The 288,358-nt window shown below is 39.3% G+C and overlaps 2 protein-coding genes and 1 long non-coding RNA gene across 3 annotated transcripts; 1 reads left to right on the top strand and 2 right to left on the bottom strand.

Annotated features, from left to right (window-relative positions):
• Positions 1-54,944: 54,944 nt before the first annotated feature.
• LOC148155837 (uncharacterized) lies at positions 54,945-59,544 on the bottom strand. The gene is made up of 2 exons (XR_015765105.1): positions 59,065-59,544; positions 54,945-56,398 (listed from the first exon to the last, which is right to left on the bottom strand). It is a non-coding gene; the product is annotated as an uncharacterized LOC148155837 (long non-coding RNA).
• A 13,529-nt stretch (positions 59,545-73,073) lies between these two features.
• grik4 (glutamate receptor, ionotropic, kainate 4) lies at positions 73,074-271,521 on the top strand. The gene is made up of 19 exons (XM_088011928.1): positions 73,074-74,016; positions 112,438-112,602; positions 118,818-118,915; positions 148,057-148,222; positions 159,685-159,863; positions 164,742-164,795; positions 192,740-192,901; positions 197,974-198,126; positions 201,337-201,441; positions 227,431-227,538; positions 239,197-239,400; positions 244,036-244,149; positions 255,494-255,603; positions 256,493-256,666; positions 259,014-259,179; positions 266,657-266,882; positions 269,311-269,439; positions 269,521-269,639; positions 270,738-271,521. Exons 1-19 carry the CDS (start codon positions 73,935-73,937, stop codon positions 271,125-271,127), a joined length of 2,904 nt encoding a protein of 967 aa, XP_087868054.1. The 5' UTR covers positions 73,074-73,934; the 3' UTR covers positions 271,128-271,521.
• On the bottom strand, positions 262,153-265,558 carry LOC148155836 (uncharacterized). The gene has a single exon (XM_088011926.1). It carries the CDS (start codon positions 264,980-264,982, stop codon positions 263,438-263,440), a length of 1,545 nt encoding a protein of 514 aa, XP_087868052.1. The 5' UTR covers positions 264,983-265,558; the 3' UTR covers positions 262,153-263,437.
• Positions 271,522-288,358: the final 16,837 nt, after the last annotated feature.

The following is a 288,358-nucleotide window of genomic DNA, read 5'->3' as shown; positions in this document are numbered from 1 at the left end:
TGATAAATGCTTTGTCTGTTATTATATGGGAATGTTCAGAGGAGGGGGAAAAAAAATAAATGCACTGTTGCCAAATTCAATAAATAATCATTTAATTGTTGACCAAAATAGTCTTGATCACAATTTTCTATAATTACACAACCCAGTTACATCAGCGAGATGTTTAAACTGAAATCAAAGGAAATTAAAGGTTTAGAGTCATTTGGATGAAAGACTTATTTACAAAAGGGAACAAAAAGTTGTTTAGTTACCTGAACTTTTTCAGAGGAAAGCGAGTCTGTTCAGGTTTTGTGAAAATTTTTCAATAGGAGGAATAAAATTAAAAATGTAGAAAACATTTTTTTAACTCGCCGGGTTGCGTGATGTTGCTGAGAAAATTATGGCGAAGGCAGCACACCATACATACAGCACACACCAACGCTGTGGAATCGATAAACAAGTAGAGTTTGTCTTCATGTCCGTATGAAAAAAATAATAATTAATGGAAAATGGGAAGGTTACGTACCTTGATTGCTGTTGACAAAGGGTGAGTAATGTGGCTCTTTGTAAAAGTGCTTTTATTCAGATTTTGGCAGAGCCGTTCTCCGACTTCCTTGAGAATAATCCTCATGTGACTCATGTTGCCTAAGATTCATTATTTAATAACGTTCCTGGTCACATTGTGCTGTAACTGTAATGAGTGTTTTATCAAATGAAACATGGCTCTGCGCTGATCTAATGAGCTGGTACCCAATTTTAATTTCTGTTCTTTTCTGTTTTGTTGTCATTAATTCAGTTGGGTTGTTTAGTTACAGGAAGTTGTATTTTCTCTAAAACCGGTGGATATCGCAGTTTTACGTCTCTTCAATCTCCGTCTTGGTGTTGGAATAGTTAAGTCACTTTTACTGGCAGCTGTAACATTTTTTATTTTCAATCAGCTGTTGGAAGGCGGGTCAGAGGCTGAGTCAATGTTGCCGATAGCATTGTAGCATAAAACATCACAATGTCAAATGCTGTTTTTACAGCGGCTGCCATGTTAAGTAGCAGCGTGACGATGCCTCCGCTGCCGGCATGAATAATTGATGACTGCTCGCAGCAGGAGGGGAAGAAAAACATTCAGTGTTATTGTCGTGTCGTCTTAAAATATTGGGCTTTCTCAAGATAAATTGCATTCAGCTAAAATAGGAGGGTTAACAAAAACTAGATTATATATTAGGTTAAAATAGTCTTGCTGGTGAATCTCTGGATTAATGGGATAAATCATCATCATAAAAAAAAAAAGGGTGGGGGGGAGCAAATGAGCGTTATTTCTCAAGCTACCTCGTTTTGCAGCCTCTTTACGACTCTTAATTCTAGATTCACTTGGTGTTAGTTAATTTTTCCAGATTCAGAAAATCCGCCTTGGCGTTGCAACAAAGGCAGCACAGCTGTTGGTGCTTCTTGGATCATCGGCTTTCTTACAGCATTTCGTTTGAAAGCGCTGCAGCTCGTCAGCTATGGGTGGTCATTCTGAACACTGCTCTTGCTGAGACACTTGCTTATTCTTTTTACTGCTCTATTATTCATGCGCTGGGAATACCGAGCAGTGAAGATATGTTTGTTTTGCAAGGGACCGTAAAGTGTTGCACATTTTTCTCTGGAGATCATACCCAATTACTCAAGATGCATGTTGCAAAAGACAATTTTAAACATGTTACGTCCTTGTTTTGAGAAATATAAACGGTAAAGATGATCCTAAAGGTAATATTTGAAGTTGGTTCGTGATACACTAAAGTTATGCTCTGTTAGATTCCTATGAATCAGTCAAAATACAGGAAACAATAATAATTCTCATGCTGATCTCTGTCCAGAGTTGCTGATCTGCCCAATAGCAAAAACCACAACTGTGAATAAATTGCAGCCTGGACACTTTCAAACATCTGGATTGAGTGGTCAAATAGCTGACTGCTGTGAGAATGTATTTTCTAAAGCTGCAGGTCTTTTAAAATAAAACAAAAAGTAGTGCACCACTATTAGGGCGGCAGCTTTTCAAAGCCGTCTGTGTTGTTTTGTGGCGAAACTGCCGAAGGAACGTTTTTCAGTTCAAGAGGTTAATTTGAGTGGAAAATGGCCACAGAGTGAATTATCACCGGTAAACATCAGGATCGACTTTTGAATTGCCACCCTTTTCTCCAGTTTTCTAAATGTTTTCTAAAAACTTGTTGCCGTTGTGGGCTAGAGAAGGAACCAGGCCAAGAAAAACAAACACCTCCGCTTTTGTTCTTTAATTAGTCGGCTTCGTTACCAGCCCATCTATAAATGAAAGCCTTAGAGAGCACAACTCCTGGAAGGACTCCTGCAGAACAGTTTGAATAAAATCTGACAAGATTAGACACGGACGAGGCAAAGTAAGGACAAATGAGGGTTAATGACAAAAAGGTGGCGGGAGCACGCAAAGTACATCTTTTCCTCACTTAAATCTCTCTGTAATTAAATGATTGAAGAAAAAACTTTTCTGAAAGCGAATCTTCTGTTATGAGAATACTTCATCTCAATTAGCCTAAAAGCAAAGGTACCGATAAATGATGGGGAGCTTTCTTTCATCAGAACAATTCTTTTATTTAATAAATCATGAAATGATAAAAGTTTTTATTGAAATATTATTCCGTACTGTCTTATTAAAGGGGAGACATTTCCTAAACATTCTTTAGGTCACACTTTATCCATCTTTGCAATATATATCCATACGTGTAGGTTTGTTTTTTTGTTTTTTTTATTATTTACTTTTGCCGCTCACACAACTCTTAATAATTTTGAAGATTGGGTTACCTTGTGTTTTTCTTTTAATATTGTCTAATTTTCCTTTCTTTTCTTTTTAAAGACAAGGGCGCCCAGTGAGTCTTTAATTTCTGTAAAGTCATTCCAAACTCTAAGCAAAGCTGCAATTATGTGTTTTGAATTTGTTTCAAGGCTGCAGTCTTTTGCCTTTGCTGGCAGAATAGAGATAAACAGAAGGTCTGATCAGGTTCACAACCTACTCTTTTTCACACCAACAATGTCAGATTTCGCTCTGGAACAAAGTAAAAATATTTTCAAACTCTGACAAAAGGAAGAAATTTGACAGATGGTTACAAAATTTAGCCAAACGTTTTCTCAAAGAGCATTGCACATAAACATGTAGCAACATTGGCAGGTTTCATTGCTTTCTAACTCAAAATGATAAAATAATGCAGTCTTACATTAAGAGTTTATATATTACCTTGACTAGAGGATTTAATATAGTCCTCCCCAGATGAAAACGATGGTTCAAAATCTAACCCAGCTAAAGTTTGCAGGAAAAAAAAAACATATACAAGTTCAAACTGGAATAATTTCTACCCTGATGATCTGTTTTTACCACGGCAGATGAAGAGAATGAAGTAAAGATCGACCCCAGAAAAATATCCCAGGTTCTGGAAAAGCTTCCCGAAATGGGATTACTCCTTCTCATCTCTCGTAAGTGCATAATCAATAGCGCTTTTCAAAAAATCTAGTTAATTTCTTTCTTTAACGATGTAATAAACATGCAAACCGTTGTGTGTGGTGAGGCTTCAGTCAGCAGGAAAAAAAAAAAATCCACACGACAACGCTTTGCGTAGCCTGGAGTGAAGCCCGTTACGATGCAACTGCATAGAAACGGGCAACAATTTCACAAACTGTGACTTAACGTCGTCCTTCTCCAGCTGGAATTCCTCTCTGATTCTCTGAGCCCTTCGTCTTTCGCCAAAAAAAAAAAAAAAAGAAGCTGCAGGAAACCTACTGAAACACATTTTCTTTTCCTTTCTTTTTTCTCTTTTTCTTTCTTTCTTTTTCTTTTACAAAAAAAAAGAGAGGACAAAGATTTGTCTTTATACCAACTGACTGTTTCAGGACTGGAATGCAGTGCAGGACAAAAATCACAACGCACAAACAACTGTTTAGTTTTAGCAAAAAAAAAAAAAAAAAAGTAAAAACTAAATAAGGCATGTATATTTTTATAAATGTGTTAAATTAATCAATTCTTGCAGAAATTTCTTTAGCTGATAAAGCAAACTGATTCCATTTCTCACTGGAGAGAGGGTGTGTTGAGCGTTTTAATAGTTGTGGGGGGAAAAAAGAAACCTCTGCACCACATGAGGCCTTACCACAACGTACACACACACACACACACACACGCATACACACACACACACACTCCACAGCGACGGCTTGGCTGAAATCACGTTACCGACGCCCATGTCATCTGGTAACGGTGCAGCTGCATTTATATTCACACACGGGGCAAAACACTTTTCATGTTTTTAAAGCCACTGCGCTTTTCCACAGGCGGCTCCAGTTTCCCCATGAATAAAAATGCCAGAACACACACTACGCTTTAGAGGCGTCGAAATTCTCCAAGGCATCAGCACCCTGTAAAATCTACTACTGACAAAATGTGACTTTTTGCTGACTTTGGCTCGGGGAAAGTGATTGGAAGAGTCCGTTTCAGTTTCATTGCCCACACCTGCAATCTTGCGTAAGATTTGAGTTTCGAATATCACTGTGATGCAGATGGTGCACCATAGCCTCTCTCGGTATGCGTCAGTCTGAACATTCTTGATTGTGTCTGCGTAAATCCGGCTGCTGAGCCTTATTGGAAATGTTAAAGTAATCTTCGCCGGCCCTCCTTGTTGTCTCTCTCCCCGCTCTCTGTAGGGTTTTTCACTTGCTTAACAAAAGCCACACAGCACATATCTGGTGAACTCAGCCTTTTCAGAGTAAGTTGCATGTCTGTGTTATAGATTTATGAATAAGGAAATACTTAATTAACTTTATTTCCCCCTCGGTCTGCTCCTGTCTTTGTTGCTTCTGGGTCCGGGTCTTTTTCCTCTTTCTTTCTCCGCTGCTCCTGGAAAGTAGAGATAAGACCCACTGATGTTTGTCTGCTCCCTGGCAGATTACTGAGGCAGACAGGTACAAGGGCTCTGGCAGACAGTAGCAATATTTGTGAGGCCAATGCGAGACTTAACTGGAAATGCTTGAGAATCCCATCCCAGCCTTTATGCCATCTGGCTCTTTGTGTGTCCTGGCTTTTGACCAGTTGCTAAAGGGGAATAAAATAAAGATGAATCTAATTCTATTGCAGTAAAACTGTCAAGTGTGGTGTAATGATTTTTACTTGCTTAAACCAGTAAACTGTAGCTGTGTCTGTACGTAATTATGCTCTTTCGGCCTACAATTATCAGTTGTTCTAATGAAAAATACAAGAAAACTCTTTTTGACAAGAGGCCACAGGTCTGTCTTTGACGATATGTGAATACATAAAAGTGTATTATTCTGTTTCGTTTCACCTTTATGTATTTAAGTATTAACCTTAAACTTGTTGCTGCTTATGGTGAGCCAGATCTTTACATTGAGAGACTGGTGAAACCAACCAAAAGGGATGAAATTAATGTTTAAACACTGTAACCTCTAAAGAACAACAATGACATCCCCTTTTTCTTCTTCCTTCTACATGTTTTATGGTACTCATAAAATTATTAATGTAACAGTTTTTAGCTAAGAACTTTTTCTAGATCATTTCTTGACCATGATGCATGGCAGAATTATTATTTTTTTTTTTTTTTGCAATCAATCAATCAATCAAATTTTATTTGTATAGCACATTTCAGCAGCAAGGCATTTCGGTGGCTTGTTCTGCTTCGCTTCCACCTCTGCGCTACAATCCGCTCAGCTTGGACGCCTGGCAAAGTGTGACGTCGAGCAGCTGACAGAAATACAGACCTGTTGAGGAAAGCTGTACCGTATAAACAGATTTAAATCCTAAATGATTCAGCTCTCATCTGTAACCTAAAATCTCCGCTCCGGCACCGACACTGAAAACTTTGGTCACAACACTCTGACATGCGAGTCAAAAGCACGATACGGTGTAGAGTGTTTTTTTTTTCCCCTCTCTCTCTCACAGTGTACACCCCTGCAGGTTTTTAATCGTTGGCCAAATTGTCCAACGATTTCAAGAGTTTCATTAGACAACAATAATTTACTCCGATAATGTCCGACTGTCTGATGTGATTTTGCAAACACTATATATGTGCAGCAACAGAGACATAGAGGCAACACAGACCTTAAAGATGATCAAATGGATACATTCCTTGATTTTTTTTTTTCCTGCATGATGCAGCAGTTTCAGCCTCAGTTTGAGCCGTTTAATTTTTTGCTTTTTCTTTGCAGTGTTTTGTTTTATGCCTCTTTTACGCAAACAGCCTCCGTTTGTACCCTCTGCGCTGTTTGATTGACTCGTGTTTGATCAGAACTGTTTAAATAGTAGCTTCAATATTTATGCAGCAAATGGCGATGATGCTGTGTGGCAATGGCAGAACAGAAATAGTTCATTGCACTACACCATGTGGCAGACAAACCCTTGCACATGTCTGACAGCTCTACTGGAAAATTAAATCAGAGGCAAAAGCAGATGTACAAGCATGGGCAGGGGACAAGGGATAAATGATTTTGTACCAAAAACTCTATTCAATGCACATACAAAACAGCCAGAGAGGGAAAAATGAGCAAAACTCCGAGGCATAATTTACGAAATAGCTCAGACTAAACCGATTAAAGACAGTAACTGTTGGGTTGAGATTTTAGAAAATAAACCTATTATGAAATACAGATACTTGGTTTTATGTGTAAAAGTTGCTTTCATCCCAAACAGCTTGATATACAATACGACTGAATAACAAATGGCTACGGACCAGGGTGCCTTTGGTGCTTTTCCTGTGTATAATCAGCGGCAGCATCTGGTCTGGTGATTTTCAGTCTGAAGTATGACAGATGTATAGAGCTTTGGGTCATGTAATAGATGGCTCTGTCATCTGCTTCCTGGAAAAAAAACAACAAAAAAAAAACAAATAAAACCGACCAAAAAGCAGCAAAATGATTTGTTTAACAAATCTTACATAAAGTCACGTTTGAATTGTTTGTTTTGCTTGCTCAAAAGGTTTATCTGTTTTTGTTTTGCATTGAATTTGGACGAAGAGGTACATTTGTCTTAACATACAAGATTAAAGGCTTTCATTCACTTGAAGGTACGAAAGGTGACAGGCAGCATCTTTAAAACGTTCCAGTGCTTTTTGCACTAAGAACCCATCCATCCATCTTCTGTACACCCTTGTCCCTTAGTGGGGTCGGGAGGGGTGCTGATGCCCATCTCCAGCTGACGTTCCGGGCGAGAGGCGGGGTCACCCTGGACAGGTCGACAGTCTGTTGCAGGGCAACACAGAGACAAACAACTATGCACACACACACTCACACCTAGGGGCAATTTGGAGAGGCCAATTAACCTCCACTGGCTTAAGACCGGGTCCGGGAATCGAACCCAGAACCTTCTTGCTGCAAGGCAACAGCTCTACCAACTGCACCACTGTGCAGCAGCCTACACTAAGAACCTTCATCCTGAAAGGAAAAAATGCCTTGGTTTTGAATGTTTTCAACAAAAAACCTCAAGAGTGCAGCATGCATTTGTATTCAGTCCCCTTTGAACTTTACCCCTAATTAAAATCCAAAGCCTTAAGAACAATTATTAGTTGGCCTGTCGGTAGAAATCTGACTTTTCTAGCCTACATACTCACTCAAACACAAACCTTTCACTCTTCTAAGTGTCCAAAACAACCTTCATCAAAGCTAAAAAGAGCTTCTAATCCCACAGATTTTTTTCTAAAACCTATAAAACATGACTTTCCTGCATTGTTATGCTCTAAACTGCTTATTTAAACCCTGACAATTCATGTCGGCGAACGATTCTTAATATAACAAACTTCTTCATGATGGTTTGGAATCCTGTTTATTCTTTAATTGAAGTATTCCTCTTTTATTTTACTTAGAATAGTCCAATGCCTGTCTTAAACATTGAAGATCAGAGCGAGCTTACATCAACATAATATCTTGTCTTGACAATAATACTTTGTCAGAATACGTCAGAAATGTGTCAGACGTCACAACATATTTGTTTGCAAACACACTTGCACAAACGGAATAAAAATACGTTATAAACCTTTGATGTCTACTTTCAGGATTGACTGGTAAACAAAAGCATTTTTCAGTTTGATCTTTTTAAAATGTGCTCATGAGTTTGTGCTCATAATTCAGTGGCTAGCTGAAGCGATGTGACGCTCTTTCCTATATTTTCTTGTTGATGTTATCAGCACCAGATGACTTCACAACGGGACGATTTTTATGATCCATTCAGACGTATAGAGGGGTCTGTGCGTTACAAACCGACGGCTTCAAACAAAGTCGCCACTCAGTTTTATCTAGCTTGCAGTAAAGAGTAACACATTTCATTCAGTAAGATGCATCTGTTTGCGCTGCTGACATCGTCTGAGGGAGGAACCACTGACACACTCAAAGGCCAGTCCCGGGAGTTAGAGCACCAGGCAGTGAGAGAGTGACCTTCGTGGCCAAACAACAGCTGTGTGTCAAGATACTGGCGGCTGGCAGCACCAGACGTGGGACTGTGACAACTGCAACTGCTGAGCTCCAAATCTGGTTCCCAGAAAGAGGTCAGGCAACAGGTTCACTTCAGGCCAAACAAAGGGGCCCTCTTTTCAAGTTTACCATCGCAGTTCACTGGGAGCCAGTGGACCAAAAGTGCAAAACCTTTTCTTTAAAATTAGCTCATATGATAGGGAATCTGGATTGTGTTCAAAATGTATGCATTCAGGCTGAACATTCATTCTTGGGTTCCTTTGGATGTAAACCTTAACCCTTTCATGCACAGTGGCCACTACAGTGGACAGCTGTCTAAAAGCCATTTTCTTGTGCTTCTTGCAGATTTTTATGTTATAAATGCACACAGACCACTGAAGTGGACACTAATGGATCATAAAATACAACTACTGGCCATCAACTGCAAATGCAAGAAATTATTTTTGTTAAGTCCAATATGGCCGACAGACAGAAAAGCATGCCGACCGACCCGGTCCCTCCTTCTACTGTAGACGACTCTTGCAGGTAAAAAAAAATATATATTGTGACCTCAGATGACCCCTAAAGAACAATACTACTGATGTATTTTTCCAAATAACTTTGTATTTGGAGAAAATTACAATTGATCACCTAAAAAAAATAATGATTTAAAAAAGGATCATAATTCATGCATGAAATGGTTAATTAGTTGCTTGTTTTTTTATATATATATATATATATATTTTTAGTTTGTGTTTTGATTTATTTTGGGCTGTCATTAAATATTTTGGTGTGACTACCAATAGGTTAATTATTGATTATGTTTCTGCATAGTTCAAATATGAACATTGAGTTTAATTGGACATGTTTCTTTGAGTCAGTGGCCTTGTCTTGCTGTTCTGTGGGTGAATGCTGTGGCTGTTCAGTGGCAATGAATATTTTTCTCAGGCACAGGTTTCTAGAATTAGAGGTTTAGAACTGGACAGAAAGATGGATGGTTTTCAAGGGGAGAATTATAGATAAAGAAGAAAAGAAGACCTGAGGGGACAAAAATTAAAGACCACCCACTATGCGGAGCAGCAAAAAAAAGGATGTGGAAAAATGAGGAGATAATAGGAAGTAGAGAAGGATGGGCTCAGAAACTCAGAGAATGAGACCGGCCGAGGTTTTAGTGAGAGGAACTGAGGGAAAGGAAAGAGATATATGATACTTCAGCTCTTTGAAACTGCACAGTAGAGAAAGAAGTTGATGAATGACTCTGTTGGGTAAAGTGGTCACAACATCTTTCAGAACACAAGAATGAAGGGCGGGAGGTGAAGATGGAGAACAGCTGGATCCAGCGGTGTGTGGTGAAGGATGGTATTGTTTTGGTGAACACCTACCGATACTTTTCAAAAATTGTGAGGAAAACAAAACGAACACATTCTTGATCACAGCCAGACGGGATGCTGTCGCTGGTGTCGCCTGATAGATGGCTCACTCTGCCTGGCTAATATAATGATAATGAGTTGGAACATGGCCATGTGCAGGCAGGTAGAAAGGAACTGGGTGTCCAGTCATGAGTGAAGCGATCCTTTGACAAAAAGCAACTAAAAACATGTGTTGTGTTGATAAAATATTACAAGAAGTTCATGTTCTGAGGAAAAACTGTTCTGTGGTCGACCGAGAGAGTAATGCTATGTAGTGTGGGAACTTTATTTGTTAAAGTTGACCACAGTTGGTTATTGCTTCTTTTGTTTTTGCTAATTTTATATATTTTTGTTCCTTTGTTATGTTGTATCTCCTTGTATTTAAGCAGCTTTTGTTCTTTGTCTTCAGGTCAGCTTGTTTGACTTCAGTTGTTCAACTGAGTTAGACCCAAGTCTGGATTTTATCTCAATTTGTTTTGCACAGGAGTTTGAGTCTTTAACTTCTTTTTTGACATTGTTAAATTATTTTTTTCCCCATATTGAACACCTTTTTACCCTTCATGGTGGGCCTGAAGATAATCTAAGACAGGGGTGTCAAACTCCAGTCCTCAAGGGCCGCTGTCCTGCAGTGTTTAGATGTGCCACAGGTAAAAAACAGTGGAATGAAATGGCTTAATTACCTCCTCCCTGTGTAGATCGGTTCTCCTGAACCTTGCTAATGACCTAATTATTCTTTTCAGGTGTGGTGCAGCAGAGGCACATCTAAAAGTAGGTACCGGCAACCAATTTTTTTTCTTTATATTTTTTGTACTCTGAATGCATTTTTCTATTAAGTGCATTATCAGAAAAGAGCAGAAAAAAATTCAGCCCATTATCTCTAACGGTTTCCGAGATTTTGGGGGGTAGGTGTACCCTGCCACAAATGCACATTTGAGTAGAAAAAGATGGGGTTTTTGAAAGCCAATTACTTAAAAAATAAATAAATTTGACACTTATTTGTAATGACATCCTTTAAATATAAATAAATCGTATTGAAAAACATGAATATGTACAGTATAAATAGTTTACTTTTAAGATGAAGGTTCTTTAAAATATGTAATTTTTAAAAATAAAACAAATTTCAATATTTACACTGACAGCAGAGATGGCATGTTTGGGATACTATATTAAAAAATATATGTTGAAACCAAGCCCCAAAAACTATTTTGTCCATCCTGCTATGTGGTCTTAACAGGCTCAATTTTTTGTAGGGGTCTGGGACTGTTCAATAAACATTTATTAGGCCGCAAAACTGCTTCCAAAGCTAATTTGACCGACGGGGGGGGAAAAAATTCAAAAATTGACAAAATTAAGTATTTTTTGACCACTCCCCAAACTTGTATTTTTTATCAGATTTCAATAAAACTTCTCTACTACAGATAAATTAGGCTGCTGAATAACATAAAGGCATCCATTTTTGGCCATCTTTAATAGTTTCCTTGATATTGCTGGTAGGAAATAGGGATTTTTTTGTTTGTTTTTAAAAAAATCTAATTTTAGAGAATTTTTGACTTGCACCAAAATGTTTATTTTTTAATGCATTTCATTCCTAGATGTCAATTAGGCTGCAGCATCATATAAAAACATTTATTTATGGCTATCTTTAGTAGTTTTTTCTATATTGTTGGCAGAAAATAGAGATTGTTTTTTTAGATTTCTTTCTTTATGGAAAATTCCCTACTATCGACCATCTGAAAAAGTGCCAAAGAAAGTACAGTTTATTATAAAAATGTTTAGAATGTATCATTTTAGTATAGATACAGTCACTTCATCATGCCGCCACCCACATAATGATGCCCTGGGCGGTTGCCCATGCCTCCCATATCAGAAACCGCCACTGAGCACGTCTGTTAACGCGCTTCATGTCCTTGTTGCACAAATCGCACAAAATCAGCACAAACCTAAACCACACAAATGCAGATCATCATACATAATTCCCGTGGCCCATAAAAACAGTGGATCTAATCCGCTTTTTTATTATTATTATTAAATAATAAGGACAACGCATACCTGTGGAAGAGGGGGAGGGGAAGGAGGAGGAGGATGAATAACCCCACGTTCAGGTGAGGAGGTGAAGGGACCATGTTTGCTTAATTTCTCCTCTTTTATAAAAGTTTCGACTAGATTTAACTTTAGATTTAACTCCTCCCGCAGTCTTTGTGCGGGGCTCTGGCAGGTCACGTTAGAACGCGGTGGAGCTCGGCATAGCGCGGTAGATGTCATGATCAGCTAGCCGGGCGATCCGTCCGCTTTTCAGTTTGCAAAATCACAAAAAAAAAAAAGTTAAAACAGGTCCCCGCTAGACCGTGCACACGGTAAAAAGCTCAGGAGGGGTTCACTCGATCCGCTCTTAGAACTACCGGATGCTTAAAACTCCGGTTATTCGTTTTTAGCTAGCTTCACCACTTAGCCACATTTAGCTTACAGAAAGAGCGAAAGCTGGAAGGGGCGCCTCGGGGGAGGTCCGTTCGTGTGTTGATATGCGTGGGGCGTCACGCACATTGATTCTGCAAGTGTGGTTCCAGTATTATATTAAAGCTAACAAATTAACCTTTATTTTTATACCCATTTTGTCGGGTTTATTTTTTATAATTCGTTCGCTATTTGACAAAGTTTTGATACTTTTATGATTTACAAAAAAACTAAAAAAATAACCCTTGACAAACCGGGTATGTATAGAAAGCCTATAGTTTAAGGATTAATGTGATATCACTGTTGGGTCATTTGGTCATGTGTTCGTGACGCCCGAACCGATTTTCTTGGACAATGTTTCAGCGCCTTTCAGGAGGGGCGTTCGAATTAGCATAAATAATGCGGTTTTTCAAAAAATTTATTAAAATTACTGGAACATTTAAAGTGTTTTATTTACTTAAACATACATAAAACTGGTATCGTTGGAAAGGAAAATCAATGAACTTTAACACAGCAGTGTTGCTTTTGGAAAAAAAAAATACTGAAAAGGACTTTTGATGGTGGGAAGTTAGGGCATTTTCTGTGATCAGCACGCGTTCTCTCCCATTCCTGAGTGGAAAGAGCATCGCTGCCGGTACCTACTAAAAGTTGCAGGACAGCGGCCCTTGAGGACTGGAGTTTGACACCCCTGATCTAAGATGTAGCCATGTGTGGTGTGTTAAGAAGGATCTAGTCCGTTTTGATCTTTTGTGTTGCACAAAGCTTTTTGTCACATTTAAATTTCGACAGGCGAGGTTGAAGACGATTTAGAAATATGAACTTTTTGCTTGTGTACATGAGATATATGCTCCCTAAGTAATATTGTCTGAACTACAATATGTACCACATGTAAATGTTGTAGTTGTCAGTTCTATGAAAAGATCACAAAGAGAAAGTTTTACTTCTGTTGTATTCGTTTGGCCATGGTTTGTAATGCCGTTTGGGGCTGAACACAAGACTTCCCTTTAAACATACTGCAACACTATAAAAACATAAATTTAGCCTCAACATTCAAAATATCCAAAGAACACATTTGTATTCAGCTCATTCTCATCCCATACTGTAATGAAGGCAGAGATGGGATGAATGAGCACGGCTCACGTGGCATATTTCCTTTCTCACTGGGCCTTTAGTTTTCACTGAGGCGTGAACTTCTTTCCCCTGGCGGCGCAGGTAGAGAGCATCTGTGAATGGCGAGAAGACAATTTACCGTTGAATAACTCCGGTGTTTGCATGTGAGCGACAGGTCCTTATCAGAGCTCTCGCCTGCTGATCAAAGTTGAAAGAGGGTCAGGTTGAATTAAAGACCAGCTAATTAAAATGTCCAGCGAACACGCCAGCCCTCATTTCATTTATCACCCCAGGCTTGCCGGAGAAACGGAGAAGTGAGATGTTAGCGAAGCATGCAACGGGAACAAGGTGTGTTGGACTTCATCTGATGCTGGAGCAGAGGTTATTTAACAGGTGGTGTTTGGTAGTAATGGAGCATATGCTGCGCTGTGGTACCTTGTGTTAGTAGACTTACAAGTAAATGATGACATTACATACATTTTGCACAGCTTTGTTCACATGAATACACAGCACTGCAGATTTGCAAGCTGATGTCCCAGATAAAGAAATAAAGCTTGGAATATGAGGCTTTTTGTATCCCTCATGCTTTGTTCACTTCATTTTTGCAGCATAGCATTCTGAAATCTCGAAACTTTGACACTTTGTTCAGAACAGAGAGCCCTTGTAGTCTGCTTCCTGCCGAGGTGTACAGATTGTAGGGAACATTAGCAATATTTTCTGGGTGGTTTATGTCTCAGATCATCAATTTTTTTTGTTGAATTTAGGGGTTTCTAAACGCTTTTATAAAATATTACAAAATAGAAAAGGAAGGTATTAAATGTCAATTTTCTGTGTAAAATATCCTTGTATATATGCATTATAAACTATCCTAGAAAATGGCAGAGTTTTAAGACAATTTATGTTCAAAGGTTGGTTAAAAGGTTGATACCATTATGTTTTGTAAAAAAGAAAATGCTATATTCATAACTAGACACGTCCATATAATTGTAGTGCATACTATAAGGAAGCGATTTAGAATAACATTGTGGGAGAGGCAAAAAGTGAGGATAAAAATACACTAAAAGACACTAAATATGTTTAGAACATTTTCTAATCAATGTCTTCATCTGGAAATTTATACCATTATGTCATTTTTAGCAAGAGTAAGCTAGGCACTAAAACAGTTGCTGAGTTGTTTTTCTTTTGTTTTTTGTTTTTTTTTGTTTTTTACTTTGGTTTCTTGGCTTAATTTTCTTAACTACTTAGGTTTGGTTTTAATCCTATGGCCCACTGAAGAGCAACAACAACAATCCGGCCAGCAGAAGCTTAGCTCATGCACTATTCAATTGTATTCTGGATGCACATCTCCTGCTCTGACTGCAGCTGGTAGGGACTCCTGCTCAAGAACCGGGCCATCTGTGAGTGTTTTGGAACCTCTGATGGGCCCACTCCTCTACCCTCTGTTAGTGTAGATAGCTATGAATGACGCACACCAGAGTTTCTGAACTAACACCAGAACAGTTGGTAGATTCGTCTTTAGTTGCTCTAATTCTCCCTAAATGTAGCAACAACGTTGCAAAGAGTGAGGATTTGTTTTTCATGACTTTTAGCTTCTCATTTTCACCAGCGTGTTTGCTTATGGAAATGCAGTTTTACTCTTATCTTTGGTGGAGTGGCTAAGCAATTTCAAGTGTTGAAGTGGAAGTATTTTGTTAGATCTTTTCTCACCACCCTTAAAATAAAGACGTACATTTTTTTTTTACTGATACTCGAAAATATAGTTGACTTCAGTGCCCTCGGTTTTTTGATGCCTGCTGTGTTGTTTCTAAGAAAGCACGTAAATATAACTAAAATTGTCATTGTAATTTTCTTTCCTTTTCAAAAACTTTCAGAAAATAGTATCATTTTTACAATGCACAATATATCTAATGCATGACGAGCTAAGCTGCTTCCGCCTTTCAGATGGCAATATTACCTTTAGAGTTGTGGTAATTCAAGATGCAAAGCTAGACGGGCGACATATTCACATTATTTTGTACGACTATTCAAGACGCATCACATATCTATTCATAGAAAAATAAATAACAAACCCAAAGTAATTAGATACATTCCCATTAATAGTTTGACTTTATTTTTCATATTTTCTGTGACATACCTTTACATAGGCATTCAGTCATTCTGACCCACGCATGTCCACAGGGAGCGGTGTAACCATATTAACTGAATTGTGCATGCACAAATCGGTTTATCTGTACTCATTAGAATCCCATACTGAATATTCAGGGGACTAACAAAATGGAATGCTGCTTAGGAATAGAAAATAACAATAATAATGAGGAAACCTGTACCATCGGTTTGTGCAATCATCAAAGTGTGTTTTTTTTTTTTTTTCTATCAGCAGATTTTCCTTTTTTGTTGTTGTTGTGAAGGTGTTTGATGCAGACTGACACCGGGAGCGAATCACCCTAATGAGATGCCATGTTGCTCCGCGGAAATGATTACCTCAGGAGGAAAGGCATTAGATTGATGAGGGCAATCTTTCCCTCCTTGCCTGAGATGCACCAGCACCTTCACCACCATCACTGCACCATTTAGGCAAAGACAAGCCTCTCTTTGTCAGACCAAATGACCCGTAACATTTACCCGGAGAGTTAAAAGGGGGGGAAATCTGTGCTGCGCCGTCGCAACATCAAGTGACAAAATCAATTTAAGTGTTGTGCTTCTTACTAGAGAAGCACAAATCTCTTGGAGATTCACTTTTTTAAGTCATCAGTCCCAGCTCGCCTCTGTGCATGTTGATCCCCACGCTCCTCGACGCCCCAGGCCTACGATCTGAGCGGCTCTCGACTCTGAATGAAAGGCTTTCCTCAAAAGTATAAGCTGGGCATGTACATTACAGATGCATAACGGTTACAGCATGTTTCCCCTCTTGAGATTTGAACGCTGATTAATCGATGACTGAGGTTATTGATGCGATAAGGGATGATTGCTGAGTGTCCTCTTTGTCGCTGCTTGACCCAGCCTTCTGCGATTGCCTCGGCGAAAGCTTGGGCGCCCATTAATCAAGACTTGGTTGATCGCCTCCCAGGTCAGCAGTGATCGGGGAGGGAGGCTCGTGGAGGTGAATGCAGCAGCCGTTTAATAGCTCACACCGTAGCAGCCTTTAAAGGAGCAGATTACAAAGGCGGACACGGAGGACTCCGTTTGCTCCTCTGGAATCCGCAGAAACATCGGAAACAGTTGAGGCGGGACGAGATTACGCGTCGGTACATTCAGACTTCATCATTTTAATTAGATAATGAACAAAGATGACAGATAATGAAGGAGTCTTTGTGCATGTATCGGTTTCGTAGATAATGGTAATGAGCTTGATAAATGTCACTGTTATTACCACAAAGATTTATTTCTACCATAAATGTTTGCAAAAGGTGATTCAGTGACACAGCACAGCTCGAGTTGAACTGATGTTATAGAATAAATCAATTTGTAATTTTAGCAGAGTAAAAGAACAAGTTTGTTTTGGTTGTTTTAGGTTGTGTGTTTTAGTTTCGTAATCGATGGTTTGGAAGATTAGGTTTTCATGAGATAAAACGTCCAGTTTTAATGTACATGAAAGTTATTCTCCTCCACATTTAAAGATCCTTTAGTCTTTATTTTGTAAGAATTATGAAAGGTCTGAGCATGCCAGACAACTCGGTCTATTAAACTACGATGATCTGCAGAGTTGTCTTGAGTGTTTGTGAACTTTATCTGCAACAGCCCAGCAAGCAGTTCTGCACTAATCTGCCCACATGCGAGGCAGACTCTTTGGGGGTTTTGTTACTTATTAGCGTCGTAGGGGTTCTTTTTAGTTGCACTGCTGGGCTTATGCCCAGAAAAGTAAAGCAAAAACAAAAGCAGAAGGGATTTTCTTTTTTTTTTTTTTTTTGCTTATATTTCAAGGTGAATGTGATGAATAAAAGGATCACGATTACATGGAGAAGAACCAATGTGAGGCGAACAGCAGTTGTTTCCTGGGATAGTTTTTGCAATACTTTATCAAACATCTGCCAGATCCACCACTGGAGGAGCAATCGCAAAAACACAAAGTGGTTTCCACACGACATATTTACTTGTTTGTTTGTTTTTTAAGTGAAACAACTTTCGTGAAAAGTAACATTTCCTTCTGGCTGCAGCACTGTGCAATCAATGTATAAATAACACAAGAATAACTACATATTAAATCTGCTTCTCGTTTTTCACTGGCAATTTTAAGTATCTTGTTAATTGCTGTCAATCTGGAGACTGTTTGATGTCCAGAAGTTCAGACTTTCTGCTCAGCGCAGTGTTAAGGATGCTTAAGCTGCCTCTGTTCTAGTAGTTTCTGTTCAGACTGAATTTCATTTAAAAAGCTAAACCCAGCTCTGAGGCGCATCCTTGGGGAAACGAGAGTCAGCGCTCCGAGGCCACGGCTTAACTCTGGAATTTGATGTTTTACTTTATCTTAAGTGCACCGGCTCTTTAGTGATACTTCTTACTGTGTAATGCATGTTCTGAAAACGTTTCCTCCAGGCATTTATTAGTATCAAAGTTTCATTTTAAATGCATATTAGAAAATGATTTGCAATTTTTACTCGTTACTTGTTAAAGTAAATAAATCCGTTTTTCAGATTCAAAAAGTAAATTTTAATTAATGTGTATTTTCTTACTGTTTTAATTTCTTAAGCTTTTAATAGTGAATACATTCTGCTTTAAACAAAACCATCTAAATGGGGATGTAACTTTTTTGTAATTGTAGCTTCATAAGTTTCACCTAAGTTGCACAGTATTTGTAGTTTACTTCCCTGAACAGGTTTGATATGTAGAATAAAACTGTGAAGGGAATTTTATTTGGTTGTTGCCTTTCAGAAAACATGAAGAATATAATATTACAGATGAAAACAGGTAAAGGTTATTATGTTTTTAATTGTTTGTGGCGGTTCTATTTTGATTAAATCTTACAGAGTCTTTCATATTTTCTGTATGTATGCAAATTATGTATGCAGCATTATCATGAACATTAATAAATTTAATGGGAATTATTTTAGAAAAGCGGCATTTTGTCTTTTTTTTGCTCCATCTTCCCAGACTCCACCAGGGCTTCATTTTTTTATATTTTTTTTTACCAGTCCTGTTTGTGGAGTTCAGGATCTTGAGGTGTAGTAACTGAGAGGAAGTTGTCTGGTTTGGAAACGTTTGATTTCCACAGAGGACATGGATACATCGCAATCTTCAGGTCAAGACCTTGAGGATTCATTGGGGCAGTTTGTAGCCAGACCTGAAGCAGCTTTGACTGACTGCAGAGTTGGAGGACATGGTCCCCAAGAGGAAAAACGTGGATTGGATCATCTCTGTTTACCTGATGAGTAGATGTATGTTGGTGTCTTTTCTACAAGTGATAGTGGGAGGGAGATAGACAGCTGGTTGCTCTGTAGTTATATGGACATCGCTCTGGTCTGTCGTGGTAGCGTCAGAGCTAAGCCATATAGTAAAGCTCTCAATTCACCATTTTGTCTTTGTTTTATGACCCTTACCTATAGCCAAGAGTTATGGATCAAGACGGAAAGGAGCTCCATCATCTGGGGACTAAAGCTGCTGCTCCTCCCCACTGAAAGGAGCCCAATTAGGCTCAGACATCTGATCAGGACAGGCGCCCTCACTTGAGAATTCCCCATGCACAACCCCGTATGAAGACTATCAGGTCCCAAAAGGACAGCCTGCCAGTCTCAGTGGCCATCAAACCATCAGAACCAGTTGTGGAAGCAGAAACCTGACCAGCTCTCAATCCAAGGGAAAACTGCATGAACGGAAAACTGTCTCAAAGCCCCCACAGACTGCCTCTGCTAAAATTAACATATGAAACTAGGATCAGGACTGAGGCAGGATTGCCACTCTGTTTTAGACTAATGAGCGACTGACTAGGTCTGGACGAATTGTAGATTTCATGTCAGTTTGAAAATTTCTTTCTCATTCATATTTATCCTTCAACTGTGGTTTGTAGACTAATGAGCAGAGCTTGTTTCTGTTTGTTAATCTTTTGATTTGTGTTTGTTTTCTTTGGCTTAATAATTAGTGAGATTTAAAAAAAATTATATTCATAAATCAACTCCTAGTAATTCTTGTTGTGATCTAGTTGAAGTCTGAATTAACGTTGGCGTTAAACCTAAATAAATCCTGTCCTGAGCGGTGAGTAATAAGGTTTTGCATGGTTTAGCTCCCACTTATACTGATAGGCAGCAGTGCCACCTCCAGATGTAGAGGATGGATGGATGGATGGATGGATGGATGGATGGATGGATGGATGGATGGATGGATGGATGGATGGATGGATGGATGGATGGATGGATGGATGGATGGATGGATGGATGGATGGATGGATGGATGGATGGATGGATGGATGGATGGATGCTACATTAAAGCCTCAGGCTTGGAACACAGTTTGATGTTGGTTATATATCAAACAGTATAATCACCCCCAAATAAAGAATCTTGACTGTCTGCATACGGTGTGAAAGATTACAGCCATAAAATGTTAACAAGAAGTAATGAATGGAGTAGGAAAGAAAAAGCTTCTGTTCAGTGACACACAGCTTATGAATTTTCTTGGTTCCTGCATTTCTGTGGCTTACATCAGCTGCGCATCCTGTACATAATAGTTACATATTCTTTTCACACCAGCTTTGAAACTGAATGAGTCAATCAAAACATGTTGCCAGATTGGCATTGGTGGCAGCTCGGATTTGAATGATTGTTTTATTTGCCAAGGTTATTCGTCATTTGTTATGGTCTAAGAATGTTTTCTATGTAAAATGACGGACACAAAGTCCTTGGGCTCAACAGTTTGTCTGGTTAGCAGAGGTAAAACAGATCGGTCTGACATGTTTGCCTTTGAATCGCTTCTTTGACCCTTTGTAACCTTTGTGCATTTTCCTGCCTCTGACATATCGGGTCTTTTTTTTTTTCATTGCGCTAGCAAAAACACATCCTGTGTGCAGACTCCAGTCTTATTTATAGAGAATTCATTTTTCCCAAAGGTTTATGTTCTCTATATCGGGCATTGTTCAAGTTGTTCAGTGTCGCTCTGACTAGAATAGAAATCCAGCTAATACCTGGTGGAACAACACTTTCCAGTGATTGTCAGTGTTTTAAACATATTTACAGAACAAAAGTTTCAAAAGTCTTTCGCAATAAATTCACACAGATTGACAGAAATAAGACCACTGATATATGAAAAGAAAAACACTTTCCGTATCGTTATATCACAAATCGTAGAAATAAACACACCCATTAAAATGTCAGGTTTTCATTTGGGGTAACAGTGGTTCAGGGGGTAGGAGTTTGTCCTGCGACCCATCGCAGACATCAGGCCTTGGGTTGATCGCAGGTGGCTTTAGTAAAAGTGCAGGTATGCCAGAAGAATCAAAAATTGTTCCACCAAACTTTTACTTTGACAAATGAGCGGGAAAGCTTATTATGTACTGAAAAAAGTATTTTACTTAAAATATAGTTAAACGATAAAAAAAAAAATATAGTTTGTGAAAAGAACGGACCCAGTGAGAAGCAAACAATGGGAGAGGATTATTTTTCTTGGCAAAACGATTCTCTTCTCACTCACACTGAGCAACAGTGTCCATGCATGTGGCAAGCAAACTGCCATCTCTTTGTTTCCCTGTCTGTGTAGATGCACCCTGACTCGTTTTGTTACTTTCCCCAGGCTAGATTTATCCTGCCTGTAAGTTTCCCAAATGCAGCCCTATCTACAAGTCAGCAGCTCACCTGAAACGCCTCATTCCTCCATCAGTCTGACTCCCCCATTGCACCATGGGAGATCAATTTCACCTTCTACACACAAAGGGAATGGAAATATATAGACAAGCACTGAGTACTGTTTATGCCAAGTAGTGGTATGCGATTGGTTGGTTTAGCAGAATATTTTATATATGTAATGTATATTTATATATGTAATGTAAAGTGTAACGACAGAGAGCTGGGGATTGTTTGGGGTCATGCTTGGCAGCAAAAAATAGTTTCACGGACTTCGTTCTTTACTATTATGGCTTGGTTGGTTGGTCAGTGGAGCATGTAAGGGCTGTAGTTTGGGCTGATTGACTGAGAACGTTGTTCTGCTGCAGAGAGGTTTGCTGGGGTTTATGTAGGCTTGGACCAATTACTGCATGTGGTTTATAGATGAGCATCCTTGCATGTTAGGGGTGTGTTGGGGCTAAAGCTGAAGTAAGACGAAATGTTTGTCCCTGTAGTCTGTCTGCTTCCTTTTCTGCTCAGTTGAATAAGTGAAGGAAATGATGGAGGGATGCTGCTGGACAGAGCACTGTCATGCCTCAGTTAGTACTTTGGGAGCCTAACAGCTACTGCACTGCCCTAGACTTCTTTATACAGTAGGCAATGCATAGCTAGGCTTTAATCCTCTTATTTCTGAACATTATTCTCAGAGCTTGTTTAAGTTGATCAAGCTTTAATGCAGTCTGCAGCCACAATGCTGCCATGACTCCAGGGAGAGCAGTGCTGAGCCGTCACCGAGTCTACAGAATGTAATGAACTGGGCAAAACGTTGTGTTTACTCTTCAGATATGCAGCCTGGTCTTCTTGTGCTGTTGTGGCAGCTCTGACCTGCCCTAGCTCACATTGTGCCTTACATAGAACAATGCTAAGCTTGTCGGCAAACTAAACCAATGGCTATTTGATGATGTAATGGTGATACAACAATGTGTGGACCTTAGAACATTGTCTCAGGTTTAATAAACCTCAGTTTCAGATAACCGTGTTTCCTGGGGTTACAGTCACTGAATTTACTGATGCAATACAGGTGAAGGCTTTGTGTTATCTGGAATTGAGTGGTGGGCAGGAAGGATACCACCAATCTAAGAGAAGCTCAAAAGGAAAGAATATTTGGAAAGACATTCATCGATAAGTCATTACATTACGGCGATATTGTTCCGTGAACAGAAGAGACTAAGGTATAAATCTCCAACAAAGCTGGGTTTTGCCATGTTTGTTCTTCATATTCCTGGCGGTGCTGCTGGAGAATTGATTATATTATCAACTTATGATATCTACAGCAAATTGGTTTGTTTTAGTATGCTGTGACCTGCTTTCCTGAAATAACTGGTGAGCAGTTCAGCTAAATTTCTTCTCGTCTGTCCGTTACAGTAATCACACACCTACGAAAATGTCCAAGCTTTCCAGGGACGTGGCCTACATGTGGCACTGTTTGCAGCCGTGTCTTTAATCAAATGAGGTTTAACCTGTGGTGCATGTTGAAGATGATTTATTCCTGAATTCAGCAAATTATTTTTCATCACTTAGTAGAAGATGAAAAATCAAGATTGTGGCGAGACAATCAAAATTTAAAGTGCAATGATGCTGCCATGAAGAACTTGAGTTTTTGTTTTAAACTGTCCAACAATGAGGTCTAACATGAGCCCCTCTGAAACCATGAGTACAGAGCAGAAACCTACAATTAGAGGAAGAATTATCTGAAATATGAGCAGTAAAATCACTAAACAGGTCGAAGTTCGTCCTGCATCAGCAGCCAGATGTAGAAAGCGTCCAGGTCTTCACCTTCTGGATAATCTTGAATCATACTCCGCACACATTCGATTCATAAGATTCACACTATGTGGATATTGAGGATAATAAAAGTCTTAAACCTCTGGCTTGATTAACTTCTTTTTTTCTGAGGTGTAACTCTTTGCAACACTTGATTCTAGTTCATTTGGCTGAACTAAACTTTGAGGTCTGAGTGCATAATTGAACTCTGATGTGGACCAGAAACGTGATTCCCCTAAAAACCTGAGTCAGAGTCAAGGAGGTGAGCAGGTTTGTTTGACAGCAGTGTGAAAGCGAACTGCATCAGCTGAAAATTAAACAACTGTTTGCCGTTTTGATTCCCAATTGAACCGAGTCTAATTATTAGTAGAAAACACCCTTAAAGTCAATATTCCATGTAGTTTTTTTTGTTTTTGTTTGTTTTTTGCTGAAAATAGTTTGCATTATTCTATCACTGTACTCAGTTCACCTAATTTTTCACCTGTTGGTTACATATTTCATTTTTTATTCCGACAAAGCAACTTTACAACCTTGTTGGACATAATTTATAGTGTACAGAATTCAATGTGTGTATTTTTCATCTGGCTCTGTGCACATGAATGTTTTTCAAACTGATTTCCATACTACCTGGCAGAGACCTAAAGCTGGAGTAGCGAGAACAAGGTGGATAGAAAACAAAAAAGAGCCCTCCATTATTTATGTTTCCCCTGCAAACTTTATGATGCCGTTAGGTGGTGTTGCTGTTGTCTTCTGTACCCATTTATTAACTGCACTGCACTGCTGCATTTTAATGGATATGTCAAAGAGGACGTTTACCTCTGGTGGTGTAGCAAAGAGCCAGTTTCTTCGGCTCGGTGAAACGCAGGAACGGACGGTGCTCAACATAAGAGGAGTGCATCTTTTTAATGAGTTGGTTTGTCTGCCGGCAAAAATCCAACACTCATTGAGCTGCATTTTGCCAACAAAGCAGTTTTCAATGTGTTGCTCTAAAATATGGTGTATATATATATATATAAATATTTTTTTAATGTGCAAACAAAAGATATCTTTTATGTCGCACCAAGAACCCGTTTTCCTGTTTGGTCAGTTCTGTATTTTTGAAGAAGTATTAACTAGTATTCCGTAAAATGCCACAGAGTCCCTTCCTTACCTTTTGCCTGGAGCTTTACTTGAAGGCAGCACACGCTGCATCGAGACACTTAGCTGTGCTTCACATTTTCCATAACACGGGATAAAGTAGCATCTGCTGTACGAGGACCCGCATTAACATCATTGTTACTTCCACCATAAATCATTTCCTCAGTGACAACAATTAAGCTTTTTTTTTTAAATTGGATCTTTTTTTTTTAAACATGTCTATCTTTTGAGCATTTAATCCTGTATAACATTAACTTTCCTGCACAAATTAAAACATTTTTAAAATTATCCATAGCAAGCACACCTACTTTGGGAGCCTCCCTCAATATTCTAAAATATTTATTTTATTTTACTGTAAATCTCCTGCATTTCTAATATAATTTAATTCTATAAATAATTTTTATTGAATAGTGAAAGAAATTGACTTACCAATGATATTCAGCAATTTAATGATATTTAATTCGGTAATTTAATCAAAAGTTAACCTCATATAGATTGATAACAGAGATATATATATATATATATATATATATATATATATATATATATATATATATATATATATATATATATATATATATATATATATATGAAGGATAATTGAGGATTGAGGCTAAACCTAAATAAACGTTTTCAGGAATTTTCCATACGATGACTTAAAAACAAATAATGATTTTATAGCCGCGTTATTGTCTACACGATAATTAGGAAGGCTGCTTTCTTGACAATTGTCCAGCAGACGGTCGATTAGGGTGAGCCACAAAAGGTCATTGATTAGGAAGCCGTCTGTTCACAGTGTTAAATTGTTGAATCGGAAGAAAAAAAAAAAAAAAAAGCTCTACGTTTGTTTATGTGAGACCAGATTACAGAACTACTCCTTTGCGTCGCTAATTTATTTAAGGCTCAGGAATGCACACTACTTCCCAAAAAGAAGGTTTAAACCATTTAGTACAAACTTGTCTTGTTTTGGATGACGCAAAATTAAAAAGATTGATTGCAAAAAAAAAAAAAAAAAAACCTCTAGAGATCTGCCTCATGCCATCTCTGTCTCCACCTTGGACAGTTTTGTTACTTTTATTTTACGTAATTTACTAATCTCTGAGTTAATTTGAGGACGTAGCCATACCAGTTTCCTGGTCAGATGATTTGTAAGTTTTGGGTCAAACATGCATAATATTCTTCCGTCCCTAGTAAAGGAACTTTTTGTTACTCTGACAGTATCCAAGCATTATAACGAAAAGTTGAATGTAAAAAAAAAAAAAAAAAAAAATTGGCAGAAAAAGCTGCATGGGGAACTGGGATAGCCACTTGAGAAGATTAAGCAAAGCCTATTCAAGAGGAGGTTCACAAGGCGCAGACAGTAGAGCCACCGCACACAGATGTATCCCGCTGTCACATCCCCTGTGTCGAGGCTTAGCGAGAGACAATGTCAGGAGTGTCTTGCACGATCTAAAGAGAAGTAGAACTGGATTCTTGCTCAGTGGTCCAAAATCCTCTGTTCAGGTAGAAGTAGATTTTGCATTTCATTTGTAGATCAAAGCCTATGAGTCTGGAGGAAAAGTGGAGTCAAGTTCCCACAGTCACTCAGGGTCTGGGTAGCGATAAAATTAGCTGGTGCCGGCCGACTGTGTTTTATCAAGTCCGGGGTCAGCGAGTCGTCTACCGAGGAATTTTAGGCTCCTTCCCTCTGCTGACAAGATTTATGGAGACGCTAATTTCATTTTCCAGCAGGATTTGGCACCTGCCTGCATGGCCAGCAGTTCATATAACAGGTTCAATGACCATAATATAATGGTGCTTAATTGGCCAGCAGACTGACCTGACGTGAACCCCACAGAGAATCTGTTTGGTGTTATCAAGATAAAGATGAGCGACCCAACAATCCAGATGGGCTGAAAGCTGCAATTAAAGCCACTGGCTTCAACCTATCAGCAGTGCCACAGACTGGCCACTGCCATGCCACACAGTCATTAATGCAGTCATTAACGCAAAAGGAGACCTGAGCAAGTGTAAAGTGCATGTAGCGCGCAGTAAGTAGATGAGAATTTGTTGTAGCATTTCTGCTATAAACATCCCTTTTACTGGACTTATGTAAGCTTTTTTTTTTTTTATCGTCTCTAAGCCATAACCATATAAAGGAAGTGAAATAAACATTTGAAGTAAATCCCTCTGTGTAATCAGTCTGTATACATTTTTGCTTTTGAATTGAAATGCTCAGATCAAATTAACTTTTCGGTACGATCAGATTTACTGAGATCCACATTTACATCCGTCATAAATCAAAAAGAGATGTAGTCGTTCCAAGATAATTGATGTCACCTGATAAAACTCTTGTTATTGTTCAGAAACACAGCTGGGCAGTTGACACATTTACCATAAGTGTGCATATGATCAACTTGTTGACTCTTCTGCTCTTACAAATGTAGCACTGATGACCAGCTGGTAAAAAAAAACTGATTTATTAATTTCTTTTCCCTACACCATCTGCTACGAGCCTCATAAACACGCATGAATACCAAGTGCACCGACTCCTTGCTCAATCGCTTAAATTCCTATAGTCGTATGAAGACACGAAATCCTTCAGGTTATTTTGCCGACATGCTAGAGTCATCGTGTGAGGCAACACCACCGTTTCTAGCAGCAGTTATTCCTCTGGGCTTCAGTGCACACATCAATACTGACTGTTTCTTAATCTGCACTGTGTGAAACTGGCCCGTGGGTAGATTTCTTATTAATATCTCTGGTTCTGAACAGACAGGGTGCACCAGTCATTTACAGCACCATTCGTATGGTATGAAATGTTACGCATGCAAGTTTCTCCAGTGCGGTTTTAGCCACACTGAGCGTTGATCTCGCAGATGACAGTGAGGCCAGAATACGTCCTGGAAATATAAACACCAACCTCTAGTGTTAACGTGGAAACAAGGACGGCACAGTGAAAAGGAGGATTCTCCACCTAAAGCTGCAGTAGGTAACTATTATAAAGAACATAAAGTGCAGTGGAGCCTGAGGCAGTGCAGCCATTATCCGTATAATGCTGTCAGGACATGGTGACAGGCGCAGCAAATATGTAAAAGACGTGTTTTTGTAAAAGTTTTCTACTGCGGATTTGAAGTACTTTCCTATTCTTTTTAAAGTGCTATAAGAAGAGTCGGTAGGAACACCACAGGTAAAGTCAGTGGCCGGTGACATTCTCTTGTTTATCCGTATCCACATTGATTTTGGACGTAGTTAAGGTGTCACTTGAAAATGTGTGAAATTACACTCTGTAGGAACATAAAAGCAACACATTTCCTCCTGCTGGAAATGGCTCCTTCCATTTTAATGGAAAACAGAGGTTAGAACTTTTACTGGATGAGTGCTGGTGTCAGTGGAGGCTAATTGTGATGTTTTCTCTAAAATCCAACTAAATCATTGCAGCTTTATGTTTTCTGGGACGTCTAAGATCTCTGGATGTAATAACTTCCTTGCCTTGGAAGTAAATCTGATCTATTGACAAATAGAGGGATGTTATCCTTTAGCACCTTGGCACCAGTAATGTTTGCTTGGCTGTTTTTGCCAGCAGCCATAAGTTAAACATCATAGTGCTGTGATTTTCCTCCCTGGAGGCACCGTTTGGCTTCCCCTAATAAACTGAACCTCTGCACATGGAGCCGTCAGGATACCTAATTGCCCCAGGAAACTAGCTGGTTGTTACTTTGTGTTTTATAGTGGGGTGATTAGCAATTAAGGAGCAAAATGCAAAAGAGGTGAGCATGTCCCTATCTATCCTTACAGACAGAGTTGCATTAAAAACTTCTGGAACTCCTGGGGGGGCGGCTATTATGTAAAATAAACTTCTTTGAGCTGTATATCGTCTCATGATATTTCCTCATCGACATACAAGGAGAGTTTGATTCTTTCATGCATGTTTTAGAAACCCTTCAACAAACCCTCTGACTTGGAGCTGCAGCCTTCAGCCGAGCTTCAAGGCGAATTTCAAGGCATCACATAGGGAAGTCAAATTTCTTTAATGTTATTTACATATATATATATATATATATTTACAGCACTTATATAACAACTGAAGATGACATAGTTCCTTGATTGTGCAATAAAATTACACTGTGTGCCTGGAAAACACAGTAAAGCTGAGCATCTGCAATGCTTATTTCCCGTCCGACTTCATCTCTAAGGTGCTCTACTGCATTGAGATCTTGGAGGCAATTTGAGTACAGGGAAGTTGTCATGTTTAAGAATTTAAAAACTAGTTTGAGATAATTTGTCTGTGGCTGTGCTGGAAGTGCTTATGAGAATGACGTGACGTGAGTACTCAAAGAAAACATCCTCATAGTCTCAGCCATTGGTACAAGATTGGGTGGCTCCATGATTTTATGGCGTTCACACCACCAACTAACCCTACCATCTTAATGCTGCAGCGAAATGATAGTCATTGGATCAGGCAACATTTTTCCAATCTGTTAGTGTGTAATTTGGATGAGCCTGGGTGAAGTCCAGAGTAGTCTTTACACCTGGCCTGGCCTTCAAGTGCTTTAACCCGTCTGCTCCAAGGTTTGAGGTGTTGCACATTGAGAGAGAATATTCCTCGTGTCTCGGTTGCAGCAACTGTTTATTTGAGCTTCTGTTGTCTCTGCAATCATCCAAAACCACTCTGCCCAGCCCCTCCCCCAACATCAACAAGACAATTTTGTCCCAGACAATTGCCGGTCTGTGGATATTTTATGTTCTACGTGTTATACTCAGATGGCTGTGTGTGAAAATGCCAGTCGAACGGCAGTTTTCTAAAACACTCCCAACAAAATGCTCAAAGTAACTTATATTATTTTTCTTCCTCATTCCAATGTTCAGTTTGAACTTTACCAAGTCGTCTTCACTACATCTGTCCTCTCAGCTGCTGCATATTAATTGTCTGATTCACAGTTTGTGTTACCAAGCGACTGAACCGATGTACCTCGTCTAGTTGCCGGTTAACGCAAGAATGCTTCATATGGATCTTCACAGTGCAGAGGTTTATAAAAACATGGTCTTACTATAGATTTTCAGTGGAAAAGTTACTGTAAATGTTGCTGTAATGCTCTTCTGCATGGCAACAGGAATGCATGTGCTCGCCGCGTTGCATTTGTTGTGAAGCACTTCATTTGATTTTCAGTTTATAAATCTGTAAAGTATTTTTCCTAATAACTGAAATTGGAAAAATCAGAATCGCTATTAAATAAGATCAAGAAATCAAGAATTGGACATGTGGTTTTACAAACTGTATACTTTGAATGCTTCCTTTTTAAAAAAAAAAAACAACAAAAAAAAACAAATCATCTCTTAAGTCTCTGTTTGCATAGAACCATGAATGCACTGCGCTCCTTCCAAGCTACGGTCACTGGGGAAAATGGTTGGACGCTGATCTGAGGCAGAATCTGGGAAGTGCTGTGTGGGATACCGAGTTCCACGCCGTTTCTGGGTGTCCAATTGAAGTCCTACTTCAAGCACAATGTTACCACATCATGATGTAGGAGGGTTTGCTCATATACTCCTCTGCATGTAGAGCTATTTGTTTGTTTGCAACAGCCCATCTCAAGTGCGGGAAAACAGGAGCTCAAGAGGGGAAAAAAAAGGCACCCACTTTCTAAGTCTGGAGTAAGATGGAGGGGATAAAGGCAGCTTTCTAAATATTGACCCAACAATATTTAGAAAAAACACCTGCAATCAGGTTTGGGCTGCTGGAGAGATGATGGTTTTGGTGTGGCTTAGTTATTTGGGTTGCTTCAAAACAACCAAATCCAGAGGTGAAAAAATCTCTGAGGGGGAAAAACATTATGTCCATTTTCACTTGAAATTTGAAGTCCTAAAGCAGGAGTTACCCTTATTTTAGCTACTTTAAAAACAGACAATGTCAAGTGTTGACATGGTGAAGTTTTCAAAAGGTTTTAAAAACTGGAGTGGGCAATTCAGTTCTACTGGAAACATAAGGCAATCACCTTTAACATCTGAAGTACTCTCTAACACGAGCAAATGTCCTTCATGATTCAGCCACCAGGATGGATTCACACTAAAATGATGATTTCAGTATGAAGATTAGCAATTGTAAAAGAACTTGGGCTCTAATTTTCCAGTTTTTGTTATGATGCAACACTGAGTTAGAATGGATTTTAACACATACAGAAATCATATTTTTAATATCACGTCATTCTGACATTTAAGGTTAATATCAGAAACATGGATAATGTGTAATAATACATGGAGTCTTATAAACCAAAAATAGCAAAAAACTAATGTTTATAGGAATTTTCATTCTATATGAAGAATGTTCTGAATTCAAAATAAGACCCTTATTACATTTCTAGGACATAATAGTATGAGAATAATGCTTTAGAAGCATTTTTTTGCACCCGTCCCAGGTGGTATTTGTCCTTTATCAAGACAATGGTACTCGCAACTCAAAATAAGCCAATGCTGGATGCAAGAATAAGTTACCCATACTCATCAAGACCTGTGTGGATCATTTCCACATTTTCAGTCAAACATCATTATGTATTCTGAAAAAATAAAAACAATAAAAGTCAAGACATATGAATACTTTTGCAGGAGGGGCTGTACATCCAGCAGTTTCTTGTGTTCTTCCCTTGAAAATAGTTTGCATTGCCCACGCCTGTCATTAAGTATGCAAGTGTGCAAGCAGACAAGGCAGCATGCCAGTGTGTGAATATATTTCTATGGGGCAGAGAATGATCCAGGTCATTGAAAAGTAGACACGCATTGAGCCAGATGCTCCAGAAATCAATTCCTGTGAAACAGATGGCAAGATCACTACAAGCATGATTCCCTCGCCTCTTTGTGCTGCAGAATCCCTCGGGACACTCGGGGAGCCTGTATTCAATGATGAGTGTATCCTTGGTACACTCACATTATTTTTAGAGAGGCTTTCACACCCGAACATTACATCTCTGTTTTGATTTTTGACAGCTTTTGGGTAAAGTCTTTGACATTACATGTCTGACATATAGAAGGAATGAAATGGTTTGGTACATTTTGACACTGTTACAGGGGCATTATCTTTTTTGCATTTTTTTTTAGAAAACATTTTTATGTAATGTAGCTTTAAAAAGAAACTCCAACTTTCATGGTTAAAGAAAAAAAAAAATATTTTTTTCAACATTGTGTTTGATTTGTAGATATGTTGCCTAACTTTAAATGTTTCATTTTCGATCTTTTTTTTTTCTTGCAAAGAAATATATTCTTAAAAAAATCTATCTTAAAAAAGCCTATCTCTCAGTTGCAGAAATGTTGAATACTCCCTTTAAATGTTTTGTCTTTGTGCAGAAAGGGCAAAACTCAGAAACAGTGCTGTTTCGGTGAAATTCTCATATTTTTACTCTAGTTATTATAGCTAAGTGTATTTAGAATTATTACACAATATTCACCCAAATTCTCAGCTTTACAAAAATCAGAATCACATAATTAAACTGATTTGTGTAGCACTGACAGAAAAAGTGAGCAATTATGTTTCTTTTTTTCCCAGTAATTTGACGCGTAATAGTAAAATAAATTTTTAGACCAAGATTTGACTGTAAAAATCGAGAGAGACTCTATGAGTACACTCATATTTCCTTGTTTAGAGTAATTCCTCTTGGCAACGCCTGTGAGACAAATTTCAGACTCTGAGACTGAGACTCTTAGCAGGTGTGTGTATTATTGTCGTTGTCCAAGACTGCGTGGTTTAATAAGGAGTGGTGATCCTTTATATTTTATTAAAAATCAACTAAGCCAAATGGCAATCAGATCCACAATCAGTGAAAATAGTGTTTAATATCAAATCTTCTGTGGAACATGATGTCAGTTTAAAATACAATGGGCAGGAAATTGTGATGCTAAGTGAAATCAGGAAGTTACTGGCGAGGCAGTAAACTTCAACGCGAACTGTCAGATCACAAGACGAAAAATGAAAACAAGAATTTCTATTATCTCTGATCAATCGCAAAAGTTTCCTGCTGAGAAGTCGATCTTTTTTCTTCATCTTATTTCACTTTGCGTAGACAGATTAGCTCTGAACCCCCACCTGTTTGGATGGAGCGTAAACCTACTTTATAATAGAGAAAACAGTTGCATGCACAGAAGGTTCTGCAACTTGCACATATTAACACAAAGCAGTGGACACTATTGTTATTTAATGATGATTTAAGCTTAAGCATTCATATGTTACAAAATGTGACTTTGATGAAGAAAAGTTAGCGCAAAAGTGTGCAGTATTATTTTAAAACATCTATTTTTAATCTCTGTAAAAACATGGAACTAAAGGAAATGTCTACATGGTTATTGTTTGCTCTAAGAAGCTATATGAAAACAATAAGTCTCATAAAATCAGCTGGAAATATGCCTCATGTTTTGTTTTTTTCTGCAAGAGCAGCCTTTTTTTATGGTTGTTTTCAGTCCAGATTTACGGATTATTCTGTGTGTCCACCGAATGCCAAAGCTGCTTTTTACAATTGTCTAAGAAAGAATAAAGCACTCACAAGCTAGATTTTTGCCAGCAGCTCTCTGGGATTTTCATATTGACTGAGCCTATAACTGCACCAAGATTGGGTGTTATTTCCCCTCTCCACACAAACCTCTGCTTAAGTTGATCATTTTCCAGATGCATTCACAAAAACACACACGCCGTCATTCTCTGTTGCTCTTCGTCGCAGAGCTCTCACATCAACATTTAGTGGACATTTTGGCAGCTGAATGATATTCAGACCTCATTATCAGAGCTCTGGTAAGTTTTTTCTGTTCAGTCTTTTGATTTTCTTCAAAATAACAAGGTCATGTATCACATTGCCAGCAACTTTGGTCAGATTTAGCTGCACCAGCCGAACCGGTGAATTTGATTTGACTTCGAAACTTCGATAATCAAGGGAAACTTATTCAAGGTTATTTTTATGCTGACGTAACATCCCGTATGTGTGTTATCATTCAAAGTTTTGTCTTCTCCCTTGTTGAAATGAAACCCACAATGGAATTGATACGATCATCTTATCAGTTCACTATCTTTGACTTTTGTGGATCTGTCAGACAAAAGAAAGGAGTGAGCTGGTATGTCAAGTCACTGCCTTTTTTTTTCTGAGAGCAGTGCGTTATCTAGCAAAGGGACAGCAGCTGCTGTGAATTCCCCAGGTACATCCCACGCTACAATACCTCTTCATGGTATCTCAGTGGGAACAGGTTTAGTAGACAAGTCAAGTTCACCCCTGAAGAGTTTGGGAATGTAGAAAGGTACAGACAGATATATAATATGTGCAAGCAGACACACACACACACACATACGCAGAGGCACAATCCAACTCAATTTTTAATGAGCGCCATCTACAGTGAAGCCGAGTTGTGTTACAGTGCAGGTACAGGCTTTTCACACATGACTAACTCTCATTAGAGACACAGGACAGAGATTAAATCGGCGGCTTAACGTAACTCAATTAAAACGTAGCGTGCAGCACGCTTTCTCCTCCTGTCTTGCACTGTCAGGCCTTGTGGGTCTCCTGCCTTTTACTCTGCAACCTCTATGATCCAAAGGACACACGGAAACATGGTCAGTGGTTAAATATATGGTTAAATAATATATAGCTGTCTGATTAACTATGTCATATTCACAATATTCTACATTTAGTGGAAGCTTGCAGATATTTTCGCATTCATATGTGGGGTTCGTGGTGAAACATTTAACTAAACTACAGAGCAATTGTTTCGTTAAGATGGCACAGTCACACCTTTCCCCGAATAAAGTCGCAGTAAGTAGTTGTAGTAAAGCTTCACCCACTGGCAGAAAATGTACAAATAAAGAGAATATTTTTATTTTTGTACCCACATAACATTCTTTGAGTAATGATTTCAGATTTTCTTGTTGCCTTAGCGTCAAAGGCTCTCCTCAGTGAAAGGTTTTGAACTACCATAAGAATCGTAGCTGAGAGTTTTTAGGTTTTTTTTGTTAGATCAACGATTTAAGTTTGCTTCCAGCTTTTTGAAAAATCTAGCTGCAGCCACGTCTGTGAACATTAAACTGTGGTGTGTGGCCATCAGCAGATTCGCACAATGGACCTTTCGAGCTAATAATGGTGACCTAGCTCAAAACCAGCTAATTCTGAAAGGAGCTGAAAATAAGCAGAACTTTGTCTGTTCTGCTGTTTTAATCAGCAGCTAATTTCTTCTGAAGAGTCGACTGAAAACTTCCAGAAGACTTTTATTATGAATATTTTTCACTAAGGTGAAATTTTATTATCTGAGAATGAATTTATGCAAAAAAATAAATAAAAATTGCACGTTTTGCATAGCCCACGTTTTGAACAAGACGTAACCTATCTTGTTCAAGGACGCAAGGCAAAGTCCTAAAACTTAAAAGATTTGATTGAGTTTTTGTAGCACCAACTAACTCCAAATGTCCTGGAGTTAGTTTGTTGCAAAGTAAATGCTTTATGTTGCTTTAGTCTTCGTCTATTCAGACATCTCTTGTTTTGAAGTTTAGTTTTGAGCATGTTTTATTTTGTGTGTAAAACTGATGGTGAGATGATCAGAGTATTTAATACGTAAATAATATCATCCATCTTGTTACCGGTTCTCAGAGCATGCAGTGAATCTCATTAATCTTAACTGTCTGAATAAATCCTGCCATGTCACACTTGCTACACGCAGAAGTATAAATGATTGATGTTGCATTGCTACACTTTATTCTGTTGTTGCCAATTTAGTTGGCAAAGAGACCAACCAGTGCGATGTTGAAACGTTATTAAACATCTGCATCTGACAGCATGTGGCTGCTGATTTTAAGTAGGTATATAAGCTCCACGATATTCAAGCTGCACTTGCAAAATAATCTCACTGCAAAGGCAGCTGGCAGCTCCGTGTCCCATGCAATTCTTTTCAGCCCCACTTGACCACCTGCCCCCCAAAAGTGTCTGTCAACGCCACTGATTGTACCGAATCTACTGAATGACCTCTGAAGGATTTTCAGTACACACTGTGATTTGCTCATCATACAGGAACCACTTGTACCTGTCTGCACCCTCAGAAAGAGAAGCAATGACAAAGTCATCTTTTGCTTGCATATGGGTCCTGCTGGCCGGGATATGCTAATAGTGTTCAGTTTTGTAGCTCAGTCCAGAAATAAAACCACCTGTTGGCACCAATCAGATCAGTCGCACTGAACAAAATGTGGCTAAATATGATTCAATTTACCGTGTTTTTTTTTTTTCTTATCAAATCTGAGTAACTTTAAGGAGGAGTGCTTTAGAGAATAAGCTGAATTATGCCCAAGCTTGACTTTAAGCAAATCTCAGACTTCTTTAAACTTTACTGGGAATGATTTTCGGTGATGGAGCACATTTCCACTCACGTATATGTCAAGCTCCTGGGTGTAAACAAATTCATGTTCAAAGAGACATGGCAACATTCAACATCAATAAGGAACAGTAAAAAAAGAAAAAAACATACTTGATGCTGTTTTAACCAGAAGCTAATGTCTTCTAAAGTGTCGACTGAAAACTTTCAAAAGACTATCAAAGCAGGAAAAAGATGAGTCTACTTTATTCCAAATGTTTTTCACTAAAGTAAGTATGAGCATTCAATTCATTTTAAATTAAATAAAAAGATTGGTTTTAAATAACAATAAATAATTAAATTAAGAATCTTTTTCTTGGGATGCTGAATCACTTTTAGAATAAAAATACAAAACAAAATGTATTTGCGTTAAAGCAGTGTTCTGATAGTAACATGCATTATCCCGAGGTGTTGATAAGCACTTAGTGTTGGGAGCTGTGAGGAGGTGTGGATGTGACGCCGTAAGAAATAGAGACTCAAAGCTGCACTGTGTGTAGGAGGAACCCACGCAGCTCAGCGAGGCCCAACTAACGCTGCTTTAACTACAAGTAAGGTTAGGGTCTGTGTGTCTGAAATCCCCGAGGAAGGGACTGATCAAAGGCGCGGGGCCACAGTGCAACTTTCTGGGCCTGCAGTATGCAGGAACATTTATGCGCGGAAACTACAAGAAACACAGAACACACCTGCTCCCTTGACGTGTATTGATCGCATTCTGTGTCCATCTGCTGCTCCACCTGCTTCAGAGTCCCCACAATAAGAGGCTTTCTATTGCCACATAGCATTTAGTTGGCAATACAACAACAACAAAAAAACAGCATGTTGAACATTTTTTAAATTTTTCATTCTTTTTGTTTAATTGGCCTGAGTTCACATATGCAATGCAACATTGCATATGTTTGGGGGGCGGGGGGGGGGTGCACTGCACAGACAACCGTATTGTAATAATTAATGCAGCATTCTTACAGTAGATGTAATGCTAAAGGTAGCATATGTCAGATGGAAAAATTCACAGTGTTTCAGCTGGATGAGCTCCAGCCAGAGTTTCAGTAAAGAGCTGGAAGCTCTGGCTTCAGACTGGAGGGAAAAGTCTCAGGGTGTATGGAGGTTGTGTGTAAAGCTATGCATCTAGAGACATGCAGAGAATCTCCTCTAAAACTGAAACCAAAGCAAGAGGTTAGCAACACTTAAAGAAGTGGATAAAGAAGCATTGAAAATAAGTGAAGTAATGGTCGGTCAGCCGCAATCTGAAACTGAACTGCACGTTAATTATACTAGCCTTAACTTTTTACCTTTTTATTCCATTAGTTTGCAGGAATAAAATGGTAGAATATGACAAATACGACCACTTCCCTCTGTGGTCATATTTGTTTCTACTTTGTAATTGTTAATCATCCAAACATGTCTAGAAAAAAAAAACATGACCTTTTTTTTTTTTTAAAAGCAAATCAATGTCGTCTTGGGTGGTGCTAAGGAAAAGTTTACATCGGCGCAACAAAGGCTTTGAAGAAATCTGACTAAAACAGGTTATAGAGATTCATTTTCCATAAAGGTTTGGGTCTGAGCCAGCTGCCATTAGGTGAGATCCAGGGTTCAGCCACACCGTACTGACGGTTCATCTCAGAGTCAACACAGAGACACACAACGACGGAGGCTTATTTTTAAGATCCACTTAGAACAGCCAATTAAAACCGATCATGATATTAATGTTTTAAGGCTGTGGGATTAAGCCTCGTGAATGTGAGGAAAAATACACAGGCTGCAAGTGAACACCAAAGCTTCCCAGAAAGCACTGCTGTTTGTCACTGGAGTAAAAGTGATTTTTGAAAATCAAAACAAACATTGATGAGTCTTTCTGGTTTTGCAAATCTAGCTGAAAGGCTGATCCTAATGACTTAGAAGGGGATTTATCAGATTATTTTTCACTCTCGGGTCAAAAACATGTTTGCAAGGATATATTTGAGAACTGCTTTGTGTATTTCTGTCTGGCATAAGATTGTTTGCACCTTTTACTTAAAGCACTTTATTTCAAAATAGCTCAGGTTCAGCCAGAATTCAACGTGTCTGTAAATATCAGGTTTCAAGTCTTGCCACATTTTTTTTTATTTGAAATTGTGTCCACACTTTATTTTATAATATAATCAATGCTTCGGTCCAAACTGTAGATCTGGTTGTATGTTTGGGCGCATGGTTCTGCTGAAACGTGACGCATTTTACATTCTGGTTGAAATGTTTTTTGACCGCATGCAGTTCAAGGGTTATGTCCTTAAAATAATAAGATGAGGTGGTATTTCTAATTTTGAACGTCCAGTTCTTGTCTTCTGAGACGAAGCTCATCGGTGAGGCAGCAGACGTTTTTCATGACCCCTTTTTCTGTTTTGGTTCCCGCTCCAAACCCCGAGGCCGGCAGGTGTCTGCAACACATGTCAAATTCAGTCATTTAAATGTTTTCTTCACATCTTTCATCTGCTATCTGTCACCGTTACAATCACTGCCCAGCCTGTGCCGGGCTGCTCGTGTTGCATTCCTGCACTGGTATTAGTCATGTCACCATTCAACTATATGACGGCACCCACCGTCTCTTTTGGTCAACAATGCTGAGTCATAAGATGAACAAGTAAAATAAACAGAACAAACAATGTTTGCTTTAAAGTGGAGAGTGCATTTTGACTCATGAGTCAGAAATTTTCCCTCATGGTCATAACCAGTTTGGGACAAATCAACATTCAGATGATCCCATCCGACAACAGCTGCTTTTGTGAAAAATAATTTATCTGAACCAGTAAAATGTCCGTAGACAGTCTCACTTAACGTACCCAAAGTTATTTTAGAGCTGTTGTTAAACCACATACACCTGCCACCTCATTTTGGTGGCCCTGAAATGCTCACACCGATTTCTCCAAGTGTTACTTTTCCAAAGTAGCAAGTACACATGTACAGTTGTGTTCAGATGACAGCTGTTCAGTTTTTACCTGGAAAATGGAATATCTTACTGGTATCTTGTTGAGAATCCATCCCAGTAGTTCAGGCTCCAAAAATGTTCCACATATTTCTCTGTGAACATAAAGTCAAAACAAATCCATCTTTCTGTTAAATGCTGACGTTTAGATTATAGTTTTGGTTGGTATACTCACGTTTTCACCTCTGACATTTCAAGAACAAGTTGGAAAAGCACCTCATACTTTTTTTATAACTCATTAAATTCCCACGCAGCCTTTTAATCTTAAATTACATATTGTCACAGTGGAAAATCGACCTGGATTTTAGTTGTTGTGAGAATCAACTCCATTGTTTAGTCTTCTCATTACACCATTAGCTCCATCGACAAACATGCAATTAAATGTATATATTTCTAAGCATTTATAGGAAAGCAATATTTTTATTTCTGAAAAGTAAATTTTTTGTAAATATAAGATATCTATTCAGCAGCAGCAAAATGCAAAAACCACCTTTATTCTTTGTCTAAAGTTTGGTGGATTTTACTCACCAAACTAAAGACATGAAGGAACAAACTTCATGACAATCCCATGGGTTATGCACCCTCTGAAAATCTTGATCTTGGAATGCGTTTTACCAGAATAAGGTACCAAATTGACACAAGTAGTTGCCTAGCAACAACTTTGTACACTTTCTTTGTGAAAATGGGTGCAATCTCCCATTAGTGTAATGCTGAGGCTTTCACCAGGGAGGGGACTGTCCTTCGGTTTTTGCATGGTGGAAAATGTGGCTGAGATACATGTAGCCTTTCATTGCTTTGTGAAAGGAGAAATGCAAATAAGGAGGCTTTAAAATGCCGAGGCATTTTAGGCTGTAATACAAATGGAGAGGCACAAGAGAATAAATTACTTGTGCAGAATTGCCACCATTACTTTAAGCATTGCTTTGTCTTCCAGGTATTCGTACAACACAATTCTCTCTCAGATTGACATTTGTTGCCATGGTAAAAAAGAAGAAAAGGCAATCAGCAGCTCACGTGGATATTACAACTGTGTGCACTTTTATTCAGGTTCGGGTCATGCTAATTCCCCTTCAGAGCTCAGACCACAAACATAACACCTTGCAAGTAGACCTATAAATACATTAAGACATATAAAAATGTACGACCAACTGTAAGATATAAAGGAGATAGATTTTGCTTAAGCTCATGAGATCCCATCCTTTTAGTTTAATTTTTCAGGATATTTCAAATATAATAGTTCAACAGGTATGAAATGGTACTTTTGCACTCACAAAAAGACCGACAACATTTTGCCCTTCAGATTATTTTCTTGGTCAGCAGCAAGACCGCGTTTGCCCTCTGAGTTTTCAGATCTCCGGTTCCTAAAAAGCTGGCAGGCAGCTGACGGATCAAATGAAGGTTTGGATACAACCTCCAGGTCCTGGGTCAGATTTTGTAGAATTTTAAACTTTGTAAGGTTGTTTCTTTTAGATACTTTTCACCTGCAGCAAATGTTTTTTTTGAGTATTTCCAAAAATATCTTCACTTTGATCTCTGTTTTATTTTTCAAAACGTAAAAATTCTAAATAATTCTGCAGAAATCAATCATTTTCTTCAATTATTTTAAAACAAATATTGATCATGTGCTTCATCAGACAACTGGGAAGTTATTTGGAGAAAACCAAACTAGTCTTACCTTCTTTGGGAACCTTCTTTTTCTTTTTTTATTTTACTCTAAAAAGTTAACAAGGCTTTGCTGTTTTCTTTCCCATTTGAGTTTACAGTTAATTAATGAATTGAGAAAATTAACATTTGAATCACATTTATGATAAATTTGCATATAAACCCAAACCCACTAATATAGACCAATAGATGCAAAACAAGCACAGACTTTTACACATATCTCAGACTTTTAACCATTTTTTCTTCAGATTGTTCTCAGCGGCCTCGAACGGCTACCAATCTAGAAATTTCTAAATATGCATGGATTAAAAAGGAAATAGCCTTGTTACTTGAGGTGCTTGTAAACCTTTGAGTGCTTCTAAAAACAATATGTCTCTTTAATAAAATCGTCTTCTCTTTAAGCTGACATATTACGGCTTATGATAGTACAAAACATGTTCATTACCTTTTGTGTGCAAAATCGTTCTTCGCTAATGAGATGTTGTTCATTTTATTTAAAATGATTAGCAAAACTTGACAAAAGCAAACATCTTTATAATAAATGAGTAGCTACAGACCAGCATATGTTACAGTTATTAGTGAGTGTCTGACAGGTTGATCATTCCTACATGACTGTCATTCCCAGAAACAGAAAGAGAATAGTAATTTTTCACCCGCTAATGGCTCGTCAGAAAAATTTCTTACCCAAACTATGCGGCGTTCGATCAAAACCAGGGACGGAGTAATCGCCCAGTTCAGCTCCGAAAATCCTTCGTACGACTTTGTTTTCTGAGACATTTGTTTTTCTCAAGTTTCACTGTGAAGACTCTTTTAGTTTAATATTAATAATTTAGCTGCTCAAGAGACTGCCTATCCAACGATCTATGCCAGAACTGACAGGCTGTCTGCTCAGATTGACCTCAGGCCTCTTCATATAGCTGTTTGGTAAAACATGTTCTTTAGCTGAGGTTCAGGGGTCACATCCATCGCCTCATAGAGATCTAACTGGTTTCATGAGAAACAATGAAATGGCTTCACATTCTGTGAAGTGAATCTGCAGACTGAAAACATTCCTTCATTCATTCATACATTCCAACATTCTTTCCCAAAAGTCAGAGTTAGGCTGTAAAGTATTTCCTGTTGGTTTCTAATAACCCTGTAAGCTCATAATAATTCTTAGGTTTTAATTACTTTCCATAAGAGGATCTCAAAGGTTTATATCCTAGTCATACTGTTAAGTGGAAGCATGAAGGTCCTTGGTTCAAATCCTGGGACTTCTTCTGAAGAGCTGGCTTGTTCTCCCCATGCATGCTTGGGTTGTCTCCAGGTACTCCAGCTTCCCTTCCACAGTCTGAAAAGATGATTGTTGTCTTACCTGATCTCCTCAGTTTGCATGTCTTTGGATGGTTGTTTGTGCTGTGTGCTTCTGCTTTGCTCTGTCCAGGTTTTGCCCCAATGTCGTGTTAAAGGTAGGCAATAGCGCTCCCACACCTGCTAATGGCTCGTCAGAAAAATTTCTTACCCAAACTATTGTGTAGGCAATAGCGCTCCCACAACCTGCAAGGTTGAGCGGGTATTGACAGTAGATTGATGGATGGATATCCTAGTCATAAAAAAATCCCTTTCAATGATGAGTGTGCAGATTAGTTAGTGCACTCTTCCGTGGTCGATTCATTGCCACGGTTCGTCGTCTTGCAATCAGAAAGTTGTGGAGTTTTGCTAAAACGTTTCCTCCTTAACATAATGTATAAATCTGTGCCTGTTTGGCTGTAATATAAAAAAACAGAATGACTTCGATCTCTTTAAGTTCTGCCCATTTAGCAATTGTTAGTCATAGCATGTTTTTTTTTTTTCCTTTTTAGCAAATCAGAAGTGGATAAATATTGTTTCATACCAAATTTGGTTCTTCAGTTATCAGCTTTTATAAATGGTTAAAGTTTATTTAATAAATTAATTATCTTCACATTGATTTAAACAAAAAGTGAGAAATCCTAACACGTAGTTACTCACTAATTCAGCTACGGCTGAAGAAGCTTTGATTCTGATGGATTTATGAACATTGAAATAGCGAAACCTGGCATAAAATATGTCCTGGGCAAATACTTTAACCTTCCTTTTGTGACATTACTTTAGCATTGAGGATAAGCAAGTCAAGCGACACGATGAACTGATTAGCTCGATGAAAAGAATAGGATAAGGCTGAGGAACGGCGAGGTATGACATTGTGTGGAGGAATTTCAAATGTACGAAAAGCATATTATGAAAATGTGAAACGCTTAATATTCTCCTGATGCCTGCTGAGACTAAGCATGTTTAATCAGGAGAAGAAAAAAAAACATTTCCACCAGGTTGGGCTGTGAAGTGTCATGAAAAGCGGGTTCCTTTTACATCTGCATCTTTATTCCTGTGACTGCACGTAGGAAAATGACTTTAATAGTCAATAAAAGGGCCAAGACGTTTGCATGGAGAGCATTCTTTTCCTCTCTGTTCATCCATTTCCTAGAACCAGATTGAAAGGTTTTTAATTTTGCCTCATAACCATGCGTATTTCTGACAGGCTCTAATTTTCTCACAGAGGACATTGTCACCCACGTGTAAAAGTTTTCCCTTTTTTCTTTTTTGTTTTTGGCATTAAACATACCTGGAGATAAAATACTGTCATCTCCTTTTGGCTGAAGTTGTATTTCTTACATTTGGGAGGCAGTTAATTTTTAAGCCTAATGAAAAACGTTTTATATTTAGTGGCACAGCTGGTTGCTGAGCACCACATAAAATCGTCAGACGCGTTAAGCAGCAGGACATTTTTGTGTAACAGGTTTAAAGGCAAACAAGCCATATAATTAAAAAAATTGAGTTGAGACTCATGAAGGCTGAATTCCCGTTAAAGACTACATTCGGCTCACCTTTGTGTTTGTTTATGGTGCCATGCCGCCGATAACGTTTCACTCAGACACTCGAAAGGTAAAACTGTAAACTGTGTAGCGGTGCGAAACGCCTCTGGAAGTTAATTGTTTAGAGTCCTTAAAAGCAGAGGCATGTTAAGCAAATCCCAAGGTGAAGAAATCGGACATATTTGAGCAGATTTATACCTTTTAAATGGTTTTATCCTTTACTGTTCTCTGAAGTGTGAGGACAGTTGCAGACTGCTGGCGATGCTTCACCGATTTGTTTAATACCGAACGCATCAAGCATTTTACTGCAAATGAGATCGACTATCAGGAGCCCTCACCGACTCCAAGGCTCTGCGACTTAAATTAGTTTGATGCTTATCGTTACACTCTGGGTATCCTTTAGCATGGTCTTTTTTTTTTTCTTCTCATCTTGATTAGTAAGGCTGTTTGATTGATGCAGGAGTAAAGAGTTTCATTCCATAAAGCATCGGGTTGTGTTTTGTTTGACAACGAGGGAAAGGCGACTGCTTTGCTTTTGAGAGATTTCTGCTGGCTGCTGCCATGACTGACACTTTGATAGCAAAGACATAATATGACACTTACAGAAGAATGAGCCTAATATATCTTCTATGACATTATTGTCTTGGGCAGATATACACATATTGGCTGTCAAAAATGTCACTAAAAGTTGCACAGTGATGTCATTGCCTGATTTGCATAGCATAGCTCATCACTGGAGGAGTCAAAACGTTAAAATTGCAACAACGTGATTAAGTAGCGACGCTGAAACTCCAATAACATTTATAATGTCACACCAACTCGTCTGTTCCTCTTTCTTTTTCTAGTTTCTCAAACGAACATTTTGGGCGACAGTAGACAAAGAGAACATCTGAAAGATCTGTGTGCTTGGCTAAGAAAAAAAATGTCTTGGTGAAAGATGCAATTTTAGCTGAAGTGAATGTGCTGAGGAAGCATCTGACATTCACTCAACAACCGAGTGAACACAGCCTTTGTAGAATAGCACTAAAGAAAGACACGGGTGGAAAGTGTCCAAAGGGCAAATAAAAGTCTTTTAGTAGAAGAAAACTACACAGTCCTTAATAAATTGGCTTGCAGGTTTCATAGGTGGGCAGAAAATACATGTCTTTGCTCTGCAGCAGCTGGATTAGTGTGATATAAAAATCCTGGAGACCTGAGTAACCTGAAGAGTTTTCATTCTGCAAAGTTTCTACACAGAAAGGTCTAAAACAGTTTAGAATGATTTTTTTATTTATTTATTTATTTTCAGATCTGTATAAGTGTTAAAAAAGAAAATGAGAGCATGGAAAATAATCTGGATTATCAGACTTTATTCCCCATCCCATTGCCTTTCCTCTCTTTCTTTTTTTCTGTATTATTCCCTTCTTCCTTGTTTTTGTCCCATCTTTTTTTCTCAACCCTTCCCAACTTTGATCTGATTTGCATTTTAAATTCAACTTTCCTGCTCGTCTTCATACTAGTTAAGTTTCACAGGATGGTATTTTTTCCCATGCTAACATTCTTTTAGTTGAAAATGCAAAACAGTTTTTCAATAAGACACAGATTTAACGTTTGCCACATGTCAGAAAACGTTATCAGCTACAACACTTGTGCAAAACTCTTCAAACGCAGAACCACTGAAACTCCTGGGCTGAACTCAGTTCATTAGTCAGTACTGATTCCAGCTCACATTTAAATTCATGAGCTTCAGTACATGGTGGTGAGGCGGCTTTAAGGATAGAAGTAATTTGAAACTATTTTAGTCTGCACACAATGAATACAATTATCTCTGAGCATGCTGTCTATTTTTGGACTGTTTTAATGCCTTTGTGTTTGCTTGTCAGAAAAGATTGACTAAAGGTTCCCGTGGGTAGATGCAGTTCTCTCTGTGTAAAGTCGATGATTTTTGATAAAAATTATATTTAGAATAAACATCCAGAGAAGTTATTCTAATAGTTCTGCATTGCTTTGAGTTTAATCTGAGTTTGTTGTTTTCTTCAGCCCTTCTCTGGTCTTGCCCTTCCCCTGTAATTGATCCCAGCTGTGGATTGTCTCCTTGAGTGCCCCGGTGTGCGTCCATCATGTTTCCATTGTGTCACTGTTTCCTGCTGAATCCTGGTGTCAACCGTTGCTCTGCCCCTTGTTGCCTCCAGTGCTCTCCTGAGGTTTCTCTAAGTATTTTTGGACAAATCAGTATTAAATCATTCTCATGTTGCACCTGTTGCACTTTGGATCCTCCTCAGTGTAACCTAATCATGACAGTCATGTAGTAAAAAAGGTGGCCTCCATTTTCTGCTGGTGTCTAAATTTAAAGAAATTAACTGAGACCTAAAGAAAAGATGAACACAAAAAAACAAGTGAAGCTAAATTTTCTCCTCAAAAGGTTATACTTTCAATGTGTGTTCTAATTTATTTATTTTTAATCTTTTTTTCTTCATATTAACCTTTCTTTAAGCAGTCATGACAAATTAAGAACAATTTCTTTAAGCAGATCAATTTAAATAAAATAGTGTAAACGCTGCACTTCAGTTTACACTTAACATGTAAGTTTGTCCTGAGTGCATGCACATGCAAATGTTTTTTTTTTTTTTTTTGCATTTATAAACAACTGCTACAGGCCGAACAGTGCCATATCTTTGCATTTTTTACTTCCAACTTCCACTTAGTCTATTCAGAATATCGATCCAGAGAAGCTGTCTGCATTGTCAGATTTCCTGGAAATAACCCCAGCAGTTTAACCACAACCTCTTTTTTCTGTATGCAGCTCCTAGCAAAAGCATTCAGTTAATTCTTTTGAATGTTTTTCTATTATGCGTTTTTGTTGGTTTTTCTGTGGATTTTAGTTAATAGAGCAACACAAAGTGGTGGTTGACTGTGAAATGGAGTGAAAATGAATACATGTTTCAATTTGTTTGACAAAAATTCAGAGTGTCTGTCAGCTCCCTTTGTGGTAATAACATCATGTGGATTTAGCAGACTTCCAAAATTGCTTCTTTAAAAAGTAGATTGTGTGCAGATTATCAGTATAAATGCAGTTGTTCCTTGAGGGACGATGTGATTTAAACATTACTGAACAAACGGCATAACAAAGATGGGGAAAGAGCACAACAAAGAGGTCAGTGATTATGAAAATACATGCGGAAGAGACCAAAGTTGATATTTTGTCATCCTGCCTCGTGGTAAACTAATGCTGGTTACTTTTCTTCAGCTTGTTAAGTGAATGAGGAAATATTCAAGCCGGGTGAATATTTTTCCAAAGATGCAACTAGTTATTGAGCCGAAACAGTAAAAGCCTTATTGTTATTGTTGTTGTCATAATATCATACATTAGGGATATAATGGACACACTGAATAGAGGATACTTTAGATGTACATCCTCCTGTTGTAGAGGATGTACAACATCAGTTAAGTTATCTGTTCGTCCTTCTGTCTTGCAAACCTGGAGAACGGTGAGTTTTAAAATGGAGCCTTTCACCTGCAGTTTTTCTTTTTTCTCTGTTCTCAGCTCCGTCTACCAGCCTGCACACATACTCATTAGTGTTTGAATGCATAAATAGGTCACCTTTGACAGGACTCCTGGATATAACTCATCAGTTTAACCCATTCTTCTTCTGCCGCATTTTAATGCTAGCAGAAACTGTTGCTTTTAGCTTGGATCTGTGATGGACCATTCCTTTCCATCATTACCAAAACTGTATTAATTTCATTAGGATTTAAGAGCCAATGTCTAATTTCTCCTCAGATGAAATAACAGAATAAAAGGTGATTTAAAACTGTTTTTGCCACTGATGTAAATAAATTTCCGTCTTTTTTAAAGGCTAAAGATGTTTCTCAGATACGTGCAAGTGAGTACTTGCATTACAAAAGGCAATAAGGAGCAGCAAAAGCTGTGACACAATTTCAATATGTATCCTCGTCTGGAACAATTTGAATGACCGGATATAATGATGTCACCCTCCCTGCAGATAACAACAAGATATCAACTTGGATGAGACTCTTAAAACAATTTTAAAACTCAGGAAGATAATCTAGTGATTATTCCGAGGCTGCAGTGGTGTTGGTGCTGGCAGTACACAATCCAGTGTGTTCATCTTTGAGCCATCAACAAACCTCGCCAATAACCTCAGCTTTTTCTCTGCGAATGTTGCTGAGCCTCACGCTCACCGGTGACAGTCTGCTAAATAGGTGCTGATAGGGGCCAGTCTGTGCTCGACAGGCTGCAGAAAATAAGTGAAGGACAACCCAATGGCTCTTGGTGACCCACTTTCTGCTTGTTTTACCTCCATTTTTTATTTATTTTTTTATTCTGCCACTGCTAAGACGTATCTTGAATGAGATCTACCCTGTAATTGACTTTAAATGAAAACACACATTTGGGCACATTCACTGAGCTGTGAGTTCTTCGATTTTTTTTTGTACGCACTTTTGGAGTTATCAACGTCATTTCTACGCTGAATGATAAAAGCAGGTCTTATTAAGGATATGGAGACACAAACACACGTTCGTCAGTAGAATCTGTGCTTTTCCTCCCTCCTTTCGACTGCAAAATGCAAATGGGCTGATCAAACTGATACTTCAAAATAATTGCTCTCCCCAAAAATCTTGAGCATCATAATTGGAGAGGTTTTTCTGACTGAATAAGTGATGGAAAGTGTCAATCGATTTACCAAAAAATGATCAGATTAATTACTATGCTTAACTTTGCAGGCTTGAAAAACGAATATGCACGTCTTCAAAAAATGTTTTATTGTCTAAAACCATGAAAGATGTCAGAAGATTCTCAGTTTTCTGAGTTTTTATATTCGGGAAGGTTTAAAAGAAGTCATTCGTTTTCAAACAATAAAGTAGAAAAGTTACCCCTGAACTGGTGGCGCTTCGGTGGGAGGATACTTCACTGTTGCAATAACCAGACTTCCGCCTTTTCACTCGCATTTATGACTCTGCGTTGTTGACCGCAGCACAAGGCTGTGTAAGTAGCCCTTAGTGGGAGAGAGGCTGTTGGGTCAAAACAGGTAATGTGATTAATCAACATTATGTAGCATTAACACGATAAACTTTTTAGATTAATCACACGGGTTAATGCATTGACGACCCTAGTTTTTATACACCACTCCACATGACGACTCGTCTTCCCTACCAAGTTCAATAAATTGATTTCTGTTTGTTAACCTCTGGAAACGAGGCAAATCTGATCCACCATTACACATTCATAAGGTTTGTGTTGTGCGTTTTTTTTTTTTTTTTTTTCATAAGTAGCAACAAGATTTAATTTATACAGTTTAATTGGTTAGAAAAATAAAGCACAGAAATATCAAGCACGGCCCTCAAGGTGGGCCATATCCAGTCTTTGCTAAATTCAATGACTTTAAGCTTGTTGTGAAAAATCACCTCAACTTTGGCTTAAGATCCTTTTGCTCACATCCCAACGCAATACCAGCAAAACCAGAACTCCCCAATATATGAGATGCTCAGTGTTGCATTGCTCAGAAAGGACACAATGACATGAGAGCAGAGCTGGTGACTTAACTTTGAACAAAAATGTCACTGTACTCCCGATCTTGTCGGGAGGTCTGACGGTTTCTCACTTTCTCCTCTGTGTAACTCTAAGCTCACAATTTTCCACAAAAAAAATTAATAAAAAATACATCCGTCATCTTTGCAAGGGAACCAACACAAATAGGTTTGTATGAAACACACATGAAGCTTTGTGTGGATGGCAGAGCTGAGCTGGTTTCCTGATTTACGTGAATTTCTCTGGAGCAGCATGTAGATAAATCCTGCTCTCTAAATAACTTTACTGTCTGCATTTGCATGTTTGAAACCTTAATTTATTTGTTTCCAACAAATGAACTCTTGATGTGACGCCTCAAAGGATCGTGGTGATTTATTCAGCATTCACGTTGTCAATGGTAATTATTTTCTGTCTTCAGTGCAGTTTAGCTGCAAAGTTATGAAGTCATGTAAGCCGAGTCGGATCTGTTTGCAATGCCAAGCTGAGCAGATTTGGTTGAGGATCCATATGTTGTTTCGTTAATCAGACAGCAGCTCTCATCAGTCAGTTTGCTTCTCTGTTGCTGCAGTCTTTCTTGACACAGTCAATTATAAATTAGATTTTATAAACTCAAGCTCACTTGCATGGAGAGGGTCATAAAGTCACAGCAAAGGAAGAGCTAAAAAAATAGAGCCATAAATGTTTCTGTTCCAGCTTTTGTCTCCTAATGGGGTCAGCACAGGTGTTTTGTGTGTGTGTGTGTGTGTGCGTGTGCGTGTGTGTGTGTGTCTCATAATAGTCTCAGGAAAAAGGCTGCCTTTTTTCAACCACCCCAGCCCTCATCTCCTCCTCTCCCTCCTTGTCTGTATCTTCCCCTCCGTGGTTTTTGTGATGCTAACCTCCTTACCTCTCTCCTTCCTGTATCGTCTCGGGGCTCGCCACCTGCACAAACTACCTCGGATTCCTCCGGTTTCTCTGTTTGCTCCACAAATCTCATTCACAAGCAACAGTCCGCTGCTTTGCTCGTTCCCTTCCTCTTCTCTTATTGGACTTCTCAACTTCTAAGCCTCCATGAACTCTTCACCTGCAGCGTCTCCTCCCCCTGCCGGCAGGTCTGCTGTTCTCGTTACTGATTCATTACGATCGATTTCACCCACGGTTAGCTGCCGACCAACAATGAACGGGTTTGAATTATGTTTACTCCTTCAATCGCAATGATGTTGACTAAAATAGATGTTCAATTCTAAGAATCAAGCAAGTGTTACCTCACTCTTTTTTTTTTACGTTTTTCTGTGCTATATTTATACTTCCAGACACCCAGGCAGTCTTGTAACGGTTTAAAGGTATATTTTAGTGACCTTTTGGAGGTCACTCAAAAATGGTTTTTCTTCACTTTGGGTCTGTCCATTTCTTGCGCCCGACTAAAATCCAGTGTCACAGTGTTGTGGCTGCAAAGCTTCTTATAGCAGGAGAACGTTATCTGAATGGCATATTTAATAAAACATTTAGGTAAATTCAGGTGGCACAGAGCTGAGAGATGCATTTTCCTTCAGCTTCATGCCAAGTTTTCAGCTCACGGCTCTCTAGAGATTACCTTGTTGGTGGTAAAAATCTGATTTTGTTTTTGTACCGTCTCTCAAGCCGTCTCTGTGATACAAGTACACCAATACATCAAGCTTACAAGATGAGACAAAACATGATACACAAGTTTCTCTTTGAGAAAACTACATGTTGGTTCCCAGACCAGATTTGAATTGTACCAGTATATTATTGTACATGTGCTTGTTTATTTCTAGAATGATCCAAATGTCTAAAAAAAAAAAAAAAAACCCACATAAACCATCTTTTGTTGTAGTAAATGTTTCATTAGTATCCAAAGTGTCTCAAAGAATCTGTGTTTAGAGTGAAACTGTTCATGTTTGATCCTTTTAAGCTTGTTAAGTTTTGGTAATGAGATGCAGCCCAGGCTCATTTTAAAACATCTTCTCAGGGTCGACAGGAAGCTCTAAACAGATGCCAACTTTACTTTCAGACGATTGCACTCAGACACTTGTGATATTCTCATTGTGGCATATATCTCATATCTTGCCTGTCACCTAATTTTTTTCCCCAACTACCAAAATGCTGACAGACTTAATTAATTAAAACTGATGAAGGTTTCATCAGTGCTTTTGCAACCGAGGTTTGTGTGCGAGGCTGGCCTCTTTTTATGCAGACTCTGTCAGTGCAACAGGGGCAACAACTCAAGAACCATTTCCTTCTACGTTTCAAAATAAAAGCCCCAAACATGGCGTAGCTTAGACTTACTTAACTGGCTGAAATGGATACGCCTCGGGTTCATTTTGTGCAGAAATGTTGCTGTGTTTTTACATCCGGTTGTTTGTAGCGCCGGTTCTAACTGGTTCTAATACCAGCCATTGTTCGGTTGTGGAGCTACTTTGATGTTTCAAGACTTTTGCACAATGCTGCCTGTATTTAAGAGTTATTATTACAATTGTATTGATTCTTATAGTGAACATTTCAATAAGGTGAACTTGAGATAATTAATTCACATTTTCTGACAATTACACAATGCAGCAGGACTATGGATGTTAATATCAATGTTAATGATCGATAGTTATTCAGAGATGCTTATTTACATAACATTTAAAAACTGACCCATTCCTTATGAGAAAAAGTGTCTAATATAAATATTAAAGTAACTTATAAAGTACCATAAGGTAGTTTTCATCTGATAAACGAGCCTCGTGGCAAAGCATATTTCTAAACGTGAATAAATTTGGTCTAAAGCTTTAAAGCTACAGAAAGGAGAACTAGTCATGCAGAATAGATAACATAAAAACTCTTATAATAAGTGGATACACTGATGTAGTTGATGGGTTTGAATCGGCTTTTTTTTTAAAAGTGTGAACGACCGAGTATAGACATGACCATATTACCGGAGACGTCGACAAAGGCAGTGGCAAGGTTACAGTTTTGTGCAAATACTGCACTACATTTATATGATGAAATATTTTATTTTATTTTCCAGACAGCTCAAATCTAAGAAAAAAAGCTTACATGTACACTCCAAGGACAAAACGCAAAGCACTCACTGGTAATAAAAGACGATGTGACAGTGGGTGGTGATTATTGTTATCTGCGGCGCTTCGGTTTGCGCTGCTCAGAAACGGATTTCCAAACCGTTTCTGGCCCTGAAACAGGTTAATATATCTCTTCAAATGTACGAAACGGGCCTCTCCTCTCCGCTCTTTTGTCCCTTTCTCTCCTCTTGAGCTGCGCCGTCTCTAGTCCTTCCCTGCGTCATTGACTGCAGAATGCACAGAGCAGTAATTAGGCAGAGTAATCCTGTTTCAGCGACAATGAACTACAGCAGCCATAGCACACATGCCCCTATGAAGTGAATCGCTGTGAAAACGATTGCAACGTTTGCAGACGAACATTACATTACGCCGTTGTTGCTCCTCAAAATTATATGCAGAGTCTTCAGAATATATTGCTGCTGTAAACCACACAGGTTTGCATTGAAGGTTACTTTCTCGGTGGATTGATGAGAAAGTTTGACGTTGGCGTGTTTCTTCCCCGTTTTCCTCAAACTGTTTCTAAAGCATCAACCCAGTGAGGACAGATTATATCTATACAGCAAATATAAATCAGTATTAAGAACAATTGATTCATGGTTAGTTTGTCCTATTTTTATTTTTTGGAAAATAGTGCAGCTTTATATGCTTTTGTTTTGTTTGTCCTCCCCCCGACGCCCCTCAAGATGGTTGCATTAACATGATTCTAGATTAGATGTTGGTGCTTTTTTAGATTCTTTTTTTCACATACTGTGTTTTCAGTAACATGTACTGGTTCAAATGGAGCTGAAAACTTATTTATGGCTGTAAAGAAAAGTAATGTGTGAATAAAAAACATTCTCGTTGTCTTTGTAAATAATGCAGCGCGGCCCAATACGTGCTCATGCTTTGTTCTCATGACTGAAAGATGAGAAGACAAAAAGGTAATTAAGTTATAAATGCCCAACTAAAGATGTGAAAACTATGTTTTCCCTTATCAGTCCAGTCCCTGGCTGTTCTTCAGAAGGTATATCAAACACTTTTACACAGTTTTTTTTTTTTTTTATGGGAAGAATGGGAATCATATCTAGGTTACACTAGAGATCAGAGAAAACAAGAAGCCCTGCTGGTTTGCTTTATCCAAGTGCTCTTCCTTCTGCTGTAACAACGGCTTAATTAGAAGGCTTAAAAGGCAGCATGGAGACGAGGCGTAAAATGCTTCTCAGATGAAAAGTCATTTCAAGCTCTTGAGGATTGTCTTTTGTTTTCTGCTGTAGTTGGATGTTAGATATACTTTGTCCGTTACACGTATTCATGTTTTTTGTTTTTTTTTTGTTTTGTTTTGTTTTTCTGACTGTTACTCAACCCGTTCTCTGCATGGCTCGACTTTTACAGACCAGACTCTATCTTGCATTTAAAGAACGTTTAAAACTGATTTTATTTCTGTGTATTGTCTTTGTGATTTTGGCAGCATAGTGTGTAAACAGCTAAAAGTACAGGCCTATGTATATTTGCTGTAATTCCTTTATGCACTTTATGGACTTGTGGTCCAAATGTAAACAGTTTCCCTGTTTCTGTTTAGCATCATTTACCATTCGATGTCCTTTCTAGTTAATCATTCATCTGCCCTCAGGCTTCATTTGTTCATACATGTTTTATAAAATGTTATTTTTGCTTAGCTACTATTTTCATCAAAAGCATATTTGTAGCTTGCTATTCATTAATGGAGAGCCTCCAGCTGCCCAGCGACTTTGGTGAAATGAGAGATTTTGTTTGAATAAAAGCAGAGATCTGCATCAAATTGCTCTGCCTGAAAAAAGTGATAGGCTTTTTTTGTTGTTGCCAATTTTTTTTTTTTTTTCCTGATGAATTTAATTTTGTGACTTGGCAAAAAGTCTGAAGCACATATTGAAGGAAACTATTTTTTGATGAGCCCATTGTCCTGCAAATGACAACATGCATTTTGTCCGGCGCAGCGTTTCACTGGGAAATCGAACCAAATTAACCTCGAGAAATAATAAGTTTCTTTATAGAATCCAAATCAATTTTCCTTTTCATTTAAATTACATTTACTTGATTTGCACACAGCTATAGAATAATTTCAGAGACGGTTAAGTTTGGCACAGAGTCTGAGCGCTTCTGTTAAACACTGTTTGCTGTTTCTGATGTTCACCTCCATTATCCTCTTCCACCCTGGAGGTAGAAACCATTTCTCTCCTCAGCTGTGCACTTCCACGGTACCGGGCTCAATCTGTGATTGTTTGCCGCGCAGCCGTCCATGATGGATGACTTGCGTGGTATAGTTTAAGATGGTGCCTACAGAAAGCACCAAAGAAAAATCTAAGAATTGTCAACTTTTCTTACTGCTGGGGTTTATTTTATTTTTTGTTGGTTTTGCAAATAAAGACTAGTGTCTTTGTGAAAAGGGGTCAGTCTAGCTATTTATTTTAACAGACTATATCTTGCATATATTCAAATATATATTCAAAATTTACATTAACATCTTCAGTCGTCAAAGAAAACCAACCCCGCAGCATGACGGTCTCAAGCTTCGCTGTTGGGAGGGTAAGGTCAGGGTGACGCGCTGCGTTTGTCTTTAGCAGTTTAGATGTAGCATTTTTTTTTTACAGGCCACAGGTCTAGGTGTCGATTTCATCATGACTGAGAATCATTTTCCACATGTCTGCTGCATCTTTTAAGTGACTTGTGGCAAACTGCAAGTAGCATTTCTCGTGGCCATCAATGGGGGGGAACAAATGCAGAAACTTAGAGAATGCAACAAATTCTCCATCTGCAGCTCCCCCACAGAAAAAGCTGCCTTGTGAACTCTACTTAATGATTACATTGCACTAGTTTTTAATTAAGTGCAATGTAATTAAAAACTTTATGTACAAATTTAGTTGTAGATGCACTGTGAAACCACTTTTCATTTCAATTTGCAATCGTGCACCACTTTGTCGCATAAAATAGCAATAAAATGCATTAAAGTTTGTGTTGAGTGACAAAATGTGAATTAAAGGAGTATGAATACATTGTCAAGGTACTGTTTCCCATATATTTGCAGCAACCCTTTGTGCTTATTCATTTTTATGCTGCTTTGCAGACACATTATGCTAGTAAGGATACGCTTCGCTGGTTGCCCACCCATATTAGCCCTGAACTGATTAATTGCATTAATTTGGCAAAAGTCTTCAGCCTTTTACGGGTAGCAATCCATAAACCTTTGCCTTTAAATCTCTGACAGGGCACTATCAGTGATGCATTGGCGCTAATATTCCCTGCAGACATTGCCGAGGTAATATCTTTGCAAGCAGAATAACCTTTAGCTGCAGCTTCAGGGTAAGATTTATTTATTTATTCATTTGTTTCATTTTAGATGTACAATTTTGTTTTATGAAATTTTAAATCAGGGTCGAAGGAGATCGGCAGCAATAACGAAACCAAACGCTGTTCCTGCTAGAATTAAATGTGCTCGATTTATTTCCCCACAGAATACAGCAAAAATAACATGCATCAAACACTGTTACTGCTAGAACAAATATGCTCGATTTATTCCCCACAGAATACAGTACAAAACACTCTATGACTAAACACGTGATGCTCGATTCATTCAAGTTACCAGCGCTTACCTCGTGAAACTTGGCCGGAGAGCCTTCGGCCTAGAGATAGAGCGGTAGCATCAACGTAGCTGGGCATTCGAACGCGATCCACAGCAGACTCTGACTAAAACCGCGGGCTTTTTCATATTTTATCTCTTAAACAAAGGGATGCTTGCGTGGAAAGGGGGAGTGGCCATCTCCATCCTTGCAGGCGAGCCATCCAATCAGAGGTAGCCGCTCTCCGACCATGAGCCAATCATGGGCCGAGAGCGCGAACCAGCAGACCAATCAGAGCCCAACCCAAGTCAACCAGAGCCAAGCACGCCCTGTTCACGTGATCTGCATGAGCATGTTCAATTTGCATAATACATTGAGCAGAATAAATTTTATATCTAATTATAAAGCAAAGAACAAGTTAAAAGATAATAAAAAGATAATAAAAAGAATAATGATTATCAAAGAACATAAAATAAAAAGATAATAAAAAGATAAAAAATACAAAATACCAGATCATTCCACCCCTTGGTCTTTGATAATCACTTTAGTCTTGTATCCCGAATTCGCAAAGTAACTTTCATCTTAAGGCTGTGTTATAAATTCTATCAACCAAAGACCTTTTTACTCGTCTAATATATACGCAAATCGTTCTCTTTGTATGTGGGCATGTATTGTTTTCATGTTACATGCCGTCCATTTTAAAGCTTGTGAGATGTTTCTCAACACCTCGGATGTGGCATTCCACATACTTAGGTCCCATGTCAGTTGTTGCTGGAAGATCTTCGCTGCTTCTTCCTGAGTCATAACTGTCGATGGCATCCAGACCCCTATTTGGTGAACAGCTCTAGCTGCATGTTGTCCGGTGTTGGACAGCATCGTGCGGGTAACCTCGTTATCCACCGCATTGGATACTCCCATCAGTGTTCCAGCTCCACCTAAAATTGTGTCATACCACTCACGTCCTCTCCGTGCACATGAGTCGTCTGTCGGTGTCAGAATGATACTGACACATCGGTACACGCGATTGAATCCGTAGTGTACATCCTTTGGTAACAATAGGCATGGGTGACCTTGAATAACACTGTTCACATAATCAGACATCTGGTATGTGCTGCACAAGTGAAATTATCCTGGCTCCGGTCATGGGTACTGCTTTCCCACCAAAGTCGAATCTTAGAGACTGAGCGAAGCGGGACGTCGTCAGCAGTACCATGGCGACCAAGGCACGGCACACGATGACTTCGCAGCCGGTACATCCTCCTCGGCGCCTCCCATGATGGCGGACGTCGTCACAGCCGGCGTCACGGGAGTATGGAGCTGAAATGACAATTAGCACTGCTATAACACAAAATAGAAAAATACTGATTAGTTTTCTTTTAAATAACATTTTGACACAGGCACATTCAACCACTTCTCTTCTCCTAAATATATACAGTTGCATCGTTGCCTTGGGCAATGATTTATGCGGCTTCTGGTGGACCATTTTCCTGTCTCACCCAAACCTTTGCCCCAAGTTTATCTGTGGAGCCAAAACCCCCTTTTCTCCTTACTGTTATCTCAGTGGGTGGAGAGATTTCCTGAACTTCTGACATGTCACATGGTTGCAGTAGCAATTGTGCAATCTTGTCTCCTTTTTGTAATACCAGGGGACTTTCGCCTTGGTGGCGACACACCACACCCAATTCTCCCTGATAATCACTGTCAATAACCCCAGCCTGAATGGTCAATCCTTTTAAGGACAATCCTGACCGCGGTAGAATATGTAACCCGAGCCCTGTTTTTACAACTTGAACCTGATTAGGTATTAGGGTCATGGGTTCCAATGTTCTCAAGTCCAACCCTGCGGAGCCTGGGGTAGCTCTGATAGGAAGTTCTGCCCTTTCATCAAGGTCAGGATACAGGGCTGAATGTCTCCTATCCTTATTCCTACCTTTTTTGCCCTTCTTTTTCTTTTTAACAGTCCGCAGGTGTATTTCCCCTTCTTCAGATGATCCTGATTCTGGATCCGAAATTTCAGCGATGATCTTTTTCTTAAAGGGTCCAACCGACTGCATTTGTCCTACCGACTCAGATCCACGTGCTTCGCTCATGGACTCCTGGACGACGTCGCGGAGACTTTGTGCCAAAGTATACAGTCCTGGAAATTCAGAATATCTTGTGCAACTTACCTTCAATCCTTTTTTATGGCATTTCTTCTTTAATTCCTCTGTGGGAAGTCCATCTATTTCAGAGGGAGAGACCCCTGTCTGGATCAGTGCTCTCCAGTACGCAGATCTGGACGGTCCCTGTCTTAGCCTATCCCTGTGTGGGCTACGGGATCCTTGCTGATGGTCATCCCTTCTTCGTGGCTCCTCCCAATTCCCCAGGGCTCCTAACTCCCCTATACGATTCTTAATGTCAGACATGGAAGCACCTGGATCGCCTAGCATCACAGTTAGCATTGCTGCTCGGTAATGGGGGGGTGCAGTACGAATCAGCTGATCCCTCACGGCTTTTGGAACTGCTAAGCTTTGATATTGATCAGCCATGCCCACTACCAACGCATCTCTCACACACAACCGAGTCAAACGCTGTGTACATTCTCTTAGCGTTATCCAAGCTCCAGTGATTTCTGGCCAATCAGTAAACGCAGCGTATTGGTTTTGTATCGCAGCCGCCCACACCACGAACAATGATGCTGCATCTGGCAGTTGTCTTACCTCTTGGCGATAATTAGAGTTTATTGCTCCCTCTGTTGACAATCCTGCAAAGGACATCCCATCAACTGCATCTATTTCCACTTGTGAAGCCCCTTCATCCAGCATCCGTGCTAACCACAAATCTGTCGGCTCCCCATTCTGCTGCCGCAGTCTGCGCGTTAAATGTGACACTTCTTCTTGTGTGTAATCTTCTACAATGGTACGGTAAATGGGATCAGGCTGAGGAGCCGCTACCATGTCATACACTGCATTTCCCTGACCGTCCACTACAAGTTGCCCCGCATTGTCCCTGCGCTGTTGTCGCACATCCGGCAGGTGTCGTTGTTCCTGCCTCCTGCGACGAACAGGTTTCAGGTCCAGCAGAGGGCGAAGGGGGGTGTTCGGTGTTCCCCCACAAGCATCTTCCCCCTCCTCCCAAATGTAATCTGTTTCATCTCCCGAAATATTTCCATCCCATTTCTCTGGGTCCCATTCTGCAGTTAAACCAGCAACAAACGCACGAACATTTTTTGGCGAAGGCTGCCGGGGCTTCCTTCTAAGTTTCTGTTGCTTCTTCAGTACAGCTACCTGAACCACAGTTCTCTCTGCTAACTCAGTCATTTGCTGTAACCGTTTATTTAATAGCTGCACATGTTGCTTATGTGACGATTCTGCAGCTAATGCATCGGCTAAGGCCTGTCTATCTTTCAGCTGCTGTGCCTGTGCTTCCTTATTAATCTCATGCTGCTTTTTCCAAGCGGCTGCGCAAGCCCACATACGCCTTTGCAATCCAGCAACAGGGCTTTTGGCCTCCACCACGATGCTTTGCAAAACAGCTAACAACTCCAGCGGCTCGGCTTCCCGCAGCGCATCTCCCCACGGCTCGGGTCGCCCTCCCCCCTCGCGCAAACACTGCGCTACATCTTGGTGAGGCTGATCCCAGCCAGGGATTCTTTCAACTTTTTTCCCAACGTCATACTTACTCTTATTTTTATTCTTTCTCTTAAACATGTTAAACATATTTGCCGCAGTCCCCTTTAAAATCCTGTTCGTGACGCCAAAATGTTTTATGAAATTTTAAATCAGGGTCGAAGGAGATCGGCAGCAATAACGAAACCAAACGCTGTTCCTGCTAGAATTAAATGTGCTCGATTTATTTCCCCACAGAATACAGCAAAAATAACATGCATCAAACACTGTTACTGCTAGAACAAATATGCTCGATTTATTCCCCACAGAATACAGTACAAAACACTCTATGACTAAACACGTGATGCTCGATTCATTCAAGTTACCAGCGCTTACCTCGTGAAACTTGGCCGGAGAGCCTTCGGCCTAGAGATAGAGCGGTAGCATCAACGTAGCTGGGCATTCGAACGCGATCCACAGCAGACTCTGACTAAAACCGCGGGCTTTTTCATATTTTATCTCTTAAACAAAGGGATGCTTGCGTGGAAAGGGGGAGTGGCCATCTCCATCCTTGCAGGCGAGCCATCCAATCAGAGGTAGCCGCTCTCCGACCATGAGCCAATCATGGGCCGAGAGCGCGAACCAGCAGACCAATCAGAGCCCAACCCAAGTCAACCAGAGCCAAGCACGCCCTGTTCACGTGATCTGCATGAGCATGTTCAATTTGCATAATACATTGAGCAGAATAAATTTTATATCTAATTATAAAGCAAAGAACAAGTTAAAAGATAATAAAAAGATAATAAAAAGAATAATGATTATCAAAGAACATAAAATAAAAAGATAATAAAAAGATAAAAAATACAAAATACCAGATCAAATTTCAATTAAAAGCGAAGATCCACTTGAGGTGTCTGGATCAAGTGTTCTGAAAGCAAAATTTACTTTAATACTTTTAATATCGGGAGCAAACTCGATGCTGCAGTGATTTTTACAATCCGTTCCTCCTGTCATGCAAGAATTGGCAACTAACTTGGGATTTTGATTTTATGAACCTTAGTTTATCACATTGTTAATGGCTCTCTCTTTACCCCATTACATTAACAAAGAAGAAGTAATAATGCAAATGAAAGTTTGATTGTGCTGCATTGAAAATGTTATGTCCCATTGTGGTGCATCAATAACAGCTTTATCAAAATTATCTTTTTCAGCCTGCAGAAGCTAAATAAGAAGTAAATGACCTTCAGAGCGGCGCGACGGGGAGGGCGGGGAGAGGGTTGAAAATTAGCTTTAAAATAATGTAAAAAATAATAATAGTAGTAAAGGACATAGGATATCTGAATCTCAGAACTGTTGCTCACAAGAAAACTGAGCAGTGCCGTAGCCAGTCGGCGCTCTGGTGTGAGCAGGCTGCCTTGCGAACCATCTGACATCAGTGGGTGTAATTTTGATGTGCATGCCCTGGAAAAGTGCCGGAGTAAGAGCACTGTAAGAGCAGCGCATCCTTTATGTCGATGCCTTCACAACACAAAGAAAACAACCCCAAAAACCCATAGAAATCTCTATAATTGTGGTATTAAAGGGAGCTCTGGCTTATACCTCATTAGGAGAAGAGCACAGAAAGCCTTGGGGCCTTTCAGCACATGCTAGAGAGAGAGAGAGACAGAGAGAGGTTGAGATTGGCAGCAAGAGTGAAAGAGAAATTGACTGCTTGCTTGCAATGGGGATTAAAGCACATTGCACAAAAACATACAAAGCAACTCGCCACATGCTGCACAAATAAAGCGCTGCTGTATTTAGACTCGGTAATTGCAGCCATGCTAATGATCCCTGTGTCTATCCAGTTGAAAAGGTGTACTTTATCTCCTAAAAAAAGTAACTGTATGTTTTATGTACGCCATTTGTTGATAAGCACCTCGCTGTTTAATCTTTCTGCTTACTTATTATATGTGCTCTAAAACTGCATGTCTAATTGAGGAGCTGTGAATCATTATGTTCAGAAAGAGTTGTGTCCCTGTAGAATAAGAGGAAATGCCACAATGTTTGCAAAGAGAACTAAAGTAAACCAGCTTTCTAATAGCATGTAAACATGGAGTTATATTACATCAAATTACACCTTTGAGTTTGTAACCGAAGTTCTTTTTATTTCTACCTATAAAATAACAGTTTCATACGCATGGTTGTAATAATTCCTATCAGTTTGTTGGTGGTAACTAAGTATTTTTGGGGAAAGTGGCGATAATCATTTAAAGGTTATTTTCAAAAAAAATTTTTTTTTCCCTCTGGGGATGCTGATTTTTATGAAGTTTTTACAACTCTTACGAAATATCAACGCTGACTTTAATCAAAGCAACATAACTTAATTGGTATATTTTCATAAGCTATGCAACATTTCCATGAATTATTATCACAATGTAGTTGTACTGATTAATCCGGAGCCAGAAATTGTGTCTGATTGCTTGGTCTATATGGTTTGTTCCTGATGTAGAAATATTTGCTCCAGTCTTTGTAGCATTTTGAGTATCTATTAGTTTGGCATCCAAATCAAAAAATCCTCCTTGGTTCCTGTGGGCTTTTTTCAGCAGTTAAAACGGTTTAATCCGTGCCGTGGTTAACACGTCGTAACCTGATTTTCTGAGCCGCTTTTAAACGCAACGTGAACGCTGAGACGCTCGCGCTGGTTTACACCTGTGCAGAGCTGCGCAGGTGTGTGTTAGAATCATTACAGCAAAACGCAAATAACTTTGCACAGTATTCCCCCCAAACTAACAGACTGTTGAGTAAAGCTGTTGGATGCAGGTAATGTTAGCTAAGACATGACTCGCTAATACCAACACAGCACCTTAACCTTGTTAGCTAGTAGCCTCTAATTGATTATGGTGAGTCTCTTTGACTCTTAGATGATTTTTAAGGTTATCTTAGTCATGTATAAAATGCTCCCTTGGGGTGAACATGCTTTGTCGTTGTGAAACTGCTTTTTTAGCAGTTGTCTGTTTTTTCACATATCTTTTTTGAACATTATTTATACTGTCTGATATCCAATAGAATGTGTTTCAGCAAAGCAACACTGTCAACAGCTGAAATTCTTTGATTCAGACACGATAAGACGAGCCTTCCTGACAGCTGTAAGCTCCGAGTTTGAGCCTTGCTTATCCCAAGACGTTCTCTGCTCATTATCATTTCCCCCACGTGGCTTTCCTTCCCATTCAATCTTGAGCATCAATGACTTTCTTCATTCTCCACCTTCCCCCTCTTAGTTTTTCTACGCTCCATTAGTATTTGTGCACTACATTGGTTCTAAAACCACACACAGACATAAACACCTGGGCGACAAACACACCTTGCAGTTTGACCCATACATCTGTTTAACTAGAGCGACAAGCTGTTGCGATTTGGAGGGACATTGATTTCAAAATCAAGTTTGCTTCCCTCCAGTGCCTTTTTGCCAACTGGGAGCTGGGGCTGCCTAAATCTGCCAAGGAACAGCTTTTCGGGCCATGGCGCCTGTTTGTCCGTGGCTTACATTTCTGCCTCTCTCACTTTCTCCTCTCTCTGTTGCTCCTGGTGATGCAATGTTTTACAGTGAGACTGAGAATGCATTTTACCCACGAGTCATTTTGTATGCCGTGTACTACGCAATACACACACAAATCAGGAGCAAACCTGTTTTAGTTCTTTCTATGCATATGAAAACACTTATTTTGTTAGGTCTAGGTAACAGACTGAGTTTAACAAGTTCATCAGGGGAAAATAAAATGTACCGGTAGTTATTTGAGAAAATATGGGAGAGGGCAAGCATGTCTTGTTCGCTTTTTCTATCTTTTCTTTTCCCATCATCTGCTGAAGAAATGCTGATTTCTGGACCTCCATTGTCCACTTGTTGGGTCACCCTCTCTGTGCAGTTTCACTGGGCACCTGGAGGAAATTCAAACTTTAATCAGAAGCGATTGTACGATCGCATTGGCTCATTATAGCTGATTGTGTACGGTTTATTGAGAGCCTAACTCTGTGAGATTACACTGCAACGTGTTCACATGTGATAGAATGCTGGGGTGTTTTTAAAATAATTGTGAATTAATGTCAATCCGATGCTGCGTACTGAAAGCCTTTCAAATAATGTCAAATGACAACCCCAAACATTAATGCATTTTATTGGGATTTTTTGCAATAAACCAAAGAAAGTAAAAAAAAAAAAAAAAAAAAGCCATTTTGAAGTGGAAGGGAAATGATTACTGGCTTTCAAGTTTCTTTTGAAGTACTTTGACAAACTCTTTTTCTTTTTACAGAAAATATATTTCACTCCAGTATTTTTTTCAGACATAAAATGTATTTTTTATTTCTGGGCGGGGGGGGAGAGAGACATTTTTTTCCAGAAATTAAATGTTTGACAGGTCATATCTGGTTGGATGTGTGGCCTGAATCGGGCTCACCCTCATAAGTGAATTATCCTTGAAAATTATTAGTCTTTTTTTTTTTTTTCAGTTATTCTAGCCAACATTTTGGTGGAAAAAATAATAATAAGTTGCTGCTTTAGAAAAGATCTGTGGAAGACACTTTAATGTTGAAGTCTTATGTTGGTAAATATGTTTTTTATTCTGCTTTATGGATCATTCAGCTTATTTTGTAGAAAGGCAAAGCATTGCTCTCTTCGTATCACTGTGTTGCACCACAGGACCCAGAAGAGCCCAAAGCGAGGCTGGAGTGAAATACATGTTGACATTTCCAAGTGGTTCTGAAAGATTGTCCTGTGGACAAATAATGCTTTTTGGTTGCATGAGCTCAATGTTTGTTTCCGAAAAACAACACTCACAGAGAGAAATTGCTGAGGCACACACGTGAAGACGGTGCTGGACTCAATGAGGAAAAAAAAAAAAAAAAACATTTAGGCGTACATGACACACACAAAAAAATAAAAATACAGGTCGGTGACATTGCATGCTCCTCATCCACCTTTTAAAAAGTTAGAAGATATTTTATTTTATCTGTTACTAGTTAGCCTTGGTAGAAGAATTTTGTCTTTCAATTTTGCTTCTTTTTTTCCTTAAATTACATAAAATTAATCAAGATGGAACTTGTAAAGTTGCAAAAAATTGTCAACAGCTTGATTTTTATAGCAGTGATTAAATGAAAATGTAGTGAAGCCTATTGCCACGGCCATTGCTTAGACTGACAACAGAGAGTCAATTTGTAGGTTTTTCTGCCATACAGAGACCAATAAAAAGGTCTAAAAAGTGCAAAGAGTGGTTAAATGTAAGTGAAGAGTCTTTACTGTCTTGACCCTTTTTCTTAATGATGTCTGCTGTCCCACTTTTGCATACAAGACATCAACCTGTGGGAAAAGTCCAGTTTAAAGCTGTGCACCCATCTTTTCTCTTCTGTGCTCTCGGCTGGTTACAATTTGGTGGCGTCCAGCTTCTTTTTTTTTTTAGAAACGACGGCAGGTTCACGTTGGTGTCTGAGGAATTCACACACAGTTTCTAATTTCCAGTGTTCTGATCTGTGAGCCAGTGTATCACTTTTGTCTTGAATTGGTGACAGTAAACGGCTCATCGTCAAATAGCTCCACTAGATATAGATATTATGCACTTTGCATGAAAATGACAAGTTTTTCCTGATTTAAACAAATAAGACCGTGGGAGGGTGTCTCTTTTTTTTACATCACAGAAATCCCCTTCACTGCTGACTTTATGTACAACTAATGACAGGAGGATCATACAGAGTACAGATGACTAAATCAATTAAATGAAAACTCCCATCCGAGTATCGTCTCCAACTCGATGCATCTCGCAATCTGTGAGCCGACAGTGTGCTGCCGAATTATAAACAAGAGCACATCTGGTGAGCAGTTCATCCTCCAGATCAACATCAAAACCCTGAGACATTTGATTGCTCGCAAAGGTAAACTGACTTTTTTTTTTTTTTTTTTTTTTTGCTATATATTGATTTGGAAGTTGTTTAATGGGGAAAAAATATTGGTGATATTTCTAAAGTAGCACCACAAAGTCAGTGATTTTAATTGAAAAAAAAAAACCGCAAAGTAAATAGAAAAATCTCAGAGGGGCTGAGATGCATTTTCCATGTTAGACGTGTTGAACTGAAAGGGTTAAGTAGCACACACAGTGCAACGCTATGCAGACTACAAGTCCTGCAGCCGTGCAGCTTTCACACCAGTGGAGAACCTCACAAAAAGAGTTCAACTTTTTGTTTCTGAAAAGTTGAACTCTGAGATCGGGTTTCAAAAAGCTCCGGTGTCCGATTGCAGTCGTCAGTGACATGTAAACGAACAGCTTGACACTAACAAAATGTTACGGTTTCACTGAAAACCTTCTCCTTGTGAACGGACCATTAATTGAAATACTCTCACACCCACTTCCTGCCTGCACCTCTGTAGTCGTGGCAACGCTGTTCATCGGGATCTCTGCCCGTAACAGAGAATGTGCAGTGCAGCTGAAGCTCTCACTTTTGACCTCTCTCAGTGATCTGTAATCTATTTAGCTAAATTGTTTTTACAGTCTCTGCCTTTGAGGCGTTATTTTCATCAGGCGTTTTGTTTGAGGTGGTCATTGTTAGATGACAATAGTTTAGAGAATGTCTCCCTTTATTGCCATCAGTCCACTGAAAGTGATTTCAGCTACAAACTTTCACTGCTTCAAATGTGCTTAGTAATGTGTCTATGCTGTCTGGCCAAAAACACAGTGAAACAGGGTTTCTTATCACTGCACAATAAGCTACCCACAAAAAAAGAGGCACAGAGAAACATGGTTTGTTTTGGGGTTTTTTGGGGGGCTTTGGTTCGCTGCTCAAACTTTCTGTCTCTCCCGACTCTGCAGACAATAAAGTCAAAGCTAATAAGATGATTGTCTGGGCTCTTACTCTATTATGACAACTCGCGCATTCACAAGCATTGCAACATGCAAGGTTATAATGTGAAAGGAGAAATGATTGCCTTGTATAATAATGAGTTTGAAGGACAATACAGCTCAGCCTGCGGCTGTAGTTCCACATGCGCTTGCAGTTTAAGCACAATATCATCTCACAATTCATGAAGTCGTGTTATTAAAACCATTACTAACCTCACCCAATACATATCATATATCCCCTTATTATTTGCCACCATGTGGGAGCTTATATTAGCAAGACATAATTATTTCTTTTTATATGTATATAATGGAATTACTACACAAAGTGGTGTGTTGATGCATGCCTAATTGTCCTTGGAGTGAAATAAGATGTGATATTAATAAAAGCTACTTTGATTTTTTTTTTTTTTTCAGCTGCATAATGGACCAAACGTCAGTCCTACGATGATCTGTAGCAGCCTATATTTAGAATTAAAACCATAGTTTGACAATACTTCTAAAATAATCTTTTGGTATTTGTTTGCAGCTTCAGGCTCTGGGATCGGACTGATTTCTACACAATAACAAAGATATTCAGCTCAATGATGAACAGTACAGTAGATACCTGTGTTGCAGCTAAACACAGTAGACAAATTGTAGAAAGAGAATAATTGCAAACACTGTCCATTAGAAACAACATGTCATGTTGATGCTACGTGAATTGAAGGCTTTCGATCACACAGCTGGTTCTGTCTGAAAACAGTTGCTGCTGAAAGACAAAAGATCTTGGGGTGAAAAACAAAGACGAAACGATTTGAGAATGTTTTAGACATAGTAGGGATGGGTAATAAATCATTTACAATATCACAATAAGCACATTATCCATACCGGCAGGACATATGTCAGAGTTTTTAGTAATTTTACTGAACTCTAATCCAGAACCGCACAGCATTCTGGGGAATGTGGGCAGAGGAAAGGCTCAACCTCAGCAACCCAACAGAGCAAAGTGTGTGGCATCAACTAAGTCTCTCACTCTTTGGTAACCTAGCAACAACCTGCTGAGTCACTTGTGCATCAGCAATTCAAGGTTTAACCGCCATATATCATAACTGCTTAAAAAAAAACACACACACAGTGTGTGGAGTAAAAGGAGAAAATGAGTCCAACAACTCCAGAGGAAACTGGATAAAAGGGGAAAAGTCACATCACCAATTTGGCAGAATTTCAGGTATTTAAAACAAAAATTAATTGTATAATGACTGATCTGAAAATATATAATAAAATATCACCTTCAGGCACAGATGAAATTACTCTACATATTAATTAAAAGTCATGACGACTTAACTGCTTTAATGAAATCACAACCCCATAAAGACTTCTCATATAGAGAAACTTTTCAGTAAAATACAAAATAAGGTACCAAAACCAGCTCAAATAATTAAAGTTGTTGCAATTCTAGGTTATTGTTTTATGTTCTGACTCAGTAAAAGGTATGACAGTGTTTTTATTTAGCTGTTAGTTTAGATTAATAGTAATGTTTCTGTAACATTTCAATCACTGTTCAAAACAGCTGGTGTGTTTTGTTTTAAGACCTACCCTTGCAAAGTCCAGTCGTCGCCGTGGTTTCATAGCAAATATTAACTTACTACCAAGCATGCACTTAGTGCTCGAACTGTACGAAAACTCCCAAATCATGACCCGTTACTATAGCAAGTTGCTTCATGATCCAGAAAACAAAGCTGTCTTAAGACTTCTGGTGTGAGAATAAACCAAGCATGAACAATATTGTAAATATGTTTTTCAGTTATTTATTTATTTATTTTTTTCCGCTTTCTGTTGCAACACTTTCACAACCAATATCACCTCAAGGCAACCAACCAAAAAATAAAAATAAAAAATAAGAATAATTCCCTGCAGTTTATTCAGGCAGATTCAAAGTTAACTTCATACATTCCTGTTCAGCTCGGTTGTCGTCATAGTTGGCGTCCGTCGTGTGGACAGTGTGTTTCCACATATTCTCCCTGTAGGTCATGGGGCTGCCTCGACATCAGGCCGTTTCCATCGCACTTGTACTGCTCCTGACAGCAGGACCGCTGAGATTAAGTGTTAATAAAAAAGGTTTGTTTACTGCTGGGAGATGTTGGTAGAAGTCACTCAGGCTGTGACCATCCAATTTACCCTGAAGGGGAAACACTCGAGTCGTTGCAGAAAGCCAAACAATTAGGCCGAACGTGATATTTCCATGTACAAATAGCTCTTCAATCTCCAGTGGGTGCATTAATACTTTCAATATGCCACTCTTTTTAAGCTTGCCGCAAATATCCAACACAGGAACACGCATTTCACATGCGCGTTAACTCTGCGGCTTTTGGCAGACAAAAACGTTCTCAAACATTGGTCATACATCACTCATTTCCATCTGCAACTTGCTTTTGCACCAGTTCTGAGAGTCCCAATGCAACAGCACATGAATATATGCAAATACATGAGTCTCATTATGCGTCTGACTTGCCTTCGGTTCAGACTGTCATTTTTAATGGTCCACTCGCAGCTGAATTAACTGAGTGTCTGATGAGTGATTGGCAGCTTTGACATTTGGATTGTGTAAACAATTGCTTTGACGAGGCATGTCAGGCTGCCGGATCAACCTGCTCTGGCAGTCGTCGTCGATCCTCTCTATGGCTGCCACATTGACAGAGGACAGACTCGTTTTTCTCTCTGGGTTGTCAAACCACGCTAAGGCCTCTAAAGTATTCCACTTTGCTATTATTTTAATAAGTTTTTTGGGGTTTTTTTTTAGGGATAGATTTTAAATTATGAAAATATTCTTCCTAATATTAGAAGACTTGCTTTTCACACTGTAAATAGCTGTAAGACATATTTCTGGGGCATTTAACAGGAAAAGCTTAGTCTGCTTATACATCACTGTAAACTGAATTAAAATGGAGAAGAAAGTAGTTATATCCTGAACTAAAAACACTTTTTATTGGCATCGGATATCTTATAATTAAGGGAGAAACACAAAAGTAGATAAAGGCATGTGCTGAAAGGCAGACATGATAGAACTGAATTTTAATTGGACTTAATTTTGACTTTTTGATATTTGAAGTAGATTCTTGAATTTTTTTATTTTATTTTATTTTTTTATTTATTTTGCATAGTGCCTCGCGGTAAGTGATGCTGTCAACTGAAAGCATACAAATCGTCTCAAAATATGAGGGAAGAATGCTTGCTTTTCTGAATTTTTATGTTAAAACTACTGATTCTCTTAGCTACTTGGCTAATTGTTTGTAGTGGGTTTTATTATTCGAAGTGAAAATCCAGCAGAAATGCCCTGGGTTTGAATCTTTCTGCATGGAGTTTGCATGTTCTCTCTGCGTACTCCGGCTTCCTCCCGCAGTTCCAAAACGACTTCAAAACACAGCACCAGGAACTTCTCTGACACTGCAAAATTAAGCGTGTGTAGACGATAAATAAAACCTGTATTAACGACAATTAGGACTTTAAAACAATGGCCAGTAAGAAGGAATCAGGCATCATCAAATCAGTTCATGCGTGTGTTTTGGAAGTTCTGCCCATCAGCTCCTTTTTTAAGTCTTTTTTTTTTCTGTCTGAAAGTTTCCTGTGTTTTATGCAGTTGATTCTGCAACCTTCCCTCGTAAAAGACAGAAACTCGGTTGAAATGTTCAACACTTCAAAAGCATCTAAATGATGCACATTCTGTTATGAACTGCCGTAACATTAACATGTTGTGTCTTTTTCTGTCCATTTTGGACAGAAAAGGGTAAATGAAATGGGCGAGCAAACACTGTGTCTTTATTTTTCTTGAAGTGAAAACAAAAAAACAAAGTTTTGACTTTGATTATTTGCAGCTGTATATAACTGAGGCACGTCATCTGCAGATAAAAACCGAGGTGAACGTGTACAAACTAGCATCTCATGCGATTCCCCCTGTTTTTCCCCCGCCTAGCTCCGTCTTTATTAATTCTGCCTCGGTCCGGTAAGAGAAAATAGATCAATCTGTGTTTGCCTTTCTCAGATGAGAAGCTAAAAATGAAATTGACATAATTGACTTTAGAGAGCTGAGAAATGAGGGCAATGATTCAACCTGGCTTTCATTTTACTTCTGCATTGAACGAAATGGAATTTGTGCTTCAGTCTTTCATTGAGGAGCTATTAGTGGCTCAGCTTGCACTCCGTCAAAAAGCTGACAAGGTCTTTGTCTTTAACTCTGTGCTGATGACGCTTTTAATCGACTCTGATTAGTCTCAATAATAGAATGTACATCTGATTTTAATTTATTTCCTGTTTCTCTTGATTGCAGTTAATAGTACTAGTTTGTAGAAGTAATAAAGCCATTAGTGGGCAATAAACTAGAAGCAGGGATTTGATTTTGTAATTAGTCAGTGAAACATCCATTTGTTTGATCTCAGCAGTCCAACAAAATATTCTTTGCTCTACATTCCTCATACGTCGACAGCTCTGCTTTCAGGCTCTGCTCTCGTCTGATCAATAAATCTGAAAGGTACTATGAAACGAGGACTGATCAGCCGTCACATCACACCCCCGCCCTCTTTGACGCGTCTTAGGTAATAGATAAAACATTAATCTCCTCCGGTTATCACGTGTTCACCTTGCGGCTTTTTTTTTTTCCTAATCATTTTTTTACTCCTATTAAATATGTAGCAGTTCCAGGCTGTATGAAAATCTGGGAAGCCATTTTCTTGGTACGCTGCTTTATTTGCTTTTTATTGATAAAAAAAAAAGTTGAGCACAAACTAATACGCAGCATTATAAAAAATTTGCAGACGAATATTTACGACATAAATCTGTTAAATTTTTACATATTACCAAAAGACAATATATGTCATCTTAAGGCTCTAACAGATTCATATTATAGGCCCTTGCATAGAATTTAATTATGGTTCAACTCTGTTCACACTAAAATAATTCAAATACGTAGATTAACGAGCTGTTCATGTTCGTGCAGGCAATTTTTAATCATAAAAACAAGTAATGCTTCAGTTGCAAAAATCACCGTGCTACTTAACTTCATGCCAAAACCATAAATCATGACATGTTTTTTCTGTAACATGATATAGTGTCTATATGTATTTGATGGTATTTCCCCCTGGTGCCCCAATAAACAAGCATTGGATGTAAGACACTATGGTAAACATCTACTTACTGTAGAAAAAAAGAATCACTACAGTCATTTTTTTAACTATAATGTTATATCTTGGCATTAGCCTACATTACATGATCATCTTATTCTGAACCACAAGTTTACAAAGAAGAAATTCAGTGTCTATAAAAGGTCCTGTCGACTGATATTTGACAAACTCTCTTGAGTTTTGGAGTGAGTTGATAATGTTGTATATATTACCTAACCAGGATCTCATTTTTCACCTTCGTATTTAAAGAAAAAAGCATCGAGAATCGACAGATTAAAACATTTTGATAAACGACGGCATTTGAATTATAAAAAATAAAATGCGTCACAATGTATGAAACAATTTGTGTCGGCTTCTTTGGTCAAAGTTTGAGTACCAAATATATCTCTAGCTTCTGGTACTAACTTAGCAGCTAAAGTCTGATGGTATCTTATGTCTGAACAAACATGCTATCTTGTACTCACTGACACTTTCTTACAACTCGCAACATTCACATCAATTCTTTATTTCATCCTGTAGAAGAGCTGCAGTAATGTCTGTTCAGGTTCTTGGGCAGGATTTTGCCGTCTTTCTGTTTCAAGAGACTTTAAGATGTCCGCCGTCCTCCAGTAAATTTCCTCACTCTGTTTGGAGAGCTCAGAAGAAGCTAGATGTGTCTTGTGTTTTCTTTGTACAATGTAGGAAGGTTTTTCTAGCATGGTCTTTGAAAATAGCACATCATCACTTTCTGGGCGTTAGACCCTCAAAGCTCGGTTCACTCTAACCACTGATTAAGCACTGATTATTGGATGAAAATCCCTGCAGTGTCCTCCTTATTTCATCCCCAAGGTGTTCTGCTCGGTTGAGGCCGGGCCAGTCGAGTTCTTCCACACCAAACTCCTCCCTCTGAGAGCCTTTTAAAGTTTATCTTTTGAATTTGATTGGTTTTTATTATTGACCCTGAGGAGTCGATCCAATACTGCATGCTGACTAAAGTCTCTGGGAAACAACTTATTAGCACTAAAAGTTGTTATCCCTGGTTACTTGTAATGAAGTCTTAAAGAGCAAATTTGGCTTCAGCTTTCTTAGGCTGACTTTTTGTCTGTAGACGCAACTAATTCATCCTTTCACTTTTCTGATTATTTTTTGTTTGCTGCAGAAGCAGGAGTTGTTTGAAAATGATCAAATGTAGTGCTGGAATAAATAAAAAAAAAGTGGAAAAGTCCAAAAACATATAAATATATGGCACTGTACATAATTTTTATTTTTCAAAGATATGAATTCTTGGCACAGATTTAAGATGCTGGGCAATCATCCAACAGAAACTGTTTTTCTGTACGAGAAATATCCATGTAATTTGCATTACCCATGGTCCAGGTTAGTCTAAATTATTTTAACCTTTTTAAATGGATGTAAGAAGCAAGGTAATAGTTACTGAAATAATTTTTGTAATATCAGAAGGTTGTTGTCTCATCTGCAAAGTCAGTTTTTCCTAAGATTTTAAATCTGACAAAGTAAAGCTCCTAAAGTAAGTTATGCATTTGATCCTGATCAAACAAATTCGGCTGCTGTTTTTCATGCAGCGTGCCTCAACTCAGTGTTTCTTCCGCACTTTGTTCCCCTGAATGTCGGGCTGGAATCCAGGTCTAGCTGATCATGGCAAAACCCTTTCGGCGCCATCTCAGGCCATGTCACCACGAAGCTCACATTATTCGCTCCAGGGCACGTCTTCTCTGTCAGAAGATCTTAATCAAATAAGCGTCTTTTTGAAGGGATGTAAAGCCAGATTTAGACTCGGCAGCCTATGGATGTGGGTTTTTGTCAGTAAACAAAGAAGATTAGAAGTCAAGTTGTTGTTATTTGAAGAAAGTTGTTCTGAATTAAAGAGTCTTTGTGTTGCCGTAACTGAGTGATGTGAACAGGATTGGTGTGTCGATGCAAATGTTCTGAAAATTTGTTCTTTGTTCTTTTTTTTTTCTTTTTTCTTTCAAATTTAGAAAGACAACTACTTCAAAAGCATATAATCTCTCCCCGGTATTATCATGATTCCCTGCAGTAAAATTGTTTTATTGATTAGTCTCAAATTATTTCTTCTTTTCTGCAATCACATATTTTTAATTAAAGTTTTCATTCTTACCATAATATTGATCCCACTGGATTAACAAAACAGCAAAACGGATTGAAAACATTCAGTCTTTGACATTTTACCACTGTGGGTGATTAATTCAGAGATGTGGCCTTTTTTTTAACCTGACACGTCATGGTTTCATGTTTTTAGGTTTTTAATCAGACATGCTGACATGTAAAATTAATTTCCGTAATCTTCATCATGTGTCCGTGGAGAGGCATCTGAGAAGGGAATTGGACTGAAACAACAAACCTGTAAGGCGCAGAGTGTCATGGAAACAAAAATAACCATAACTATCCGAAGTGGTTCAGTATCTAAAATGTCACAACACAATATAACTCTGCAAATGAAGTTATTTGAAAATAATAAAATATGTGAACACAAGAGTTATGCCGTTTTCTGTATAAAGAAATTGAGAGATTTTCCACTTAAAATAATAAGATGACACATTGCTGTGTAATAATGTAATAGGTACAGGTACATATTAATACATCAGAAGCTGAGAAAAATCAAATATCTTTCAGTAATCGACTATAAAAAGTGAAAATAATACTCTAGAGATTCATTTTTTTAATCTTCTGCAGACACTCAAGGTTTATGAGAAACTGAATTCTGGGTTTTTATTAGCAGCAACATGCAAACGAACAGAAGCAAATGCTTGAAATATGTGGCTCTTTGATTAAATTATTGAAATAAAAAAAAAAGTTTTTTTAAAATCATTCTATCAGTGACACTCATTTGGAGACACATTTAGGTAAAATATTTAGTTTTTAAATCTCGTAAAACATGTTCGTAGGAACCGAACAAACTTCAATCACTGGAATTTTTACTGTCAAAAAAAAAAAAAAAGAACATTATCATCCTTCTCGTATACAAACTGCACTAATTCCCTCACCGATGCAAATAGAAAATGAGATCAGCAATCTCATTTCAACTGCAACAGGCTTCAGGTTCACTTTGCAGCACTTTAGCTGTCAGCGTCTCCAGCAGATTCCCGACATGCGTCTCAGTAGGACATTAAGAGAACGACTGCGCTTGTTTCACATCCTGTCAGATGCCATGAATGCTTCAGTGTTGCTCTCTGTATGTTTTAGGTGGCTGTGACAGGGGCACACCCGGGGCAGGACCCATGAGGAGTCATAGAAGATGCTCACAGCCTGGGCGCTTCTGCTCTTCTTAGCCATGTGGGTGAGAAGCACCTCTGGTGGCCCGCTCTCCTTCAGGATAGGTAAGCCGCAGAACAAAATTGCAATCATGTATTTCCTAGCATCGGTCGTCGGGGATTTTTTTGTGATGGACTAACAGCAAGTAGGTGGAAGTGGAAGAAAAAAAAAACAAAACAAATGTGGTTCTCAAATGTTTTTGCAAGTAAAAATCTTAGAAAGTGGTATGAATTTGTGTTCTGGCCAGTGTATCAATATTTTATAGATCTGCGTTTTGCTGCGACTCCTTTGGGATTTTGTCTCTGCCAGCTTTGGACATATAGATTCTGAAGTTTCTTTATTTCTCTTTGCAACATAGCCAAAGTTCAGTCAGACTGGATGGGACGGTGTATGTCAGCCAGGCCTGTTACAATAACACATTTTTACTAAACTATAAATGGTCAGAAATTGACAGTAACGCTGTTATTTCGAGACTGTTTTTAAGTCATATGTTGATAATGGCATGAGAATAAGACTAATGAAACATAATTTTATACGGAACCCGAAGACATTTTATATATCTGAAATAAAAATGCAAACACCAAAAACAATAAATAAAACAAAAATGAAAAACACACATAACCACATTCATTAATAACATGGATTATGAAGTCTGTGTAAACAAAATTGCCCTTCAAAAAAAATTAATCAACAGAATGGAAACTATAGGCCTCATCTTAATTTATCCTGCAGTTAACTGATTTAATTAATCGCTTAATGTCAACATACATTTTTAAGTCTTGTCACTGATTCTGAATTTAATTTATGTCTTGACCTTGACTGGTTCATTCTGGTAGATGTTTTAGTCTAAATCATTTCATTGTAGCCCGGGCTGCATGGTTATAGTTGCTTTTTCTTCTAGAGGATAAACGTTTGCTCTGGTCTGAATAAAGTCATTTGCAGCCTCCAACAGATTTTCCTCCAGTATTGGTGTGTTGGTGTGGTTTTAGCCCCGCCTGTCCTCCCCAACATCTTGGACAAGCTTCCCGATTCCTGCTGCAGATAATGCATCCCCACAGCATGATGCTGCAGCCACCATGGGTTTTAATTTCCAGGGATATTGTTTTGTTTGGTTTTGCTTTGTATGCTGATGTTGGCTATTGGACTGGAGAACCTTCCTCCAAATGTTTGCTTTCACACTTTGTTTCAGTGAGCAGCAAGTTTCTTCTTGCCACTCATCCATAAAAGCCAGATTTGTGGAGTGCATGACTAATAGTTCAAATTACCTTGATGATGGATTTTGTTAGGCGGTATTACAGTAAAAGGCTGAATACAAATGAATGCCAATGTTTTAGAAAATTTTATATAAACAAAACTGAAAGCATGGATCTATTTTTTTTTACTTCACACATATGCACTACTTTGTTAGTCTGTCACCTAAAATCCTAATAAAAGACATTATTTGTGGTTCTACCATGAAAAAGAGTCAACTTCAAGGTGTATGAATACTTTTGCAGGAGCCTTTTAAGAGGGACAATTAGCAAAAAACTTTCCCTTGATGGATAAATGACTGAGCAGCAAACTGAGTTGTTGATGACATTAAAGAATAAACTTTAAGGCTTCTTTCAAGCAGCCTGTCTCGTACACCTCACCAGACATTAACTGTCTCATTGTGAAAGGAAAAACAGCTTAAAAGAAAAATATCTCAAAAGCCACATGGGAGACTCCGTACTTCTGTATTTTGCTCAAAACGTGTTGAAGAAAAATTTCATGAAGACGTCAGAAAAGTGTGTCAAAGTGAGATTTCTGTGACATGCTCTTCCTCTCCGAATCTGAACCGCTTCACTTAATGAGATATATTTTCAAAGCTTGGGAGCCAAAACAAACTTTTCAGTTTGAGGAAACTTCAGACGTTGAATATATGGTCTTTACCACGGAGCATTGGCGTTTTAGCAGATATCTCCTTTAAGTTTAATTTTGAATGTTTAATGCAGTGGTGTTTATTAAGTCTACAGAAACAATCTTTGTTTCCTGGAAACCACAATCTTTTTTGTTTTATTATTATTTTTATTTTATTGTTTTCTAAACTATTCAGAGCAAGGGCATCCAGATATTTTCTGAAGCCACATCTGGTCCAGAGACACACTTGGATATCTCATACTTGAGCTATGGAGAAAAAGTACTAGACTGTCTCTCCGTGGCCCAAAAATATCTCGTCAGATAAAAGCACATTTTGCAATTAATTCATTAGTTAAGGTCCACAAATCTAAAAGAAGAGTGGAGAGACACAGAATCAGATTTGCATTCAGTGTAAAGTTTCATCGGTCAGGGAGCACCGTCATCTCGTGGTCTCATTCAAGTCCAACTCTGCTGTCCATCAGGAAATACTCGAGCACCTCACGCTTCCCCTTGCTGACCAGCTTTCTGGAGAAGCTGATTTCATTTTCCAGCTGGCCTTGCCATCTGCTTACTAAAGCACAATATCTGCTTTTGTGACCATCGTTGTGCTTGATTGGTCTGTAAACCGGCCTGACCTAAACCCCACAGGAGATCAATGTGGTATTGTTAAGAGGAAGATGGGAGGCACCGGGGCCAACGATGCAGATAAGCGGAAGCCCACTATGAAAGCAACCGGGTCTGTTTACTGAGACAGAGCCGTATTTGCCCTTGACCGTGTATGAATTGGTTTAGATAATGCATCATTTTCAGAACCGGGCTGTATGTAGAGAACAAATATCTGATGCAGTGTGACTAAGACTTCATCTGGCAAAAGCTTGAGCGAGTGTTCGTTTATGTTTCTAATTTGGCTTTAGTGGAAAGACATGTGCATCGCCTATAGAAAGAGTAATGGAAAGATTAAGATACATTTTCAGAATAAGCTTCATTCTGCAGAGAGCAGAGTTTGCTCCCGGCTTCTCTGGGGCCTTGTAGATCTAACCTACAAGAACCCAAGGTCACACACATAAACCAAATATCACAAGATGATTATAACTCCTTTAATCAAAACTTAAACTTAACAGAATGACAATGACTAAATCCAAAAATGCACATTTTGAGGATTTCATTATCCTCTTCCTTGATACCTTACTTGATTTTGTTTAATCAAATAAACAAAATCTTCCTATGAGGACATGTAAGACGTCTGTTTCAGGTGTTGCCTTAAAACGCATCCAAATGTGTGTCTCAGATTAACTCATGTTGTGATGCAAACTTTAAAAAGTGAAGACAATAAAAACACTATCCTGTTATTTTGCTCATGAACATGGGTTGAAAAATATAGAAATACCGTATTTTCCGCACTATAAGGCGCACCGGATTATAAGGCGCACCTTCAATGAATGGCCTATTTTAGGACTTTTTTCATACATTAGGCGCACCGCATTATAAGGCGCATAGAATAGATGCTTCATACTCTATTATTACACATCCACATTAATAAAGAAATGGTCCCCGAGTACTTTATATAGTAGGCTGGCCCAGTCGTTGTTTCACTCACGGTGTTGGTGTTGCGATATTATGCCCAACTGCTTTCTGGGTAACACAGACCAACCGACAAGCTGCCGCTGCAGTCTCTGTCTCTCTTCCCCTGCCCCTCCCCCCCTTTAAATGTATTATCAAACTTTATTAACAAACCAGTGTTCTGACAACTATCCCAGCATGCACCGCGCACTACTTCTTCTACGGGGGAAAAAGAAGTTGGCGGCTGCTTACCGTAGTGGACCAACTACGTAAGCAGCCTACTGCATGTCTGTGTAAACATGACGTCTTTCATTTCGATCTGAGTTAATTAGCGTAGCATTTCTGCCGGATTTTCACAACATATCAGCCACGGCAATGGACAGGGGAACCAACAAGTTCATGTCATCTTTTTTGGACAACATCAAGGTGTTTGAGCCACTGGATGCCTCCGCGTCACAGCTAAAAGCTACCGATAGATGAGGAAAACAGCAGATCCTCACACCCTCAGCATAAATATAGCTGTGGACAAGATCACTGATGCCTATTGTTCTTGCAAGGCTGGGTAAGTCGGCATTCATGGTTTTGATGGTCCACAATGTACATTAGCATATGTTTACTACTGTAGCTTGTGTTTGTGAGACGGTCACGCACGTGGTAGCTGCACTGTGACCTAAAATGGGCATTAGCCAATGAAACGCGGCCCCTGTGGTAAGGTCCGTTGCTGGACCTGTTGTGGCTCAATATTGGTCCATATATAAGGCGCACCGGATTATAAGGCGCACTGTCGGCTTTTGAGGAAATTGAAGGTTTTTAGGTGCGCCTTATAGTGCGGAAAATACGGTAATTGTGGAAATTCCAGCCAACCTAAAACATGAATGATAGTTTGACTTACTGCTAGAGAAGAAAAAAAAAAAGATTTTTCTTGACTTACAGTGCACATGATTCATCCATGTGTGCAATTTGCAGATGCCTGAAGATTTCAAGCATAAATAGCTTGGGAATGACTAATCAGGAAGGAGATGGGTTCTGTGCCCTGGAAATGGACATTTTATTGGTGTGAAATGTGTAAATCCACCCTAAACCAAACATAAAATACCATGTAAAGATGCATAAGCCAGGAAGTGAAAGCCTGAACACAAGCAGGTCTCCAAATGGACAATACAAGACATACCGGCAATTTAGTTGCAAAGCGACATAAGGACCAAAGGGTCAATATCTCGGAGAGGCCATCATAAAACTCTGGTCTCAGTTCCATACATAATGTTTGGGCAGAGCTGAAAGGTATGTTGGGTCAAGAACAAACCTGACCAGCTGCATCAGGAGAAATGGAGCAAAAAGTTACTAGGATGATCTTGTGAAAGCACACTAGAACGTTTTAATCTAGTAAATAAAAAACAAAAAAATCAGTTCTACAAAAAAGTAATATATAAATATAAACTTCTGACTATTTTAAAACAATGTGCCCCCCTGCCAGCATGCCTAGGTGGTCCCCATGTGGGGAAAAGGAGGGCCACAGCCCACATGGGCCCTACATGGGCCCTATATGGTGGTGGCCCACATGGGTTTGTCCATTCAGGGCCCATGTAGGGCCCATGTGGGCTGTGGCCCTACATGGGCCCTACATGGGCAAACCCATGTGGGGCCATTGTGGAACCTGCGAACAAACCCATATGGGTCCCCTATATCAGCCCTCCTTTCCCCCACATGGGTCCCAGCTAGGAATGCTGGCTGGAACTTCATTTGATTAAGCAAAAAGCAATGCTTTTGATTATCTCAATGGACGTAAAATACGAAATGTTTATTCAGATTTAATGTCAAACAGCCATAAGGGAAAGATTGTGTTTTACACAGTGAATTTAAAAATCTGTTGTAAATTGTATCAGAGAGCTGAAAACACCTTGAGATGAAAGCTTAATTTATTATTTTTTATATATATAAAAAGAAAATAAAAACATATTTCTCTGAGTGTTTCCTGGTGTCCTTAGCGCTCAGCATCCTCAAGCTAAGTAGTCTTTTCCAAAGACATGTTCTGTTCAAATTAAAGTATTGCTTAGTTTTTTGTTTTGTTTTTTCAAACTCCTTAGTGTATATAAGAGCTGTTGCAAAGCTCTTCTGATCTTTAAGTCTGCTATTGTACAAGAAAAATGTTTATCCCTCCATTATTTCAAATGTTAACAGAACTGAGTCAGAGCACACTGTCACTTCTGAACAGCATCAACATTTTCTTATTTCTGAAAAGAACACTTTTATCACTCAGTAGATTTCTCCCCTGTCTGCTCGCTCTCGGCTCTCGGCTCTGCTTCTGCGTAATACTGTTTGCAGACTGTCACACAGTGCTTTCAAACCACTTTGTGCTTTCTGAAAACAGCTCAAACCCAGAGTTTTCTTATACAAATCATTCCATTGGATTTCGAATGTTTGCCTGTTCACGAACAGCAGCTTTCTTTTTTACCCCTTTGTGTACCTTCGCTATTCATCACCAGCCCCTGTCTGACTGTATTAATCCAGCTCTACAGCAGCGCCGGTTGTTTTTCTGCTTCCTGCTGCATCATTGATGGATAATTAGCTGCCTGGCCTGCTTTTTCTCCTTTTTCTCTAATGTCATCTCTGCACATCACCCGGTTTGTTGCCAGTGTACCTTCATTACGAGGTATAAATATGCACCGACAAAAGGCGCACATTTCAAAGTGCAGCGGGACACACAAACAAATGTGTAACCCCAAAGCATCGCCACAGACTCCCCTCTGCCATTTGTGCTTTTGTAGATGGTATTTAGCATGGCTCTCCCAAGAGTCCTGCCTGGCTGGCATAATGTCACTGTCTGGCCTTCTCTGAACGTGACGGTGCCAAAAACAGCCTCCCACCTCTTCCACATTACCCCCAGGACCTTCCAGCGGCCAGCAGCAAAGATCAGTGTGGTTGGGCTAGTTGTCTTTGCTTTGGTGGCAAATCCATTGATTAAAATTAAAAATGACAAGCTTCTATTCATAAATAAGTCACTTTGAACATGCGATCCAAGGTGTCCATGTTCATTTATAGAACTTTTACAGATTCATTTCAAATTTTTATTAAGCATATGGAAAAAAGAGAAACTGAATTTGATGGGATTTTTTTTTTTGTTTTTTGATAGAGCATCACAAAGTAGCGTGTCATTTAAACAAGTCAGGAAAATGAAACATAGCTCTGAAAATTGACACAATTACTGTTTAGCCTGATTTACTCTGATACCCCTAAATGAAATCAGTGTTGATCAGTCCTCCTACAAATAGCGTAACCTCAGTATAAATCCTAATGCGGCCTCAGGGGTCAGTGAAGGAACATTAGAAAACAAAAAGCATCACAAAGACCAAAGACTAACCCTAAACAAGTTGGAAATAAAGTTGGGGAGAAGTTTAAAACTGGGCCAGGTTATAAAACAATATGAAACATATCAGAGCACTGTCCAGTCCAACATCTAGAAAAAAACCATGGTGCTGCAAACCCACGAATATTTGGGTGTCCACCTTGCTGACAGGCCAGGTTGGAAAAGCATTAGTTGGAAAAGAAACCAAGAGGACCATGCTAATGTGGAGGAACTGAGATCTACAGCTCAGGTTGGAGAATATTTTGGCTGAGGATTTTAATCTTTTATCATGCACTTCACAAATCTGACCTCTGCAAAAAACTGACGGGATACTTATAATGTTTAAAGAAGAGTTAATAACGTCTTTATTTTGTCACAAGACATTTAGGTTACATAGCAAACGTAGAAGAAAATAAGGCCAAAATCAGTATTTTTGACAAAGAGGTAAAACATTATTTGTGATGAATAAAAATACCCCATAGTGAGATCTGGGTGGTGATGGCAGCATCATGCTGAGGGAATGCTTTCTCCTTCAGCATGATGCTGACCTACAGGCAGCTGGTCAGAGGTTACGGAAAATGGATTGGCTAAACGGTGATGCCTGTATATGGAGGAACAAAACCCCTAAAGAAACCTTTAGACTTAAAATGAGAAGGTTTTCATTTAAGCATGTTTATGTTGGAAGGATTTTATACATAAACATAAGAAAGAAATAGTGAAGATACCTAAAAAAGAAATTATAGGGCACACTGTATTCAACCTGATTGAACACAAGGTATTTTGCAAAAGATAATATTAAAACAATTCAGTGTTTGGATGTAGAAAACTGGTATAAACTTCAAAGAAACTTGCAACTATAATTGAACCGTGTGTCACGTTCTTTCCACTTCACAATTATTCACTATTTTGCAGCTGTTTACTAAATTAAACCGCCATAAAATACATTAAAGTTTGTGGCTGTAAACTATGTGATGGTATACTTGGACAGGATCGCATGGCTTTATTACAGTAAAGAGTTTCAAAATCCTGAATTGAATAAATGTTAACTCCAAGCATTTATGGAAGACACTGAACTGTGTAATATTATGCAAAAATCGAAGATCAACACCATATGGTGCAGCTTGTTTTTGTTGGTGGTATCCCCCCCCATCCGTTAAGTGAAGTAGTTTCTACTGCTTAATTTGATCCAGTCAGCAAAGGCTGCTTCTTTTGCTAATTTGGAGAAAATATTCCTCCGCTCACACATAATCACTGCCTTAAGCTGATGTCTGTTTTTTTTTCTGTATACAGGGAGGGAAAACTTGGGCAAATAGCCTGGAAAATCAGACATGATCCTTCATTAGAGCTGGATTCATCAGGCACCCTGTCTCGACTCCATAAACACGTTCTCACGCAGACATGCTTTGCATCTGTCCTGTTCAATAACAGAGTGAAAGAGCCAATTATAAGCTATTCCTAAATCAAAGGCAGTACGGGGGTTTCACTGGAGACGGGCTCTTTTTTTTTTTTTTTTTTCATTTCATAGCTTTTATTGAATTTAACCTAATAAGAAAACCGGTGGGTGCAGATTAAATACTCTAAATTGATCACACTGGTTTTAGAATTATATATTTTAAAATTTTCTGCATTCAGACAACATTACTGCTTTGTATGAATAAGTGCTGCATTTATAACCACATGGAATACAAATTGACTTTTATTTAAATAAAAAAAATAAAAAAAACCCGGTAATTTCTCAAAAAAAAAGAAGCAAATTTTTAAATAGTAATCAGAAAATGAGAAAATGTAAGACAACGCTGGCATTACTGAGAAACTTTATCCAAACTCGATGAAAAGAAACTGATCAAGGAAGCAACCAAGAAGAACACCATCACCACAATAAAACAATGCAAACAAAGGTTTTGTTTTTGGTGCAAAACCATTTATGTTTTTACTAGAAAGCTTGAGATGAGAATTGATTTCATTTTCATAATTGCACTGTGAAAGTGACCAGTTTTGTTTCACTAGAAGATGCAACTAACAAAGCTTTGCAATGGCCTGCAAATGTTAAGATCTGTAAGTTTCACTGATTATTTCACTGGAGACGAGATGTCATTACAATCTGACAGATTTTGTCGTGAAAACTGTATATCGACCCCCAGAACAAAATAAGACTTTATGCTCAAAATGATTAATATGTGACCTGTGACTTCTACAATTTTCTTGACATAAGAAATGTATTTTCCAGGCACTATGTTATTAAAAAATGCTGTATTTATCAAACATAATATTCACCTCACGACTTTGCAGTTTGAAGCTCAGAAATTGGCCTTTGCCTCTTTAAGAAGCTTGTACTCTTTCTGTCACTCCACTTTCAGCACATCATCACAACAATCCTCCTCCATAATGCTGTTTACGGCCATTCTTAGGAGCGTTAAACTGGGAATTAGGTGTATTAAAAGCCCAGCAGATGCACAACTCCACCATTGCTAATTGCTGCTGCTAGTCTGGTGGAGTTGTGTGTGGGAGACTTGGGGTAAGGTTGCTCCGTTGTGTGGGTACTTGGGTGGAGACTGAAACTGCAAGGTGGAGATGTGTGTCAATAGGCGCCACACTGTATGAGGAAGCATTTAAGAAACCCAGAATTAGCCTAACGATTGCCTTCCTTTGCAGGAGATTTCAGGTCAACTTCATTGGATTGCAATTGTCAAACGTCGGTGATTGTTGTGTTTGTGAATTTTACCCAGCGTTTATGCCTTCAGCAAGCGCTTGTTTCCCATTGGCTGAGGGTAGGACAAGGGGCTGGCTTTCAGCAGGCTAATCCTGAAGATTCAAGGATTTCTCAAATGTGCATGAGAGAATCTGACATTTTCTTAGTTGGACAAGCAAATATCAAGAAAGATTCTAAAAGAAATTTGTCATATGGAGATAAAAAGAAAATATTTAGCCATTTCCTACATTTGCCCTGGAGAATGAAATAATTTAATTTGCCAGATTAATACTTAAAAAGTCTCTTTTAACCTTTATCATTTGCAGTCAAGTGATATTTTAAATAAATCATGCACTATAATTACAGCAATGTTTAAGCAATGCAGAGTAATAAGACCTTTGAATTATCACAAAAACACAGCAGTGCACACAGTCAAATCCTCAAACTCACACTACAATGACTTTTGCCTGAGGCTTGTTAACCTGAAATGCTCATATTTGTTTATTCATTGTATTCTCCTTACTAATAATAAAAAAGAAACAGCTCGAGGACTAGCCGGACTGCTGGAGGAGCTGCTAACTGACTGGCACCACAGGAAGAAGTCGGACAAATCAACCTGTGCCTCTTTGCTCTGTTTTCCACACTCAGCGGGAGGAGATGATGGAGAATCCTCAGTGGGCTGAATTCAATTCGCTTCACCTCCAACTGCAGCAAATGCTGAGCCATCTTTACCGGCTCCTTTAGGACAGACGACGTTTGAGCTGTTGGACTGGGATTCAGTTTCTTTTGAGATAGATATTAGAACTGGAAAGCGTGCTGATAATAAGAGTCACAACAAGAGTCATTTCACCCCCCATTGCGCCGTAAATAGAGAGGACACACTCTAACTGTTGGTTTCCACTCTGAGTTACCCAAGAAAATATATTTAAAGTTATTTGCTTCTGGTTTATTTCCTCCAACTGTGTGAGGATTAAAAACGTAGTTGAATGAAGCGTAGCTATCCACAGCAGAAGTATTTTTGAGTTAAAAAAAAAAAAAAAAAAAAAAAAAAAAGAACATGCATAGAAAAACCTCTGGAATAATGCACACCTTTTTCAAGGTTGTTGATGCCTGTGACTATTGGATGAGAGGGAAGGTTTACCCTGGATAGGTCACAAGTCTATGCCAGTGCCACACAGACGCACAAGACAAACAGTTGTGCTTGATCATACGTGTGACCACTTGTAACATGAAGAAACCTCCAGCAGAACCAAAACCTGCTGTAAACAACCATCTAGTTTGACCTGCTGCTGCGAGTGTTGGGAAATGTAGGGTGAAAAGTGATTGACTTTATCAATTAAACCGGCGCAAAGCTGTATGTGTTCTTGTTAGATTTTTTTTTTTTCATTTGGTGAAACTCCCTGCATGTTTTCTATATTCTTCTTGTATAACTTCAACTTGTTATATGACATGCTAATACAGTGTCAGTGAACTATCCTGTTTCTATTCCTATCCTATTTGTTTTTAGCAGCAGTTACAACAAAATAATGAGAGGAATAGATAAAGTTTCTTAGAAGACAGTATAAAGTGAGAAGGATCATATTTTACAAAGTCTTGAATCAAAAATGCTACTGGGCTTATTTATTTGTAAAAGGTAGTTTAGCTAGGAGTTGGAAACTACAGTTTAAGAATAATTAAGCTAATAATTTCTGTTTTTATGATTTTAAAGCAAATAATGATATCAGATCATAACTAAACAGAAATATAGCATACATGTGCTGCAAAAAAATTCATTTTGTATGTTCAGTGGTATTTGTCCAGCATTTTTACGTTTTTGTGTGTGAGCTATTGTTTGTTTGCTTTTTTGGGGGGGAGGGGCGTTTTCAGCTTCTTCCAGGCACTGACGTCCTGGGTGGATCAGTGCAGTGGAGTCTTGGAGTGTAATTAGCCTTGCTGAAGTAATGTCCACCAGTCAGCAGCACTGCACTGTCAATTCCCTCAGTTGTGCTCTCTCGGTGACTTATTAAGGCCATCTGCAAGAGCCACCGCAGCTGAGTCACTGCACCCTTGCCTCCAGTCAGCTTCATTCTGCCCCCATTCGCTCTAATTTCAGATGGCATCTATGAACTCATTTAACTTTCTGTGAAGACCAGACGAAGATGGCGTGTTGGGTGGGAAGGGCTGGATTATGTCTGAGGAAAGCGTCCTGGGTTGCTGTGAATGTTATTTAGGTTGTGGGCTCATCAGCTCCTGTTTAGGAAAAAATTGTTTCTCGGAAAATTAAGGTTAAAGCAGAGGCTGACGTACCAATAAGGACCCCAAGGGGAGGAGGCCTCACAATTATTCCACTGGCTTTTAATTACTCAGCCATGTGCTGTTTGAGTCATTAGTTTGATGACACTCCAACATGTGTTTTCACAGAGTTGAAGCTGTGGGGAATATTTGAGATCTTTGTCTTTTTAGGTGACCACTTGTTACATGAGACGACAACCTATTTTTAGCTCTTTTTTTTTTCATTGTTTTGTTCAGATACCAGAGCAGATAATGAGCATGTATCTGAAAGAAATGAAGCTTAATTATCCGGCAGCATTTGCGCTTGCGGGCAAAACATTCTTTATTACAACTCAGTCACCTAATTTAAAATTGTTTGTTTAGGATTTTCTTTTTTTTGTTTGTTTGTTTTTTTGGGAGGAGGCTTTGTATTTGGAGCAGAATGGAGTCCAAATACATGCAGAGACAAATCTCCCCCATGGGGCCTAAATGAATTGAGGCAAGATTATGACTAATCTCTAAGGTTTTAATTACCGGGACAGGTGCTGGGACCAATCGTTTATTTAATGCCGGGAATGGCAGATCAGAATGATTTTATACAATTATGCACATTTTTTTTCTTTCCCTTTACTGTGGAGCTTACTGCATAAATTATGCAGCAGATCTGATAAGTGCAAATGGTGCGCAGATATAACAATCGTGTATGCATGTGCACTTTTCATCTCACACCCTAACAGAACATCTTCAATCACTGTAACCTCAGTGGAGCTCATGAAGACGAATTCAAATATGCGCTCGTTTTCCTCCGTGAACCTGCACTTTATATGCAGAACAACTTCTCTGCCATACACGAACAGAAAAAAAAAATAAAAAATTGGTGCTTAAATTATTAACAAACTAATTACAAGCTGCAGGGTTATGTTTGTGGATGCGTAATGGAGCTTGTCTCCTGTTGAGCTGAAGTCCGTGAGCGTAGTTTAACGACGGCGGCATTAGAGTTTGAAGATTATTACCGTATGCTGCTGTGGTATGGAATGAAGGTCATAAAAATGGCATGTCTGGACCTCAGTTCAAATGAGGTTGATGGTTGGCGTGGTTTCAAATGCAATAAACATGAGAACAGCGACTCCCGTTGGAAATATTAAATGTTGGTCTGAAAAACAGAGATCATACTCATCAGGAAACACAAATATGATGTAGTATTTCAGTGAATGCCTCTGGTAGCTAGCCTCAAAATGGAGTTTTAAAGCAGAACTGTTGGGCTTCTGAAAAATTTTTACATTTCTTTGCACTCAATACTTGGTTGGGCATCCTCTTGCATGAATTACTGCACCAATGCACCACATAGAGGCCATCATCCTGTGGTACTGCAGAGGTGAAAGCTTTGAAAGCTGCCTTCAGGTCATCTGCCTCGCTGGGTCTGGTGGCTCTAATTTTCATCTGTACAACAAGCCTATGGATTTTCTAGGACGTCCAGGTCAGGGGAGTTTGCTGGCCAATCAAGAACACCACAGTCACTGAACCAGCTTTTGGTACCTTTGGTGGTGTGAGCAAGTGCCAAGTCCTGCTAGAAGATAAAATCAGCAACTCCATACAGTTTGTCAACAAAGGGAAGCATGAAATGCTCTAGGATTTCCTGGTGGACGGCTGCATTGACTTTGGACTCCAGAAAACAAAGTGGACCAACACCAGCAGATGACATGGCACCCCAAACCATCACTGACTGGAAACTTCACACTTAAAGCCACATGGATTATGTGCTTCCCCTCTTCCTCCAGACTCTGGGACCTTGATATCCACATGAAATCAAATTTTACTTTCATTTGAAAACTGGACTCTGAGCCATTGCACAGCACTCCACTCCCTTTTCTCCTTAGCCAAATGAAGTCGTCTCTGACATTGTCTCTGGTTAAGGTTACGTGTTTCACTTTCTGAAATGACTGGCAAGAAATATTGCTCTTATTATACACAGTATGAGATGTACTAGTATTACCTCATAAAGTCCCCAGTGAATGTATTTTGATTTTTAAAACGTATAGCCTTTATTGCTCTTAAGAATACTTAAAAATATTACTAAATGTTATACATTGCTAAAAATATTTCTTACATGTGCATTTCCCAAAGACAAATTCTAGATCCAGATAATGCATCCCTTATGTTACAGAAACGCTTTGCATGTTCCCAAACCACAGTGTAAATGTGCATAAAATGGGGGTAAAAGAGCAAAGGGGTGAAACGGGATTGAGCCTGGGCATTTTTAATTCTTTATGCCACATTGTCTTCAGGAAACAGCCTGTATTTCTCCTTTTACTCGGTTTATTTTTAATTCATCCCACATTTGCACCTCCCAACAGACAAGGACATCAATTTTCTCTGCGAAGCAGATGTGTTTGTGCTGCATATCTTGGTCCTCCTCCTCCTCCATTAAAGCCCATGCTTTGTTGAGAGAGCACTTTCAAGAAAATTAAAGCAGATGATCTGATTATTCATGATTGATTCCAACCCAAACTTATTGTGATTTATTTCCCCTATTTCAAGTCATCTTTTTCCACCTGCAGGCTGCGTGCACCACTGCTGCGTTAATGCCTTTGGTTTCAAAGCTATTGAATGCGTGTTGCCATGGCCAACTGTGAACTCATGTCCTGATGCATGAAAATGTTGTTGTAACTGCTATAAATGCCATGCCTTTTGTCATGTGTTGAGCTATTATCTCCTGGCAGTGAGCAGAGAAATATCAGCTTTGTTGACTTGGTTTTGATTAGTGCAGAACAAAACGACATCAGTGACGTGCTCACATAATCACATACTCGCTCACGTTTTGTATATGTTTTGCATAAATATAAATCCACACTTCACTTTTTAACTTGCACGGCTTATACACTTTTCCATCTCTGATCAACGTGATAGTCTTTTGCAAGTTAAAGAGCTTATATATCTGTTCTTCCTGATTGCATTTTTTAAAGAGTGAACTTCAAAGCCTACTGTTAGTTTTTTTTTAAACCAATAATTAGCTGAAAATTTGGTTTAGGCAATTACTGTATAAACTTAGATCTTTATTTCTATTATTTCTATTTATATATATCAGAGTTTAGCAGGGAAAAAGTCAAATGAGGGAAGGAAATATCTTGGCGGTTGCGAAATACTTGAGACTGAGGTTTAAGGATCACAGACAAACAACACGATGGGCTCTATATATATCAGACATACAGCCATAGCTGCAAAAAATGGTTTAGAACAAAGAGTGGTAATGTTTTTAAGTAATCCAGTCAACATCCAGATCTAAATACAATTTGGAACCTGTGGAAAGACATGAAAATTGATATTCACATATTATGTCTGTATAATCTGTTTTAAGAAATTTTGTAAAGAAAAAAATTGGCAAAACTTTTATTCTTTAGATGTACAGGGCTTGTAGAGGCATGGCCAAAAAGTTTTCTCAATGTCATTTCAGTAAAAAAAAAAAAAAGACTTTATTTTCTGTAAGACACATTAGTTATGACAAACAAAAGTCTAGGTGTATGAATATTTTTATCAAAGCACTGTCTGGTATTGCTTTTTTTTTCTTCTCTTTTTGGCTACTTTAAGCATTGAAATCCTGATAAAACACAAACAGGGAGCTTGAGCCAACCGGCTACGAAGCGGAACGAAACCAGCAAAATAGAAGCAGATAAAGAAAGAACAAAACCTTAATGACACTGACCTTCAGAAACCGACTTTATTCCTAAAGTCAGTAGTGTTCTGCCATTAAAGAGGTTTTTACTACTGCACATATTTTTTCTCTTCCCACATTCACAATAAAAGTGGAAATACAAAATAACATTATTGTGACAATGAAAATTGAAAGAAGAAATTAGCACCAAATAAACTCTCATCTTGGTACTTAGTAGTTTCTGTCTTTTCTGAGTAAATAGAGGATCCAGCAGCACACATGAACAAACCAACAGAGTTGAATCAGTTTTTCATTTGTCTTAGCAGTGGGTCAGCATCAAACTGCCTCAAATAGACATCCTTAATGCAGTTAGCGAAATCCTGACTTCTTAACGTATGCTTGTTTTGTCTTTTTTCTTCTTCTTCTTTTCATTTTCTTCTCAAAGATGTCAAAACATTGTTGAGGTGGCTGTGGTATGTTAAAAATTTACTGATTTTGTAAACTTTCTGTTTGTGTGCAAGTGGAATGTATAAAATCTAAAGCCACAATGTGCAGCTCATATGAGTGGAATAGCTTTTGTGAGAATGTTTTCTTTTAAATTGTCAAGGATGTCGACACATTTCTTGTCTGTGTTTGAAGAACTGAAGTGCAATATGTGGAACAACTTCATAATAATCTAATGTCTATCTATAATACCTAATATCAGCACAGTATGCGAGTTGCTGATAGTGCTCCTAGATGTTGCACAGTGCATATTAGAACCGAAAATGTACTGTGTATATTAGCATCAGCATGTTATTTAGGCAGAGCCTTCAGTCTTTTTCCACAATAACTGATTGACTAACCACTCGGACCAGACATTTAAGCTTTATACACGGTCACTGAGTACCACATGGCATCAAATGTGGTACACATTGATGCCATGTGGCATCAATGAGGTTAATTAGTTGACTGATTAATTAATTAATTAATTAGTTGAATGAGGTTAATTAGTCAACTGGTTAATTAGTTGAATTAACCAGGAAGAAGAAGGTGGAAGCATTCGGCATTCTGTGGTGAGTGAAACTTCATTAATGGTTCATATATGCAGATTACTGCTTATTTCATGGAACATTTCTAAATGTCAAAAGAAGGGGTTCATTCTGGCCTTGCACAAAATTATATTGCACATGACAAGAAATGAATGGTTCTTTGAAGAATAGATTATGATGAAGGTTCTTTGGAACACCATTATGCAAAACTATGTCTCTTGGTGATTTTTTTTTTTTTGTGCTCAACATTTAGCAGGAGTTTTGCAAAAGTTTTTTTTGTTTTTCTTTTTATTTTTTTCGAGGAACTGAAATATTCCTATTCTGCTGAGCTTTTACTGGTTCCAGTTTCCTGCTTTATTTTTCTCTGTGCAAGGACGATTGACGCTAAAGCTGAAAGCTGATGGCACGAATGCAGAAGTCAAGACATAAGGCTGGATCGTTTTACAGAGTTTGAAGAGGATTTGCTTTATTACAGCTCGAAAACACCAATAATGGTTGAGATTAGAGTTGTGATGAGAAATAGCATTGTGCTAAGACTGTTCAGTCTCATCGACCTAAGCTGGCAGCTGTGGGTTTTTTTGTTGTTTTTTTTTTTATTGTTTTTTCCTCTGACTCGCTTTGGTCTCTAAGGTGCGTTAAGAGAAATAACAAACCCTCTGACTTCTGCTGTTTTTTCCCCACTAATTTAGACTAGTCAATTCCTCTTCCACAGCAGTGCTTATTACTGTGGAACTGTTGGGAGTAAAGTATTTCCTCCAGTGCACCAAAAGACTCTAGCTGCCACTTTTCACTTGTCAGGAGATTCACAGAGGTTTTCACGATTCCTCTCTCTCCCAGTCTCCTCCAATATTAGATCTCTGACTGATTCGCAGAACTCACTGAGGCAACAACAGACACATAATCCCCTTTTGAAAGCAGAAGTGTGGCTACTGATCTGATGGACCACATAGATCTCCTGAGAAGAGTAAGTCCATCCTTGGACATTGGTATTTTATCAGACGGATAACATATTAAAATTTGAGCAATTTAATATTTTTAACAGTTTATCTGTACTGATTTTTCTCCCTCCTCTTCATCTGCATGAGTATGTTTAGCATACACATGCACGCACCAACATGACCACCCTTCTTCCATGGGAAGTATGCCCACTTTTCCCTTGACACCACATTCTGCCAGTCCCTCACCATTATGCCTCACCTTTGATCATGGATCACGATGAAGAGTTTGGCAAGCCCTCAAAACCTTTTCTTCTTACAGGCCAGACCTTGTGCCATTACAGACGCTTGGCAAAGCCGTCGGTTGGTTCTGCTTTTGCCTTGAGCACCAGCGCTGGCCAAACAGATGCTGGTGAACGTGAGCTTTTTACTTCGTGTATGCGTCAGTGTGCGCTCATACTTCCAACCAACTCGTCTAGTAATCTATGCAAGCTTCTGTTGCACTCGACGTTGCACTTTTTACATTTTATGGCCATGTGGTGATGGTAAAGTCAGCCTTTTGTTTTCCCAAAATAATAGGAACGGGCTGCTTGCCTGATGGCTTCATAGCCCTGAGAGGAAATACAAACACGGTGTTAACAAATTTAAGACGCTTGTGTGTGACATAAGCACAGGCTGCAGCAAAACTCTTCTTAATGTGGTGCGGAAAAATTAAGCTAACAGACTAATGCATCCCTTTTCACATTTACTTTATATTGAGTTGATTACAGTTTTAAGGAGCTTTGAATTAGCAGTCCATGACTTCCTCAAAAATAAAATCACTGTTAGAGAAATGTTGTAGCCTGTTTTGTGTATTCACAGCAACAAACAAACACATGGGCTGCCCTTTCTTTGAATTATTTTTTGGCTGGGCTGCACTAATTTGTTTTTGACAGTCAATAGATATCTTTGGAAAGCAAACAAAAACCAAAACATGTTTAACAAGATGAATAATTGTTGCAGTACCAAAAATGTTTCACTTTTATGCATCGCTTTTGAAAATCTTGCATCAGTGAAAATTTCAACCAGCGAAAATGTAAGCAAAGTGGCAACTAGCTGTGTACAGTGGGGAGAACAAGTATTTGATACACTGTTGATTTTTCAGGTTTTCCCACTTGCAAAGCTTGTAGAAGACTGTAATTTTTATCATAGGTACTCTTCAACTGTGAGTGATGGAATCTAAAACAAAAATCCAGAAAAATACAATGTATGATTTTTAAATAATTAATTTCCATTTTATTGTGTGAAATAAGTATTTGATCATCTATCAACCAGTAAGAATTTTGGCTCTCACAGACATGTTAGTTCTTCTTTAAGAAGCCCTCCTGTTCTCCACTCATTACCTGTATTAACTGCACCTGTTTGAACTTTTTACCTGTATAAAAGACACCTGTCCACACTCAATCAATCAGACTCCAGCATCTCCACAATGCCCAAGACCAGAGAGCTGTGTAAGGACATCAGGGATAAAATTGTAGACCTGCACAAGGCTGGGATGGGCTACAGGACAATAGGCAAGCAGCTTGGTGAGAAGGCAACAACAGTTGGTGCAATTATTAGAAAATGGAAGAAATACAAAATAACGGAAAATCTCCCTCGGTCTGGGGCGCCATGCAAGATCTCACCTCGTGGAGCATCATTGATCTTGAGGACGGTGAGGAATGAGCCCAGAACTACACGGTAGGACCTGGTCAATGACCTGAGTAGAGCTGGGACCACAGTCTCAAAGAAAACAATCAGTAACACTCTACGCCGTCAAGGATTAAAATCCTGCAGTGCACGCAAGGTGCCCTTCCTCAAGCCAACGCATGTCAAAGCCCGTCTGATGTTTGCAAATGACCATCTGAATGATCCAGAGGAGGAATGGGAGAAGGTCATGTGGTCTGATGAGACAAAAATAGAACTTTTTGGTTTAAACTCCACTCGTCATTTTTGGAGGAAGAAGAATGATGAGTACAACCCCAAGAACACCATCCCAACCGTGAAGCATGGCGGTGGAAACATCATTCTTTGGGGATGCTTTTCTGCAAAGGGGACAGGACGACTGCACCATATTGTGGGAAGGATGGATGGGGCCATGTATCATGAGATTTTGGCCAACAGCCTCCTTCCCTCAGTAAGAGCACTGAAGATGGGTCATGGCCTGGTCTTCCAGCATGATAACGACCCAAAACACACAGCCAGGGCAACTAAAGAGTGGCTCCGTAGGAAACATCTTAAGGTCCTGGAGTGGCCTAGCCAGTCTCCAGACCTGAATCCAATAGAAAATCTTTGGAGGGAGCTTAAAGTCCGTGTGGCCCAGCGACAGCCCCGAAACCTGAAGGCTCTGGAGGAGATCTGTATGGAGGAGTGGGCCAAAATCCCTGCTGCAGTGTGTGCAAACCTGGTCAAGAACTACAGGAAACGTCTGATCTCTGTAATTGCAAACAAAGGTTTCTGTACCAAATATTAAGTTTCATTTTTCTGGTGTATCAAATACTTATTTCACACAATAAAATGGAAATTAATTATTTAAAAATCATACATTGTATTTTTCTGGATTTTTGTTTTAGATTCCATCACTCACAGTTGAAGAGTACCTATGATAAAAATTACAGTCTTCTACAAGCTTTGCAAGTGGGAAAACCTGAAAAATCAACAGTGTATCAAATACTTGTTCTCCCCACTGTATATGGGCCAAATATGTAGAAAAAATAAATAAATGTAGAGATCAATTGGGTAAGACTAAGTAGTGACCTTTTGACTAAACTCTTTACTGACGTCAAAGCATTTAATTTCTTCTGATAATTGCTGAACAGTTTTCTGCTTGCTTTCACTGATATTTTTCATCTTTTGCAATCAGTTCCAAGTCTCTGAGACTGGACGCCCTCCTTGCCATCTCCCTCCACAAAACATCAGTCAAGAAAAACATGTTGGTAAAATGAATAAGATACTTGCACCCAAAATCTGCCTGGGTCAAAAAAAAAAAAAAAAAAAATTCTTTATGTAAACAAATAGATAACTTGGACTACTTTAACGAAGATCAGATCAGGTGGCGATCCAAAAGTACAGAAAAACACATATAGAGTAGCAAACTTAGCTATTATAGGCATTGTCCAGGCAAAATTAAACTCACTGACAAACATACCAAGGACTTGAGGACAGGGTTGCAGTGAGTCAACAGCCTACAGAGACAGACTATTTCCACTGTCCAGCCAACTGTGTTATTAACTCGCTCTGCAGTGAATCAATTGACAGGACTCCATGTTTCGCTGTGCATGTTCGCACTTGTGTCTGTGTGGCTTTTCTCTCCTTTGTTCGCTTCTCTAAGTCCCCCCTGACTGTTCAGGGTCAGTGCAGGCTTGTCCCTCTTGTTTTCCTCCTGTCACCTTTCCTCAGGTTTCACAGAGTTTTGTCCCTGAATCTTTATTACTTCGTATCACTTGTAGACATGCACACACTCAGTCGCAACAGGGGCTGTTTTTAGCATCATGCGTTGTTTACCTTGGCAGATCTTTGGGGATCTCTCAGTTAGCATTAGCTCTCCTATTCCGTTTACTAGAAAACAGTTTGTGACTGCAGGAAAAAAGAATAAATAAAAAAATTGCATGCTGTTCCTGTATTCAGACCTTGTTTTTGGAAGTGCACAAAACTACAGATGCTGTGTTGACATTAGCCGGCCTCTAGAGCTTTTACGAGTCCTAGATGATGTATAGTCGGTATAGGTAGTATAATAAGGTAATCGTGGATTTGGCTGAATCACCAGACAGTAGGGGGTATGCAGCAACATTGTGCCGGGTTAAGCAAAGATCATGAAGTACAGAGGTTAGATAGAGGTAGTTGCAGGAACACACATTTATTCAAAGTCCTTTGCTGTTCTAAGAGTTTTATTAAACCAGGTTTGGTGGTTCTAATTATCATGAAACACAGCTTCTCTCTTCTCAACAGCCAAATACTTTTAAATGTTGTTGTTTATTCCTGAGATGCCTCCTCCTGTTTGTTTGTTTTTTTCTACATATCAGCATTTCTATGTTCCCACCTCTCCTGTTCATAATCTTTAAGAAACTTTCTAAAGCCTCCTGAGAAGCGTTAAGTTGCCCTGAAGCCCTGTTGGAGTCTGGCACACCATCCTGTTTGCAGTTTCACTTGTCTCTGTGTTTGACACCATGCTTAATCCATTCAAACTCGCTATGCATAATGCTAAATATTGATTTCTCTTGAATCCTCGCTGCAGGCATTTTAACTTTTTGTCCATTTTGTGTTTGTGCTGGTATCTGCTGTTGCTGCAGCTCGGCTTTAAAGACTGCAACGAATAAGAGAAGAGAATGGCAGGCGGGCGGCAACTTCAAACAAAATCTAATGTGAGCAGTGATTTAGTTTTTGTCTGCAATGAGTGGAATGCATAAGCAGAACCAAAATATCAGATGCCATTAAAGCGATCACCCTCAACATGAGGAGTAGCCGTTTTCAGTCAGGAGCAGCTCTTTATAGGTTTAGACTCTCCAGGCTTGTTTGCATCTCCTGCCACCGATTGTAGCATCCAGCCTGAAAACGAAACAAATACAGGTCATCAGAAAGCACTTATGGTAATGGTTGATGACTTTTAGAGGTTAACCGATACTATATTTTTTCGGATCACAGGTTTGCTGCTTTTCCGCTGCGGTAGGGTAAAGCGATTAGGTTTAAGCGCTAGCTTACTTTTCCTTCTGTAGTATCACTGATCAAGTGGTAGAGATGACTCAGGTGGGTCCTCGTCTTTTTTCCCCTGTCCTATTCCTAAAATACACACTGTCACACTCGGAAAGGTTAAGCAATCAGCTGGAATCTGCTTCTCGTTATTTAAAAGTATATTCAGGTTTCACATCATCTGCTTTGTGTCCTTTTTTCTTTTAACTGTGTTCCTGTAGGTAAAAACCCATTTCTACGACACAGATCACAAACTGAATACCACAGAAGACATTTAGGTGATTCAGTTTAAAATACAGTGTTGTGAAAAAGTTTTCGCCTCCTTACATTTCTTTTGTTTTTGCATGTCAGACAGATAAACAAAAAAACAGCTTTTCTAATAGTTTTTGGGGTTGGTTTTATAAGAAAAGCAGTGATTCAGACCATATATAATGCACTTCTTTTTCCAGCCCCATAGTTTAAAATGTGCAGGTGGGACTCAAGAAGAGCAACATGTCAGAGGTAACAGATTGATGTCCAGCACAGGTCTGCGCTGATGGTCTTGAAGGACCCAAAAAGCCGTGCCACTGTGACTTTCATTGTGATGAATACTTTCTCACCCGTCGACATTTGCTCCGTCCCTCCCTGTCCCGTTCATATTCTGATGAAAAGTCAATATTTCATGTACAGCGGCAATCAGTCAGTATGAGAACAGAGGAGCACATGCCAGTTCACATTAGACAGTGAGGAATAAAGAAGCTGAGCTGAAAGGTTATTCATTACTGTATCCCATGAAACCTCTATATCAGTTCATGCTGTTGTGCGCCTTACGACTGGCGGTCCGAACGCCGGTGCGTTGATGTGGATCACGCTCCCTGGCTCTGGCCGGAGCGCCTGTGGCCTGGGGACACACATTTCCTCCCACCGCAACATCAGAGCCCAGCAACGCCATCCAAAACAGTGATCGTAGATTCTTTCATGGTATTGGTGTATTAAAAGCCATGGACTGTGAAAATGTGAGGGTAGAATGGATTTTGAATGAAGTGCTCTGATCGACAAATAGCTGCTGCAGCGCGTTTGCTCCACTCAACCTTTAAATCGGTGACAGTCCTGAGCTGTTGTGCTGTAACCTGTGTGCCAAAACATAGATGTTGAAAACATTCAGCATTTATCTTCACCGTTTGAAATCTCTGGAACAAAAAAAAAAATGGTGTGATGAGAGCCTTTTTCTTTCTCTGCATTTCCTTGGAGATGTTGAACTTTTTCAAAAATTATTTGTAATAAGGTTGTTGGACTTTATGGGATACTATTTGGTTGCAAACTGTGTAAAAACACTGACATGTTCAGTTTGGGTGGCTGGGTCTAAAATATGCTTGCAAACAGAATCACAGACAAAAACATATGAACAGTAGAAGAGGTGATAGCGGAGATAATTGATAAAAAATGTTTGGCTTCCTCACCACAAAACTCCAGCTTTTAGTTCAGTGTTTATCCAAATAGTAGTTCCTACTTTTTTTCAGCTCCAGTTCTGTAAAACAGCCCAGTCCACAGTCGGTGTTCAAGGGTCAGTAGCTGCCATGTTTTAATCCAACAGTTTTGCTCAGTTCAAGTTTGCCAATAAAATAATGATAATAAAAAAAAAATCACTGCCTTGTGAGATAAACATTTTGTGCACCTCTGTGAGAGAAAGTTTTCGAGTTTGCTCCTTTTCTCTTTGCCATGATCTAAGCAATTGTTGTTGCATATAAATGATTGAAATCAGCATTTCAAACTTTTCGGAGTCTGTCACTAGAAACGCCTTTGACGTCGTGAAGACGGTCCCTGATTTGTTTGCATTGCTGGTTTCTGCCTTTCTTACCGTGATGTTCCCAGGAAAGAGCCCCATTAAAAGTTTTCAATCTTTCCAATGTTTTCTAGGAGTGAACACCCAGACGTTCAGTACAGCTACTGACAAGGTAAAACCATGAAAACTTTAAATTGTCAAAAGTTCATGGCGGTTGAATTTCTAGACTGAAAAACTTTGAATTATTTCAAGTGGTTGCGAAAATAAAGCCTCTTCTCTTTTAAGAGAAACAAGGCATTTGCCAAGCAACATCTGCACATGCTACACGATTTCTGGAGAAAACACTTTTGAACAAATGAGACCGAAGTGGAAATGTTTGGCAACAAAGAACAGTGTCTTGATTAGTGACACCAAACACAGCATTTAAAATGCTGCGGTGCTGTAGTAACGGAGCTGCTCTCAAACCAATACCCACAAACCATGATGCTCAGAAACAAACAGTCTTTAAATTACTCTGCATTCAGGTCACAAAAGTCAGAAATATAAAGTTGTCTCTGTAAAACGCAGTTCTACAAGCTGTTCATTTGAAGAACTGGTTAGATTGTAAATAATTTGAATCGCATCATTTGTTTTATATGCCTGGCCTAGTGATGGCCAGGCATTAAAGCAATGCCTGGCCATCACTAGGATTTTGGGAAATTGTACTCGCATCACATTTTAACCTCGGCTGTGTTTTCAGATTTAATTATTCAAAGACACGTCAGTACTAAATTGCATATGGGTTTACACATATCTTGATTAGTTAATGGAATATTTTTTGCATACCAGACAAGCCAGTAAAACAGATTGATGCAAGGGCAAAACATGGATAGATCAACAATGCAATTTTTTTTCAAAGTTAAAATTTGAATAAGTACTACTGTAAAGTTAAATATTAGATCATCAGATTTCCACGTTTGTACAGCAGTGAAATGTTAACCATCAAGTTGACTTCAGAAATTAAAACAACAACAGGTACTTGTAGGTTCACAAGCGGTGTCTGAATGAAAGGGTATTCATAACAAGCGGCCTTAATTACTGCACTCAACTTGTCAGGAAATGCATGTTGACTTACAGGTAATTGTTGTGAAACAGAGGAACTTGACCATTGTAATTACAGCTCGGGGTTAATTGGCTTGGCTGATTTGTTCTCACTAACTTTGACTTAAGATCTTTTTATATATCTTCTCAGTCAGTCAGTCGGGCACTGGGAATCTGAAGCTCTTAGGTAAAAGGCAACTGGAATTGTTTCTACGCTTTTCTGATGAGCATTAATTTACATTATTTTAGTGATTCGGGGCTTGGTAAGATTAAGCTTTCATTTAGGACTCCGTAACACAGACCCAGGCTGCTCCTCACAAAGATGGTACATTACACAGAAGCACTTTATGCAGTTATTTAAACCTGAGACACTTACAGTCCCTTTTTTTGGGTCATACTGTCAATCCATGATGTATATTGTCTATGACTCTATGCCCATGACAGTGACCCAAATAGTCTACATGATATCAGTGAGGTCATATGACCTGCTCACATTAGTGTAATTGTTCAAACAAAAACTGAAAAGTTTGAGACTCCATTATCATAGATGAAGAACCCTTTTTGATCTTCAAGAACCAAGAGAAGTAGTCCACTGTCCTTCCAGGTTCTCTGGTTAGTAACGGATCATTTTTGTTCATCAATATGACAAGGACATAAGATGGAAAAAGCTATGCATATTAATAAGACTTATAAATTTGGTGATTAAGTCCTTAAAACGACCACAGATTAAACCTTCTGCAGTTAGGTAATCTTCACGCCGCAAATTTATTGGTGCTGCTCTAAATGTCCTGTTATATCTGAGGACTGGAATCTGGATTGACCTTGCGGTCAATGATGTTGTTATGAAAGCATTTGCTCCTGTCGTCTACTGTAAGATATATTCTAAAGGTCAGCTTGCTGCAGGTTTAGCTGCGACGTCACCATGTCAAGGGTTCTCCTTAGCCTCAGCACACTGTTTATCAGTGGTTTACCATGTTCTGTCCGAGGTTACATCAGATTTAAGTCCTGTTATAGCACATATATGACATTCTATATCCGTACAAGACAAAGAGATATACAATATTTAGTTAATTTTTCCTTCATCTGCAGATGTGCTTAATGAAAGCTCCCTCGTTCTTTTTGATTCTTGCCTATCCCTTTCCTTTCTCTAATCTAAATGTCCATTGGTTCCCACATGACCTTCCAGACAATTGCATGCCACTGGCTGTATCAGTGGGCAAGGCCTGTTGAGGAAGATATGCTGACTGACAGGTAATGACATCCACTGAGAGCCGGGATTCCCTCAGGGTGTACTGTCTGTTGGCGTGCCAGTCTTTTCCCTGAATCCAGAAATGAAACTACCCTGCTCCACCACTGCCGTTTTCATCATTACAACCATCAGCATCATCTTCTTCCTCCTCACCATCAACGTCAAGATTATCTTTGTGTCGCTGGCATCACACTGAATCAGTTTTTGCACTGCTTGTCTCCATCACAATCTGTCAAACCGTTGGCTCATTGCTACAGGTCTGCCCGGAGTTTTTCCCTTTGTCGTGATCTTTTCTTGTCAGTTTCCCACCCTTTTTCCATTCTTTTTCGTCTGTAACTCTTCCTTTAGATCTCTTTCCTCCTCCTGTGTCTGCCGTCTGAGTCTGTCAGGCTCAACTAAAACTGTCACTTATTTTTACTCATGGATCAAACCAAATGCAAATGAACCTTTGACATTTATTCCCAGCCTTTCTCTCGCTGACCCACTTGTTTTATCCTGGAAGGTCTTTTACATTGAATTAATACATTCTGTGGCACCAAGACTGATGAGGTTATAGTGGTTTAACAGACTCCTAATGTATGAGCATATGTTTTTATATAAAAGGCAGGGCAGAAGCGGATGTCATAATTCACTAAAGCTGCCATGAGAATTGATGGGAAGCATATAGGCTTTGCACCTGCTGCTGTCATTTTCTCTGAAGTGATTGACTTTAATTTCTTTTTATCCCTTCATTACATGTCCTTCCACTGCATATTATAAGCTCAGCCACTAAAAGAACTGACTATATATTCAGCTCCAAGTTATTATCATAGGTGAAAAGATTATATTTATGAAAAAAATTGTTTTCATGGCCAGTTAACAGATTCACAGACTCCTGTCATGGCTTCCACAGACTCTGGTGCCTTCAAAGCATGATCTCCTCAATGAAGTCCTTCTCTGACAGACTTTGGAAAGCAAATTTCCATTTCTGCCATCATAGGGAACCAGTGAAAATTATTTTTCTTTTGAACTTTTTCTGACAGCAATATTTCAATATTAATTCCTTTTTTTTTTTCTTTTTGGACACCCAATTTGTAGAAGATGCACTTTAAAAAAAAAAAAAACTAGAACTTTACACATACATTACAAGAGTTTACTTTTAAATTTGTATCATTTCTGTGTCTGTGACATTGCAAGAAATATCAATAATACTAGTTTTCGGGATTTCTTTGTTTTTAAGAATTCATAGCTAATTACAAAGTAACATAAAAATTACTTTTTTTACTCAACCAAATCCTACGCCCACCACAGATGGCTAAAACAAAATAAACACTTTCAAATAAATGTAATCAGTTATTTACTAAATCAAAAAACTATAGTTCTAGCTAACACAATACTAGTTTAAGTAATTATTAACAACTGATAGTCTAATTTGTCTTGGGATTTCCTCAATAATAAAAACACCACTGAAATTTCTAGCTCAGTTTCTCTACAATAAAAAAAATAATAGCATATCAGATTTTTTATTTTATTCAACAGTAAAGTCTTAGCAACTATGCATTTTCAATTTGTTACATGTTGGAGCCATAGTCTCATCTTACTTGACATAACAGCTGTGAGAATAAAATCAGTTTTTTTCTTTGATTTCCCTCTTGTCTCACTCAATATAGCAAAAGACTGCTTAGCAGCAAAATGCTGTCAGAAACCATCAACAATAACAAGAGAGGTTTCTAATTATCGCCCCCTTTATCTCCATCTTGGCATTCATTCTTTATTATCAACAACTGTGGGTTGTTCGTACACAAAAACTGAAAAACAAAGGAAGCATATTTGCATTTGCTTCCGAAGTTGATTGCTTCAACTTTCGAAGGCCTTGAGAGAAGGTATTCGTCTTTGTTTCAATAAGTTTCAACAATTATCGTAACCATTCTTTACAGCTTCTCCTTTATGTTTTTATATTTGCTAGCTACCACTTGCAGTAAAAACTGAGTGCCAATGTTACTACAGGAATCCAAGCATTTGTCACCTCTTATGAGAACTGGAGAAAGCAGATAAAGTCTTTAAAATTGAGGTGTACGTAGAATAGTATAGTAGGTTTCCCCAGACATTGTTGACTCATGGTTCCTTAAAACTTTAAAAGACTGATTTTAGTGACATAGTGGGTGTAAAATATTGAATAAAATGTTGTGCTCTGTGACTAGCCCTTTTTTACTCTTACATTTAACTTTATGACACGCAAAATTACAAGAGGGTCGTCCTTATTGTCTCCAGGTGTATTCTGGGTAAAACTTCTCACCAGCCGTCCACCAACGTCATCATCAGTCACTTGGCAACAGATGGCAAACTAGCTAAAGCATTTTTACGGACTAAGTTAACATGAGTGGAGTTCCACGGAGCGACAAAGTGAAAAGGATGAAAACCAAAAACAGCAAGGAAAAGCCAAAAACTGGACGCATATTTTGTTTGTCGTTTTGGAGATGACTCGGACTTTTTTGGTGGCAGCGATTCAGGCCCGCCAAAACTGCCACCATAGCCAGGGAGCCGGGCTAGTTACAGGTAGCAACTCTTAACATTATTCATTCACAATGAAATAACTGTAGACTGATTGTAAATTGTATCACCCCAGCTGCCTAGCTTACATCCCCTTTTTTCTGCGTTACAGCGGTGATGTCAGGGACTGAAGGCTGAGTTATAGTCGCGCTTTTGACAGTTTGGGTTGAGCGCACGAGCTACGACAGTATGCCGTTGATAGTTGGATCCGCCTCAACGTCCAGTTTGTGAGAACTCTGTAACTTGGCGCGATCCGCGCCAAGTTACAGAGATGTAGATGTGCACGAGACGCTGCAACACGCTGCGTGTGTGGCAGAATCAGCGCGTGCCACTGCTTGCCCGCTTCAACGCGCGCTGCTGCGTGCTCGGTTAAACGCGTCAACAATAAACGTAGCTTCATCAGTTGCTAGTTGCTAGCTGCTCCTGGTTCTGAGTTGAAATTAAGTGTCAAAATGATCCGATCGCTATCCGTGGTTCTGAAATGATTTGAATTTGTGTTGTTTCATTATTCTCTTGGTTTGTTATATGTTGTGTCTGTTAGATGGACTTCAGAATGACATAGTCGCTCTCTGTAGTAGTGAAACTTGTAAGCTCCGCTGTTGCAGGCATGTCTATGTTGTAAAGTTATATTATCATGAACTTTATTATTTGGGTAAAAAGGGCCCGGTAATTAGCCCCGCCCCCGGCCCCGACTTTGACTTGTTCCGCTAGTGGTTCCAATCACACACTTTAGTATGATATTCTATTGGCTGAATTTATATTGGTGACAACAGCAAATTACTTTTTTGTCACCAGGTCTTTGTTGTGTAAGTTTCTAATTTTGTAAGATAGCACCTTCATTCCCCTTGATGGTTTCTGCTGCAAGGCTTGAGGTTGAGATTGATTAAAGCATAGAACGTAAAATACATCTTCAACGCTGCCATATAAGCTGGCATATCGGCATGAGAAGTTTGCAGTCATGCTGCCACAAGTGAATGAACTATTACACACACGAAGCTCTGCGTTTGGCTGCTTAATTACACAAGTGCAGGGGTGTTTTGAGATCCCACGGGTTCCTGAGCACACATTCACACGTTCGTGTATAAATCTAATGTCTAAACGACTCTTAAAGCTGTCTGGTTTTTCTACTAATTAATGTCAGCACAGCCACCACGTAAAATGAGGAATGAGGTTAGAATGGGTAAAGAAAGTGTTTGATTAATTAACTGTTTTCTACATGAAGTAAAACAAATTACTAAACAATGAGGACTCTCACAGGACAGCATTGAGTTCTGAGTTCAGAAATATTGGTATAATGTGAATGTACAGAACAAGTCAGTTCTACTTTGAAGAGCTATAAGTCCAAATGACTTTCCGATAATGGTGTGTTTGACCATGACACAGCTCTCCAATCTCAATGTTTTGTCGGGTTCAAGAGCCCACACAAACAGCTCAGCCTCAAAATGTATTCACCTAGCTAAAACAAAACAAAAAAAAGGCACTCCCATTTTCTTAAGAAACTGACAACCAGACATTTCCAAATGTCAGAATAATGATTCGGATTTTTTAAAAGATCATTTTAACTACTAAAAGTGTTTGGCCTCGTGACCATCACTACTTTCGGAGGGGAAAAGAGGGTTGCTTGCGAGGCTTAGAGGAACTGTGAAGTACGGCGTCCACAGCATCGTGCTTTTGTTCCCCTTCATCCAGTTAAAGCAATTTTAGGACATATGAGTAAGATACAGTAGTATCACACATGTGGGTAGAGGATGCACCAAGTCAATGCTGAGAGGCCCAGGCAGACCAAGCTGTGACTCTGAGATGTTCTTCCTGTAAGAAGATACCTCAAACACTACAACTGGTTTCTCTGTTTGCGATTAGCTTCAGCATAAATAAATGTAGACATGGACACTATAGTACAAACACTAATTATTGATGTTTACAGCTTCACTTCCTTAAAATTTTGAACCACCCTAGTCCTACCACTTCAACAGCAGCTAGAAAACTTAGGAAAATCTAGTGAAGGGTACTTATTTCTTGCTGGAGAATGATTAAAGCTTATTTGTGCAGATTTGACAAATATTTGTGCAGATTTGTAGTCTTAATTCCTCTTTTTGTTAGTAAGTCATCATAAAGGTAGTCCCTTCTTATCCTTTCCTCTAGATAAGGTATTTGAATAAGAATCTGGTTCTTGACTCCATTTGTCTAACACCATTTGAAATCAGCTATACGCCTGCTTCGACTCTGTTCAGCAGAAGTCAAAACATACAGTATTACACTTCTAACATCACCAAGAATCGATCGATCGGCACACCTCTAGTAAAAAGGTTTGGAGTGCTGCAATTCCTAGCAAAAATCTTTATTAAAATATTTTAAACGAGATACTTAGTTCTAAATAAATACATAAATGTGAGTGAAAATATTTCCTTTGATATTTTTGCTTTTACATTGTTGGGAAAGTTGAATATGCATGTTATATTGAATGACACTGGAGGAAGTGGAGACTAACTTTTGAATTTAAATAAAATATTCTTTGTGAAATCTATGTGAAAGGATGACATGTAGAAACTCGTTAAACTGATCAAAGAGGCTCAGAGAGGGCAGTTCTATTTTTTTCCAGATGTGAAATCCGGAACCAGGACTATTACACCCTTTCTATGTTTGATGGAAATGCATTTTTAGATTGGACTTTGTAGTTAAGTGATTGGCTTTTCTTTCTTTCTTTCTTTTTTTTTTTTTTTACAGATAAATAGACAATATAATTTTTCCAGCATTCAGACTTAGAACAAATAAGGCTAAATTAGTGACACATATTCAAGAAGTGTTTGAGTTAATGTCTACCATGAGAATTTTTGTTGCATTTATTATTCTTTTGTTGTTGCTGCTTCTCTTTTAAAGACACTCAACATCTGTTTAAATTTCTTGGTTCATGTGTCTTCAAGCTGCGAGAAGCATAATGCCTCTATCTGTATTTTGACACTTTATCCACTTTAACCAAATTAAACCCATTCTACGTTCACAAGCGGATTCATTGAACAATCATCCAGTTTGAGTCTTCATTAGTTTTGTTTTCTCCCACGTTGTAATCACATAATCTTTTTTTTACTGTTATATCTGTGAAATCACAAAAATCATCAGTTTCAACATTGAACTAAAAAAACAAAACATTAGTTCAATTATTTTTATTGAGACACTTGTTGCAGTATTTACATAATTCAAAGCTATTTCAATAAGTACAAAAACAGAACATAAAAAGATGCAAAAATAGATTTTTATATTTATTGTTCATTGTTAATTAGAAGAAAGCATCAAGTATATTAATGAATAAAACCAATGAGGTGCCCTTCCATAGCAACATAATAAATGCAAAAACACCAGGATACAAAAAATAGTTTGGCTTAATTGGTTTTGATGTAATACAATTTTTCTGATTTATGTGCCAGATCCTCAACTATTTTACTTAAAGTGAGTGTATTGCGTATTTTCCAGGCACGTAGCATTATCAAATAACTGTCACCTTCAGTTGCTATGAAAATGCTGTATATATCAAAAATAATTTACAATTATTGCACCTTTGCAATACGGTGCCTTGAAAAAGGCCTATGACTCTTTAAGAAGCGCTTACCTTTTCCGACACTTAGCCTTCAGCATATCATGACAACAATGCTCCCCCATTGTGCTGTTTACAATCATTCTCCGAAGTGTTGGACTGAGAAGAATTTTTTTTTGATACGCTCAGCGCAGTTTCACCAGAGGGTTTAATTGCTGCTGCTCTGACATCTTTCACTTCCTTAAATGCGCCTGCCTATTCAGCTCCTTTTTTAGTACCAGTGTAAGTGTCGAAGTAGAACTATTCCAGAATGCTGTTTTGCATTGATATATCATTACAATTTACAAAAAATAAAAGAACTCTCAATGTTTACAAAATAACTGCTCGATTACAACCATGTCAATGAAATTATCTCAAAATGTGAAAAGTGCTCGTGAAAAAGCAAAAACATTAAAGTCTAAATGAAACTCCACTACATAAATTCAAACGGCAACCTAAAAATAAATTAAACAATGTGCTCATGAAATGAAAAACAATGAATGGTCTTAATCCAAAATATCTCCAATATTTAAAATTTGTGAAATTTCTACAGGGACCTAAGACTGAGATCCAGGTGATAATGGAGTCAAATCATTGGAGCTAACACTACAGTGCAATTTAGTAGAGAAACAATTGTGTTTTTATAGGACAGGTTTTCTACATTGTGGATACAATGTGAAAGAGGCACACTTTTTCTTGTATCACTCACCCTTAAATTGTTCCCAATACACTCCAATGTAGAATTACTCTTGCCCTCAATCCTTTAAAGTTTTTTTCAGGTCTTACGTTCTGCCCTATTTGCTGGTCCTGTGAAAACATTTCCCTCAGTTAGTTTAAGCCAGAAATAAAAGGTTTTGTGATAAAATGCTTTGCATATAAGCCAATTAACTCAGTGCAGCCATCACAGCTGACGCATTTTAGCCAAAATGTATTTTTCATAATATCCATCAACAATAAGCACAAATTGTACAATATAATAAACTGTGAGGTAAAAATAAAGGGTAAAACTGAAAACTTGCTCAAAAGCAATCACTGATGCTGATTTTATGCTGAAATGTTCAGTTGTTTACATTTTTTGCATATTTTAACAGACATGGCAAAAAAAACAAAGATCCCAGGATTGCTAAATGGGCGACAAGGCATTTGAGTAAAAGCTGTAATCATTACACCTGATCCATAACTGAACGACTTACTGAGTGCTTATATGTTTTCATGACGCGAAGTTAATGAAGCAAAGATGTAAAGTAATTCAAAGAAGAGGTTAGGATAGGTCTCTAATTGTAAAAGTAAAATAAGGAAACTTTATTTACCCTATTCTTGAACATAACTTAAATAGAACAAAAGGGCAATGCTTTAAGCATGGAAAAAATGTATTGAAAAAAATCTAAATGTGATTGCTGTAAACACTATTTAAATAAATTAAAAAGGAGACTTTGAAAGGTCAAATTTTTATTGGAAATCTCTTGTCCTAGTGTTCTTTGAATGACACAATAAGTATTAATGTTATTACATAACGATTTAATCACATTGCGATGTTTTAGAAAAACATATTGTGAATCGGGCAACAAATATTTGACACCACACACTTCTCTAACTGTTTAAGGACAAAGTCCATCAAAGTATTTGCAGCACATTAGCTGGAACTAATTTGCAAAAGATCTGGTAAGAAGTTTTGCTGAAGTTACCATTTGCTTAAAGAGTTTGTCAGACATTCTTTGCTAGCCTTCTCCAGGAATACTTGAGGCATCTATATTCCTAGATCACAAAAACCATTGGTCGCAATTCAGAGAAGTATAAAAACTGATGGTGTAGAAAACAGGTCAGGGAAGTTTCAAACTTTAAACAATATCATAAAATCTAATGTCTTAGAGCTGCAAATCGAAGACTGTAAATGACAGGATTCCAAAGCTGTACCCATAGACCAATTAGCCATAAAATAAAAATGATCAGTCAATTACTGCATGAGTTTCCCTCCTCCTGCCAAAAGAAGCTCTAAAACACATTTTTTCATGAGCATTTGTCCTCTGACCGGCTATCCGGTCCTTTAGAATGGGCTCAGCATATTTATCAGGCCATATTTTCAACTGATTTTAGTCAACAGAGCAATTTGTGTTGCTTTAAGTTAGATAATCTAAGTGTCAAAACCATGTAGGTGGAAATCCGCCATTAATATAAGAAAAAAAAAGATGAATTTTAACCCCATGCTAATTACCAACAACCTCTCCACAGAACTTTCTTGAAGAACCTCATCTACTCCCTCTGGTAGAAAGGAATTTGATTGAAGAACCAAATTCTGCAGTAATGAATAAGTGAACAATTTAAAAACTTCCCCTTTTTTCCAGTGTTGTCTCTTTATCTTTCTTTATTCATGTAAGCTGACCAACAGCTTTGTATATACCTGGAGCAAAGTTTAATGCAACGTTTGGTATTTAAAAATCCCTGTCAGCTACTTCGATGGTTTAAAAAAAAATCTTTCTGGGATGATTGCAAAACAGATTTCTAAAGATGCAGGAAAGAACAATACAAATTGTCTGCGTAACTTGCAATCCGAAGCTCCTCACCAAATCTGTAGGGTAGTAATGTGCACCGTTCTAAATCTGTTGTGCTCTCCAACCACGTTTTTAGCTCTTTTCTCACTTTCACTACAGACACGATTTCCTAGACATGCTCCGGAGGGACCGCATGTCAGAAAAACAACCTTCACCACAGACTGCTAATAAAGTTCGCAGAGCCAGATACTTTTTTTTATTTTTTATTTTTTTACTAAAAAAAGCAAATAACTGTTGTGTAAATACAGAAGGTAATATTGCTAGATTTTAGGGTGAGATTGTATTTGATACAGTGTAAAGAATAAATTCTACATTGTGGGGACTGACTCCTTCTTATGGGGCCCAACACCCAGGCCCCATAAGAATAAGAGCTGTTTTAGGGTTATGTTTAGGACTATAGTGTAAGGTAAAGGTCAAGTAGACTATAGGAATGAACGACAAATGAATGGAAGTCCTACTGAAGATAGAAAGACATACTGTGTGTGTGTACTGCTAATTTCTGTAAAATTAGTTGCCATTATCTTATATGTAAGTTTGGTGAGCTTTTTAAAAATGATTCTCACCATTATCTTTAATATTGTTTGAGATACGGTTTCCTCTCAGTCTTCATTTTGCATTTCATTTTAGCTTTTTAATTGGCTTTCATTTTCAGAATTTGAAACACCTTATACAAAAAAAGTTAGAGATGTTGTGATCATTTTTTTTTTTTAACTCTGTTGAGATATTGTTCCGATCTAAATAATTTCTGATTAGGCATTTACCAATTTGTAGATTAAGTCCTATATTTTAATTGAAGTTAAAGAGAAGTAAGTATACGCTCACTCAGATTTCAAATAACATTATCATAACATTCAAATATCAATAACATTCAAATAACTCAGATTTTGTTTTATTTTTGAATCTTCCTTGCTGCTGACTTTTAACTCTTTATTTCTGTAAAGTACTATAGGAAATGATGTTTGTGCAATACATTGTAAATCAATGTGAGCTTGAGCTTAATAAAGTATTTGTTGACTTGCCCTTGCACATACCTGAATTTTCATGACACCCCATAGTTAATTCAAAGGATTTAACCAGGGATTGGCCCACCTTCAGCTCCTCTAGTTTAGATGTTTGTTTAGGGGGCAATCCAAATTTTTCTAAGAGTTGTATTTGTCTCACAGTATCCACACAAACTCATCCCAGACAGAAACGTCTACCTGGAGCTTGAGGACACACTAAATTCAGTCGTCAATGTCTTTGGACCTTGCTTTATGCTTTACATCACCACATCCAGCTTTTTGCATTGGACTTAGTGATGTAAGGTTTGAATATAAGTGGCTCAGCCGTGGAAACCCATTCTATGAAGCTCTCTACACTGCTGGCTGTACAAAACAGTATAGACCTCAGTTTCCTCTGACCCTTCCAAGTGAATTTCACATTTCTCTCTGCTTTGTAGCTGACTTGCTTTCACTTTGTTATAATACCACTAAAAACTGACTCTGGAATATGTAGTAGCAAAAAGAAAAATTAACAACTTTGCTCATTGCCCATGTGGCATCCTATCTGAATTCACTGAACTCCCGAGAGCGACCCATTCTTTCACAAATGTTTGTGGAAGCAGTCTGCATTAGAAGGTATGTCTGAAATGATTGGTTCACCAGAATTCAATGATTTGTAAGAGTGAATGAATAGTTTTAGCACAGTACTGTATACTACTAATCACTCGATCATTCCTGCGTCTTTAGGAAGTCTGCTCCATGTTAAACATGTACCTCGTGTCTACAAAGCATCCTAACGACCTTCTTTAAATCTGGCTGTGTTGAAGCATGGAATTATGTACAACAAATAGGACAGATACTCATCTGCTGCTGCTTTGATGTCGTTTTCATTATTTACTTGGCTGAGGTCTTGGCGTTCATGCAAATATCTGTTATTACCTCCTGAGGAAGTGGTTGTGTTGACATCTTTAAGTTGATCTATTCTACATTTGTTTAGGGGACGTTGAAATCTGGCTAGGGCTCTTATGAGTGCTGATCCAGCACAGGTCATAAAAAAATCTTATTCTGGGTCAGACACACAGTGAAAACCATGAGACGGTTAACCGTGAGACTATTCATTTTAAATGTATGAAAGCATATGTCATTCAATTTCTTCCCAAGATTAACAACCCAGAACATGGCGGATGTTTGCTATGAATGTTTAACCAGCAGTTCAATATCTGTACTGTCAAAGGTCAGTGAATACATTCATGATGTGATCAAAATATCACAGCATGCATGCAAAAATATCACCTTAGCTTTTTAATGCCCTATGCGGTCTTATTCACATATACTTATTCACATGTATAGAGCACAAAGTACAAATAATCTCTCTATAACTTGCTTAGAAGAGCCCAGCACAAGAGACAAATTAGTTATTCTGATTGCACTTTTACAGTATAGTAAATATTGCACCCAGAAGGAACATAAATCAAATGTGAGAGGAACACTTTTCCTCAGCACAGTTTTATGTTGCAGTGGTAAACTGATTTAATTTAGTTGTAGACTCACTCTGCACGCTACTGCACTGATTTCATGAAAGCATTAAAAAGCTGCAGGTGCTTAGGTTAGCAAACAAAAATGATTACTTATGTTGTGTTTTTAAAAATGTTATTACACTCAGGTTGTAAAATAGAAATTGGACTTGGTTTGAGGTTCTTACCATATGATAAACCTTGAATAAAGACGTGCCACATGCAACAACAAAACATATTTTTTTCTCACTGCTAACAGAATAATATAACATAAGAAAGTGGCAACATGACATTAGTACTGGTAGTTAAGTTAAGCTGTCTGCACAGGTGACTAGCGTGCAGACAGTTTTTAAAACCGTGTTCTCCTAATAAGATTGATTGATAGTGCATTTGTAGCTTCCATTTCATTACTGAGCATGCTTTTCTAAGATTTACAAGGACACAAAGTATTATTCCATCTAGGAAAAAGAATCACAATTAATTGAAATTTAATCGAAAACCATGTATCGACAAAATAAGCAACATTTCAATTTAATTTAAGTTTAATTTATTTGCTGTTAAATTATTGAATAAAGAGACATATGAATTCCACAACAAATATATTGTTTTTAATCTGGTATTTAGGTTATTTGACTATCAAATTGGTGCCAAGTGCCATTCAGTTTTCAAGTATTTCAGGAACCTTTGACTACTGATATAATTTCTTTGAAAAAATACTTCTTTAGAAATGTGGACTGACATTTGTGTTGGAGACATCTGTACTTGCTGCAACATGTTTTGCATTGAGATGGAATAGCTTCAGAAATAGGTTAACTCCTTTTTGCAAAACTTGTACACAATAGTTGTTTCCAGCATCCCATCAGATCGTTTTCTTTTTTGTTTGTTTCTCTTTAAACAAGAAAAGTGGCTTTGTTATCTACTGCTGCTTTTTGCAGATGCTGCTTGTGCATCAGATTTCTCAGAAATGCAATGCAAAGTTTCCTGCTCGGGACTTTTGCATCGGGAATAAAGAAAAAGTGAATAATTGGGTTGAAAATGTAAACGTATTAAGATCTATGTAACTAATAAATCAAAATTAACTGTGCACCACTGGAGCACCTGGTGAGGCAGGTCCCACTCCTTCAAGTCAATAAAAAAAAAATCTGATTTGTATTGTAAGTGTAGAGAATGTATCTTTCAATTTTTATTTGTTGTATTTTTACTTTGTTCTTGCCAGCTGCCATTCTTGACGATCCTATGGAGTGCAGCAGGGGAGAGCGTTTAGCCATCACGCTGGCCAAAAATAACATCAACAGGAGCAGCAACCGCTCTACAACAGGCAAGCTGGAGGTGGACATCTTTGAATTGCTAAGAGACAGTGAATATGAGATGGGGGAGACAAGTAAGTGTCTTTGATCAGTGCAGTAAACATAAAAAAACATGTCTTCATGTATGTTGATTTTTGTCGTCCTTGTTTATAGTGCTGTTAAATAGTATTTGTTCCCTTAAATATGTACTGGGTTTTTTTTTGTCACACTTCAATGTTTGGGACTCTCAGACAAATTTTACTATAAAATAACCTGAATAATTACACAAATACATCCTTTATATGTGATATGATTTTTAGTCCACTGTGCTTTGCATATTTTTTTTAATTAACCATATTGAAGGGTTTCCAAGCAAGAATGCCCTGCATCACAAAAAGGATTTAAGTTTGGACTTTGACTAGGCCACTCCAAAACCTTTAATTTGCTTTTCTTTTGACCCACTCAAAGATAGATTCATGCTTCCATCCCTTAAGTATTACACTGCTAAATGCTGTTAGTTTCTTCCGTAGGTTTTGTATTTTCTTTTTTCTTTTGTTAACTGCCAGATGAGTCATTGATGTTCTCCTGGAGTAACTTCAATATGTCAGCAATTCCTGGGAAGTTTGCCTCTGTTCTGTGTTATCTCTGTTTGTGCATAATCAGGTATCACTGCTGTGGTTCCCTCAAATCCCAAAGCTTCACAAACAGTGAAGGAAATTTCCTTCTCAAATTGATAGATGTCACTGGCCGCTTCTCATCTGTTCTTGAGTTTTGTTAGATCAAGGGAAACTTTTTGAAGTCTTTCGACCTTCTTTATTTGGTCAGAGATGTTCTATTAAATTTTCCTTTTGAATTTCCAGGCCTGGCAATAAGTACCAAAAGCTTTATAAAATGATTTATGAAATCTACGTCTGAGAATGGTATTTTGATTTACTGAAGTTATCTCTGACATTAAAATCTGTTTGATGATCTGAAACATTTAACATTGACAAATAAGGAAATATGTCAGTGGCAAATATCTCACAGCACTCTTAGTGTGTGCTTTGTTCTGTCAAATCTGAGAAAAAAGACAGGGTGATACATATGAAATGTGTTGCGTCCAGTGACCAACTGCTCCAGAAAAGTAGCAAAAATAAAGCTAAAAACTATAGAAAAACTAAATATACGTTGACATCTTTTCACCACCCACTTCATGTTCTCACCTCTACTAAAGGTCATCTAATGAGACTGTATTTTGAGCAAAAATAGAAGTTGAAATTATAGCATGTTGCACAAACTTAAAGTCTGTGTTTTCTCATTTATTGGCAACTGTAAAGTTTTAGTTGTTTATTTTGCATGTTTTCTGCATCAAAATAGTTAATTGTGAGACAGTATAGACAAGAGTGAACTTGTCTCCAAAAAAAACATTCAATGAATTAAAGTTCTTTTTGCGCAACACTTACTCAGATACTAAGAATAAACAATTCTGTATTTGAGGGAAAAAACAAAGTATTGTGACAATGTTGACACTTGCAAACCCATACAAATAGTCCAAAGGATTCAAACAAATGGATTTCATCATGATGCCACCCTGATTAAATAAAGTAAATTAAGTGATTTTCAATAATTTCAGATACCCATTTTGTTGAGCAAAGCTACTTTTGGAGCATGTAGGAAACCAGCTTCTTCATGAGATTTGGCTGAAATTCTGGGACAGGAGCGTAAAGTGAAAGTGGAATCAACAGCACAATTATTTAAAGCAAGATTGCCATGAAAATTGTAAAACTAAATGAGAGCGCATTTACACTCACCAAATGTTTTAAGTGATGCTTTTTACTTGTTGTAGCTGATAACTGGAAAATGGTTTCCTCAAACCTCAAGTTTTATTGTTTGACCTTTTTAAATTTTTATTGAAAACACTTAAAAAATCAATTTAGCACAGTGTGTATATTTAGAAAACGGCAAATTTCCTAAACAAACAGTCGCCACAAAAGGCGGAGAAATTGATTTTCAGTGGGATATAGTGGAACAAACATGAAAGATTCAGTGGAGCTGCTTCCATAAAAACACAGATTCATTTACTAGAGAAGCAGACAACTTTTATGTTTTCTGTCTGAAGACAGACTAACAAGCCTAAATGTTCCTGTTTTTCTGTGTGTACAGCAGCATCTGTTCCTGTGTGCAGCCTAGATATTGTTACAGTACAAATCCTTTGTGTGTGTGATTAGGGCCAGGAATTGGATTTGGGTTGGATCAGTGGCCACAGTTATTGTAGATGGAAATATCAAGCAAGGACCACTTCCTCGCTCACATAAACAGACACACTTAGGAGTGCTTCTAATATTGTACATATTTTATCATATTCAGTTGAAAATAAAAAGTTTATCAAACACATTTTTCAAGTAATCAAAATAATATCTTTAGAAAAATGCTGAGATGAAGTCTAAACAAGATTTTTGGTGAGGAACCCCCTCTATTGTATTACTCCTCAGGTTCTCATCAATGAGAATTTAGACTATATTACCAAAAAGTATTCGGTCGAGTCTCTTCACACACATAGATACTGGAGTTATGTCATTAAATTGGGTTTAATCATGTCAGCTACCCGTTACTCCCAAAACACATTGTTCCAGAAAGGCCTTTCACAAAGATAAAGAGTGTGTTCATTGCACTTTTATTTTTAAACCATTCTTTCAGAAGTGTCTTGATGTGTGTAGAAGGGGACCCAATCGCAGCAGATGTAGAATGTTGTGGATGTTTTAATGAAGAAAATCAACTTACAAAAATCCAAAAATCCAGGGTACAAGAAAATGCAAAAACACAAAGCAAACTGAGGGAACAACAGGTAATCCAGGCAGGGTAACATGGGTAGTGACGAGATGGACTGGCAAGTTGTGAGTAACTTGCCAGTTCCACTTGCTACTACCTGGAAGTAGCAAGTGGAACAATGGACCTAGATAGATGAAATAGCTGATTGCAGGTGTAGCTGAAAATACTTCTACTAAAGAAACAGTAAGACTAATGAAAACCTGATACACTAGGAGAGAAAAGGCATTACAGAAAATGACAGATGGATCCATGTCCATCTGTCCGAAGGAAGATGGACATGGATGCAGACATAACAGAACTAAACCAAAGGTAACCAGATAAGAATAGCTAGAAACACCACGGGAGGAAGCTAGAAGGACTAACTAAGAAATAACTTAACTGGAACCACTAAAGAAAGGCATACCTAGACTCAGACATGTCAGAATAATTGAATCTAGGGTGATGAAATAACTAAGAAATAAACATAACTAGAAACACTACAGGGAGAATGAAATAAGCAATAACTAAAGGGATTACAGAAAAATATTCTAACTATAATCACTACAGAAAACTGGACATAGACTCAGACATACACGAATAACAGAACCTAAGGTAACTAAAGAATAAACCTAACTAGAAACACTGTGAAGGACTAAAAATAAGGAAAGCAATAACAAGACAATTCTAATCACAAAAAATAAATAAATACATTGTTTATTTAAATTGTGATGTTTGTTTATAGATAATAAAAATGCAAAACTCAGTGTCTCAGAAAGTTACAGTATTAAATTAATAAAAACGTTAATTTTCCAGCAGTGCTGTTGGGTCTGGTGAGTCTCATCAGCTTAGCTCTGGTTTGCACTTCCACAGCGGCGTTTTGTCGGCAGGCGGCCAGACTCGGTGAAGCGGTGTATCTTAGCTGTGGATCAATAATAAGCTGCCATTTCTTTTCCCTTGGTGGGGTGGCAAATGGTGTTGCTGATGGCAATCTCCAGGAACCTGGAACTACAAGGTTCCTTTTGCAGAATTCTAAATAAACCATAATCGTATTTTGTGCACTGAGGTCCTGGATACACTAACTGTTGCCAGTATTTCTAGAGCCCCAGCTCCATGGACTTCCCAGTAAGTGTATCAGAATAAAAACTCTTTGAATTAGATGTTGGATTCTAACCAACCATTGTAACCAAGGTTAACATAGTGTATCGTTGAGTCAGTAGTTTTCATAGCAGCCTCTCCTATGTTCATTCCTTCATGGCTGGATGTCCAGCAAACAATATAGTTGGGCCTTTTGTCAGAAAACTGCCAAACCCAACTTTATCCTTTTGATTGAGAGATGGAGAGATAATTAGTCACTCTGGAGAAAATGTCTTCACTGCTCTCATCTCCAGTGGCAGCATGTTTTAAACCACTTAGATGTTTTATGTTGCACTTGATTGAAGGTCATATTATACTGTTCTTGAGCTGATCTGAAGACCACATAAAGTGTGGAAATCTGTAGCTATTAAGTCTGTTGAAATTAATGGAGCTCTGCGCACTATTTCTTCATCTGCTGACCCTGCTCTGTAATTTACACAGTCCACTTTGCGACTGACGTACTCATGACGTCAGTCACCTCCACTTTGTTTTAATACAGTAGACTGTGAAGTATTTGGTAACATCACAACTAGACTTGCTGTACAGATGGCACCCAGTCATGGTGTCACAACGGATTCCACCGAGCACCTGAGAATGAACCCCGTCTTTCACAAGCATTTGTAGCTGCAGTCTGCATGACTTTGTGTTGAATTTTATACCCTTGAGGCAGTGAAAGCATTTGCAACACTGGAATTCAATTATTTAAATCGATGAACAAAAACCTTTCACGTTAAGCTACATTTTTAACAAAAGCATTGAGTTTCACATAAAAAAATGTATTCATCAATTTTTTTAAAATAAAAAATAAAAACATCCAAATTATAGTCCTAGAAATCAATGCTGATAACTTTCATAGACAAAATGGTTTTGCTAATTTTTCATAACATTGTGTGAGAGGTGGGATGCATTCCACACAGATCATAAATGCTGTGTCTAAGCCATTGCCTATGTGGTGTTCCAAGTGAGCTGAATCAATGCATAAAGCTAAACTTTTTGCTGCCGTGTACTGATTAAACTATAACCTTTATGAGCTCGACATCAACCTCGTTGCAACCAGGCGTTCTCATGGGGGCCAAAACTCCATCCTGACAATGCAAAATATATTTTCCAAAGTTCTTGTGAGGATGAAATTTGCATCTTGCACAATGAATACAAACATGGCGCATATTGGTGTATGACATCCTTGTTACATTTGGTTATTGCACTTTGGATATGCTGCAGATGACCTTATCTTTGAGGTCAAATTGATCCCATAAATAATAGCAGGCTTAAAAATGTATGGAAAATAGATGTTAGAAAAAGGGTCCGTGTCCACTTTTTAATTAGTTGTATAAAATAAAAGTACAAGAGCCAGTTTGTACACTTAGTCACAATTTCAAAACAAACAGCAGCATCTTGGCTTGCAGCCAAATCAATCCACTCTATGTTTCAATGAAGCTGCACAGACAGGTGCAGATATTTTTATGTGTGCATGCCAAGCGAAGAGGATCATACATATGCATGTTGTTCTGCAGCAGTCATGTGTCATGCTGTAGTTCCCACGGGTGACTGAAAGAACAATTATTAATAATTTGATTCTCTGTCTCTTCAGCCCTAAAGAAGTTTACCCACTTTCGCACACATGGCTGATAATTGCTTCTCTTTTGCCCCAGTAACCAACACAAAACTACCAGGACTTACACACACCTGGCACACACACAAGAGCGGCACAGTTCTGTGCTTTCCCCCAGCTCCACACCACAGTCAGCAGTGTTTTAATTATAAAGCAGGGATTATAAGCTGACAAGAAACACCATTCTGTGTTCCAGTTTGAAAGATGAAAGCATGTGTACACAAGAGAGGAGTAAAACTCATTTTCACTAAAATGTTTCTGTCAAAAGATATGTTTTCAACCCCAAAGGTAAAGCCTTTAAATCAGTCCTTGTAAATGTAGAATTCAGAGAACAAGACAAGATGTGTGCCACTTTTGGGGATATTATTCCATTCATGTGCAAATATTCAAATACCAGATTTCAGCTTTTAAGCCTCCAGATATTGCTATTTCTGTCTCTGTGCCTTTCTTGGCGTCTGTCACTCTGTTGATCTGTGTCTCTTTCAGTTTCTATGTTTTCTGTCTCCATATGTGAGCACATATCGCATTAATATCAATCCTTCCTACAAGATTAGCTTGCGACAGATTGACATAGATCTGGGGACATGTATTTGTCCATATTCATATAGCAGGAAATTCCCTTTAGGCATTCGAGCAAGCCTGTCTCTACCTGTTTGTTTAGAGCTTGTAACAGTTTCCATGAGTATCTGTTCAAATATGACCAAAAGCTTTATTAGATACATTTCCCTGCTACCTAATTCTAAAATTCTCACCCTATGTGTCTCTGTTTCCTATCAGTGTGCCAGATAATGTCTAAAGGGGTTGTGGCAGTCCTCGGCCCATCTGCCAGTCCAGCTTCTAACTCCATCATCAGCAATATATGTGGAGAGAAAGAGGTGAGTCCCTGCACCCTACGGGCTTGTAGCCCGCGCTCACAGCTTGACCACAAATAAGAGCTTGGAAAAATAGAGCTGCTCATTAGCAGCTATGCATTTTTTTTATTTTTTTTCTGGTAGAATGAGGAGGAATGAAATGCAAGCTGCTGGTAAAATGGTAAAACACTTAATGATATCATAAGTTTCCACTCTAGTCCTAGTTGTATCAAAGCACTGCTGGACATTTCAGTTATGATTTTCCTCTTATTAGGTTGGAGCAGTTTGGTCCCCAGAGGACGTTGCTTATTTACAAAGAGAAGTTATGTTTTTACTTCTGTTTGATGTGTATTTATTCCAATAAATCACATGTAATGAGAACAAAGTAGCTGCATGAAGCTGTTTGCTGCTTTGTCAAAATAAAAACAAAGGGGGATTTTGATGTATTTGTAAGATACAAAAGGCATGTTTTCTTATCTGAACAGAACAAAAAAATGGTTAGAAATGTGGCTTTTAAACTTAAATTGTGAATGCTGGCTAAACATAAAGGCCTTTTACTCTGACAGATTTTTTTTTCAGATTTGATGGTAATATAAAGCTATACAGTAGAGGTACAATCAGCGAATTCATGTACTCATTTACTTTTGCGAAATGTACCTGTAAATTTAACTGTAAATTTCTTGTGTCTAAGCACATAAGCAGTAAAACAAAATAGCCTGTGTTTTATAAACAATAAGTAATTTGATGTTAAAAGATGAGTGTTTTTTTCTTTTTTTCTGCTAACGAACTACCATGAAGTATAAACCTACGGTGGCCGACAGGTGCAAATGCGCAGCAAAAGAGAAAACATGCAAACAAAAGAAAAGACACCCCCCCGAATCAAATGCAGCAAACAAAAAAGAAAACACCCCCGAATTAGAAAACACCCCCGAATCAAATGCAGCAAACAAAAAAGAAAACACCCCCGAATTAGAAAACACCCCCGAATCAAATGCAGCAAACAAAAAAGAAAACACCCCCGAATTAGAAAACACCCCCGAATTAAATGCAGCAAACAAAAAAGAAAACACCCCCGAATTAGAAAACACCCCCGAATTAGAAAACACCCCCGAATTAAATGCAGCAAACAAAAAAGAAAACACCCCCGAATTAGAAAACACCCCCGAATCAAATGCAGCAAACAAAAAAGAAAACACCCCCGAATTAGAAAACACCCCCGAATTAGAAAACACCCCCGAATTAAATGCAGCAAACAAAAAAGAAAACACCCCCGAATTAGAAAACACCCCCGAATTAAATGCAGCAAACAAAAAAGAAAACACCCCCGAATTAGAAAACACCCCCGAATTAAATGCAGCAAACAAAAAAGAAGACACCCCCGAATGAAATGCAGCAAACAAAAAGTGTTGAAAACGGAAGTGCTCCAGACCTCTATGGGGAGTCTAACAAAAAATAGCTGTGTCCGAATTCAGGCTCTGCATCCTTTAAAGCGGGTGTTCAGAAAAGCAGCAATGGCGACAAAATAATTTTTGCTGTATTACACTTAAAATTACACAAAATTATTTTTTACAATGTTTTTAGGCGAGAATGTAGATGTATAGATCTGAAATATCTGCTCGGTTCATTAATAAATCACCTACTTCCAATATTGCTCCGACGTTTTCGGAGATGTCTTCTCCCGCTGCATTAACAGCCAGCTTCACTCGCAAGCTGTCAGCTGGCCGGGCGCTCCATGTAGATATTAATAAAGTATTTAATTTATTCCTGAGCAAATGGGTTTGACTGATTAAAGTTAAGCCTTCAAACATAGTTTATTTAACTGTAATGTCTTACTACCTGAGATCTGGAGAGTATTTGAAAATGAATAATATCCCTTGTATACATTAAACATTTTAGAATCAGACAGATTTTCTTTTTACTATGGAACAACCTTTATTACAAAAGGTGAAGAATAATACAGAAATAAAGAGTAAAAAACAACTGAGTCCGTTTTTTTTACTTCGTTGCTCTGTGCTTCACGTTGTCACGGTTGCTAAGCAACATAACGCCGAGATGGAGGCTAGGCAGCTAGCCGGAGGCTTCAGCTTCTCTCTTCTGGTCGTCCATATTCGTGGCCTTCGAAGGATCCGTCTTCTGTAGATCGGGCCGTTTCTCACATAGACATAATAAAAGGACAGACGCCTAATGGACCGCTCTCGTCTTATCAATACATACTTATATAAGTATACAAACATAAATAAATAATCATTAATACTGAATAATATACATTAGACTATGCATGATTATGCACGCACACACACACACACACACACACACACACACACACACACACACACACATATATATATATATATATATATATATATATATATATATATATATAATGTTTTCCAGCCTACGAGTTCTGGTTTAAGAGTGATTCAGCAGCTGAGATTGGGTCCAAAATCCGATACGAGATTCATCCGTGCTGTGCAGTGAATCTGTCTCTTCCTTCTTCCTCACGTCGTAGGAAACCTTCAAAACAAAAACGGGACATTTTCGAGTTATCCTACGTTGACTGAGTTAAATAATTAAATAATAGCCATTGTCATCTGTGTAAACTTTGCTGGTGAATGTTATGATTTTTATAATATTGTTTCATTTCTATAGTAGGCTCTTGTATCAGATAATCTAAATGTTGGAGAATGACTGAAACATTTTAAGATTTACGGAATCTCGGTTAGCTGTCAGAGCGGGGGCTGAACACCAAGCACTATAGCTAGCATTAGCTGGTATTTCGCCAGTGGACATAAATACAGTATAGTAATATTCTAATCACAAAAATACACAGTAATATGTCCATCTTACTTGCGAAAAGTCTGTCGAGCCCTCACGTCAGTAGTCCGTCGATCCGATCAACAATATTCCGCAGTGCTGAAGGCATCTTCTGCTGTTTTGGTTGAGCAAAGCAAAGTGTATTTGCGCCGGAGCAGCCAATCGTGGGGGGGAGGGTGTACTCTTTTATTATGTCTATGCTTCGAAGGATCAGTTTCTCAGGGCCCTTGAAAGGATGCAGAGCCTGAATTCGGACACAGCTATTTTTTGTTAGACTCCCCATAGTGGTCTGGAGCACTTCCGTTTTCAACACTTTTTGTTTGCTGCATTTCATTCGGGGGTGTCTTCTTTTTTGTTTGCTGCATTTCATTCGGGGGTGTTTTCTTTTTTGTTTGCTGCATTTAATTCGGGGGTGTTTTCTAATTCGGGGGTGTTTTCTTTTTTGTTTGCTGCATTTAATTCGGGGGTGTTTTCTAATTCGGGGGTGTTTTCTTTTTTGTTTGCTGCATTTGATTCGGGGGTGTTTTCTAATTCGGGGGTGTTTTCTTTTTTGTTTGCTGCATTTAATTCGGGGGTGTTTTCTAATTCGGGGGTGTTTTCTAATTCGGGGGTGTTTTCTTTTTTGTTTGCTGCATTTAATTCGGGGGTGTTTTCTAATTCGGGGGTGTTTTCTAATTCGGGGGTGTTTTCTTTTTTGTTTGCTGCATTTCATTCGGGGGTGTTTTCTTTTTTGTTTGCTGCATTTAATTCGGGGGTGTTTTCTAATTCGGGGGTGTTTTCTTTTTTGTTTGCTGCATTTAATTCGGGGGTGTTTTCTAATTCGGGGGTGTTTTCTAATTCGGGGGTGTTTTCTTTTTTGTTTGCTGCATTTGATTCGGGGGTGTTTTCTAATTCGGGGGTGTTTTCTTTTTTGTTTGCTGCATTTAATTCGGGGGTGTTTTCTAATTCGGGGGTGTTTTCTAATTCGGGGGTGTTTTCTTTTTTGTTTGCTGCATTTAATTCGGGGGTGTTTTCTAATTCGGGGGTGTTTTCTAATTCGGGGGTGTTTTCTTTTTTGTTTGCTGCATTTGATTCGGGGGTGTTTTCTAATTCGGGGGTGTTTTCTTTTTTGTTTGCTGCATTTGATTCGGGGGTGTTTTCTAATTTGGGGGTGTTTTCTTTTTTGTTTGCTGCATTTGATTCGGGGGGGTGTCTTTTCTTTTGTTTGCATGTTTTCTCTTTTGCTGCGCATTTGCACCTGTCGGCCACCGTATAAACCAGATTTTTTACTTCTGTCTAGAATTTCTGTTTTATAATATATTTACCACCAATGACAAAAAAAAAAAAAAATACACCAAATACACAATTCTTGTCAAGTACTAAGTATTTTAAGTTAAGTAATATTTCAAAGGAGCAGAATAAATCTTATATGTCTTTTGAACAGTAACAATAGTTGTTGTTAATCTGTTGCTAAGAGACGAGCGTGTTTTCTGGTATCCAAGTGCCATGATGTAAACATCTGATTTTTACTTTTGTAAATTTCTTGTGTCTAAGCAGATAAGCAGTAATTCAAAAGACCTTATGTTTTATAAACAATTATTAATTTAGTGTTAAGAGATGAGCGTTTTTTGTCTGGTAATGAACTGCCACCAAGTATAAATCAGAATTTTACCTTTGTGTTGAATATCTGTTTATAATATATTTACCCCCAATGACAAAAAATAAAATGTTCACCTTTCCACCAAATTCACCAAATGCACAATTCTTGTTATGTAGTAAGTTGCTAATATAGTTTAAGTTAAGTAATATTTCAAAAGAGCAGAAGAAATCTTATGTTTTTGAACAATAACAATATTTGTTGTTAATCTGTTGCTAAGAGATGAGTACGTTTTCTGGTAACCAAGTACCATGACGTAAACTTCTGATTCAGAAGACAGTGCACAGTAGCAGTAGCCTTTTCCCTAATATAAGCTTTTTAGCTATTTATTAGCCATAATTACCAAATTGGCTAGTTTTAGCTTATACACTAAGTTTAACATGCTGAATGGAGTAAGTCCATGTTACTCAACATGCTTGTGACTCTCCACATGCTATTGAATACATTGCAGCTTATTTTAGCATTGATGCTAATTTTTAGCATCAGAACGCTGGGTTCCAACTGACGAGCACACTTTGGCAGGCCCCGGTTAAATTTCTTGAGAAATATCCTAGTTCCTCATTTAGTGTGCAGGTGTAGGATATTTGATTCTGCAGGGATTCACAAAGCTTAGCAATCTCCTCTATTTTTTGCAGTTGTGTTTGTTGTTCGCTATTTCTGTACCGGATTATAAGCATAAATTGCATAAAACGCGTAGATATCCAGTCCTGCAGTGAAGAACAATTTGTATTTTGTTAAAATCAGGTCACAGTTCTCATACTGTGAACCCAAATATAGCAATTGTGAAAGTGATTAAAGTGACTGAAGGTCGTGGTTGTGGAAGTCATTATCTGAATTTGCTCTCCCTAAAACTTTTTACTGCATAAGAGAGGAATCATGTTTGAGATGTTGTGTCTAATTCAAGTGATGTGGATGTTTTTAAACTACCTCTGTCTATTGTTAATTGTCATTGAATGTTCCACTCTATGAACTGATTCATTCAAAGATGAACTGAAATGACTGAAGTTTAACCAGCTCCCAACAGAACAGAGATTCTGGGCAATCCTGGTCCTCGAGGGCCGGTGTCCTGCAACTCTTAGATGTCTCCCTGATCCAACACACTTGAATCCAACAGCTGAATCACCTCTTAAATGCAGTCAAATTCTCCAGAGTCCTGCTAATGACCTCATTATTTGACTCAGGTGAGTTGAAGTAGAGTCGCATCTAAAAGTTGCAGGAGACCGGCCCTCGAGGCCTGGAGTTGCCCACCCCTGGGTTAGCTTCTTAACGAAGTTAATTCATTTGAGTTCTGTTAAGTAAAAACAAATTTTCTGTTTGAATATTTCACACTCATGCCTTCTACTTTTTAACACATCAGAATTTTAAGAGGTGCTTAATACGATTTTATTTGATAAGAGAAAACAGATAAATGCTCCCCTCCACCCCCCTTAAGAACCTAAAACTAATTGCATAGACAACACCTGTTAATCCCAATGTTGAAATTGTTCCTGCCTTTACAAAGTTTGAAATGTTTGGTGCGAATTTTAAGTAGTATTCAGACACTTTATGATGCAACACAGATAGTGAGCCACATTATAATGAAGAAATCGGTAAGAAAGAAAGAAATCTGAATGAATGTGACAGGAAGTTCTTTTATTTTGAAGACCTGGAAGTCCTTCTGTGATAATGCCGTCGTTACACAGAGAGAAAAATTATGTTTATGGGAATTTAAGTATGTTTTGCTATGAAATTATCCAAAATCAGTTATTGCTGAACTCAGTTTTATATGTTGCTATTGTTAAAGATTATATCTAACATGACAAGATTGCTACAGCCTACAATCCACAAACATCCCTTTCAAAAAAAAAAAAGAAAATTAATGCCACCCTTCAACAGGTGTGAATGCATCAGAGCTGCGGTTTGTGGTTGATTTACTGACGTAGTTTCACACCTACATATCAGGTAAAGATTTTCCATGAGACTTATGTCTTAAATCTTATTTCTGAGACTTAAATGTGACCCATATGACGCTATAAGATAAAGCTTACTCTATTAGTCCACAGAGAAGCTGTCCTTTTCTTCCTGTGTGGATCTGATCCTGACATGACTGCAGTAGTAACAGGCTTCCAAATAAAACCTTCTTCCCTACAGTATCGTTTGCTGCAATGAAGCCTAATGAGACATCAGCCTGCTATAGTGGGAGACAGACCAGGACTCCCTGTTGCTAAAAACCTCTGGTGGCTCTGAGTGAGGGGACTTGCTGCTTTGAAATACTGACTGCCATATCACCACATCATAACGTCGACATCATAAAAGAAAAATCCAACAAAGAGGAGTTAATATGCGACCAGGAGGTTTAGTTTCCCCACACTTCCTTAAATTTCATTCTCGCATATCTGTTCTTATTGTAAACGAAAGGGGTAATCGTCAGGATTAACATAATGCTGGGAAGCTCAGCCAGTCATGTCCTTTTCTGAGGGAAAGTGACAGGATTATAAGATTTGCTGTTGTCGGAGTAAATTAATCTTTGTATTTTTCATGTTTAACATGACATTAAGCAGAGATTTTCAGCAGCACTGACACTGGAGCTGTACTCAACTCCACTTAAGTTAACAGTAGATAAATGTTATTTGTACTGCAGTCACAGGGAAAGTAATGCAGCGAATTATCACACAAACCTTGACAGCTTCATAGAAACACATTGCTGAGTTTATGATTGGTCAGGTCGTAGTGTTATACTTTATCCTTATCGCTCTTGGCGATGCTACGAGGACTTTTTCAGAGGAGTGTAACGCTTCAGTTTGAGTTGTGCTGTTGAGTTCATAACCCAGTCCCTGTATGTATGTTGCTGGTACTTTTTTCTAATCCCTGCTTTGTTTAACCACACGTTAAGCCCTTTTCAATGACACTTGTGTTATTTAAAATTTCAATCAGAGCTGTCTAACAGAAATAGCAGTACTTGATTTTCGTCTTCTCTTTTAATAAAAAAAAAAAGTGCAGTCAACTTTTAATTGAGAGTAGAAAGTTTGAGCAACTGTTTATTCTGTCGCTGTACATCAAGTATGAATTAAGTGCTCCAACTTGAAGAACTTTCTGGGCAGATATGTTACAGAAAAGGTGCTACCTAAAACTTTCAGCCCTCATGGCAAATATGTTTTTGTTTGTTTGTAAAGTTTATAATTGTTTTGGTATTTGCTGTAAGAGTTGTTTAATAACTTATTAAAAAAAAAGTTTTATTACATATTTGTTAAAACTGTCACTATGTCTCGACAGTATAATACAAGACAGATAGTTTCTTAAAAAATAAATAAATAAAAAATCTCCGCCAGCTCTTTGTGGTTCTACAGCCATCTGCAGGATTACACCACTCGGTCAGAAACAACAAATCAGAACCAGGAGGAGGGTCTTAGCACTGTCAATCAACTTTGTGCTCAAACCCTCCCCTTTCCTCTCTCCTTTGCTGCAACTCTTTCCCCACAACAAAGCCTGCTGTGAATATACAGGCTAGTAAGTATGGCCACTGATAAACTGCGGATAAACTGTTTTCAGTGTAACAAGAAGTTGTTTCCCTGCCGTCAGCACAGCAGCAGCAAACCGGAAATCTTAAGCAGCCCATACATGAGTGGGATTGGCAATGCTAAGACCTTCTTCCTGGCTCTAATTGGTTGTAACTTTGGGAAAGCTTTGCTTCCTCTGGTCTGAATGCGGAGAAAATGATGGATCGATTAAGTCATCAGTTATTTAATTCAGAAATCCCAGGAGAAATGTCACACCATCTCTAAGGAAGCTGACAATTGTTTATTGGAGCTTCAAGCAAGAAATAATCCTAAGCATATCTCAAAGCCCACCAAGGCTCAAGAAAATGTCCTGGAAGTGACCGTCGTTGTCGACTCTCTGGCACTGTACTGAAAATCTCTGGTAGGATTTGGAGAAGACAGTTGCAGCATGCAAACCCAAGATCATCAATGAAATGGAGGCTCTGTCCTTGAGGAGAAGACTAAGATTTCTCAGAAATGTTGCCAAAAGCCAGAGTCTGGCAGTGAATTGCATTTGAAAAAGGTCATAACAGAAAAAGTGTACTCTAGTAAGTGGTAAAGATGTTTTGTTTTTTTTTATTAAGAGGCTGAGTAATGCAATACTCGTTGTAGGTGGTATTTTATGTTTAACTTGAATAAAACAATATTGTGTTGAGCTATTTACGTTGTCCTTGTTTAATCTGTTGACTACAAACAGCTATTGTAGCAACCTAAATAATGTGGACCACTACTCACTTTCACTTGATTTTAAAGGATAACTTTGTCCTGAATTGTTTGGAAGGAAAACAATTCTTTGGCACTTGACCTTCTTAAGCTAAAGTTTGGAGCCCATTACTCTTCCCGTCAACTTTGACATTTTTTTTTATTATTATTGGACGTTTTGTAGTATTCACATGTCATACAGAGCTGTAAATGTTTGCCATCACTGAGAAGGTCCTTTTGACACGTGTGCCGTCTATTTTCTCTGCTCTTTTGAAAACTGTTGAGCTGTAAAATGGCTTGCAGTATCAAAGCGTGAAATAGGTTGATGTGACACATTTATCACCTCAAAATACCATCAAGCTAGATTTAGTTTAAGAGATTAGAAGGAAGATCTATAAGATAATGCACTGAATCTTGTGATACAAATGCTCAGATTCTTTTTGGACATGTAATTTCCCAGACACTAGACAGCAGATTGTCATATCATGGACCAACATCATTTTCTTGGGTAAACTTTGATTTACTGTGGTTTGCTGCCATTTTGTGTCTGCATTGAATATGGTGGTGGGAAATTGTTTGATGAAATTTAAATTTAAAAAAATCATTTTTCAAACTTAATATCCATCTCAATTGTTTCTTTTTTCAATATCCGTTTGAAGTGGAAAACATTTGAAATCTAATTCTGTCCAGGGTAAAATAATTTTTGTCTTTGTTTCTGGATCCTGAACGTGAAGGAGGGTCAGGTAGCAGCTTATCCATAATGTGTGGTCCAAATGGACCTGCGTGTCTTGGTCAACAGATAATTTACAAGGAAAGACAAATGCTGGTCTCATGTTACTTCTGCAACCTAACCAGGACTACATCTACCGTGTTTCCCCGAAAGTAAGACAGTGTCTTACTTTCTTTTTATCCCCAAAAGCCCCACTACGTCTTACTTTCGGGGTATGTCTTATATTGGAAAAAAATTGTCGAATTTTTTGTTTTAACCATAAAATTAACATTTATTAACAACTTGAACAGTATTGTAAACAGTTTTACAAAACAGTTTTATAAAAGGAAGTGGAGAGGGGGACGGCGCGGTGACGTATGGAGAGGGGGACGGCGCAGGCGTGGGCAGGAGGCGGCGCTCATTTGGATCAGACTGAGGCGGCAGACGCGGTGACGTATGGAGGGGGGACGGCGCAGGCGTGGGCAGGAGGCGGCGCTCAGCTAGATGAGAGGTGTTTCCCCGAAAAGTAAGACATATGTCTTACTTTTGGGGTACGGCTTATATTAGCCGACCCCCCTGAAACCCCCGATACGTCTTACAATCGGGGGTGTCTTACTATCGGGGAAACACGGTAGCTCTCAGTGCTCCAAGTAGTCACACGTCTTCGTCCTCTTAAGCTTCTTGTGAGGTAATGAAAGTGGTGTTGCTGTTTGTTGCTTGACAGTGTTGCAGACTGACACTGACACTGAGTGTCCAGATAAACACCAAGCTGTTTTATCTCACTGTTAGGCTCCCCAGCTCATGCTTAAGGTGTGGAAATCAGGATGATTATTGTTTAGTCATGGCCCTCTGTTTAGCAAAGAAGATTATCATAGCCTTCCCCCTTCCCCCCCTCTGATAAATCTATCTACAGTGACCAATGTATTTCAAAACAGAGGGAAGAGGGGTCTGTATTTTTATTATGATATTAATACTAATTAATATTAATGGATACTTATGAAGAGCAATATTGCCTTATTGATTTTCTGTTACATTAGAAGCGTCTGAATGATTCACTGCTCCTCACATTCACCTCTTCCTCGCCTATTCTGTCACTGGCTGCACAGATTGTGGCTTAATATTAAGCGTTCCCTGTAATTGGTCGAATTAGCTGCCAGTAAACATGGAGAGCAGCCATCATCATGTCCATAATGATAACGCACCAATGACATCGCCCCTATTTATTGGACCAGAAGTGACGGGGTGAGGGACTGCTGCACAGAATAAAATCAAGCTAGTGAGAGAAACATGGCCAGGTTTTAATCCACTCTACAGTGATATTTCACCTTTATACCGAGGTGAAAATTAAAGAGCCTTGGTATCTCAATGTCATTTTCACAAAGGTGTCCATCAGTTATGTATGGATTCACTGCACTGTTAGGTGTTTTTAATTGATTTCTTTATTAGATTAGATTCACCAGCTTTGCCATTGCCACCAATCACAGAGAACCCCTGGTACTAACAGAGCTACTTGAACAGGGCAGAAGTAACAGAAGGTTCATCATGCAGGAAAATTTAACATCGAGAAAATGTTTCCCTGCTGAGCAAGAAAGCGTTGAGCTGCAGTCATGAAGGGCAAAGTCATCTTTAATGAGTTGCAACACTATTAAAATTCAGCTTTATTCAGTAGCACAACAGAGAAATCAGCAGTCCACTGGGAAATAATGTAAATCTTTATTCTATGCGCAGTAGCCAAATAGTGTGCAGCAGGCCTTTGAGGACTGTTTGGGTGGGGGGAAAGTAAATCAGAAAGAGCAAAGCTAACCAGAAAACTGAACTTGTTTTAAGTCATATTTCACAACAATGCAGATGGCAGCAATCGGTTCAGCAGAGAGGACCTTCTCTGCATCTATGAATTGTGCAGGTGTAAGATCACTTAAAGGTATAGCTAACATCTCAGCAGACCCCACACAAACACAAACTAAACAAAGCTTTAAAATGCTTTTTGCAAAAAATAAAAAAGATAAGGTCACCACATTTTCCTCCAGTAGGTGTTTTCTTTGATGAACACAATAAACACTTTATAGCCTGAGTAGTTAGCTACTCTGCTGTGAAACTAAACAGTCATATATTTGCACTAACTCAATATGCCTTTTTTTCTTTTTACATAAAAAAGGTTGTAAATACACATGCATGTACTTAATTGTCCTTTTTATTTTTTTATTTCCTCTTAAATGTAACTGTATACTTTTATTCTGAGAGCGCTTGAAGCAAATTCTAATGTTATTGTAATTCAGTGTTTCTGTATATTTTACCATTTTCAAGGGACACAATTTTAGAAAACCAACATTATAATTAAATACTTATAGGTAATATTTACAAAAGCTGACAAGAACTGCATTTTAAAGTTAATTCACCAATGCACCGTCGTCTTCCACATGTACTCAATGCAAAGCGGTTAATCTTAACACCTCTAGTTTTGGCAGGTCAGAGCTCTATAACTAGGGATTGAAAGTTATCTTTTTTGGGTTGTTGCATATGTACACAATAAATTATATCAGTACAAAAACCCACTGGAAGTGCAAAAAATACAGAATACTCTTGACATCCCAAACTGTAGCCTCTCAATGATATAATATTTGTTTACAAAAGGTGACGGCATGTCAGTCGGATCCACCGGTGAGAACATTCATGTCCGTATGTAATCGCCTACTGTTGTGCATACCTGCCTCAGAGCACCTAATCATTCACTGTGACCGTATGAAAGGCCAGCTGCTGGCGCCCTGACGAGTCATTGCCGGTGACAACGGTGGCAATACTGTGGCTGACAAACCTCACTGGGTGACCAGTGCATCATCTTCCAGTCTCCATAAATCACTCCCTGGTTTCCACCACGCAGACAGAGGAGTGGGACTGAGCCCATCTGGGTTTCACACTAATGGTGACTAATAGAAAAATCCTGCCGCTGCAGAGAGGGAGTTGACTGTGCATCAGGTTGTTTCCTTTAACAGTGTGAAAAGAAATTCTTTTGATTGGAGATTTCCAGGAAAATGCTAAATAGTAGCTTAATATTTGAGGGATGTAATTCTAGGAGCCTGGTGAGCGATGAACCATCGTCCAATGCAGCGGTTCAGACTTTTTAAAAGTCTTTAAATCGGATGTGATGTCCAGATCTTCACAGACTTTTATGATTCTAGGTCAGGAGCTTTTGAAATATCTGAATCTAAATTTATTAGTTGTTAGAAATGGCATTTTTTATAAAGCCCTCGTTCCATCTCAGCTTGGTTTGCATACCACAGTTCATCAAATTAGGCTTTGATTAAATCCCTTCGTCTCTTACTTTTTCATCTAGTATTAAGAATGAAAGGATCGTTCTGATTACAGTTAAATGAGGGTTTATGTAAAATCCTCCATTTAAACTTTATATAGTGTTATAATGTTATTCAAAAACGTATTTGAAGTATTGCTTTGATTCTTGGTATGCATGAGAAATCCTTTAATCTCCCGTGGCAACCATTCAGGGTTGCCTAAATGCTGGCCTCCAACCGAGTAGCCGCTACACAGAGGACCCTTCACCTCCACCTTCCCCACCAGACTAGCGGCAGCAGCTATTAACAAACACCTGCTGATCTTATCATATTAATTATTTCTCAGTCAAACGTTCCTAAGAACGGATAGTAACGTCACAGTGAGAAGCGTTGTTGATGACATTCTGAAGGCAGAGGGCTGGAAAGAGAAGGAGCTTCTTTAAAGAGAGGCCAAATTGTGAAGTCAAATTTCTTTCTAAGGTATGTTTGATTTATACAGCATTTTTAAAATAAATGAAGCAAACATAAGTTACTTGATTGTGCTATAAAATGGGACTGTGCCTGGAAAATACAAAATACAGTTGTCTTAGCGAAAGTTGATGAATATTAATGTTTTTTCTGCTGTCTTGGGGGTACTATCTCTCCTTGCAGGAGTACGTAGAGTTTAACCAGATGAGCTTTGTTACACTGGTGCTCAGGCTGGATTTAGAGCTGGACCTGAGGTCTGATGGGCAAAACATACTGAAGTGAGGCTTGTTGTCAGCAGAACCATGGCACCCAGACAGACAATATTTAATCAAGTCAGCAAACTGTTTGCAATTTGAGTATAATTTACTTGGCAATTATACTGTGACGTTAGTTTAGCTCTTAAGGTGTTGGTGCACCTGGCAGAAGCTTTATTTGTTTGATTTTTTTTTGTTGTTTTTTGCCTCTTCTGTCTAGTCTCCTGCAGTGCAGTGTGTTTTTTTTTCTGCTCGAAATAGCAATGCTGTGCAGGTTAAATTATTTCTGATTCATGTCTTTACAAGGTTGAATTAATTTCCATTTGAAGTAGAGTGATTTTTTTAAGTGAATGAACTCTGTGGATTTTGCTGTACACAGATATTGAAACAATCTCTGAACGGAGCAAGGAGACAAACCCTGTCCTGGACTTCAGAATGCTTTAGAGTGCCCTCATGGCCACCACTGACCACTGGAGTCAGGTCTCACTCCATGCATGACTCTGAAAGGATAAAATGGATAAAGATATTTTTTTTTCCTGGAATAATATTCAGTATATAATTTCTTTTTTTTTTTTTTTTTGAATGGTCGTGACTGGGGCAGACCTGTGAAGTATACTGCATTACCAATTAAACATTCTGCAAAGACTGATTAGCTTTTTACTGCAGATACATCACTTTCTATTGATCTTTTATGACATCAATATAAAGTGATGCCTAAAAACATTTCTTTATTTTGCTGTCCAACTTTTACACGTGATTTGAAATAGAATAGAGTAGAATGGCTTGATGACTGGAGGTAACCCACTTGAAATGCTATCCTTGTGGCTAGTCTGTCTTCTAGATGTTTTCCAGAGTGAATCATGTTCCTCTGTACATGCTTTACATGCCACAGTTCACTGTTCTTTTCTTGTTACTTTTAATTGACCATATATGAGCGAAAACATTTGGTTGGACTTTTTTCATCCTTTTTGTGTGTACATCTTAACAAAATTGCAATAATGCACAGGGAAATTTTCCCGCTATTCGTGTCTTACTAATCTACACAACACGACGTTTTCTGTTTCTTGTAAGACAACTGAAAGATACACCAGGTGGCAGAGGTCTGATGATAGTGAGTACATTGTGTTTGCGCAATGACAATATCTGCCGATTCCCAGCAGACTGTAAGCAAGTTGAGCGACGTAGCCCTATAAGTGTCATATTAGCAGAGGTAACGGCCTGAAAAAATGACTGCACTGTTCTCTATATGTAGTTGATCATTTTTCCTCTGCTCAGCCAGCAGTTGCAGTTCTTCTGCTCTTTTTGATATCTTTATCTGCGGTCAAAACTCAAACACAGCTGCATCTTAAGGAATTAGAATATCATTGATAAGTTACTATAGTAATTTAGTCTTGATATATGGTCAAATTCAATAAATTCTCATTTATTTCACTAATTCAATTCACAAAGTGAAAGATTATATAGATTAATTAGACATAGGCGGATGTTTTCAAGTCTTTGCTTCAGTGTGTATCCACGGTTTACCCTCTTTCAGCTACAGCCAAGTATCTTTAACTTTCTTCCTCATTTAGCATCTTTTAGCCTTCTTGCTTCACAAGCAAGCGGGTTTAATCTTTACAGCCTTTTATAATGTGTTGCAGCAAAGCTTTTCGTCTAACCCACAAAGTTAAAATGATTAACTTTAATCCGCTGTGGGATTCAATGAACTACTTTTTTTTTATTACAAACACCTTGGCTCTCATTGGGGTTGCATCACTCCATCACTTTTTCATATCCAAATGTCTCTCTTGTTTTTCTTATTTTCCTTCTCCCCATGACAGTTTCCAAACCAGCTGTCAGCTTTTATCCCACCTAAACATCAGCGATTACTCTCCTGAAACAAGTCCCAGTTGACCATTTTTTGTCGATTTTCACGCTAGCTTTCCTCTCTGATGTTTTATTTGTTTTCTTTTTAGTTTTCCCTTCATGTTCCGATTTTGTCTTGCTGTACAATTTTTTCTTCTGTTTTGCACTCGTTTAAGTTACTGATGAATAGCAGGCAACAATCTGGTCCTCTTACGAAAACGAATCTAAACAGAAGGGGAGATGTGCTTGAAAAAAAGCTCTTTCTCTCTGTCTCTCCCTAATGACCTTCCATCATCCATACAATGAATCTGTACTTTGCAGTGGGTAATAGCTCTCTTGTATCCGTCTCGTTTTGCCTGATGCTTTAGCTTTTTACTGCAAAGTTGGTTTTAAAGATTAGAAGGTCTGAACTCAGACTCTTGTTAGGTGCAAGTTGTCTTGGCAGCAGGTTACATCTTATTAATCTCAAAACCTACTCTGGTGTAATAACAGATCCACACTGGCTTCAGTTCTAGTGTGAAAAATATTTTTTTATTCATTCTGAAGCCGACTGCTGTTTCTTTGTTTAAGGAGATGTGTTGATGCTCCTCCGTTAATATAGCGTTTTTATTACACATCCTTCAGAGTCGTGTATGAAATTGTAAGCCTCACTATAAATCATGACTACATTGACGTGCTCATGTGGTATTTGCATGCCAATAATATGTGTTGGATGGGGAGCCACTGTCTAGTTGACAAAGACGATTGTGCCCGAAATGCTAAAGGTCACGGACAGTTGGAAGCAATAATATTGTTATGCAGTTTCTTCCATTATGCAGATGCAACAACTTCATTTTCCTAGACATGTTTTTTACTGAAAGATATACAGGTGCTGGTCATAAAATTAGAATATTGTGATAAAGTTCATTATTTTCCATAATGTCATGATAAAAATTAAATTGTCATATATTTTAGATTCATTGCACACCAACTGAAATATTTCAGGTCTTTTATTGTTTTAATTTTGATGATTTTGGCAAACAGCTCATGAAAACCCAAAATCCCTGTCTCAAAAAATTAGAATATTATGAAAAGGTTCTCTGAACGAGCAATAAAAATAATCATCTGAATCAACAAAGTAACTCTAAACACCTGAAAAAGATTCCTGAGGCCTTTAAAAACTCCCAGCCTGGTTCGTTACTCAAAACCGCAATCATGAGTCAGACTGCTGACCTGACTGCTGTCCAGAAGGCCATCACTGACATCCTCAAGCAAGAGGGTGAGAAACGGAAAGAAATTTCTGAACGAATCGGCTGTTTGCAGAGTGTTATATCAAGGCACCTCAGTGGGAAGTCAGTAGGAAGGAAAAAGTGTGGCAGAAAACGCTACACAACGAAAAGAGGTGACCGGACCCTGAGGAAGATTGTGGAGAAGGGCCGATTCCAGACCAAATTAAATTTTCATCTCCATAAAACTTTTCAGCAGATGGAAGCATGAAGTGCTCCAAAATCTTCTGATAGCTGCTGCATTGACCTGCCCTTGATAAAACCCAGTGGACCAACACCAGCAGCTGACATGGCACCCAGACCATCACTGACTGTGGGTACTTGATACTGGACTTCTGGCATTTTGGCATTTCCTTCTCCCCAGTCTTCCTCCAGAGTCTGGCACTTTGATTTCCGAATGACATGCAAAGTTTGCTTTCATCCGAAAAAAGTACTTTGGACCACTGAACAACAGTGGTCCAAAGTGCTGCTTCTCTGTAGCCCAGGTCAGGCGCTTCTGCCGCTGTTTCTGGTTCAAAAGTGGCTTGACCTTTGACCTGGGGAATGCGGCACCTGTAGCCCATTTCCTGCACACGCCTGTGCACAGTGGCTCTGGATGTTTCTACTCCAGACTCAGTCCACTGCTTCCCCCAAGGTCTGGAATCGGCCCTTCTCCACAATCTTCCTCAGGGTCCGGTCACCTCTTCTCGTTGTGCAGCGTTTTCTGCCACACTTTTTCCTTCCTACTGACTTCCCACTGAGGTGCCTTGATATAACACTCTGCAAACAGCCGATTCGTTCAGAAATTTCTTTCTGTTTCTCACCCTCTTGCTTGAGGATGTCAGTGATGGCCTTCTGGACAGCAGTCAGGTCAGCAGTCTGACTCATGATTGCGGTTTTGAGTAATGAACCAGGCTGGGAGTTTTTAAAGGCCTCAGGAATCTTTTTCAGGTGTTTAGAGTTACTTTGTTGATTCAGATGATTATTTTTATTGCTCGTTCAGAGAACCTTTTCATAATATTCTAATTTTTTGAGACAGGGATTTTGGGTTTTCAAGAGCTGTTTGCCAAAATCATCAAAATTAAAACAATAAAAGACCTGAAATATTTCAGTTGGTGTGCAATGAATCTAAAATATATGACAATTTAATTTTTATCATGCCATTATGGAAAATAATGAACTTTATCACAATATTCTAATTTTATGACCAGCACCTGTATGTTGTCGTCAGATAATATAACAGATCTTTGTCAGTAACAAAGATCAACACATTCTCTTGTTCACATGTGCTAAGTATTTCTGGCAGAAAACAAACAAAAAGAAATCATTTTTAGTTTGAGAAAAATAACTAACTATACTTGACATCTATAAAAATATTGGTTATTTTTTGATTGGGTATTTTTAGGTGTATCACTCTTTATGCTGGACATTTTTTAGAAATTCAGCTCTGAGAGGAAAATATTTTATAGAGATCCAAATTGATTGTGTCAAGCCACACAAATTTCCGCATTAAGAACTTTTCATTTTCCCTAAAATTAGCACAAAAGCTTAGAATTTATTGTGTTAATTATGCCCTAAACCAAACCTTTCCATTCCCTTTTCCATGTATTTGTCTATGAAATTCTGACTATAGTCAGGTTAATGCATTGATAGGATAGGAAGGGTTGATACTTGCCAGCCTACAAAAGGAAACAAACCATTCTTCAATGATTCATGATATCAACTTTTACAGTGAAGATGTGTTTAATAATAAGAAAGTTTAGGATCAGTATTATCTTCTGCATAGACGTCAACTAATCAAATTTCCAAATCAATATTGACCCTGAATTCAAAGGAAGTGGAAGGTATCCTTCTCACAATCAAATGGATGTTAGGTTGTCTGTTTTTCTTAAGGATGGTTTTTGTTATGTGTTTTCTGTCACTTGTCATGTCTCGAGCTGGACGCCATAGAAATAACTATCTGCCCATCCTTCACCAAACTGCAGCTGACTTTGCCGTTTTACTTCACATTTTATATCAGAGTAAATAACCAGCCCCATCTGACCTGGTTTGCCAGCAGACTCTTGGTGTGGATACCAGCAGACCAAATTCATTTCTTACCTTGACTTGACTGTGATGCTCTTCTAACAGCGTGCAGAGTGAAAATACCGCAGATAATAAAAAAAAACACAGTTTGATTTCAGACGTCAGCTCAGCCAGAAAGAAAACATTTATTGAAATCCAGGCGGCTTCCTTCAGAGGCGTGCTCAGTTCACAGGTCATCTGAATTTGATCCTGTGGAGAGATTTTCCTTTCCTTCCTGATCGCTGCATTCCTCACAGGATCTTTGTGTGTAGCTGCAGTGTATCCGGTAACTAATTTCTATTGTGATGTTTTTATCTCATAAATTCCTGTATTTGGAATGTTCTGTGAAACATGTTTTATTTTATTATTTTTTTTTTTTAAGGTAGAGTACAGCTGTAGTTTTTACTGACCAGTTTGGTGTAAAGTAAACTGGCTTTTCTTCACATTGAATGGAAAAATATTAATTCTCACAAGCATTTAAAGAGTGCCAAACGTTTAAAGTTGCTTTCTGGGATTGTTTTCATTAAAACACATAATCCTCTTCTTCGTATCGCATTGGTTGCTCTGTGATCTGAAAGTCCACTGCAACATTCAGATTCTCGTTGCTCTATCAGCATTTTTTTGTTCTCAAACATTTGCTGGCTTAGTGTTTATAAGTTGTTGAGACTGAGCTGCGCTTTTGTTGTGGAGGTGTAAGTCAAGCATTTGGCTGGATTCCCAGAAAAGGATTAATCTCACTGTTGAGATTAGAGACAACACTTCTAATCTGAGTTTTTGAGAAAAGTTATTTATTATGCTTTGTCAATGGAGATAGACCTACTGTGAGGAAATATTCACTGATAAAATATCTGATTTATTAAGATAATGTTAAAAATTTTAAACTCCTCAAATACAATCAGTTCCTTCTTTTTAATGTAAATCACAGATTGGATGGCACAAGCAAAGAAAAATCGGAATAAACCAGCTGAGTACAGAACAAGCTCTTCCGGAGAAAAAGTTGTTGTTTTTTTTTCTCCTGCTCTAAACTACCTGATCAATGAGATAGAGATCTAGTGGTCAATGCTCCACTTTCTTAAAAAGCACTAGGGGATCCACAGGCTACTTTATCTTTATCACTGCTCGGTCTTTGTGCTGACCCCTGGAAGCTGATTCAGGCTCAGTGCTAGTTCAAGTAGAGATCGGGGTGGAGGCTCTGAGACAGAATAGATGGGAATTGATGACAGGGTGCTGACACTTTGCCTCACTTATCCTTGCATCTTATTTTGGTTCTCTCTTTCCCATCTAGCTTCATTTGTTTTGTTTTGTTTTTTAATTCTAAATACCAACAGCTGGTTCTTCTAAATTCCCCATAAACCTCCCTGGTTCAAAAGCAAATCAGGTTGCAGTAATAGACTACCACCTGTGCTGCTACCCCTGTCAACCTCACAACACCATCCCTGCCAGCTCCACTCCAGCATTTCAGCCTTGGCATCCCACTTGCTGACTTATGGACAGTGTCTCTAGCAACATCTGCTCTGTGACGCTCGGTCGCCAACACAACTCTGGCTTTCAGTTTTCAGACATTGTTCTTTGCTGACAGCTGGATTTGTTTCACTGATGATCTCTAAATTGATTAACTATATCCACTTTTTGACCCTAAAGGGACTGGGCTTCAGAAACCCTGTATTTAGTACACTCAGACTGAGTGGCTGCTTTCCACTTGGCATAAGTGCTGAGAGATTTCAAGGACAATTGTGTGTGTGCGTGTTTTTTTGTTTTTTTTTTGTTTTTTTCTGCCAGGCATGTTTTGTACACTAATTGATGGCCAGGTCAACAGGTAATGCTGTAAATGAGTCACTTCACAACACAGCAACACTGAAGCTAACCTTCCTACAGCTGCACCTCAAGCTTTCCAAGGCCCATAAAAGTCCAGGGATACTTTAATAAACTGTTTTGTTCTGCAGCTCCTCTGAGTCCAAGCCAGCAGATGCAGATGCTGATTATCCCAGCTCTCCATATGGCACCACTGCACATCCAGCCCCCCTTTTTTTTTTTTTCTCAAATCCCGCCCTCCCATCAGCCTCCTGTTACCTTCTCAGTCTCCAGGTTGCTGCACGAATTGGAAACTTGTCAGTGGCAAGCTAGAGCTTATTGAAGTAAGCAGAAGAGAGGAAAAAAATCACATTTACTCACACACCATTAATACCTTGATAGATTTTTGACTAACTTTGGTGACTTTTTAAATTCCAATGGTGGTAGAGCTAAGCTTAGGCAAAGCAAACAGCTGATGTTCACATGTCAGTTTGAAAAAGCAGTGATTCGCCTGAATCCTCGTTTTAAGTGTTCAGACAGCATGTTGTAATGGCAAACATATCGTAAGTCCATTCTAATTGGGTTGGGGTATTTTTGAAGCTGAAAAAAATGTTCTTCCTCTGCCACTCATGTGTGCATGTGGTGCTTTTGTGGAGGTGTGTGCAAAAACCCGTGTCCTGTGGGAGCTTCCTCATTAAACGCCTGTCAAACCTTGGTCTGCAGACCTGCCAACCTTTCTGTCACACTGCAAGAAACACACACACGCACACACATCTTTATATATAACAAATATAAATGGACAGTGGCACACATCCAAGCAGTCTTTCCGAGCAGCTTCAGTTTCAAACACAGACCTGAAAGAGAAAACCGAGGGCAGAGTTGTAGAGAATTAGCAGTAGGGTTGCTCCAACTTGGTTTCAAAAGGACATCACTCAGCCTCACTACAGCTGTGGAATAGTTGGAAATCTGATACATACTTAATGTCATGAATGTGCATTGAACATTTTGGCTCTCAAACCATGAATGCTTGTGTTTTTGCTGTCCAGAAAAACTTTGTTGTTGTTTCTTTTCCAACAATATCTAGACTTTTGATTATTTGACCTGTGACCTTCATGCTGCCTTCACAGCATAAAGGTTCACCTTCTGGGAATTAATGGTGTTTTGGGGAGAAATGCGTGTTTGTTTTCTGCCTCATATTGTGTTTTGTTTGTAGGTCAAAGAGCTCATTTCCTTTATTATCTGCCCATGAGACCGTATCCCACATGTTTGTGCTCCTTAGCATGCCATCATTCTATGCATGCCAGCGCGTTTTATTTGGCTTTTGAGTTGCAATTCTGGTGTACTGAATTATATTTAACTCTGTTTTTTTTTTTTGTTTTTTTTTGTTGTGCTTTGTTCTAGTTCTGATTATTCCCTGTTGTTCAGTTATTCCCCTTGGTCCTCTTGCATTGCTAACTCTGTTTCATTTGGCTATTTCCCTCTGACTCTCAGTACTCAGTCCCCTCACAGCTGACATTCATTCTACTAATTAACTTGCTTGCCAATGCTTTGTGTAACCACTTCACCTAATTGTTCCTTTCTTATTCTTTCATCATTGGATTCTTCTACTACACACTTGTGGTTTTGTTCCCCCTGAGAATCAAAACCACCTGTGTGTTCCTGTTTCTCGTAGTTTAGATTTTTTAAATATTTATTAAATATACCTTTTTGAAACTACTGCGCTTGCCTACATTTGGGTTCTCCAAATTATAAGAATGACACTACATTGCTTGCGGAAAAATACAATTCTTGTTGATTTCCAATTGATCAATCAATGAATTCAATCAATCAATGAATCAATGAATCAATTGATTCATTTTGGCCATTTTCCAAAACTGCCACATGTTATACCAATAGTTGTCTGCTACTAAAGCTGTGGAGGAATATGATTAAGTCTCCAGAAATACCATGAGCCATGTCTTTGTACGTTTTCAAAGTACAGAATTATTCATACAATATGTGTATTTGCATATTAAGTTACAAATTTGACTGTGTATTGAAGTCAAATGGCTGCACAGGAGAATATTTAGGGGTAGCAGACTAAAGAGTGTGATTAGAAAATAAAAGTCTGTACAATGAGCATTTGTAATTTCTTTGTGACGGTCTATGACCGTAACATAAATAGGGGTTTGGGATCGCAGTGTGGTAAAATGGGAAAAGCTTCAAGGGGAATTAAAACTTTTGCACAGTCCTGTATTGTTTTGTTTGAGGCAAATGATCCATTGCACAAAAACTGACAGCCATTATACTTGTTACAAAGAGAGTGCCCCTGACAACAGGAATAAATTTGGCCCTGTGAAACTCACTGACACTTAATAAGTGCTAATTGTGACTGCGCTGCTGTTCATCACTCCCAGTTCGTACCTAATATACCTGGTTGTGTTTTTGTTTTTCTGTTGACACTTCCCCCGCCGAAGCCTCTCTTCTGTCACTCACTCCACCGCCCTCATCTCCTCTCAGACCGTCAGTTCCTCCTTTACTGTCTTCTCCATTTTTCTTTCCGTCTGACCCACCTGACACTCAGCTGTCCTTCACAGCACTCACTGCAGTATTAAATTCTGTTTACAGTGAAGCTACCAAATTATTAAAAAGTGCAGCGTTTACCTTGGGCTGTATTGTTGCAAGAGATTTTTTTTTTTTTCCCCTGCTCATAATTTTCCAATATAATTAGTTTCACACCATTAGAGTCAAAGCCCTAAGCAGAGGCTTTAAAAGAGCAGTCTGTCTACTTTCAATGCCTAGACTGTTTACTACACTTGTTTCATTGGCTTGCTTACACGAATTTGAATAATTTCTTATTCTGTCTAAATGTGTTTAAGCAACTTTAGTAAATGTTTAACTGCTTGTGCAATAATTTAAGCGAAATAAATTATGCCAAAAGAGATGTGGGGGAATTTTGGAATAGGCCAGAGAACAGACAGAAAAAGATTGAGGATCTCAGGATAATTTTTGGAATGAAGGAAATACAAGCTATGATATATCTGGAAACCTACACCTTATTCTCAAATGAGGTAAAGTCAAAAGATTTTTACCAGCAAAACAGAAAACTGTTTTAGTGATACAGTGTTACTTGAGGATGTTGTTGAGTGGGATAGCTAAACTGAAAGCCATGAAGCTGCAAAGACACATGTAGAATGAGATTTTACCGTCGTCTTATTTTCTTGTTTAATCTGTCATCGGAGAGATTGATTCTAGCTGCTGGTTTCTGATAAGAAGTCGAGCAAAATGACTCTGAAGTCGATGCTGACTTGCTGTTATTGCTTTGGAGATTGATGTTTTTGCTCGGAGTAGATTTTTTATAGTGTTCATGCTGAACATTGTTGCATTAAGAAGATAGTGACTGCCGCTGTACAAGAACCAATTAATCATGTGTGTTGCAGACAAGGGAATTGTGTTTGACGGTGATATATAGATAAAGTCCTGTCTTGCCTGTTTTAAACTACTTCCAGTCTACACAGCCCTCTTGCTAAATATAGATGAACTTCAGTAGTGTCAAATATTCGGTTCTTAACTCCAGCTGCGTTTAGAAGCGTCTCCAGCTCATCACTGGTTAAAATGGGCGATTTACGCTCCCAGCATGTCGTCAAGTCCTGCAGTAGATGTGGGTTTCAGTGGAGTTTAGTGCGAGTTAACGGGTGACACAAAATGCTACAGGACCAAACAAACAAAAAAACCTGAAGGTTTAATCATCTCTTTACTTAATCCCATGTCCTCTCATTCGGTATTGGGTATCTGGGACACCTGTCCTATTCACAGTATAAGTATTTGTAGGAGCATCTGACTGTGCACCTTGGGCTGTTGGTGTGCCAGAGGGAAATTGTACTAAAGAGATATTTTACTATTTTTCAAAGAATCTGGAGTCAATGACCTTCTTCAAACTCAAATACTCTGACAGACTAAACTTGAACTGAGTTACTGTGAACTGAACAGAGGTCATTTAAAACACACTTTCAGATTTTCGACTCTTTATTCTATTTTTTATGTTGTTGTTGTTGTTTTTTTAAAGAACAACCTTGACAAGAACATAAAAAAACATCATGTTAAGCCAATGAATTAGACAACCCCATTTCCAGTGAAAATGGGATCTTGTGTAAAACATAAATGAAAAGAGAATACAATGATTTTTCGACCTGTATTTCACTACAAAGAAGACATATATTATCTTCAAACGGATGCATTTTATAGGTTTTTTTGTGTGCAATTATTCACGTTTAGATTTTGATGCCAGCAACACATCTACAGTAAACTCATTTGCATCTCAGCTCAAATCGGTTTAACTTTATGACATGTTTCATTACACAGCTGGAAGCCAGTGTTAATTTGAGCTCTTAATTTATTGATGGAGATATGGTCATCAGCAGCAGGTTGTGACAATGTCCTACAAAGGCAGGCTGTGGTTTAAACAACTTTCATTTGATATCAATGGGATGAAGGAACGAAAACAGAACCTGCAACATTTCACCACCAGAAGAAGCTGCAAAGCAGGACAGGTCCATGGTTTGACACCGTTTATGCCAGTTTCTGACCCGACCATCAGATCAGGACTTAGTGGACCTGTCAACATTTTTTTTTCCCCAAGCTATTAAAATTTTAGTGAGCACCATCTGTTTTCTGTCTCGTGTTCTTAGCTGCTTCTGTCTGCTTCAAGGTGGTGTTATATATTCAGAGATTGTCTACATTTGTTATAAGAGTAGTTGTTTAAGCTACTGCCCTTTCCTAATCTCCAACTAGTCTTCCAATTCTCCTTCATCATAAACATTTTCATCTACACACTCCGCATCGGCTGTCTTTTTTTTTTTTAACTGTTTTCTGTCTGCTACAGAGACGGTTGTACAAGATGATCCTGGTAGATCAGCTGTCCCTGACATAGATACACAAGCCAGTTGGTACGACTCTCATCAACCATGTCGCTTACAAAGTCATTTAAAGCCCGTCTGTGCCCTTCTGACACTCAGTTTGAACAAGGGGTTTTCACCATATCGAGAAGGCATGCACAGGGTTGCTGCTGTGAGGTTGGCTAATGCACATTTTGGGTTAATGTGGAACTTTAAATGACACATGTTTGCTATTTTAAATGAGCTACATTGGAGCACGTTCACATTAGAAACTTGCCAAGGATTGGTGATTGAGACCCTTCTAAATAGTTGGTTGCAGTTTGTTTATACATATATATTTTTTTCCATTTTCTGATAACTTGGTGATTTTTCATAAAAACAAAGAAGCATCATTAAAACATTTACAGAAATTATAACAGGGGGAAAGGATTAGGATGTTATATCGGGTATTTTCCTCCATGAGTCACGGCTGCATGCTGTGGAGTTTGATGAGGAATTTTGACTTGGAGCCGAGTAGCTCCCCTGAGATATTGCTGTATTTTGCAGAAAGGGTCCAGAGGGCCGCGCTGATGGAAGAGGACAGACTATATGTGTCTGTCTGTGTTTATAAGTGAATCTCGGAGTTTGCGTTGACAACCTTCTAAACCCCCACCGATAAAAGCCCACCAAAGTGTGTCTGGTTTGTGAGTGGGAAGGAGGTGTGTTGCACCACAGCCTGCGGTGCTGAAAAGGAGGAGAGTGCATTGGAAAGGAGACAAGAAGAGTAAACAGTGTGGGGTATTAACGAAAAGAAATGAACAAGAGATGGTGAGAAATTGTAGAAATGCGACAGGGAATATAAGGACACGACTGAAAAGGGTCTCATTTCCCCTGTGTGGTGAGTAGTTATTACCACGATTTTAAGACTCCTTTGGAAGAACGAATGGCTGTCAGAGCTGGCTGCTCCTCCATCCATCCACACACCCAGAGACTCCATTACGTCCTGATGGGCAGGAATTTAAAACCCATCTTGGGCATATAGGTGCGAAGGGGAAAGCAACATATGGATGCTGAGAAACACATAGACAGGCAATCTGCCATGATGAAGAGGTTGTCTCTTCTGTATCTTCTCTTGGACTCAGCATGTCTTCCTACATCCCCTTCAAGGCCCACTGTGCACCGCTGAAACACCTCACCAGCTGACTGACATGACACCTGCCGCCCCACGGTCCACTCTTCCTCATCCTGTGTTTCCTCACATGCCCCAATAAAAGTAGCTTACTCCAGGACTTACAGGAGAGTGTACGTTTTATTCTCCGCTGTCGTATCATCAAATCACATGTTCTCAGAAAAAGCTCCTGGTTCCTGGCTGCTGTTAAAGCCAACGCTGAAAACCAAGTGGAGGCTCTGAAGAGAGAAGGAGAAGCTTTGTGAACTCTGAAGGAAACTTGTCTTTGCAACACACTTGAGATTCAACAAGTAAATAAGGAACATTATATATCCCCTAAGTCACTACCTTAAACTTCAACTTAAAAATATTCCACATCAGCTTGTTTCATTATTAAAACAATTGATTTGAAACAGTATTTCTCCAAACCTACCACAGTCGCCAAACAACGGAATACATGGGAACAACACAAACCTGGTCAGACACACAGGAAATTGAAACTTGGCCACAACCCTGCCAGCTTCTCGTTTATGGACGTTCAGGCCGTAAGGAAGGTGCGACACCTTGTGGTAGCAGCTGTTACACAAACATTAAGCAAGAATGCAACAGAAATATAATAACCTTAAAACACCTAACTCAGTCCAGATGATGGAACAGTCTCACTCTGAGTGGATCGTCAGGTTGGTCAAAGCAGCGCCCAAACTGAGGAAAGTACCATCATGTCAAGGAATGGAGAGGCTGCTACAGCAGGCCTCTGCAGGCGGACTCATCAAGAGACTTTCACGTCTCCATGGGAACGCACAAACGCGGGGTTTGCAGATCGTTTTGTAGAAGTTCTCTAGTGAACACTTTGAAGGCTTTGAAAGAAATCTTCTTCCTGACCAGCAGATTAGAAGAAAAAGTTGAAGTTTCCTGAGCCTAGATTTGTCCCACCCTAGAAGTAGACGGGTTATACAGCATTTTATGTCTGAACTAAACTTAAGAGAAATATGGAGAATACAGAATCCAACAAAGAAAGAATATTCTTGTCACATAATAGCTATAGCTGTATAGATTACTCCTTAATTTCAAATTCTTTGGTTGCCAGAATTAAGAGTTGTGCCTACAAAACATATTGATCTCCGACATGCAGAGACGGATGTTATCTAAGGGAAATAAATTGAAAAAGTGTTTGCATTTCAGCAGGATTTGTAGGTAGCGCTACTGGGGCTTTGTTTCTGTGCTCAGGGAATGCGTAAGGCTGCAAGGTTAACTGTTGTGTGCTTAACCTCTGTTTTCACAGGGGAGATGAATAGCATTAAACATGCCTGTTTGTGCTGTGGGAGTTGTATGATAAATTTATTAAAGGCAGCCGAGGAACACAGCTTTCTTAAATAACCTAATTGAAAAGGCTTCAGACTGTCGCACTGAAGATTGTTTACCTCCCAGTGGGTTTTAGGTAGAATAATTATGTATTTATTGATTATTAATCAAAGCTTCCTTGGCCTATATTTGTTCTCACTGTGTCTCATCTTTTTCCTGATGTCTGGGGAAACGCTTGCAATCCACTACACGTTATGTACTCTGTTTCAGCAATGTTCCATTTGTATAGATAGTATTAAAAGAGAAATACATTTTTTGTCTTAGTTGACATTTTATATGTATATAATTTGTTTCTATTTGCATTGTTACAGTTTAGTAAATTACACCAATGCATGCACCAATCAAAGATTTGGACAATTTCATATCACAGATTTTGTACAGCTCAGACCTGCTGATTCTTTCTTTAAAAGCCTTATATACATCCACAAAATTGTTTTTTTTTTTTTTCAATCGTAAAAATGTTAGATCTATTCCATCTTTTTCTTCTGAAAAATAATTAGGTTCTGGGATGGAAACAACATATTTCACTTGTTTACACTTAATTGTTTACAAGTTAGTGAAATAAGAAAAACAATAAATGTTGTAATGACAAAACATTTCACCTGGTCAATTCGGCCTGTCTGGAGCTCCTTCCAGAATGAGCCATTTTATGGCTACGTCACTATTTTGGAAGTAAGCTACTGATGGCCACACCCACCAATCTGTACCTGAAAAAATGTCTGCAAACAGATGCACAGTTGTATGACAGTTCATCTAGGTGTTTATTTTTAGCGCCATGTCTTCCAACACAATTAAGACAAAAGGCTGACACAACAGAGTGTGACAGGGCTGTACTAGTTTCACAAAATTAGCTCCTTAAAATTAGTCCTTTTGGAAATAAAATAAAAAAAACGGCTAATCATTGTTGTGTCTGCATTTTGACTATCCCCTCCTCTAGGACCACTAATCAAACTATTGTTATTACACCATATTTGGCTAAATTGCATGCGTGTCTTACTAAATTGTTCATAAAAGCAGATCAGAAAGTTTTACTTTTACGTTTATGAAGGAGATTTTTCTTTTCTTTTTTTTTACTAAAGATTTGTTGTCACAGATCCTGTCTGCACTCGAGAATAAAAATAAGTTTCCTCATTCAGTCTTGTTTTGAAGTTCTGCTTTGGTAACTTAAAAAATGTCTGTATTGTGAATTTGCACACCACCACAGACCCCTGGGGTTATTGTTGCTTGCAGTTTATCCTATTTGCTGTAACATCTTTCTTCTGAGCTATTCATTCTTTTGATCATCACCCGGCATCTTGCTGACTATTTTTACCCTGCATTTTGTTTGTGATGATACTTTAGATTTTTTTTCTTCTTCTCCTTTTTATCAACATGTGTGCTAGAGGTGAAAAATACAGCCTCTCAACAGCAGATAGCTAAATTACAGCAAACTAACAACAACTTCTCCGTGCAGGTACCGTATGTCAAAGTGGCTCCAGAGGACATCCTGAAGGTCCAGTTCCCCCGCTTCACAACTCTGGACTTGAGACCAACGAATACCGACATCAGCTTGGCCGTGGCCGGCCTTCTTACATTCTTTAACAGTACCGCCTCCTGCCTCATCTGTGCCCAGGCTGACTGTGAGTGCAACGTTCACACCTTCCTGACAAAATACATAAACATACACACCTGCAGAGAAAGCTCACAAAGCTGCCTCCCCTGCAGCTGCCAACAAAGTACAAACACTTTCTTTGTCTAATGTCTGCTATCCCTTAACGCATGTTAACACACACGGGCTTCTCGCATGCTCGCCGTCTGTAATCTGACAACAAACGCGGTGCTGTGGCTCGCTTTCTTCTGAAGCAGCTGCTGCACTCCACACAGCCACACCGCACAACTTCCTCACAGCAGTCCGCCCACTTAAAAACAAATTACATTTACTGCAGAATCACTTCCCCGCTCCAGCTGCATTGTCATTCTTAAAATTAGGACAACACATTTAGCTGTGTCAGGTTGATGTATCGTTTAATGTGTGTGCGCACGCTCTCACATTCTGCGACAGAAAACCAACCTTTAAGACAAAGGAGGGTGCAGCTGTAGCCAGCAGTGATCTGACCGCCTTCTTGTCAGAGGCCCTTATTAGATTCTAAAAGATATTTAACTAAATGACCTTAAAGCTTGTGAAACTCCCCAATGAAAGTTATTTTTGTAAACAGAGAGGAAGATTAAATTTGGGTTTGTTCCCACCCTCTTGAGGTCCAGCGCTCAGTAATTACAGCTCCCTTGACAAAGACACTGTGACCCTGTGGCACCAGCTAGCCCCTTTTTTTTTAATCAGTAGAAGGCTTTGAAGAAAAGAAATAGGTTTGAGATATCAGCCATGTGTCAGACAGCCCAGAGGTGGCAATAAGCTACTCTGAGACACCCACCCTGTCTATCTCCACACTCAGTTCTTCTGCCTTTTAACTCCCTCCTTTAATGTCTTCTGGTCTTTACTTCATTAAAAAAAGCTGTTTGGTCGCTCGATAGAACAGTGTGTAGGATTTAGCACTAGCTTGGAGCTAAGTTGTGGGTTGCAACCATCTGACTACCTTTTGTGAGGCCATTTGTCACCAAGCTGTAAAAAAAAAAAAAAAAAAAAAGCCTGAACATTTGCATACAAAACCAAGAGGTTTTTGTACAATAGAACATTGCTTGGGTATTTTCCGATTTTGCATTTCTTCTTTTCAAGTACTGTAAAAAAATGTATAAAAATATAATCCTGTCACAAAACACAAATGAAGTTAGGGATTGAGATTTTTGTTGAAAATTAATATTTTCAACTATTTGGTTACATTTCATGTCTAACTAAATTGTTGATAATTGTCTCCAGAATTGTGGACAAATCACTAATTAGATGACGAGGCATTTGGCTACCTTAAGAGAGTCATAATTGTGAACTTGTCCGCAATTCACTTTCTCATTACTAAGCTATTTTTTTCCCATGATGTCGCACAAGGATCGATGTTTTTTTGACATACTGCCTTAAAATACATGCATTAACCGAAATGTCATGAATTAGTTTCCCAGAATGGTTTGTGGCATGGAAATGGCATTTGCAAGCATCTCAATTTGAAGAAAGTCCTATAAAGATTTTGACATTTAGCAAATAGAAATAATTATGGGAGTCCTAGTTGACCTATACTGGCAAGATTTGTTGTGATATGATAACATTTGGCAGTTGGAATAAAATGTTTTTATACGTCGTATCTAGTTTCATCTGTTCATTCTGTTCCTTCTTTTGTTAGCCAAATCAATTTACATTTCTATTTTGTGTTTTTGTTGATGCTTTAGACATTGTGTGAATTTGTATGTATAATACAATATTGTTGTGTATTGTATGTACACTACATTAAAAGTGTGAATATTTTTAATATAGTGACTGTAAAAAAGAAAAAGCTGAAAATGTGGAAAATCATATGAGATATCGTTATTGAGGTATTTAAAAATATATTGTGATATTTTTTGGCAACATCGCCCAACTCTACATGGAATATACAATTATGACACACCACCCGCTCATATAACCATCCATGCACTATATCTGTACATCAGTACTTGTTTTTCATACAGAACCCATCAGTCACTTCATCTATTAAGGTCTTAGATCGGTGGCATTTATTTCCTCAGAGAGCTGAAAAGTCTGTGACAACAAATGAACCTTTTAGGCACCCTCTGACTTTCAGGTCTCTGTATTAACAATATATTTCTCATTTTCATTGGTTAGGTATTTGGTGCTGTGAGTAGCTTCTGATTTCGTGGCAATAGGCTTGAAGTGGACCGGGAAGGAAATGAAATAAAAAGAAGCAAAATGAAGGGAGATTAGAGGTAGATAAGAGAAACCATGGGAAGACGGAAATGAAAACAGAGAGGATGCCTTTTGGCATTTGTGTGTGGAGGTGAAAAGACCCGGGTCAGGAACTGTGGGGAAGGTAACAATCCTGGAATTATACATTAGCAGAAAGCCGGAGACGGTCCAGGAAATGACAGGGCAGCTTTGATTGTACTCTGGTCATGTGATCATTCAACAGAAAAATGACAGTCTGGCTGGGTTTGGATGTGCATGTCTGTGTTCATGTGTTTATGTAGGTTAGAGCCTACGGGTGTTTAAGTTGACATCTATTTGAGTTTGGCTCCTGTTCCAGCAGCCGCGTTCCTGTCCAGAGTTCTTGCAGTCAGTTGGTTGGTTGGCGGGCTGCTGTCGGTCAGTGGCTCATCCACATGTGCTGAAATCATTAATCACCCAAGCCAGTGACAGTCTAATATAGCGTGACCAATTCATGAATATTTTTCCAGCAATGGCTGAGCGGTCAGGAGGGAAGAGTGCCCGACGGCTTGGTGCACACCAGGGCAGACATGAATCTAACCGCTCCTACTACTGATGTATGCGAGCTTAGCAGCAGCGGATGTGCTGAAACTTTTGTCTGTTAACTTTTTTTTTTATTATTTGTTTCGTCTCTTTGTGAAGTCTGAAGCAAACGCTGAGAAAAGTGCTGGTTTATTCACACACAACAAGGTGTGCACACAACTCTGCACACAGAACTGATAATTATGTTGTTTCCTATGTTTGCGACAGGATTGCTCTTTCATTCATGAATAAATGGCGGCACCTGTCACTGAGCTGAACAAGTAGAAGCTCAAAGACTGTAGTGCAGGTTTAAGATTTCTTCAAATTTTTTGACAAAATAAACTTTGTTCTGTCACTTTCTTTTCATGTGTTTAAGCAGTTTAAACTATTTACATGGTTTCTGCAGGGTTATTGGTCTCTGCAAGGTTACCTTATTGCATATTTGTGGAACCTGCTGACGCTATCTACCCATGCAGGTGTGAAAATAGTCCAGTCACATCTCAGAGCCTAAAAAATACACCTAATTTAACAAAGTTATATCCAATTTGCTTTTGGTAGTAAGTAATCAAACAAAAGCTAATAAACTAAAAGAAAATGTTATATTTGTTTCAAAAATGGGGGTCTCTCCTCAGGCTGCAACCAGCTGAAGACAATATTGATGATACTTGGTCAATGGAAAAATCTTTTTTCTACCATAACATAAAAACTGTTACATATGATTGATTTCACATCAAATAAGAATAAAACTCCGTGTTTTACAATTAAATTCCTAGTCACATCTATTGGCTGCTGTGTGTCACACAAAGGAATATTGCTGCGGAGCATTAAAGCCATTCTACAATTAGATTACAACCAAATTTATGTCAGTTATAATAAAATTTATTACAGCTTATTTCAACCTGCCAGTATGTCAATTATTTGAATTAATTTCAAATATTCAGGTATTTATTTGTAGAGAGCCTTTCTTTGGTTGCAACCAGCTGAAATGAAGACAGACTGAAAACATATATGGATGAATAAGTGGGAAGTTGAGATAACAGAGTGTGAACTAGGGCTGTTGTGAAGGATTATTTTAGTAACTGAGTAGTCTATCGATTATTCTGACAATTAATTGAGTAAATTACATAAAATGAATTGTCCCATTTGGTAGTGAGTTAAGGTAGTAAAATAAATATATGTCAGGGAAAATCCTAAACAATACAGTTCCTTGAATTATTAAAAAGCATATTCTGAAGGTGCAAAAACACATCCTGTTGGGACAGTGGAGGCAGCCAATACAGAAAACAACTTAAGTAACAATAAGCACATTTGTTCAAATGAAAAAATGTGTAATATCTACAGTTTGGAAACTTTTGAGCTAAAACATCAATGTCAGAAATGTCTGCGCTTTATTATGTATTATTCACCTGCACCTGTCAATCATTTTACATTAATTGTTAAAAATCTAAAAGCCAACTTGATATAAATGGCATCACTGCCATTTATATTACGCTTTACTTTCAGCCCCAAGTTTGATGTATGAAAAAACATATCAGCTCACTAATGACAAAAAGAGAATATTTTAGCCAAAGAAGTCCAATTAAGTATGTTCTTTAGACATAAGGGGGCCTCAGTTTGAAAAGTTTGAGAGCTTGTGAAGTAACATGTTCCTTTAACCGATACATCTTATTAATTCAGAGGTTGTGTGAGAATCCCACACATGAATCCGGTGTGATAAAGTGATGAAAACATTTCAGCTCTCACCTGATGTAAATGTTAATGTTTCATTTTTGTGGTTATTTTTGGATTACTTTGGCAAGGACTTTACTCTGACTTACATTTCACATTTTGACTGTTCACCTTGTCTGCCGTACTTTGAAATGGCCCTAACGGTTTTCCAGAGTCATAAAACTTTAGAGCCCGAGGCTACGTGATGATTCAACATAATGTACAGCTGTCAAAAGGGCTTTTAGGTCTTTGTTAACACATCTGCCATGACTGCGCTTTATTATATATTATTCACCTGCATCTGTCAAGGAAATCACAGTCACCTGCCGCCTAGAACTCCCATGTTAAATCTTTTACGTTTCCCGCGCCTCGGTGATGCAGCAGTATTTACTTAGGGGCGGCGGAGGAGTGGTCTGCGTGTGCAGGCGTCCTGCAGTGACAGCAAGAGAAAGATGAATAAGTGGCTGGCTCAGTTGAATGTCAGGCCTCACCTTTATCTGTGTGTCTCAGAGAGAGTCGAGGCCAAATGCCGTCCATGCCAATGAGGAAGTTTGGCGTCACTAACACACATAAGACACGCAAAGCCTTGCTCTTCTCTTCTCGCCAGAACCATCTGTTATATTATGCATTCTCTGGGGGTGAAGGCGTCGCTTTAATCAGCCACCCATAGCTCTTGATCATATCTGACAGTAGGAAGACTTAAAGACTAACTTTATGCCTACCCTGATGGTTTTAATGGAGGTTCCTTGTCGTAGCTGCTGTGGATTAACGTCACCATCTGCTGTTGTAATTTACAAACACAATTTGGTTTCAGTTTATAAAAATGACGAGCTACGAACGTCATAATTCTCACGGCGGCTTAAGGCGAAATGCAGAATTAAACAAATTAAACTAATTTACAAGAAAATATCAAAATTTGCACACAAAACTAAAGATGACATGTTTAAGAACCTATTTAGACAGATTGCATTAAAGTTGATTTGGGGGTTTTAGTTGCACTTTAAGTATCTCCCAACCCACTGACAAAAATTCATCACATCCCATTAAACGCCAACCCATTTTGTCAGTGTCTTATGTAAATAGCAAGCTAGTTTTCTCCAGCACTTCATCTTGAAAATCTGATTAGCTCAGATTTAGTTATTCATACATATCAATATTAACACGGCGAATGCCTGAACTGCTGGAGTCAAGTGTGAGGCATGCATAGCAGCGAGGGGTTGATTTGGCTTCACAGGAATTGGGAAAAGTAGTTTGTGAGAAAGAAATAACTGCATTGTGCAAACGTTCCTCCCCCTTGTGTTTTACCTTTTGATAATGAGCTGTGGCATCGATGTTGTCTGACTCAAATGAATGGGGTAACACTATTTTTAGTGTGAGCCGCAGATCAACCTTCTGTCTTATTGTTTAGCTCTGTTTTCTGCTGCTTCCATTCAGAGCAGATTTATGGAATTCATAATTCTTTCTAACTCAACAGTTTTGCAGCAATGTAATGTGATTTTGGTGTAGTAGTTCAGCATCTCATCTGGCAAAAATACCGTCTCTTTTATTTTCAAGCGATATAAGGTATCTCCATTCCAGTAGCTGAACAGTCACACATAGGCATGAGTTGATATAAGATTCTCATATTGTACTAACTTTAAGGAAAATGTGTTACGATTTCCAGGTATCGACACAGATATTTAAAGTAACAATGCACAACTTGGTTCAATCAAAGGGAGGAAATCCCATTTCATTTTCGGGGGGAACAATAAACAGGGAGATTTCTTAAGTGTCACTGATCTAATCTCTGCTACAACACCTTTACAGAAGGATTAAGGCTCTAAATAAAATAATTTTTTAATGAGTAACCCCACTTATTGAAATCCCTCACAAACATTGATTGATTGAGTTTTTCTAGAAAAATATTCCGATTTTTATTTATTTATTTATTTTTTGTTTTTAAGGGCTGTACGTTGAAGATAAGAAATAAAGACGTGTTTTCTTTTTCTACTGTCTGCTGCTCTGCTTTATCTCTCGGCTCCCACAAAAAAAAAAAAAATTATATATATATATATATATATATATATATATATATATATATATATATATATCACGTTCAGATGGAAAATAAGCTAAATGGTAGAGTTAGATTAAAAATAGATTTTAAAAAATTACTGATTTTCATAATTACATTTTTCCTTAATGACACTGTCCCCATTTATGCCGATGTCTCCAATAAAGGATAAATAACTTGGTAACTCACCCACATCAATCATGCAAAAAACAAATCTAAACATTTTCTAGCTGAAATAGTTCAGTAACTGGAACTTCCAAAATGTGCAATTAGATTTTGTTGCTGCGTCTTTATGATAATCTGTAAACATATAAAATAGAAAAGCACAAAGTGAAGAATTGAGAAAACCACAAGAACACGTTGGGGTCAGACAGTAAAGAAAGAATAGCAAGCGGCTAACTGAGTAAGCTGAGTTTGATTACAACTGTTAGCAACAATTATGCAAAAAGTGTATGATTGGGGCTTGGACACAACAGCTGAGATCAGCTCAAGCCATTTTTCATATTTATAGTAGCTTTAATAACAGCAGCAGTTCAGGGACAGCAGCAGATATTGCTCTCATATCTGAGGATAAAACAGCTGCATTATTTCTCCAGTAAACAGGTAGTGTAAAGAAAAGTACAAACCACTTTCAAATTCCTTTCAGTCCTGACCTTGACTTCATCACAGATAAAAATTAAATTCCAAAAGTGGTTTTGTGACCTTATTCTTAACATTTATAAGTCTGTCAAAGAAGTTGAGAACTATTTCTTCTGTAGTACAGCCCAAAAACATAGTCTAAGGCAAGAAGAATACGAAGACACGTTCTTTGAAATGCTGTGTTAACATATTAGCTATCTTTAAACAATCCACATGCAATTCAGTTTTTATTGTTATCACTATTTTTTCTTATTTCTTTAATGTGTCTGCAAAAAGACCTCTCTCATAAATGTTCCCTCTATCTACAGGCATAAGGTTCATTCATTTGATGAACAATTGGTTTTATTTTGCAGGAAACACATCTTACAAGAATCCAGCGCGCTGCATGTTCTTTCTTCTCAGTGTCTCTGTTGTTGTGCGTGTACCTTACAGGCGGAGCTGTCTGGCATTCTGAAACCATCTAATGTCACAAACTCGATGCGAAATGGTATTTGATGGCCTGTAAAACAGTAGTCAATGGATACAGGAGGCAGACCAGGAAGGCGGCGTAAAAAGAGGCTATTTCAAGCTCATCAAAGTGATTCAGTGTAATACAACAGCGGAAGCTGAATTGACAGCTTCCAGACACAGACAGGAAAGCCAACAGCAGCTGGGACTGATGTCTCAGGAGTAATCACATACAGGTTATATAAAAACAAACACACATACACTGATGTACTGCCACACAGACAGGCCATAAGACATTCAGACTGGGACATAATTATAGACTCTCTTAGATATGATGTCGGTAGCTGAGAAGCGCAGCAGCTGATGTTAATTTATTGGAGAAGATGAAGGAACGAGTTTGATAACTTGAAATAGCCTCAGCAAAATCGGTCTCCCCATGACGGATAAATTGCTCTGCTGTCACCATGGCAAAAATCACAATAAATATCTGTTGACGCCAAAGTGTAGAGGCAGGCAACTGTGGTAATGCAAACAGTTTTCTCTAAAGTCGTGTCCTTTCAGCGACTTTTCTGTATCAATATCGGGAAACTTTGCGTGAATGTGATGAAATCTGCCAAATTGTCAAGGTGAGACTTGTGAAGCTGTCTCGTATGCTGTGCTTTACTGCTCTTCAGATGGCTTTTTTAATCATGAAACGCAGCACACATTTCTTGAAAGCAGGGTGTTGTCATTGTTGGATGTTTTAATGATGGTAAACACGGAGGACGGGTGTGAAGAGACAGTTTTCAGATCAGAGCCTGCAGGTTTAATATGACAACACGTTTGCTTCCTTTAATATAAGCAATTAATTTATAAGTGACATTTATACTTCAGCTTTAATGAACACCGATTTAAATGTCAGCTTAAAGAGACTAAGTAGTTTCAAATAATATCTGCTTGCTTAGAAATGCGATCATTATTAAAATGTTTTGGTCAAGCAGTGTATGATTTGCATCATCACAAATTTTAAGATGAATACAACGTGCAGTTTTCAAATCCATCGTTCTGTCGTATACACAAGCTTGTCTTGCCGTCAAACATTTGAGATCCCAGTCGTTCATGTCTTTTTTTGGGTTCACATTTTAATTCAGGTTTTTGAACTTCAAGTTAAAGTCACAAAATCATAGCCAGCCATTAAAGATTTTCTGGTGGGAAGCAGAATTTATGTATTTTCCAGGGGCATAGTGCCATTTTATAGCACCATTCTATGTCACCTTTAGTTGTTATGAAAATGCTGATAAATACTGTATACATAAATATATAAATCAGCCATTGACACATTTAAGAAACTCTTTCCAACACATGAAGATGCTGAGGCAGCATAAAAGCTCTTGACCATCACACTGCCGATACGTTTCTCGCTATGATGCTCTTTTTCTGAAATTCTGGGGTTTTGTGAGGTGGGTCCTTTGTGAATGTTTTGGTTTGTTTAGTTTTTTTTTTCTTTTGGACTTATTCCTTTAGTACGTCAAGTTAGGTTTGCTCTGCTTTAGATATTCTTGAACCTACTGGTGGATGGTTCCCAAGTAGGAAGTTTCCCAAACCAGGAAAGGTTAAACACTACTACGGAGCTTCCCCTTTTGTAAAAAAAACAAAAAAACAAATGCTTTAACTCCAGGTTTTTTTGTTTGTTTGTTTGTTTGTTTGTTTGTTTGTTTGTTTTTTGAGTTTAAAAGCCTTTTGAAGGGCTTGGAAACATCTTGAAGAATAATAAAATTTGTGAAAAGCTGTTTCTCAACTGTTGTTGACTTTCTCTACAGGGGAGTAAGACGTGTTGCTTTTGGTGATCTTTCATCCTTCTTAGCCTGACTTCAGGACTTCTTGATTCTGTAGGTGTGGAAGTCACTATTCTTATAAAGATTCTGTGAAAAGCGAAATGATTGCTTTTTAATCAGGTTGGTCTTGATAGCTTTTATCCCTTAATAAATGGAAAAAAACAACAACTTAAAACCTCAGTTTGAATGTACTTAGGTTATCATAAAATATTTTAATTTGTCCGAGGATCATTTGAGGATTGCAAAGAAACAAAAGCCGAAGACATTTCAATGTTTGTACACTTGCAGTAAGAGTAAGTAATTTCAACATATTAATATTATTGTTGTACATTTTTTTTAACTTCCCATATACAACAATGAGGCTGAAAGATATTTTCCATCAGAATATGATTGAACTTAGTTAGCATTGCTTAATTTGCATAAAGGTTCCCCCTGTTTGTGAGTCACATCACACCTGTGCATCATGTCCTCTGTGCTTGGCACCAGAATACAAAACAGATGGGAAGAGCAAATTTCAAGGTCAGGTAAATACCAGCAGTGCAACCACAAATCTGGCCCTGACAGCCTTGTTCAGTTTGTATTTTTCCCATAGCACACCTTAAAAATGTGTTTATTCTCATTTATGCAAAATTAACTAATAAGATCACAGGAACGGCTAGTGTAAGACTGACTGCCAGGACTGTTTTGGTGGGACTGGCTTTAAGTGGGACACATTCGCTTACCTCATCCGAGTAATGAGTCCACCACAGTTTTTTGAGACTTGTGTTATGTCGCCTTTGATTCACACCAACTTAATGACCAGAATTTAACTTGGTGCAGATGCAGACTTGACAAAGCAGACAATTTTTGACATTGTCAATAAGTGGGGTCCCGTGGTTTCCACGTTGTGCAAAACAGTCAATTAAATAATCTGATCATTATGTGCACAATATAGAAGCACAGACATGCGCAGAATTATAAAATTCCCCAAAAACACAGGAAAAAGTTGTGCTTCTGTCTGTGCTGGACATAAACAAATGCAGAAGAGTGCTCATTCAGTGTTTTTGTAAAAAAAAAAAAAAAAGAAAGGGATATGTTTTGAGAAATGTATTTCAAACAAATCTGTATGTGTAGATTAGATTTTGTTTAAAACTCTTTTGTCTTTCGCCATCATAAAACACCTTTTTGAATCTCAAATGTGAGAAATGTATTTGTTGTTTACCTTTGGAATAAAAATATAACTTTGGCAGAACAGTCTTAATATAGAACACACTTGAAGGCTCAAATATTAAATATCAGGTATACTCAACAAAAGTTGTAAAATTACACAAATGGGCTAGAAATCAGTTAAACATTTTTTATTTTATTTTAAAGACTTTATGCTTTTCTTTCAGGGCTCTATTTCTTTGTCATGAAATTGTGATTAGACTGTGATAAAGTTTTTGCCATGTTCATCCCTATCAACAAGTAGAACCAATTCAATTTGCAATCAGCTGGCACATCTAGAACAGGCTTCACAAGGAGACTGCAACAATTGACTGTGTTGCAGTCAATTGCCAATGGTTGTCAGTTTAAGCAATGAATGAAGGTTCACCAGACCTCCAGGATGCCTTATAACTGGACCGAACAACAGTACCAGCATTTCAGGAAGTTTGATTGGAGTTGTGTTTTAGTTTTGCATGAGGGATTATTGTCGTGTCGGGCAGTTTGACATCTCAGATGTTATCTTCGCGACACTGTGCAGGGTGCATTGACATTTATGAGTGCCTTCATGTACCCTTTGTTTCCACCATCGTGTCACTGTGACATCTGTTCGCCCCAGTGAAGATAGTGAAGCAGCAAGGTGCTTAGGCTGGCTTTAAACTAGTGAGCTGGAAGAAAAGCTGCCATTGCCAATGCTTTTCTTGGTTGGAGCAGGCAGGAGCAGAACGAATGAAAAAGATAGTAAATCTGAAACGTAGCGCAGAACAAGACAAAACAAAACAGAACTAATGGAACAATGTTTGGAATGTTTTAAAATGTGTCGTCTTCTGACATGCGATCCTCACATGTGTTTTCTGCATGTTTCATCAACAGGCTTGTTGAACTTGGAGCAGCTGCTCAGACAGTTCCTAATCTCCAAGGAAACCCTGTCAGTGCGCATGTTGGATGACAGCCAGGACCCAACCCCTCTCCTGAAAGAGATCCGTGACGACAAGACGGCCACCATCATAGTGGACGCCAATGCCACCATGTCACATATCATTTTAGAACGGGTAAGTATATGTCACATAACGTTCATGTTATCTGTGACTCTACATGCTTGACTTGGCTTTTTACATATATCTTACAACATGCAAAGAAATGGCAAGGCGTATAAAAAATTTATTTTGCAACCAAAAAAGTTACCTGCAACAGGCATGTCCTTATTTTTAACCACAGAACTTTTTTTTTTTAAACTTTATTTTCAATATCACTCTAAATAAAGTAAATATAATTTTCAGTCTCAGATCACGAGATTGACAGAAAATTAAATAGTTAACCCTCTGGTTGTTTAGTCCCAGAAGGTCAGAAAAATAACTGAGCTGTGCACCGATGCAACACAAATCAGTTACGTCTAGTAATTATAAATGAGGACATCGACTCAAAGAAATAAAGTTTTAAACATTCTGTGGGGATTTGTGGACGACTGTGTCATAATCGATCAGGTTTTTTCCTCTTTCTAATGCGGAATAGAGCCAGGATTAAAACACATGTAAAGTGAAACAAAATGCTCTTTGAGTGAATTTGTTGGTTCCTTTTTCTAAAGGGACCTTTTTTACATTAAAATGTAAATGCAGTATGCAAAGCTGTAAAGCAAAAGAGCTTTCAGACAGTATTAGTTAGTCCACTTCCTGCCTCTGTGTATGAGCGACCTTTTTGTGCTTCTTTACTAATGGAATATATGAGTAGTTACTGTCTCAGAATATTACTAACACCCAGGATTTCACCATGAAGCGAACCCTCTACCTTTTAATGGACACACGGGTTCTGAAGAAGACGTGATCGCGTCGTTCCCCTTTTAAAGAAAAATGCTCCACATTGTTTCCTAAACTCAGTAAATGGATGTCTGGAGAGGAGTTAGCATTAAATGGACAGAAAAGGGGTCTAGAGGGAGAAGATTTTATTCATTTCTTTCATTCAGAAGCACTGTGCCGGTAGCAGCAGGAGTCCATACCGTCATGTCTCCTTTATGTTTTTGTCTCCTGCTCCTTCTGTTTGGAGTTTACTTCATTTTCCACACAATATATATTCATGTTATTTCCCCAAAATTTCACTTTGTATTCTGCTGTATATTTTTTTTTACCCACAGTGCCTTTAAAAGTATGTAAACAATTCAAACCTTTGGGCTGAAAGTAAACATAATCTAACATGTATTTATTATTATCTTCCCCTTACACAGGAACGGGTTGTGGAGTAGTAACACAAACAACCTGATCCTTTTTATCAGCTCTTTACTCCAAACTGTAGGAATACGAATTGGGGACATTTCAATGGAACAGCAGCGAAGTGCCAAGCAATCAAAGCAAGTCAGTTCCCACAAAGATAAGAATATGCAAAATATAAAGCAGAATAAAGAACTACATACTGTACAGTTAGAGCAAAAATTCAACATAAATACTGTATAGTTATAAAAAGCACTGAGTAGGTTAAAAATGTACAAAATGTGTATGTTGGCATTCAAAAGACAAAAAGTCAATAAGTTTGAATAAAAATTGTGCAACAGTGGAGATGTTATTCAGAATGAGCAAAGATGTGCAAATACCAGAATATATGGAAACACTTCTGAGTTTGCGATGGTTGTGGAGTCTGACAGCTTCTGGGAGGAAGGAGCTACAATAACTCTCCTTAGTGCACACAGGATGCAGTGGTCTGTTACTAAAGGAGCTCAGTGAGAGCTGTTCTTTGTTTTATATTCTCTTTGCTTGCACTGCAGCTATTGTTGCTTTTTTAATATATTTTTAAAATGATATTTATTTGGTGAATAAATACAATGCAAAAAAGAGGTGGAGGTTATGAGTGCTTGCTCATTGTTCACTTTTTTTGTTTTTATCACATTTCATGTGTTTACAATTAGTTTGTTGCCTTAATTGTTATATTTAATGGTCCAAAAGAGGATTTTTGTTTCTGAAAAAAAAAAACAATCTCAAAGCAATGTTATTCCTCCACTATTTATCTTTTTCTTTTATTTATGTTTTTTTTTTTTATCACGAATAGCTCTAAAACGTTATTTCTGTCCTCTACACTTCTAGTTAAGAACTACATGGGTATTTGACATTTATATTTGAAATTTTATATTTTATGAAAACATATACATAACCAGCGCCTCGGGAAATCCCAAGAAACAGCCGCTCTAGTGTGTATTAAGTCTTGTTTTATTCACAGACGACTCCATGACAAAGGCTCACTAGACAGAAGCTCACAGCCTTATTGGAAATGGAACAAAAGCTGAAAACTTCTAAAAATGTATATAAACCAGACAAAAGCTCACTGTTGTTTACACACCTTCCCAGTCATAGCTGTTGACAGTCAGTGCTGAGGGTTGGAGTTGCTCTAAATGAACAGCCTTTCTCCAACACCGTCTCTTAGCTCATCGGGTTTGGGGACGATTCATCTGAAGCTTTGAGGGCTGTTCTTTCAGACATCTGATTTGTAATGTGCCAACATTCAAATGGCCAAATCTACTCCATTTTTTATTATTATTTTTATTTGTTTGACATCATTAGAAAGCTTAGAATCCACACTTTTCAGAATCTGTCAATAACTCAAAATGCCCCCTGCGGAGACTTGTTCTTGGTTTTCTCTAGAAACTGCATCTCTGTGATGTTATCTGTACTGGTTTTCTCACCTGTAGGATGTCATGTTGGAAAAGAATATGAAATGGTAGTTCACTACTACCACTTCATATTCTTGAAGTGGTAGTAGTGAACTAGTAAAGCAAATATACTCTGTACCAATCTGCTCTATCCGTTGATTTGGTGGACAAGCTGATCCTGAGTCCATTGGAATTATTTTCAAACTACTGAATATATCATATTTTATGCTGCTGTAAAATTATTACTTTACCTTGTTTTGTTTGGGGAAACAAAACAGACTCTAACAGGTAAAATTAGTGCACAAAAATCCGTGTAGGACGGCGAAGTCCTAGCGCAAAAATTCGCGTGTCAGGTGGACGGAGCCTGGTGCTGCAAGGTTGGAGACCTTGTCCTGTTAGGCAACGGGGCCTGGAGAATACCCGTGTTAAACGGACGGCAGAGTCCGGCGACGACAGGCGCTTAAATTCCATAACAAAAATATGTTTTTGTCTTTTATTTTATTTTATTTTATTTTATTTTTCCAAAATCTCTTTCTCTTTCTTACTGTTTATTCAATGTCACATGCTGTTTTTATTTTGTTTTTTTTTAATTATGTAAAGCACCTTGAAATGCCTTGCTGCTGAAATGTGCTGTACAAATAAAATTTGATTGATTGATTGATTGATTGATTGATTGATTGATTGATTGATACAGCTGGCAGGCTCAATCAATGTGACTCTACATAAAAGCACAGATGTTGTTTCAGCTGAATAAACAAAGGCCTTTAGAGCTGTTTATATTGTAATAAATTGCATGTAGGTAAACTATTTCTAAATAGGTGACTCCTGAAGTCTGTTGGTTTTACAAGATTTTTACTTGGGGGAAGTAGTAGATTATTATACGCTACTCTCACTGCTCTTTATATGATATTTTTAAGAGGCAATCCTGTAGCAGATTGCTTTGAAGTCAAATCTGTGGTATAGCTCAGAGATGCCAAACATGTCAAAAAGTGAATGACTACAAATCTGCCAGTCTCAGACGGTCCTCAGGGTTTGTCCTAAATGAAAAGCAGGAAGCATTATTTAAAAGCAGTAAATGGGTTTCATTTTTCATCCTGTGATTGTTTTGTTTATGTTCCGCGCTCTCTGTGAAATCTGTGCAGTAACCATACATCATGACGTGAACCCTGCTGTATGTTGTTAAAAGCGGTAGTCACCCAAAGAAGATGTGTCGCGCATTGTTATATATAATTTTCTGCATCAGAAAGAAAACTGCTTTTCATCCTACAGCCTTGCTTTTTTTGTGTGAAACTAAAGGGTAAATGCCAACCAATAGTTGTCATATAGCTGTAATTAGTGGACGTAGTTTTAAAATGACAGTGCGCACTGTTTGAGGATACGTTGAGTTTATTTGGAGTTCTGTCACAAACAATTTATTTGCTGCTTTTCTGTAATATTTAGTAGCGTTATACTTCTTAGAAATTTATTTTCTAAACTTCTTTTTTTACACCTCATCTGAATATTCCTGATTCATAACTGAGTCTTGTTAACGGCACACATTCAGGAACATTCTTAGACATTAATAATTCTTCACTGACACAAAATCCTCAAATCATTTTCATGTTTGAGATGCTCATTATGCAAATTTTGAACATGAAAATTCTGCTTTAAAAAAGGGAAATATTCAAGGTTAAGCTTCAAATGTGGCACATCTGAGACGTGCATTAGGCTTTTTTTTTTCTTTTTTTTTAATTTAAGCTCTTTGTACCTACAAATGCAGTTGAAATTTATGGATTTAAGATTACCTGTCTGCCTAGCCTGATTAAACTAAAGTCGCCATCTTAATGAATTTCTGTTCAGATCATGTGTTTTAAGAAAATAATCTTCATAAAGTTCACCCTGCCCTTCGCAGCTGCTCCTCGCCGACTTTGATTTAATCAGACTGTGTGACAGCGTCGAGCAGCATACCAATGGAGCTCAGAAATTAATTGCTCCATCGAGAGGTTTCGTTAGATGATGATGCGTCAGTGCTTATCAAGATGTGGATTTGATCTGCATGCTCAGATGAAGCTCCAGTTACATGAGTCAGTGACCTCTCAACCATTTTCCTCCCTCCTTATTTTTTCCCTCGGAGCGTTATGTTTTGTTCTTCTCCGCCCCTTTGTGTGTCTGACTTTGAACTTCACACTGTTTTTTTTGTTTGTTTTTTGTTTTTTTTCTGCCAAAGACTCTCCTTAGTTTTGTTCTGGTCTTTGTAGATGGTTAATTTTTCTCACTTTTTACTCCTCTCCCTATGCCCTTCTTGTCTTTTCCCCTGCAGGCATCAGAGTTGGGGATGTTGTCTGTCTACTACACTTACATCTTCACCTCCCTGGTAAGGAAATGCATGGACATGTTGGCAATTATAATACAAATTTCACACCTAAAGGAGCACATCAATAATCTAACGCTGCACTCATGTAATGAATTACAACAGAAAACTTTAATTGGTACTCTACTTTGAATTAATGCTTCATTAGGAAGAGCTCATATAGAGGACTGATGGCATGGATTCATTACTTCAGAGTTAAATGGTTGATTTTCTACCTCATTTTGTTGAGCAGCATATTAGAGACTTGCTGTAGCGGCCACCATGGCTCCAGTCATTGAAGAGCATTTTAGCACCAAATAAATAAATAAGTGCTGGGACTTGATTAAGTTTTTAATCGAGTTAATAGTAGTCTGCAATAGATGATTTCAATTAATCACATTTTACTGGTAAACTATGTGTCAGCAAAATAAGCAACATTTTCACTTCAAAACCATTTTTGCTGCTACTTGGTTATTCAACCATCAGATTGTTGCAATGTGCTTTTACAGCCATTCAATTTTCAAGTGTTTTAGAAACCCCTGATAACTGAGGTAGCTTCTTTTTAAAAAAAATCTTTCTTAGAAATGAGGCATGTGGACTTTGACGCGACCATTGGAGAGGTCTGTGCTCGCTACATGTTTCACATTGAGATGTTGTTTTAGACGTCTGGCTCCTTTGTACACAACCTGCACATAAAAGTGGGTGAATTTCAAGACGCCAAATTGCAGTGTCACATTTCTTATGTTTATGTATGGAGCTTTTTTCTATCTTCTGTAGGTTACACTTGATTGCGCTATGAAGCAGCACAATTCTGGAATATACATAATGCCACTAAATTATTTAAAAATATGTTTTTTGCTGCTAGTACTTCTGGTGCTGCTGCTAACACTTTATTTAAGAATACAAGAGTTAACTAAACTTACTGGATAAATGAATGATTTTTTACTGTTCTCTTTCTTGTTGATTGTGATTTTTTTTTATGAATGCTTATTGGTAAAGTAGTGGTTTTGTTTGCATGGTTGAATGAACATTTCTTTCTAAACCAAAATATTTCAGTCTCAGCAGCTCTGTTCACATTATCTATTCTAGTTGTAAACCTATTAGGACATTTTGTCAGAGTTCTTCATTTGGGCTTCTTTGAAATTGTCTTGGTTTTTCGGAAACTTTGGCGTGATCTTAGTGGGATGATCTCCTCTGGGTAATAATCTTTTGATAATCAAGCCTGTGTTTCTCACAGCTCTGCTGCCTTTTGCCCTGATATATACCAACCCATTTATAGTATGTTGTGTTTTCCATCCGTCGACTGAGCTCTGTTTCTTGGATAAAAGAATAATTGATACAGCATCAATTCACAGCAGATTCAGTCTTGAGGCACCTAACTAGTCAAATAGGTCCAGTTGCTATTCAATTACATTTACCAGCCACTTTATTAAGTAAGCCTGTTTAGCAGCTTATTAAAACTAATGGCAGATCTGCCGATCACATGAGAGCAACTTACTACATTTAAATATCCAGATGGCTGGAAAGAGCATTTGTTGCAGCTTGATGTTGATGGAGAGGAAAAAGGACTAGAGGGAGTCTGAACATAGCGTGGTTGTTGATGCAGGCCAGTGGGACCTCAGTGTTTCAGAAACTGCTGATGTGCTTGTATAAGTCCCAAAATATCCACCGTGCTGCAGTTTTGAGGACAGTTTTGGCAGGTGGGTACAACGTGATAGAAAAGCAACATAAACACACATGTTACAACAAATATTGTGTGACTGAAACCATCTCTCAATGCAAAGCAAGTCACAGCTTGATGCAGATGAGGAATAGCATCAACAAGTGTTGATTTGTCAACGCTTGTTGACAAATCTTTCAGCTAATGTCAGAAAACCGAGACTATAAATCTGCATCAGTTTTTCAGAAACACAGCTGGCAAAATTTGAGTTCAGTAAGTTTGAATGTGTGTGGGAAATTGAGAAGATTGTTTGCACTAAAATCTAAGTATTGATGGAAAAGAGTGGAGGAAGCAGATATTCTGTTTATGCCCAGACTCATTACTTGAATTGGTTTACATCCGGTCAGGCTGTGCTGACCGGATGTAAACATTAAGCCACCCCTCTTGTGTTGGGATCTCTGTCTGAGACTTTAAATAAACAAATCACTATTACTTTTCCTTTTATTTTGACAAGACTCAATTGTCAAAAGCTGTTTTTAATAGCTTTTCCAAGTAAAACACTTGGTGAATATATTTTCGTGACTGCGCCAGCCGACCAACCCTCTCTTTAGCCGAAGCTAGCTGACCATCTCCAGTGAACTTGCAGTCTGGTATTTACTGTGTTGAGGGAAGGCCATCCATTCACAACTGGAAGAACAAGCAGTCCAAAAGTCATCTGAAGTAAGATTAGTCCATGGTATGGTTAAGGCTAAACCCCAAGATTTCAGTAACATAAGGTTAACGTCAATCCCTCTTAAAATGATCTTGATTAGAGTTGTAATTTCTTATTCATAGCTTGTTTCTGTTTTTTCTGCAGTGATAATTTCACACTAAGCTTAAGGACTTGATGCTTTCCTGTCTATATTTCTGGAGCTAAAGCAGCCTCCCATTGTCTTTGTAGTCATTAGTTTAATCATAAACATAAACATCAATTCTCCTGGACATGATCGAATGCTAATACTTCGAAGCTCAATTCGTCACTGATCGCAAATTATTCAGTGTTGGTCAAGAATCTTCTTTTTTTTTTTTCTAATTCTGTAACTTTGATCATTATCTAAATCATTCACATTTTTATTGTTGCTTAATTGTCTGTTTTATATGCGAATGAATAGCTTATAAAATTAACGATCACCCTGGCAGAAGTCTTGATGTGAAAATGTCATGAACCAGCAGACCCCATAATTCACTTTTTGAGATTTAGTTATAACCTTCAATCCGAACGAGCTTAACTTTGAGTAAAATTAAACAAAATAATTTAAGGAAAAATTTAATTTATGCCTTCTTCTTACCAGTGTGTTCCTTTTATATGACATGTCTTTAAAAAACTGCCTTACAGCGAAGTGGTGTACAGTTGGCCGTTAATCTGTGATGAAGCAGCCAAACATATCAAAGCTGCAGCCCTGCATTTTCTACAGGCTCAGATTACTCAGATGACGACTTGAGTGCTTGTCCATAAGGAGAGAAAAGGCTTCTTTTTCTTTAATGTAGGTTTATATCAGATCCACTCCAGAAAAAGGTCCCTGTCTCTGATGTTTTAGCATTCAGAGGGCTTGAGGTCAGCAGTGTTACGTTCTGAATGCTAACACTGCAGAAGCATACTGCCGCAGAGGGGCGAACTCAGTAGTTTAAGCTAGGTGAAACATGAACATTTAAATCGTGACAAACGAGAAACGTTGCTTGAAAGCAGCAAAGTAATTTGTCCCTCAGATGATAGTTTTATTTGTGCCTGGTCTGCTACATCTCCTTGAAAGCTGTAACATGACGTGAATCTCAGACAGGTGTGTGACATTGAAAAATTTAATCAGCAAAGGAATAAGTATCGTTTTTATCATGTGTGTCATTTATTTAACTGGATGGAAGTATGAGGCAGCATAACTGGCTAGAGTAGGCATGTGGTTCAAAACAAAAAATAAACAAACAGCCTTTTGTCTTAATGGGCTCAGATTTTCTGGACGCTTGTTTTGATTTATCTTTTGACATTTGACACGCTGCAACATATGGTCGGTCCTGAATACCATCCAGTTCTCGGATTGAAGTTTATACTGGAATATTGCAATAAAATTATGGGGTTACCGCAGCTTTCCTGCGAAAGTATTGTCCTTACTTATCTTTGTTTTAAACAATATTATGTATGAATGCTTGGGTTCATAAATAATAAAAACACCTTCTGCTTTAGAACGAATCCACAAAATATAAAATTGCATTTCTCTATCTTCCATAAATATTCATATTTTTTCTCTGCTCAGCAGGTATGAATAAAATGGAATTTTATCCAAAAGCAGACTTGATGGTGTGCAAACGTTTTTAATGGTATGAATTTCTGTAGCTTTTGTGAACTGCTTAACTTCAAAAGTCGGTGCACTGTTACATTTATAATATGTTCTCACAGGTGTCGGTGGAGAGTCCTGCCAGTCTAAGCTGTCCTTTTTCTGATAGATTGTTGGTCAAACAACATTTACAAAGATTAGCTTAGGTTGCACACTAGGAGGCACTAAAACAAGAAGCTGTCCAAAAGACACTAAAAATCTTACTGCACAATTTCGCTCCCAACACAGTATTTACACAGTGGTGATGGGGGTTTTATTTAATTTTTTTCTGTTTCTCGCAGCAAGAGCTGCACTGATCTTAACACTGCTTAAAGTTCGAGATCACACATGAAAACTGTCAGTTTTACTAAATGTTCAAATTGTGCATTAGAGTTTAGTTAAAAAAAAAGGCAGGCAAAGCAAAAGATGAATGATCTGAAGATAAAACTGAAAGGTTTTAATTATGCATTTGAAGCAATTCATTCACGCTCACTGATTTTCACAAAGTCCTTCTGCATGTCTTCTTGGATGTTTCTATTTTATATGACAAAGGAATGATTAGCATTGAGGTGGAGAGACATTTGGAAAGTATTTGTAATTGCGATGTGAAGCTGACCACTGATCTGAGGATAACATCTGCATTGGGTTAAGATGTGCGACGGTTATCTGAGGACCATAACGACGGTGGCTCAGAGAAAATCTGACTCTACAGTAAACTTAGCAGATAGCTGCTCCTTTTTGTAATTTAATGAGGTTCAAAACACTTTGCTCTAATAGCGCTGCTGAGAGGATTCATATCAAGCTGATTCATGACTCATTAAGCGTATGCTAGCTTCCTCCTCAACCCTTGAAATGCCGTCTTCTGTTCTCGCTCCGTTCTCCTTCAGCCGGCTTATTTTTTCTCACTTTACATGTTTTCACATTGTAAATAATCTTGCTTTTCTTCTGCTGAAGGACAGCCCACAGATCTTTGTGCTTTCAAAATAATGACCCATCAGCCACCCATTCAGTGACACCATTTTCCTAAACTAAAAAACAATCCAGCTATTGCTCTGTGAAGCACCATAACTTTAGCTGACATTATTTAATGATCAGCTGGGTGCCCTTGGCAGTCAGGGATGGCATGCAGAAGCTGTGAGATTAAAAACTGCTCAGCTTTTGTCTCTTTAGTTGTTGTAATTAGTGACTCATCCTAGTTATTGTGTTTTAAATGGCTCTGGCTCTTGCATAAATACACAGAAGAGGACAATGGCAACTTTCAGGATGCGCTTTCCCTCAGTTTTTCAGCGCTAATTGTACTTCTCCGGACATAACACATTGCATTCTTTGTTTGCTTTACCATCCGCTTATGAACGTGCATCACCATTTTATCAGGCTATCCTTTTCATAAACGCTGTTATGCCTTCAAGCAGCTTAAAGCCCTTTGAACAGGCAGCGTCCAACGTGATGTTCTCAGAGCATGACGTGCAACAAAAACGCAACTGAGTAGTTAGCTTTGTTTGATGGTGTTCTGCAGTTTCTTTCATGTTTTTTACCCTGTTGGCTTTTTGTTCTGTTTAAATTAAGCCCATACACTTTACCTGAAAGGTAAGTCTCGCTTTGTTCTAGGAATCTCTGTACACTCAGGTTTTATGCGGTGTTCATGACAAAAACCTGCTTTTGGGGTGCAGACTTACTCTGTATTTTGATCTTCTTCTGGTAGTTCTCTGCAGCTTAAATGTACTTTTTGAAGAAAATAAACAAATAAAAAAAAAGAGTCATTACACACTTTAGATTACCTGAAAAACTGTTTCCCACAAATTCATGATTTTGCATGACATTAGATTGTAAAAACTGTGTGCAAGGTAAAATTTTGAAAAACAAAAACAATTTAAATTCAGTTCTTGAATGAAAGTCACTTTGTATCTTATCTATTAGCAGTACATAAAATATGTCAGAGTTAAATAGAATAGTACATAATATGTCTCATTTTTTTTTTTTTTTTTTTTTTTTTTTTTTTTTTTTTTGTTGCTGCAAAGCACTCGTCTTTATTATTAGTAGATTTTAAATATTTTTTTTTGAAATGAAATGAAATGAAATTTTATTCGAACATGATACAAATATAAAAATAAAATAGTGCACAGTAACAAGAAGTGCATAAGAAAGAAGAGAAAATACAGATTTTTTTGTTTCAGTTAACATATCATGCTCAAAATGGGGTAGGAAGAAGTGAGAACTTATAAACTCCTACCCCCTAAACACTTGAAACTTTAGAGTCCTACTGTCATTAAAAAAATCACAATCAAAGTGGCAGTCAGAAGTAACAGTTACTAATATTTACCTATACATTTTCCCATTTTATGCTGGTTTGTCTTTCTAAACCCTTACACCAAGTTATCTGCAATACACACCTTATTGCTTTCTGTCACCCATATGTGTATCTATTGAAAATTACCTCTTTGTACTTTCTTTTGAATTGTGTTAAACTATTGCTTTGTTTTAAATCTTCATGTAACTTGTTCCATAACTTTACACCTTTAATTGAAATACAGAAGCTTTTTCTTGTTGTTCTAAAATTGCGGATCTTGAAGTTTGAGTGACCCCTTAAGTTATACCCCCCTTCTCTTTCAGAAAACGTGCTCTGTATGTGCTCAGGTAACAACTTTTTAGATACTTTGAACATAAACTGAGCCATTTTAAATTCTACAAGCTCGTCAAATTTGAGAATTCTGGATTTTATGAAGAGTGGGTTTGTATGCTCATAATAACCGACATTATGGATGATTCTAATGGCTCGTTTCTGTAGGACGGTTACCGGATGTAAAGAGCTCTTGTAATTAACTCCCCACACTTCACAGCAATATGATAGATATGGTAAAATCAGAGAGTTATATAGAATATGAAGTTTGTTGTTTGATCTTTAATCTTAGAAGATAATAAACACAACTCCATCTGCATGATTGATTGTTTGAGTTTGGCATCTTCAGCTACAAGGTTGTGTGGTAAGATTGTGTTTACAAATGTCCATCTAGCATTGTCTTTCAACTTTAAAAAAAACCCATACTTTTATTTATTATTTATAAATAAAAGTATAAATTATTTATTATTTCAGGGGGGGAAACCCCCCTGAAATAATATGGAATATTTTTTTATCATTCTTTCTATTTCTAAATCATTCCGGTGTGTCATGATTTTCTACGCTTTCATTTGTTCAAAAGAAAGCTATCATTATTCCTCTGTTATAAACCCAAGACCGGCTTGTAAAGCTCAGTGTTATGAGCCTTTTATACCTGCTGGCTATGGTGGGAAAAAATGTTTCATCTGTGTTGGAAAGATATACCGTTAATTTCCATAAATACAAACACCTCTGGATGCAATATAACCTTTTTTTTTTATCCACTCATCTCAGACCAACACAAGATATACTAAAATAAACTTGCAGATCTCCATGTGTTATCAACGTAAGAACTTGATCTCTTTTAATTAAGTGTGTGTGGGCAGGCGGTTTCACCTTCAGATGGCACCTAATTAAATTTTTGTAGAAGTGAAAGTTAAGTCCTGAACTCTCCAGATTGGAGTCGCTGGCCATTTAAAACCGTGTCGTAGATCTGAACAGTTACCGCATATCACTGCGTAATCTGATCAAAAGAACATTTAATCAATCCAAATTGCTTTCAAGAGTTTTTGGGTGCAGTTGTAATCCCAGGAGGGTAAAAGTGAGTTAGAGGTCCCACCGTGTTTTGATAAATTATGATACAGTAGTCATTGGTTTCAGAGCGGGCTATTTTAGGGAGAGTGAACTGCTGGTTATTTAAGCTTCAAAGGTGCTCTAGATTTATGCTCCTAATATTAGGTATTTGCATGGAAAGATGCTATCCTTAGTAGTAAGAGTCTGAACATTATTTTCAAATCAGCCTTTCGCTTGCCTTCTAATGTAGACATAAAATCCCCTTGTTGGAAAAAAGACGGTTATTTATGCATTTCATGCTGTGTAATTGTTACAATATTTCATGGATGCAGGTAAAAAAAAAGGGAATAACTTGAGTGATTTATACACTGCTTTCATGCCACAGCAACAGAAACGTGCCTTCAATTAAATGTAAAAGTAGGAAATGTAAAAGTAAATGTAACCACTTATCTGTTTTATATGATGTTAAATCTTAAGATGTTCGGGGCTCATGCCGCATTGTTGTTTCATGGTAAGGAATTTCTATTTATACAAAAAAAAAAAAACTTGAAGCTAGAGGAGAACTGGATGCCAAAACATGAAAAAACATACCACTGAGTCAACAGAGAACAGGCTGACAATTATGAAAAGGAAACTCCTGGGCTTTATTAAACCCGTATCTTAGCTGGAAATGAACTGAGAGAGGAGAGCTTTCCTCACGTAGCTACAAGAAGCACTGAAGCCAAATAGTTTAGACAAAATAGCAGGAAGTAGGTTGTGCTGACTTGATAAGTTACAATTCAAATTTTTGTTGATGAATAAAAAAGTCAATTTGGAAGGTTTGCCATAAATTAAATCACGTTATTTTCCAGATGTTAACATAAAGAATTAACTTGTATTTCTGAAAATGTCTTAAAACAGAACTGACTACATACAATGTGGTGGACTGTAGGATTTGTACGCTTCTTTCACCAGTCATTAGTAGGATTAGTTACTTGAACATAGTAATCTGAAAAGTTACATTTATTGATAAATACATGCATTTCTAAAGAGGATCAGGTAAGATTTAAGGATTTGCAGCAAAATAAGTCATAACATGATGCATAGCAACTGACTATTAACTCTGTGGAGCTACAGAAACTTTTGATTATAGATGTTCATAGTTGACTAGCAGATCGTTCAGGCCTGTACACATGAATCATTCTTAATTTTCCATCCTGTTTGCATCCTGCTCTCCCTTCCCCATCCAGATATCTGAATTCTGTTCGCTCTACTTTGTCCAGCCATTCACTACTCCTGTCTTCCTGTGCTGACACTTCATCTGTATCTGCTCCTGACAACTCTGACTAACGATCTGCCACACTGCTCCTCTGCCTAATCTGTTTCCCCTGAATCATCATCTCAAGACGCTCATCAGTGTCTTCAAGTGGCCGGCCATCTCCAGTCTTGATTTTTCTCTTGCCCACTAACAGATTTAACTTCCAGCTGTAGAAAATGCTTTATTTTTCTTCAGCTGATTTTTTTTTTGTTGTTTGTCTGACTAGTGTGATGTGAAGAGCTGGATAAGGAAGTAAGGTTAGGCAAGGGTAATTTGTTTCGCCCGTCATCACTGAGCAGAATGTTGACCTTCTTTTCATCGTGCTCCCATGTTTGAAGCTACATCATGTGCAATTGTATCGCCCTGTTTCCATTATCCATACGTTCTTCCATTTTCTATACCCACTTGTCTGTGCAGTCACAGGGAAGATGGCTCCCTATGTGCAGCAGTCGTAGAGCAAAAGGTCTCCAGTCCATCACATGGCAACACAAGCCATGTTTCCATCCAATTGGCACTAGAATTTTGAGCCAACTTTAAAAAATGTTGCCAAAAAAAGAAAATGTGAATTAGTCATGTTTCCATCTACTGGTTTGGAACGAATCAGCCAGGCTACATACTTCCTCAGAGGTTAATGCTGCTCATTGGTGTAATAAATAAGCTGCAGAGTTTGCAAACTACAGAAAAATCTCAGAAAAATCGAGTCCCTGCTCTCTGAGCTGGAAGTTCACGATGTCAGAACTTCGGCACATGTAACTCGTGTGTTTCCAAATCCCCTTTTGCGCATTACGCCCTTTTTGGGAAAATCCAGAAACCACCTCAAGGAAGCTTAAAAACTTTTTTATTTAGAATTTTGCCATTTCCTTCAAACATTTCCAATCTGATACCTCAAAATGCACATGAAGAAAACACAGATGGAAACACGGCTTCAGAGACGCTCAGGACAGACAACCATGCACGCACTCACTCATACCTCAGGGCAATTTAGAGATCCCAATTAACTGTGTTTGAACTGTGAGAGGAAGCCGCAGTACCTGGAGAGAACCCACACGTGAGTGGGTAGAATATGCACAGCCCATACAAAAAGACCCTGGGCCAGCATTCGGACTTATGACCTTCGTGCCGCAAGCAACAGTGCTAACAACCCTGCCGCTGTGCAGCGCCTTCTTCCATGAAATTTAGTTTTATAGCTTGCACATTTAATTGTAAATAAAAAGCAAGTGAGGATTTAGACGAGGTCCCTGTGGAGAGGATTGGTGAGAGTTAAGCATCTTTTTCTCATCCTTATTAAAAGAGCAAATTATCATCAGACAAAGCTCCCCGGGGTGAAGATCGTTCTTTTTTTTGCTGCTCATCGTTTTTTAAAAGCTGTTAAATTCAACTTGTTACATGTTGTAATGGTCTCTGAGATTTGCTTTGAACTCCTTACCAAATTAGCTGCGCTCTGAGATTTCAGGGGCTTTGGGCTTAGATAATGAAAAGTAATTCTTAACCTGCAAATTACTTTTTCTTGATGATGCTGATAAACTTTAGACAAACAGGTGACTGAAGTGAAGAATTCCTTCCCCCGTTTTTTAGACTTTGGCTCGTCAGAACCAAAAACATGAATGTATTTTACTAGGACTTTAAGTGAAGGACCGACACAATGTAGCACATAACTACGAATGGGAAGAGAACGATGGATTATTTTCACATTTGTCCTAATCATAAAAATTTGAGTGTTTATTGTGCATTTATTAGCCACCCTGAGTCAATGTCTTTGCTGAAATTTCAAGTCCTTTGAGGTCTGCCACTGCGAGGTTTGCACATATAGAAATAGATTTTTTTATCCATTCTTGTTTACAAAATTTCACAAATTTAGCTACATCTTATAGCGACTGTAATCTTTAAATTTTGCTCTGGTTTTATTCATGTCACCTTGTTGGAGGGTGAACCTTTGGCTCAGACTTTTTTTCACTTTCTGACCATGTCTCACTGTGACGATGGTGTTTTTTTGGGTGTTAGTTTTTCCCCACAAACCATCTTGCATGTAGCTCAAACCTTTCAGATTCATATTAACAAAGTGGCTTCTTGTATTTGTGCTCATCTTGGTTACATTTGACAAGCTGCACAGGGGACTATAGCTATGGGTTTGGCCTCCATTATGTTTCAACAACTTTTTCATAAAGGCCAGATTTTTGGAGAGCACCATCAGTAATTATACTTTAAGCAGATGTACCCATCTTGCAGTATGTTTTCAGGTGTGCTGTACTCTTCCCACTTTTGGATGATGGATTGAGCACTGCTCTGCGATGTGATGAAAGCTTGGGTTATTATTTTATAGTCTAACCCCACTGTAATCTTTTCCACAACGTTTCCTCTGATGTGTCTGGTGTAATCCTTGGGCTCAATGATGCCGTTTGTTCTCTAATGTTCTGTAATAAATATATGAGGCCTTCACAGAACAGATCCATTTGTGAGCAGGTGGAACGTGCAAAGTTCATCCAAAAAGACCGTACACCGAATTCTGAAGGCATTTTCTTGCACCTGATTTTATTTCAGATTCTTTTTTTTTTATTATTATTAAAAAAATTTTCCACTTCACAATCATCCACTACAAAAATTTGATAAAATCCATAAAATGTTGTGAAAGAAAGAATATGAAAATGCTCTAGCAATATAAATACTTTGGCAAGCTCTTTGGGATGCATCAAATTTTATTTTCTGTTGTAAATCACTCAGGATCTTTATATCTGATCCTCAAGGACCACTTAATGTTAGGTTAATGTTTTCAGATATAAATCCACAACTTTAAGAGTTTTGGTGGGCAAAAAGAGACTGAGAAATTCAACTGGGTTTCTACAGCTTTGTGCTGTGAGAGGAAAACTTTGTCTCTGGGAGAAAAAGTTGTTCACATGATTACACACTCCACCATCACCAGACCCACCCTCCTCCCCCCTCACACACACACACACACACACACACACACACACACACACACACACACACAGGCAGATTCTCCACTCCACAGCCTCCGTCTAAGTGATTTGTATCCTGCGATCCAAACCTCTCTGTTGGATTGAATAAATCACATCAAGTTGCGAGTGACTCATCCTATGTTGACGGGATGCCTAATGTCATTTGAAGGTTAGATGAGCACGAGATTGGGCCTGGCAGCGCCCCGTGTGGCCCACTTTCACTTTGTGATGTCATTTTGAGCCTTGATGCGAGGCTCGCAGGCTCACTTTCTCTCACGCACAATCAAGTCCACGCAAAACAATCAAAAACACGCTTTGACACGTGGCGTCGGCTGACATATTATCCCCTCTGCAAAGCGGGGGCCGTCCATTCCACCCCCTTCCTGCACTCTCCACCCCGCGCCTGTTTGTTTTGTTCTCCATGTTCCATTTCCTCTCCACACACCCATGATCCCTCCTGTCACTGCGTCGTCGTCATGCATCCTTGCCTGAACGTCTGCTGACATTTCCTGGCTGTCACACACACACACGCAAACACAAATGATAAAACTTAAATAAATAAACTCGTAGTCCCCTCCTCCCACCCCTTTACCCGGAAACCCTTTCCTCACTCATCCATACCAGTGTGTAACGCCTTGGCCTGCCTGTATGTGCTCCTCATGGAAATAAGCTGTATTGTTTTGGTGTTGTTTTGAAAATACTTTTAATTAAATCCAGTTTAATTTAGCTTTATTTATATAGCACCAGACTACAACTAAACCTGCCTCAAGACACTTTGCTATACAAGAACGTTCAATTCCCACCCAACTGTTTCTGTTTGATTTTAATTAATATCACAGCAATTCATTCCAGTACAATCAGATCTGATCATTCAGGATCCCCAAATCCTCAAACGGCTGATATTCTGCACATTTTAGATGTTATTGCTTCACCTTACCAGATTCAAACAGTTTCGTTACCTTCCCAGCATATTATCAAGTTCTACAGATCCCTGTTAATGACATTTTAATTTCAATCATTTATATTGAAGCAGAAAAACAGATAAGAAAAAAGGCAGGGCACTTGAGGACAGGAACTGGACGCCCTTTAAATAGTCAGATTCATATTTATGAATATACGCTCACTGACCAGTTTATTTGGTGAACCTGTTTAATGCGTATCGCACAAAAGCAAATCATATGGCAGCAGCTCGATATATTTAAGCTTCGGCCAGCATAAATACGGAAGTTCAAACAGAGTATCACGGGTAATATGGGAGAGGAGATTTATAAGTGACTTGAAATGTGGGTTGTTTGTTGGCGCCAGACAGACGGCGCTGAGTATTTTACAAACTGATGATCTACTGGGATTTTCACACACAGATTTACATAGAATGGTCCTTAAAAAGGGTCCAGGGAGCTGCGGCCGTGTGGACGAAAATACCTTGCATATGGGGGGGAAGACAGACTGGTGCAAGATTACAGAAAGGCTCAGTCGGTCACTTGTTATAACCAAAGTATGCATAATATCACCTTTTTTCTTTTATTAGGAGGTTGGTTATCGTTGCTCTTGAAGGAATGTTAAAACTTTGCTCCATGAAGTGCATTAACTCATGACAGCCCACAAAATCAATTGTTTCTTATCACCGTGTCTTCTTCTTCTCTCATGTTACCATTTGTCTGTGCAATGCCCTCTGCTTTTCTGTCATCACATCATCGTCTTCATAGGATGTCAGTGATTTTGGGCTGAAAAGTTAACGCTGATGTATTTCAAAAGACAGATATGCGTAAAGTGCATTTTCCATCTCACACCGGACTCCGTTTGGACTGCTTCACTTTTCTGTTCTGCTTTGCCTCGGCCATCTTTATTGCTCTTATCAACAGGCTTCACTTCGGAATGATAAGCGGCGCCCTCTTCTGGATGGAGGACACACTAAAACGTTGAAAAACTTCTAAATGGACGCTAATAAATCATGAATAATTAATCCTAAATTGATTAATTGTTTGCATCTGTAATTAGGAAGAATTATCATCAGCAGGTTAGTGCCTTTTGTAATTTCCCCTATTTCTTTTTTCTAGCACTCCTCCTTACTTTTGTCATCCTCCATCTTTTCCCACTTTTCTTTGAGTCTCTCCAGGTGTGCACAGTTGAATTGTATTGTTTATTCACGTCAAATTTATTGCTCACAAAGAAGAAAAACATCTTCGCCCACATTTCCCGAAATGTGAATGCGCAGACATGTTCCTGTAAATAAATGCAACAAACACTTGAATTTTACTGTTCCCTAAATGCACTGGGGAACGTGAGATTTATGTCACCAAAATAAAAAAGAAAAGGAAAAGTCTTGTCACTCAAACAGTTTCAGGGGAGCAACCACTGTGACTGTGAAAGTGATTGGGATTTAATTAATTCCCCTCCACGGCTTATGTAAAGTTCATATTTCGCTGTTTAGATGCAGAGTTTGAGAATCAATCAACTGAGTAATAGAAAAGGTAATAAGCTGCACGAATACTGACAACAGAGAGCTGCATCCAGGCAAAATATAAACCAATATTATCATTATGTCTCAACAAGCATGTCTCACCGAATAATGTTTCCCCGCTTTTCAATCCTAATGCCGAGACGACATGTCATCTTTGTTAGGGTCTGCTCTGATTGTGCTCCTGCTATTGAGAGGTCTAAAAATAAACACAGACTCTTCTGCAGTCAGGTAAACGCATCATTCTGCTGCTGTAATTGACTCCAACTTTAGGAACCTCTGTTGATGTGTGTGCTTAATTTTGCAGTTTTAAAACCTGTCTGGTTTGGTTTTGTTTCAGTAATCTTCAAATGTATCTAAACATAAGCAGCGAAAAACCCCAAATGCTGTCTGTTGCCTCTAAACAATTAGTTTTGTTCCTTAATTTTGTGTCACTTCTAAATCTTTTTATCACTTTACATAAAACATAATTTAATCTTTAAAGTCCTAAAGGCAAGTTTTTGTCAGGTTTCATAGAAAAAGGAAACAAACATTAAAGTGTGCATTTAAAACAAACTGTTCATCAATTTTCTGGCATTTACTTTGCTATTGCAAGCAGCAGTCATGGCTGGGTCCTTTGGATACGTCGAGTACAACTGTGGCTTTTATAGCTTTTTATGAAGCTGTTATTATTTGCTTGATGAAATACTGACCAAACAGAACATTTCTCTAATACGTCCCCAATCTTTTTTCCTTTTTTTGTGTGTCAGTACTATAACTCATTTTTATGGCTGTGGTTTGATCTAAAGAGTTAGCAAGGGGCTGTTTGACTAGGACAGGCAGCTAGCTTCACACTTTTATTTGTTTTGCTTTGTTCTGGCAATGTGTACATTCAGGTGATGTCCAAGTTATTGATTAAGTTTGATCCACGGTATTGACACAAAACTATTGTTCTGTGTAATTTTCTTCCTCTAACTTAGAAACGATGTTTCCAGACACTGAAGCATGTTCAATCTTTATATCTTGTTTGTCCTCTCCATGCACTTGGCAGTGGTCTCACTTTATCTTCTACCTTTTTTAAACTTATGTACATAGAGATGTGCATATAAACATTCTGAATTGCCTCTTAGGCTGCTTGGTTGCTTTGGTGCACATTTGTCAAGCTTAATGTCTGTATTTAAAATTTCAGGTACAAATACATGTATAGATGCAAGTAAAGAGCTGTCCTTGATTTATCACATCCTATTTAGAGGTTCAGATCTTCTTCAGAGCAACATTAAGTTGATGTTTTCAGTTCATCTTATTTTTATAGCTTTGTGAGCTTCGGATGATTCACTACATTAGAGTGAAATAAAGACTTATCTTTCAATGTATTTAAAACTGTACCTCAAATGGACTTTGGTACATTCCATTTTATTATTTCCTAAGTTATTTCCAAATTCCACATTCCTGTTTTTATTCTTTTTAATTCCAAGGTTTCCAATTGAACAAGATTTATTAACCCCAGAGATGTTTGTTTACGTAGTGAATGAAAACACTTTAATACATCGTCAAATTCTGTGAAGTTCTGCATCTTATTGCGGATCGCATTTTGTTTGTTAAATTCCATGATTTCATAGTTCGTTGCTTATTTTTGTGACGGCACAGAAAATCTAAATAAATCTGTCAAGGTTTAGAAAAGAGAAGTATTTTTGGGGTGCTGACCTCAGATTCCTAAAGATGCCACGTGGATCTGTTCACAACATCGGGATGTCTGGCCATCATGCGTGTCGTGGAGGAGGAAGTTCTTCTGTCCAATATGTGCAAAACATGTTTTCAGCCACAGAACATAAGCAGACAGACCTTGTAAAGATGCTGGATGAAGCTGGTAGGTGTCATTATGGCTGCACCGTCAGGCTGAAAAGAAGCAGGAAGGCATTACTCAAAATAACATCTAAAGTCAAGACCGTAGTTTTCAAATGCACTCAGGGACAAAGACCTTTATTGTTGTAGATACATCATGTGGTGTTTGTCCATTATAGCCATTGTTACTTTTAGAGGAAAATGCTGAGAACTCCATCACAGCAGTAGCCTGGCCATTGCCTTCCTGCTCTATTCTAATCTCACTTCACAAGTCAGGGCTTTCTCCCTTTAATAAAATTTCAACCTGTTCAACCAGCAAACGGAAGGAAAACTTAGGAAAGATGATGCGCTGTTTTAGAATGGTAGTCTGCATGTATTTTTTGGTCTTACGTTTTGTTTTCAGCCCGCTTTGGCTAGGCTCCCAAATACTGAATTAACATTTTGGAGCATGCAGCTTTTAACATATACATAAAGTAAGCATGCTACTACTTCTTTTATCACATAGTATTTTTACACTACATGGATGTAGCATCAGATAAGATACTTGTTAACTGTCAGACTGAGTATCCTTTACTATCTTTTTATGCTAAAGATTTGCCAGATTTCAGTTTGATGTTTGCTGAACAAACTGAATCGTAAGAAAATGGAAATAATTCAATGTGGCATCACACATTTTTGACTCAGAATATGTGTGAGCAGCTCTTGTTTATCGATTACTCTTTGTCAGCCTTGTTACAGCTAACTCTCCCTCGGAGCCCGATGTTTGGATGACTCAGCCTTGACAATTGTGTTGCAGCGTGGTTTAGTCCTAATCCCAGCGCCTGAGTCAGCTTACTATCAGGCTTGCAATAAAAAAGTTGTATTGGCTTGCAGACTTCATATGTCACATCTTTTCTGTGGTGATAACTTTCTATCTGTCTCCATCCCAACCCGATCCCTCTTATACTCAATCCTTCTCTCTTTTTTTTCCTATTTAGTTTATCTCTAAAGTATGGGATTAGATCCTGGGGAGTTTTTTGAGGAGGGACAAAGTTTAAGCAAGCCACCGTATTATGATAAATCAAAAATCGACAGCAAAAGTATAAAACAATGTATACGTCAGAAATTTGGAGCCACATTGTGGCACAGTTGTTAAATCTGGTGACTTGCAGCAAATAGGTCTTGGCTTTAAATCTCAATTGAAGTTTTTCTGTGTGACATTTTTGCGTGTGTGTCCTACTCCAGCTTTGTCCCACACATTCCAACAACACACACATTCGTTCAATAGGCCTATAATTTTCCCTCGCTCTTAACTCTGGTGGCAGGGTTGGGACGAAGCTTTGAAAATTGCAATTGAAAGTTGTAGGCACCATTTTGTACTGGTTGCCTCTTGCTTCTTGAAATGCATGAGTGAGAGTTGCTGAAAATGATGTATTAAAGGATATTATTTGAAAAGAAAGGGGGGAGAAAAATGCCTCTCTGGTAACCAAACCATGACTGCCTTTGATACGTGCAACTTTGTCTTTTTAAGATTGGAAAGAGCGCAGGGGAGCTTTTGAGGAAAACCTCACATTTTCTCTGTTGCTCCCTTAAAAGGACTTCAAAAGGAAAGAGCATTTTAAGGAAAGGTTTTTGTGATTTTTGGAATCATTTTTTACCACAGCATATCTTAGGGGATTTTTCTTGCTTTTTTTTTTTTCTTTGTTTTTACCCATTTTAACACAAAATCGGGACAATATTTTACTTTTATACTCCATTCAAAAGTAGAAATAAAAGCCTGAGTGATACTGTATCAGTAATTAGACATAAGTAAACCAGTTGACTCTTACGTAAATAGCATCATGAGGTGATTAATGCTTGGACAATTAGATGAATAATCATGTGTAAGCAGCATGTCCCTGTCATATTTTATTCACTGCTTTTTGTTCAGAGACTGCAGTTGAATCAGATGGTGAATAATCACAGAAATGTAAAAAGCTGTTTGAACAACAATTTCCCACCTCCAACCCATTCACCCACATCCCACTCCCACACAAAAGGACTCCCTGCACCACCCTGCCACCTCCCCTCTGCACTAAAGATCACAGAGGAAGATATAAATACGAGACCAGGAAAGCTTCAGGATGAGATGGTGTCTCTCCCGCATCCTCATTCTGGTCTTCAGTAAGTTTTTAAGGTTGTGTGAGGTTCCCTCCCACTTCAAGCATTCTGTGTGTTCGTACATTAAGGGGAACGCTGTGTTGTATGATAAAGCAGAAAACTAAGTTGGAGAACCAACTTAGTTTTAAAGCACAACATGAAAAAGGAAGAAAAAAAAATCTCCCTTTTAGAACAAAAGATCCCAGTGAGCTCCTGTCACTACACATTTACCAACCACAGAGCTTAGCTAGCAAGGCTAAAAAGCGCCTTACAAACGGAGCACAGAATAAATGTAGTCGGACCTAAATAGCCTTTAAGAGCAGGAAATGTACTCAGATGCTTTCTACTTGCATTATCTTTCAAATGACTTAAAATATTTAGAAATGGATACAATTGCATACAATATTATCAAAGTATTATGTGAGACAGCTTTCAACATATGATTATAAGGTCAACCTTATGGATGGTGTAATTGTTAAAAGCCTGCCTTCTAATATTTAGATATGCTGTTTTTCCACTGCTAATATTTTCCTTTATATTCTACACATAAATTAGAGAAGCGCTCACTGAAAAGGTAGGATTCACAATATAATTTGATATATTATGAGACTGACTACTTCATAAGCACTGGAATAATTTGATATTTCTCTATATCAGTGCAACAATTATGAATTATTTTTAATCTGTACTTTACTGAAGGACATAGAAGACATCTCGTTTCAGAAAATGAATTTTAAACAGGCAGAGTTTCATATTGCCTGCTGTGTTTTGTGTTTTTTTTTTTTTTATCATTTTTCCTCCACACATTTTTATGAAAAGGACCTCCATGCAGACACAGCAGTGCAGTAAAATTAAAAGAAGCCTTCATAACTTTTCCCTTGGTATTTCTGTTTTGAAGCTTTCTCCACTGACATTATTTCATAAAAAATAAAGATGAATGTCTTACTGGAAAGGACCGACACTGTTGGCTTGCAAGGTTGACGGTGTGTTGGGCCTCTGCCAGTGTAAGAATTAGTCCAGCCATAAGGTCCCTGCAACTCAAATCCGCTGTCACTGTAACCGGCCAGACATAAATATACATATAACAATCTGAAAGGTTAATTTATTTCCAAAATTAACGCATGCACCCATTAAAAGCATCAAGAAAAAGTTGGTTTGTCTCCACCTCCAACATTCTCTGCTTAATTCAAGGTAATTTCACAGTCACCTCAAAGTGAATTTAACTGGCTGACCTGCTAGAAATTATGCAACTGGCAATTTATCTCACTGCACAAGAGAAACGACTTGGGTTCACTCCACGCGCCCACAACGCTGTGAAGTATCCAGACGGAAACGACTGCAACTGGTGAGAAATTGATGGAGCTTCAATCTCAGTTTTCATGTCCAGTTATACAGAGTGGTGTGATGAATTTCATCAAGTGAAAAAGAAAAGACCCATGGTAAATCATTTATTCAATTTTTCAATTACAACCAGGTTCATAACAGGTCTGACATTTGGTAATATTCCTTCTCTCCGCTGCCCCTCCCCTCCCACGCTCCCTGAGAACATTGTAATTAAGAGGCTGCAGGAGGCTTTAGAGCTCAGCCTGAATTTATGCGGCAATTGATACAAGTATGAAATGACTTATTGCCCACAACACTGCATGAACATTTCAGCTATTAGCAGATAATCAGCATGCCACTAGGAATGGATTTTGCAACTGTGCAAGGGTCGGCTTCAGGCCTAAAGGGTTTAGCAAGTTATAACCTTCCATCTCTGCGAAGTTGAAGGGACGTCATTAATCAGCATTTTATCATTAAGAAAATCAATATGCAATTTACTGAAATGTTACTCGTCACCGCCTACTGGACTCAGTCTCTTCTCTCACAGTGCTGCCACACTAGATATAGAGTAGAGATGATTTTTCTTCCTTTTTCAAATTGTCACTGATGATTATCAGCTGTGACAGCTCTGTCTTTATCTCAGCCACGTTTTGCAGAGCAGAAAACAATAGCTTGAAGATCCAAGAGTGCAGCAATGGATATGGATGTCTCTTTTAAACCACTCCAACAATTTCGGGGGGCTTTTATGCAAAATATTGGTGGGACTGGTGCAATAAAATACAGGCTGACAACTGGAAGAGGTCGACAGAGAAGCCGCTTTTGGGATTTTACTTGGATCTCTAAGCAAAATCTTCCAAGTTTAGTGTTATTCAGTGTTTTAATTTAGTGTTTAATATCTCTGTCAGCAACTGTAATGACCATAGCAGATCCTTAGCAGGGATAAATATAACAGCAGATGTAAAAGGTAAAAAATATTTTCATTTTGTGTGGGGTTTTTTTGTTTTGTTTTGTTTGTTGCATAACTTTTGCATCAATGCAAACAGGTGTTGATGAAGCAATGGCAAGGAGGCCTCATTTATAAAGGTGGAGGAGGGACTAAACAGGGCCGTAAACCGGTGCGCGTCACTTTCCACCCAAAGGTTGTTCTGTAAAAACAAACCTGATGGGAGGATGTGCAATCCCTCACACAAACTCTGACCCATGAGCATGGCTGTTTTGGACGTAGGTGGAGAGGTGGGGATTTAAAGCTACGCTGCGTCGTAATTTTTTCAGACATCTAATGTGACTCCATATCAAATATTGATCGTTGATTAACTTTAACGTAATCTTTCAAAACAGCAGGGTTATTTATGCTTCCGCTGGTGAGCCAAAATTATTCATGAGAACCTTTCAAATAAAACAACCTGTAAACCAAATGAAATCTTAAATCAAAGTCCGTGAAACATTTCATCAAGGTTTTCTCACCATCACATTTCTCTCCCCGGATGATTAGAGGGCAACGCGTACTAAACATTGACGCACAAATATGATGAGGTGCGAGGCAATTAGACTGATTGATGTACACATTTAAGACCTGTGGGCCAAATGGGAGAATTGACAAAGGGTTTCAAAGTATTCACACCTGATGGACTGATGCCCTCTTCCATGACAGTACTCTCCTCCTGCAGGGGGCAGTGAGTTCCCCCACAGGTGCCTATCGTAAGCCCCTCACGCTTTAATATCACTGACACAAACCATGGTCAATGATGACCATGAGAAAAGCTAAAGAAGTATGCCTCAGTGGTACTGTTTGAGTTTTCTAAATTAATACTCAGGACAAAGGATGGAAGGACGGATGGTAAATTTTGATTCATATGTCACTCAATCTCGTCATTGTGACTAATGTGAAATTATCATGTTTCTTACGTCATGTAACACGGATGACTGGTAATTCTCACCAACTACAAAATCCATTAATTTTAATGTGTTTAGCAGTTTTTTTTTTCCTTGACAGTATAAAGATGACTCAAGCTCATTGAAATACAGAGACCATTGAAATTCACAATGAAAAATGTGGTGAATAGAAGCAGCTTTTGTTCCTTAAAACACACCGTGAATACTAAATACAAGCCTCTCAACACTACATCTGACAAGATTGTCATATTTCAGGGAATATGGTTGAGTTTTATTCACAAAATGTATAAAAAAAATTGTTTCTTTCGTACAATGTTTTTGTCCCTTTCATTTGAGCAACTGAAATCTACGAGATTGAACACATGAAAGGGTGAACTTCCCTTCGTATATTTTAAGAATGTCTCTTAGGAAATATACCAATGCTCTCTGTGTGATGGGAAAAGAGTGCAGCGGGGTAGAGGAGAGGCACGCTTTATAACTTGGGATCCTACTATCAGCTGAATCAGTCCTCGTGGGATCTCATTAGTCACTGCTCAAGTTGGCTATATTGTTCCAAACACCAGTGGTCACATATTTGGACATCTTTAATAGCGGTAGGGTTTGTGTGCAGTCACATGACTGGCAGACATGAGAAAAGAGTGAGACGTCCCAGAAAGCGAGCAAACGTGAAATTCCATTTGCAACGATAAAAGGGGCTGCTAAAGAACAGAAAAGGGAGCTGAAATGGAAGGACAGCTAAAGTTGAGGCTTCCATATTGTGTTGATTTTCAGAGGGAGAAGAGCTGGGAGGATGAAGCAACAGTTTTTGCTTGGTTGGCTCATGTTGAAACTGTTGATTGATCTCCAGGTGACAGCCGGTGTCACGGGCCCTCGGCCATGCTGTCATTCCCACACCCCTCCTTCATCCCTGCTCTGTCACTCTGCTTCACTCCTCCACTGCTTCTCACTTGTGCCAGCTTATGTCTCACCTTCCTCTCTATTTTAATTGATTTAACTTTCAGCTGTATTTTTTTCCCTTCCTCTGTATTCTTATTGTCATTCGGTTCACATACTCTGTTCATTGGTTGAAAGTCGGTTCGTCTGCTGTTTGTTTTTACCATCCGCCTCTGGTTTTTGTCAACTACAACGGTAACAACATGTTCTCCTATATGTCATCTCTTTCCCTCTATTTACAATGCAAGCATTGCTCATGTCCATGATTTTGCTTATTTTAGTTTGCTAGCAAAACTTAGCAGATTTCAGCAGTTCTCAGGGCTCACAAAGGATTATGGGAGCTAGGGAGACCCCTGAAGTACAATCTCCTTTCAGCTGTATTTTCTATGGTTGGATTTATGACACAGTAGGAACACAAAGATTGAATTTAGTTTGGAGACCGTATTTTCCCTCAAAGACGTGCCATAATACAAAAAGCCTTCTGTGTGTTGAAAAGAGAGTAAAGGGATTATTAAAAATACTGCAATACCTCTTCAATTACCGAGCACAATGGTGGTGACAATAACAAAAATGGAAAGAGTGTATTTTAATGTTGACGGTTCTGTTTTATATTGAAATATTTTACAAAGCAGCTTGTTAGAGATTGTAATTTAAGTCTTAGGCATGTCGGTGGTAAGTATTAATTTCAGTTGACAGGATTTGGAAAAATTGCATAATTAGATTTACACAAATGCTTGTCTTTAAAAGCTATTTTACTATTGGGATTTTAGTTATATGATGAAGTTGCCCTTCCACTTATCCCTTCAATTCCCTCTAAAGCTTATATCCTGGATTGTACAAACACGTCTAGGGAGAGAAAAATGTGGCACCCAATGACAGACTGCCCCCCTGGGTGGTGAGCCATACAGCAATTATAAAAATGATCCTGTCACCTGGCGGAGATTGAAAAGCCAGTATAAAAGTTATTTAAGGCAGACTTCTTGCTGTGCATATATTAAAAAGAAAATGAACTAACTCTACAGTAAAGCGTCCAATTCCATTTCTCTTGTGTCTCTGTGTTTTACACATGCAACAGGGACATAAATCTCTTTAGCCAGTTCCAGTGTGGACTTAATATTAAGGTAAAGGTCACATTTGGCAAGGAATGCATATAATTAAGTCCATAGAAAATGAATGCACACCAGTGTAATGTCCTCTAATGTGATGTGCTTCTGCGTGTACTTGTGCACGGCACCACTTGAATTTAAATGTCCTCGCGTGTCGAGCTCTGAGCCCTGGAAGCCCACAAATGCAGCACATTAGTTTCTTTCAGGCGTAGCTCGAAGATATTTCGGTGACCTTGGATTTTGTTTAGCATTTGCTTCTCGGCCTCAGGTTTTGAAACTCTTTGCAGACGTCTGTAGCCACACCCCTCACTTTTTGACTGCAACACCAGCTTACACGTGTTGAAATATGCATGTATGCAGTATACAGTCCCTCTTCAGGGACATGCTTAATGATAGCTCCATTTGCACAGCTTTCACTTTAATGATCTATGAAAGTATACTTAGTCAGTAATTACATGGACAGTCTCAAAAGGCTTTTAAGAGGCCCCTTAAGGGCTCATTTAACACGGAGGAAGTCTAAAGGAAACAATATCAAAGGATTTTTCTTGTATTCTGACATGTTTACATAAGTGATTGAAGTCTAACCAGGGATTTAGTTGTCCCAAAGATGCTCCTGGAACCAGTGACGTGTGGTGAGGTTTATAGCTGGTGAGGCACTAACTTAATCATAATCTGATTTACAAATCAAGACCCCCTGCAAGTTATTGTTTACGTAAGGAAATTTTGCGCATGCTGACAACGCTGGAGGGCATGTAAAGGCTATTCCTTTACATGCCATCCATAGCCGCTCTGCCGCGCCGTAGAATAACTCCGTTAACTCAATCAAACTTGGACATGTAGGTATTAATTTAGTGCTGCTCCACAACAAAGGGAAATATCGTTGAAGAACAACTCAAAACCACGTCTTTCTCGCTCTGTATCAGCGCAGCTACAAACAGACTCGTTGCCATAGCAACTGACAACAACGCCACAAAAAATTAACACTCAGATATTTCCCACACAAAGAGCAGAACATTCAGTCTGTGCCAGTACTATGGATTTAGGCTTAATGTTTATTTTGGGATTACTAATAAGTGACTGCTGTGGTAAGAATAAGAGAAGAAAATTATATATACACTCCTGATCAAAATCTTAAGACCAGTCAAAAAATTGCAAGAATTTGCATTTTGCACTATTGGATCTTAAGAAGGTTCTAAGTAGAGCTTCACAATGTTAAAAGAAGAAATCAGTGTAAGAGACAAAAACTTTTGAGCGGGGAATTAATTGAAAACTGCATTTACACTCAAACATGGTTTAAACAGAAGTTTAAGGTTGGGAATATGTTTGAAAAAGTCCAAAGCTTTGATACTTTTTCAAGGCACAGTGAAACCTGGTGGGGGAAAATAAAAAATGTATTTCTTTATTGAGAGTTCAGAGCTACTTTCTCACCTAAATCTATGCCCACCGATTTTTCATGTAAAAGTCTATTCACCTTTTGTTGGGTACAATCAGAAATGGGAATTCAGCACCGAAATCAAGTGCACTTTACCCGGCAGAAATAAACCAGACTAACAACCCCTTCAGTGACAGCAGGATGTCATAGTCAGGAGGACTCTGGGGAATCAAAGGGAGCCTGGAAAATGTCCTTATTATTGAAGCAAACTGAATCTGGGTGCTTTCAATCATGTAAATGTCAATATTTGTACTTGGCTGCTGTAATGGTCTCCAAAAGGAACACCTTTTTGTTCAGTTTTCCCAATGAACACCGATTACAGCCTTATGAAGACCTTTTGCTTAAAAGTACGTCGTATATTTTATTTCCAGAAATGCCTACTTTTTCTAAGATAAGCATCCTCCACATGTTGCATGTATCCATCTTAATTCAAAAGGTTTAGATCTCCATCTTAAACTCTCCCTTGTCTCATTTGGACTGCACTCGCCGACATTTTAACAAAGTTCCATCCGACCATCTCCTTGGATGAACACAAGAAATTTTCTGCTGCTTGCCAGCATGATTAAACATTTAGGATTCACAGGTTTCTGTGGGGTTAGCACTGGGGATAATAGGCCTCCCACTCAAAGTCAATATTCCCTGCTTCCTCCTGCCCTCCTCTGATCCGTGTTCGTATCGGCTCAGTCTCTTCTTACTCCACTGTGGAGTGACTCATGCCGAGTCCTCTTGTGGTCTAAGAGCTTTTTTCCACCTTTCCTGCTTGTCTGTTATTTAATTCATGAACCTATTCACTCTTTGTCTGTTAATGTCCTTTATGTAATTTACGTAATACCCCCTCGCCTGTGTTCTTCTAAAAGAGGAAAGGGTCATTTTTATGTTTTTCATGTTTATGTTTTTAGGCTAATTAGAAATTGCTGACCTTTGTAGGCTTTCATTATCTATCAAAGCTCAGCAGAGTTTCTGGGAAATGTTTTCAGATTTCTCAGGGTTTACTTATTTATATGTTTTATCTTAGCATTTCATTATTTTTCTCTTTTCGCTTTGGTCTTTTTTTCATGTTGCCCTCCAAGTTCTGCTATTTATTATAACACCACAAAGAGTTTAGGAGTTCGTCCTAGTATTTGGTCATTTCACAGCATTTAAAAGGCTTGGGAGCAGAGCACAGTTATTGGGCCAGTTTGGGTTCATTTTCTCTCTGCACCATAAATTCTGCTTTGTCTGTTGCACACAGTTGCATGTGATGGCAGCTCAAAGGCACTGATTGAAAACGGTAAAATTCCTACAAATTAGATGATCTAATATCATTATAAGCCCTCGTCTCTTTTTAAGTGAAAGCTAAATAACTGCACGTTGCATTTCTTGAAGTTACAATTACAGCTAACCAAACACAAGGACAGATTGAACAAGTTGCATAAATTGAAAAGAATGTGTTGCTGATGTAGATGCAATATCACGTTTCATATTGCATCTAAAACGTGTGAACATCCCAGAGATAAAGGTGAGTTTTTGCGATGTAAATATGAAACCAAGATACCTGATTTCAGACATGTTTCACATTTTCCCACCTTTAGGGTGACATATCCTGCGTTGGTTGATGTAAAAACAGATGCGTCAGCTCAAAGGGAAAAGTGAGAAAAAAACTAACAATTTGGTGGCATAAACTCTTGTTAAACCACTATTTAAGAAATATTTGATTCAACTCAAGTGTTCAGTCTTCTTTATTCTGTAGAGTCTGATGAATTGTAGATAAAGTTCAGCTGTGCTCTACAAGTGACAACAACCCCCGTGTATTCTCCATATTTACCAATGAAATAAGACCTAAAATCTCAGTTTGAAGAAGACTTTTTCTTTTAACTCAATGCAGATAAACTTTGTTGTGGTAAAACTACATGACGTCACGGTGATAGAAGGTGGATGTTAGTCATTTAATAACAAAACAATGATTTTATGTCGTAGTTGACGAGTTATTGGTTTGTACAGACAACAGGGTCAAAGGTCTGTGTTATTCCAGTGGCTAACAGCCAACTCCTTGCATCCATTCCCATTTGTTTCCAGTGTCACATCATGTCACCTCTCGCCGCACGGTGTCAGCTCTATCGTAGTCCCCTCTCCAACATTTACCATCCCCACACACTACCCTTATCTCCCGAGTCCCTGGCCTCGGTGGGAAACAGGTAGATAGCTAGACTTGGCTTGGTCCGGCTGTCATAACGTCAACGACACAAAAGGAAGACAGGCGAAGGCCGCCACCTGAGGGGGAAACGGTTTCTGACACCTCTATTAACCTTCAGGAGACGTCCATCTGCTGTCACACCTCTGCGCTCTCTTTTTCCTGCACTCCCTCATTTCTCACCTTGTCCCCTGACTGCTTTTCCCCAGGCAGAGATTGTCCCCAGAGCAAAAGAACAAAATAACAAATGACTTCTATTTTCCATTTTTTTCCACAACCTTGAAGACGTTGGTATGCAATGGATTTCCATCCCATTTATCCACAGGTCTCGGTGTCCTTTATCAGCTTCCCATCAACTCTCTAGTTTGTCACAGTCTCTCTCCATCAATCAGCAGGTAATTCCAACATATTTGCTTCCCAGTGCATCTTCAGCACTGTTTGTACAGTGACCTCCATGGGAGGAAATTCATGTGGCAGTGGAAAATGCTTAATTTTGTGCAGCGATGTCTGCCTAAATGGTGAAAATGCATAAAATGCTGCAGCTGTTCCACGTCAAATCAAGCAGAATAATGGAAGTTAATGGAAAGTGAGTCATACAAATAAAACTGGATGTAAACCTGTTTAATGAACACATGCCCTTTTTACCTTGACACCCATTTGATATATCATTTGTTGTAATTTAAACAAATGAGGGTGAATGGTGGCAGCAAACAACCGCTTCAATTAAAGTGTGCTGTGTGCCTTCAGTGACCGTTTCTCTCTCCCTCTCTCTGTTTCCTTTCTCCTCACAGGAATTCACTTTGCTGCGACTGGATGATGTGGCTGACCAGCGGGTCAACATTGTCGGGTTTTCAGTCTTCAATAAAACGCATCCCTTCTTCCAGGAATTCGTGCTGAGCCTCAATCGCTCCTGGCAGGAGAACTGTGACCATGCGCCCTTTGCCGGCACTCCGGTTAGTGACCCAATAGCATCGTCTCGCATACAGCAAAGATGTACCATAAGAACGAAGCGTGACCTCTTAGCAGAGGAGTCGAGAGGAAATAAATTAAGCACGTCGCCCCCCGTTCCCTCCATCTTTTAATCATAAAAGTGATACAGCTATATATTAATCACACTAAACTTGCAACTTTTATGCTCTCTGCTTTTCTTCTATGCTAATAAAACATGTTATTTGTTATTTTACGTTAAAACTGAACCAATTTCTCAATATATGTTTTATCACCGATTGCTGCTCTTCTAGCTCACCGTCTGCTGCAACCTTTTTGCCACAACTTTAACTTACCCCAATTGTTGCAATGTTTTCTGTTAAGGAGTAAAGATTTACTGTGATCTTTAGAAGGAGAACATATTTGTTGGAAATCAGACTTCTGGAAACCAAAAATGTTCAGGCAGGTGTCGAGGTTGAGCTTGCTAATCCCAGTTAGGTTCTTGGCAGAACCTCCAGTCCTTTGGGTTGGAGAAACCAGGTAAAGTACCCTTCTGATTGAGGAATGGAGAGGTCGCCACTGCAGACCTCATAGGTAGACGCGTCAGGAGACTTTCTCATCGGTATGGGAACTCAGAGACATGGGGTTTTCAGACCACTTTTTCAAAGTTCTCCAGTGAACATTCTGAAGGTTTTGAAGTAAATCTTCTTCCAGGCCAGCAGGTCAGAAGGAAAATGTTCAGAGCTCTTGTGTCTCAGTTGGAGGTTGGCTCCAAAGTCAAGGATTTGGGATTCAGGTCTTGCTTTTGTAGTGGGGATCAGTTCTTTATTGAAGGAGGGAGTTTTGTTGGAGAGGTCTTCAGCACAAGGAACGCCCAGGAATTAGGTCCGATCAGTTCTCGAGTACAAATGGATCCCAACGAAACGTCTGACTCTTTGGACAAAAGCAAAGCATAATCAGAGATGTGTAAAAACCTTTACATTTGCTCTTTTTGCAACTTTTAGTTGTATTTTTCTTTGTTGAACTTTTTTATGATTTTCTATTTACTTTTACTTATCTACTGTTACACAGGATCATACTGACATTTTTATGATTAATGACAAAAACATTTTCAGATCTCTTTGAGTTGAGCTGGATAAAATTTATTTTCTTTTCCAACCTGATTCTGCGGATCAACAAAATGAACTTTTTTCTCCTCTACGAATCTCAGCTGCTCTTCTGGGACTTAGGAAATGAACTGTCTCAGAAGTGCATGACTACATCTGTTTTTTAAGTAAACACCAGGAATTTGAATCTTATTTCAAGGATTTTTGGTGGATATGTAATTTTAAGTTCTTCATAAATTCAGAAGGACATTGATAAAACATCTGGGGCTTCTGCTCTGAACGTCCTGGTCTAACTATGCCAATACTTCTCGTCATTTCCACACAGGACGTTTTTAAGCTTTACAGACAACAGTTCTTGGGTTGAACCTCTGTTGCACATATTAACAAGCAAAGACACTGAATGATCACGTGTTGCTCTTGTTTCTCAGACAACTCATTAGCATTGCTTAGTACCACCTTATTACTTATATAATAGCTTCTTCCTTGCTAACGGCCCATCGTAGAACATGCCTCGTCCTAAATTATCTCCTAAGTTATCAAAAATGTGAGGAGCTCAGTATTAGCTATATCCTGTAATGCTATTTGTTTTTAAAAAATCTATACTTATTCATTTACAGTGGCTGTTGTTGAATACAGCGTGCCTTAATCAAGCAGATTTTCTAAAATATTTTCTTTTTAAAACATTATTATGCTTAGTTTATAGAACAGGATTGTTGGAGTTTTCACTCCAAATAAAACATGGTAAATTGCTCTCATAAACTGCTGTTTATGGGACCACAATTTATGAGCATTATCTGACTTTCTAATAGGCCCTCCAGGCCCGGCGTTCTCATCCATTTGTCTTTAAGCCTGGTCGTAAAATCAGAAGCTTAGCGTTACATCAGGATCTTTGACAGCGAATGTCTGTCCTCAGACGCCAAGGAAGTGCCATAACGACAGGACTTCCTGTTTGTCCACAATGCCATTCTGAGACATTATAACATTTCAAAATTAAACTTAATTAATCCTGAATTGGTTTAAATTCTTTTTGAAACATGTGGTTGTATATATATCCTTATTTAAACCTTTTCAAAAGATAAAGTTTAGATGACTGGTGAACTTCACTAAATAGATGGTATCATGAGCAAAGAATGAACCTTGTGTGGAAAAAATTGCACAAGAACCTAACAAGTTGAAGCTGCAAATGGAGATTGACCCTAAACATAGCGCCAGCATAATTACGAAGTTGCTTAGCAACAACAAGGTCTGTGTTTTGGAGCAGGTGTCACGAAACCCTGATCTCCGTCCCATAGAAAATTTGTGGCCAGCTGACAAACCTCAACCACTTACACCAGTTTAGAAAATAAAAGTGATGATAACAAAATTAAAAAAAAAAAATAAAAATAGCAATAGCAAAAAAATAAATGGAAAATCATAAAAAGTTCAGACATTGTAGAAAATTCAGTCAAAATTCAGATCAGATGGTAGCTTCAGGGTTTTAGTTTTAACATAATTTTCTCTGTTTAAGCAAGAAAAGCTACAAATTGAGAAACCGCTCTCATGCACGCACCCACTAGCCGTCAGTTTAATTAAAGATGTGTGGTGAAACAGGTTAGGAATAATAAGTGTTTTCTTCATACAGCGGGTCACTTGGATACTTGGTGAGCCTGCGGCAATTAGGGCTTCTAGTTAATTAGCAAATAGCCACCAAGGATGCAAGCTGACAGCAGCCAAGCAAGAAACTGATTATAACCCAGTTAGACATGCACTGTGATTACACCCTGTTAATTCACTCTCGCACATTTTCAAAAAACGCAAACGGATGACCTTACCAGCACATGTGTTTCACTGAGACATTAATGCGTTCGTAAAATCGAAGTCCTGCACCGTTATTTTTAAAAGAGAACATGTGGGTGGGTAGCTTGAAAGCTTAAAGATCAATAACTGTTCAAAAGAAAATAATTAGGTTTTATCAATTTTTTTAAAGTCTGTAATAATACACTCCCAGTTAGATGTAAATAGAGATTTTAAAGATGCATTCCAACCACTTTTTGTTCAAAAAACCAAAAACAGCATTTCGGCGTAGGGTGAAAAATAGGACTGAGAGGGGCAAAGGAATCGTATCCTATGTCAAATTTGTATTTTTTTATTTTATTTTATTTTATTTTGACAGATGCTGTATGTCATATTAATAACAAGGGGAAAATAACAATTATGCATACCTAAATAAAATGTTTTTGACAGTCCATCCTATGTGGACAAAAACAGAATACCTAAGTGAAGGTGGGTATAGGCAAACTGTGAGGTATAGACTGAATAAAACACAGAGAGTTAACAAATTTAGATAATGAGACCTGTTATGGTGTTTCAGTTCTTTTCCCCAGGATTAGAATATTATATATTGTTCAAGGAAATGTCTTGTATTATCCCACTATTATGTAATTGCTTCCACATTTTGCAATGTATATTTTAGAATTGATGTAATATAATCCATTTCCTATGAACACATTGTTTAAATTATTCAAATGAAGCTTGAGGTTTAATTTTACACCAAATTTACATAATTTTACAGTTCAGATATGTGAAAATAGTCAAAATACTGCATGTCAGGCATTGTTACAAAAATGATTCGGATTAATTTATGGTTTTGTTGTGTTGTTACCTGTCTGACAAGTCAGCTTCAGATTGACTTTAGATTGTTGGAATAAATAGATGCAAACATTTTGACAATTGCAAACAGAAGAAACCGCATTGGTGCAGACACTCTGTGAAGATTAATTCATAAAGGTTTGTGGGGTTCTTAAAACTGAAAGAGGAACTGACGGGCTGACCTACTTTCTGATTAATTCCACTAATAATTAGACAAATGGAGGGCTGAAACTGAATTCCCAGATGGTCACTTGGCACATATGGCACTGCAGTGGCTCTGGTGTTGAAGCAAATGGCTGCTGCCCCCAGAGGTTCAGAGGTCAAATCCCGTTCTTTTCCAGAAACCATACCCTTGACCCCAACAGTTTTCCAACCATTAAATCAGTCAGGTGTCAAAAGCAATACACACATTTAAAAAATGTGACAGTTCCTGTTATTCTAAAAAACAAAAAAAAACAACATTATTTCCACATAGCGCCTGTTTAAGGTCTTTTTTTAACACACAAACATAAATTGCCAGATATGAAACAAGGCGACAGCAAAACCAAACCTTAAAATCACACACAATCTCCAAACTATATGTCAGATCTACTGAAACCTTGTTCTCTGGGGCAAAGGTTGCCGACGGTCCCGCGAATTCATTGCACAACTTTTAGGATTTGAACCTTTCAGTCAGTGGCACCAAGACTGTCAAGTGTTTTTATTCTGTTTATGTGGTGGATAGATTGTGACCAATGTCACCTTTAAATAGGAAGGTTTTTAATTAATCTCACTCCCTTAATGTTTCATACATGAATTTTTTTACTCTAATTTACGTTTATCGATATCTCCCCCAACTCTTGGGTCACTTCATCTCCTGTTGCACTAAAAAGATGAATAACTATGAAGCTCACCCCCTAAATAAGCTTCTTATGAGAGGCATTAGGTATTTTAATTAACTGTATGAGGCAGGGACGGAGCGGCGGCGACGATGAGGCTGTTTGTTCAGGGGAGATGAGAGGAAAGGCTGCCTTTCCCACTGTTTTTGGCCCTCGCTGAGAGCGGCAGACAGTAATTGAAATAGTCGGGGTGTGCCAGCTTCATTGGTGATGAGAGCAGGAAGGACAGAGTCTCTCCGAGAAATAGGAAGCACCGCAAGAGAGAGAGAGAGAGAGAGAGAGAGATGGTTTTCATCGCTGTCAGCAGATCAGACTCTTTCTCATGATCTAATGGAATAATATCACTTCCAGTCTGCAGACGGTTTAACCCCTCACCGACCAAAAGGCACTCAGTGTTACACTTTGAGTTATTGCAGGTTTCTGTGTGTTTTAGTGTGTGTGTGTGTGTGTGTGTAGTAAGAATAGATTCACCTTCTTCCTCTGCAGCTCTCGTCAGCCCTGCTCTTTGATGCGGTATACGCAGTGGTTGCAGCGGTCCAGGAGTTGAACCGTAGCCAGAACGTCGGCGCTACTCAGCTCTCCTGCAAGTCATCCAAGATCTGGGAGCACGGCACGAGCCTCATGAATTACCTTAGGATGGTAAGATTAACTTTGATGGATATGATGAAACTGACAGTAGAGGAACCTGCATATTATAAGGGTATAGTTTGAAATTTTAGGAAATATATATATATATATATATATATATATATATATATATATATATATATCTTTTTTTTTTTTTTTTTTTTTTTGTCAGATAAGCCACCTCAAAGTTTCTGTGTGTGTGCATTTGTTAATTGCACACATTTTTTTCTTGTCTTCCTGTTTCTCTATATGCCTGTGTTCTTTGTGCCCTTTTCAAAGCTGCAGAGAGGAGACCAATTAAGTGGTTTTCATCCTGTAATTGATTTAAAATAGCTGGAATTAGGTGTGTTGCTTCTTACTCTTTAGAAAGGCACAACAAACAGACCCACTGAAGAACGAAGAGACGAGGCTGAAACTCACATCTGGCACATGAAACACAGCAGCAGACTTGTAGGAAGAGAAACGGTCAGATACGTCCACAGTAAATGACTGCAAACTTCTCAACTCGTTTTTCTGAGATTAAACATTATAATGTTGATGACGTTTTAAAGTGATCAGCCACCGCTCTGCAACACCACAACTGTCATGTTGTTGAATCAAAAGCGTTCTTTCTACAATGGAGACGACGGTGTCAACACCAATAAGACCAAGCAACAGAGTCAGTTCTGACGATGACAAAAAGTATCCAGAAACATGTTCATTAAATGTTGCATTTTCCAAATGTACGACGGGTGAGGGCTCTCAAACCTTGTGTGCGATGCTGAAAAAAGCTGCATCACTTTTTTTTTTACACTTATTTGTTTACATTTGATAATGAAATGTGTTTGTCACACAGAGATGTGATACGTCTTCCACAAATTATCTTAATGAGTGACCTACTTTTTCAGTACATAAGATAGATGTCAGTTAACAGACTAACAGGCTTTTTATTGAGTCAGGAGGCCACATTGTCATTTCTACCAAGTTTTATATTTTTGCCATTAACAATGGCAGAGATTTATGTCTTCAATCATCGACAATTGACCTACAATGTTTTTAAGTAAACATGCTAAAAGCTAAGTTAAGGCAACAATTCTTTCTAGTTCTGAGGAAAACGTTATATTCTTCATTTGGTCGTGTTTTTACCTAGCAGGCTGGTTGGTTGACCAAACAGTAAATCCATGCAGAAAATAAAATTCTTCCTTTTAGGTTCTGGCACAGTCAGTAGTCTGATAACTTATCAAGTGATTGTACCTGTGCACAGGTATTAATCTTGAGTGCACTGGCAACATTAGCGCCTCTACCTGTGGTCATGGAAATCATGCTACTTTCTCATAGTGACCAGTTTAATCATGTTTAGTTTGATTTATCACCTATAGATTTTTACAAACTGTAGATTTATGTGCAAAATTAACACTTCAAAACTCGGTATTAAACTATCAGCGACTGAATACTTTAGAACTTTTTTGTACAGTACACTGCTCCATTTCTTTTTTTTTTTTTTTTTGCTCAGTAAGTTGCACATCAGCAAATATTTTGACCCTACACCCCAAAGTTTCTGGATAGTCTTCTGTGCTCAAAGTGGTAGCTCTGATTTCCTGCAAATTTGCGAAGCTCTTTCTTACTGCACCTCTTGTTACAATGTAATATGTGTTTTACCTGTCAGATCTGCCCGACGGAGGATAATGTCTCCCTTTACTCAGCCAGTTTATCGTTTCTCTGCATTACTCTGAGAGACAATGAAGGAGAGATAAAGATGGGCTGTCAGCGAAGTGAAGGGTTTCCTTGTTGGAGATAAATGACTGAATGGGATTAAAATCCTTAAAGTTGGCACGTGTTTGATATCAATCTGTTTGTCTTCCTTGCTCAAAGAAACTAAATGAGTGTGTCATCACACCGTAGACTGAAACTTACTCACTTACATTCATAGTATCATTCTGACACTGATATTATGTCACAAGGAGATTACAGGAATTTATGGATGCTTCATGATTGTGTTATTCAATTAATTAACATCAATCAAGTAATTAAACATTTTTATGGACAAATCCTGGGTTCTGTTTTGCAAGACGCCTGTGAAAAGCTGAGATTCCTCTAATGGTTCCCGATTCCTTTTACTCTGCCAGACGATGGTACATCAAAATACTTTATTTACATCGTCATACTGGAAGCTCAGACTGCTTCACTCTTCAACCACATTCACCCTTTTCACTCACAAGTGCACACACAAAAACACCAGTAGTCAACTTGTGGTTTGGTAAAACACTTAACTAACATGAAGCTGGAACTGAACCTGCAGTCTTTTGATTCAAAGATGATTAATGCTTTACCTTATACTTGTTGATAAGCAACATCAACTAAAGTATCTGTTCAAACATCTTACACCTCGATTATCTTGCCAAGGCTTCTCACACCACAGACATGTTCAATCTTTTAGGATTTATCTGACTCTTATTTTACCTGTAACAGTCTGTGCTTCATTCCACCCTGCTTTTTGTTTAACGTGGGAATGTTTTCCACCTTGGGGGAACAGTTTCTTCGTTGTTTATGGGTCTACGATTGTCATTTATGCATAGAGAAGGTTAAAGTTTGCCCAAACTTTCAGGGTTTACAATTTTTCATCACTCGCCTAATCGATTTAAGGAGAGCAGTGCTCAGTTCTGGTATGTGAAGTTTTCCTAAAAGTTAACAAGGCTCATGAGAAAACATCCGTGCACAACACAGTCTCTGCAGTACATCGGACTAATCGTTATGGTGTTTGTGGTGGAATAAAACATACTGAGACAGTAAGTTTATTTGTCTATGCAGCGTTTAGTCATTCTTTTGTAGGGTAAACCACTCAGTTTGAAAAGACAGACAGCATTGAGCCTTCACCCGGTCTCCACATACAGATAACCAGGACAAACCCTCCTCTTGACATGGGTATTCAAATGTTTTGAATGGTGCTAATTGGTTCTGAGGAGTGAAATGAGACTCACCCTCAGGCCTCTTTACTCCTGTTTATTGACGCGTTGCCCACCAATGTTTGATGTTGGAACTGTTGCTAATGAAGAAGAAAACTCTAGGTAAACAATTTTAAAGAGTGCTTTCAAATGTTGTCTCACTAGAAATTAATTGGTCCAACCCTTTTCATTTAGTGTACCACTTATAAATTATTAATCCTATCTTTGCATTAATACACAGACAAACTCAATACATATCGCAGTGGTGGGGAATACGTTCTTCTTTCTCTGTGTTGGATAGGTAGAATTGGAAGGCCTAACAGGACACATCGAGTTCAACAGCAAAGGTCAGAGGTCCAACTACGCCCTGCGGATCATGCAGAACAGCAAGGAAGGCCTAAGGCAGGTAAAGTAACTTTTAGGTTAAGACTGTTTAATTTCAAATGCTTTCAGTTACATAATATGCCTAAGCCCATGCAAAATGTAAAGTGCTGTCCGATGTGCCTTGTGTGCTTGAGTGAAACAGCCTAGACTGGTCGATCACTCTTCAGATAAGCACTCGCTTTAATATCACAGCTACTGTCCACATTGCTGATCAGACACAGTCCCGTTCCCAGTTGGGCGCTACTTCTGGCAAATCTTGCACTTTTCTTTATGGTGGTTGGGTACAGTGAGCTGAATCGTACCACGGGGAGTTGTGATAACACTTGCTCAGCTGACATTTCTTGGTGCAAACAATCTCCATTATCCTGCTGGCAGAGGAACTGATGTGCCAGAGGACAAAATTAAATATTCAGGATGCCTCTTTGAAGGTGAAAGGAGTACACTTAAAGGGAAAAATAAATTTGGATTGAAAGAGAAGTCTGCTTTGAAGACAGGAGGGCTTTTGGTGCCGTTATCGTGGCTTTAACAGAAGCGTCTAAAACTTTAGATAAATGTTACACTTTTTGGATTCTGATTCTTTATGCTGTTTTATTGTCTTTTTCCGTTATACACTACATTAGTGAAGGTTTATTGGATTTGATTGCTCCCTTTGATTGGTCTAAAAAAACCGAAGAGTTTTGTTGACAAGCTGTGTGAACCGCTCGCACAACGAAAGATCGGAAAAAGACAGAATCTTAGAGTTTCCAACTTGTCATTCAGGGTTGAGCTAGCTAGAAATCGTCCAAGCTAGTGATTTTCTTGCGCCATCTCTTGTGATAAAAGTGTGGATGTTCTTTCTGATGCTGGGCAGTTTGAAGCAGAAATCTTGCCTTAAACTCAAAGTTTACCATGACATCAATCAGCTACATCCTAAAAACTGCTGTACAGTAGTTTATCATGTGCAAAAACGATTCTCCATGTAATTCCTTTTCAAATGTTAAGCCTTTTCCCACTCGGTTTCTCAGTAACATGTCCAGTAAATCTTGTGAGGCATTCAAATGGACAAGAATGCGTCCTGGTTAGATTTGCTGCCTAATTTTCCTTTTTTTTATTTTGTATTTTTGCTGACCGACATGTTTTTTCTTCCTCACTCTTCACTACCAGGGACGTGTTTTGATATGTATGATATTAAAATCAACACACCCTTATCTGCTATTCGCAGTGTGTTGTAAAGATAACGCAGAGATTTACATATCATGCTTTCTGCATCACATGCTGCCTGCTAATCAGTTCAGTCAAAACCCAAATGCCTCACCTGCAGTTTTTTTTTTTTTTTTATATCCATCAGAAGTGCGCCCTGTTGTGCAGGATGAATGCAAACAATCAACCAGAGTTTCTGGTCCAAATCGTCCAATTCTTCTTAACTTCTGGTTCTTGGTCTCAAAAGAAATAAGCATTTGCTTTCAGAAACGATATTTTTCTCAGTTTCATTTTGTTTTTATTGTTCACATACATTAAAACTAAAATTGACTATTTGTAGCACATTTGTTCCCTGGAAAAAAAAAAAAGAATCAGATATTGTTTTGAATACTGTTGTTGTGTCATGGAGTGACGGATAACTTTGCCCGCCGTAAAAGGAGTGTGTGAGTGCACATTTTTATTATTTCATATTTCATCCCGAGGAGTTAAAGATGATGTAAAACGGTATCTGTGCTGCTCTTTTCATGAGGCCATAAAAAAAATATGTGCATTGCATTTTCCCAAGGAAATGTCTGTCTCTCACCCTGGCAGCTATAAAACCACTCTCATTTCTGTGTTGCCCTTCTGTTTGTGCAGCATTATGTACACTATACAGGTTATTATCCATCAATTATCATACAAACTGCCACCAGCCTGCCTGCTGTGGCAGAGAGCTTTGTTTGTGCCTTCTTATCTGGAGCACTCTGAGTAGCTGTTTTTGTATCACCTGCTAGACAAGATGCAGCATGAGGAGGCTTCACAGTGCTCCACTATGCTCTCACCCTTTCAGCGGATGATCTCATGGAAACGCTCCTCCCTGAAAGAGAGCACAACATCTTTTCTCGGCTGCCTGTGAAACCGTCAGTCAGTGGCCCGATGCTTTTATTAACCTTGTCCGCCTCGCCTCGCGTCCCTTTTTAGTCTGGCACTGGGCCATTCAAGCAGAAGGATAACACTATCGGGTCTGATGTGATGATTTCGACCAGAACTACTGCAAAACAGCAATGCCGGTAATGGTAATGGAAAGAGGCAAGGTGTTATACGGTGGGGATGCAACGAACGGGGTTGTCGGATGCTTTAACAAAACACCTCCCACACGCCGTTGGTTTGGGCTGCCGCAGTCAGGCAGACAGCGAAGGGGCAAAACCTTGGCAAAGAGGAAAATCTGGCTCAAAGCCCACAAACCCAATTTAAGAGCAATACTCATATGCCATCACATGATGCCATGCAATGCCAGGAGGTCTAAATAGAGTATTAGCATCACGGTATATACAATATCTGGCCCTAGAATGTGCAATAAGGAGAAAAGAACCTTTTCGTTCCAAAAAATGGCGTGAAGAGCCTAATGAACATCAACATCTCACCAACCCCTGACTTCTAATTTTGCAACAATAGGATTAATAGAGCTTTACGTACACAGCCATTGACGATCTGTCTGTTGCTTGAATTGTAAGCCGTTTATGCATTATTGTATTATTTAATGAGGAACTGTCACTGGGTGTGTTACCAGCTCTGTAGGGAATATTAGTCAGGGCTTTCAGAGTGTGAAGCATATGGAGTATATTATTATGAGTTTTGTTTCAGTAGCTAAGCTGTGACTCCTACTGGTGTGTGACAATCATTATTATTATTATTATTATTATTTTTATTCATTTATCAGGCTGTAAAAGGCAACAAAAAGACTCTATGCAACAAGTTTCCAAGTGAGGATGACATGCGTGATGCTTATTTAATACAAAAGATATTTCATCTTTCATCTGATTCAAACATGCAGTTAAAACCAAAAAGAAAGAAACAAAGCTCTTTTTTTTCTCGTCGTCTAAAGTTAAATCAACTTAAAACTTTTTTTTTGCGTCAGGTTAATTAGAATGACTAGAATTATTTGTATTTTCTGAATGCCACAACAGTGAGAGAGAGATTCTGTCGTCTATTAATGTATTAATGTGTATGGATACTCACCAGCTGCTTTATAGGGTCGACTGTACCTGAGGACGCTGTCCTGTCACTGTTGCTTCACAGTTAGAGGGTCTTGCTGGCTTTTCCTTAGTCACTAAGTTATCCCTGCACATCTAACTTTTACCAACTTCACGATATGATTGGCTGGAATTGATCATGCAATGCATGTTTTCAATATATACAGCAAAATGTTGGGGGGGGGGAATGGACCATGTTGGGTTTGACTTTATGATTAGACTGGAGTGGAACATATTGTGTCGTGAACAGAATTTAAACTGAATTTGATAGTAAGTAATTTGAGATAAATTTGATTCTTTGTCCCATAAAATACCTTGAAATTACATTTTTGGGAGTTGGTGCTCTATAAACTGAATTTAATTGAATATTGGGTTAATTACTGACTTACCAGTTGCCTGTGTGTGTGTGTGTGTGTGTGTGTGTGCGTGTGTGTGTGGGGGTGTGTGTGCGTGTGTGTGTGTGTGTGTGTGTGGCCTTGAATTTGATACACTGCAGTAAGGACACACTGCTGCTTGTGGGGACCCGTAGGGAGAGGTGCTGTTTTTGGCTTGTGGGTTAAGTTTAGGATGAAGGTGTGAACTGAGTCTAGGTTAGGTTAAGGGTAGCAGTCAGGGTCAGGTTACACAAATGAATACAAAATGAATGAAAGCCAATGCAAAGTCCTTGTGAAGATAGAAAGACATACTTTCTCCTTGTGTGTGTGTGTGTGTGTGTGTGTGTGTGCAGGATCTGATTAGTGTGTGAACTCACATTTAATTTAACTGGTAGAGTCGATATACAGCCTTGTAGGTTTAGACCAGAAAGCAGGTTTTTAAATACCTGCACAGGAAATCAGATTCATGTGTACGCGACCTGCGGCGAGAGGAAAAGCTGTTTCTACCTTTTTGGCCATTTTTAATTATCAGCACGTCTGCTGGGTTCAACTTTGTGCTAATTCATGGTGGTTCAGGTAGAATCATTACTGAAATTAGCTGGCTGTGCCTGTATTTGTAGAGCGGGGCGATTTCTTCAACTAACCTGCAGAACTCGTTGCTCCCACTGGCGCCCTTTATAATTTGCGAGCAGATGGCAAATTGCCCCCAAATGTAAATCCGCCTCATAGACTCTTCAAACTTATGTTTATATCGCGCACGTTATGTCTCCCTCACCTAAAGTTCACAATCAGAGAGTTTGCGTGTGGCGGTGTTTCTCAAGCTGGTTGTTTTAAGGCTTCCTTGAGGTTACGTGCTCCTGACTCTTTGCACATAATGGGTTACATCTGTAGCAGCTGGTTCACTCTGAGGAGGGGGACGGTATACCAGGGACCGTGTGTGGCAGCTGCTCCCTTCCCGGGCTGCACAAAGAGAGCTGCTTTTGCAGCAGATGGAGTTTTGCTCAAATATTTTCTGGGAGACGCTACAGGGCAGAAAGGATTTCCTCGCTCCTCAAACATGGAATACAATTATTTTATGCATAATTTACTTTAAATGGAAACATCTTCGATCTGCATAACAAACACGATCAACACGAAATTCCAAAAATCAGCACGCGAGTTTGGAAAAAAAAAAAAAGAAGAAGAAGAAAGCCTTCCTGTCTAGATGAACTGTTTCAGAAGAGAAAAATGGAAACCTGAACTTTCAGTAATTACATAAAGCCTGGAGCCAAGCTTAGTGAAGCTCATCTGTAGGATCTAATGAAGCTGGAACACACAAAAATATTTGTTTGTCCACTTTTGGCTGGTGAATCAAAATTCCCAGCTGCTTCTGTACTGACAGGCCTGTCAGCCAGCAGTGATGCTGAACTTGGCATGGCTTTGTCTGTGCCGTGGCCAAGACACCGCTGGCACCTGTAACCAGCAATAATCCGGAGAGAAGAGAAGGAATGAGGGAGGAGGACAAGAGGCTGACAAATAAATGAGATGGAAAATAGAGGCATTAAAAAAACTAAAAGCCTGAAGATTAAAAGCAGAACGTGTATATTTTGGTAATATCTGCTCCGATTTAGCTGTCACCGCGCTCAATATTAACGCCCGTCTTATTGTGACCTTCAACTCTTATTTCTCACTGGAATGAATAATCGCATCATTTATGGTGGAGCTGATTTTAATCCTCCGAATCCTGCACTATGAACTGAGCCCGATAATGGCGTGCAATAAAAGAGGAAGTATCTGCCCGTGTTTCAACATGGACACTTTTCTGAGGTGCTGCGTGCGCCAGATGGTCCAAACACCAGGGCTACACTGTAAAACAGCATCGTTCTAGGTAGCTACACAAATGGTTAATGTGACTCAACCTGTTTGTGGGGAACACAGACGGCTTTCTTCTTCACAGGAATATAAAAAGACCCAACGTTTCTCTAAAGCCTACCTGCGCTCTTCAAAGGAAATCACTCCTGTTTGCTGCTGGGGGAGCAGCGGAGTGACAGCGTCTGCCGCTTAATCTGCTCTGACGCTCGGTTCTGGCTGCTGCGTGAGCCGACGTTTGCCTCTGCATGCTCATATGCACGCCTTCCTTTAGGTTTCAACGGTTACATGTGTGTGGGTCGAAACCACGCGTAAGCCTTCACGCAGCACTTGTGAGCATTTTCTACACATGACTGTAAATCCCACATTTGCTTGATCTGTTGTTTGATCTCTGATTGAGTTTACGTTGGAGGGAATGGGGGCTGCACAGCCTTTAAGACATAGATTAGCCTAAGAATTACCATGAGTCTTTGTGCGGATTGGGAACGATACGTGTAGCTTAAAGTTCTTTTGATTGGTGAACAGGATATTCTTTGGATGGGGACAATTTGGTGCTGAATTCATTGCTTATTGAAACAAAGCTTCATTTCTCCAGATTTCTCCTGATTTCAATTAAAAGCAGTTATCTAATGCACCTTAAAGACAGTGCCTTACAAAAAGCATTCAAACCCAAAGCCACTAATATATTGGGATGTTATGCAATGGATTACAAACACTTGTGCAGTAGGAGATCAATTTTGGGAAAAAAATCCTAAAACTGTAGCATGCCTTTGCATTTAACCTCTTAACTCTGATAGCCCTAAATAATATCAAGTGCATTTATTTAGGGCTCTATAAAGTGCTGTTTGTTGTACTCTAATTTACAATGAGAATAAACGTCATTACATTCAGTTTAGTACTTCATTTTTATTGTGAAACGCAGAGGAGGCTCAGTTTAGTTTTGAGGCTACTTTGCCGCTCTCAGTGACGTGAATTGGTGCAAGGCAAGACGAAGACTCATAAGCACTCAAAACACCAAGCTAAGAAAGCACTGCTGAGAAAAACATCGAGCCTTCCTCAAGTGGCTCTCCATGAGTCCAAATCTTAATCCGGTTGAGCATCTATGGAAAGATGTGAAAATTGCAGTGCTTAGACGCCGCCTTTCAAACCTGAGACAGCTTCAGCGGTTTGCACAGGAAGAGGGGGTCAAACTACCGGTTAGCAAACGCAGGCGTCACGCTGCGAAGTGCAGAGATCACTTTTTTTTTTTGACAGTGACTGATGCAAAAGACACAATATTAAAAGAAGATACCACCTTTAAAAAAAAAAAAGAAAAATGTATCATGTTTCTCTCACTTCTATATAACGCCGATTTGTATAATGAATAGATCAACTAGAGACGCTCACTTTGCTGTAAATTGTACCAACAAATTTGTGTTTGTTTCTGTTTAACAAACATTTTCATCCGCGCTTAAATTTGCCACCATAGTGACAAAAGCGTTCCAGGCTCCCAGCAGCCGCCTGGCCTCTAGCTATGGACTCTCATTTTCTACATGAAGCTCATTGACAGGATCATGCTGACTAATAGAGGAAGCTGTAAAATGAGTAATTATTGCAGTTTGGATTAGGCAAGCTGTTTCCTGCAGAGATGCTGGACTCTGTTACGGACCAATATGTTTGGCTGCAAAAGAGGATGCACTTGCAAATTAGAAGGGTTACCATCATTATTGGTTTAATAGATTTTCACCACATTTTTTTTTTGTTCTCTTTTCGTTTCGTACTTGTCCGTAAATCATTACATTAACATATATGCATATCTGCCTGCTGCAGACCGGCTGCGCTCTGAAAACTCTCAGCCAGTTCCTGGTAAGAAAAGAGTCATTAATTAAGTCTATTAATGGAGGCACTTAATCACTCTTTCAGCACAGAAACCACCTGAGAGAGAAAGAGGGGAAGGGTTTAGAAAGAAATGTCTGAGTCTTGGATGCAGTTGGATGCTCGCTACATGTCTGCTAAGCAGGAAGCAGTTTAAGGCTATAAGTGGAGACACTGGCCAGAAGAGGGAAAGGTCAAAGGCCCACAGCAGCATGACAGACAAAATTGCTCCCAATCATTGCTTCTTTGAAAGAGTCGATACACAGGGAAAGATTTGACTCAGAAAGTCCACCATATTGATAATATGTTATTTAAGCCTGTGAGGGTGACGACTATTAGACTTTGAGATGAGTTAAAGTGCCAAAGGAAGCGTACTTTAACTGACTTGGGATCAGTGTTTCTGTGCCACTTATCTCTTGAGGTTCTCATTTCTTTGAGTAATGCGGTGACAGGCGAAGTATTCAGATCCAAAAGTGCAAACATGGCAAACGTAAAACTCTGCCGGAGCAGTCCCAAAAGAAAAGCGTTTAAACATTTTACTGCAGCCGCAAAACTTTGTTTGCTTTGCTTAAAGCTGCTGTATGTAACTTTTTACATATATGTTTAAAGTATCACTCAATCATGACAGTATTGATTGGGAAAGATAATCTGTGAAAAAAAATCGAGCTTCTCCACCTCAACCCAGTGCTGCTACTACCCTCTGCAGATATACACCACTCCTGGTCAGAAGCAACCAATCACAACTGGGAGGAAGATCTTAGCACTGTCAATCATCCTCGTGTAAGCGCTGTTTATCTACTGTCATTGGTGGCCGTGACAACCAGCCTGAACGTTCATGACATGATTGACAGCACTGAGACATAATCACAAAATCACTCTTTGGTTCATGTTTTTAGGCAACAATTAAGTCAGAAAATTTCCTTTAGCGTCAAGTGTGAGTTTTCTGTACTCTGGAGGGATTTTTAGAGAACTATAAACCCTCCTTCAAGTCTTTATTGGTATTCTGAAATAAAAAAAAAATCCCAATGTTTTAATATATGAATTGTTTATGAAGAGTAAAACTTGCTAAAGGTTTCAAATGTTAAAGAGGTGGTGATGCAACCCACCGTAAAGACTTGCCTAAGAAACTTTTCCAAGCAAAATATTCTCGTGCAACGAGTCAAACTGTGGATTTTATAAAAAGCGGTAAAATATATAAAACAGCTGAATTGTAAAGGCAACATATCTTGTTGGTTGATGGTTGGACAAAATGTATAGTGCATTTTCTAGTCATATTGACTTTACATCCACATTCACCCAATTGCACACAATGACTGGCAGACCGGTCGGCCACTAGAGGTTACGTCTCTCGCACAGCAGCACGTCAATATGTGGCAGGAGGACGCTGGAATCGAACCAACGACTTTAAATTTGCTGGACGACTGCTCATCCCAACCAAGTCACATTCGCCCCTTGTGACCCGTTTTAGAGCTTAAATGGCTGACGGAGAGTACTGGGAAGTAGTGCAAGGTGTTCCCAGTTATTTTTTATGGGGAAACTTTAGGCATTTAAAACAAGTATAAAAGTTATAGCGCCCATTTGCCTCAGCAGCAGAAAATAAGAGGAGGACATTTTCCTTCCACTCCTCCATTCATTGTCTATACCAGCTTTTTATTGCAGAGGGGTAAGGGCTATTTCCAGTGGTCATTGGGTAAGAGGCAGGGTACGCTCTGCACAGTGAGTTCTTAGCGTTAATGGCTTTAATAGGGAGAAAAACAATAAAATTTAATTATTGTTTAAAAGGGGCAATTGTCTAACTCGGATCTCTGGGCATAAGTCTGTCACCGTAACAAATTTTGCAGGACCATAAATTTTCCCAGAACTTATTGCGATAAACTATTACATTGTTGCTTTGAGAACATTTTCAACTCAGTAAAACAGTAGAAATGGCAACAAACAAAAACTGCAAGAGCACATTCTCAAAAATCCCCACCAAAAAAACAATTATAGCAAAATCTAGACTTATTTCATGTGACTGAGGTCAAACTGTTGTGTTCACAGCCAAACAGACTTTAAAAAGAAACTGGAAGAAGAGTTAAAAGGAAATGAACAATATTAAAAACAAAATCTAAGAAGTGGCAACAATTTATCCAGAAGTTAATATAAACGACACTCTGTTATAATTATTATTCTTTTTTAAAAGAAAGAAAGAAAATGTCTTTAATGAATTAATTAGAATTCATTAAATTATAATGAACATTTAAACACTGGAACTGGAAGACATTTGGAAGATCCAAAAATAAAGAAAACAACAGAAACAACAAATAAAATAAATTATGAAGTCTCTGTTAACAATTTTTATTTTATTTTATTTTTTATGTAATATTTGAGACCAAAACACCAGACTGAAAACTTTTATCATTCAGGTTTTGGTCAAATGAAAGAGAAAAAGAGGAAAAAAAAGGCGCAAGTTTTTTTTTATTTATCACGTGATTAATTGACTTATTGTTTATTGTGACTTGCCTACATGGATGCATTGCTAATAACAGTATTAATATTTAAAGCTTATGCTGTCGTCATGTGCTGTACTGCTAGTAATGAGCAGCTCCAAACGGTTTACTGACGTGCAGCTAGAATAAGTTAGCTTCACACTTTGTCTCTGGCAGAGTGAGTTTTAATGTAAACTTTCAGCTGTGATGTTTACGCTTGGTTCTCCAGGTGGTTTCCTCCTCACGCCGATGGTTTTGGAGAACACTAAGGAATCCACATCACGATTCTCTTCACATCGTGCCATTCTGCACTGCTGCAAGATAGGATATCTTCACTTCTGAACCTCTCATGAATGTGATTCACAGCCGGAGGTCACGCAGATATGGCGTAGCACCTGTGGGAGGGGAGAGTATGAAGGACGGGGTTTTATATTATTGTAATTTTATTTCTAATATGAGATGAACTCTCAAAATCTTGTGATCCCTGTGACGGATCTATTATCGTACAAGACAGGGCGCTGTTATTGCCGCTGATGCTTCAGTTGGGAGCGGCATGTTATTGTTGATGCTGCTGCAATATCAAGTTTGATATGATTTATAATAAATAAAATCAGTTTTAGGGTGTACAGTAAGCATTCGCTCCTGTTTTTATTAGAACTTCAATCATTTATTCTTCAAAAAAATGTAACGATCTTAGCAATTAAGAGGGAATAATCTATTTTCATACGTTTCAGCAAGCTGAAATGTGATTGTTAGACTGTAGTGCTAGTAAATTACGAGAAATAGAGCGGGAAGTAAAACCCAGATGCAGCATTAAGGGGAGAGTGCAGGCTGTAGCACATTTTCTAATATACTGGGCATTATTTATCTATTTCAAGTTTACAACTGGGGATCTGACAGAGTCAATAAAAGCTCAGAATAAAATCAAAGTGGGAAATTTGATCTTATAGGGGTTTTTTTATAGTCTAGATGAGAAAAAGATAAAATATGGAAAGGATGTTGGCATTTAATTATCACATTGCCAAAGGAGGCATCCATCCATCCATCCATCCATCCATCTATGAATGAATGCATAATGAATTTATGTATCTATACTTTTTAAAAATAAATTAGTTCTACGTATTCTGTTGTGAAAACTCATCTAGAAATCCTGGTGTCTTGCTGTTACACTTTTTGTCAAGTTGTGGAGCGTCTGCAACTTGAGTTTTTGTCATGAAATGATCAGTAAACTGCTTGTGGGGTCGAGCGTCGCTTTCGCTTTCATGATTCGGCGTCCAAATATTTGTTGTCAGATTGCCTTCGTGGCGAAGTTTACTTTCCAGGTGACCTTGTGTCAGGAATCTCCGAGAAAAAAGTCAAGTGGAAAAGCTCATCAAAAAGACTTTCTTTTATTATCTAAAGAAATGCGGCGTTTGCTGAATATCTAGCATGCACTTTGCCTTTCAGTGTTGTGAACACACACACACACACACACACATGCACAAACGGAAAATTGGCATCACCTCAATTTGCATGAAATGATTTGAGCTATGTTATTTACACAAGACTTCCTCCAGTTAAAGGGTGAATGTGCTCATTCAGTTCCTCTGCCTTTTCTGTTGGATTTATTTATTTCCTGTCAGGACAGCTCCTACCTTTATTACAGCAATCTGCTTCTTTTTTTATTTATTTTTTCCCCTCCCTCTCCCCTTCACTTTGCTCCCAAACCGTCTGTGAGAACACCATTACTCTAGCTGCCACTGTAGATGCAGATGTACTCGGGTCAATTTATATGCTGCAGCGAGAGAACAGATGAAAAAGACAGGTACAGCAAAGAAGGAGAGTCGGAGGGTAGTTGGAGGAGAGGAGTGGAGGTGGGGTGTGAACTCAGCAGGTTAACAAATTCAAGAAGATCTTGAGCCTTTCCCTAATATAGAAGCCTGATGTAGCTCAGCACGCCACAGCTTGGCTTGATCTCTTTCTTTGCCTCGGGCTTCAGCACAGATGATTAGGTCTTAACCAGGTCTGATAGACATACTGGATTTAAATACACAAGAGCTGCTACTCGAGTCTCCTCCAGTGAGGTTAGGATGTGTGTTGCGCCACAGAAACCAGTCCAGTTCAGTCATTAACAACTGTCTCTGGACTGTTGTTATTGTTGAGATTTGGTAATGAACTGCAAAAGTGTGAGCTTCACCAAACTGCCCTAAACGTCAGATCAAAACTGGAACAAGACTCCGGTGATTTTCTGGAGGGCAGTGTGTGTTAACATCAGCAAAGCAATGAGCAAACATAAGCCGGTACATCCACTACTGTGCTTGCTTGGAAGGGATCCAGACTCTTTGATTCAGCAGGAAGGAATTATCCTCACTCCTCTAATGCTGGAAAGAAGAAGTGTTTTGTTGAAGTGGGTCGGACATGAACCTCCCTCCGTTTCTATGTGGAAGTCAACACTCCTACATGTGTCTGTTTTTAATAATAATTGGATATTATGCTGAAGGTAGGATGAACGTTTCTCTGCAAAAATGGAAGAAGCCTCTATATTATGAACTTTAATTTGGTCTTTAGGGTGTTCTGTGCGCGATTAAATAAATCGTTCATGTGGAGTAAAGTTTGTGTTTATTTACCGTATTTTAGAGCGCACCAAACTATAAGTCGCATCAACAAAGTTTAAATTAAAAAAAATAAAAAATGGAAACGTACATATATAAGCCGCACCGTTCAAAACGTGGGGGAAAGTAGCGGCTTATAGTCCGAAAGATACGGTACTCAATTTTGCTTTGTATGCTGATGTCTAGTCCTGCTACACACCACCATGTGACTAACCAGCTGTGTAATGAAATTGTGTTATGAAAGAAATAAACATGTTAAGAATTTGTAAACGAAATGGTAATTAACTTAATAATTGCATAGGGTTAGTACCTAAGAAACTAATAACTAAACAATAATATGAGTCCCAAAATGTCTGAGCAGTAGAATAAAAATAATAATAATACTAAGTAGGATAAAAACTAATCTAAAAGAGAAATACACCACTCAGATGAGCATCAAAGTCATACCTCTTAGCCTGGGAAGGGTTACTAAGACATTTCTAAGGCTTTTGGAGTCCAGGAAACAAAAGTGACAGCCAGTTATTTACAAAAGTATTAAACATTAGCAGACATTTCCAATATGTGCCATATTTTTTAAAATGGCCCTAAAAGGGAATCGATAAGGAGGTCAGAAAAGCATCTTCAGACCTCACTCAGAGACACTGGACAACAATGGCTTCCATGATAGAGTTCCAGGACAACAAAACCCCCTGCTGATCAAAAAACACCCAGGGAATCACACTTACCGAAAAATATTTTCAGGATCTCCAAGACTTTTAGTGGAACTTTGTAGGAGATGTTTTTCCCTGTTACATCTGGACTGAAACAAAGTATTGGAAAAATGGAAACATCATTCCAACAGTTAAACATGGTGGAAGTTTTTCTTTCATGATTAATTAAATGCAATCTGCATACAGAGTAAAAAAAATAAAATAAATAAGTGTTTATTCAGCTTAAAGCAGCTCAAATCATTCTTGGTTTAGCTGCAGAATTCATTGAAATTTGACTTGGTATAAAGCCCAAAAACGTACCTTTCAGCAGGACATTTTCAGCATGTTTTTGTTGACAATGAGCTCATGCAACCATGACTGTATTGTTTCATCAGTGATTATAAGCTTCCCCTATACAGAAACAAAGAGTAATGAGTTAGAGGAAATGTGTAGTTTATAGCTCCACATGCACTAAAGCCACTGACTTATGATTGAAATGGCATTCATTCAAAGCAATCAGATTTTACCTCAAACTTTGCCAGTTTTAGAGGTTTGTTTTCAGTGATTTTGCTCAACAACATGACTGCACAAATTATGCATATGAAATATATTTCTGTAAGAAAATGTTCAGTTGCTAGAGCCCATACTGTTGCAAACGTAAAAAAAAAAAAAAAAAAGACAAATCCAAAGGTTTGACGAGAGCCTGAGCTCTACAATACTCAGGTCTCTTATAAAGGAATGTCATCTACCTGCCTTCAGGGGAGAAGAATATGTGACGACATAAATTGTTTTTATTTTCCACTGTGCAGTGCAGCTGTTTTATTTGAATCATGCATAAAATTGTCCCTGAAAAGTTGCAACGCCCGTTTGTGGATCACAATGAGGGGCTGCAAATTTGCTGGAAAGAAGTTTCATATTTCAATTTCGGTTCATCCATTCGCTTTATCTGTATCCCAGAAAATAATACAGAAAATCACATCAGAGCTGAACATCATGGTGTTTTTTTTTGTTTTTTTTTCTGTCGTCTCATTTCCACAGGTTGCGCGTGCCTGTTTGTTAAAGCTTGTGTGTGTTTGTGTGTGGTTCATTTTTCGGGCCACTGGAACTGTGGCATGTCGCTTGCAGCGTGTCAGACCACGTTAAGTTTTGAAACTCAGCCATTAAACACACTTTCTCTCTTTTATTTCCACGCAGTGATTATATTGTGAGGTCTGAAGGCGCTCCTCTGCTTTTCTGAGAACTGTAAGCTGTGAAGATTGTGCACAGACCCTCAAATTAAACGTGCGAATTCAATATAATAATAAAAAAAAGAAATCCATTCTTTGTTTTTTATACTTCTGATCAGTCCTTGCTTTTTTATGCTGCTTTAAATTTTGTGGTGAATCTGATGCTCTGTGTTCCCTGTAGATGGGTTTTATTTTTTCCATCATATCACCATGTCAACCTTGTTTAGTAGAAATATCTCATGTAGGCGGCTGTTGTATGAAGTTTATTCAGAATTTAAAAGCTCTCTCTCTGAAGCCTGCATCAGTCGGACACAAAACTGTAGATTGGTTTATGAACGTCTCTGTCGCTGCCGGTTTACTGCATGCGTAGCTGTCTCTGTTATTAGCTAAATGTCCTGAGTGGTGCAGACAGCCCCGAAGGTCACAGAAGCTATGAATTCTGGAAGAAGAAAAAAAACACAACTTGTCTGCAAGCAAAAGACTCCAGTCACTTTTATTAGACTTCCTCTCATCTCTTTTTAATTTAATTTGCCCAAATATGTATGAAGACTGATCACGAGCCACGAATCCAATCCACTATGTAGCATTTGATGATTAGAACGTCTGGCCTGGTTTTTGTTTTATTCATTTTTTTAAGATCTGTCTACCATGTGCATTTGTGGACTTTATGAACTAATTATGTCTGCCTTGGTTTTTATTTACGCTCAGACTGAAATGCAGATAAACATGGATTTGCCTTCAGGGGCGCAGCAGCTACTATCACTGTCAAGTTTGCAGATCAAATGATTTGACTTGAGCTTTTTTATTTTACTTCCGAAATATTTCCTAAACTTTTGTGTGCCTGTAAAAGATAATAAAAAACTACTTGGAGAGAGCATTGCAGCTAGCTGCTGCCAATCAAATACATTTGATTTTTATCAGTCATTAGCCATTGTGACAACGTCTTTGAAACTAGCAAAGTTTTAGATTGTGTCAGTAGGGAAAGACGTCAATTTGGCTTTAGGGCTCATTTTCAAACAAAATTTAATTCATCATCCTACAGGCAGAAAGATCATTCACTTTTCCCAGTCTGTAGGGAGCTTCCTGGCCAAAATGAACATAAAATGACAGTGAAACGCCGTCAGAACCGCAAACCAAACCAGTATGGCTTGTTTGGAAACCTAATTTTTAAAAAAATAAATGTGGCAGGAAAACATGAGTTTCCAAAGTTGCATCTAAAAGACCCACGACACATCTGAAACGATGTCTTTTGCACAAATTGAACCAAAGTAAAGTTGGCCATAATCCACAGACACGTGTTTGGAAAACACTAAGCTGTTCGCCAAACAAATTAAACGCGTCCGTTCACTGCCTCTTCTGCTCGTCTGAGTTACGATGTCACATGAGCCTCGTCGCCTTCTCCAAGGTTCGCATATTTAACTTTAACAAGTCAAATAAGAGATCAATCCAGCCCCTTCAAATCATCAGCCCTCCTAAAGATATCCCCCTGTGGTGAATCTACAAATGCATATTGAAATCCATATTGAATCTGTCAGAGCTCAGACTCACATCCACAGTCTGCACCGGTATCCTTTCTGTGCGTCTCATTTTCTCCTTTGTTTGGTCTCTCAGAGACTAGCAGTCCCCTCTCCTCTTTTGTTTTTCTCGCTTTGCACTTTGCAGGCTGGAGATGGGGAATAGATCAAAAGCAGAATGGATGAGCTGTTTTGCCAGATCCCCCAGTCTTAAAGGATTTCAAGGCTGGGTGAGGCTGTGAATGTGTTCCTTGGCTGCGTGTGCGTGCGTGCGTGCGTATGCGTGTGTGTGTGTGTGTGTGTGTGTGTGTGGGTGTGTGTGTGTGTGTGTGGGTGTGTGTGTGTGTGTGTGTGTGTAATATGTATGTACATGCAAATTTATGTGTATCTGCCTGAGAGCCTCTGTTCCTTTGTGCCTACAAGTTTGCCTCTAAGTCTTAGTTTTTATCAGTCAGCACTGTGCACCCTCGAATGCCTTCCAAGACTCACCATGCGCCATATTTTAGCTGTCGAAGTAGCAAAGAGGATTTGTAACCCTATAGGCATTGTTTCATTTGCTGCTACTTCTAGGCATTATCTGCTCTCCAAAAATCTGCACAATTCCTAAAAAATATTCGTGTTTTCTATTTAAAGGCAGTTTATATTTACTGATCAACTGATTGCTTAAATTTACCGATGGGAAATACAATGTTTTGGCTTGATGTGCAGTACTCATCTTAAATCGTTACAATCTTAACAAAACATTTGCTGGGCTCACATGCGACTCTCTTGTTAATTTTCTAGATTAAACCATTAGCCAACACTGCTAGCTATTAGCCAGGACAGTTGGACGATAAGTTCAGGTTCCAACGTTTTTTTTTAGGGAGTGCAAATTGTGTTAAAGTTTTGGTAAGCTGTTGCTCAGTGCTGTTGTTAAGCAAAAACTAACTCCTGTTGCAGCTCTAACTCTCCAGAAGAAGAAAAACGTTTCTGCTCATGCAGCTCTCGGTGGCTCCTCGGCGCGTTCTCGTTTTGAAGCTTTGGAGTCCAGAACCGATGGCAGAAATACAGGCTGGTGTTGTTTACGTTTCAAACTTTTTAAATGGTTTCCCCATCATTCTACGTGACTGACTTGCAATCTGCAGATCCAAGAGCTGTGACTAAGTCAAATAGAAAATATCAGGTTCAGCTGAAGTCTACACAGCAGCATTGTGCCCAAGTCCCAGCCATCATGAATGCACAAAGGTGTGATGAGTTGCTAACTTTCTTTTAACCTGTTTCTAAGTCTTAGGTACAGAAACAAACCTGCCCTGAAAGGCGCAGACCTTTTTATCCCTTTGCAGTTAATAATCTGCAATATAGAACTGAATCAACATCTGACGTCTCTCTGTTTCTTTCCACTGTTATCTGTGATGTGTAAGGCCAGGTCAGAGGTTATGAAGATACCCCTGTGTAATAACTTTTCAGCAGCTTTATTATCAGCCTGTGAATTTTTAGCTTTAGTCTTGACCTCCTGTTTGATAGCTACAACTATCTCAAAACGGCTTAATAAATTAACAATAAAAACCACTGGCAGACAAAGTGAGTAAATCTTTTAATTCTTGTTGCATTCACTTCATAACTTATCTTAATGTTTTTTTTGTTGTTTTTTTTTCCAGTCAGAGCAGGGATCCCATTGGCAGAGAGAATGCCTAATGTCACTGGACTCTACCAGCTGAGTCAAAATGAGAAAATCTTACCTGATTTATGTGTATTTCTTTAATGTGCCAGTAGTATAAATGTAAACTACCATCTGTGCTGCTGAGAACAGTCGGACCGAGCCAACTTCCATGACGCGAGCAAAACCTGGCCAAATCTAAATCCATCTGCTACAGCTGGACATCTTTATTCTTTAATGAACAGTATAAAAACACTCAAACATGGATTTGGTTTCTACAGAGAAGGTAACAGATTTGTTTAATGCAGCAGGTCTAAATGCTCTTTAGCCAGATCAGGTTCAAATTAAGAACTGAGGTAAAAACAGAGTTTTTAATTGACCAAGTAGTTAACCGGGTGAGTTTGAAGCCAGTGGTCTGCACTGAGACCTGGATCCAGCAGGAGCCAAAACAAACTCTTACATACATGCTGCAGATGTGAGTCGGTCCAATTACGGCAGCCATATGGAGATGAGTTCAGTAACTGCAGGTGGGCGGAAGATTTATCCCAGTTTTACCCCGTGTACAAACAAACGTAAAGACTCCCACGGAAATATATTTCAATTGTTATTATGAATGCTATTACCATCAGTTGTCACCACAACTAAGAAAAATTTATGATTTTTTGTCACTATTTGATATGTGATATTCTAATATAAAATGTTGCTTCTCATTAGCTGTAAGCAGAAAATCATCATAATTCATGTCAGTCTGTGTGGATGTATGAGTCTGACCTTGCAAACATGATTTAGTGGAAATGACTGAGCTTTTTAATATTCTGATCTATTGAATATCACTGCACAACTCTGAAATTTTAGGAGTGTGTTACTCAAGTGGAGCATCAAAAGCTGCCAGCATCACAGATTCTGCATCAGTTTTTGGGTTGCACTTTGCAAAACAGACTTAAAATGGACGAGAAAACATTTCAGTATTGCAAAATCTCATTACATTACCATGTATTCTGACTGTTTTGTACAACGCCGAGGCTTCTTCTTTATGTATTTAAAATTTGATGAAGTTTATCATCTCTTTTTGGAGCTAATTTTATCTTCCTACTACTCCAAACTGCCCTCTCTACACGATCTGCTGCAGGGTACCGCCCCGAGCAAGATGTTTTACTGGAAGTATGTTGAAAAGACAACTTACCGGTAACTTCTGTCAACATATGGATGCGAAATAAATGGTGAAACCAGTGAAGAAGTCTACTGGTATCTAAGGTTAAAAAGTTGTTTGGACTGATCAAACGGGCAACTCAAGCTTGACAAAATATTAAATGACAGGAGCAAATTCCAACAAACATCTTTTTTGGTGTTTGGTGGGGAAGTGTTCAGACTGATGTCAAATAGCGTTCTGCAATCTGATGGAGGGAGAAATAAGAAAACACTCCCATGCAGCATTGTAAATTCAAACAGATTGCTGCTGCTTCCACAATTTCAAATGTCTTTTATCATTAAGACTTCTGCACAGTCGACGAGTCCCTGTTTGGACATAGACTGGCATCATTAAAACACACGACCCTTGTAATGCTATTCTGAGAACAGCTTTGTTGCCGTCAGTGGTCTGTGTGTGTGGTCACACACACTGGTCCGAATCAAGCTGATTGTGAAGCCTTACAGATGTTTTCAGAAACTGTTTGGACCACGCAGTCCATCTCTATGCAAGTGATGAGCAGGGACTGTTACTGCCAGGGCAGCCATTGTTTGTCATGTTTTCTGCTGGGAATGCAACACTTGACGCGCCGCTTTGAAATCCTCCTCTGCAAGCCGGAAGACCTTTCCCTCAACTCAGAGCTGATGTTTCATGACAGACGTCGACTATCGCCATCGTTCGCCATAATGTCAAGTAATGATCAAACTCACTTGCCTTGTTATTAGAGCTGCACACGTCACAGATGTGTTGTTGTTGTTGTTGTAATATCGATCTGTGTGTTATTGTGACAAAGTACTATCATGCTTTTACTAGGACCTAAATTTAGGCAGGAGGCAGGCAAGTTCGATTCAAAGTGGATGTTTAACGATATTAAAGGTGGACATAAAACAAAGGTCGAAAAAAATCACAGGGAAGGAGACGGAGATGGCAAGAATAGGATCTGAAAATGACCCAGGGAGCATTTGTAGATGGAGAGGGAGGGATTTCAAGTAGCAGAAAAGGTGAGTGAAAGGAAGAAAGAGCAGGAATCAGAAGAATGAAAAAAATATATACTAAAACCTACCAAAACCGAGAGGAATTCATGCTTTACACACCAACTAGACATTAAGCTTGTTAACTGGGTCTCAATGCCATATATCAACAGACCTAAAACAAAAGCAAGGGCCTAAAGAGAGCTTAAAGGGAGTTGGTCACATTTAATGACAGATGAGAAAGAAAGAATTAAGGGAAACATGTATTTACTGCTGCTGGTCCAAGAAGCAGTCAGATAATTTAGCGAGGTTACATAGAGTGGAACGGGGGACAATCTAGACCAGCCCTTGAATTACGACCTCTGGAGTTTCTTCCTGTTGGTCGGCAGCAGAGTCACGACTATGCGCTCTCCTCAGTCCCTCTCGCTGTAATGGCCGGTCTTTTCCACCTACGCCACCACCTGTGTTTGTGTAGCTCCCGAAGTTTCCCCACAGCGTCGCCCTGATTAGTCTCATCGCTGCTGGCGATGAGTCACAGCAGAGAGCGTTTCTGCTAAAAAGTTAGCCCTTCATCCCACTCACTGCGCCGTAGAGAAAACGTTCGCAGCAGCAGCTGCACACACACTGTGGTTCACTTGAAAAATCCTCTCACTCTGAGGGAAAGCGAGTCTTGTTTTCCTTGGTTAGATGTTCGTTAAACTGGTGGTGACTGGCGCACGTTGTCTTCACGCACATGAGGCCGCCATGACACAAGTGAGAGTTTTTCCTCAGAGGCTGGTGAGGCTACTTTACTTCAGCTGCGCAGACAGCAGCCACCCAAGCGTTAAGCCGCCGCATATTTCCGTCTCGACTCGAACTCATTTACGTCCCTGTGACACCTGAATGCCTTGGCTTCACTGTAAGTGGGGCGTGTGACATTATGCTCGATAATGGTAGCTGTTGCTTTCCCCACGTATGATGGATGCGCCTGTCACAGTACAATGCTGCTACACCGTATTGGATACAATGTTTGTCTGACAGACGGAAAAAAGAAAAAATCAGCCAATCCTGACGCTTCAGTGGTCAACCGCCTTAATCTTTTCCTCATGCTGTAATTCCGGTTGCAGAATGAACCCGGGGTAATCCCTCACAGGGCGCCGTTCCACTTGTTGTCACTCTCGCCGTCTCACTTGCTGTCTCTTTCTGTTTCTTGTGCATGTGTCTTCTCCTTGCACGTATTTCCCATCCGCATTGCCCACAAGCTTTCTCTCTCTGTTGTTCTGCTGCTTTCTTTTGTTCTCTCCGCCCTATGTTCTGTCCATCTGACTGACTGCTCCATATAGTTTGTCATTGATTTGCTTTCCATTTGCCAGCCTCACCACACCTACTCAGTGTGTGACTGACGTTCATCTTGCATCCATCTGCTCCTCTTTTCTTTTTGGTTGTGCTCCTCTGTTTTCTTTCCCCTCTTAAAAAGTCTGTTTCTCCGGAGACCAAATGGTTCTAAACTCTGGGCTGAATCGGGCTCCTCAATGCACAGTAATTGTCTTTTCTCTGCAGAAGATAACACTGCCTTGTTTTTGTTTGTTTTTTTCAAAGAGATTTTAACGTTTAAGCACTTTGTGTAGTGGCAAGTTATGTCCTCACTCCTAAGGCATCGCTTAATACCTTGTTGTCAACCTCAGCTTTCAAACGAATGAGCACATTTGCTGAGATTGAGACTGTCTAGCCGCATTAAACATATAAAAAAAAATAAAAGGATTTATTAAAAGCCAAACATCAATCTTTTCTTGACAACACAATAGCTAGTTTATGTGCCTTCAGCTTAATTGTGGTTTTTATGTCCGATCAAGGCAGGCATGTTTTTCCTGTGTAGATAACGGCCTCATTTTTAAATGTGGCTTTAGATCTGGGGAGTGACAACCTTTCGCAGCCTTTAATTGTGTCGTGGACATGGCGCACTTACACAGGATATTTATTATTTTTGCAGTTTCTTCTTGTTTTTGTGGTTGTTCCGTTTGGGTTTTTGAAACCTCCTAAACAGTTAAATATCTATCAAATGTATTTTTTAAGTCTTTTGTATGAGTAGCCTTGGAAAAAAAGCAAAAAAAACAAAAAAACATTTGGTATGTGACAAAATATGAGTACAGCAAAGTCAACACAGCTGCTTTGAAAGCTTCCTGCCACATGCCTCCTTGTAATTTAAACCTGGCCTTGAGAAACTGACACAGAGTGATTCTGCTCTGACATAAGTGTTCCTACTGATGCAGCTCGGTGACGCAGTATGCGCATCGATTGAATGGAAAAGGACTAATCACGCTCCAACCCAAACAGACTCACCTCCACCAACCTTCTCGCCTGCTCTCTTTGAGCATCTGCCGCTTGCGTCAGAGACACTACAGGCTTTTACTCAGCTGCAGCGTTTGACGCCCCGGTGAAAACGGTTCTCTGTTTGAAAGTACGCAGCTTCCTCTCTGTGTGACAGAAGCAGGAGTCAAATAGAGCCTCTGCTGGAGCTGTGATTGTAATAACCTTTGTTTCATGGGATGGTTTGTTGTTTCTGCCTCGCCGAGATTGATGTGGCACACTAGGATTCGCTTCACGTTACAAGTTACACAGTCTGCACCATTACTGCTGAGTGTGCTTCAAAGACAATGACAGAAGATTACAGATGTTTCATCTGAGCCGTTTGATTAATGGCAGACTGTGCGGCTCACTGATAAATGTTTCATCAGCTTAATTAGCGTTTTATAGTTTGTCAGTTCAGCTTTTAGACTACTCGCTGTCATCCTTTCATCATATTTGTGCTCCAATATGTAGTGATTATCCGCACACTTTATTGCTGTTTGATTCATAAACAACGAGACGCCTCAGCACAAAGACGCAAAAAGTATTACGGCCCCATAAACTTTTTCTCATTTTCCCACAATGTAAGCACCATTAAATGCTCTTAAAAATTAACATCTAACAAGTACATACTGATTCCCCCTTTAATCTGATGATGATACATAAAAAGAGTTCTCCTTTGCCGTTCAACAATCTGAGGTTTGTTAGAGAGCATCGGTGAGCAAACAGCATCATGAAGATCAAGGAACCCAGCAAACATGGCAGGGAGAACATGTTAGATACATTTAAAATAGGGTTAAAGTAGTCTCATATAAAATATCACAAAGTTTGAACTCTGCATGGAGCCTGTTACGTCCATCATCTGAAAATGTTGCATATCACCAACATTTTCAGATATGCGTTGCATATCACCAACGCACTGATATGATCGGTGTTAATCAGAGAAACAGCCAAGAGGCCCATGATGACTCTGGAGGAGCTACAATCCCAAGTTCAGGCAGGAAAAACACTCAGGAGGGCGATACATGTTATTGGTCGTAAGTTTGCTACAACCCTGTAGGGCATACAGCAAACAGGTGGAGTGGTAAATGGCCTGTACCTGCGTAGCACTTTATCCAGTCCAGAGGACGCCAAAGCGCTTTCATTCATTCACCCATTCACTCACTGCAGTCACAGTTTACCGTCAAACTCCTACCTCCTCCTCCACTGTCGCCACTAGAAGAAGAATCAAAACAAACTTTGATTTCTGTCCCAAGAAGTACCATCCATCCACCTGAAGACATGGCTGTAGAGTATCATGTTGTGGAGATGTCGGAAAACTGTTCCAAGGTAGTGGAAATTTTGCAGGAGCTGAGACAAACAGCCAGATGAAAGCTTAATTGCATATTAGAATAGCCCAGTCAAAGCCCAGACTTCAACCCAAAGCAATAATTTGTGGCACAACTTAAAAATTGTTGTGCACAGACATTTTTCATCCAACTTGCCTGATGTTCAGCTGTCTTGCAAAAGAAAAAATGGAGGAACAAATTTAGTGTTGAGATGTGAAAAGCTGATAGAAATACTCAAACAGATTTGCAGCTGTAATCACAGGAGAAGCTCTGAATACATCCTGCTGCTCTTGTTCTTTCAGCTCCCTGTGTTTTCACGTCATTTTCGACTTTTAATTGCATGTCTCTTATTTTTCACTTCTTCTCTTGCTATAACATGAATTGTCCTTCGGGGACACAAATAAAGCTGAATCTAAATATCAAATTAAATCTTAAATTAAAATTTTATGCTGTTCCATCACTTTAAGTTTGAGGTCTTGATGCGCCAAAATGTGAAAGTTTTTTCTTTTTTTCAGGATATTCACTTTCTTGCAAGCCACTGCTTTTTGCATGATGCTTTGATTCAAAGTAATGGTTAAAGTATGAAAAGTTTCCAGTCTTTGGGAAACAACTTTTCTTCGCCGAAGCATCTGAAGAACATTAGATCTCTTATTAATGCGCATCTCGAACAAGGGTGACGAGCGGGCTACCATGGGGTCAGCTCTCTCTCCCTCATCGCTCTGACTCTCCACCCACTCGTCTCTGGCTGGAGTCGAGGTGCCACCTCATCCCATTAGCCTCTCAGTCACCCTCATGCTCAGGCTTTCATGTCACCTGCAGCGCCAAGCCAAGCTAAAGACTCCCCACCTCCCACCACCTCCGCAGGCTCTGGCAGCTGATTGTGTACACTGATTGTGCAACGGCATATTTCACTGGCCGCTTTTTTTGACCATACTGCGGTATATACGCTCACATTTTCTCACTCCCCGGCCTCCTCTCTCTCATTCCCACTCCTTCTCTTTCTCTCTCTTTGCCTCTTGAGGCAATCAGTGGCAGGGTGTGCAAAGAGTTGAGGGAGGTTTGAGGAGCGGTGTAGTCTGTTTGTGTGAGCAAGGTGCTGTTTTTTTCCCCCCAACGAGTGCACCACAGGAAATGGAAGGCAGGATCTTTTTGATCATGCTCTCTCAAAGGAAATCTTTGATTCTGGGAGCTGTCTCTTGCTCCCCCCCAACCCCCTCTTTTTCCTCCTTTTGATATCGCTCACATCAGAATTCATCATCAGCGTTGGAAAAGTGGTTAAATGGCGTCCAAATCCAACGCGGATCAACATGAATGGGCCGAAATCTCCCGGCACTTTCAGCAGTTTAGCCGTGAAACAAACTGTGACCATGTTTTTTAATAACACTTCAATCATTGGTGGTTTAACACCGTCTCTGGCCCGACTCCAGACACTGAAACTTTCTAAGTAAATGGGGAAGCGGTCTCGTGAATCAAGAGTAACTGATACCATCTTCAAGTCTAATATAGATAATATGTTTTATGTTCATTATCTTCACTTATTCATAAACTTCGAGCGTTGATTATTATGATAAACGTTTTCTTTTTAATTATGAAAAGCAGAGACAAAGGTGTGTTTTTTTTATTTATTTATTTTTTTTAAGCTGTTGGTAGATTATAGACAATATGTTTTTTTATGTTATGTTCTGAAAAGTGCTGCATTTTGGGGGTTTTATGGCAATAACTTCCACAGTAATAGTAAGGATTATTGCATTTCACAAAGTTTGAAGATAGTCTTTACAGATTGACTTTTGACTGGAGATTTAAAAAAAAATGTTCCACAAAACCAAAATAAAAATAAAATAAAATTCACACGTTTAAATGCTTTGTTGGTCTTTTGTTTGTCTTTGGGTAAAAACTCCAGTGACAGTTTCAGTTTCTGTAAGCAACAGATACTGAACTTGCATGTTTCTGCACCAGCTGCATAAATAATTATAGTATGTAATGCTTACAGAACCCTAACACTTCATCGTATGAACTATTACGAAAGTTACAAGTGAATTTTAAATCACCCTACTTTGCATCCATCGTACTTGGAAACAAACCATGTGCAGAAATGGCATCTATCTGTCAATACAGATCAGATCAAAGCTTTTAAAAAGTTGTCTTTTTTTTGTACACCATGACTGTAAATCTGTAACAGATTTGCATGAAAAATTATTCTTAAAATTAAAATCTTTGAAAAGATCAAGTAAAATCTAAGTAAATAAAACAAAAACAAAAAAATAGACATACACATAAAAGCTGCATGGCTTAAAGTATGTTGGATTTATAAGCCTGAGCTGCGTAAATGAATGAAACGGGAGATGTGAATGACAGACAGAGCCGGGAATGCGAGTTAAGACGCTCTGTGAGGTAGAGGTGTTAAGTTCCACTCGAGCTGTGCAGAGAGTCTGGCTCTGCACCGCAGGATTTGCGGGTAATTGCTTTAATGAATGCATTCTGTTGCCTCTGATTGAACACATGCCCTGTGCACATGCCTCCATGAGCCAGGCACGTTATTTTTATTTCCTCCGGCGTTTCTTTCCGAGTTTCCCTGACGCCTCACCTCACGCCGCAGAGATCTCCCGCCTTGTCTGAAGGTCACACCGATTCTCCGATAGTGAGAAGGGAGAAAATTAAGCGCAGATTGTTTGTGTTGGCCTTTCCCAGCTGATGGACTTGGTGACTGATTCTCTGTTTTTATGTGTGCGTGCATGTGTGTGTGTGCGTGTGTGTGTGTGTGTGTGCGTGTGCGTGTGTGTGTGTGCGTGCGTGTGTGTGTCGCTTTGTAGATTGGCCTGTGGCACTCTGAAGATGGACTGTCCATGGAGAGAACTCTTCCATCAATCAACGTGACAGACACCCTCTTCAACACAACTCTTACAATCACAACAATACTGGTAAGGGCCCGTATGCACGGGCAGAGTGACACACATGCACCGGTTGTTCGTGTCTTTTCTGTTTGCCCAAGTCCCTGGCTGTTCTGCATGTGGCTGACATCCTGCTGTCGACAGAATATTACCATATCAAAAACCCATTTTGTGTTTTCAGATCCAAACTCAGCCCTCCTGGGATCAGAGGAACTGTGGCTGCTCTATTGTTTGTAACTCGAGTACCTTAGATGAGGCTGTATCACAGTGTGTCGGCAGAAGCTAATAATTTACCACGTCAACCATCTTCAGCCTTTGTTGGGAGTCGCTTTGTGCCTCTGTCTCTTTGACATTACGTCTCGTGTTTAATATTTATGCAATTTCACTTCGGTTTATGTCTTCGGTATTGAGTGAATTTCTTCAAATTTATTTTCGGCAGTTTTGCATTTGGTGTGAGTTAATTTTCACTAGATAGAAGGATATGAACTACCATTGAAAGTATTTTTTTAATCAGCTTCACACAACAGTGCACATCAAAAAGGAACTTCACTCATTATATCTTCTTTACAAGTTCTTGCAATTTTCTAAATGATTCCCCCGTGAGTGTAAATCCGGAACAATTTACCAATTTTCCTGCGAAGATTAAGCTTTTTATTACCTCGTTTCTAAAATAAATTTGGATAATGTGAAACATAGCAATAAAACAAGAAACGTTCAGCTTGCAGGAGCTAAGTTTGAAATGACAAAGACAACATATGAAATACTGGCACTTACATGCTGTTTTTTGGTAAGTATGCACATTCCAGGTCCGTTTTTGGAATAGTAGCCCTTATTGCTGCAGCTTTTCCCCCCATTTTTATTTATTTATTTGTGTGAAAACTGAAGAGCTGTAGGCTACCTCATCTGCATGTTTTATTTTATCGTGCACCAAATGTTTTCAGCGACTGTTGGATTTTTCCAGTTGTAAAATGTGTTAAATGTAGCTTGGTATTGTCATTCAGGATATCTGAAGAATAAAAAAAAATTACATATGTTGCTCCCAAACCTGTATATATTCCAACATTAATGGCAGCTTCACTGAGGTGAAAGCTATGCAAACCTTGTACACTCTTGCTCCATCACTGATTCTTACTGTTGACTACTTGCCAGATGGTCTCCCTCGTCTTTTGCCTGGAGGATGTTCATGTTTTTCCCACATCTGTGATTTCCAAAAAGTTTCAAGTTTAGATTTTTTTTTGTTTGTCACACCACAGAGCAGCTTTCCTCTTTAGATTAGTTTCATTTGAAGTGGCCTCAGCTCCAAAGAAAAAATTGCAAACGTTTAAGTGGTGATCATAGTTATCCAGTTTTTTTTGTTTGTTTTTTTTTTCCCTAACACATAGATGATGGTTCATCACTATGCTTCAGAGTAGAAAAAAAACTTTGGGCAGTTTTAAACCAATTTTATTCAGTCTCCTTTGACGTTGTCTCTGCTTTCCATGCCAATAATTTGACCCATGTTTAAAAAAAATCCAACCTCTTTTCCACAACTAGGATGTGGCAGTTTAAGAAACGAGACGTTTCTCATTGCATCAGTTGGGAATAAATAACTTGTTGCCAAGTGGAAGACCATTTCATTCAGTAACTATCCAATAGGAATCTCATACCAGGCAATGCATCTCATTGTGATGAAACCTTTCGATAATGGTACTTTTAATGAATGCATTGACAACCACTGCGCTAAAGAATTTACATTTCTAATTCAAAATTTCCAGATTATTTCCAGTTTTATGTATTGGCATTATAAAACTCTAACCCAATGCATTTACAGAGAGAGTCGGCAGAGGCAAAGTCTGTAGCACGAGGAAGATGATCAAGAAAAGAAATAGTTATGGTAAAACCTGGAACAGTTTAAGCGCTAAAGAGCTGATCGGGAAGAGAAAAAGAAAAGCAGGCAAGAAGGTGGTGGATATTGTAACTTTACAGGAATTGAGAGAAAAGCAGGAGTTACAGCAGGGCCGGTTGAATAGGCAGATAAGTCACGCCTGGAGACATGTATGAAATAGGCTAAACTACAGAGTGCATGTTGGCATGACATTTAACATGTAACCTTTTGTCTGTTCATATTTTTAAACCCAAATGTCTCTAGTGGGGTAGCAAAAATCCTGCCATTTTTCTTTCTTTCTGCCTTAATCCCTTTGGGAGTCAAACTGTATAAAGTTTTGACCTTTTTTCATGACTTTTTTTTTTTTTTCAGTTCACTGTACTGAACTGAAAAACTGTTCAGGTGTCCTGGCATTTCTGTTAATCCTTTCCTCAAGTGGTTGTTGATTAAACAACTTAGCTTCAAGCTTCTTGCAGCTTTTTTATTGAGCTTTCTGACACAATAAAAACAAACATGTAAATGAGTGTCTACAGCTTTGGATTAATACCTTTTTCTTTGTCAAGTTAGAATCTGGTCAGAGGCACAAAACGCTCTAGGACAGGTTTTCTTAAGGAATCACTTTTTGTCTGACTGATTCTTTTTACTGTTGACTTGAATTGTTGCCCAGCTGCCCTGGGAAGGTAAGAGCCAGGTGATGAGCAGTGTCTGACTTCACTAAATATTGGTTCAAGGAGTTCAAGTCAAGAAGATCCATGACCATATGGCTATTCTACCAAAAAAGGAAAAAAACTGTTTGGTGGAAAGTGTTGACAATGATTTACCTTCTAAATGGTTCTTCTGTCTTTGAAGCTCCACCTACGTGAGTGTTGAGTGTTTGGTTGCCTCTTTTACCAAAGCCGTTCTTCACTGATCACTGTGTAGTCGAGCAGTCAGGTTTACAGAAGGTTTGGTTGTCACAAACCTTTCCAGGGCGTTCATTACTGCCTAAAAAGGTTTCTTTATGTTTCAGAGACTTGTGCTTTGACACGATATAGTTTTGAAGGTCAACAGCCCATTAATTTGATTACCTGATTTCTGTTCCTTAGACACGTCTGTTCGCTTCTGAATTATGAAACTTAATTTACTCTCTAGGTGGTAGAAATGTCAAGTTTTATGTTAAATTTTCAAAAATGTCAACTAAACTTTTTGTTTTATTATTCACTTTAGTGAATGGAAATAATAACCCAATTTTAGCATAGCTTTGTGAGAAATGTGGAGAAAATGAAATACTTACCAGATGCTTCTGTCTAAAGACCTCAACAAACTTTGTGTTTTGGCTTTAGGCAATAAGCAAAAAAAAGGATTTTTGGATTTTACTAATGACTTTTTAAGACAAAAAGGTGCTGTAATCAGGTAACATTAGAACTAATCGGTGTGGCCATTAAAGGAAACATCACATGGGGCATAAACCCATTATCCCACCGAGAGGTTTCATCATTACTAGTCTCATGGTGTTTTGGTGGCTGGACAGAACTGAAGAAATGATGGATGGTGTTTGCAACACTTCAAAAGATACAAATTATTCTCCTAAACATGTTTGTTGTGGTTGAAATGCCTTAAAAGGCTTCAGGGTTGTTCAGATTCAGATCACCGAGAAGAAGAAATGTTGAACTTAAATGAAAAACTTTCAACAAAATATACTTGCAGCATTTGCCTCCTCATAGAGCTCTATTTTCCATTTTAGTTTTTGTTTCACATACAGGAATATATTTAAAAAAACATATAAAAACATGTAAAGTTGCTTTCAAGTGATGATTTTATTCATTAATGGAGAAAAACTGTTCATCTGGCCCCATGTGAAACAGTAATCCTCCCCCCAACACTTCTTTGAAATTGAACTCTGCTGTCAAAAAATGTGGTTAATTAAATACTCATTTTCAGGGCACAAAAATGTGATTACTGCTATACATTGTGTAATCAATAAATCACATAAACAGACCCAGTCTGACAACACAAAGTACAATAAGATCCCAATCTAAAGAAACTTGAGAACAGATTACTGTATTTTCCGGACTATACAGCGCACCTCACTATAAGACGCACTCAAAGCTTTTGTTAAAAAAAGAAACAAACAAAACAACACCTGGAAACGTACATATATAAGCCGCACTGGGCTACGCTGGTGTCTCCGCCACTCTCTGTTTTCCACAAGGACTTAATAAATCTGCTATTAAGGATGCAGCCCTGCGTCTCCAACGCTGAACCATGGATATGTTCACGCCGATCTTACAGGCAGCGGTTATCGATCTGTACTGCCAGATCGATAACCTTCAGCTTAACGCGGCATCATATGAACTTCTTCGTGTTGTTTCCATGATGAGGGGGTATGAGTTTGAAGAAATTTCTCCGTCATGCCTGCTGCTAGCATGTGTTTGTCCTAAATGAAAAGTAGCACTTTCTTCTTTGATTTCCAATTTTGACTTGCAATGAGTCCCTTCCTGCTAAAGCGCCCCCTGGTGGTTGAAGAAAAATACACAGACTGCTGCCTCAGCCTTACCTGATGTAAAGTTACAGTCTGTGACCAATATGGCGATTGATAAAAAGCCACGTTTAACACCATACATTAGCGTAAATATAATAAAAATTCCTTACAAATATTTTTAAATTAGTGTTAGAAAATCTGTGATTGTAATTGCAAATAAAAACAAAAACATTAACAAAATCCTGGATGGGCTGATCGGTGTGAAAAGGTTTTCAATATTACGGTATTTAAGTTTAAGAAACACTTATTGAATCCTGAAACAAACAGCTGTTTATTGATATTTTAACAGTTTAATGGGTTTTATCAATACATTTTGGCCCTTTAAAAACATTCAGATGTTTGATACGGCCCAATATGAAGATGAGTTTGACACACCTGGTTTAGACGGTAGAGTTGGTTCAACTTAATAAACGAGGTAATTTATAAACTACATTTTCAAATTACTCAGATTATCCTTCAATGTTGTTCAATGATCTGAAGCACTCTAGCGTAACAGTGAATAAAAAAACAAGGAAACCTGTAAGAGAGCAATAGTTTTTAATTGCATGGTGTTCTGGCTGGAATGATATTAAACATCCAGCGTGTCCGCAGGGAGAAGAAGACCTTTCACTGTGTCACTCTCCTCTAATGCAGGGTGACCCAATTCAGCTGGGTGGAGTTTCGCACCCACTCAACATCAATAAAAGTAATGCAGCACTATTTAAAATCTACTTCATTGATTAACTTATTTAACGGTGATAAATCCTCCATTCATAATCGACTGCTTTTTTTTTTCTTCTAATTACAAGATGCTCTGAGTTTGGTTTTGTTTTTTCTCTCCCCTTTAAAGAAGTCGTTCAGTTTTTTTTTTTTTTGTCATTTGTGCCTTTTTTTCATCGCACCTTCCAAACAGCTGAACGCTGAACGGGGATTTGTCAGTCACTCAGCTCCTCCTCCTTCTCGCTGATGAAACAGATAAGGCACAAAGTGGGTTGTAAGCAGAGGCAATTGTGCTAATGTGTTTTTCTGAGTGGCTCGCTTATCAGCGTCACTCCCATGGCTTGGGGAGGGCATATTGGCACATTAATGGGATTCAGATGAAATAGCTTATTTTACAAGGACGCTCGGTAAGACTGAGGATGTGTGTGTGGGCGTGTGTGGGCGTGTGTGTGTGTGTTTGGGTTAGGTCTGATTGCAGCTGAAACAATGTTTTCACTGTAGAAGGAGTTTATATTAAAAAAAAAAGAAGAAGAAAAAGAATTGGATGAGCACAGAGCTTTGATTTCACTTTGGATATATTGAGTCCCCAGACCAAACTTGGGAAGCCACCACGGAGCAATTTTCAGTGCCTATCACAGCTCATTCATCATCGTCTGATTGCCATGTCACCGTTATCTTGCTTGTGGGCGGCAGACGGGCCTCAGCTGAAGGCCTCCATAAGAATTCCTTACCTGTAGCGCCGGCTCGGAGGGGAGATGTGTTCTCTGCAGTATTTATGAAGCGGAGGCTCTGTGTGCCCTCCAGACACATCTGCCCGGCCTTTATGAGGCCAGTTTCCTTACACCCCTGGCATGGCTGTCACCTTTACTTTTCAATTTCTCAAATAGCTTTGGGGTGGGGGGGAACTGTCACAGAATTGATTATCACTTTATTGCAAGGCCACGAGCCATGTGTTTGTGAGCATTGATTGAGTTTGTGACAGGCATTGTTTAGATCTTTGCAAAAATGTCCTTACCAGGCCTAGTGGCGGTTCTGATGCGAGTGACGGGGCTTATCTTTACCTCTGAGATGCTTTTGATTGTGTTGTTGAAATTGTGTGCAGTGGATTTGTTTTGTTCTGGCCCTGTGAACAGTGATGCTTCAGTAGGAATACTTCATTTTAACTTTTTTGTAAGTGTTTGCAAGCAGACCATTTAATGGTATTAGGAGGTAAGATACTTGTATTTATTCAGACCACTAATAGTAAAGTAAGGTTCCTTTTAAACACATACATATGCAGCTTGAGATTTTTCAATTTTTTTACGTTACAACTGCTGACAAATTAAATTTATTGTGATTTGTGTGACAGACCAAGAGAAATTAGCACATAATTGGGGGGAAAAAAAGAAAGCAATACATGGTTTTCATTTTTTAACGTTTGCTAGGACAAATGTAGCAGTCACAGGTAGAAAATAAAAGGTCGGTCCGGACCAGCTTTTTACATGTAGAGGTTTATAGGTTTCCTCGTTGGTCTTTTCTTTTAGTTTCATATTGTGTTATAATGTTATTCCCTCATCGAAAACATACTTGGAGACTTACCTTGATTTTTTCCATGCATGTTTAAGAAATCCTTTAATCTCCAACCATTGAACTGTCCAAAATGCTTGGTCTGCCGTCTTCAGCTGGGCTTTTGCCCCACAGAGCGCCCATCTCGCACAACTCCCCCACTCGGCTCCTCCACACTAGCAGCAGCAGCAATTAGCAAACATCTGGGGGAACTGCGCATCTGCTGAGCTCATCTTAGGAATTACTTCTCAGTCCAGCGCTCCTCAGGACGTCACAATGGAGAAATGTTGTGATGACGTCCTGAAGGAGGCGTCTCGGAAAGAGCGGGAGCTTCTGAAGGATGCACCGGCTTTTCATTTAGATTTGAGTGTGAACTTTGACTATGCCAACACAACCAAATCAAACACTTGCAGTACGTCATGGACAAACTCGAATCCATGCTCAGTAAATAATTCAGTTGTTTGAGTCCAGGTTGCTCAACCAGGCATGAATCTAAAGGTTGCAAGACACCGACCCCTGAGGACTGGAGACCCCTAATACAAACCATTACATTTTAATGTTTATGTTTATCTTAAGTCTTTGCAGCATTTATTAGGACCTAGCTCTATTTGTATTTGTGTCAATTCTGACCAACTTCTCTGCTCCAGTTTAAGAAAAGCATTTACACAACATGATGCTGCCTTCGTCATATTTGACCTTTTGGATGATGTGGAGTGTTATGATTATGACAAGCTAAATGTTTTAGGACCTGAACAAAGGCCAGAGTAGATTATAGCTAAACTTATGAGATCTTAAGAGCTGCATACTGAGACTAAACTGACTAAAAGTGAACTCTGTATGCTAATTAACTGGGATTCTCTTTAGATAAAACAAGTTACGGTGATAATCAGATATCCCCAAAGAGAATTTAGAAATTTTGAGAGAGAAAAAAAATAAATATGGATCATTTTTCCACTACTTCACAATTATACTTTACTTTTACATCATCTAATGTATCTCATCTCAGAAAAATACCTGAAAGTTTATGGCTGCCCTCAAAGTGGAAAAGTTCAAGAAACAGAAGTATTTTAGAAATGAACTTTTTGCTGTTAAATCCAAAACCCACCAGGGTTTTTCACCTTGGGAGACGTGTTTTTGATTCCAGCCATTATTTAAAATTCCCACCACCTCAAAATCTAAAACTCAATTGAATCACTTTGTTCCTAATACTTGAAACGTGCTTCGAGTTGCACCTATACGAGTCATTTTCTGTTTTGCTTTTTTTTTTTTTTTTTTTTTTGCTTTGTTTTGTTTTATCAACCACATCGCCCTCTGATATTCTCCCTCAGCTTCCCACAGACTCCCTTTGGGTCGCCGAGCGCTTTCTTATCCAGTCACAAATACAACGGTAAAAATTGAACAGTGTACACTGCGCTGACTGATAAAAGCAGACAAGGAGGCTGATTTTCTGGCACACAGGCTCAGAGGCACTGAGGCATATGCTCATGTATTTGCACATGCAGACTCAAGCTCTGCTACTGTTCTCCTTGATTTTTTTTTTAAGCATTCATTTATCTCGATCTTTTCTGCAAAAGCCTTATTTGAAGTTTACCATTCCTGTGCCCCAGCCAATTTCCTATTGGTCTGTCATTTTAAGGGAATATTATTAGATCAAATTTGCCTTCTGTTCAAACACAGCTTCAAATTAATATCCCAGTCGGCATCTTGTTGCACTCTGGAGAGCTTGTTTTAGGGAAAAGAAGGCTTCTGGGGGGAAAAACAACGGGAAAGGGCTGCGTGGAGGCGTCCTCAACACCTGGAGGTTTTAAGATGAGGAACTCTATTGTTGTAGGTGTGAAGTATAATGTGAAGAACATCCTCCGGTGCACTTTACGACTCCTGCATTTGCTGCTCCTTGTCTGCTAAAGTTATCTGTATGGAACCAGACTCCTTTCGGCCTGGGAATAAGTAGGCAGGAAAGCCTGAGAAACTGTTTTAAAAGTTTGCATTGCTTTATAGATTCAAACCAATGTTTTTTTTGTTTTTTTGTTTTTTTTTTTTACTTCTTTACATTTGGCTGTGGTGTGTTAAAGAAAGTAGAAGGAATTTCCTTATGGTTTCCTCTTCTCAGAAAGCACAATTTTCAGTCCCCTGTGTAAAAGTTTCACATAAAAATATATATATTGTGTTATACTCTAAACTTAAGCGACCCTTTGAATAAGACATAGTTTCACGACAACTTTATTTCAGTATTTAAAGAAAGTTTTAAGATTAACTTTTAAAACCTTTGGTTTAGTTTGGTCCATACAAACTAAAATGCCCTTTTTCACAAAAGCTCTTAAAGACAGAGGAGCAAACTGAAACCAAGTTTTTAAAAAATCACATATAAAATCTATGGGCATCAATGGAAATGAAAACACAAAGGTTTATGTTGCTGTCCATTGTTTGCTTTACTGAATGTTTCCAGAGCTTATTTTTATTCGGCATGTCTGACCAGGAATAGAAAGATAAGAGACAAATGGAAACATTTCCTCCCATTTTCACCTAAACGCACACAAACACAGAAACTGCTTCATTGTTCAGGAGCTGCAAAGTTAAGATGTCTGTTTTTCATGTTCAAACTGATGTTACTGAAAGCTTGTGCAGTGTTTAAAATCCAGCATGAAGGATAAACTAATGAAATGCAAAATTGTTTTCTAAAAGACTTCACCATTAATGTATCATGATAATAGGATTTACTTTTTCCAAAATGTGGACACATTTATGGAAATGTGTATTCTGCAGTTCCCAACTTCACCAGCAGATATTCTGATACATATATATATATATATATATATATATATATATATATATATATATACCCTACCCTACCCAGTTCAGCATTTTTGTGACAGTCAGCCTTTCATTTAGAGTATGAAATCCAATCAAATACTGCATGTTTTTGATTTTCAATCAGACCTTGTTGAAAATTATGAATTTGCAATATATTCAGAATTTATTGCTATATCAAATTTACCATTGAAGATCATTAATATGCCGTATTTTTCGGACTTTAAGCCGCTACTTTTTTCCCCACGCTTTGAACCAAGTGGCTTACATCCCAGTGCGGCTTTTCTTTGTATTTTTCTTCAACCACCAGGGGGCTCTTTAGCAGGAAGTGAATCATTGGAAGTCAAAATTGGAAATCAAAGAAGAAAGTGCTGATTTTCATTTAGAACAAGGAGAAATTTATTCAAACTCATACCCCCTCTTCAATGAAACCACATAAAGAAGTTCATATGATGCAGCGGAGATACCAGCGGCTTATAGTGGGCTCTTTAGTCCGGAAAATACGGTAGTTAAATTAATCGCTGGATTTATTTTATTTTCAATCGTCCCTCTGCAATTTATGTTACACATATTTACTACGGCGCCAAAAAATGTGGCTGGTTTTGTACAGCGTGTCTCCTGAGTAAGCTTTTTGAGCCTGCCGTGACGAGCTGAAACGACATGCTCATCTGCTTTGTGCGGTGTGTCGCAGACAGCCCATTAGGATTTGCTTTATCCTTGTGGTTATCACATCGCTGCCATTTCTTTCGTCCACCGATGCAGGAAAAATGAGGCGTTCAGTCCATGATGTCAAAGTGATGCTCTCTGCTGCCTTCAAAAGCGGAACCAAGCAGTTAACTTTGATGAGAACAAGACCGCTCACAAGTAAAAGTCGTGCCACCTGAGGGGCATCAAGTTTTCCCAAAATAAATAAAACTATTTTTATAGATTGAACCTTGAGGCAAATCGATCATGTGCCCCACATATAACTGCGGTAAAGCTAGCGAACAGCCAAGATATTCACGTGCGCGACAGCTAAAGACATTATGGTACTGTACACCAATTTACATGCTGCTTTCACAATAAAAGCGCACATCCGCGACAGTTGCAAAAAGAAATAATGTATGAGAAATAATTGGGGACATTATACAATGCTGAAAACCTCTATTTTTCCAGTGATTTCTCTCTCTTCTGGGCGACAGAGGGACGCGTTTGGAACAAAACCAGCAAATGTCAACCAGATCTGATGTATAATTTCAAAATAAAAGCCCATTAATATATTGTGCAAGGCCGGCTGTTCGAAGAGCCGGCTAGCTTTCCCTCAGTCATATACTAGCATTTACAGCTTTCGCAATGGCAAAACAATTTAGCTTTTATTCTCGCCCTCAGCTTCAGCACCACATCACTAGTGGTTATGTTGTTCCCTCCTGAATGCAGTCACAGTCCACTTTATACAGGTGGCTTTATGGCTGCAATCTGTTAAAAAAAAAACTTTCTCAATGTTGAATTTCAAACAACATCATTGTGTTAATACATATGAAGTTTGCTCATTAATTTTAAGTTTTTTTAGTGTTGATGACAGATTAGCTGAACTGATGAGTCAATTGAAATGATGCCTCAACAGCAAATATCTGATCTTTTATTTTATCGTGACACAGTAAATCCAAACCACAGCAGCTCAACAACTGCATTATTTGATAACGCACTAAAGTGGCCTCTGAAATACGTAGCTCTTTAAATCTTTTTCCAACATCAACTAAACCACAAAACAAGACATAAATAAACTGGCAGTCGAACACAGACTTGGATCTCCAAACAGCAGGTTGTAAATATTTGTGTGTGTGTGTGTGTGTGTGTGTGTGCGTGCGTGTGTGTGTGTGTGTGTGTGTGTATGTGTGTGTGTGTGTGTGTGTGATCAGACGAAGGAAATGCTTTTGTTTCTTATCCAGCTTTTTGCTGGTTACAGTGGATTAAGTCTCTCCCGTCGATGTTCCTGTTTTGGTACCTGGCTCTGCTTCAGATCCCAAAAATCTCGGTTTTCATTGCAGGCGGTAAACCCCATGTGACCCATGACCTCCAGAGAGAACATGGGAAGTTAAAATCTTCTGAGGAATTCTGGATCTGAAACGCAGTCAGATGAAATGTTAAAGATACACACATCTGTGCCATGATTTTTTATTTTATTTTTTAAAGCACACATTTGAAAAGCTGTTAAAGTGGAGGATATTTTCCATCATCTCCAACATCAACATGCACACTGTGGTTTTTGCAGGAGAATCCGTACGTAATGCTGCGGCCAAACCACCAAGAACTGGAGGGGAATGACCGCTACGAAGGCTTCTGCGTGGACATGCTGAAGGAGCTGGCAGAGATCCTCAAGTTTAAGTATCGTATCCGGCTGGTCGGGGACGGCGTCTACGGCGTTCCTGGAGCCAACGGAACGTGGACCGGGATGGTCGGAGAGCTCATCTCCAGGGTGTGTACTGTACCTGGTCGCTTCACTCATTCTAGATAACGCTTCTGCTGCTATCTGCACAGTTTTATCGTCACTCATTGTATATGCTCTGTTATCTTTTAATGCTCACATGCCCACACTGGCACATTTTTTAACCTATTCAGTTTCATATTCCTTAGGAAATTTCTAGTATTTATGTTAAAATGTTGTCCCTGTTGCACAGTATGTGGTTCTTTATTCTGTTTTTATATACTGCATATTCACATCTTTGTAGAAATTGACTTTATTTTGCTGCTGCTGCACAAATATTTCCCCATTGTGGGACAATAACAGGATATTTGTACTTCTGTAAGTAAAAAGAAAATGCTAAAGTTGCCTTTGCTTATTTATTTATTTTTTTTAAGATTTGTTTCTGACTTCTTAACTAAGTTTTTCCCCCTCACTAAATTAATATGCAACTACCACAATAAATTCAGTTTCATTTATTATATTATTAAGTTTCAAGTGTTAATTTAAATGATTAATTTTGTTTACGCGTCTTTTTGAGAGGTGCCAAAAAACATGGCCGCCACGGTTAAAATACAAACACATAGAGACTTTCATGTGGCCTGCATCTGAGACGCATAATAAATTATCAAGTGTATTCAGTGATAAATGCACATCAACAACTTGAATAATTCCCACTGATACTGACGCACACAGACGGACAAGTTAAATTGGACTGCTCTGCTTTCATTTAGTTCACAGTGGCTAAATGTCCTTTACTTCACATAGTATGTCGTTTTGTTTTGTTTTTTTCACTCAGCAGTTGGCCTTTCCAGCTTAAGCATTGTATTTTTCAAAAACAGTCGCAGCTCGTCGGTGGCTTGTTTTGGGTCGACTCCTTTCCGTGAGCCGTCTGAACTGACCTCGACAAACGCCGGCTCTCGTCCCTCCTTCCTCCCTCTTGGAATCGGTCTGCGCCATTACTGTAAAACCTCGCGGTGAGGTCCTGCGCGTCTTCACGGCTACGTTGTGTCTGCCAACAGCCAGATAAGGTTACATAAAGGGAGGGGATGAGATGGGGAGGAGGAGATGCGAGTAAAAAAAAAAAAAAAAAAATGTGAGAAGGAAGGCAGGGGTGAGGCGGAGGAGGAGGAAATGATGTAGTGAATGGCTGAGTCTACTCAAAGAGGTGATCTGTCTTAATTCTGTGGGCTAATGGAGGGCAAAGCCATTAAGAACGTAAAGCAAGATGTGCCTGCCTGTGTTACAGTCAGAACCCGTACCCACTGAAAGCTGCTCCAGGGAAGCCGACCTTCGCCGGTTTGCTTAAGTTGACGCGTGTCTTTCGAAGGCAGCCTGAGATCCAACGCAAAAATAAAAAGGGCATGCTTGAGAGGAATTTGTCATGGGACATAGGGTCATCTGGGAGGAATGAGGAGGGGCGGGACGCAGGGAGAAGAAAGGCTTCATCTGGTACGGTTGGAGGCTATGTGAGAGGAAGACGTAAAAAGCAAAAAAATGTGGGACCAGCTTCGCCTGCGAGCTTAAAAGATAAGTTGAGAAGATACAGTATGAAATACACGCTCAGCAGCAAGGAAGGGAAGCCTGAGGATATTCTGGACAACAGATTCCCGTGTCCCTGGCTGTAACGTTCTGACTGAATAATATTTCACCCAGCGAGGATGATTACTTTGACTGGTGTTAGATAGCCTGTGTGCTAGCCCAGAAGAAGGCCTGTGGAGTCCCAGCGCAGCGTATTCTGCTTTGTTAGGAAAAACCTGCAGTTAAAAAACAAAAGAGGGAATCCGCAAAGCTGCTCAAGTCACTGTGCTTGTGCTATTAAAGTCATATCACAAAGCAGATTATTCTAAATAGATGTAGAAACACACATCAAGATCCAAGCAATCCCGTTTTTTATTCAGGTCACAGTTGTCCCCTCTTGACCCACAATTACTCAAGTGATTAAACAGAGTGAAGGAATATTTTCCCACAAAGAGTTTCCACCTGCATTCTTCAAAACTGTAATGCAGAAGGAGAAAAAAAAAATGAAAAAAGTGGCAGGCTGCGCTCCAACAGCTTTACGAAAACTTGACACGGAAGTCTGAAAAGATGAATTTGATTATCTAGTGATTTCTCTGATATACATTTTTCACCAATCAAATAAATTATCTGAACAATATTGTTGTTTTTAACAAATTCATATTAATGGATGAAATTACAATCAAGCTCACAGTTTGGACAGAATCCAGAAGACCCTTTTGTCTATTTTGTAAAAAAAAAAAAAAGCAAAACAAAAAAAAAACCAGTTACACAATATAATTACTCTCTGATAAATTCAGACGACGTTATTACAGTTTTGAAGAGTGCAGGTGGAAACTCTTTGTGGGAAAATATTCCTTCCACTCTGTTTAATAATTAACTAAGGCACCTTTCAGTAGATGCTATTTTCTTTTCACAACCTGCATGACAACTCTGGTCTTTGAGAGCCTTATGTTCTGGCAAAACTTAAATATGTAAGGAGGGGATTTCTATACATTACAAGTTATTTAAAAGTTGGTTATTTAAACCTCTGACGCATGAGAGTAGAACACAATGTTACACCTTCCCATCTAGTTTAAGAATTGAAAAGAACTACAAAACTCTTTGCAAAGCTTTTGGTTTGTATGTAACCTGAGTTAGCTGGAAGTTGGTATGCAGGAGGTCAGGTACGTCAAAGAACATGAATTAATGTAAATGAAATCCACTGGATATTTTTGCAATTGATTTTAAAAGTACAAACCTTACGATTTCTGAGTGTTTTTAACAGATTCTTCACATGCAGAGTTTAGTAAACAGAGCTAAAGTGATGTAAACTATTTGAAGAAGGTCCATCTGTTCCTCCTCCTCCTCCTCACCAGAAACGAGGAGGAAGAGGAGGAGGAGGTGAGCGAGAGCGCAGCCAGAATAAATGGACGTAAAACTTTTCTTTTTAAGATGATGTAAATACAAGCCAGCTCTGCACATTTGTATGTTATGGGTTTATTTTTTTTTATTATTTCTGTCGATGCGTTTCATCGCACAACAAATCTGTTAAAGGGACTTTCATTGATTTATTAATGCCGTTCTGACGTCATTCCTCTTAATGTTTTGAGCAGCACTTCATTGGACCAAACACTTCAGATCTATTTTAGGAGACATGGTCACTTTACTTCATGTCCTACATTTGTGGCTGAAGAGACGATTGTAACCTGATGCTAAAACAGCAGAGGCAGCCCCAATCTTCTGGACTTAAAGCTGCAGTATGCAACTTTTATTTTTTTAAAAGTAACAAAAAGTCAAAGACAGTGGAGCTCAATGTTTTTCATATGCAGCAAACGAACATTTTTTTTATGAAAGTTGCCTACTGGAGCTTTAATGAATTTATTTGTTTGCATGTATTGAGTGCAAAACAGCTGGAAAGAAAGGCGCTCTACTTGTTTGCACACGTTTAGCTCTTACACAAAGTTTAATTTGTCCAAGGTCAGACTCAAATCCTTCTGTCTTCTTAACTGGATTATAATATGAATGACTATAGCTAGACACAGAGACCACGGCGCTTAACAGCAGGCATTAGATTGTGTGATAGCAGAAGGTGCATTAGGAGACAGCCACAGGAATCTTATTGCATTTCATTAATATTTTATTGGATGTTAAAGCTGCCGTTCGCTTTTCAAAGACGTTTCTTTGTTAAAAATGTGCCTGGAAAGCCGCTCCCCACACGTGTCTCTCCTTTCGGGGCTGAAAGCAGAGAGGGGAAAATAGGACAGCTGATGACAGAGGGTCAAAGCCTCTGACTGGGGATTGGGCTTCGGGAGATGCTACGGGCCTCAGTGCTCGGCTGTGGGCGGCTCCGAGTCCAGGAGGCGGAAAAACAGGAATAATGGAGCGTTTCTAGCAAAGGTGCAACTTCGCTCCTCGACGTGGCATTTTAAACTTGCTCCGAGGGCTTCTTTGATTATCACAATTCACTCTTACGTCAAATCTAAATCCAATCCCGTGTATGTCAGATTCTGCTAAAAAGAGAAAGTGTTCCTGCTGCAGTGCTCCCCTCCGCTTGCTCTCGTCCTGCTATTCTCCCCAATCCTCTTAGTCCTCCTGCTGCAGACAAAGAGCAATGCTTTACTGCTTTCACTCTTTGCTCCACAGGGAGATGAAAAATCCCTTGCAGTTGCACTTTGCTGGCCTGTATTATTAGTAGAAAGCTTTCCAGAATTCAGCTGCATTGAGCATTTCTACGTATGTGTAGATGTGTGTGCGCGTGTACATGTGTGTGTGCTTGTTTCGTACAGTGTGTTTTGCCAGCCGTTGCTTTGTCAAGTGATTTGTCTTGACAGTGCTCCTTTGGCCAGCCACAATGGTTACCCTGAGCTCTCTGGTGCCCTCCACACTCACAACGACTGACGCACACTCTCACGCGCACACACACGAGGCCAATGTTGGATTATCCTCAACACAGATAGTGCTGTTGGTGGACAAAGGGTCTAAAGGATACAAAAGGGTATTATGGGGGTTTTGGCTACCATTAGTCTTCTTCTGTAGTCATCCTCGTCGTCTTTTCAAACAGTTTAGTCACATAGAGGATGTTATTCCTCGGAACTGGATTACACGTGTGTCTGGGTTTGTTTTTATGGCGCGATCTGACTCTCCTTTCAGAAAGCTGACCTGGCCGTGGCCGGACTCACCATCACAGCGGAGCGCGAGAAAGTGATCGACTTCTCCAAGCCTTTCATGACCCTGGGAATCAGCATCATGTACCGTGTCCACCTGGTGAGTTACCCCACCACACGCACACACACACACACACACGCACACACACACACACACACACACACACGCACACACACGGCAGGCTGTCAGCCATAGCTGTAAAAGACCCACTCAATTCTCTTTTTCTCAAGTGTCTCTTTTTGCCAGTCTAAATCCTGAAGTAATTTCTGCTGCTTGGAGACCTCCTGGCATTTCTCACCTCTCAGGTGACGCTTTTTTTCCTCTTCTTGCTTTACTCCATCCGCTGGATCTATTCCTTTCTCGCTCGTTCCTCGCGATATCAACTTCTGGACAATAACCAGCTCCCGTCCCTCCTTGTGTGTTCTCATGTTTCCTTCCTTCTGCCTCTTTTGTCTGCCCGCTCTGCCAGCACCAGATGGTGTGTTTTGTAGTGTGAACTTCTTAATGAATGTAGCCGTTTCACTGTTGCTTTCTGCCTGCTCTCTGATTATGGTTCAGCCGTCTTATTCGCACGGGCGCTGGCCTGCACACGCACAAAGAGGGACGAAACGGCGGCGGCAGAGCAGGTGGAATGGAGCCAGCGTTTGCAGAAACCGTGGCCCATTAATCACCGGCCCTCCACCAAAACACAAGGTGACACCAGAGGGCCCAGAGGCCCCGGCCAGAATCTGCTCCGAGATGTTCAGCCACGTGCGCGAGCTAACGGCGCGGTGCCGTCCCGGAGGGGCATTTAGTCGTGTTTCTTCGATCCCGCCTCTCCACCTCCTGCGTGTCCTCATTCATCCCTCTCCTTCCTGCAGCCTGTTCGCTTCTTGAGTACCTGAAAGAGTCGGCCGCGAACCAGCGGCTGTGGGGGGGAATCGATCAGTGCTTTGCAGCAGGTTGCAGCCTTAAATGGACGGCGGGGCAGCGTGTTCGTCCGTAGAGGCGGAAAGCCGGCAGGTGGGCGACATCGAGAGGAGACGAGGTGGAGCCGCTGTCGCCGCAGGGCCCCCGGCGCATGGAGTCAAAGAGTTGAAATTAGCGCAGACTCGACCCATTTTCTGAGTAAAAAGGTCAGCGAAAGAGAAGTGGAGAGATAACAGCGTTTGAAAAGGTAGAGAAAACAGAGCGGGATGAGAGACGATAAAGACCCGCAACCCTCTACCTTTGCCTCTCTCCGTTTGCTTCGTTCATTTCCCTGCTCTCCCTTCACGTTCTGGTTACCCCCCCCTGGGCATTTCTGGATCTGATTCACAGCAGTCTCTCGCCATGCTCTGAAATCCAATATTTGAATTTCTGCGACTGCACTTATTTAGTTCTAATCCACTGGCTATTGATCCGTGGCTCAGTGCTTTCTGCAGAGGCGGTCTTGCCGCTTATTTCAAACTTTAAATGAAAATTTCAGTGTGATCAATAGGAAGGGTGAATGTGATGAATTGAAAGTGCTGGCTACCTATTAATTACCATTTAATCTCAATTTCTCCTCTTTGTCAGTGTGTTTGTCTTTCTGTCTCCTGTTTCTGTCACCTGCACACGCCGTTTCTCCACTTTATTTCTGTTATTGAACACCCGTGTTTTTTCCAGTATAGATTTTTGATGGTGAAGAAACGGCATTTATGCTACTACGCCCACAACAGATCCTAGAAAGAAGCACAAAATGAAATACGACCAGCTTGTTAGAAATCTGGATTAATAAAACCAACCATTGCTTTATGCGTTTAAAAAATGTCTCATTAAATGATCTCAGTCACACATTAGGCAGGTTTTCCACAAACTACAGAGCAAAGTTTAGAAATGTGTATTTTTGACCATTCTTCGACAAGAGACATTTTGAGGTCAGACACTATTAGATGAAAAAGTTTGCCTCACACTTTGCTCTAATTCGTCTTAAAAGTGTTCCTTTGTGCACCTTGTTTTTTGCACTGGTGGAAAGTCATGTCTGAACAAGATGAGACCATCTACAAATGATATCCACAGAGTTGAAATTCCCCAAAATAATCTCAGCGATCTGAAGGATGAAGAGTTTCTTACTGGAACTAAGGACTCCAGAGCCTGATCTACGCACTCTATCAAATGTTAAGACAAGACAGTCAGGCAGTTCTCCAGGGAGCTGTCTAACCCAAACTCATCCATTGAACTGCCAGACAGAGAGGAATGATTCATCACTCCAGAAAACATGCCTCCACCACTCTGCGTCCCAGCAGCAGCATGCTTTACACCACCACCTCATGTACTGCATTGAGTTTGGTGATGTAGGTCTTGATTGTAGCTGCACAGCCACTTAAACCCACTATCTTGAACCTCTCTATGCACCGTCATCAGCTCTGTTCAATGTCTCATGAAGTGAGAAAATAATAAAAAGTTGCCTCTGAGCACAAAGAGCCTCAAAATCCACTGGCCCCACTCGCTGTTTCTCCTTCACCCGACCACCTGTCTGTCATTTCCAATCCTTTCTATTATCAAGACTGGAGTTGCTGAACGTGGGGCATCCTACCACAGTTTACTGCTGAACTTCACTGAGCTCCTGAGAGTGACTCAGTGTCACGTTAAGGTGATGCATTTCACCCACCTGGAGAGGAGAAAGCGGTCAGAAAACCTGAAACTGAATGATTTGGAGGGATGAACCGATAATCCTTGCGATATAGTTTGTTTTGGTTGGTGGTTAAGTTATTGCACTCTCAGTTAAGAAGCTGATATGTGATCAGTGTAGCTCACAGACGTGACACAAACATCTCAGCATGCCAAACGTTTTAAGGGATGTAAAGAGGAAAATAAATATAAAGCAGATGTATCATATGTACCGAACTGAAACGATGTCGATCGAGTACATTTTACTGCAGTGGTGAAAGGTTAGAAAAGAATAAATACTACATGCATGTTAGGATAACATTAGCACCAAACATATATATTGGACAACATTTAGTGATTACTGTGCTGTTAAAATATGTTATTTGATTTGGCTCAGCTTAAACCTGAATGTGAATTTAGCAATGCCGCGTTACAAAACCTGCTAGGGTCTTTATTCACCAGGGAGGATACTCTTGCCATGTTTTCTCTGGAGGGTTGTGACTCTGCACTATATATGTAAAAAAAAAAAACACATTGAATATATTTATGAAATTCTGCTTGTTGTCTGCAGCAGGAAGAGCACAACCTCGTTCTGTCTTCTAGCTGTCCTCCCCAGCAGTTTTACAGCAGCCTGAGCAATGTCAGCGAGCGCCACATGCTATGGAGGTGCCTGATGTGGTGCATCACATGACATGGAGCCTGTAAGAGTGACTGCAGGACTGAAATTTGCATTGGATTTATAGGCTTAGACATCATCTTTTAGAACCGTCATGAAAAAGTAAAGCTTTAATACAAGCTATTATGTTAGCATCTATAAAACAAATAACGAACTATAAGCCGCTACTTTTTTCCCCACGCTTTGAATCATGCAGTTTGTAGCCCGGGGCGGCTTTTCTGTGGATTTTTCTTCAACCACCAGGGGGCTCTTTAGCAGGAAGTGAATCATTGGAAGTCAAAGAAGAAAGCGTTAATTTTCATTTAGAACAAGCACATGCTAGCAGCAGGCACGACGGAGAAATTTCTTCAAACTCGTACCTGTTTCATAATTCTGTTTGGGTTTTTTTTTTTCTTATAAAGGTTTTGTGGCCAGACAGGAAAGTGGGTAATGAAAGAAAGATGTGCAGCAAAGGTTATCAGGCTGGGACTCAAACCTGCGATGTGCGCGTCAAGGACTAAGGCCTCCCTCATGAGGTCTGTGCTCAACCCCTGCGCCATCACAGCACCCCACCATTCTTAACATATGCAAAAAAAATTTATCTAGACTGTTTGATTGCAACTTTGGCTGCATGTTTAGGGTTGCTGTGCTGAGATCTTTTGCAGCCTCCTCCGTCAGGATTGACTTCTGAAGACAGGCTGTCACCATGGGGATGTTCAGGATTAGTTTTCCACCACTCAGTGTTTTGCATCGTTGCTAAAAATAAGTTCCTATGGTTTTCTTTTAACAATGGCTTCCTTCTTGCCACCATTTAATTAAAAGGTTTTGCAGTGCACAGCTTGTCCGCTTGTCCGGTTTGCAGATTCTCCCATTTCAGCTGTGAATCTCTGCAGCTTCCCCAAAGTTGCCACAAGTCTTTAGTTGATGTTCTAGTCGTTCCTTTAATGCCCACCCTTTCCAGTGTAGATCCACAACTGTATCCTACATCTATTTAATGTCTTTCCTGCCTTCATCAAGCTGTTCGTCAGTGTTTTCTAACAAACCTCTGGGTCCTTCTGAACTTATACTGATAGTAAGACTAAAATGGACACAAATGGACTCTACCAATTTGTTCTGGAGGCAGTTCACTGAACTGGTGTAACCTTTTAGGAAACTGAATACAAATTTCTATAAGCAGGGGTGCTGTGGTGGCTCAGGGGTTGAGCACAGCCCGCCTGGGGGAGACCCTGGTCCTCAACACGGCCGTCGCAGGCTCAATTCCCGGTCTGGTGACCCTTTCCACATGTCGTCCATCTCTCTCTCTCTCTCTCTCTCTCTCTCTCTCTCTCTCATTACCCTACTTGCCTGTCATAGCACTTTCAAATAAAGGCCACTAGAGCCAAAAATAAAAACATTTCTACCAGCAAAAATGTTTGAAAAACTAATATTCTTTTACATGTTGATCTACGACACACTTTCTCTGCAAAACACATGAAATTTGAGCTTTTTTCTGCAGAGCCTGTAGGCACACAAGGTCACATAGATTTGCGCTTTTGTACAAACCAGCCTGACAGGAAGCCGACCGACCTGGTGAGCTCGGGAGGCAGCAGGACGCTGATGTGAAAGTGACCCCGTTTGACCTCTGCCAAATCAGGTCCTCTCCACGGATTGCCCCCGTGGCCGTTTCGTCAGGCGTAGCATCTGACAGCATCTGCTCGGACACAATTAGCAATGTGCACATCATCAAAGAGCCCCGAGTGAAAGACACAAGGCAGGGAGGCTCAGGGAGGGATGGCAAGGAAGACAACATAAAAGGGAATGAGGAAAGAAACGGGAGGAAAGAGAGGCAGGAGCTGAGCAGAGAGAGGACAAAGAAATCAGAGCAGAGAGGCGAGCAGGTGAGTGTGTGAGGTAAAATGACAAAAGGAAGTTTCTTTCATTGAGTCAGTATTCAGGAGATGAACCCTTCTGTTGCCTCGGGGGTGACGGTGTGGTATGAATACCAAGAGGCCGGATGACTTGGTGAAAACCTTGACTGGATAACCTCACCAGCATCTTCAGTCACCTTCCTGGCATGTAGGCGACTCCCCCGGGGGGGCGGGGGGGGAGAAAACGGAGAGGAGCAATCCGGGTGATGGGAAGGTGCGAGAGAACAAGGGCAGTAAAAGTTACACGTCCAACTCGCTAATTTGTGTGCCAAGAGGAAAAACAAGAGTACGCTTATTGTCGAAGGCATGGGTTTTAGGCTTATTTGCTTTGATTTCTTCATGGAAGCAGGTCGTAAAGGATTTTGTTTTTCTGTCTGCATCTTTGCGCACCCTTTGATTTGCCTCATATCCTCTTATCGTCTTAAGGGAGGGATGAACGCCCGTAAAATGATTCACTGCCTTAATAAAAACAGTTTATGCATGGCAGCAAATGTTTATGTGTAAGAAGATGGGGCAACGTATTGCTTTACTGAACCCTTATAAAATCACATTCGGTTCGTTCCGAGTCTGATTCACGTGCCGAAGCAGCTATTCCCGTCAATACCGCAGCCTTCTGCCTCTTTGGAGCATTTATCTCCCCTTGAGCGATTAATACCTCACGGCTTGCGGTTGCCGTGTTTTGCCCGTCTGCAGTCAACCACCTGCTGCTTCTGTGCAGGGGGAGCAGAGGTGCTCGTCCGAGAGCGTACCGAAACTGCCGTGCCGTAGCTGACTGACAGCAAAGACAGCTGCTGACAAGATTTAAAAGATGCGCGCGCGCACACACACGTGTGCAAAGGTGCTGACAATCTGCTACACACTAACCTTACAAAATGAAGATACTATTCTCCCTCCATACATCTCTAAGAACAGAGTTTAAAGAGCAAAATCCCAGACCATCTGGAGGTGCCTTTGTTTCTTTAACCTCCTTCACCCTGTGAGATCTTGCATTGGCACAGGTTGTACTTGTGAGACAAAAGGTAGACAACACAATTGTTCAGGCAGTGAAGTGCTGCTGAACTGGGCTGCTGAAATAGATGAAGTTGTTGAAGCTCCACGTTGGATTGAAGCCGATTTAAGCAACCTGAAAAAAATCATTTCTGCGAAACTCTTACCATCTAACGACTGGAGGACAGTTTGGCAAAAATGCAATAGATTTTTTTTTTAAACAGTAAAATAAATTATATCATCCATCCATCCATTTTCTATACACCCTTGTCCCTAGTGGGGTCAGGAGGGGCGCTGGTGCCTATCTCCAGCAAACGTTTCGGGCGAGAGGCGGGGTTCACCTGGACAGGTCGCCAGTCTGTCGCAAAAATTATATCAGATTTTTTAAAGTGATTGTCAAGTATTTGTGCAACTTCAAAAGTTTTTTTTCCCTCCCTAACCTTATCACATTATCACTAACATTGCCAACTATTGTTTGGAATGCAGTATCTGTTAGCTAATACATATTCCAAGAAAAATGAGTTAACACTTTGCAAATAAGATAATCTGCCTGATACAGGTTGTGGTTGGCAAAAGGGTTAGGCGTTTCAAGTTTACAGGCGTCTCAATCGAACTTAATGACACCCCAATGAGGTAATTGAGTCTTTGATCTAGGTTTGTAGGAGCCTCTCTGCAACTAAAGGTTGCCGTAGTTCTCAGGAACTGGAGATGTTTCCTGTACCTCAGTTTTAAGTTTTATGCTGCCTCTAAAAATAACAGCAACCCAACAACAGTTCTCTTTGGATCCACTTTAATATCTATCAATCAATCATGTTTATTTGTGTAGCACATTTCATCAACTAGGCAGTTCAAAGTTCTTTACATCATAAAAGTACAAAAATAAAAAGTCATAACGTGCAGTGAGGAAGATGGATGGTTTGTTTTGCAACAATATTTTATTTCAGTGTGAAATGAATAAAGTATTTCTGACTTTGATTTCACTCAAAAGTGGAGTCTTAGATTAAATTGGATTGAGTTTTCACAAAATAACTGTTTAGATATGAACTGCTGCACATGCAGAGGGTTTAAAGGTGGAGCTGGAGCCGGTCGACTCTTCACTGCGAACATCAGAGTAAAGGACACATTAGCTGAATTTCAACCTCCAATTACTTAACTCCACAAAACACCTCATTTTATATTAGACTCTGTTTTATTTGATGCTTCCACTTGTCTTTCCTACAACTTGAAAACCGGATATCCCTGCTTACAGCTGACATCAGATCACAAACGTGTTCCAGTCCTTAAAAGTCTACTGTTTGAGGTTTCCTTTTGTTCCGAGTGCCTCTGATATTAATCGGTGAATCTTCTGACATTTTGCAGCTGAAATTGCAACCAAACAGATGAGATTGGTCTCTTTCTAAATTCCCGTCAGTCTCTCCAGCTCTCCTTCTTTTATCGATTTTAGTCTGAACTAAATTTGACCACTCTGCTTCAAAATGTCCTGCTGCCTTCTTGAGCCAATCACTATCCTCGTGCCTCTGCTGTTTGGTGCTGAGTGCAGAGTTATTTTATCAGAACTGGAGTGGAGAGGGGAAAAAAAAAAGTCTTTGAAGAGCACAAAGAGCGAACCAAAACTATCAAAGCACAAAGTTTCTTTTACTTAAGTGTACGCAAAATGGGATATTTAAAGGAGAAAATGTCTCCTGAGGAAACAACTCATGACATTCTTTTGAAAAGAGGAACATTTCATGCAGTTTCCACAGAGTGCTCATTAGTGCGTCTGCTTCTGCCTCACTTTGGACGATCCCATTCAGCCCTTGGAAAAACACAACTTTGTTTGAGTCCTAAAGCAAACATTTTAACGCACAAAAATTGAGATTTCCTGAGCAGCACGGTCTCCAGCTGTTTTCCCTTTTGTCCTTGTAATCTCTGCCTCTTTCCCGCCTCTCCCCGCCTGTCCTCTATCTCTCCGGCACCCTCTCTCTGCCATCTGTTAGCACGGGAGTCCCTCACCTCCTCGGCTCCGTTTTAGCATAGTAACAGCACCTTGGTGGGAACTTAAGACGCGGGCACGCGGGGGCCAGCAGTTCGCAAAGCGCCTCTTCAGCATGCACCAAACCGAACGAGCAAACAGGAAGACTCACGTCAGCACAACCCCTGGTGCCAGCTGAAGGCGACTTGGCAGCATCTCTCTCCCTGCAGCAGCACTCTTACCTTCAAGAAGGCCATTGTGTGCTTCAGCTCTCTGCTCGTCTGTTTCCAAACCACTATCATCATTATCGTCACAAGCAATTACCCCTTGCAGATGGAACGGTGCGCATTGTGACTGGCACACTGATTTGAATCTTGTTCAAAGTGTTAGTGAATCCCACTCTTTGCCCCCGATTTCCGTAACCAGGCTCAAACACAAGTGATTACGGTCGCATTAATGAGTTTCTTCCGTCTCTGCACGTGTCTTTTAGCATAACAAACGCCCGACGAAATAATTCCACTCCCCTCTTTGCCTCAGATTTGATTTTGAAGAGCCTCAGAAATCTATCAATATTTTGTTCCAGCTTGCGTGAGGTCTCCTAGGAACACTTAATTGAGTATATTTCCATAAAAGTGATTTAGGCTTGTTCACGTGGGCTCCAGAGTGTTTCTGAAATGGAGGATAAGCAATTTCTACACGACGTGTTATGCCTTTGTCTTCTAATAGCGCTCAGTCAAGTTTCTCGATCACCTCCGCTCTCTGAGCGCCCTCCCTGCCCCGACAGCCACGTCCATTTCCCGGTCGTTAGCAGATGGTGGATTGTGCGGCTGTGTGTAAACGGCTAATGTTCTCTTAGTGAATTTGCAGGAGAGAAATACGGTGTGAGCGTTCACAAACTCGTATGAATATGCATGCGGACGCGCTCTGACGTCGGTTCATCTGTAATTGGTTTCATTTAGAGGACAAAAGCTGCTGGCGATGGATAATGAAACATTAGAAATTAGCCCCTGGTTTCCCACTGGTCCGCTGACTGCCGACCTTATTTTAGCTACTTTATATCCCGCTAACCAATCCAAACAGATATATAGCAGCCCTGTAGCTGCTTCGGCACTGCTAGCCTTATTGCCCGAGTCAGAGCTATTAATCTTCTTCCCTTTTTTTCCCCTCTGAACGTGGCTGCTGTTCACCCCAGGCCTGCTGGAAGTCAAGTATAGGTCATGGAAATGAATTTATGCTTAATGCAGCCATAATGGTTCAGTTGATTATCTGAACCCTCTCCCTGTAATGCATGTTACCTTCTAGGAAGACCAAATACTGCCTGTTGACTGAACTTCATTTAATCATTCTGACCTCCACTTGGTTTTTATGGTTGGACCTTAGACTGTATCAAGTAGTTTTAGTGTAAAGCAAACTGCACCAAATGCATGAATTACAAACAACAGTTTATGTTTCCTTTTGTTCAAGTACTCAGTAATTATGAAGAGGTATGAAAAAAAATCAGATTTCATCATTTCTGATTAATATAGATTTGAAGAACACAGTATGTATTTGATTTCTATCAAGTCAATACTTGAGCCACATTTTGTGTGTCGGTGCTTGGTTCTGAAAGTTTTGCTCATTTTTCTTTTCAGCGTTCCCACAGCATGACGCCACCATCTCTCTGTCTTACAGTGCTCCTGCACACGCCGTGTCTTGCTTGCCAAAAAATTCAATTTTTGTTTCTTCCACACACTTGCACTGTCCTCTACATGACTTACTGCAGTTTTTCGACACAAATCCTCGTGCCTTCCCCTCAGCAATGGTTTTCCTCTTGCCTCTCTTCTGGTTTCAGAGCATGTTTATATTTTATAATCACCTTTTTACATACAGGTAAATCTCACTGAGACATGGTGTCTCATTTTCTAGAGTCATCTGTTTTAAATATACATATAAAACCTTAGTCATCCATGACTAATACTCATCCTGCTTACAAATTATCCTCACTGAGCTGTGGATCTGTGCAGCTCCTGCAGCAACCCTGGGCCTCTCGGCTGCTTCTCTGAATAATGCGTATTTGCAGTTGTGCCATAATCTTTCTGCTAACGAATGATGGACTGAACAATGTCCCACGAAATGTCCAAAAGTATTGTCTTATCTACTAACTTTGCTTTTAAGCAAACTGTCCCTGACCTGGTGTGTTTCCGGCCTTCATAAAGTAGCTTAGCTGATCTCACCTCATAAATATTTGAGGGCTTTATAGAGCAGCCGTATTCGGGCTCCGTTAACTAATTAAGAAACTTTTGAGGGCTAGTTGGGTCCCCTGGATCTTACCTGAGGTTTTCCGAGACGAGGGAGCTGAATACAAATGGAAGCCACATTCTGTCAGCTTTTTTATTGGTACATGTTGAAAATCGAGGCATTTCTCTTCCATTTACTAATCCTCGACTGCTTTGTTTTGGTCTTTCACATTAAACTTTAATAAAATGCATAGACGTCTGTGGCTCTAACATGAGGTGTTCATATTTTTGCAAGGCAAAAGTGTTTTTTTTTTTAAAGCAGCCGATTCTGGGAAGCAAAGCCTCTTATCTCTGTTGGTGTATCACTTTACAGCTCTGTGCCACTCTGTTGACATTTCATGGGAGGCTGAGTTTGTGCTTTCATACATGCAAATGAGATACACATAATTACAGTGCTATCTGTTTAGGACAGGAAGATCTGCGCTTATCGCATTGAAATCACTTTATTTACGGTAGGAGTCACCTTTTTCTGCCTTCTCCAAAGCAAAGCAGGGAGCAGCTAATGTTAGCTACGCAGACTAAACCGGCCTCAAGCGAGGGAGTCAGCGCTCTTCTGGTTGAACAGGAGAGACACTTGAAAATGCCAATTAGTTCACTTTTTGCTCTGTCTGCACCGTTTTAGTATTTATACTCGTTTTGAACGTCTCGACGTTTTTTTTTTCCATGTTGCTGTCACAAACTTCACTGTGCTGTTGGGATTTTATTTGATGGCTCAAGAGAGAATAGTACAGTTTTCAAGTGTGATTACAGTAACATGAATTTAAAAGTTGTTTTTTTTTATTATTTACAGTCCTGTGAATTTATGTCCGTCCTTTTAATATGGAGAATCACCTTTTGTTGCGTTTACAGCTGCAAGTCTTTCACGGTGTGTCTCTGAACTTTCCACAGCTTTGTCAATTCTTCTTAGCAAAACAAATTGAACTCAAACCAATTTATTGATTTGAGTCTGGCTAAAAGCTGGGTTTTACATTCAGAGAGGTTTGTTGTTAAATCTGAGGAGTTGGGGTAATATTGCTGTAAGCATTACACAGTTATCTGTGTGTGTGTTGTGTTTCAGGGACGTCGGCCGGGCTACTTCTCCTTCCTAGATCCCTTCTCCCCTGGCGTCTGGCTCTTCATGCTTCTGGCCTATTTGGCCGTCAGCTGCGTCCTCTTTCTAGTGGCCAGGTAAGGGTAAGCTTGATCTTTACAGAGGAGAATGAGACAAAAGGACGAGAGGAGAACAAAGGGTTGACTACAGAGATTAAAAACAAAAAGAAGAAGAGTTGTTTGGGGGATACGCAGAACAGGAAACAGGTGTCTGTTCCCTCACTTCTTTTAAGTTTTTGTGGTTGATCTGCAACACCACAGGGAAAGGAAACGCTCTGCTCTAAGCGGCGGGTCGTTAGAACCACACTGCCACCTGCTGGCCAGGGAGAGTACTGGTAGATCTGCTGCTGAAACGGTAGGATGAGATTAGATTGAACCTTATAAATGTCTTGGGAATTTGGTATCCAGCAGCAGTAGCCAAACAGAAAGTTCACCAATAAATATTAAAAGAGGCAATCTGGTAACAAAAGAAGTGTAACTTATATTTGAATAACAAGCTGCAGGATAAGTGTAAGTGATCCCAGATCAGCTGGCACATAAAACCTTTGGGGAGCTCTCGGTTGATGATATGCAGCACGAATTATAAAATAACCTCAGAGGTCTTCCATATAGCTTCCTAATTTAGTTGTTTTGGAGACAAATCACACAGTAGTTCAAATTTGAGCAAGATATCTGCAAATAATCTAATCTCTCAGTGTTGCACACAACCGATTTTTCCCATGTTGCTTTGTGTATTCAAAATTCACAGCCTGTTTCCCTGTGATTAAAGCGAGCTGCACTGTGGGGACTGAAAGGAAAGCTGTTTGTCTCTCTGGAGAGCCAAGGCGACTTTGTGCTCACTTCGTTGCTCCAATCTCTTTGCTCCTTGTCGTTTGCTCCTCTTTATGTCTTGGGTTTATTCTCTCTGATTCATTCCTCCAGACTCTGAATGTTTATGTAACCTCCAGCTTCTCCTGTTCCCCTGCAGACTGACGCCGTACGAATGGTACAACCCCCACCCCTGTCTGAAGGGACGCTGCAACTTGTTGATCAACCAGTACTCGCTCGGCAACAGCTTCTGGTTCCCTGTCGGCGGATTCATGCAGCAGGGATCCACCATCGCTCCCAGAGCATTGTCAACACGTTGCGTCAGTGGAGTGTGGTTAGTACTGGCAATTTTTTCCAGCTTTCAAATCCACAAACCTAACGCGCGTTCAGCTCTGCTCTGACCTACTTTTGCTGCAACATGAATTGCATTTCATCTTTTGTTTGCCCTTGCCACCACTTCAAGAACAGTGATTGTTGTAGTTCTACTTTTAAAAAAAAAAAAACAACATGCAACCGTGTCTTCAAAAATGCTTTACCAGCACCTGATTATTTATTTTAATGATGGCCGTAATACTGAAACAGAACTTAAGACCTGAACTGAAGTGTTCAGAAAAAACCAGAGGATCAAATAAATACCCCCGGTATCTTATTCCATTAACCTTGTTTTGACAGACGCATTATTACCAAAAACCTCATGATTTTGGGGGGATTTTCGTCGTAACAGAACACAGAATACATATTTGTGAAATGGCAGGAAAAAAAAATTCAATTTTTTTTGTGAATGTTTTGTAAATAAAACCTGAAAAGTGTGGCATGCATTTGTATTTAGCACACTGAAGTAAACCACCTGCGACTGCACAGGTGCACTCTCTTTACTAAACGGCTGACTTCTGGAAGAATGTGAGTTTTATTATCGACACCAAGTAGAATTCAAATAAAACTAATTGAGCTTTGTAAAGTACCAAAACACAATAAAGTTGTTTGACGTTGGAATATTTTTGTGACGCACCACATAAAGCAGATACATAAAACAATGACCTGGGAAACCAGGTACAATAAATTTGCACAAACATATTACAGAAAAGAACCAGGAGTAAAAGCTTCTCTTAGAAGTAAACTAATAGTGTTTTTATTTAAGAAAGGTGGGACATTATAGGGTACTGGTACATGAACAATAATATAAAGGATGTGGTAGAGGCACAAAAAACCATTAAAATTACTAAAATGCAAATGGATTTATTCACTATAGAATACTGCATACACATGAAAATATAAATAAATACAATTACACGTGAATACATTTCAAGTAAATGAATGAAATCATTCTTCTTTTCCTGATCAACCAACCAGGAAAAGAAGAATGTTAGATATAAAAAGTCCATTCATCCCTGTTGAAATCCCAGGTTTCTATAATATAACAAATAATTTCAGACATTTTATAATTTATAATATGATCTACAACTTGTACATCTTAAGAGGACGAAAAGCTGCAGTACGTCTAGAGAGGAAACTTAGAAAATATGCTGCAATAATGTGCTTGCATAAGCAGTCTTATTTGTTGAAGCACCTTTTGATTTTATCATGAGCCTTCAGCCTTGTTGGGTAGGACTCAATCTGCATGCCACATCTTGACTCGGCAGTCTTTTCTGATCCTCCTCTGTCAGATCTCCTGCGCGCCGCCCTCTCAGATCACGCCACAGCTTTTCAATCAGATTCAGGTCTGGAGTCTCGCTGAGGGATTCAGAAACATTATTCTGCTTTTGACGAAGCCATCCTTCTGGTGGACTGGGTGCTTCATTTTGGTTGTGCTGTGAAATGAATTTCATTTTCAGCTTCCTTCAGAAGCATCAAAGTTTTCGACATACATGAACTATTTGGAACTGTTCAAAACAAAACAAAAAAGTTTTGGGGTGATAAAAATGTAGGACATTGTTATCACATGTGTTACACAGCGAGCACTTGCAAATAGTTTCTGCAGCTGCATTGACGATGAATGACTGAGTAACATCCTGTTCCTGGTAAAGTGGTGACGTTTCACACTTACTGGATTTGAAAACCTCTGAAAAATTGAACTGTTCATCACTGAACCTTGTCTGTATGAGCATGTTGTATTGGTGTGAACTACTTTATTAGATCGTATATTTCTGTGTCTGTCTTTTAAACTGGCTGTTGACATGAGGGGAACTGAACTGAAGGACAGTTAAACTAAATCTACAATTTGCAATGACAGTTAAACAATCCAGTTTGTTCAATTTGTGTCACATATAACAAAAATTTAAATTCTCTAGTTTCCTAACAAAGTGAAACAACTTGTGTTGTTTCCTGTTTTCATTTCTGTTTGTTTCAAACATTTTTCTCTGATTTGGGGCGGCTCTGGTGTCGTTACTCCAGAGTTTCAGGATGTCAGTTTTCAAAAATCTCTTATGCATTTGAGACTCCGTCTTTCTTTTCATGTCTGCTTTTGCATCCTAACCAACCGTCGCCCCATTTCTCCATCCATTTCCACCGACCCCCTCCATCCGTCCAGCTGAAACCTCCTGCCGTGTTTTCTCCTCTCAGGTGTGGAGTTGTTTTAATCTTCCCACGCTTTCGCCACGATAATTCATCTTCATACAGCAGTCTGCTTTTGCATAAATTCATAGATGGATACATATGTTCTTTATCTCTGCCCTCCTCCACAGGTGGGCCTTCACATTAATCATCATCTCCTCGTACACCGCCAACTTGGCCGCCTTCCTGACTGTTCAAAGGATGGAGGTGCCAATAGAGTCGGTGGACGACCTGGCGGATCAGACAGCGATAGAGTACGGCACCATGCATGGAGGATCCACTATGACTTTCTTTATGGTGGGAGCTCATATTCCAGTGGCTTTTCTTCTCAACTCGTAGTTTCCAGTCGAAACTATGTGCATCAGTCTCATCCTAATGTGGTTGCTTTTCATTTTGAGCGGTTTCTTTCTTGTTGTGGATATCTTACACAACTTACAATTTCAAAGATTTTTTAAAGGTAATAAATAATTAGGCGCACAAGTTCCTGTGTGAATTACTGGTGGATTTTCTGCCGCCCATCAAATTGACGGATTTCGCAAACGTATCTTTAAGCAAGTTCAGATACTTTCCGCACAGTCGAATTCAGTGACTTCAGAAGGTCGTGCCAAATTTTACCGTTAATTTATTGATCTATTTTGTATCGTCGTCATGTTGGAACATTAAGTTACACAGAAGTTTCAACCATATCCAAGTCATATTGCATAGATTGGAGGAAAATAGATGGGAAATTAAAGACATCCCAGGAATCACTAAGGATCAACTGGAAGCTGATGGAAAACGTTGGGTTACTTAACGTAATCCCTGGTTCTTTGATAACAGAGTGAGGTGTTTCACTATGGGAATCGCCTCAGCGTGACCCAACTACGGAAGCTCCAATGACATCACGTCTGTCCGCGACAGACAGGTTGAGCCGTGACCGTGGCTCCACCCACCATCCAATATCACGGCCAACCTACCCCTCTCAACTCATTCTAAGCAGGTTTCTTTCCGTGCCCATGCAAGAAGGGATGTGTTGGTGAAACACCTCACTCTGTTATCAAAGAACCAGGGATTACGTTAAGTAACCCAACGTTCTTTTTCTAACTTCGCTCGGTGTTTCACTATGGGAGATATGGCCAACTCCCGAATTGCATGCTGACCCCGAAGCAATGCTTGGCAGCGATTCATATCCAGGACTCAGGTGCAGCCTGATGAGCCAGCCCCAAGCACTGTGTGCGCCAATGATGATTGGGCAACATCCAGCCTGTAAAACCTCACAAACGTGTGTGGTGTAGCCCAACTGGCTGCAACACAGATGTCCTGGACAGACACACCCCGGAACAAAGCCCAAGAGGTGGCCATGCTCCTGGTAGAATGGGCCCTCACCCCTTCAGGTGGCTTTGACCCTGAGCATCTATATGCCAGAGATATAGTCTCCACAATCCAGTGTGCTAACCTTTGGCGAGAGATAGGTTTGCCCTTATGAGAAGTGGCCCAAGACACAAACAGGTGATCAGCTCTTCTAAATTCAGCTGTCCTGTCAACATAAGCCTTCAAAGATCTCACTGGGCATAAGCAATTAAGCCTCTTTTCTTCTGCTGAAGAGAAAGGAGGTGGATGGAATGCCAGCAGTTCCACCATTGAACACCTGTATGACGTGTCCATCACCTTGGGCACAAAAGCAGGATTGGGTCTCAAGCATACTTTAGAGAGCCCCGGTGCCCACTGTAGGCAAGTAGGACTGACAGACAGTGCATGTAACTCACCTACCCTCTTAGCAGTAGTTAAAGCTAAGAGCAGTGCAGTTTTCAATGTAAGCAATTTCATGCCAATACCCTCCAAAGGTTCAAAGGGATGATGGCAAAGGGCCTCTAGTACCAGAGTGAGGTCCCATAATGGCATGAAAAGCCTAGAGGTGGGCAGCTTACGTCGCGCCCCCCTCATGAAACGGCACACCAAAGGGTGCTGCCCCACAGGTTTATCACCAAATCCCACATGACAAGCTGAGATTGCAGCTAAATAAACCTTAATAGTTGAAAAGGCCTTGCCCTTTTCCAACAAGCTCTGTAGAAAGCAGAGGACCTCCACCACAGAACACTGAAAAGGAATAACCTGTCTCTCCACACACCACTCCTCAAAAACTCGCCATTTACCACTGTAAAGTGAACGAGTTGACGGAGCCCTTGAATTCTGGATGGTGTCAATGACCTCTGGAGGGAGACCTGTCGCATTTAGGTTCCACCTTTCACGGGCCAGGCCCAGAGAGCCAGACGATCTGGATGTGGATGATAAATCTCCCCCTGAGCTTGAGACAGAAGGTCCCTGCGAATGGGTAGGGCCCATGGTTCTGCTGACAGAACTTGGATTATTTCTGCCACCCAGGGCTTCGATGGCCACCATGGGGCCACCAGAATTAAGGACAGACCCTGTTCTCTCACTCTGACTAGAGTTGGGGATATCAGGCTCAGAGGTGGGAACGCATAGAGCAACACATTCGGCCATGTGTGAGCCAGCGCGTCCATGCCCAGAGGTGCGTCTCGGTCCGACAGGGAGAAGAACAGTGGACAATGAGCGTTTTCCCATGAGGCGAAGAGATCTACGGCAGCCCGTCCGTATCTCTGCCAGATCTGCTCCACCACTTGAGGGTGCAGCTTCCACTCTCCATAAAGGGGGCTGCCTCTGGATAACAGATCGGCCCCTCTGTTCAGAATTCCTGGTACATGCGTCGCGCGAACCGATAGAAATCTGGTGCTGCTCCACATAATTATTTCCCTGGCCAATCTGTGTAGCTGAATGGATCGGGTCCCGCCCTGACGATTGATGTATGCCACCACCGTGGAGTTGTCCGTCTTTACCAAGACGTGGCGGCCAACCATCAAAGGCATGAAGTGCTTCAAAGCTAGGAACACGGCGTGTAGTTCCAGCATGTTGATGTGGAGCCGTGCCATTCTTTCCGACCATAGACCGTTCACAGCTCTGCCCATCATAGTTGCACCCCAGCCCGTCAGAGACGCATCCGTAGTCAGAGTAACCCTGGATGATACCGCACCCAGGGGCATGCCCACCGCGAAGATCGCTGGGTTTCCCCATGGTCGGAGAGCCGCCACGCATGCAGGTGTTATTCTCACCCTGCGGTACAGATGACGGCGGGAACATAGACGTAGTGAAGCGACCCACCGCTGAAAATCCCTCATCCGTAACAGTCCCAGATGGACAACGGAAATCACTGATGCCATGAGGCCGAGGAGCCGTAGGCAAAGTCTGAATGGAACGACTTTCCCCAGCTGGAAATGCGCCATGCACTGAGCGAATGACAGGGTTCTCCCCTCCGATAACGTAACGCGGTAGGAGAGGGAGTTTATTCTGAGACCCAAATACTCCGTGCATTGCACGGGAATTAAGCGACTCTTCGTCTGGTTTATTCTGAATCCCAGGTTGATAAGGTGGGTTAACACCACCCGAGAGTCGCTCATTGCTTGATCTCTCGATGGAGAGCAAATGAGGTAATCGTCTATGTACGAAAAAACTCTGATGCCGCTCGATCTCAGAGGAGCCAGCGCCGCCTCCACACACCTGCTGAACACCCTCGGGGCTAATGACAGCCCGAACGGGACTGTTTGATACTCGTAGGCTGTGCCCTGATAAGCAAACCTGAGAAACTTTCTGTGTGGGGGGTAAATGGCTATGTGGAAATATGCATCGGAGAGGTCGATGGTTACAAACCAGTCCTCCGGGCGAATGGAGCGACACAGCGTCTTGTGCGTTAACATTCTGAACGTATACTTGCGTAAGTGTTTGTTTAACACACGCAGGTCCAGTATGGGCCGTAATGACACGCCGTCTTTCTTTGGAATGAGAAAATAGCGTGAGTAGAAGCCCTGATGAGCCTCTTCTTCTGGCACTACTCTGATTGCTTGCTTGGCCAGCAGGGATGCGATCTCGTCCTCTAGGACGTGCGCCGAATCCCTGTTGGCCACCGAAACTAGCACTCCGTTGAATCTCGGAGGTCTCACAGCGAACTGCAGTCTGTACCCCCTGGAAATTGTGGTCAAAACCCATGGGGAGACTGCGCATGCGCGCCACTCCTCTGTCTGAGCAGAGAGGGGGCCTGCCATGATGGGTGACGTCATCCCCTCTGCACTGCTGAGCTCTGCCGTCATGCAGAGAGCGCCAGCTCCCTCTGTTGGGTACAGAGGGGGATGACAAGGATTTATTTCTGCAATTTTTTTCTTTTTTTGTGGGGGGCTTCCTGCCCTCGGCAACATGCCTGGTTGCAGAAAAGCTTCTTTTATTTCCTTTGATTCCCCCAGAACAGAAAAATGTGTAAGGGGGCACTGGTGAGTGCTTGGTGACACTGACAAAGTGCTGTGAAGTGTTACATGACAGTTTTGAAGTGCTGGAAAACACTGTGTTGTCTGTCTCAAAATTTCCCCTCTCTGAACACGAGGGGGAGAATTTAACAGGACTCCTGATGAACTGGGAACCACAGGAAAATTTGAACACTGGACAGAGAGGTTTGCTCTGCTGTCTGAAAACCCTCTCTTCCGAGGAAGAAGTTGTGGAAAAAAGACAGGGGCTAGGTGGCCCGCTTCTTTTTCCCCTCCATGGGGTAAGATGGACGATTTTTTGCAGCAGCCGCTGCAAAAGAATGCTTACCCCATGGTTTTGGGTTCTCAGATTTATTTTGCTGGGGAGGTTGTGCGGCAGGCCTTCTTGGAGCCCTGGGTCCACCCTGCCGTCCTCTCACTGCAGCAGCTGCAAAGCCAGGTCTCGGTCCTGGTGGAGGAGTTTGGCTAGGTTTACGAGGCAAACAAAGGTTGAAAGCCTCTCCCTCCTGTTTTCTGAGGGTACTTATTTCCCTCATTTTCTCCAGGGAGGGGCCAAATAGACCTTTCGATGGGTCATAGGTTGAATCCATGATTTCAGCCTTTTGGGCGTCACTTAGGCCTGACAGGTTTAGCCATAAGGCCCTCTCCCCTGAGACTGCCAGTCCCATGACACGACCACAACCTTGAACGGCACCTCTAGAGGAGCGCAAGATAAGATCGTTCACCACACATATCTCATCCCAAAGGGTGGGGTTTGGTGTCCCTGAGTCCAGCTGACGACCCATCTCCTCCAAGATTTCACCTTGATAGGCTGACAACAGTGTAACTGCATTAAGCGAGCACACTGATTGTGCAGCATATTTGTACATCCGCTGGTAAATAGATGCAGTGAGGCGATCTATTTTACCTGGAAGCGAGATGCTTGATGATGCTGACACAGATCTGCGGTTAGGGTGAAGGTGGTAAGCTACTGAAGGCTCCACTGTTGGGGGTTCGGCCAGCCCCAACTCACCCATGCCCTGAATCTCCAGTTTAGAGAAGCCCTTGGTGGGGAGCTTGCTCTTAAATGGACTAGACCAGAAACGGCTCATTTCTCTCATGCAGGCGGGAACAGCTGGTAAAAGCTGTTTAGCTGATGGTAAGACTGGTGGCAGTCGCTTCCCATCATACAAGTCTCGTTCTGTACCGCCTGCATCCTGGGCTGCTGGCCAGGGGATATTCAGCTTTAAAGCAGCCCGTCTGCACACATCATACAGGTCACTGTCCCCAGGGGAGGCGATTTCCGCTCCGCTGGGCGGCCTGGACAGTTGAGCCGGGAAGACGTCATCTTCCTCTTCTTCCATGTCTTCCAGATCGAGGAGGTCGGAGTTTGCGTCACCCTCCGTCTCCTCCAAGCCCGTTTCGAGTTCCCCACTCCCCATTAGACCCTCAAACAGAGGGGGCATGGGCGAGGACTCTTCCTCCATCATGTCCGCCCAGCTCTTAGAGGCTCGCGGTTGATGCTTATCACCCGCCGCAACAGCTGAAGGTGACGAGAGGCACGGGTCCTGGCTGTTAGCTACAGCTACTCTTAGCCGCCTTTCCAGGATTTTTTCTGGCATCGACGAGCAGTGCTGGCACCCCTGAGGGTCAGCCAGCGACGCCTGAGCGTGTTTAGCGCCCATACAAACGATGCACATAGGGTGCGGGTCCCTGCCCGAAATAGAGGCCCCGCATGACGCAGGGCACGAGCGGGATACACCCTCTTTAACCGTCGGTTCCGACCCTTTGGTGGGGGCGGGAGCCGTAGCCATGCCGAAAGCTTATTATAGCTCGTCGTAACACGTTAGCTATAAAGCCGAAGATAAAGTCCGCTCGTCGCGACACGTTAGCTGAACTTTAACAACTGTTTGTGCTAGCGATGTACTGCTAAGCAGCTACCAAGCCCGCCTTGACGCGTTAGCTTAGCCAACAGTTACTCTGTTAATTAAAACAGTAGCTATAAAAGCAGCCCGCCTCGACGCGATAGCTGCTTCAAACGAAAAAGAAAATGCTTCTTTGGAAGCACTTACCCAGCACAGTCCAGACCTGTCCTGGTACTGCGTTCAGCGGCGTCTTCCTTTACGGAACGCCTAAGAACGGTTAAGCAGAGCCAAGCTAGCCTGAATGTGCTGAGGGAGCTTTGTTGTAGTTCTTCACACGGGAAGAAAGCGAGAATGAGTTGAGAGGGGTAGGTTGGCCGTGATATTGGATGGTGGGTGGAGCCACGGTCACGGCTCAACCTGTCTGTCGCGGACAGACGTGATGTCATTGGAGCTTCCGTAGTTGGGTCACGCTGAGGCGATTCCCATAGTGAAACACCGAGCGAAGTTAGAAAAAGAACCAGTGAATCTGTCCACAGCAAAGGAGTTTTGCATTTCCACAGGCGAAGGAAAAAAAAAAACCCTGTACCAAATCTTACATCTTCAAGCTCAATTTAAATCTAATTACTAATCTTAAAAATAGTAATTTTGCCAGAACCAACCAAATTGAACAAACCAATAGTGAAACATTTAGTTCATATCGATTGACAGCTGCAAAAACAATGTTGCTGCGGAGCGCTCAGTTTTATCTAAATACGCCGCGGGTGTGTGTGTGTGTGTGTGTATTTGTTTCTTCTACATGCGTATTTTCACTTGGTGTCCGTTGAGAAAATCCACAATAAGTTCAAATTTGGATTCTTGTTTTATTTGTTCTTTGCTTTCTTATCTACATATCCAATAAATAACGAATAACCAGCATTAACTGTAAGATCTGAAACAGGAAAACTAGATGTGAACTTGCCATTTTAACTTTGCGCTCGCTCTGACTTCCAAAACTCTTGTGATCGATAAGTCAGACAGTAAGTGTTGGGATCCTCCTTATCGCCTGCTTGTCTTTCTCCTTTCACCGTAAGTTTTATTTCTGTCCTGCCTGCCCGCTCCGCCATCCAATATCCTCCTCCTCAAGGAGTCAGTCAGCTGTCCAAATCCCATTCCAGCCTCTTTCATCTGCTGCATATTTGACCTCAGAGAGAGACAGAAAAAGACAGTGACAGTGAAGGACGGTGTTACAGAGGAGAAAGGAGACATTAGTCCGACTCTCCTTGATGCTTTTACACTTAGTGGACCCCGAATAGCTCAGGGAAAACTGGCCAAGAGCACATGTACGAAAGGCAGCGATATCATTTGAAGTCTTTGGTCTAAAATCTGTAGATACTCAAATTGAAACTCGTGTGCAGCCAAAGGGGGGGAAATAAAAAAGCAGCAGACGAAGCAGAATCACTGAATCGGAGTTTGAATAAATCCATCAGTCAAGAAAATGAAAAGGGGAAAACAAATAAAAACTCATCTCCACATCAGCAAAGGCAGAAAATGTTTATCTGCAGCTAATAAACCTCTGCCGCCCGACTTCTTGCAGCCGACTGTTTGTTTGTTCTGATCCGATCTCGCCCTCGTGCCGCCCTGCAGAACTCCCGCTACCAGACCTACCAACGCATGTGGAACTTCATGAACTCCAAGCAGCCCAGTGTGTTCGTGAAGAGCACCGAGGAGGGCATCGCCCGGGTCCTGAACTCCAACTACGCCTACTTGCTGGAGAGCACCATGAACGAGTACTACCGCCAGAGGAACTGCAACCTGACTCAAATCGGAGGACTGCTCGACACCAAGGGCTACGGCATCGGCATGCCACTGGGTGAGCGGGGAACGGTGAGAGGGAGAGGAATTACGGATGAGAGCGAGCCGACGTTTATTGGTGGAGCAAAAGGAGAAAAGAGGCCTGGCGTAAAAATGACAACTTCAGAGGCCGGGGCTGATGGTTTCACCTAAATGTGCTGTATAATTCACTGTGAAGCCTAGAAAAGGAAAAGGAAGAATAGGAGCATTAGCTGAAGAATGGACCATAAGCGTTGCATTGGAGGGTTAAATTGAAAAGTAAAGCCCCTGCATAGCCAAACAATCGGCTCCTATTATTTGGACAAAGTGATGCAAAAAGTGAGAAACTAGCGAGACTTTCAGCCGGGCTTTTACAGAACCATTTCTTTGCTAAGATGAGACAGAGAGGGAGTTTAAAGTATCCTGAGAAATGTTCCTGAGAATTTAGATGCGATACTTTGATCTCCTGCGGCATGAGGAAGAATACGTCTTCAGTAAATAAGATTTGAAATCCTTTGATGTTTACAAGATAAAAATTCCATTTTTCTGTGGATTATGTTTTACGCCTGACACTGGACATGTCCTGTGAAATCAATTTGGGGTATTTGATCTTAAATCTGAGCCGGTCCTTCTGAATTCAACATTCATGTTTCACACCGAACTCTAAAGACAAGACGCTCTTTAGATCAGACTCTGATCCGAGTCTGATTTCCATCATTAGCCCTGGGGCAGGTGCTATTAAAATACAATATACAAATTAGAACCATTAAGCAGGAATGCAAATAGTGCAAGTTAAGGAGGAAAACACTAATGAAGATAAATGAAAGGTGCCAGTTTTAAAAAAAGAACAGCACAAACATCCCGTCATATGCAAAACCTTTGAAAAAACCAAATCCTAGTATCAGTACCAGTAACTCTGCAGAAGATACAAAAGTAGAAATACTTAAAAATAGTTCATTTATAAAAGGTATGCAAGTGTTTTAATCTGCATCCTTTTTGTGACGTTGGATGTACACATAATAAGTAAGTCTTCTCATTAGTGATGTCCTACTCAAGATTTTTTAACCAGATACTAGTTAAAGTTTTTAGGACCAAGAATTCGGTGATATTGAATCCCATTCCTGTTAAAAGTAGTAAAATGTCAAGTATAGGCCTGAACACAAAGTCCAGTAGAGTAATGTGATTTTACACGACTCTGATGTCAGATATTCTTGTCCCAACAAGAAGAGCTTCTGCTTTAACATGCTGCATTTTAACAAGTTTAAGGTTGAGACGGATGATGATGTCTGTGTAACATGATCAGGCGTCTCTTGGTGCTGGAGACCAGCCTACTGGAGTTTGTTTGGATGGTAGAATACCAATCTATTTACACATTTCTGTAATTTCTTTCCATTTAAATACATAAACAAGACATTATGCATCCATCATGACCAATTTGGACGTGGACAAAATGAATCAGAGCAGCAAGATGTTGTGCGTTTGATGAAACTGCTTAAGGGTTTCAGATTGGGAAGCATTCGCAGATGAAGGCTTGACCACATTTAAGACTGAGAGTCTTTAGTCAACTCATCCCTTCCTCCTGCTCACGAAGTTTCATGCAACTCAGTTTGCCAAATCGTTAGGCTAACAACACTTTTCTCTCCTTGTAGCATATTTCAGCGTCATTCCAGTTAGCTGTGTGAGGATAAGCTTAGCATTTTTGTTTAAACCATTTAAAACTTTATGTTTAATAATGAAAGTTTTAGTTTTGCTCTGCACGGCAAATGGACAGCTGTCTGAGAACAGCACAAAGAGCAGCCGATGTAGCAAAGACAGACGGGAATGTTAGCCAGCAGTGGAGCGCCTTCTACTGCGAACATAAATGTAAAGGGTGAAAATGATAGATTTTACAGATCATCAAAGTAACGATTACAGTTTAACAACTCTGATTTGATTTCAGACGGCAATTAAAATATCTGTCTATTAAAGGGTATGTAAATATCTAGTTTGCATCAGCAGAAAAATGAATGGGATAATGAAACCGCATAGTTAAAAGGGGGGAAAAAATGCATATCATTTAAGTTTGTCAGGGTTTTCTGACGTACAAACTACGAGTGGAAGATGCATTGAGTTCTCCTCTTTGCAATCTGCTATTCTGCTGCTCCAGAAAGGACCTTCTCCCTTTCAGCTGAAGGAGTAGGAGAGGCGCGGCATAATCAGCTGATTGCAATCTGAAATTTATGCCACTAGGTGTGAGTGCCGTCGCTACAGTGAGCCTTCAGAAAAAGAAAAAAAAAACAGGGGCCGACGCAGGATTGTTCAGTCAAAAGGCCTGCCTCTGATTTTATCTTCAAATTAACTGCCAAACCAGCTTCAGCCACACAGATATAGGCTCGTTTGAAAATATGATTATGTTCTGTATCGTAAAGTTCTGCAGGTTTTGGAAACTTTTAAGCATCCGGCGTAAGAAACTTTTCTCCTCCCTTCAGGGTCGGTGTACCGCGACGAGTTTGACCTCGCCATCCTCAAACTTCAGGAGGACAATCGTTTGGAGATTCTCAAGAGGTTTTGGTGGGAGGGTGGCAAGTGTCCAAAGGAGGAGGACCACCGGGCCAAAGGTTTGAGGCCAATCCTCGCCGTAATCAATCGCCGTTTGCTTCTTCGTTCCCTCATTTCCTTGACCTTTGCCCTTTCCTCAGGTCTGGGTATGGAGAACATCGGCGGGATCTTCGTGGTGCTCGTGTGCGGCCTGCTGGTGGCGATCTTCATGGCTGTGCTGGAGTTTGTTTGGATGTTAAAGCAGGCCCCAGGAAATGAGGTGGGAAAAGCATATTTGACCTTGACATACTTTGCTTCCTTCCCCTGTGAAGGGCCGTGAGGTTTTGCATTAGCGCGTTGCATCTATTCTTCCCCTCTGAGCTCCCGGTTCATTACATTAATAATCGGCTGTCAGCACAGGTTAAGGAATATTTTTAAAGTGTACAGTGATAAAGCATTTCCTCATGTTTGGGAGGATAAATCTAAATTATACTTCTGACCTTAGAAGCTTATTTGCAGCTTAATCTGGAAAGAGGCTTGGAAAACATTCATTTCCAAATGTGAATCATTTGTGCCTTGAAGTGTTAATGGACTCAGACCTGCATGCAGTTCTACGTCTGTTCCTTTGCCCGGAAACCTTTGCATTCGCTCTGTACAACTTTATAAAGCTCTTTGTACTTCTTGGATTTTTCTCAAGCATCAACCATAAACTTTACTGTGTTTTATTGGGATTTAAGGGGATAGAACAACAGAAACCAGCATTTAGTAGTAAAGTGGATTTAAAACTGAAGTGAAGAGGAATAACAGCTTTTACAGGTTGCGATATATAAAAAAACAAATGTTTGATGTGTTTATATTTAGTCCTAATCGCTCAGCGCTTCTGATGCAACAACAGCTGCACGTCCTTTGGGATTTTTCTCAGATTTTCGTATCACAATGCTAAAGAAAATTGCCCTTTCATGTTTGCAAAACAAATTTGTGCGTCCTGTCTACCACATGAAATTCTAATAAAATATTTTGAAGTTTTAGGTTAATGCTAAATGTTACAAAAAAAAAAAAAAAAAGTCCAATGCCCCAAACTGGTGGAGAACTATCACTGACGTGGCGTCATGTGCGCATGTTAGAAGTGATACTATCATATTAACATGTGGTTGTGATTCTTTGTATTTGTTGCTGCTAACCGGTCATAAAGATAACCATGAAACCTGTGTGTGTTCTGTGTGTCCGTGACGTCCGTCAGTCTGTCCTTACCGAGTCAGTCAGTCAGTGACTTGTCTGGCCTCTCTCCATTTCTCTTCTTCTCTCTTATCCCCCCCTCCCCCCCTCTCTATCCTCTTCTCTTATTTTTCCTCCCTCCCCTCCTCGTGTGCGCACGCAGCAGTCGGTGTGTGAGGAGATGCTGCGGGAGCTGCACGGGATCGTGTTGTGTCGGGACAGCCTGCAGGTGAGGCGCCGGCGGGCGGCGTCGCTGATGCGGCCGCGACCTCTGCCCCTGGAGGAACGTCGAGCGCGAGCCGCCGCCGTCAGCCTCAGCAACGGCAAACTGTGCGCGGGCACCGGCCTGCCCGAGCCGCTCTCCCACAGACTGGCGCAGGAGGCCGCCCTGGTGGCGAGGGGCTGCAGCCACATCCGGATCTGCCCCGAGTGCAGACGCTTCCAGGGACTCCGGATGCGTCCCGCCGGGGCCGGCGAGGCCCTTCCCTCTCCCACGCACAGCGAGGAGAGCATAGAGTGGGACAAAACCACAAATAGCAGCGAACCTGAATAACACTAGGAAAATCCAGCAAGACTGACTTTTCCGACAGACACCTCTCTCTCTTTTTTCCAGGGATCAAAGACCGCGTGGTATTTTTATCCAGCCATTCTGAGCTTGTTCTTGAAAAGCAGGACGGCGCTGCAGACTTTGTTTTGCCCTTGAAGCAACAGCCTAAAGTTAGATTTTGAAATGTTTTTGGATGATTTCTGTTTTCCTTGGTCAGAGGAAAGAGAACTGATGAGCGTGTCTCATTGCGGTCTGTCCCTGGAGGCCCTTTGTACCCTGTGAAGCAGGGCAGACAAAAACAGCTACGGGGCATTTGTACTATGCAGTATTTCCAGTCATTTATCATTGTGCGGTTCATTTTTTTTTTATACATTTCTGTCCTCCGTTTGATTATTATAACTAAATATTGTTATTCTATTCTTAAAAAAAAATAAACCACTTGTTTTTTTTAGTCTGACAGTTACCTGTATGAAGATGTCCCACATCCTGCGAAGGACTAGGGGGGTTAAAGCAAAGTCATCCTTTAAACCTTTTTATTTTAAAAGTGCCAAAAACCATGAGTGTTTCCTTGTGACTAAATGAAGCACCACAACCTTCAGAAAACAAACAAATTCAGCTGAACCAAGAAAATAAAAATGCTGCCGCACATCAGCTTGTTTTGTAGTTACACTGTTCTATAAAATAGAATAAAATAGCCGTTGATATCGCGACGCGCGGCGTTGGTGGGCGGCCAAATCAATCACATTCACATTCTGATCAAAATATAAGGTGGTGACTGAGTTTCAGCATTTTCTAGAAAGATGTCCGTTTATTTCCATCTTCCTTAAGCTGCTAGCACACTCTTTCTTTCTTGTCTCGCCACACACAGTGGTGTCTTTACAAGTGCTTTTTTTGCAGAGCTACAAACATGAAGAAAGATTTTGCTTACGCATTGGGTTGGAGGGTGTTTTTCTAGACTGTGCAGTAAAAAGGAATCTGCATTTTGTTTCAGCTTAAGTGGTTCAGACAAAGGTAAGCTGAGGAAATACAGAATGTAGTTTTCAAGTAATGATTTAATTCATTCTACCGAAACCAACATTGTCTTGTTTGAAGCTGTCACTGTGATACATCATGAAATAAGTTTAATTTCATTGGCTAGTGGTAGCCTGATTACTGCTTGTCCTGTCCAATAAGAGTCGTGTAACTAGCACCTGTCTGACAACATGAAGTAGGCCAAAGGACCTCAAAAAAACAACACACCATCTTATGATCTAAAGAAATTCAAGAGCAAAAGAAAAACAAAGGAATGAATACCCATCAGTGTCAAAAATACAACAAAAAAAAATCACATTTAAGGATTTTGGAACCACAATCAGTGCAATTTTCCTCTACTGCAGAAAACTTGGAACAACAGTGGCATCTTCTGAAGAAGTCCAGGCCTCAGTTGCCCCAGTTCAGGTCATTGTTCATGACTCAATAGAGAGAGAGGCGGGATAAGAACAGCATCCCAGGGAGAGTACCAAGGGGAAAACAGCAGCAGGGAGAAAGGAACACAAAGATCCATCTCACATTTGCAAAAAAATAAATAAAAAATCATCTTCATGATTCCAGAAACTTTTTGGAAAATGTTCTGTGGATTTACGAGGCAAAAGTAGTTTCTTAAAAGGTGTGTGTCGTTAAAACTAACAGCCTTTCAGAAAAGAACATCATGCACATGATATTTAAATATGGTTGCCCTGTTTTGCAGCTGGTTTGCTGCTTCAGGACTTGGGACGACTTGCCGTCATTGATGGAACCATGAATTCTGCTGTCAAACAGGGAAGATCCTGAAAGAGAGTATCTGGTTGTGGGTTTGTGACAGTGAGCCCAAGGACTTGGGTTCTGCAGCATGACCAGCATAGTTTTCTTAAAATTTTATTTATAAAGTTTTGGCTTGGAGTAGTCTAATTAAAACTGAACTTAGATCTGAGTGAGATGCAGTTGAATATGACTAAGAAGTCATGCTTGAATACCTTTTAGTTTGGCTGAATTAAAATGAGAAAAGTTGTCCAAAATTAATCTAATATGATGTACCCAATTTTTCGGACTAATAAGCCGCTACTTTTTCCCCCAGGCTTTGAACCATGCGGCTTATAACCAGGTGCGGCTTTTCTGCTGATTTTTCTTCAACCACCAGAGGGCGCTTTAGCAGGAAGTGAATCATTGGAAGTCAAAATTGGAAATCAAAGAAGAAAGCGCTGATTTTCATTTAGAACAAGCGCAGGCAGGATGAAAAAATTTTTCAAACTCATGATGCAGCTTTTAAGTTGAAGGTTATCGATCTGGCAGAACAGGAGGGAAATGGAGCCGCTGCACGTAAACTCAGCGTGAACGAAACTATGGTTTGGCTTTGGAGACGGAGGGCTGCGTCCTTAATAAATCCAGCAGATTTATTAGGACGCAGATCTATTAGGTTTTTATGGAAAACCGAGAGCGGCGGAGATACCAGCGGCTTACAGCCCGGTGAGGCTTATATGTGTACGTTTCCAGTTTTTTTTCAAAATCTTTGTAGGTGCGCTCTATAGTCTGGAAAATACGGTAATCAGTTACATCCGGTTGTTCCTACCAAGGGTGATGGCAAAACTAGATATTAGGTTTATTGGGCACAAAGAATCATTTAAAAACAACGCTGCAACATGGGATTGTGTAGTATCATTGTGTTAATGCTATGACATTTTTGCAGCATTTTCATACATTTTGTAGCAGTAGCACCTATTTAAAACTGATTTAGGTTTCTCTGAGTTAAATTATAAAAGAGGCAACTTGACTTAGCTGTAGATCAAATTACACAGAACAGTAATGTTTGGTAATTCCTTAAAGATGAATAATCTGTACATTCTGGAAATGCAATGCACATATGTGATGGATAAGGCATTTTTCTGGTGCTACTTTTCTGCAGATGTTCTTTTCCGCAGCATCTATGGAGTAAAAACGATTTGTTTGTAATTTTATCCCAGAAATGGCTCTGGTAGGGAGGTCACTAGATGTACTTTTTGGATCATCCTGAATCAACCAACAACAGCATTTTGGATTCAGACCATTCGGTATTTTGGACTGAAACAATATTCTCAGAATTTTTTTTTTTTTTTTTTTGCATTCATCCAAGTTTAAACTTTTTCAGGGGACTGAAGACGTTGTGAGAATGTCGAACAGCATTTATTCGCAGAGTTGCAAAGAAACCTCCACAACGCCCCTGGAATGTGGAGCAATTTTGCAACAATTTTGGTTCATGTTGGTTGAATTTCATAAAACATCTGTTAATGTAGCAAATTAATTTCATGTTAGTTTGAAAACATTTTTAAGTTTTATTCCATTGCGAGAAGCTTGGAGTGAATTTCCCAAAGTTATAGAGAGAAGACATGAACGAATCGGTTATATTGCTCACAATAAATCACAAGTTTTTTTTAAGTTTTTTTTTACACAAGTCCATGCAGGAAACTTTTTTTAGTCCTTGGTCTACCCAAGGATCAAATAGGACAACGTTTAGAGTTAACAATCCCTGGGAGATTTAAGGTTGAGGGTAATTTACTTCTGGAGAAAAAAACATTCAGGTCAGCATCATGGAAATATCCCTTTAGTGCCATTTTATTAGATTTCCACAACAGTTGTTATAAATACCTGCCGGTGATGAACACAGTTTTTGTTCCGTACGTGCTGAATGAAATATGACCCCTTTTTCTGCTGTTAAAACTGTAATTCCTTTATTTTTGCCTTCATGTGAAACTGGTGACCAACCAAAAAGCTCTTGGTAAAGAAGATTTTACTGCAGCAGTTTTACCTCCGTTCTTTTAAGTGTTAAAACGTTGGCGCTTTTGTTCAATGTGCAGTTTTACAAGCCCCTCAGAGAAGTATTCTGCTTCTGACGTGTTTTGACAGTTTTCATACTTTATTGAAGCTATAGAAGCAGAAAAACGTCATCTGTTCTTTGGGATGAGTGATTTGGGGAAACATAAACAATGATTCACTCACTTTTCCTTCCCTTTCCAAAGAGCTTGATGGCAGGAAAAAGAAATAAAAGCTAATTAGTCACACAAACAGTTTGTCGTGTTAATCCCTACATCTCAATTTGAAAATTATTTATAAATGTCTGTTGGAGTAACATTTGCCCTTTTACATTTTTCTACAAATGAATCCAGGAAGACTCTTAGTTACTTATGAGAGTTTAGGCTGAGTCACTGTTTTGACGGCTTTATGATAACCTCACTGAATCAGAGGGCAGCGGCTGCCGGTGCAGACCCGTCCTTATCGCCCATCACTTTAAATCTGCACATCACAATCTGTCAATCACCCTCATGTGGACGTATGTCGTTCTGAGACGTTTTACTGATTCCCCCCCCCCCCCGCCCTGTTTTTGCTTATCTCAAATAATTCAGATCCTCAAACACATTTTACCACCAGACAAAGATAACCCGACTAAACATTTTTGTACGAAGGAAAGAAAACTTTATCCACACCAAGCTAAAAGGTGACCCACTTTGGTTGCATCGTACTTAAATTGTTGCTAACCAAACAGGCGCTTTTGGAAAGCTGAGTTCATTTAAACGAGTCCAAGCCTGCCGGACCTGCAGAACCAAGAAATGCCTTAAATAGAACCTGTCTGACAACATGATACAGGCAATAAGACAAACAGTCTGGATGGATCCAACGAACCACAAAAATATTGTTTCTTTTTTGTTTGTTTGTTTTCTTTACAAATTAAGAAACATGGCGCAGTGGTGAACCTTCCCAGAAGTGGCTGACCTCCCAAAATTACTCAAAGATGTCATTAAAAACTCATCCAGGAGGTCAGAAAAGACCCCTGACCTAATTTGATTGAACTGATCTGATATGACCTTCAACAGACAGTTTGTGCTTGAAGTAACCCCTCAATGTTTCCTGAATTCAAACAATTTAAAGAGGAGACAGCTATTAGGCTTAGGGCAAAGTGCTTGGATCGCTTTTTTTTATTATTATTATTCATAGTTCATCATTGCTTGAAAAGTTTGTATTTATGCAGGTTTTCTTTGTCTGATGACAAAATTACCTTTATAATCTGAAATGTTTCGGCCCATAAGGGTTCAAATCTTTTTTTTTTTTTACAGCACTGCAAGATGCCATTTCATGACAGCTTTAAATGAAGGTGCAGCATTCACCTTTCTGTCACGTCACAGTTTCCTCTCCTCCTTTAGAGCAAGAAAAGTCAAGAGAAAACATGTTTCATTTCACCTAATAGCTGTCAGGTTTAAATGTCTTTGTGGTTTTTTTTATGCACATTATCTGTCCATGATCTGCTCCAATGTTTTTTTTCATTCAAACAAGCTGGCTCACAAAAGTTATGTAAATACAGTGTAATCAGTGCAGTTCCTGGTAAACGTCTGTTGTGGTTTTTGTTTTTTTCCCCAAGAGTAATTATTGTTTGACGTTTATTGTGTTAATGGAGCAGCATTGTACACTCTTGTGTTTTGTTTGTTTGTTGTTGGGTTTTTTTAATTACAAGAATCCTTCTCATGGACAGCTACGTTAATTAGTTTAATGAAGGAAAAAAAAAAAAATCTTAAGTCTCCAGAGACATTCACTGTAAAATCTGTACATTTCTTTAACCGTTTAGTCAAATTAATGAGTCGGTACAAGAGAAGAGACGACCCAAATTTTATAAAGGTCTATAAAAACCCGTTTTCATCCATTTGCTGAATGTTACCAAGGAGCAGACGAGAGTGTGAAGGCTCTTTCTGCTCTCAATGCAAACTTCTTAAATGCTGAAAACATTTACAGAGGTGCTAAATCAAGCGTAGTGGGAATGAGATTGCCAATTACCTTGAAGGCACGGAGAGCAGTGGAGTACGAATTAAAACAAATCCCACCGAGACTCTGGGCGACCTTCTCCGGGAGAGAGCTGGCACTGTTTGTGCTTCTATATTTTATATGCTTTATTTTTTTATGTTGACATTTTATTTCATTATAAATACATTTCTGGAAACAACGTCCATTCTCTGGGCTTCTGGTTTGTCTCGTTTGTGCTCTGATGGATTTGACCTTAGCAGCTGTTTAGATCTGTCACGCTGACAGCCTCCTGAGTGCAACTGCTTTTTGTTTTGATTTTTTTTCTTTTATGCAGCGCCTTTTTCAAACTATGCAATCAGAAAACCCGCTGAACGTTTTCACATTTTGTCACGTTACAACCACAAGCTTTAATGTACTTTCTGGATGGTTTTCTGTGATACATCAATGCCAGCATCTCATAATTACAACGAGAAAGAGCAATTATTCACGTTTTTTTTATTATTATTATTATTATTTACAAATAAAAACCACACAGCATAGCTTTCGTATTTGTTCCTAGATAACATCCAGTGTTAGAAATGAACTGTAATTGTTAAACAGCTTGAGCTCAGTCAGATTACACAAATAGTTTTATCTGTACTTTGAGCGAAACCTTTCATCTGTAGCTCCAGGTTTAGGGTTGTCTCCAGCATTGCCTTTATTTAGCACCATCAATCCTCACAACAGCTCTGATCTGCTAAATTTGCAAACTAAATATTTAGCTTGCTACTTATACTTTTAGTTCTAAACTGTGTGACATTTAGAAAGGAATAAAAAATTTTTTTGAAAATATCTGAAAAATGAGCCCCATTTTTCTTCTTACACAAGATTCCCCTCTCTCACATCCTGTTTCCTGTTGAACTACTTTCAAATAAAGACCAAGGCTTTGTATGGTCGTAAGGTGACAAAATGTGAACCAGTGTGAATACTTCAGCAGGGCACTGTGAAGACGAGCAGGTGGGCCGTGTTGGCTAACAGAACCAGAAGCATCTTCCTCTCGCCTCTCTCCCAGAGCCCGGTTAGCATCTGAGCAGCCGAGAATTTGTGTGGGCAGAGAGTCTTAACGCAGGCTAATGAGTTTAACAACTCATCTGTGATATAAGCATCCACTGGCTTGTAGTTCATCCATCACCGTGATTTTCAGTGGACATTATCGTCTCCTCTGGACGGCGGGATGAACAGTCCGCATCAGATTTACAGTTCAATTCATGCTGCTCCTTTTGTCTCCCGGTGCTTCTCTGTTCCAGCGTTACAGATGAAAAGTTGTGTCCAGTGCATCATCAGCCTGTCACATTGCTTATCTACAGCATTCACACGTCACCATGAGCCTTTAAGCTCCGGCATACACACACACACACACTCGCCTCTTCCTGTATGTCACCGTCGTGTCAGGTTTATATCGCTGTGCTTCTTCTGCCTCCCGGTGATTTAGCTCCATAAATAAAATGCATCTATTTGCTCGCTGCTTCCTGCTGCTGGATTTATGGAGGCCGTGATGGAGCACTGAGAGCCTGAAGAGATGTGTGCGAAAAGGTACTTCTCTCCTAAAGCCTGCAGCTTGTTGCATATCTACACCGGTTACCCCATATCTAATAGTTATTATGCGAGGACTTAAGAGACACCGCGCTCTGACTTTAATGTATTTTATCGCGCTCGAAGCACCCTGGACAAATATTGGCATCCCGCGGGGAACAGATTTGCAGGGTGCAACTTGCCACAGTTCCGGTTGTTTCAAACTTTTCTGAATATTGCTCGGACTGTAGAGATGAGCAACTTTAGGTAAGTAGTCAGTTGAGATGTTTATTGTTGACAAAGTCAGCTGTTGGACGACAGTTAGAGCCGCTGCTGTAAATAATTGCTTTTTGGTGTTTGAAGAGTTCATGATGCCATGTGCTGTATCAAAGTTCCCTTAAGAAACAAAAATATCGTAGATCCTGCACGATATTCAACAGAGGGTTTGAGACATTTTACCTCAAATTAATATGTTATTTGAAACAAGTCCCACCTTAAAGTTGGGATACGTAAACTTTATGAAGAATATGTTTTTTTAACATATTTGGTCAAAACTGTCACTATGTCATGACACAGGTGAGACTAATAATATGTGAAAAAAAATAAAATAAAAACAAGCTCCTTCTCCCAGTGCAATTTTCAGAAACGTACAACTGGGTCAGAAACAACCAGTCAGAGTCGGGGTGAGGGTCTTAGCGCTGACAATCAAGCTCATGTACACACTTCTGAGCTATAGCGTCTTCCTGATAGCCTGAGCATGCCATGCATGCTCAGGCTAGTTAGCATGGTCACCGACAATGGCGGATAAACAGTTGTCCTGTAATTGAGGAGCAATGACAAACAAATTGAGGAGCTTGTACATGAGCATGATTGACAGCTCTCAGACCTTCCCCCCTGGCTTTGATTGGTTGATTTTAACCAACTGTCATCTGCATTTATTCAGATGACAATAGCAGCGCTGGCAAGAGGTGGAGGAGTTTGGTTCTTTCACAGATCATCCGTCTCACATTTTACTGTCACAACACGGTGACAGTTTTAACAAATATGCAAAAACATATTTTAGAACATTTTTATATACTTTTGCATAGTGCAGCCTTAGGTGTTCATTGCAGGATCTTAATTTCATACTGTTATCACTAGAACTGATCATATTTTATGTTTGTAGCAACAGAAAAATACGTCTTTATTTGTTAACTTGCCTCCTTATCAGCTGGTTGGCATATAGATTTTCTGTAATGCTGCAGTTCTCCCACAGAGCTTTACAGATTTTATTCCCCCTCTTTTCCATCCTCTGCATGTTGGATGGGTAAATACGGGTCTTCATCTAACTTTGTGGGAAGCGACTAAAAGAATTAGGCCTGTGTTTCATGTCTTATTTATACACCATGAAACAGGAAGTCGTGAATTAAAAGTTCTTTGACACAATTTACAAAAGTGCTGCAGTTTGATGTGTTGCTCTACTGCAGAATATGTAATTATTTGAAGTATTTTTACACAGTTTACAAGAGGAGGGTTGCCAATGCTTGTACAGGTTGCCGTATGTCCCACAAACAACCTGTGTGTCCAGATATGGGAAACCAAACAACACAGCCTTTATTTCTGATAGCCTTTCTATGTCTTTACTTCTGCATTCATTATGATTTTTCTAATTGCAGCTATTCATCGTATCACTTTGTGTAACCGTTCCTTTCTCCTGTCTGACATCAGAGGAGCTGAATGTTAAACGCCACGAATGCCACAAAAGATTCCCAATGACAGACTGCATTTTATCTTCACAACAATCCTGGTGCAATTTTAAAGTAATGTCTCACTTTTCCGCAGATGCAGCCTCCTTGTTTGTGTGTGCGCGCCAAAACGCGGCTCTTTAGACTGAACGAATTCATCACAAGGCTTTTCCAAAGTCTTTTGTTCTCCGAACAGTTGTTGAAACGCATTGACCAAAACATCTTGACATTGCTTGTCTTTCAGAGAAATAAAAACAGAGCTCCGTTTACTTTGCTTTGTTCCCCCTCTTTTCATTCCCGCCTGGATCGATTGGAGCCGCAGATGACGAAGCGCGGATTATAGTGTACCTCTGTGTGTGTTTGTGTGTGTGGTGGGGGTGTGTGGGATGAAACATTTCTGTGTATGAGTGTTTTCCATTGCATCTCTCGCATGCACTGGTATCCACGGAAAAATCACTGTGTGGGCATCTTGATTCATCAGCTGGAGGCTCTCTCTCTCTCTCTCTCTCTCTCTCTCTCTCTCTCTCTCTCTCTCTCTCTCTCTCTCAGTATGCATCATTTCCCAAAAAGCTGGCCAAAACGCTGCAGACAGCCATGTCAAATTGAAGGGTAAATAAAGCAGACAGCTTTTTACAGACATGAAGACGACTGAGTGCTAAGCATATCAATTTTTACAGGAAAAAAAACTCTGAAAAGTTAATGCTAGAGACAATCTTTGTAAAAAGAAAAAAAAAAAGATGTTGCCATGTTGTCATGCTACAAACCTTAATGCCATTGGAGACAAACTCAATGCACTGCGTAGACATGAGCCGCATGGTAAAGTACGGTGCCCTCGAGGGGACATGGGAGGGGGAAAAAAATCCTTTTGCGTTCCCTCGCAATAATACCCATCAGTCCGTGCGGCATAATTGAATACTGTAAGTAAAGGACTTCACAAAATCTAAAATAAAAATTAGCAAAGTCTGCCGTTTATTTGTATTCAATCTCTTCACTCTTGTTTTATTACACCCGTGAAAAAAAACTCAAGGTTTTTCCCTGCTCATGCATTCCTCCAGCAAGCACAGTGAAGTTTGTCTGAGTGGTTAAAAAGATGAACTGAGTTTTGAAATGTGTAAGGCGATCTTCTCCCATCAATTGTCTTTACGAAGCTTTTTTTTTTTTTCTCATAGTATTTCAATTGGGAGTAAATCACTTTTCAGTTTCCTCACCAGCAGGTGTGCATCCTGCTTATCTAGTTTTAATTACTCAGATGGCTGCAGTCAGTCCTATTAAACTCCAAACAAACAGAAACACACACACACACACGCACACACACACCGTCTGAGGACAGCGGCTCTTTGTGGTTTTCAAGGAAAGAAAATATTGGTTTTCACATAAAGGCCTCTCGAGTTAATGTTTTAATTGGTCGTTGGAGCCCAGTCTTATCCTAATCCCTGTGTAAATGATTCATTACCCCACAGACCAGAGGGACCAACAGCACAGCTCTGGAGTCAAGAAAAAGATGCACAAATGGCGGCCTTAGAAGTTAAATCTGTTCATCTCTCTTGCTGCAGGGAAGGGAAGTGTTATCAGTGCTGGGCAGCTAAATGATTTTTCCTGCATCTTTAACTCTAATTTTGCCTTTCCCTTGCTGTTTTCTTCTGTGTATGCCACTTTAAATTTGTTTTAAAGTTTACTTTTCATATAAGTTTTTAGTTAGTTTCCCCCTTTGCTTACTTCTTGCATTATTGTCTGCAGGACAGTTTTTGTATTTCTACGTAAAATCCCTTGCAAAAGCATTTGTACTCTTAAAGCTCCACAAACTCCACAAACATTGACGTTTTTTGTTTGTTTGTTTGTTTTTTGGTGAAAGTTTTAATTATTAGGCCAACAACAAAGCTGTGTATAATTTTAAAACTCAAACTCAGCCAGACTGGAAACAGTGTGTCTGTAAAAAAAATAAATAAATAAATAAAAAAAGCAATTTTCAAGTTATGAAATAGATTCTTATTTAGATTTGGGTCCGGTCATGCTTCAGTCTGAACCCGTCCAGACTGAATGAACCCTGTCATGAGGGAATGGAGACCTCAGCTCTCCTGCAGCCTCTAACAGGTTTTCCTCCAGGATGGCTTTGCATTTAGATTCATTCATCTTCCCATCGACTCTGACCAGCTTCTCTATCCCTGCTGGGGGGAAAAAGCATTAGCAGTTCATGAATCTGCAGCCACAAATAATAATTGTAGCGTTGAGACATTGTTTCATCATAAGCCGTCAGGCTGCTTCTCTGATGAAAGTTCTCCATTTGTAGCCTGTAATGTCAGGTGGGCTTTTAGTATGAAGTTCTACGACAGATTGACGTTTTATATCGGGGGTTTTTTTTAACCTAACCCCACTTTAAACTTCTCAATTACTTTATTCCTCACTTGCCTGGAGTGTTTCTTGGTTTTATGACGGTGATTATTCCCTAATGTTTCTAACAAAGCTGACTAATTACATGACTTCTAAAGTTTGTCTGTTTCTGGATTTTATTTACTGGTATTAAAGTGAAGGGAATTGAATTCAATTTTCTGATTTTTATTTCTAAAAACGATGAGTGTATTTGTCTATTACATAAACCCCGTAGATATGACATAACAAAATGTAAAAAAAAAAAAAAAAAAAGGAAATAAGGCTACAAAAAAGGTGTATAAATACGTTTGCAAGGCTCCAAATTTAACACAACCAAGTCAACATTCTCCAGTCCTGTTTATTTCTGCACAAATCAGACTCTAATGTCCTGCATTTCCTGGCTTACAGGCAGTCGTCTGCTACATCTAGTGGACATTGTGATGCATTACAGCCAACCAGTGACTCACTTCTGAATCCAAACGTAGTAAAAAAAAAGGCATTTGTTAATTCTGACAAGATAAAAATATATACCATCTGTGTTGATGCTAGATGAAGTAGCTTACAGGTCTTTAGTTGATCATGTTATTAGATCTGAATTAACTCTGCACACATTTGTGTCCAGTGCGTCCAGGCCAGACACTTTGCGATTTGTCCTAATGTCCTAAAAGAAATTATCTTAGTCATTTGATCCAGATCAAGCTCTGTAGGCAAGATATGGTGGGTTTAGTTTTATAGCGCTACTCATGTACAAGAAAAGAAGTGCTTTATTGAAGCGAGGAAACTGTAAGATAAAGATAATTAAGAAGAAATATTTGAGAGCAGTGAATAACTAAAAGCAGCTATGTGAGATTGAAAATTAAGACAAATATGATTCTGAAAACTGTTCAAATAGATGAAACGTTATTGAGGTTTTCATTAAAGATCATCTTACCACATCTAATCTTAATTATGATGACTCTTTGTGTGTTGGTGTCAGCCAACACACAAACCTGCAGAATGTCAGCAAGTCTCTTTTGTACTTGTTTCATTTCACTATTTGCCTGTTTTGCTGTCTGGTTGTTTGTTGTTGTTATTGGTGGGTTTTTTAAAACATTTTATTGCTTGAAGATCTTCACAGACAAACTCCTATCGTCCTCGAATATTTTTGTCCCCTCACATTATTGAAATGTCCAGTGACTACGGTATGTTAGGAAGACTCTTTCACTTGACGCTCAACATTTTTTGCATTGAGTCTGCATGTGCATGTGTGGCTTCTCTCGTGCTTCAGCTTCCTCCGATGCATGTTTCTATGCATGCATTTGTTGGGGGATTACCTTTTGTGTCTTTCAATGCAATGCCCTCCATGCTATATCTAAAGTCCTAAAAGAAAATCTGTTTTTGTTACAGTAAAAAAAAAAAAAAAGTTTTTTACTGCAAATGTTTGTCAAATCTGACCTTTATTCTGAGCATATTTGTTTGGGAACCGGAGGAGAATCTACGTTAAGCAATAACTATTCGAAGCAAAAGAAACACCCCCATTTTATTGCTTCCTGTATTCTCTACTTCTTGTTCTCCGTGGTTAAAAAGTGGCTTGACACACAGCAGGTCTACTTTTCACAGAAATTCTTAAAAATAGGGAAGAGCCTTGAAAATGCCGACCAAGTAAAGCACATTTGTGTTGAAGTCAGCAAGTGGTGGTAAGATAATAAATTTGACCCGACATGGCTTTTAAATCAACTTCATTACTAATTAAACTCAAAACCATAAAAAAAAAAACTTGCTTCAATGGGAAAACTTCTGTAAGCAGCAAAGTTTTCAGATTAGGTTTTCAAAGAGTCCCTTTCTGCACGTCCGAGGTTCTCGGAAAGTTGGTTCCCAAGCTGAGGAGGAGCAGAGACCTGAATGACCCGGGGGCTCTGGACCTGACAAGCAACTCTGAAATGTTTTTAAAGCCAGGACCATCTAGTGCCTTATGGAGCTGTAATAAGATTTGAAAATCTATCCTTTTATAAACATGGAGCCAGTGCAGTGGCTGAAGCATTGATGTGATATCGCAACCTATCCAGACTCTCCTGCAGAAATCATCAGGAAAATAGATACAAGCTGAGTTGTTTTTTTTTGTTTTTTTTTTGTCTAATCTGATCTTCCTTCCCCTTAAAGACCTTTATCCCCAATGAGTTTTACAATGGAGCTGATGTTAATTAGATTCAATGTCTTGCCGGAGAGGAAAGAATTGATTATAATTGCATATTAAAACCCTTTCTGTACAATCGCAGGCTGGACCCTCTCACGCAGCTCTGGGCTGACCACTTACCTTTGAAGCCCAGGAACATTTGCATGTCTGCACTTAACCACTCAGGACAACAATGACTCCATCTCTCACCAAATTACATTTTAATGAAAATTCCACTTTACATGAATATTGCTCGCCTAATCCATACTGACAGATTGGAATAATATTGGATGGTTATGTTCATATTTTATATTTATTATAAACAGGGTTATTTATAAGGGCATCTCTTTACAACATGATTTCCTTCTCTAGGTAAACTGCAGTTCTACGCAATTAAATTATACAAATATTCTTCCTCTAAATAATATTTTCCTCCAAAGCTCGTTCTTTTGACAATAAAGTCCTCTCACACTTATAAATGTTGTCACATTTATAAAGTATATTACATAGTATATACCTAGCTTAAAACCAGATCTCCTGGTTCTTTCTTACCAAAATGTTAATTTAAAAAGCTCAGTTAACAAACTTTCTATGAAGTATACCAGATCAACTTCTAATGTCAGGTCTTAGATGGATTAAATCTTATTTCTTTATAACATTCCTTTTCAGACAATCTGCCTCAGATACTTTTTAGGCCTCACCCTGTTCTAATATTCTCTAGTGATTTGGTTGCATTAGTGTTTTAAACAAACATGTCCCATAACAATGTGCTAGATGTCAAGAAGGGGATAATAAACTGTATTTATTAAACTGTCACTGAATATTCTCCCATTTAAGGTCAAATAATCTAAATATTTTTGCTGCTAAAGTCACAAGCCTGCTGTTTAGACAAGCTTAGTCTCATTGCACTGCTGCTCGAGAGTCAGACGTTGGTCTTTGTTAATCCTCACACAACATGGATCAACTTCACAAAATGTTAATCTAACAGCACACACAAGAAGAAATCCCAAACCACAGGACGCCACTGAGGAAAGCAGGAAGAGGGGATTGCTGTTCACAGATGTCTGACCAAACCCTCAGAGGGCTGCTACTGCTCTCCTCGAGTCCCTTTGTGTTAGTTTCTATTGGAAACCGTGTTTCAGCGTGTATATACAAAGCCATCAGTCAGTTTCCATGTCATCCAGCTTGTGTTGGAAGTTTGCTTTGATGGCCTCTTCCCCCTTGTTCCATCACATGTTATTAGTCAGAGTAATATAAATGCACAGCATCACTTTTAAAACTCTCATGTGACATATTTCTTCTGTCTTGGCACCTTTGTTTGAAAGTCCTGATGCTTTTCAGCTTAGAACGGCAACGACGATCGTGTCATCTGGAATGTGTGACACTTAATTACCCTCATTGTTGTAGGTAAAACAGCAATCAGCTTATGTGCCAGGCTAATTAAGCTTTCTCTTGCTCAAAAAAACGGTCTTAACCTTGGCCAACATGGCTCTAGCCTGGGCTCAGAGGGATTGACACGTTGCTTGAGTTTTTAACGAGAAGATTAATTTTTTCTTCATGCTCTGAAGTATGCAGACATTTTGCTGTGCCTAGTTTGCTCTACTACTAGAGAAGCCCATTCCTACAGTATTAAGTCATTATATATAACTTAGACAAATACATACATTATGCATAAACATAAAACGTTTTATGTTTTCCAGAGATAAACAATTACTAAAATATGTCTGTTTTGTTGTTTGGAAAAGGCAAACCACCGTATTTTCCGGACTATAAGCCACTACTTTTTCATACGCTTTGAACCAAGCGGCTTATGGCCCGGTGCTGCTTTTCTGTGGATTTTTCTTCGACCACCAGGGGGCTCTTTAGCAGGAAGTGAATCATTGGAAGTCAAAATTGGAAATCAAAGAAGAAAGTGCTAATTTTTATTTAGAACAAGCACATGATAGCAGCAGGCACGAAGGAGAAATTTATTCAAACTCATATGATGCAGCTTTTATGTTGAGGAGTATCGATCTGGCAGTAAAGGAGGGAAATGGAGCCGCTGCATGTGAACTCGACGTGAACAAAACCATGGTTCAGCGTTGGAGATGCTGAACCCATACGGAGGCAGCCCTCAACTGGGGCATTATGGGAAACCGAGAGCAGCAGAGATACCAGCGGCTTATAGTCCGGTGCGCCTTACATATGCAAGTTTCCAGTTTGTTTGTTTGTTTTTAATTGTAAATGCGGCTTATAGTGTGGTGCGCTATGATTCAGAAAATACAGTAAATAACCAGAAATCTTTTAAAAAAAAATATAAGGAATGCCTTTCAGAAGTATTCATACTTTTTGAATTTTTTCAAATTTTGTCACATTACAAACACAAATGTCAGCATTAAGTATTGGGATTTTTGCACAAGGCAGTCCATAAATGTGGAGAGGAAGAAAACTGAGGCTTGATTTTCCACTTTTCACTCTAGAAAGCCTCAGAGGTTTGTTTGTTGGCACTAAAAATGGGTATTTCTGATAATATATAGTGTGATGTAGTATTAGCTAGACTTACTAGTTATGTTAATTTTAAATAAATTGAGCAAGGGCAAGAGACGTGGACTTCCTGTATGGCATTTATATTGCACTCTTTGTTCTCAGGCTATGTCAAACTATGTAATAATAGTAATAGAAATGGCTAATTATGTGTTAGTGGAACATCTCATAAAATGGCCTTTATAGAAGACAGCCGGATTGACAAGGATAAAACTGTTGTAGAAAAAAAAAATTACCTCAATAAGTTCCTGCTAAAGTTTGCCAGAAGACATGTTGCCGAGAAAGCAAACAGGTGGAAGGAGCTGCGCAAGTCTGCTGACACCAAAATAAATCTTTTTAGTTACGTGCAAAATGTTGTGTGTGGTGAAAAAGACACACACTGCACATTACCCTGAACACACCATCCTCACATTGAAACATGACAGTGGCAGCATTGTTCTTTCATCCTTCCGCTTTACTATGGCATGGTGGGGGAAGCTGGTCAAAGTTAATGAGAAGGTTGATTGAGCTAAATACAATAGTCTTGGAAGAACATTTCTCAGAAGTGCAAAGCTTCACCTTAAAGCAGGCCAACACTCCTGAACATACAGCTGAAGCTACAGTGAATACAGTCATGTGCCTGAAAACTACATACTTAATGAGTCAAGTCAAACCTCCAGCTTTGTTTTTGATGAGGGAATAACATTATAACATGACACAAAGCTCAAAAAAGTTTATTTTATGCAATACCCTTCCCCTTTAAATCCAGCATTGCAGAAGTTACCAGAAAAAAAGATTAGCCACTAGTTGTGCAAAGCTGGTAGAACCCTAAAAGACAGGTCACTGTAATTGTGTGAAAGGTGGTTCTGCCTTAATATTATTACGGAATGGAGAAATACAAATAGGTTCCACTAATTTTTAAGATTTGCATAGGTAAATAAACATAAAAATCATGTAAAATTTTGATTCCACCCACTTTATAATGATGCGTTTTTGTGTGTGTGGGTCTATTCACATACAATGCAGCTAGTGGTTGAAACGAGAAAAAAAATGTTAAAAGGGGTAGGAATGCTTTTGCAACATCTATCCTCTCATATTCACCTGACACCAGACAAAATTACCAACAGCAAAACTTAACGCCACAAAATTATTTTCCTGAAAAT

The sequence above is a fragment of the Poecilia mexicana genome, unplaced genomic scaffold (assembly GCF_051168715.1).
Source record: "Poecilia mexicana isolate PSO_F unplaced genomic scaffold, ASM5116871v1 scaffold_13, whole genome shotgun sequence".
Lineage (NCBI taxonomy): Eukaryota > Metazoa > Chordata > Actinopteri > Cyprinodontiformes > Poeciliidae > Poecilia > Poecilia mexicana.
This window is presented reverse-complemented; position numbering and strand designations above follow the sequence as displayed.

Coding starts and splice junctions, on each gene's coding strand:
- grik4 (XM_088011928.1), top strand. CDS start 73,935: ATGCTCACAGCCTGGGCGCTTCTGCTCTTCTTAGCCATGTGGGTGAGA. Junction 118,916..148,056: donor ATATATGTGGAGAGAAAGAG/GTGAGTCCCTGC, acceptor TTCTCCGTGCAG/GTACCGTATGTCAAAGTGGC. Junction 164,796..192,739: donor CTTACATCTTCACCTCCCTG/GTAAGGAAATGC, acceptor TTCTCCTCACAG/GAATTCACTTTGCTGCGACT.
- LOC148155836 (XM_088011926.1), bottom strand. CDS start 264,982: ATGGCTACGGCTCCCGCCCCCACCAAAGGGTCGGAACCGACGGTTAAA.